The sequence below is a fragment of the Heloderma suspectum genome, chromosome 3, assembly GCF_057233095.1.
Source record: "Heloderma suspectum isolate Gila_16-S chromosome 3, 16-S_ref, whole genome shotgun sequence".
Lineage (NCBI taxonomy): Eukaryota > Metazoa > Chordata > Lepidosauria > Squamata > Helodermatidae > Heloderma > Heloderma suspectum.
Window position 1 is genome coordinate 267,826,778 of NC_139460.1, and position 287,128 is coordinate 268,113,905.

The window sequence follows — 287,128 nt, forward strand, 5'->3', positions numbered from 1 at the left end:
TGACGGAGTTCCCTAGGGAGGGAGTTCCACAGAGTGGGGGCCACCACAGAAAAGGCCCTCTCCCTCGTCCCCACCAGTCTAGCTGTCCTGGCTGATGGGACAGAGAGAAGGCCATCCAAGGCTGATCTTGTTAAGCGGCCTGTCTGGTGCTGCTGGAGGCGCTCCTTAAGATAGGCTGGGCCGGACCCATATAGGGTTTTAAAGGTCAAAACCAACACCTTGAATTTGGCCCAGAAAACAACTGGTAACCAGTGCAACTCCTTCAGCACTGGAGTGATGTGATCTCGCCGGCGGCTGCCTTTAATCAGGCGAGCCGCCGTGTTCTGTACCAGCTGCAGTTTCCGAACCGTCTTCAAGGGTAACCCCACGTAGAGTGCATTACAGTAGTCTAAACGAGAGGAGACCAGGGCATGTACTACCGATGGGAGCAGATGGTCGGGAAGGAAGGGGCGCAGCCGCTGTATCAGATGGAGTTGATACAGCACTGTCCGGCTCACAGCTGACACCTGAGCCTCCATGGACAGCTGGGAGTCCAAAATGACCCCCAGGCTGTGGACCTGGTCTTTCAAGGCTAGCCGTACCCCATTCAACACCAGGTCAACATCCCCCAGCATCCTCTTGTCTCCCACCAAAAGTACCTCGGTCTTGTCAGGGTTCAGCTTCAGCCTATTCCTCCCCATCCAGCCACTCACCGTCTCCAGACATTTGGACAGGGATTCTACAGCCAACCTTGGTGAAGATTTGAACGAGAGGTAGAGCTGCGTGTCATCCGCATATTGATGACACTGCACCCCAAACCTCCTGATGATAGCCCCCAGCAGCTTCACATAGATGTTAAATAGCATCGGGGAGAGGATGGAACCCTGTGGCACCGCACAAGTAAGTGGCCATGGGTCTGAAACCTCTCCCAGTGCTACCCTCTGGTACCTGCCGGAGAGGAAGGACCGGAACCACCGCAATACGGTGTCCCCAATGCCCAACCCCTCCAGGCAGTCCAGGAGGATACCGTGGTCAACGGTATCAAAAGCCGCTGAGAGGTCGAGGAGAACAAGGAAGGAGCATTCACCCCTGTCCAGAGCCCTCCTCATATCATCTACCAAGACGACCAACGCCGTTTCTGTCCCATGCCCAGGTCTGAAGCCCAACTGAAATGGGTCTAGATAATCAGTTTCTTCCAAGTGTGCCTTCAACTGCACCGCCACCACCCGCTCAATCACCTTGCCCAAAAATGGCAGATTTGAGACTGGGCAAAAGTTGTTCAAAACTTGAGGATCCAAGGAGGGCTTCTTTAAGAGCGGTCTTATCACTGCCTCCTTGAGGGCTGATGGCATCACTCCCTCCTCAAGGGAGGCGTTCACCACCGCCCTGATCCCCTCACCCGGTCTCTCTCTGCAGCTCATAATGAGCCAAGATGGGCAAGGAACAAGTAAGCAGGTGGTCGGCCGTACCGATGAAAGCACCTTGTCCACTTCATCAGGAGGAAGAAGCTGGAACCGATCCCACAAAACCGGTTTGCCACAGGCCGCCTCTTGCTCACTAACTGTATCCACAGCGTGCAGAGTAACACACCTAATCTGATCAATTTTATCTGCAAAGTGCCTTGCCAAGGCCTCACAGGAGGCCTTAAAATGCTCCAGTGGTTCCGGAGCCACAGGACCGACCAGGCTCCAGACCACTTGGAACAGCCTCTTGGGACAGCACTCTGCAGACGTGATGGAGGCAGCATAATATTCCTTTTTTGCTGCCTTCACCGCCACGTGATAGGCTGAAGATACAGCTCTAGCCCATGTCTGATTGTCTTTGGAGCGAGACTTCCGCCACCGGCGCTCTAGCCGTCTCACCTCCTGTTTCAGAGCTTGTAACCACGGATTGAACCATGGTGCAGTCCGAGCCCTGTTCAGGGGGAGGGGGCGTTTCAGAGCCACCTGATCTAATGCCCCAGTGATTGCGGCATTCCAGCCACCCACCAGGGTCTCGACCGAGTGGCCGTTGGCGTGCCCCAGAGAATCCCCAAGTGCGTTCAGGAATCCATTTGGATCCATAAGACGCCTGGGGCGGGCCATTTTAATGGGTCCTCCACCCCTGCGGAGGGGTTGTGGAACCGAGAAGTCCAACGTCACCAGATAGTGATCTGACCATGACAAGGGGGTGGTGGATATACCCCCGACTTCCAGATCACTCCCCACTTCTCCAGAAACAAACACAAGGTCTAGTGCATGACCGGCTACATGGGTGGGCCCAGTTAGAATATGGTGCAGCTCCCAGGAGGCCATGGTCTCCATGAAGTCCCGAGGTGCTCCTGTGAGGATGGCCTCCGAATGTACGTTGAAGTCCCCCAACACCAGTAAGTTAGGGGACTGTACACGCACATCAGAGACCACCTCAAGCACCTCGGCCAGGGAGTCAGTCGTGCAGCGGGGTGGACGGTACACGAGCAGAATCCCCAGACTGCCCTTCGGGCCCAACCTCCAGTACATGCACTCAGCAACCTTGGTCTCCCGGGGAGGGGGTCTGGTGAAGACCAAGGACTCTCGGTAAATAACAGCCACTCCCCCTCCCCGATCCCCAGCCCTCGGCTTCTGTGCATACGAAAATCCAGCTGGACACATGGCTGCAAGGGTTGGAGCAGCAGCCTCGGCCAGCCAGGTCTCCGTAATACATGCCAGGTCTGCACCCTCATCCAGGATCATGTCATGGATGAGGGAGGTTTTCTGGTTAACAGACCTGGCATTGCAGAGCAGAAAACGAAGGCCAGATGATGGGGTCACGCCTCCCCCAGCCATCCTTTGGCTCTGGACAGGCCCAGAGCAGGGGACAAATACTACACATCTCTCCCTTGTTCCCCTTATCTGGCATGGCCTGCCCCTAGCGCTCCGCCAGCGCCTGCTGCCCAGCCTCGGTATGTTCTGGCCCCCAACACTCCCCCCACTGCCTCCATCAGGTGGACACATGCCCCCTCGCTCCCGCCTATCAGGCAGGCTACCCACCCCTAAAAACGCAACAAAATCCCCCAGGAAAAAGAAAACACACACAACAATTAAGAATCCCCTTAAAAATAATGCCAAGCTAGAGTCCACAGGGAAGGCCAGGTGGTGGTGCTGGTGGTGCTGGTGACGGCAGCCGCCACCGCCGCTGCCACAGGCCCAGCAGCAGCAGGCACGCCCCTTCCCTCGTGGTGGTGGTGGTGGCCTCTCCTGCAGGCCCTGGCTCTCCCAGGCCACCTCAGCCAGCCAGCTTATGTAGCCCCTCCAGGGAGGGCAGGTGGAGCAGCACAGGTGGCTCGGTACCTGGGGGCCTGGTCCTGCAGGGACTGGCGGTCTGCCAGGCAGAAGTCTCCAGGGAAGGCCTGGTGGTGGTGGCAGTGGCGGCAGCAGCAGGCCCAGCAACAGCAGGCCCGCCTCTTCCCCGGTGGTGGTGGTGGCCTCTCCTGCAGGCCCTAGCTCCCGTGCTGGGAGTTATAGTCCCAACACATTTGGAGGGCACCAGGTTGGGGAAGGCTGCTTTTGGGGATCAGTTTCAGACAGGTCAGAACATGTGGAACTGTCTCAAGTGATTTGAAATCAGTTTTTTTTAAAGGTTCTGTATTCAATAGTTTTCATTTGCTTAGCTAGCACAAACCAAGCTTCAAACTGAAGACATTTTGGGACCATTTTTCCTGTTTTAGAAGCTAACTCCCCAGCCTACTATTAGAGTAATCAATTCTTCCTAATACTAAAATCTTCATATCTATGCCTGGGAATTGAACTATGGCCTCATTCTTTCTGCAGATCTTCAGGCAAACTATTTAATATTTTAAGCTCAAATGAACTGATTTTATTTTGAATAATTTCCCCAATCCATTAGATAAGGCCCTACAGTTTCTTGGGCATTATCTAACATGGGAAATAATACAGAAATTATAAAATGTGCAGTTCTTGCCATAGATTAAGCTATTTAATTTTTTGAAATTTGAGGACCTGGGGCTAAGGATTGCCCCTTTGTCCCAGGACAAGGCAGAATAAGACACAGGGTGTTCCTGAAAACAGAGAGACTAAAAAGATGAGACCAGATAAAAGAGCACTGTAAGCAATGCAAAGCAAAGCTGTGTGCATCCAAATGGCAATACGTAAGTTGGATAAGAAAACATGGAGTGTTGTGCCTTTTACCACCTGGAAAATCATTTAAAGGGTCTGTTTGGGGGGAATTGGACCTATACCTAGATAATAAACTATATCTGGTTTATCAGTGGCTATTAAATAAAACAACCATTATGTTCAGAGATAGTGGGCTGGTTCGGATGTAATGGTAAGATAAACAATGGTAACATAAACCATGGTTTAGCGTTACACAAATGCTTCCCCTTTGCCCCTTCTTCTTCCAGTGTCGCCACGCTGGAAGAATTTGGAAGTTTTTGCTTCGGCTTTAGATTAAGGTCACTTTACCATGTCCTGGGAACCTAGACAAACTGTGTAATCTTAGCTATGATTAGTGGAAACCAGCCAACTTCAAACCATAGCTTACAAAGCTGGCTTGTTTCCAGTTCAGATTAACCACAGTTTAGCATTCAGATGACATGCTAAACTGCAGTTAATCTAAAATGGAAGTGAAAGCTTCTGATGTCTTCCTTGTGACCGCAACAGGGGAGGGGGAAGTGTGCAAGTTCAAAGCTTGCTGAGGCTTGCTCATTCTCTGATTTAGTGTTACGTTTGAATTTAGTTGAAGGCAAATATGAAAGTTAATTGGAAAATACACTAATATATAAACCATTAAAAAAAACACACCCACAACATTTTATTCATCTCTGATCTTGCTTCAGCATCTGCTGAGTAGCACTCCTTTTTTGTGCACTTTACTCATTGATTGTATGCTAAGAAAAATATGCAAAATGTTATGTGCCAGTGAAATTTATGTAAATTGTAACAGAAAGAAATTGGAATATTTTTCTGAATAGGAAAAAAATGATTCCGTCAGTGAGCAAATCTGCAAAACACACAGGGAACAGATTAAACAAAATCCATACATCCCCACTCTGAACATAGTTAATATAGCTGATTGCCAAAGACTGGGGCTAAATAGCTGGAGAAAGCTGTCTCCATCATGTCACCCTTGTGCATCTCCGAAGGGGCCCCTGACTGGCCAGTGTTGGACATAAAATATCTGACTGTGGTCTGACCTGGGAAGGCCATTTTTATATCCTTATGCACAATTGTGCTGTGAAGCTAGAGACCATGGAAGCAAAAGATAGCTGATTTTCATTCAAAGACTAAGCTCAGATTCACTGCAGGACTCAACATAACTATCACCTAAATGGCACAGCGGTGAGCACTGAATCACAGATGGGCAAAATTATTCAGTAAAAGTAAACAATGTGGTGAGGATCTTGAATGAACCAGGCTTAATTCTTCTGTAACATATGATGCAATTTAACTGTCAGCCTGTGTAACAGTCCATAAGATGACTAGTGGTTAATGCTGGAGTAGATGGTCATGTAGTCAAAAATAACCCAAAGTTTTTTGCCTGTTGTTGCCCTTGTGCCCTCTTGGGCCTAGCTCGACAGCAAGAGGCATGGTGCAGAGGCTCCTTCTGCGTTGCCAAGTCCCTGGCACATGAGAGAACTGAGAAAGCGCCTGGATACACCTTGAGGCAGGGCTGGGGAACATGTGGCCCTCCAGGTGTTCTTGGGCTGCAACTCCCATCTGCCCTAATCAGCAAGAACAATTGTGAGGGATGATGGGAGGTGCAATCCAACAACATCTGGAGGGCCACATGGTCCCCAGCCCCGCCTCAAGGAAAGCAGGTGTGCAGAGGAATCTCTAGCCTCTATCCTGGTCAGGCCCCTTAATGAGAACAAAGCAAACAGGTCACACTGGAGGAGATTCATTCACTCCACCTTGGCAGTCACTCCTGCCAGCTTTCGAGATGCTTCCCGATCTTCTCTGGCTCAGCATGCCAGTGGCTGTCCCGGAGGAACACCCAACTAGTGAGTGGACCTGCTGGCCTTCTGGCTGCAATGAATGACCAGCTCAGGAGTCTTTGCAGAATGGCTTCAATGCTGGGCCCAGGCCTGGCTTTTCAAAGGCAGGGCTGGTGATTAGGTCATGCAGCTTGACGTCGCGCCCCCCCCCCCCCCCCCCAGCCGCCCACTGCCCTTGCCATCAGAGCAGTGAGCTCACCAGAACCAGGCCTCCCTGCACTCACTGGACGCTTTACAGATTTAAGAGAACTGCCCAGAGTCCCGGAATCTCTTTACTTCTACATGTTCCACAAGACAGCCTGGGCCACAGCTGGAAGGGGAATCCAGTGTCCCAGGTAGCATAATGAGGGAAAGCTCTGCTTCTCTTTCTGAGGGCAAACAAATACTAATTTTTGTGCGAACCAAGAAAAGCCCACTCTCTGAGGTCATTTTTCTGACTTGAAAATCCAGGGTGAGGCTCAGCCGAAGTGGAAAAACACACCAAGAAAACCACCAGAGGGAAAGGTACCAGTCAGGTTTACTGCATTTGGAAAGAGCTGAGGGAGACAAGAGGAGCTGAGTGGTTGTGGTGCTACTGCTGTGTCATCAGTAGTATGCCCCCCACAGGAGAGATGCTTTCTCCAGGAGCTCTTTGTGGTTCACGTAAAGGGGAACTTTCTTGTCCACAACCTGCCACCGGGCAATCACCTCAAGATCACAGCCCTGGAGAAACTGTGGAGAAAAAAAAACCCAGAGAGCAAAGGAAGATTGGTTACAGTCAGCTTTCCCTCGGCCTACCGCAAGCCACAAGGAAACAGTCACAGCTCAAGTGAAAGGGTAGCTTCTCTCATGACCCTCGGCGCCTACTAACAAGGGACAACCAAGAATGTCCAAGCCCCATTAAGAAGGGCCACAACGCATGCTCCTGGGGGCTGTTCAATTTCTCTCTACTTAGTGCTATATATAGAATGGCGCTCTGCATCTGATTACACCTAGGACTGCTGAATGTTCCTGTTTACTGCACTCTCAGAAATTGTGTCAGAAACTGTAGTCTAACCTGTTTTAAACACTGAGTAATATTCGGTCATTCTGTCTCTCTGTCTCTCTCTCACACACACACACACACACACCCTCCTCCCTTCAAGTATCTGTCCATTACTTTCTTCCCTGTGATTTCCTTTTTCCATATACTCTAGATGATCTTTGTTAAATTTCCCTCACATTCTCTCTTGACACCATGCCCATCCATGCGGCTGGGATCCAAGGAGTTGCCTTTTCTCCCTCTTGCACAGCACAGTTTCATGCCACGGAATCTGTAAAATGGTGGCGTCACGGAATTTGCATCCAGGGGAGAACCCTGTGGCATAATGGTAAGAAGTGCCATTATGACATGTACCGAATTCAAACGCTTCATCTCCACATCGTTCTGGTCTTCAAAGTGCACACTAATGGCCACTGTCTCTATCCAGGCGTTGTCTGTGTTCCTGGGGTCATCCATGTACCCTTTGTATACCTAGAAGAAGGGGGGTAAGGGGAGATGGAAAGAGAGATACAAAAAGAATGGCATTTTCCAGAGGGGCGGGGGTGAGAATTTATTATGAGTCTAAAGATCAGCTCTCTCAAGTTGATGGCTGGCAAGTAGGTATTAAAATAAAGGAGCTTCCTCTGTCATAAAAGGGCCTGGTGGTTCAACTCCTTTGCGAAAGAAAATAGACCTCAACCAAAACACTCAAGAGTTTGGGGAATTCTTGAACTGATGGTATGTTTAAGTGTGTGTGTGTGTGTGTGTGTGTGTGTTGTGGATGAAACAGTCAAGGCAGGTAGCAGTTCCCATGTTTGATCCTGTCCTTGTATCATGTTTTCTAAGGTGGGGGCAAATCAGAGGCTAGCTTAACGGAGACTCCTGCACTGTCTGTTGTTTAGAAACAGGGTGGATCATTAGAGGGGGGCAATGGATCGGTGGTACTGTACATGCACATAGCTACAGTCCCTGGCATCGCCAGTGAAAAGGATCACAGGTGGTAGGGCTGGGAAAGAGCAGACCATCTAAGGCTAGAAGGACCAAGGGTCTGGCCCTGGTATAAGGCATGTTCATATATCTTTGCCTCAGAATCGGGAATACATGACCTGTCTCTCTGAATAGCCAGGCACCATGGAATACTTGTTGAAAACCAACACCTGCTCTGTGTTATTGGGATTTCAGCCTGGCTTTCCTAGGCTGCAGGAAGGAGAAAAGGGTGACTTTCAAACACCCACTTCAGCAAACTTGTCTTGGTTAACAACTGATAACAACGAGAGTTCATCCAGTTCCTGGAACCACAGACTCAGTGTTGCTTCAGTGCCTGCAGAAATGGCCCAAGGAAGTTAGGAGGTAAGAAGGGTGTGGCCAGAGGTGTGTCTAAGGCAGTCTTTCCCAACCTGGCGCCCTCCAGATGTGTTGAACTACAACTCCCATCACCTCAGCCAGCAATGGCCATGCTGGCTGGGAATGATGGGAGTTGTAGTCCAACGCATCTGGGGGGTGCTAGGTTGGGGAAGGCTGATCTACAGGAAACTGCAAGGTACTGATGATTTGTCTGGTGTGCCAAAATCTGCTCTTCATTGTATAAATGTTATTGACTCATGGCTGTATCATGTGCCCATTAGGTGCATCATGTACCAAAGCATCACCAAGTGCAATTCTCTACCACCGCCACACACTTGGGGAGGGGGAAAGAGGCCGCCGTTTACTGACAGTGCCTATGGGACCCCTTTTCTGCTTTTGTCAAGCCCTGATCGATGCCCAAAGTACCTCTGTACCCTGATTCAGCAATTTCTGAAACTGTGGCCAGAATTCCCGTCTCAAAACCCGCTTCAGCTTCTGTGGTAATGCTTCCCCCGGCTCCAGAGATCCCTGGAAAGAATCCAAGCATTACTTAGAGTAAGAATCAGCTGAGGCTTTACACGTACTGTGACCAAGATACTAGGCTAAGGAAGCAGGAGTTTCTATCCAGTTTCCAGATGTCGCCCATTTCTCTGAGGTGCAGGAAAGTATGGCTTGGTTCCATGGCTATCAACAGCACAAACACAAGACTCAGTGGCACAAAATGGACCAAATTTGTTCCACAATTTTGGTTTTGTGAGTGCAATAAAAGTACCATTTGCATAGCAACTGGGTCATGTGTTTGTGCTTATGATTGGTGTGCAAGATCCTTGGTGTGTTTTTCTATCCTTGGTTTCATGGCTACCAAACGTGGTGAGTACTACAGTCCAATCTTGGGAACTCAAACAAGATTGCTAGAACCTCTAGTTCAGGGGTGCGGATCTTCAGGTCTAGAAGCCAAATCTGGCCCTCCAAGGGTCCCCACAAGGCCACACCCCAACCAGTGATTGTTTGGTGGTTTCCTGGCTTTTGTGCAGTTTTTCCCCATTGTGAAAGGTTGAAATGCTTCTGCTAAGGCTTATTTACTGGCAGTAAGAGCTTTAAGTAAAAATATGCTGGTACTTTTGGCCCCCAACAATTTTGCTTTCAGCCCCACCCACCACTGGAATGCAGCACCCAAGAGCCCTTGAGCTGAAAGGGGTTCTGTACCCCTGCTGTAAGTTGAGCTATCAAGAACCAATGAGGCTCTTGGGACAAACCACATTCTAGTAACCAGGCTCAAATCAGGGCAGAGAGCAAACATGCTGGAATACATTGACCTGGTTCGCACAACCAACAACCCACAATAAAACAAGCCATGATGGCTTGTTAATATGAGTTGTCATGCATGGTGGCTTAAGTGAGGGTTGTTAACCACAAAGAACCCACACTGAGAACCCATGGCTTGTCATTGGGTTGTGGGCTGTGGCTTGTTTAAGCTATGGGCTGTCATGTTGTGCGAATCCTGGGCCGTGGATTGTGCATGGCTTGTTCCAAAAGGCTTGAGTCATTTGGCAAGAGCAGCAAAAAAGTCAACCGTACAGCTCACCTCGTGATCTCACTAGCCGTTTCCCAGCCATCAAAGTTGGCCTGGTAACAGCTGCAAGAGGGTTTGTCCCACTTTCTTGCTGCCTGCAGCTTGGCGCTTCCCAGGAAAGCACTTCCCACAATAGCAGCGGAGTGTTTTTTGAAGGGGGGGAAAGCTGCTCTTATTTGCACTGAGTGACCTTGGAGGAAGGTAGCTATGCTTCCAAGTTTAGTTGTGTCTGCATGCCAAACTCTCCCCAAACAACCCCACTTCTGTACCCATGTTGCACCATTCCCCAATGTCCCATGCTCAGTGAAGCCTTGCGCTGCCACCACACCTTAGTAACCAAAGCAGTAGTAGTAATCTAAGGATGGGCCCAATGCCTCCTGATTCTCTGGGAGTTGGAACCGGTGGCTGAAAGCTGCCTCCAGACTTGTCCACTCTGTAGCCGCTTTTACTTCACTCTGTAGCCAGTTTTCATTACTTCCCGCCACCAGATTTGGCCAAGAACTAGGAAAACCCCATGCTTACCAGAGTCCCGATTAATGGAGAAGGGCCTACTTTCCCTCACTACGCTCACCTGCTATTGAGCCCTTCTCACAAGCATCTCAAGCCACTCAGTTAACACAGGCACCCTCTCAGGTGCAATCTATCCAACAAGGTCAAACCCAAAGAGTACATGCCAGAGTCTGGGCTGATGCTGAACTAGACGTATTCATCGACCTCTGGATCATTCCAGTGGCACAGGAGGACCTACAGAGCACCCGAGACGATGCTCTGTTCCCCTGGTTTTTCAAGCAGATGAGACTGCTAGGCTTTGCACCTAGCCCTTCACAGTGCCAGGAAAAGCTGCACAGGCTGAAGACGTTTAAGGAAATAACAGCCCAGAACAAGCGCTTGGGTGTTGAGCCATGCACCATGCCATTTTACGACAAGTTGGTAACAGTTCTGCTGGACAGAAGGGATGTGACGTCCAGTTATACTGCTGGCTGCGGCATCCCCCTTGTCGCATCCATCAGGAGTTAGACATTGCCCCCCGAAGCCCAGCCTTTCTCCCACCAGGAATTCCTCCTCACCGTCACCAGGGCTGTCAAGGAAAGTGTAAGCTTCATAGGACCTCTCTATGGCATGTCCGCCCATCACAAGAACACCCAAGCAGCGTCGCATCCCATTGGCAACAGTCTCACAACTGCCGGATGCTGCAACCCCCGAAAAAAATGCTTCGTATGGAACCTACCACAGAATGGCCTCTGACAACTTCAGTTGAAGGTGCTCATGCAAAGACAGGCAGAGAGCATGGTGGCCACTCTATTGGCCTTACGAACTACGAGCTTCTGTTTCAGGGACCAGCACCCCCACTTACTCCTCGTGTACAAGCAGCCCAAGTGGCTTTCAAATGGTGCAGAGAAACCCAGTCCTCACTGGCCATAGGGTCCTTCTCAAGCACAGGATGTGGATGGCACCATTCGTGAAGCAGCCCAGACCTCCCTTCCAAGGACAATGCCATCTGAGATCAACCTCCACGGGTATGCTGCTATGGGTTTTTGCGGGTCCAACATGCTGGATCCTGCCATTCTTTCGAGGGTCCCTACATAGCAACTGTCCCAAGAACAGGAAGAGTCGCTTGAGTGCCACAGAGTTCTGTAATTTGACCAAGGGTGGCAAGGATGTTTTACTGCTCATGCAAGGCTCCTATGGGAAGCAGGCTTCCTGGGGGCATGGGGAGCGTCATTCTGCTAAAACAAGGCTTCAGTGGAAGGGTTTCACTTGGACAGTACGAGCATTGGCAGGCGCAGCCAAAAATTAATACATGCCCAGACATGAATGGACCAATGGCGAACAGGCGTGTGATGTACTGAAGCCTTGCTAGCAGTTGCCTGCCCTTCCTTGCCCCAAAGGGGGATACATGCTGGAAGTGGGCAAGGAGGGTGGAAGGAAACAACCTACAACCTGCAAAAACAAGCCATGCTGCACTCAATCATCTGGTGGCAGTACCGTGGCTTAGGTATGGGTAAAAACAACCCACCGTGGCTTAATTACACCATGGGGTGTCATGTCGTGCAAACTGGCCCACTGAATTATGAAAGGCTTCTGTAGGCAGCCAGGATTGCCTCTTTCTACAGATCCCCTGGCTGTTTTAACAGCATGTGTTGTTTATTACTTTGACTTCATTAGACTTCGTTTGACATCAGCCTGTATATACCTTGTTGTTTCTTCAAATCTAGGCAGGATGGACTGCCTCATAACCACTTACCCCAGGCAAAGCCCAGTAATCTGAAAAGGGGAATTTGACCACTAAGACTTCCAGCATTTTCTTTAAACTTTTTCTATAAATGGATCCGTCAACGTTCCTTCTCCAGCTACAAACAACAGAGACAAAGATGTTTCAGGGTAGTAAGTACTGCCTTATGGTCTGAAGGTACATGATACTGCGACTCTGAGGAAGCTAAGCAGGTCTGGGTGTGGCCAGTGCCTGAATGAGAGGCCACCTGGGAACTCTGTGTACATCACCTTGAGTTCCTTGACGGAAGAAAGACTAGAGATACATGTAATTCAATATATAAATACAATCAAAATAAATAAATGCTAGGGAGAGGCCTCTGCACAGTAGGTTTAGAACCACTGTGGTGGACTTCCCTGGGGCCTCAGCTGCACACATCCCTTCTCTGCACACATCAGTTACCACAAAAGCGCTGCTTTCTGGCCGTGAGAAAAAAACATCTTCTGAAGCAGGGAAGCTACATGTGGCCCCACTTGGACTGCATGAGCCTGTTTTTAGGCCAGGGACATCGATATTTCTTTTCTTATTCTGCTGTTGCCATGGCTACAACACTTAAGCTGCAAGGATGTTGCAGTGAACAGCTACAGCTTCCGAGTGAAAAAGAATGCTGTGAAAAAGAGGCGAGGCACTTTACAGTGTCAGCCTGTGAAACACAGGCGACTTCTAACCTCTAGAAGAGAATAAACCCCAAATGAGAGAAAAAATCCTGCTCACTTCTCTCAAAATGCGGCAGACAAAATTGCCCTCTCGTGGCATCATGAACTAAGGAATAGGAGCAGGCTGCTGAAAATAAAAGCAGGAATCCTTTTTTACATTTAATTTCCAGGTTCTCTCATAGTTTTGAACAGTGTCCTCAGCACAGACCTGCCTTCTTAAAGTGGAGGACTACCCCTAATGGGGTGAGGAATAATGTCCTGGCTCTACTCACCGTGTCACAACAGGGTGAAGGGCATGATTTGGTCCAAAGAACCGAAGGATCCCTTGGCCCTTCAAGCCTGTCCTTCCCATGGGATTCCTGTAAGGGAAAAAACTGCATTGGTGCTGCCATGAACTAGTAGGGCCCTGGCTATATTTTAGTTCCACATACTCCTTTCATTTTTAAAGAAATGGTAAGAAGAAGAAAGGAAATTTCAGAGAATGTTAAGCACAAGTAATTATTAACTGGGCTTAAATTGAACTCAGACTCACCAGGACTTGGGACATCTCTACACCAGTCTAAAATCCTGCATTTAAAATGGAGCTTCCTGCTTCCATTTGAAATGCTGGATCACAACTGACTCCCTTTACATGCGCTTCCTCCCCCCTCCCCTTCCCCTCTCCTTCTCCCTGTATCTGAGTCTTCCATTATCTTTCATTGATCTCGCTCCTCTTCTTGCCGCTTTTCCTCTTTTCCCGGAGAGAACTCAAGCGAAACACAACGGGGTAATTTGATAGCTCGCTATCTGCAATCTATTTAAAAATGGAAGAAAGGGCCATTAGTGCAGGAGACGCCATGGAAGGTCATGGCAGGTGTCACGTAAAGAGCCCGCAAACTTCCGTGAAAGAGCAATCTCAATCGCAGGATAAAAGCTCTGTGTGAAGGAGCCCTCAGTCCTGGAGAAAAAACAGGACTGCTGTTGCAGTCCATTGCTGCAAAAGAGCCAAAACTGAACTGGGTAGACTCCTCCCAACAGAAGTGTAACGATAGGCTTTGATTGCCTCTGGAGCAAGTGGGAGGAGTAACCCATGGCAGAATAGCGCTCTCCACTGAGGGAAAAGGAGCTGCCTTCTAACAAGGCAGGACTTTAGTTGATCTAGTTCAGGGGCATTGAACATCAGGGGTGGAGGCCAAATCTGGCCCTCCACGGTTCCCCAAAAGGCCAGCCTGCCTGCATCACCAGACGGTTCCCACTTTTTCCTCCGACTGCCTGCCGTTTGGTGGTTTCCTGGCTTTTGTGCAATTTCTTACCCACTTTAAAAGCATATCCTAAGGCACGATTACTGGCACTAAGCGCTTCAAGCTAAAATATGCTGGTAGTTTGGATGTTTTAGCCCTGTCCCCTTTGCTTTTGGCCCCTTCCCACTACTGGAAGGCGGCCCCCGAGAGCTTCTCTGAAATTGAATTTGGCCCTCAGGCTGAAAGAGGTTCAACACCACTGATCTAGTTCAGTTGTGTCTACTCTAACTGGTAGCAGATCTCCAAGGTCTCAGACAAGGGTCTTTTCCAGCTCTGCTACATGAGATCTTTTAAATCAGGGGTGGTGAGCCTCTGGCCTGTGGACCAGAACTGTATCCAACAGAGAAAGCTGGCACAGTAACGGACGTTCCCATCCATGCCATCAGACACACTCACAGTGGCAGTTCATCCTTGACCAGATAGGTGCCATGGAAGCTCTGCCTGTTGATATTGCCGTCCTTACTGTTGAAGTTTACCCTTGAAAGATTCTCCAAAGAGCTGAAAGACAGGAGAAAAGCCTTAATCTCCTCTGTATTTGTAGCGATTGAAAAACAGCTTCAAACCCAAAGGATGCTGGTACAGTGAGAAAAAGGTAATCACCAAAGCATGAGCGACAGAAATAGACAGAAAAAGAAACAGGTACAGGAAGAGCAGCTAAGGCAATGTCAGGTTCTGTGAAAGCAGGGATGGGAAGACTACCCAAGGGCATACTTACTCTCTCAGGAAGTCAAGTATAGCATTCTCTTGCCTTTCTGCACTGTAGAACGGTGGGTTGTAGATCTCAAACTCTACCTGTTAGGGGAAAAGTCTGTTTCAGACATATCTCGGAGTCCCCCATAGCAAACACATATCCACATTTCAGGCGCTAGAGGTTCTTAGGAACTGTGAACTCAAAGAGTTCTGCCCAGCCTGTGACTTTTGTTGGATTCAAATTCTCCAGGGCTCTTTTCTTTGGCAGCTCCAAAACCTCTGCTGCTTGTCTTTACTACTGTATTGTATTGCTCTGCTGGTTTTAATACATATTTTCTATGATTTTTATGCATACTTCCTGTCCTTTTAGGATTTCGTGAGCCACCCTGAGAGCTTGTTAGCTGAAGGGCAGCCTGTGAATCATGGGAGCGCAACTTTGGGAAGCCTGCAGGGCATTTTAACTTTTTTTAAAAGGTGTCTGCAGTGGCTATGACCCCAAAGGGTCAAAATTAGCTTGCTTTGCTACACCAGTGGTAGACAACATGCAGCCACTGACAGCTTCTCCAAAATTGAATTCAGCCCTTGGGCTGAAAGAAGTTTAATAACCCCAGTATAGAGAATTCTTCCTAGATATTTGTAGTCCCCCCCGCCCCACACCAGCCCATCTCACAGTACTACCATCTCAGGGGTCCCTGGGCAGAGGGAATGGCTACTAAGCCACCTTAGGTCTATAATATTGCGATGTCCCAAGCTTTGTATCAGCATGGCTCTTGGCATTATTCTCTCCTTTCTACATGGAACCCAACCTTGCTCCCTAGGATTTTAGGTTCCTACCTCCCACGGCACCTTCTCATCAGGCACAGGAAAGCGGACAGCAGTGGAGTTGGGATACAAGAAGTTCCTGGCGCTCACATGGTATAGAGTGTGAAAAGAACCTGGGACCTCCTCTGAAGGATGACATTCCTTCATCTCCGGGGCTCTGCTGGGGACTAGGACAAACAAAATCCCTTCTTCACCCTACACATTCAACATGTCATGCTTCTATCTCCCTGTATTTTGGGAATTTATTTTATTTGTATCCGGCTAGACATCCCCGGCAGACAATATTCTGAGCGAAATAAACATGTCACTGAACTGCCATAGTGATTCTTGCTTAAGAAGGAGAAATACATAACAAGTAGAATAGACTATTAGTCTGAATCAATATGGCTATACTTAAGCAACAATTGCAAATACATACATAGGTAGAATCCCCCTGGGAAACAGAAGAACCCTCAATGTTGTGAACTCTTGGGGCTGAAAAATACAGCAAAATCTGTTGCTTCTAGTGTGAAGCATATAGTATATCCTCAAAAACCTAAATCCCTTTGGAATAAAAAGCAGACTTCTCAAGTTCTCACTCAATCCATTTCATATTGGGATCTTAGAGATGAAATGTGAAATTTCTTCATGTGCAAGTCTCTCTCTCTCTCTCACGTCCCCCATATTGTATATTAAAGGGGCACAGGAGTGCTCCTTTAGTTAAGGTGCGTCCCCAAAAAACAAAAGAAGTCCCACCATTACAAGCCTCAAAATTCTACTGCTTATAAACATGACCTGTTTATAAAACTTGGCATCCATTTGAAACTTGGCATCCATTATCTACCCATTGAGGTCTACAGTTGTGCAAAATTTCAAAGCAATACAATACAAAAATGCCACAGGTACGGTAAGTTAAAAAGTGCTGAAAATTGACATTTGTACTTTTTTACTCCAAGTTTTACTCAGTGTATCATATATTTCTTCCAAATTCTTGTGAAAACTACTGTTGCACTTTATTCAAGCTTGTTGAGGAAGTGTGCCTTTCACTGGTTTTGTGAAGTTCTGAGAAGCAGTTCAAAAGTTATCAAGGTTTTTCTGCCCCATTAAAGCCTGTGGCAGCAACTGCTGGCAAAGTTATGTTGGGTATGCTCAGTTTCACCTTGAAGCTACAATTCTACCAGTCCTCCAGCGTTTTGAGAGGAATTCCAGTGTTTCTGTCGGTATTCTGACACTGAGAGAGGGGTAGCAGGAAACTGAGATAAGAGTGAGGTAATTTTGAAGGCTGAGGGAATCACTCTCACTGACTGATAAAACTACTGATGAAGAGGGGATAAGGAGAGAAAGGGTATGCTGGAATCCTATACAGCACATATCAATTCATCTGTTCAGTTAATGACTTGTTAAGTGTGTGTATGTTTTTAGTTTGTGTGCTTTTTTTCAGAACACTGTAATAATAAAATTTCCTTTTTAAAAACCAGGGGAATTCAATGATTAAAAAAAACCCTGCTGGTTTAAGACCAGAGTTAAGGTTTTCTCAGGTTGGTTCAAGTCCACAAAGCTAGGAAATTGGAAGCTAAAGCTGATGCCTCGACAGACGTGCCCTATGATCAGTAACAATGTTGTGCAATGTCACAAATTGTGCTTGCTTACAAGCAACAAATAGGTGTGGGTCAACTCACAGGAGGATTCCTCTACCAATATAGTAAGGTTCAGATGCTTCATAAAACAATACAGCACCAGGGCAATTGTGCCATTGCTGGTCCCAGGCACTCCATCCTCCCTGTGTGGATTTGGGCCTGAAAGACCAAGGAAAAGCGTGGGTACACGGAGGGTAGGTTGCAAGCAAGCACAGTTTGTGACATTGTACAACATTAGGTTTGTATAATCAAAGCGATGGTTTTCCCAGTAGCAATGTATGGCTGTGAGAGCTGGACTATAAGGAAGGCTGAGCGCCGAAGAATTGATGCTTTCGAACTGTGGTGCTGGAGAAGACTCTTACAAGTCCCCTGGACTGCAAAGAGGTCAAATCAGTCAGTCCTAAAGGAAATCAACCCTGAGTGCTCATTGGAAGGACAGATACTGAAGCGGAAGCTCAAATATGTTGGCCACCTAATGCGAAAAGAAAACTCCCTGGAAAAGACCCTGATGCTGGGAAAGACTGAAGGCAAAAGGAGAAAAGGATGGCAGAGGATGAAATGGCTAGACAGGATCACCGATGCAATGAATATGAACTTGAGCACACTCCGGGAGAGAGCGCAGGACAGGAAGGCCTGGCATGCTATGGTCCATGGGGTCACGAAGAGTCGGACACGACTGAACAACTGAACAACAACAACAACATTATTACTGATCATGGGGCATATCTGTTAAGGCATCAGTCTTCACTTCCAATTTCCTGACTTTGTGGACTTGAGCCAACATGAGATAGCCTTACCTCTGATCTAACCTTACCTCTCATCTTACACCTGCAGAGTTTTTTTAATCATTGAATAATGTATTGTTTCTCTTCAAAATACAAACAGTGACAGATAAAGGATCAGAGTCCTGTTTGTGGATATTACAGGAAAAGTTGAATACGCTATATGCATGTGCCCTCATAAGTGCCATGCTATATAGGTCTTTTGTGCTCAAGTTTCAGTACCAAAGTACAAAATGTATTGTGAGAAGCAGCTCTCAAGCTCACATGCTTGCAGCCAGACGTACCTATGATGGGAGCCTCTTCCTCCGATCCAAACCCACTGCTGGACAGTGAGTGAACAATCCATCTCAGAGCCTTGGCAAACTGGAATGTCTGGAGAGAAGCAGTCCATCAAATTTGTTAATGCCTACCCTGCCCAACCAGTGTCTATGTCCTGAAAGTGGGGTGGGGAAGAATAAGGTTGTTGAGTGAGTTTAGAACCCAAGAAGGAACTTGGGAATGAACTCTGTTTTCAAGTTTGGTCCATGATACAATCTTCTTACTGGTGAGTCATTCAAACAGGGTCTCCCTTCTTTCCCAGACAGCAACCTCTCCACTTAGGTAGGGTTAAACATGTAGGTGAACAGACAAAGCCACACTTCCTGTCTCTTGGCAATTTAAGGAGAGAAAGAAGCTGGAATGTGGGGGTCTGGAGAGACCTCTCTTGTGCCTGAAAGCACATTACACGATCTAGTAAGTGGTGCAGCTGACAAGTCAGGGTGGCTGACCTCATTTGCTTCCCACCCCTTTCAGTTCTCTGATGGGGCTGGCTTTATGCTGAGATTGACTCCACCTTCCACAAAGGTACACCATCAGCATTCTCCAGGTAGATCAATTTGGGGGGAAGCCTTACAAGTCAGCCTCACCTGCTCTTCCAGATACACCAACTTCTGCTCCACCAGCCCCATCCTTTTCACCCGATCAAGGTCCAGCATTTCTACCAGCATATCCACTCTGGAAAAAGAGATGAGTGCTCACTGAGAGAGAGGTCAAGGCAGGATCACAGGGAAGGCCACTGAGCCCTCTATGTTTGGGGGTATAATCTACCACCCCATTCTGTGTGTCAGGGTGCTCTTCTATCACTGCATATAGGCAGACCCCTCTCCCCAGCTGGACTGGCACCTGGGCTTGTGGTATGTATTTCCCCATCAACTGGTGTCCTAAATCATGATGGCACATTGGGGCAGGGTGGAGTGGTGTAGTGTGGTGGTGAGGGACCTGTAGCAGCTGCGAGGCCTTAAGTGAGTATATGTTAGCAGAGCTGCTCACTCGCTCAAGCTGAGGGGAAGCGTTGTGGCTTAGTGGTAGAGCACATGCTTTGCCTGCAGAAGGTCCTGGATTCAATCCCTGCCATCTCCAGGTAGGGCTGGAAAAATCCCTGCCTGAAACCCTGCCACTGCCGGTCAGTGTCGCCAATACTGGGCTAGACAGAGCAACAGTCTGACTTGGTGGAAGGCAGCTTCCTATGTTCCTATGTAAGTTCTTCTGAGTTGTATTCCTGTGGCTCCCAGGAGCAGGACTCCCAGCTGGTCTGGTGGTGGTGACTGCTTAGCATGGCAAAGGGAGCCTTCACCTGTCCGCAATGTCCTGGATCTTCTGCTCAGGGTTCTGCTTCCGTTGGCACTGCTGGGCTTGCAAATAGTTTTCCTTCATATACATCTCCCAGGACAAGAGAGCTCCCTCTTCATTCTTCTCAAGCTTCTCTTCTGCAGGCCAAATCAGACACACGAAAAAATGTCAGACACACCGCTCTCATCTCAGTGGCAGGCGAGAAGCAGATTGGCAATCGCCCGAGTCAAATGAATATGAACAATATTCATTCATCTCATAAGAATAAAAACAGTTAACACAGCCAATTAATTAACAATTATAACAACAGATAACCAACACACCCAACCCAAACCACTGCTGGTTACTTGGCAATGGTGGATTTATGAACGAAAGACAGACGTCAGTGAACTGTTGCTAACTGAATGGCAGTTTTGGTCAGAGGTCTTTTCGGTCTGTTGGAGTCCACTTTCTGCTGTTTCATCTATCCACTTTCTTCCCTTCTTTTCCTTCTCTTCTTCCTCACGTATATCTTGATGGTCTTCTCTTCTATTTCCTCTCCCCTTCCAAGTGTCACCAACCAACATCACCCTCCCTTGCTTTCCCCCAACATTCTATGCCCTCCCTTACTTGCCCTGCATTCCACAGTGTCATAGGAGTAGGCAGGCATTACATACTGAGAAGGAAAAAGGGACAGAACAGATGGAGGTAGCAGCCACCCAAGCAATAGAGCTGGTGTTCTCCAGTGTCATGTCCCCCAATGCTTGCCCTTTTCAGGGTACAGCAGAAGACTCTGATGAAGACCGCTCTTCCAGGGGGAGGACAGTCAGTTCTGTCTTCAAACACACATACCCTGCCAGAAGACCTCTGAGCCAGAGGATGAACCCCTGGCAGAACCTTTATCTCCCCAGCCTTGCAGAAGACTGAGAGTACAAAGCCAGGGGAGAGCCCTTTAAGAGTCCAGCCAGCTCCTCCAGACATGGTGGAGTTGATCACACTGCACATCATGGCTGCCTACATAAGGCTTCAGTTGATTTTAGCTTGCTACTGAGACTTTCCCGCCCCCCTCTCTCATAATACTAGAACCCGGGGTCATCCTATGAAACTGACTGGTGGGAAATTCAGGACAGATAAAAGGAAGGACTTCTTCACACAGCACGTAGTTAAACTATGGAATTTGCTACCAGAAGATGTAATGATGGCCACCAATTTGGATGGCTTTAAAGGGGGTTAGACAAATTCCTGGAGGAGAAGGCTATCAATGGTTACTAGTCTTGATGGCTATGTGCTACCTCCAGTACCAGAGACAGGAAGCCTATGTTGTTGAGGAACATGGGTGGGAGGGAGCTGTTGCGCTCATGTCCTGCTTGTGGTTCCTGATCGACAGCTGGTTGGGCACTGTGAGAACAGAATGCTGGACTAGATGGATTCTTGGTCTGATCCAGCATGGCTCTTCTTATATTCTTAACATCTTCTTATGGTTCTAGGAGGAGGGAGCTCCAGCATGCAAAGCTCACTCTGAGCAATCCAAGGTCCTGCTGCAGTTACCCTTTACACAAGAGGTTTTCTGCCATTACTTAGCTTGCTGTGGCGGATATACTTACCTTGACCAGACTCTACTTACTTGCCTGCCTAGACCCGAGTGTTCTACCGGGACTGGATTCTGATAGACTGGACCCTGATAGATGCCACTGGCTTCCCTGGAGTGCTTCAGGTAACCACAGAAGGAGACATCCAGAGCCCTGTGAGAGGTCCAATGGCTCCGGTGTCCCTTGTTATTACGGCACATACTTCAAAACGACTCCTTTCCATTATCTTCCTCTCTTTCCTTCCAGTATCAGTGAGTAACACAAGTCATCATCAAATGGTCGGAAGTGACCGCGTGCCCACAGCTGAATCTACACATAGCAGTTATACCATTATCATAACTATTGATGCCCATTGGTGTCCTGTGTACCAATAGTTATGATAACGGTATGATAACAGTATAACTGCTATGTGTAGATTCAGCCCGCATCTTGGGATAAACAGGCCCCCAACACTGACTCAGCAAGGCCGAACCCAGGAAAGTGCCTTACTGAGCTGCTTGTGCCGTGTGGCTGGCTTCCGGAGAATGGCCCGTTTGACAAAGAGCTGCAGGTGGTTAAAGAGGATGAAGGGTGGTGGAGCAGGGGGCCTGCCATGGTATTCCTCAATCAGGTCATGGCGCTGAAACTTCCAGATCTGATCGGTGTGCTCCTGTACCTGCTGGAATGTGTAGCTGGGAGAGAAGCAGAGCACAAAGGTTAGCTCTGCCACACGATGATTGTAATATTCTAAATATCCCGCGAGAATACAGGGCAGACTTCCCCAACCAGGTACCCTCTGGATGTGTTGGACTACAACTCCCAGAATTCCCTAGACAACTGCTACCTGGGAGAGATTCTGAAAGCTGTAGTCCAAAGCATCTGAAGGGTGCCAGATGGGGAAGGCTGCCATAGGTAGTGCAGTGGTCCTTTCCTAACATCTCATAAATATGGGTGGATGGGTAAAGTTCCATAGAAGGACATCATTACACAACTGCCCATTGCTACCCATGAATACTATGGGTATTTCCTATGTCATTTAATCGGAGCGGACATGGCATAACAGGCACTGGGAGGTGGGCTCCACCAGGATAATTTCCTCACCCTATAAAGACAAACAACATGTGGTGACAGCAGAAGTCTATGCTGTAGCAGCCTTGATGCAGGTATGGTTGGTAGCCATATTTGATGAGAAGAGCCCCGTTATCAAATGTCTATCCCGTTAACTCCTCATCCACACCACTGCTACGGAATAATTCTGCATTCCGTACCATCAATGTAGGAAGGAATCTGTCTGAATATTGTCAAGTAAGAATGGTAAACAACACCCCGGAAGATCCACTCTACGCGCTTCTCATTGTGGATCAGGATGGCTTGCTTGGCCACTCCGAAGGACACAACCCAATGCATCTGGAGTCCAACGCATCTGGAGGGTGCCAGATGGGGAAGGCTGCCATAGGTAGTGCAGTGGTCCTTTCCTAACATCTCATAAATATGGGTGGATGGGTAAAGTTCTACAGAAGGACATCATTACAGAACTGCCCATTGCTACCCTCTGCATAGCTGGCCAGGTGATGTCCTGAGCCTCTGGCCCATGTAACCTCTCATTTGGCCCAATGTTTGCTGCACGAAGGCATCATTCCCACAGTGGTTGCAACCACCTCGGCAGATTCAAGGGCAGTGATGCTGCACTTCAGGCTTCCTTTCCCTGTCAGCCTCGGAGTTCCAGTGCTGTCAGAGAGACAGTAAGGGGAAGGCAACAGTACATCTCGGTGCAAAGCGGGGAACTCACTTAAACATGGCGATGAGGAGATTGAGGAGGAGAATGTTGGTGAAGAGCAGGTACAGGCAGAGCAGGATGACTGTCAGCCACTCCGGGAAGACAGGCTGCTGGCTGGCCTCATTGTTCTCTGGGCACTTGGGCTTGTATGGGTCTGTCCCATTTGGGCTGCACTGATCGAGGCTGAAGTTCACTCCTGCCATCAAACACATTCAACCCGAGAAAGATTGAGTTTTCCCCAGCTACAGCAGGAAGCTCGTCCCGTCCTCTCGCCTGCCCGGCGAGTGTAGCCTGAACTGCCGTATCTTTAACAGGTAATAACAGATCTCAAGCGATGTTAAGGGGGGGGGGGGGGAATTAACATTTTGGAAGGGTTGGAATGAATGATTCAGCCCCATATTAACTGATCAGAAATAGCTGGTGTTATATCCGAGAGCTCATTCTCTGGCTGAGAGCTCATTCACACCCTCACACATTTTTCTTCCTCTCAGAAAAGCTATTAAGAATTGCTGCTGGAGACTGTGAGTTCATATCCTGGGGACTCCATGGATGCCCAGAATGCTATTTATAGCTGGAGTCTAGGAATAAGGTCCAAGGAGCACAATGATGCAGTTGCCTTGGGACGAAGAAGCATATGACCCATTTGGTCTTGGTGCATATGTTTCTTAAGTCATTTAATCGAAGCGGACATGGCATAACAGGCACTGGGAGGTGGGCTCCACCAGGATAATTTCCTCACCCTATAAAGACAAACAACATTTTGACAGCAGAAGTCTATGCTGTAGCAGCCTTGATGCAGGTATGGTTGGTAGCCATATTTGATGAGAAGAGCCCCGTTATCAAATGTCTATCCCGTTAACTCCTCATCCACACCACTGCTTCATGTTTTACACATCATGAAATCGGTCCAAGCACTCCCACAGGAGGCCAGGTCCGGGGACAATTTGGAGCTGTCTGAGTATATCCTCAGTGGTGAAGGGATATATTGGGAAGGATCCAGTGGTGTATTAGCACTAGCATTATTGGTGTTGCACAAGTGGAAACCAACACTTGCACAACATCAATAGCACCTGCTAGCATGATGGGTTTCCCAGTAGTATACCGCTGGATCCTTCCCATTCAAACAAATTAACCTTTGCTACTTCAGAGTATGAAATAATTCTGCATTCCGTACCATCAATGTAGGAAGGAATCTGTCCAAATATTGTCAAGTAAGAATGGTAAACAACACCCCGGAAGATCCAGTCTACGCGCTTCTCATTGTGGATCAGGATGGCTTGCTTGGCCACTCCAAAGGACACAACCCAAACAGCCAAGAGGAAGAGGAAGAAGAAGACATCCTTCATCTGTAAATCCACAAAACAAAGCAGGACTGGAATCTTCCTTGCCATAGAAACAACTCTCACCCCACAGCCTATTTGGCTCTGGCATCCTCATCACAAAAGGAACAATATATGCAGCCTCTGTGGCACTTATCAGTCAAAACAACAACTTACCATTCTCTTCACTATGATGATCTTGGGGCCAAGAGTTTTACTGACTGTGAAAATGTGCATCAAACGCAGGCAGAAAATAATAAAAGCCAGAGACAGTATGATCCTTCCTGGATACAACGTGGCTGGGATCCATCTTTATACAAGGGAATGAAATAAAAAACTCATTTATTAATTATGTTAGCTAGAGGAAATGTCAGGGCCAAGTTCCCAAAGGCGACTGTTCCCAGACACAAGGAGGCTTGATTGGCAGAGGACTGAGAGTCAAACAACACGTTTCGGTAATTGCGTCGCATGTAGCTGAGACTAATTGGGTATTTTTTAGTCTATAGAGTAACTGCACATGACCCTGTTTCAGATTGGGACCACCGTGTGCTGGGAGGGGAGGAGTAAATCATTCCCCTGCACTGTTCCCCTCCCCCAAATTCCCCCCTCCCATGGGGAGGGGGGGAGATTAAAAAGCTTCTATTGATGCCAATGGAGACTTTTTCTCTCTTTTTTTAAGCCCTGGCACAGGTGTGTGTGTGTGTGGGGGGGGGGGGGGGTTCAAAAGAAACGGCGGGGGAGGTTTAATCTTCCCCTCCCAGTACACAGTGGTCCTGATCCAAATTGGGGCCATGCACACTTACTCTAGAGTAAAAAAAATTCTTAGCTACATGCTACAGAATTAACATAACATGTCTTTTGACCCTCAGATATCTGCACTAGCATCCTACCTCTAGCAAACAACAGTCATTCAATTAAACAAAGAGGATTGTATGGTGTGCATATGCTTCTGCTGCAGCATTTTCCTAAGGCATGCCTAACACAGCAGCCAAAATATCCAAAAGGTCCAGAGAAACAGACTTAGGAGGAAATGGGCTGGGACTTTTCAAAAGGTGGGCCTTAAGAGAGGCTGACCAGGAAATCAGCTGCAGCAGAAGCCAAATACTCATGCCAACAATTCCACTCTGACCAACAGATCAAAGCACCAAGTAAGGGGAACCGAAGCCTAGCAGGCATCAGCGTCACATAAATGGAACTGCCCCAGACATGGAGCCAAACAGCTATCCCAAGGTAAATTGGGGTATTTGCAAAAATACCGTGTTAAGCACAAGCCTACTCTCAAGCATTCCGGGGAAAGTGAATGATGTACATTTTGATGAGATTTTTTTAGCAGAAGCTGGCATTTAGATTTAAAAACCACACACAATATACTGACATGATTTCCAAAAATTCCTTGTTCTCCTCCTTTCCCGAACTAGTTGGTATCATTGCACTGTAACTCACCTGCAAGCCAAGCCAGCTACAAAGATTAGGATGGCACACACATCCAATTTATTCCAGAAATCATTGAGGTACAAGGAAACCATTTTCACCAAGCCAAACCCATCAGGATCATAAAAAAGCTGAAGGAAGAAGAAAAAATAGTTTTACTGGCCCAGTTCAGACATAATGATCTCCATCCAATAAACTGTGGACTGAAAACTAGCATTGGGCCTAGACACTTCCTCCTTCCCTCTCTCATGCACTGTCCTGGAAAACATCTGAGGTTTGTTAAAAACAGTTACTTGTTCCATCTGAACCAGGAAACTGTGGCTTAATCTCCAACTTCAATCAGGATATCAAATGCAACTTTCCTGCCATGGTCATGGTACGATGGTTCCAAAAGCTGAGTAATAATTACATATTCCTCACACATAAAAACATAACCTGTGAAAGGTCCAAAGCTTAAGGCAAGAGTCAGATGCTAAAGAGCACTGCATTTTAATTCTACTGACAGCAGTGACGCTTCTATGCCACCCACAGCCAGTACCTGACGTGTCTCCTCGCACACCAAGGAGAAGAGCCAGAAATAGATGACGTACTCCCGCCAGGATGGAGTTGACTGGAAATCTGTCATCAAGACGTAGGCAAAAAGCAGGAGGAAGCTGAAGTAGGAAAGGATGTTGAGGTGGAAGATGACAACTGGAGCAGTGAAGAAGGCTTGGAAGCGGTGTAGGCAAGTCATTGGCTGGAGCCTCTTCTCTCTGTAGAAAGGAAGGCAGGATGACATGGCTGTTAATGCAGCTGGGAGCTCTCATTCTTGCATTACTCTGCCATATTAATATGCCTGGTATGTGGTCAAGGCTGAACTACCATAGGGCAGGGGTGCTGAACCTCTTTTAGCCTGAGGGCCAAATTCAATTTTGAAGAAGCTCTTGGGAGCTGCATTTCAGTGGTGTATGCCAGTAATTACGCCTTAGGAGAGGCACTTCAACCTTTTAGAATGGAGAAAAGGCCACCCAAAGACTGGGAAACCACCAAGCAATGGGTTGGGGAAAAGGGTGGGGCCAGAAGAAGGGTGTGTGGTCATCTAGGGACCCATGGAGGGCCAGACTGGGACCCCAGTGGGGGTGAACCTGGCCCACAAGCCTGAGGTTCTGCAGCCCTGCCATATGGGGAATCCTGCTTGCTCTTCATATGTGACTTTAGGTTTCTCCAATTGACCAAGCAAAGCCTCACCCAGCCAGGTTTCAGACAGGCCAGCTTCTCTCAGAGCTTAGCTCTAACTCTCAAGACTGTCATCAGCAATGGCATCTCTGCCCCTGGACAGATGGCACCCCATTTACAAATACCTAAAAGGCATTTGCTGATATGGGAGTTGAAGTTGGGTTTGGCAAAGACACAGATACATGCTTGTATCAGATATCGAATTCAACTTAATTTTTTATTTCCTCAGCCAGACTGTTTCTATCTTAGGTATAACATGTCCATATTGCTTCTGGGAAAGGTCAGACCAGTCTCTCAGGTTTGCTGTTCATCTGTGCATTGTGTAGATTTCAGTAGCCCAAAGATGGAAGCACCTGACTCTAATGTGGCAGAAGCACATGGCTGGGAAACATGAGTCCAAGACTGCTTCACACATGACATTATACCAACAGTGGAGGCGTGTGTGTGTGTCTGTCTGTATATGCAATCACAAAGATCGTGCACATATCTATTTTGTTGTATGCATACATATTGGGAATTCACTGTTAATCATGACTTCTCTTCAAACAACCCATGCAGAATCCTTTCCCTGCATCCTATATAAAGTGATAGATCAAATGTCATGTGAAGAGAGGAGAATATCTGGATCAATTGGACCTTTGGAGAAGAGACCAGGAAACTGGAGGAGATGAATGAAAGGACAGTCCAAAGCTGGCTGCTGTCCCAATGGCATTCTGTCTCAGACAACACATGGAGAGGTGAGATGGCCCTCTAATGCACACAAACCTGGGATCTAAATCTCCCTGCCTTAGGGTAGTGCAGTCAAGCTCTACAAGTACTTGAAAGGTTGTCACAGAGAGGAAGGCCAGGATCTCTTCTCGATAATCTCAGAGTGCAGGACACGGAATAACGGGCTCAAGTTACAAGAAGCCAGATTCTGGCTGAACATCAGGAGAAACTTCCTGACTGTTGGAGCAATATGACAACGGAACCAATGACCTAGGGAGGTCGTGGGCTGTCCCACACTGGAGGCATTCAAGATGAGGCTGGACAGCCATCTGCCAGGGATGCTCTGACTTGGATTCCTGCATTGAGCAGGGAGTTGGACTCGATGGTCTTGAAGGCCCCTTCCAGCCCTACTATACTAGAATTCTATGAAGTACCTGAAAGTGATGAGGCCAGTGTAGAGAAGGGGGAAGAACAGCATACACATGATGACCTGGCAAATCCCATTATCAACACTCAGCTTCCCCCACCAGACTTTGGTTAAGAAGGCCTGCAAAGGGGAGAGGAGGAACAGGGTAGCACTTCCATTGCATTAGTAATCATTAACAGTGGGTTTGATCTAGGATCTGCCTTCCACAAGAAGGTCTCTGCTCATGAAAGGTTCCTCCGCCCAATTTTGGGGGATCCCCCACTTCACAGCTCACCCCTTTCGGCAGAGGTTGACTCTCTGTGTAGCATTTTAAGGGGACTGGAGGGGCTGCCATGGGGAGGAGGGGTGGGGACACCCACCAGCACAGTTTGTTCCAGTTGATTCAATCTGGATCCAACCCATTATATATTGTTTTGTTGTTTTCTGGAAGCACCCTAAGTGAGCAAACCACACCTGGATGCCCCCATGAGACACAAAATTCATATTTTTGGCCTCCAGAGCTAGTTGTAGACATGTGGTCTTCCCCCAAGCATCAGAGACACGGATCAGGAGCTTTTGGGCTCTTTCTTCATCCTTTCGGTAACATTCAGTGAAGACACCTAGAAGAGCAACCAGGATTAGAGATTTTTATTACTTCTCTTACATTTCTTTCCCAGCCTTCCTCTGAGGAGCTGGGCGGCATTTTAGCTTCACAACAAGCCTGTGAGGTAGCTTAGGCCGAGAGACAGCGACTAGGTTCACACAACACAATGACCCACGCTCAAGGGTTGAGTATGGGTTGAGTGTGACTTGTCACTGAACCGTGGGTTGTTGTTGAAACATGGGTTATCATGTTATCTGAACCCAGCTGCATTAACAAACCATGGTTTGCTAACCATGAACAACCCACACTTCTCAACTCAACAACAACCCATGGGTTCTCTTCCTGGGTTGCTTGTGGTTAACAAACCATGTTTTGTTAGTATGGCTGGGTTCAGACAACTGAAAACCCATGATTCAACAACAACTGTGTTGTGTGAACCCAGTTATCATACTGTGTTAACCCATTTAGTGAACCCAGTGTGAACTCAGTTATCACTTAATGTGAGCCCAGTCAGTGAGTTGCCCAGGGCAACCCAACCAACTTCGCAGTGAAGGCTGTGAGAGTCAGTGTGGTAATTTAGTACAATGGTTCTCAAACTTTTTTTCCCACTTGAAAATTGCTGGAGGTCTTGGCAGAGCATTTAATACATGTTTTTGTTCTACAAATCAAGGCACATCCACAACTCATCTTTTGATGACATTTTTTCATCAACACTGACATCACAAGCAAAACCGTATTATGAAAATCACAGGCCCTAGGCCAGAACTGTCTAAACCTGTCTGATAATCTGGCCCTGGTCAATACGGCCTTGATCTCCACCAGAAAAAACAACAGCGTGAAGGGCCAAGTATAAATGTTCTTGATTGTTCCATAACCTTTCCATGGACCATCTGAATGGAGCTCATGGACCACCAGTGGTTCATGGACCACAGTTTGAGAACTTCTAGTGCAGAGGTTAGAATGTCAACCTAGATGGGAGAGAACTGAGATCTAATTCCCACTCAGCCATGAAGCTCAATGAGTGACCTTGGGTTCTGTACCTCAGCCTAATAATATATTCCACCCTGAGCCTTGGAGGAAGAGCAGGATATAAATGTAATAAATAATAATAAGGCTGAAATTACACATGATGGTGGTAAACCCATACTCAGGTCTGACCAAAACACTTATAAAGGGGCAGGGGGGACTGATTTTAAGAGCAAGAGAGTCGTGTGGGTGAGAAGAACTGAACCCTCTCCTTTTCTGATGCTCACCTCCCTATAAAATGATGTTACAAACTCCTTTCCCTCCCAGTCAGGCTCCAATAGTGAAAGTAGACCCCGGAGGGAGAAAACTGCCTGGGGAGAGGAACTCTGGGAAGGTAAGCTGTGGGAGGGAGGAAAGATCAGCTCCCTCACATGTGCACCTCTTTTACTCTTAAGATCCCTCCCCCTTTATATGAGATTGGTGCAGACCTGGACAATTTCCACATGTCAGACTAAACCAAATCCCTGGGGTTTGTATGGCCATTGTAGTCAGGCTCCAGCCTTACATGAGGTAACACCATAGTGCCCTGTAGAGTGAGCAAGGGAGGCAAGGCAGGAATTTCAGGATGGCAGCATCCATACGCTGGATGATTCTGAGGCATGGGAGCTTCAGACAGGCTAGCACAGCACAGAGGATGAATCAGAACAGAAGCAGCCCAGAAAGGAGGCGCACCGCCACCGGTTCAGAAGGATGAGAGGATTGGCTAATTTGTCTAGATCAGAGACCTACCAACCCAGCCCAGACTCACCAATGGCTCGGGACTCGTACTCCTCCGCCAGGGCCAGCATTTCCTCAGTGCTGTCAGTGTCATTTTCTTCCTTGGATAACTCCTTCAGCATCTTGCTGCAGGCCAATGCTGCTGCAATGCAGTCCTGGCTCTGAAGCAAAAAGGACTCAGGTTAGCACGAACACGATATTTCTGGTCCCAGGTTGACCAGGTGACCTTCAGGAGTCCTCTGTTTTGGAAGGGAGGTTGCTCTTTCAGCACGGATCACTTTCCCTGTTCCTCGTCTGCAGACATCTCTGCTATTCCCTGCTTCTCAGTGACTTCTCTGTGCTTTGGCTCTGGCCTCGTCCTCATCGAGGTGTTAAACATGCACGTGGACATTACCACTTCAGACTGCAGGTTGGGTCTTACACCACCGCAGGCTCCTCTTTGCAAATAACAACAACAACAACAACAACAAAACCTGTACATATAAATCTAACAGTTTTCTATGAGGGCGATTTTTTAAAAATTAAAAAATGGAGAAACTTTCAGTTCTGTGAGCTCCCAGATGCAGCCTGAAGTGATACAGCCCAGACACAGATTCGACACCTCAGAGAGAACGAGGCCCAAATCTCCTTCCTTGGCTCATGCTGAAGGAGTGCCAAGGTATGTATCCCCTTCATTCCCACTCTCGGGGCCTGCTGCTAGCAGGGATAGTGCAGATTTTGCAAGCTTTTCATGTAGGGCTCAGGACCAGGTACAGAACTGTGTTTCCCAAACCAACAGCTCCTCTACAAGGCCATATGAGCTGCGTACAGCCCTATCTGGAGATGGCTGGAGAACAGAAGACTTTACCTGGGTCCAGATGATGTCAGCCAACTCCTTGCGGTTCTGGACAATTGCCCAAATGAGCAGGTCCCTCACGGGATCCATGGTGAACGTAACCCGGCCAGTGGAACGCTTGTAGAAGGATCGAAGGCTCACCCCTTGTACCTATGGAAGAGAAAAGAACCTGCAATAAAGGCTGGAGAGGAGTCAGACAGTATTAGCTAAGACAGCAGAAGGCGATGTGAGTGAAAGGCATCAGCGATGCTGTCAGGGTAGAACTTAAGGGCAGAAGTCCTGGGCTGTACTCGGCAGAATGAGTAAAGAGTCTCCAAACACAGTAGGCTGGCTTGCCACATTATGAAGGAAGTGAAGTAATGCACGTTACTACCTAAAGAGCCATCCCCCAACCCAGAAGGACTGCTGCCCCCTGCCCCATAAGACCATTAAGTCCAGAATCTAAAATGAATTGCACCACCGAGAGGCCTTGTTGCCCATGTATTCGCTCATTTCTTCTGTCCTACTGACATCTCTGTTCAAACAGATTTTCGAAGCACTATAAACTGCCTGCAACACCTGTTTACCAGTGATGACCACAGGATGACTATACAAAGGACGGAGACAATGATGATTCTTTTGTACACGTGTGTGGATGGGATGTCATTTGTCTCCACCTGTAGTCACCAAATTCATCTCCCACGTGGAGAATCACCAGTCAGCTTTTGCAACCTCATGAGGACAACAGCAAGGAGGAGTCTGACCCCGGCGTAGCACAGGAATATTAGGCTTTGCCTGCTCTCAGTTTTCCTACAACTCTAGACAATTACAGAGGAGAGGGGCTGGACTGCAGAGTTCAGTGGAAGTGGAAAATGGAAGTGGAGGTCAAAGATTGACACCAGTGGGTGGAGAAAGGGCACTAAACATAGCAATTGAGATCTGCAACAAAGTGCTGCAAAGTGAAATTTTGTTGTTCAGGATTCTAGCCACTCCATTCTATTCTCCCCCCCGCCCAACTGTCAGTCAGGGGTCCATGGCCACTAAGTATGCTCAGTCCTCGCCGGGCTGTTTTGCACCCGTGCCCCTTAGAATTTTGTTCTAAAAAGTTCTGGATTTCTGCAAACCTTCGGGTACATTCCCCCAAGCCTCCTGCTACTTCCCTCTTGTGTGTGGGTGAAACTGTTTTGGTGACATAAGCATCGGCACTCATAGCCTGAACATCAGAAATAGAGGGACATTTGAATGTCCTGGATGCCAGGAAAAGAAATCCCCAATATCAATTCTACCTCATTCAGCTTCTCCTACTACCACAAAGTGAGTGCAGGAAACAACGTGACGATGTAAGGCTTGTCCATGCAACTAGCTTACCAAGGATCAGTGCTGAGCTGAAAGGTAACTTATTAATTGGGGCAGGGGCCACTGTCAGAGAAGGAGAGGGAGGGAGTGGACTGCCCTGTACATTCTGCACTGTAAAGCTGGGGCGCTGTGATGGGCTCAAGGGGTTATTAGCATGCAGAAATACGGTACATTGAGCTTGATGTGGGGCACGGCGATGGAAAGACGGTGTCGCTCGGCGGTCTTTGGCTTCGGGTACAGCTGCTGAGTGAAGTCTCCCAGCAGCTCCCTCAGCACCTGGGACACGTGGTACAGTTGGATCCTTGGCACTTTGGAGAAGGCGGAGTGCTCCTTCTCCTCCAGCAACACCTTCTGCAGCTTCCCGTGGAAGACACTGGAGGCCGCCATGTTTTCGTAGAGGTAGACCAGGGTGTCCCAGGTAACAAACTCCTTCAGGCGCACGCCCTGCTCCAGAAACAGCTTGATGAAATCCGGCTTGTTGGCTATGAGAGCAGCTGCCACCATGGGGTGAAGATCGGAGGGCTGTTGGCCAGGAAAACAGCCAGAAGGAGATGGCATCAACGTGGGACAAAGTGACCCAGATTGTTCTCCTCATGACAGAGAGGCAGGGAGAGGGAGTAAGAAAAGGAAGCTCAAAGATACAAAGGAGGTGGCATGCAGGAGTCGGAACAACATAAGAACATAGGAAGCAGCCCTATACTAGGTCAGACCCTTGGTCCATATAGCCCAGTATTGTCGACACTCACTAGTTCCAGCTCTCCAGAGTTTCTGTCCCAGCCCTACCTGGAGATGCTGGGGACTGAACCTGGGACCTTCCGCATGAAAAGCAGGTGCTCTACCACTGAGCTACTGTCCCTCCCCAGCAGCCAACAGCTGTAGCTCAGTCCCTGAAGGAGAGGAAGCAGGCAGAAGGAAGCTTTGAGAAAGGAACTGCCCAGCATACTCTCAGATGTTCTATCTCCCCTTTAGCCCAAATGTACACCTCAGCCAAGGGTGGGAAGCAGTAGGCAGCTCCAAGCAAGCAGGGCTCACTGTTGCTGACGGGGCGGAGCCGTTTCCTTTCTAGCATGGTGCGATGGATACATGAGAAGCCCATCTTTCCTCAGCATGCTAGCCTATGGAACAAGACAACAAGCATGGGATGGGCAATGTCTGCAGTGCCAGTGACTCCCCCGTCCCTCCCCCCCCCCCCCCGGTATATCCCTGCTTCCCATTTCAAGAAGCAATGGGAGGGTGTCATGTTGTCAGAGACACAAAACGTCCATGATGCAGGTCCTAAGCTGACAGAATAATATTAAGGGTAATAAAGGTACAATTCCACTCTTTAGCATGTCATCGCTAAAGTGCATCTCCCCAGCCACACTGACAGTGCTGCGACAAATGGGTTGAACAACTTGTGTTATTATTAGTAAAACCCTAAAACAGGGAGTGCAGAACCCCAAGCTGGGGGCCTGTCAGGGTGGAAACTGAGCCAATAGAGCCCCAGAGCAGTTCTGATTTTGAGGAGGAACAGCAATCTGTGGGAGAGCTCGCTCATCTCTCACCAGCACAGCAGCTGGCAGAGATTCCTCCTGCCAGCATTCCTGGGATAGATAGTGAACCTGGCAGTGAGAGAGCACTGGAGGGGGGCTTGCTGGACGCTCAGCACAGACGCAGGGAGTGACGACAGATGGCGGGCGCGGAAAGGAGGCGTAGCGTTCGTTTGGCGCGCAAACAACGGTCACGTCCCGAGGACCCAAGGGAAAGAGGGAGGATCTCTCCCTAGCCCATAAGTTCAGGGTCTTCCCGTGATTCTCCTTCAAACGGGGACCAACTGCCTTACCTGGAGTTTAGGCTACTCTGCTATCTTTCCCCAGTGCTGTTCCTTGCTTTGTCGCTAGTGATTAGTATTCTGAACGAGTCATAAAGTAATAAAGGAATAAAGTCTCGGAAAGAATTCGTCGTCTGTGTCCTGAGTTGGCTATTGGTGGGGACTGCAAGAGGCAGCTAGGGTGCTCCTGACAGCGCCAAATCCAGCCCACCTGGGTCCCAATCTGGGCCTGCAGAGTTCCCCAGATTTCCCAATTGTTTTGCTTCGCACCTGGGATAGCTCCTTTAAAGTTCTTACTTGTTCTGATTGAAACCCGGAGTGGATTCACTGCCCCACTGACATCGGAGCCCCTGGAAACCACCAATCTGGGCCTCCACTGGAAACCACCAAACGATCAGCATGGACATCTGGGAATCCTGAAGGACCAGACTGAGACTCCAGGGAGGATGGATTTGGGCCCTGGGCCTAAGGGTCTGCACCCCTGCTATACAGGGCTGTGGCATTAGGATTCAAATCCAGACTGAAGAGCCTCTGGCAACATAAAGGCCACACCCTCAGTTGCCACCTGTTCTCTGCTCAGCCGGCCCCGAGCTCGTACAAAGGATGCCCACCAGATATGTTCCAGAGCTTGCGAAAAGAGAAGCCATGCACTGTGGATATCTGCTACTTCCCATGAGCCACAGCAAACAAGGGCTAAGTTACAGGAGCCCATGCATACGGGTAACTGAGTGGAATACACAAAGTCAGAAACTAGGGGTTGGCAGGAGATAGATCTTCAGATTTTTTGGACTTCATCTCCCAGAAGCCCCTGCCAACATGGCCAGTGGTGAGGAATGCTGGGAGTTGAAGTCCAAAGCATCTGGAGATCTATTTTCTGCCCAGCCCTGTTATAGGAGACCCGGAGGTGCCGCCACCCCATTTCAATTTGTCCTCTCCTCCTCATAACATATAGTACAACAAAACACAATGTCATCGCCCTGTGTGTCTCCACATCCCTGTGAGGTGGGGAGACACATGCCGTGATGATACTCCCACACTGCACTGCACTACATATTGTGAGAAAAAGACAGCAAAGAGGCATGGAGTGGTGGCAATGCAAGGCAGCTCTAACAATGGCTAGTAGCTTCGCCTTCAAAGCCACCTCCGTGCCTTCCCGAGAGAACAAGGTTGCACTCAGTCAAGGCTGGTACTTCTGCCCCCTGCTCTAACCATGCAGGCAGAAAGGGGGCACGCTCATTGCCAAAAGCCTCCACACCTTCCACTCATGATCATCGGTGAAAATCTCACTCCGGGCAATGTCCACCCTGTTCCACGCCACTGCAAGCTTCAGCTGGTGGTCCCAGTTCTCATGGCCAAATTGGTCACGGTATCGGGAAGCTGCAATAGACAAACAAACAAGAAAATGACTGGGTTGCAATGGACCAACATTTATTTGCTCTCTTAATCATACGCATCCAGAACTTGAAGGGGTAATGCTAGGAAAATAAACATATTTGAGAGCCAAGTATGGCCATACCAACCTGTACATCCCTGATCTCGGAAGCTAAGCTGCGTGGGGGCCTAGTTGGCTGGGAGACTGCCTGGGAATGCCAGGTGCTGAGGCTTGGAAGGGGCCATAGCTCAGTGGTGGAGCACATGCTTGGCATGCAGAAGGTCTCAGGTTCAATCCCTGCTGTCTCCAGGTAGGGCTGGAAAAACTGCCTGAAACTCTGGGGAGCCGCTGCCGGTCACTGTCGACAATATCGGGCTAGAAGGACCAAGGGTCTAACTCAATAGAAGGGATCTTCCTATGTCTTGAAGGAGCTTACAGTGTAAAGGTGGCCCCCTGGTTCAGCCTTGAGACCCCAGACTATACTTCTGTAAGTATCCTGGGCCCATATGCACCATATCCAACCCTGTCCCTCGAGGTTTGTCAGTCTGGGCATTTTCCAGACAGGCTGAGACACTGACATTTACCAGCTGCAGTTAAGCAGGTATGGAATCCTTTAAATGTATTTCTATTATGTATTTTTTTATGCTCAAATGAGTATTTAATTGGGTTGATTTTAAACTGCTGTTACCCTCTGTGAGCTGTGAGATTAACGATCAAATTCAACAAATCAAATAAAGCATTTCAGTGTGACATCAACCTAACTAGGTTTTGCTCAGCATCTCTCTTCTGCACGCAATGTCACAGCATCAGGGTACAATATTAGGCACCATTCTGCCCATTGTGGTGTCCTGCTGTTCCTCCACTACTTGCATGGAGGCACACCCTGAAAGGCAAGTGAAGCCGCAGTTTTCACACACACACACACACACACACACACACAGTTCCACAGTAGTAGCTTGTGCTGCTTCCTGAGACAATGAGCTTTTCTGCACTAGGCTGTTAACTGACTGTTCATCTGTTGTACTGACTTTCAGTTTCATCACAGAATTGAGATCTGAGCACTACACAAGGAGCTTTTCCTCTCCTGCTTTTCTAGCACATAACCTCTAAGTGGCACTGTGGTATAGTGGAATAATGCAAATACGCAAGATGAAATTGCACTTTCTTTCACATTTACAATTAAATGCCACATTTTCCCTGCTCTAAAAAAACTCAGCAGAAGTGCTGGTTAGACACAGAAGTGAAACTGGAGGGGCACAACGGTGTCTAAAGAACCTGCAAACAACTGCAAGTAGGAATGACAAGTGCACGATAAATGCCTCATGTAGAAAAGCCCAATAGCACATCTTGGCACAGGGGAGTGTCCCTCTCAAAAGGTTCACAGTGATGCAGTTCCAGTTACTGACCTGCACAGCTGCTCTGCAACACTCATGGCACTGCTCACCTTTGAGCATTGCTTGCAGAATGGCCACATCCACATCCTGCTGTCCGTCTTTGCCTTCCCTGAAGATGGTCAGGAGCTGCCTGTTTCGCACAATATCCTGGATCTGCAAGAATTGCCAAAAAGAAAATGTAGGACTGTGATAGCCCTTCCCTATCTTAATGGGACTTAATGCTCTGCTCTGTGAAGGTATTTCCTGCATTTTCTAGTTAATTTAGGGTGACTGCCTCTTCCCCCCAGTGCACAAAGTATTCTGATCTTCAAGTCCCTCTGAAGTCGATTCTCCGCCTTCACTAACACCTAGTGAAATTTCCAGTCCATTCAGACTCACTGGGAATCACCACCACCACCATCAATGTCGTGTAGCCTTCCCCAACCTGGTGCCCTCCAGATGTTTTGGACTACAACTCCCAGCATTCCTGACCATTGGACATGCTGGCTGGGGCTGATGGGAGTTAACATCCAAAACATCTGGAGGGCATCAGTTTGGAGAAGGCTGACATAGTGCATTTTAAGTGCTCGAAACTCTTCACACACATACATTCACTAAGACCCACAACAGTCCTGTAAGGTAGGCCAGTATTATTATTCCTGTATTCACAAGGCTGAGAGCATCATGGCTTGCCTATGGCCACTAGTGATTTCGTAGCTGAGCTAAGAGTTGAAGCAAGGATTTTCCTGCTCATAGTTCATGCTTATGGTCAATATGCCACACTAGCTGAGCTTCTCCCATATAACTAACAGGTTCATTGCCAGCCCAAGACATGATGCTGCCTGAAGAGGAGCCCAAATCTCCTCGCAATTGCCAGGCTCTGGACTTGCACAGTAGGAATCCTTGCATCTGAGTAAACATGCATGAAGTGGAGCTGAATGGCTGGGGCAGGGAGGCTTGAAATGCATGACACTGAACTGTTCTTTGAATCTCTGGGAGGGTTTGTTGGAGGGCTTGCGTTGATTAGCTCTGCATTGCTGTGACCTTGACAGTTGTTGCTGCCTGCCAGAGAATTGCTGCTTGCAGTTTCATCGATCCAAGCAGATTCTAAGGCTTGTAAAGGAGAAGTGACCACAACCATCACACAAGATCATCCATATGTCAGCAATGGAGGACAGGGGTAGCGGGGAGGTGGAGGCCACACCCAGCAGAATCCTACTGCCATTGTGAATTCGGTTATCAAGAAAAAGTTGACAGTAATTTAAATAAATAAATAAATAAATATGGTCCCACCCACTGTGAGATGCCCCACCTCCTTTGCTTTTAGCCTTGCCCACCTCTGGAATGTGGCTTCCAAGACCCTTCCAAAATTAGAATTCAGACCTTGGACCAAAATGGTTGCCTGCCCCTGCACTAGGGCAATACTTTTAAAAAGATTTGCTGCACCATTCCGACACAAATGTCTGCCTTCATCTTCATCTATCCCCATCCTTGATGATGCCACCCGTCATTGGGATCTCACTTTCTACCCCAATCACAGCTTTCTAACATAATCTGTGGAATGCTGAACAAAAGCTTCTTTGGGGATTGTGGAAAGGTAGCAGGCAGCCATCTTGCAGGTGCCCAGAGGGGGAGAAGAAAGAATAGATGATATTCCACAGTTATGTGTAAAGTGCACGTTCACAAACTGCATATCCCTAGACCGCAGTACTTCATCAAAAGAAGCCAGTAAAATCTGCACAAGGACCTTTTGCCTCACCTTCTTGGTCCATTCCACAACTTTACTCTCAGTGAACTGCTCATAGCTGTCCTTGAAGAACGTGCTCAGTTTTTTCTGAATTAGGGAAATGCTTATTTTGGGGCTGGGAAAATTTGCCACTTGTGCAATGACGTCAGCCACACGACCTGAGCCTTCCACGATCACACAGGGGGTGCCATTGGTGATTGCATTGTAGATGGTCTGCGGAACAGAATAACAGGAAGCCAACAGTATTTGAGCCCATGCTGTCTGACAGACATTAACTGTGATATCCCTACCAACTTCAGAGCCAATCTACACATTACAAAGAAAGAGGTAATAGAATGAGACGTTGGATTTCTACCACTTAAGTTTGTAGATGGAGGAATCGTAATTTTGAATGATCCCCCCGGGTAAAGTCCTCCTTGAATGTTGTGGCATGTAGAGCACATTGCAGAAAATATTTAGTACAGGGAATGTTTTGTCAAGGGACATGCAAAAACATGCTCCTTCATCTGCCGCCTTAAGTGATCCAGTCCAGAATTCCATCTTAGGTTGCTTTCAGGTGAGGTGTTTATTGTGAATTGCTATGGCTCATTCACTCATGTTTTCTAGGGGTCTACATGACATCATCACCATCCATTTGTAATCCTCCTGTGTTTTCTCATGCTGTTTTTTTTCTTACCACAGAAAGTCCGAACTTTTTTTCAGAAGGACAGAAGAGTCACACAATCCCCATAGGTGTACATGTCCTTAGTGCTATTACTCTTTTTTTTTTTTTTAAGAGACATGGTTTTGATGTGAGCAGCTGAAGAAGGTGGAAGACAAAATGTGTCTGTGTGTGTCTGTGTACTTATAGGGTGTATTTATAGGGCATTATAGGGGGTTACTTAGAGGGCATTATTGGGTTATAGTACTATATTTTATTTATGTAATATTTCACTATTATTTTATTATTTCAAAAATATATAAAGGTTCTTTTACTCAATACTTTTACTTAAAAGGTTTTTTTAAAATCAAATAGACAGGTGATACAGATGGTACCTACTGCATAGGGTATAATGAAAGTGTACTGAGATCTGATAGACTCCGCTGCCTGGTAAGTTACTACTCATGTCAAAACCACATCCCTTAAAAAAACGGAAGAGTAGCCCTAAGAACACTGGTGCGGACAGAACATAGGGAGATCTACGCACAAGTCAATTTGCAATTCCACTTGGAGCAGAAGAGCCATGATTGATCAGCACTAGGAGTGTTTGTCTGGAAGCACCCTCCTCTCTCTGCCACCTCATCCTGTGTAATGTGAGATCAGCTCTTAGGAGTTGAGAGCAAGTCCCACTGTTCACAGCAAAGACATATTCTCTCATATCCCCTGCTACACAGAATCTTTTGGCTAAGTGTGAGATAAAAGGGAGTGCCCTGTACTAGTCAGAACTCCACATGTTCACTTATATGTGTCAAGGAGAAGCCAGCACATGTTATGCACTAACATGCCCTGATGCATTTCTGTGGTGTCATACAGTGGAGGCTGGTGAGTCCAATGTCAGTGGCGTTGTGAATCCGCTCTGGGCTTCAGTCAGAAACAGTCTGAACTCAAAGGAGCTATCCAGGGTGCCGACCACAAGCCCCAAAATAGGTTCAGCACCTTGTAGAGTTATGACTAAAACCCGGAGCGGATTCACAGCCCAACCAACATGGGAGCCACCAGCCTCACAAACCCCACAAAGTTGGTTTCTGTCACTACATAGCCAACTGGAACTTTGTGTGATTAAGGCACAGTGTGTCATGAAACAGATTTTTTCAGGAGTTAACAATAACCATATTCGCCTCTACTGTATTTCCTTTTCCACAATGAGTAGCCCAGGTGCCTACTACAGTACTTACGTCAAGAGTACCAGGGCCACCCTCTAGAACAACACAAACGATCGGTATTTTAATGGCAACTCCTGTGAGAAAATAAAGGCTCAGTCAGTCCCACGTGCACTCAGGTAAACGCTGCCGGTCATCCTTCCCTTCCTGCTGGTGCTCATCACCACAGGGATGTTGTAACACATGCAGCTCTCCATTATGGATCAGGAGAGGAAGACTAGCAGAGAAGTCTAATGAATATGGAAAATACTCCTTTATCTTACAGAGTAAAAACAGTCAACACAGCCAAGTAATTAACATTTATAATGATGAACAATCAGAAGCACCTACACGAACACCCAAATGATCCAACCTCAAGCCACCACTGGCAATGGCATCAGTTATCTTTTGCTAGTGGTCAGTTCCTTGATTTGTTTATTTTTTAAAAAACGATTTTTAGCCGCTGCCACCACCACCTCAATCAGCAAAGGTATCAGGTTGGCATACAATATAAGAAAGATAAAAATAAAATAAATTATAGAATACAATAAAATAAATAACAGAACAGAGCAACAGCAGCAAAAACTGTTGCTACAAAACTACAGCAAACTACAGCAAAAAAACTACAGCAAAAACTACATTTTTGTGGTCTTTTTGTCCCTGTCATAAAAAGTGTATTTCAGTCTGTTAGTTCTGTTGCTTGTTCTCACTCTTCCCTAATTTTTTATATTTGGTCTATCCACTTTCTTATCCTCTAGTTTTCCTCAAGTCTCTCCACAGCTTCTTCACTTCAGGTCCCCCCAACCTCACAACTGTCACCAGCAAACTATTTCTACTTTAGGTTCTCCATCATTTTATGCCCCTTCTTTCATTCGCCCTGCATTCCATCATGTGATAGCAGTAGGCATTATGCTGTCACAAACAGAAACACAGGAAACTTCCTTATACCGAAACAGACCATTGGCCCATCTAGCTCAGTATTGTTTATGCTGACTAGTGCTGGCCCTCCAGGGTTTCAGACAGGAGTCCTTCCCAGTCATACCTGGAGATGCTGGCGACTGAACCTGGAACCTTCTGCATGTAAATCGTGCGCTCTACCACTGAGCAAATTTGGGAACAAAAACGCTAAGTCTTCTTTCCCGGAATGCAGAACTAGATGGAATAAACTGCATACTACAGGAAGCACAGACCAAGCCTGAAGAACCCATCTCCAACAGCAATGGTGCCCCAGTTATCCCCTATTATAAGGACATTGCTCACTAATCCCAGGAATCAAGTCTCCTTGACACCCTCCATTAACAAGACGTACCCAGATATTGACCATGGTCTCTTTCCTTAACCTGACACCAGCAAGAAGGCTATCATCAATAGCTACTAGTCATGACGGTTATATATTACCTTCAGTATTGGAGGAAGTATGCCTCTATTTACCAGTTGCTGGAGAACACAAGTGGAAGAGTGCTCTTGCACTTTACTTGCTTTACTTGTGGGCTTCCCAGAGGCATCTGGTTGGCCACTGTGTGAACAGAATGCTGAACTACATAGACCCTTGGTCTGATTCAGCATGGTTTCTGTTATGTTCTTAAGATCTAATGGAAGAGTGCATAAGCCTACAGCCTCACTGGCACAAATGAATTTGATCTGGCCTAGTCTTGGAAGCTAAACAGGCCTAGTAGGATGAAAGAGCGCAGATAATATTCTAGCATTATTGACTGTTGCACTTAATAAGACTTTGATCAGCAATGAGATACCCACCCCCACCCTGCACACATCTTGCATTGCCATTACCTCCTTTCACCTTGGTTTGCTCCGAAATGAACTTCTCAAGTCTGGTCCTCAAGGGGATCTCCACGCCGTATCTGCCATGAGTCCCATCATCCACGAGAATGAAGTGTGTGTGATTACTGTCCAGGCAAGAGAGGTTCCCTTGGGTCTCCTCATCCGGCACATATTCAGCTGGGAAGATACCCTGCAAACATACAGGTGAAAAAATGGAGTCGTAAATGGAGATGCTCCTGAACAAAAGAAGCTCAAGGGCCTGGCTCCATTTATTCCTGTCTCCCCCTTGCTGCAGTGGATCTTGTGTGACTTCTAGTCACTTAGCAATTTCTGCTATGGCATCTCCATCCAGTGGAGGTTGGTGGCTCCAATGTCAATGGGGTGGTGCATCCACTCCAGGCTTCAGTCAACATCAGTCAGAACTCTAAAGGAGCTATCCAAAGTCTCCATCAAAAGTTTGTTTACAACAGGGGTGTGGAACCTCTGGCTTAGGGGCCAAATCCAGCCCTCTGGGAGTCCCAATCTGGCCCACTGGGGTTCCCAGAAGACCACACCCCCTTCCCTGGCCTAACCCCCTTTCCCCCAACCACCAATCATTTGGTGGTTTCCCAGAGCTTTGCAGTTTCTTCCTCATTCTAAAAGTATGAAACGACTCTCCTAAGGCTTAGTGACTGGCAGTAAGAGCTTTAAGGGGAAAATATGCTGGTATTTTGGGCCCTGCCCACCACTGGAATGCAGCCCCCAAGAGCATCTCTGAAATGGAATTTGGCCCTCGGGGGTGAAAGACGTTCTGCACTCCGGTTTTACAAGATGTCGTCATTGCCATTCCCCATCTCCCCGAACCTAGCCGAGGGAAGACTGATACCACAAACTATACATGTCTACTTGGAAGTAAGCCCCACTGTGTCCAATGGGACTTACTCCCAGGTATAGGAATGTATAGGATTGCAGCATTCGTCCTCTGTTCTGTTAGGAGCATGGTCTGAAGATCCTTCTGGCTCACCATGGGGCAGATGAGGCTACTGCGGTTGTGCACGGTCCCCCACGTGGCAATGCCAATGGTGACGATCTCGCCTTTACAGCTGCTGCTCAGGCTGAAGTCTCGTACTGCTTCCCCAACCTGCTTCATCACACCAGCATGAGAACCGCCGGTGATGATCCAGGCACCTGTGGAACAAAGAGCCTGACTGGATGTGGCCAGCTGCTTCATTTCTCCTGTTTTTTCTCCGGACCAGGGAGAGATACTTGATTTAATTTTTCAACAAAGGATATTGCAAGCTTTGAGTGCAGGTTGAGGTTTTGTGTGCCCCTGCTGAGAAGTCCTTCTAGTGCAGAGGGAGGCAATCTGCAACCTGCATGCGACTCTCCATGCGATCTGTGAGACCCAGCGGGCACTGCTCACTTTTCCTCATAGCCCAAGTGATCAGCTAGGCTGCAGGGAAAAGCCTCCCCCTCCCTCAGCAATCCTGATGCAGTCGGAATTGCTGGGGCACGGGAAGAAGCTTTAGCCTCCCCCTCCCACAGCAGCCATCTTGTGTGTGTGTGTGTGTGTGTGTGTGTGTGGGCATGCATGCACAGATGTGTGCACACGAGCAGACCCCAACCCACCACCCGGCAACGCATGTTGCCCTCAGAGATGAAAAGGTTGCCCACCCTTGTTTGACTGGCTCTAATTTTAGCTTTCTGTTTCCACTGTGATTGCTTATCGCATTTTGGATTGGAATGATTGTATTTAGATTGCCTTGGGGGCCCATCTGGATTGAAAGGTGGGGTAACAAAAAATGAGATAAATAAATAAGATAAATAATACAGGAACAAGCCCTTTCCCATTAGCTTCAGACCAAGAAGCTGCCATACCTGTTGTCTGTGCCACCTTGACAAGCCCCCTCCGGAATATGTTCTTGAGTCTCAGCTTCATGTTGAAGTTTTTAGCTCCTCCAGTCACAGATATTAAGAGGTTGGGTATATCAAGACCCCAGTGCTGCGTCATCAGCTGATAAATGACTCTTGGGGGGGTGTTAGAGGAGACACGTACATACTGCAACAAGGGAACAAATCCCAGAAGGAACAGATGAGAGGATCGTTCCCTGATGGAACTAATTACCTGGGGAGGTGGTGGGCTCTCCCACACTGGAGGCGTTCAAGACGAGGCTGGACAGCCATCTGTCAGGGATGCTCTGACTTGGATTCCTGCATTGAGCAGGGGGTTGGACTCGATGGCCTTGTAGGCCCCTTCCAACCCTACTGTTCTATGAGTCTATGATACTTGACACTATGCAAAAATGGATAGGATCATAAGCAGTGGAGGCTGGTGGCTCCAATGTCAGAGGGGCAGTGAATATGGTCCGGGTTTCGATCAGAATCAGTCAGATCTCTAAATGAGCTATTCAAAGTGCTGAGCCCTATCCCCAAAATGGGTTTGGCACCTTGGATAGCTCCTTTGGAGTAGTTCTGACTGAAACCCAGACCGGATTCACTGCCCCACCAACATCGGGGCCACCAGCCTCCACTGATGGTAATTGCTGCAAGCTCCCTGCCACTTCCTGCTGTGCTCAAGTGCCTTATGCGCTTTGTGAATCAGGGACATAGATGCTCCAAGACAGAGGGCTCCTGGCGCTACCAGTCAAAAGGCATTGTGCAGCTATTCCATCTTCCCTTCCTTGATGGATCTTCCGTGTTAAGAAAAAAGGCAGACGTAGTGGGAAAACATGGGAGGGTTACAAATGAAAGACGACTGGTCATGTGAACCCCTCATGTGCCCACCCACCCACCCCTCACTGAAATTTCGTGAATGAGGTGGGCCAATTGCACTATAAAAGTATCATCTGGAAGTGCCATATTCCCAAAGCTCATAAGGCTGTCTTCCCTAATTGGGCACCCTCCAAATCTGCTGGACTACAACTCCCATCAGCCCCAGCCAGCAGGCAGTGTCTAATGACGATGGAAGTTGTAGTCCAGCACATATGGAGGGCGCCAGGTTGGCAAAGACTGTCATAAGGCATCTGAATGCAATAGGACATAATGGAAACGGTGGGTTGTCAGCCATGTTTGTTTCAGGGTGGCTTGTCGTGACATCCGAACCTGGCACAGTGGTTTGTTAACCACGTGCCAGCCACCCTGAGAACCCATAGCTTGTTGCTGGGTTGTTTGGGGTGGCTTGTTTTCTGAGTGGCTTGCCATGGCATGCAAACCTGGCATAATGGCTTGCGTGTGGCTTGTGCCGAAATGCTAGAGAGTCACTTGGCAAGCACGGCAGAAAACCCAACTGCTCCACTTGCAGCCTCACGATCTCACTGGCTGTATGTCAGGCTGGCAACACCCGCACGCTCAATTCCCATTCACAATCGCTGCTCACTCTGCACAAATCGGAGAACTGCACAAATCGAGCAGTGATCGATTTGGGCAAATGTCACAATTTCCCCACATTTGTGCAAATTTCCTAATTTGCAAATTGTGAAAATTCAGATGGGGGGGGATTTCCTCTGTTTTCCTCCTGCCCCCCACACTTTGGGAGGGATTTGTGCACTTTCACATTATCTAATGCACATTTGTGTGTATGTGCATTAACTAATGTAAATTAGTTAATGTGAATGTGTGCAAATCCAGACTGGAAAAAAAAGGCAAAAAAGTGCAACAATCCCCCCACCCCCTATCTGCATTTTCATGCTTTAGCCTATGCGAAGGCGGGATCTCTGGGGTTTTGGTCCCCAGTGTTATTTTCACCCGACTAAATTTGCATAAAATTCCTGAAAGTAAAACAACACAAACACAAAAACATGCCTGACAATCAGGGTGGCTTATCGTGATGTACGAACTCGCCCAGTGTAAAGGGAATCTTCTGTGACTCCCTTGCAGAAGTCTGTTCCAAACTTCACAGGGCTCTTCTTCACTCAGATACAACTATTTTCTACCTTTCTACTTCCCAATCCCAGCGGGCTGTTCTAAATGTGGACAGGATGTAATATTCTAAATGCTGATAAAGTACACAGAACATTGGTGGCTTGCAGCTGTTCAAAGACAGGAACAGAACAGATTTTGGCCAGTAAATCAGCAGATTAGGCAGCAGCCCGATGAGAACTGAGTGTGTTCAGTGGCCACAGCTATGAGCCCACTAGGTGGCCTTGGGCAAGTCATTGTCTCTCTGCCTCAACCTGCATCTGTAAAATGGAAACAATACTAGTCTACTTTGCAGGGTTGTTGCAATATTTACCGAGATAATTTACATAAAGCACTTTGAGAATGTATTGTCTATTCTATGTCCTTCATTGAGGCTGCAATCCTGCACACACTTACTCAGGAGTAAGTCCTACTGAATTGGATGGGAATTTGAGTACATGTGCACAGAACTGGGTTGTAAGCTATGTACAAGAAATAGGTCAATATAACTGAACCACATGTTTGTGGGCTTTTAAATATTACAGCAATACCATGGGATGAACCCACCAAATAGAGTGACGCTAGTGTTACATTGAAAGGGTAATCAGTAAGCTAGTTCTCAGAGAATCCCAGAGTGCTACTACAAAATCTTTTGATGCCATGAAACAGGAATGAGGATACCTTTAATTTTGCCCTTGCAGCCTGAATGTCTAATCAAAGAGCTTCACTGACAGGGTTTTGTTTGTTTTTACTCTCCTGCCCTTATAACAAGGGTGGAGAACCTGTGGCCCTCCATATGCTGCTGGACTGCAATTCCCATCGTCCCTGACCATTGACCATGCTGGCTAGGGCTGATGGGAGTTGGTCCAACAACATAAGGAAGGCTGCCAGTTCCCCACCCCTGCCTTCAAAGCTATTCAAACAATGCTCGTTTTTTAACTTCTCAGGTTTACTAGAAAACTCTGGGGCTGACACAACTCTCTACTATGGTTAATGCTGGCCACTCATGTTGACATAGTCGATTCCAGTCCTGTGTATGGTACAGAGTCATGGGTAGGGATGGCGGAGAATTTCTCCCCGAATCTTCGGGGGGCCGAGCGCCAACGCATTCGGCCCCCCGAAATCGGTGGTGAAATTCTCCCCCGCCCCGGGACTTACCTTTGGTGAATGTCCCTCCCGGCGGCGGTTCGGCAGCGGCCGGTCTCCTGACCAGCTGCCGCCGCCGCCATTGCAAAAAAAAAAAACAACTAAAGTAAAAAAAAACAAACACCCGTGCATAGGCTACGTAACGATTTACGTAGCCTATCACGGCTAGATTTCCAAAGTCAGCCGTGATAGGCTACGTAAATCGTCATGTAGCCTATCACGGGTGACTTTGAAAAAAAAAAGCGCGTACGCAAATGGCAGTGGCCCATGGGCGCCGCCATTTGCGTTCCTTATTTTGGCACGTCTAGTCTACGTAAAGATTTACGTAGACTACGGTGAAAATAAGGGCAACGCAAATAGCGTGCCCTTATTTTCGCCGTAGTCTACGTAAATCTTTATGTAGACTAGACGTGCCAAAATAAGGAACGCAAATGGCGGTGCCCATGGGCCACCGCCACTTGCGTACGTGCTTTTTTTTTTTTTCAAAGTCACCCGTGATAGGCTACGTGACGATTTACGTAGCCTATCACGGCTGACTTTGGAAATCTAGCCGTGATAGGCTACGTAAATCGTCACGTAGCCTATCACGGAGTCTTTTTTTTTTTTTAACTTTTTGTTTTGCGGCCGGGGAGACGGGGCGCTTCTCCTCAGCCTGAATTTCGGCCGGGCGAGGCGGGAAGCCTCCCCCGCTTCGCCTGAACTTCGGGGGGAAAAGCGAAGCGCCTCCCCCCCACCGCGAAGCCAAGCTGCGAAAAGGTAAGTGACTTTCGTACATCCCTAGTCATGGGCTCACTCACCTTCCCCAACTTCTGCCCCAAGCCTGCGAAGTTGATGTCCCCAAAAGCATCTGTTGGCACTTCCTGGACGTGTCTTCTGGGGTCCCATTCTTTCCCCTGGAACACGGCAGGTTTTATGGCCTCCTCTAAATGCTGTTCCCTGAGATAGCCACATTTGCACACCACCTTCCTGTAAGAAAACAGCACCAGAATCTCAGAAACATCTTGCAAGTCCTACCAAGGTAGCATGCGGTATCCACAGGCAAATGGGAGACCAGCTAAGTGGCATATTCTGTACCGAAATAAGTCACATTACACCCACACCCATCATGAAAAGCCTATTAACTGGCCTTGCTAGGGTTGTCAAATTTCTTACAGGACAAGGCTTCTGAGCCTTTAATTATTGTGCAAAAGAGTGAATTCCAGTACAGTCATCTTCTCTCGTCATCACAGCACTCCAATGGGACACACTGCACTTGCTGGCATTCTCTGTTCGTCATAGGCAACAGTAAATTCGGAGATTAGGTGGTGGAGCATCTTGGACTCCAGTTCTCACAAATCCATAGCTCACGTTACTATGCTTTCATTTTCAAAATTAAAGGGTCTGATGGCACCTTAAATACTAACACATGTAGTGAGGCAGGCACTTTCATCAGATGCTTCTGTCCTACAAGGTAAGTTGCCTATAGATGACTACTGAGCACTTGAAAAATCTTGTTCATGCCAGATTGCTGCTCACCTTTGCCACTAGGCACAGTATTGACCTCGTGGCAAGCAGCTACAATGGAAACATCGCTCTTTTGAGTGTTTCCCAACACATGCTAATACCTGGATTCTGTCCACGCTGTCAGAGGCATATGATCAGCTGACCACAGACTAGGGGGGATCATCCCTAGGATTTTCAAATGATTTGGCCACAACTAACACCACCCAAGTGATGTGAATAGGCCCAGAAGAGTTAGCAGGATAAATCTCCCATCCTCCAAAAGCAGTACAAGCCAAGTTCATTGTTGCATGAGAAGCTCCAATTGTCTTTGTTGTAATGGATTGGTTCCTAGCACAAAGGTAAAACCTGCTTTGGCTGAGATGTACATTGGACTTTTCTCTGGGGTTTTCTACCTCTGTAACAGCGTTCATACGTGACACACACGAACAGCAGTGCAGTGGTACACTCCGAAGTGCAGGGGCTCATCAGGACAGTCCCCACAGCCACGCCCCCCAGGTGAGTGCAGAAATGCTGGTAGCTGTGTTGATCTACATCAACAAACCGCTTCTAGCAGTCTTCCTCTACACCAGGAGCAGATCTTTTGGAAAGTTAATGGGAGTGTTCGGGTGAAGTCACTGTGGCTTCTCCCCCCGCCCCTGCACATATGGCACGCATGACAGCGATTTGAATAATTACCGGCGATGTAGTCTGGGTTGCCATGTCGTCTGAACCCGGTGAGGTGTGTGCTGGGAGTGGCTTCTTACCCATGCCACAACCCCTACTACAAGCCATAGGCTGTGGCGTGGGTAAGAAGCCACCCTCCGCTACGCACGGTGCCAGGTTCAGATGACACGACAACCCATGCTGCATCGCGGGTAATTATGCAATTCGTGGTTGCATGCGCCACACACATGGAGTGGGGGAAGAAGCCGCAATGGCTTCTTTTACCCAGTGATTGTCTGAACCCAGTCAATAGGTTTTAATTGCCCATTCAAGACCAAGCCACCCCAAAATACTTTGCATTACAACAGGGAACAATACATTGGTGCTGGGAAGATACATTTTCCCCTAGCTACTGTGAGGATTGCAGCTAAACTCAGAGGGAACAGGAAAGTCTGATGAGTGTGCGTGCGTGCGGCAAATAACACCAGCATCCCTGCTAACAAAAAAGTGCTGGCGCTCCATCCATGCGAGCCCTGGCTCCATTATACCACTGCACACGAAACATGAGAGCAGTTCAAGCACACTCAAGCGTCATGTACACAAGCATTTTACGGTGAAGGTCAGAGCAATTTGCACAATATAGATAGACCTCTTACTGAATCTGAAGATAAGAACCAGCATCTTGAATCGGGCAGGCTCTTATATTGCACCTCTGGCATACTTGCCGTAAGATAACCACCATTGTCACCCTACTGCCCGTGGAACTTGCATGAGCACTGCTGCCTTAGGGGGTGTCCTATTTCACCCGTGCTGCTGAATGAGCTCACCACCACTTTTGGACACCCAGTGAAAAGTGAAAAGCAAACAGACAATATCAATAGGAGTAGCTCCCTTACCCAGAATCTGACATCTGGGAACTTTCGACAAAATAAACACATTCTTTTTTCCGAATGTTTTCAGGGATCCATGAGCTGAGATTTTCCTGCAGGGGGTGGGCACAGGGAACAGAACAGTAACAATAGCAGAAGCAAGATGAAATATAACCCTGTCCTAATTGTGTACATTTGCATCATTTGTATATGTCACAACATTCAGTTTTTCATGGTGGTGCGTTTTGATTTTTTAAGGGAGACAGTACAAGCTCTGCTGTTAACTGCAACCCAAAGAAAATATATCTTCTCTATCCTTTAAGGTGGGGCTATTTTTTTTTCCTTCAACCTGTTCTCTTGGTTTGTTTGTTTATTTATTTAATTTATTTACAGTATTGGTATACCATTCCACATCCAAAGACCTTGGAGCAGTGAACAGCAGACAGGATAACGAATAAAACACCATGTTAAAATAATCTAAAATTGTTTAAAAAGAGACAGAGTTCTGATAAAACCAAGTTTGATAAACTATGGCTGGTCACTTGAGGAAGGCTTCCTGAAATAACAGTGTCTTCAGGAGGTGCTGAAAGCAACACAACGTTGGCGCCTGCCTGACCTCCAAAGGCAGGGAATTCCATAGGAAGGGGGCTACTACACTGAAGGCTCTTCTCCTGGTGGACTCCAGTTGGGCCATGGGGAAACACCAGGAACATCCCATTTTCCATCCTATGATAGAATACTCCTCCCACCACAAAGAACCAACGTCTGGCTCTGTCTTCTTTTTCTTGAACTTGCCTTTTCATTGGTGCCAGGACTGAAGTGAGCCCTCCGCTTGCTCTTACTGAAGGCACTATTACTTCGTCTGAGGTTGGGAACCATGTCGAGATCATAATAGCTCTTAGGATACACGGGATAGCTGTCTCCTTCATCAGGGCAGACCTTATTCAGCTCCGTAGAGAGCGTCCCGATTCGCCGGCCTGGCCCAGCCATGGCGATGTCTCTTAGGATAATCACCAAAGCTGTTCAAATGTAATTGGAAGAGGAGTCTTGGAAACCATCATACCAAAGATAGTGGGATACAACGGGAGCACACTACCTGTATTTCAGAAACACCAAAAGGGATTTGCTGGTTGAAGCACTTCTACAGAAGCCTTGTCTTTAAACCTGAGCATTTTGATGGATTTGCAATGTTCAGAAAATACCATAACTCAGATATATTTGGCTCTAAAGCTGGCTTACTTCAGGTATTCAAGGTACATAAAATTTTTTGAGTAGTAATATTCTGAAAAAGTCCTTTTCCTCAAGACCAAAAGGACTTAATTGAGTGCATTGCATTCCCCAGCACATTAAATAGTATTTTCCCCCTCAGAATGCCACAGCAATAGTGGAATGGGGTCACTCATTCTTCAGGAAAGCCAAGTACCATTTTCAGGGCTGCCTTTGAATTCAGTGGGACTGCTCACCCACTTAAAATTGCACTCTGTACTTACTGTAGGCAGTGCCTCTCTGCACACAACCCTGACCTATGCTTAGCTCATTTACACTGCAATCCTGTGCATTTCTACTCAAATGCAAGCCCCACTGAGCTCAATGGAACTTAATCCCAGGAAGGTGTGTATAGGATTGTATCCTTAGTTGTGAAGAATTTTAGAAACTTCAGACTGAAAAGTACAAAAAAAGGCAAAATATTATTTATTCATATACCCACCTTAATGGATCATATCACTATCAGTCATCATTGATATCAAATATGCACATTTTCTGGTTAGTACACTGTATCTTAAATTTTTTTTTTAATTAGTAATTCAATTATCTCCCTAATTTTAAAAACAACAACTTCCTATGGTAATGTCCAAGGGCTTTTCTAAATAAGGCTTTTAACCCGACATTTTACCACTGCTTCTGCTTCCAGATTCTTTGTGGGATTAACACTGTATATCTGCACATGGGTTTTTTTTCCAGGGGTTTCCTTCTCTGCCTTTCTGTATGTTCTGCTGCATAACTTTTAATGGCATGGTGGTATAGCGGAATTATGCAACTAGACTAGCATTTCATTCTGCCATTCCCCCAAATGCTGGACTTTCCCCGGTCAACCCGCTCCTCCCCCCATGAAAATGCTTGGAAAGAACAGGAGAGGCTCTGGAAGATGACAATGTCATTTAAAGCACCCACAAACTACCATGAGCAAGTAATGGCAAGTGTACAATAAAAGTCTCATCTAGAAAAGCCCCAAGACAACAGTGATATCCCACCAGGCGTGATCAATGCCATCCAGAGGAGTTACATGAAGATGGCATTACGACACTGGAAATGTTTCTGGCAGGGGAAAGGTGGAGAAATTATTGGGAATGCAGATATTATTGGCATTGCTCTCATCAGCTGATATTCGACCATTAATAAGAAGTATCAGTTTCTGTAGGAATACTGGAATGATTTTTTTTTTAATGTATGGGCCAAGCAACCTCTTTTTACATGTTACCTATAAAAGGGCCTCCCAAAAGTGGAGAAGGGGGAGCTAGTGAGCTTCTGTCCCACCCCCACAACCAATAATATTCCATATATTGTCACTCACATTCTCAGCAACTAACACATCAGCATCCCCAGTACCATTCAAATAGCTCACTTGCCAACAGAAATGTTAGGCAACTTTGACAGGTTACCCCAAAGCAATGAGAATATTGACTCAGGCCATGAGTCCATCTACCTGCTCTGACTGGTGGTGGCTCTCCAAGATGTCGGGTAGAGGTCTTTCACAGTCCTGCTACCTGACGTCCTTTCAGCTGGCTATCCTGGGGATTAAACTTGTGACCTGATGCATGTAAGGCATGTACTCTACCACAGAACTACAGCCCCTCCCCTGTACATTACATTACCACATCAATATCCACCAGCAGTCAAACAAAATGATGCCCACTATTCCTATTATTTGCACAGCACTTCTAATGTGCAAACTGCTTTGTAACTGTATGTTTCTCAACTACACAACAGCTCTGTTATTTGAGCTTTGCAGATAGGCAAATGAGGCTTATAGACAGCAGCTTGACCAAGGCTACCCAGTTAATATAGCGAATTATAACATTTGTATAGCTAGGTATGAAACTGGGCTTCAGAATATATGGTTGCCTTTACCCAACAGGATCATCCAATAGTCGACAAAATGAGATGGAACTCTCAGAAGATGCCAAATGGCCTGAGATCACAAATCCCATTTGCTCTCTAAGAGCTGTTGCACTCTGAACATTGAGGAGATATGAATTTGGACTGCAATCCAGGAAAAGTTAGGCATGCTAAATCCTAGTGGTGCATAAGTGCACAGCTACGTACCAACATTTCCACTGATTTCAATTTTACTTTCTCTAGATGCACCCTTAGATAAATTCTGCAGGAATGAGTCTAAAGATAAACAGTGCTGTCCAGCGGGGAGAACCCTTTGTATATCACTATCATATCATTCCACTTTAACATTTAATTAACAGTCTCAACAGGCCATTAAGCACTAATCCGAGCATACGCCAGTAGACTTTTTTTTTACATAAAAGAAAAGCTGCAGCTACCTGCTCCAGACAATTCCAAAACATTAGAACCATAATAACTCCTAGGAATTAAAACAGAGGCCCTCCCAAAGCAAGACTAAAAATCTGTCCCAAATGGAACTTTAAGAAACCCCCACCATAGCTAATAAACAAACAAATAAAGGCACATGGGCTTGGCTAACTAGATGCCAGAAACATGAAGTTGGTACCCAAACATAGGAAGATGCTTTAAGTCAGACCATTATCCCATCAAGCTCAGTGTTGCCTACACTGACTGGCAACACCTCTCCAGGGTTTCTGAGAGGAGTCTTTCCCAGACCTATCAGATACCATGGACTGAATTTAGGATCTTTTGCATGCAAAGCACATGCTCTACCACCAAAAGATTTCTTCATTGCCCTTTGCAACCGAGTGGCTTCCTAAAAACTTGATGCTAGCTGTAAGAGGTCAAAAATATTTTTCTAGCTCTGAATATTTCACAGACGGGCTCCCTGTGATCACTCTGCATCTGCAAAGGCTCTTTACAGACATAGGCTGCAATCCAATGCACACACTTACTTACGAGTAAGTACTATAGAATTAAGTGGGCCTTACTTCCGAGTAACCATACATTGTCTCAGGTTGCACAGCTTGAAAGAAGAAAACCCATAGTGCCAATTAGTCCACAGTGCACGCACATAAACACACAGTTAATATCTCTACGCACATAAGCACCCAGTTCCATGTTCATAGCACAAAGCAATTTCTGACTGCTTAAAATGCACAAGGATTTCTCCTGACCTTGCAGCGCAGCGCATTTCAGGGCAATTACTAAGCAGTTCTGCCCATCTCTGGGTGTGCAGAGCACCGGTTACTCTCCACATCGGCAGAGAATTTGCAAATTCCCAGCTTTTGCAGCTTCAGGGTCCCATCTTAAAGGTTCGTAGCAGTTGCAATGGGAAAGCCATACAGACCTGCAGCATCATCCTCATCCCACACCTTCTACCCATGTGCTCCCTGCCAGTCAGGCATGAGGGAGACGTACCTCTTGTCTGGGGCGGGGAGCAGGTCACTTTAAGGCTGAAGGAGCCAGGAAAGAATCCACGGAAGCCTCTCTGAAGTGACTGCAGTTAAGAGAAGGAGACAGTCCAGGGGCTGGCCGCTTGCCAGCAAATCACACTGCAGAAGCCGTGCCGCCCCCCGACGCTTGCTCAGGAGCTCGGGAAAGACGGAAGGACAAAATCAAGGGTTTGCTGCGTGACGAAGCGACTCGCGCGTCTGTCTCCAACTGCGGAGAAAGCAGCCTAGTCCTGCGGAAGGAGGAGCTTCTTTGCTTGAGCGCAACGAATAATGGGGCAACATTCAAATGGCTTTTCCCCCCTTCAGAGTTGCTCAAATGTAGCTACCTGCAGAGTCGATATAAACAAATCACGCGGCCCAACTATTTGAGAAGATGCACGGAACCTGATTGGCTTGTTGCTGCAATATACTCCGTGCTGAATCATGGGATGTACGTGGGTGAACCGGCCCAAAGGTACTGAAAAGGAGTGGATTCAGAAAGGAACCCTCTAGAATGCCACTGGCCACCTCTAGCGGTTAATGTTTGTCTTTGGAGCGCAATTTCCAAGATAATTGAGTACCCATGTTATCCCCACCACCACTCCATGTCCCAGACAGTGATGCTGCTAGGGTGAGGTCCAGAGCCCTGCGGCCCAGAGGCATCTCGAATGACCACCCAGAGAGTAGCAGCTGATTAGGGCCTCAGCAAACTACATTTTATCCCTGTAGTCATGATGGTGCTATGATTTAAGTTAGTTTAAAACGCTAAACTGCACATGCTCAGAGAGAGAGATCAGGATAGGCAAATGGTTTTGTTGTTTTTCTAACACACCAGGAATGTAGAAGCAGTTTTAAAGCATGGAATGGCAGTTGGAGGGGAGGGTGAGAAATGTTCGTTGTGTGCCTCACAATTGAAATAATACCAATGGCCTTCTAAAGCACCACACACACAAGACCATTATGTCCAGGGTCTAAAATTACTTAGCTGCATCGCTGGCCCCAGAAGCTTTTCTGCAGTTAGCATGCATTCTCATCAAAGCCAGCTCTCCTTTCTGCTGGTGTTGAACTGGCATTCCATGAATGAGACTGAGTCGTTGCATTCCTATAAAAATAGGTTAACAATTCCCCACAGGCCAAAAACGGCATTTAGCTTGCGGGTTTGCATATAATTGGGATTAAAAGCACAAAACAACTTGGGAAAGAAGCCAAGGAGTGGCCCAAACTGAGAAGTGACATGGCTCTACTCAAGACCAAAATCACAGAGACTGTGACCGAATGCAGCCACCAGAGGCCAGCCCTATAGATACCACAGCCCAGTATGTACTGTATCGCCATTACGTAATGCTTCCATCTGCCATAATATTTGCCATGTTCATTGTGTTTATGCACAGTGCTCAAAACTTGCTCACCACTTCAGAGGCCTTCAGAGATTCAGTCTCACCTATTGAGAAATACCCATGCCCAAAATCAACGAAAAGGAAAAGAATGTTGAAAAAAAACCCTGCTAAATATTTGTATTTATATTATATATGTAATTATATCTGGCCTTTTCATCCTTTAGGATCCGCAAGACAGCTTGACAACAGTATGCAAACAAAGCAATTAAAATGAAATTATTTATTTTAATGTGTGTGCAAGCACAGTTTTAATGCCTTTTAAAAAAAGAAGCAGTTCAAGCTGGAGGACAGGACAAGGATAGAACAAGGGCCAAAATGGGAAGCATTCTAAAAGCTCCTACACACACTGTTATCAACAGTATATTAATAATGATAATGCATTAAACTAAGCAATTTATTCCTAGCGGTAAGTGATGGTAAAGTTGGCACCTTTCTCATGAAGTACCATTTTTTTGTGGGGGAAAACATGGAGATGGAGTAGAAATCATGAAAGTACATGGGGAAATGTAAATGAGCCATTGGTGATATATAGTGGGTAAAGACAGCTAGTATCACCAAAGAAAGTGGTGGTGGGGAACAGTACATACATACCCACACAAATATATTATTTACTGGTCCATGCTAACTCTCATTGTCTCCATCTAGCAAAGTCAAGAGTTACCAGATTTTTCTTTTCTATACTTTATCATTCCTCTCATAAATTGAATGTTGTGGAGAAAAATAATCTATCATCCTATAACTTCTGATTTACTTCTCCTAGTGCCGTCACTTATTTAGCTAAAATGGCAATACATGCACAAGAGGGAGGTATCAGCCAACTCAAGGTAACCCCACGGTTTTCAGGACAACAAAAAATCTTTAGAAAAGAAAACCCTAAGGGAAGGGGGGGGGGATGAAAACAGCCCAATAAAAATAGAACTGTTCAGTGGCTTTGGAATGCTGCCTGACTGTTGAGAGGAATAACAATCTGACAACTAGATGAGATGGGGAATGGAATGGAATGGCTGGAAAAGGAGGACAGAGGAAGAGAGACACATCAGTATAAAAAGTGTGGAGAGAACCATGTAATTGTCTGGACTGATCATTTCCTCGTTCACATTGAGAAGCTATTTTTAAATGTCCTCAGGGATGAAAGTGGGAGTTGTCCATAGGAATCAATGGAGAAATCCAAGATTTTAACATAGCTGGATTGAGCACTAATGTCGCCCAAATTGTGGAAAGCCCTTCCTAGAGTGGCCTGCCCGGTGCCTACTTCATTGACTTTTTGGTACCAGGCAAAGACCTCTTTATTCTCCCAGGTCTTTTAAGAGTTTTTTTTTTTTTTTTACTGCTACTTGCTTTATTCTTAATATGTTTAATGCTGCATTTTAAAATAATCTTCTCTATGTTTTTTTAGCTCAGGTATTTATCTCTTTTAAATGCCAGGTTTTTGTTGCTGCTTTTAAAACAATACTTTTTAAAGTGTTTTATTATTGGTTTTATTTTAATGATGTACATTGCCCTGAGAGCTGCAGCTATTGGGTGATGCATATATTGAATAAGGGCACCATCCATGCATGTTTAGGCAGAAAAAAACTCCTAAAACTCCCAGCATGGCTGGCTGGGGAATGCTGGCAGTTGTGGGACTTTTTCTCTGTCTAAACATGTTAGGATTGTGCCCTAAATAAATAAGTAGTGTGTCCAGTCCACCCCCAACCCCAACTACAAACAGCCCAATGAGGACTGAATATGGTCAGGGGCCATGGAATGCTGACTTACCGTTGAGGGTATACTAGAAAACTGGAGTGGGGGGTGGAATGGAGCGGCTGGAATCCTGAACACTGCAACATTTTGTTGGAGGTCCCATTTGTAATACTAATAGCAAACTCAATTCTCCAAGTGCCTATCCTTATGTAGCCAAAATGGTAGCATCCACATACAAGAGGGAGGAGGCAAAGGACTTGAACCTTTCTTCCTAATATGATCACTTTCTATTTACAAGGAGTCCCCCCACCCGCCCTGCCAAGAGTGGCATCCCTCACCTGTAATCCAAAGTAGTACAGTCCATTCAATCACCTCAGCATTCAATCACTTCATGAATACCTCAATCTGCTGCACATGTAGGACCCCCCCCCCAATACTAACTCAGCCAATTGATTCCCAAATAATATCCTTTGACTGACAACAGTTCTCCAGGGGCTCAGGAAAAGGCTGTTCCCTACCTTGCTACCTCAGATTGTTTAACTGGAGATGCCAGAGGATGAACCAGGAACATCATTTGACGCATGAGCTCTACCTGTCCCCCACACCATTTCTCAGACAACTTCGATTTCTTCTACACCACCGCTCAGTCATCGTCATATAACCACTGAGAGCCTCATCCAAATCCATTTAGGCCAGTATGAGTTCCCGCTAGCTCTAACGAGCTTAGGTGGAGGCCCTGAGTGCCCATGAATAAGACCATCTTTCAAGTTTTTACAGCTCTGTGAAAAGAAAAATCAACAGGCAATTATGTAAAAAGTACTTTAGAAAAGATGGAAAGTACATTATTCTCAGATGTCGGGGTTACCAAAGAGCTTTTAGGATACAAGGCGAAGCAAGGTGAACTGTTCTGTGGTGACTGAGGTGAAGGGTTTTCACAGACATGCATTTTCACACACACGCACACACACACACACTACATGCTCAGTTTCCAGAAGGTAGCCATGTTAGTCTATTGCAACAAAACAAAAAAGGGTATTGTGGCACCTTAAAGACTAACAAATTTATTCTGGCATAAGCTTTTGTGCACTGTAGTCCTCTTCATCAGATGCATTGAGTATTATGGAGATTTTCAGGTTTTTATACTGTACTTACGGTGCGGGGTGCAGGGGGAGGGAAGAATTGTAAATAGTGAGGTCAGAGGTCAGGTGTCATTCATTGTACAAAATCTAGATGTCTTTTCTCAAAGAAGTGTAGAAGCCTCACAGTGGTTAGCAATAGTTACAATACAGTAAAAGAACAGAGATAAAACAATACTCCAGCGAGCAATGAAATATAATAGAGTTTACAAAATTACTGGAATTGGCATAAGTAGCAATCAGGAAACCACAAGAACCAAAGCCCAACAGCATTCAGGTGCTGTACAATTTAACACCATCCAAGCACCTCACGGGAAAAGATAGTGTTGGTGCCATTCTCAAAGTCCATAAAGAGATGTCTATGCACATCTGTCTCAGGAGGTCCCATTATTTCAGAGCAGCTAGTGCAAAGAGGGTGTTCTGTACACCACCTGTTCTGTGCAGAAGGAACACAAAGAAGACCTGCATCACCAGTTCTCAACAGGTGAGGGGGTTCATAAATACAAGTGTTCCCTCAGTTATGCCAGGCCCTGATGATTTAGGACTTTAGAGGTGGGAAAATCAGAACCTTGAATTATGCCCAGAAGCTAAATGGTAGCCAGCCCAATTGTACTTCAATCAATGTCATGTGGTCCCACCACACTGTATTTACTCAACAACTGGGCTGCTGCACTTTGCACATAGTGAAGTTTATGAACAATGCAGTAGAGCGAATTACGGGAATCAATCTAGAGATTACCAGATTATGGTTAATGATGCCCAAATCCCAGTCCTTCTGGAGATAGTGAAGAAGACTAGGAATAGTCACAGACTGCAATAATCATCTTCAGGGAATATGTGGTCCCATCTAGAATCCCACTTTACCAGGGCAAACCTTCATGATGGGTTTGGGGTTAGTCTAAACCATCTTTCAAAGGTCCTGAAGAAATTTGGGATTCTTTCCAACTCTATAATTCTTGACTCTTACAATTTCTGTAAGTGGGTGCCCTCAAGCTATTTATTTATTTATTTTTATTTCACATATGTTTATACTGCCTTTTGAAACAATGCATCTTAAGATCTGACAGAAGACAGTGAATAGCTGGTAACATTCTGATGATGTGTTTCAATGGGAAGGCTAGGTGATGAGCAGAGATGACTCATCTTTCCTCCCTCCATTAGACAAGGGGAGGAGGGGCGAGTGAAGTCTGTGTGAGTAGCAGAAAGTCAGGCTGTGCTGGAACTGGGGCTGAAAAGCAGGAAGAAAGCTGACTTTACTCTCCGCAGGAAATCCGGTGGTTCTATGGGTTCCCCAAGTCATCTGCTGGGGAACAGGAATCTCTTGGGAGCGCTAATGCTGTGATCCCTCATCTTTTGCTCAGCCTGTATGTATATGTATATAGATAGACCTTAGATTTCATAAACAGAAACGGGTAGCCGGCCAGATGGGTGGCTAATAAATCTAATAAATTAAATAAAGGCGCAATCCTATGCCTGTTTAGCCAGAGAAAAGGCCTACAACTCCCAGCATTCCTCAGTCAGCCTTGCTGACTAGGGCATGCTGGGAGTTGTAGGCCTTTTCCTCTGTCTAAACATGCGTAGGATTGTGCCCTAACACGGCTGTCCTCTGGAAACCGAGCATGTAATTTGAAACAAAGGAAGTATCGGTAAGTTTTGTCAAAATATACACGGAGGACGAGTGGCCCGAGGGAGGAAATCTTTCCAAAACGCATCGGGCGTATTAAAGCATTTTCAGGCACTTGAGAATATATTACCTCCTGTTTTTTGACATTGGTCTTTAAAGTGCCACAAATCTGTTTTGTTGTTTCTACCTCGCAGTGGTGTCATGAGGATAAAATGAGGTGGGGAAAACCATTTATGTGAGTTTCAGGTCCTTGGAGGAAAGGCGGCGCCTAAATAAAATCACGAAAGGTGCAATCCTGTGCATGTTTAGACAGAAAAAAAAAATCCCTACAATTCCTAGCGTGCCCCAGCCAACATGGCTGGTTGGGGCGTGCTGGCAGTTGTAGAGCTTTTTATGTTTAAACGTGCACAGGATTGCGCTGTAAATAAATGTTAAAAATGGGAGGGATGTATACATTTGATCATTGGGTGACGCTCGGCCACACCGTCTCCACCTCGTCTACCTCAGGAGCTAACCCCCATGCAGACGACTCTCTGGACTCCTTGGAGGAAGGGCAGGAAACAGACAACTTCGGGAAAACAAACATTTTCCAAGCAAAGGTGGAAGCTGGCATTTTAAACCTGAATTTCCATATACCTTTAATATTGAATGTTCATATACGAGACATCTGTAAACAAAAGGACGTCGCGCCGGGGAAGCACCCGAGCACCCGCCGCCTCCGCCCACTCAACTGGCTCCGCCCCTTCGGAGTCCCGGGCGCTGGGTCTGGCTCGCGCGGCACCGTTACAGGGCGTGGCGGAGCCGAGGGGGTGGGGACAGGCGCTTAGGCTCCGCCTCCCGCCGCCGGCGTGCGCGTTCCGCCGGGAGCGGGATGGAGGCGATGGCGCGTGCGCGCGGGCCCGCCCTTGGAGACGCGTCGGAAGCTCCCGAGCGGGCCTTGGCGACGAGCCCCGCGAAGCCCGATGCCTCTGCCGGGACCATGAAGCTGACCCGCAAGGCGGTTCTGTCCCGGGCCAAGGCGACAGACCTCAGAGGCGTCCGCAAGCTGAACTGCTGGTGAGAGGCGGGGCCGGCGCTCGCCGGGTGGTGGGGAGGCGGCCGGCTGCTTCGCGGGGCTCCTCGGGCCCCTGCCACGAACCGCATCTGCAGAGGAGGGAAGGAGTCGCTTGTGGATCGGGACGGGGCGGCTGGCGAACGAAGGGAATCGGTGGTGTTTAATTCAGCGAAACGCAAAATACAGATGCTGAAACGGGGTTTCTCCTCCCGCCCTGCTAGCCGCACTTTCATGGCCTTCATCAGCAACAATAATTGGAACAACAGCGATCATCAGGTAGAGAGGTTCCCCACCCCGCACGTTCGGTGATGTTAGAAGCCAGGGTGTGGATATTGTTAATAACTATAATGATCGTTGCAGACCGACTCAGCATCTTTGTTTTGTGGAGTGAAGTACTGTTGATTTCATTCTGTACTCATTCATTCGCACTGCCAAGCACTGTGTCATAGGTTCAGGGGCTTGACCTTTCTGAACAAGCTGTGAAGACCTTTTTAGACCTGCCTTTGACAAGGTCCTGCTTGTGCAGAGAGGTGCCTAGACACATATGAGCGTTGCAAAGGCGCCAGCAAACGTGTACTGGGATTGATGGGTAGGCAGAGCCTGTCATCACAATGCTACCCATACACATGTTCACTGAATGCATGGAGGAGAGCCCAAACATTTGGAAAGGGCTTTAACTGTGCCCTTTTCACATGGGCCTTTCCTTTGTGTAGTAGGAACACTGCTTCAATGTTTTATGGTGCAGTCCTATGGTCCCTGGGAGTGTCCCAGGGACCATAGGATTTTCTTGGAGTCCCCCTCCTGTGAGACACTCCTACGACCTCAGGAGGGGGACTCTGTGTTCCAATCCTGCCCCCTCCGCCTCGCAGCCACCATGGAAAGAACCATGGCAGCTGCTTCCTAAGATCGCAAATGCAACTTCTGGAAGAGGAAAAGAGGAATGTTCTGGTGGGTGGAGAAGGGAGGCCAGGATATCCCTGTCACCTCTCTAGGCGGGCTCAGAAGTCCATCTAAAGAAAACAATTAACAACATGGAGGACACAGAGGTGAAAATCACCTCCACTGCTCCTTCTGCTCTGCCCACAGAACATAGGCTATTCAGAGCACTCCAACATCAGAGTGCTGCTCTAAAGGACATAGGATTGCACCCTTGAGTGCATATATCCTCTTTCAGATATGCCTGATAATTTTTTTCTTCTTCTTTTAGGGGCAGCCACATCACAGATGTAAGTACCATTATTCTCTTTCCAAAAACGTAGTAAATTGAGGTAATGGCTGCCATGTTTGTTCTGAAGAACAAGGGAAGCAGAGTATTTCATATGGAATCTTTCCTGTTGCATACCTTAATCTCTTTCCAAAATGATACTCTGTCTATTTTTTCCCCACTCCAAGCAAATTCAGACTTTATAATGAGGGGGCGCACAGAATATCCAGTTCTCTTCTGCCTGTCTGGGTGACTGGAAGAAGAAAATACTCCATTCTTCCCGTGGTCACTAGTGATGGCAAGGACTGAGTACCACTCATAGTCTCTTCCCAGCAGGGGAAGTGAGATTCGAGAGACAAAAGAGCAGAAAGAGACCAGCCCCAGGGAGGAAGCAAAAGCTCCTGAGCTGGTCTCCTTCTCCATGGAAGTATAGAGATGAGTGGGCAGGGAGGTGGCTGTGCAACAACAGCTTTGAGCCAACTTTAGCAGCCATTATTTCGTGCAGGAGCTGCCAATAGGAAGAAAGCCAAGGGCTGGCTTGCCTTTTGGAGCTGCTGTGGCACTGTGCTTTGCCTTGTCCTGGCCTTGAAAGGCAACTGGGAATCGCTACTGATATGACAGCTGTAGTGGACCCTCCGCCTTTGCTCCCTGTGCTGCCATTAAGGGAGGGACCATAGCTCATTGGTAGAGCACATGCTTTGCATGCAGAAGGCAATACATACATACAATAGTAGGGTTGGAAGGGGCCTACAAGACCATCGAGTCCAACCCCCTGCTCAGTGCAGGAATCTAAGTCAGAGCATCCCTGACAGATGGCTGTCCAGCAGCCTCGTCTTGAACGCCTCCAGTGTGGGAGAGCCCACCACCTCCCTAGGTCATTGGTTCCATTGTCATATTGCTCTAACAGTCAGGACGTTTTTCCTGATGTTCAGCCGGAATCTGGTTTCCTGTAACTTGAGCCTATTATTCCGTGTCCTGCACTCTGGGATGATCGAGAAGAGATCCTGGCCTTCCTCTCTGTGACAACCTTTCAAGTCCTTGAAGAACGCTATCCTATCTCCCCTTGGTCTTCTCTTCTCAGGGCTAAACATGCCCAATTCTTTCAGTCTCTCCTCATAGGGCTTTGTTTCCAGTCCCCTGATCATCTTTGTTGCCCTCCTCTGAAACCTCTCCAGCTTGTCTGCATCCTTCTTCAAGTGCGGTGCCCAGAACTGGACACAGTACTCAAGATGAGGCCTAACCAGTGCTGAGTAGAGGGGGACGAGTACTTCCCGGGATTTGGAAGCTTTGCTTCTATTAATGCAGCCCGGAATAGCATTTGCCTGTTTTGCAGCCACATCATGTTGTTGGCTCATATTCAGCTTGAGATCTACAACAGTTCCAAGATCCTTCTCGCTTGTAGTGTTGTTGAGCCACGTATCCCCCATCTTGTAACTGTGCATTTGGTTTCTTTTTCCTAGGTGCAGAACTTGGCATTGATCCCTATTAAATTTCTTTCTGTTTTCTGTCCAGCGCTCCAGTCTATCAAGATCACTTTGAATTTTGTTTCTGTCTTCCAAAGTATTAGCTATCCCACCCGATTTTATGTAATCTGCAAATTTTATCAGCATTCCCTGAACCTTCTCCTCCAAGTCATTAATAAAAATGTTGAAGAGCACTGGGCCCAGGACTGAGCCCTGTGGTACTCCGCTTGTTACCTCTCCCCAGTTTGAGAAGATCCCATTGATAAGCACTCTTTGAGTCCGATTCTATAGCCAACTGTGGATCCACGGGATCGTTGTTTCATCTAGCCCACTTTGAGCTAGTTTGCAAATCAGGATATCATGGGGCACTTTGTCGAAAGCTTTGCTGAAGTTGAGGTATATGATGTCCACAGCATTCCCACAGTCCACAAGGGAGGTTATCTGATCAAAAAATGAGATCAGATTCAGGTCCCAGGTTCAATCCCTGGCATTTCTGGTTAAAAGGATCTCTGCTAGTAGGTGCAAAGGGGGGCTGGTTCCTGAGACACTGGAGAGCTGTTGCCAGTCAGCTGCTCTTGTATTGGTCATTTGCGAGCAGCGCCCCCTGCTTTGATGCAGCTGACCTCCATATCCTGTCCAGGGCCACAGTCCTGTAAAAACATTTTTACTGTCAATTGATTCAGTGTCCTCTGGCCTCAAGCTACATAGGAGTCTGTCGCAATATAAAACTTCCATTATGAATGCTTAAACATTTCTCACAGGTTTCAGTTAGTGAATTACATATGCTTGCTTTTTTCCAAGAGACTGCAAAAGTTTTCTAAAGTTTCACTTCTGTATGCTTCTGTTTTTTTAATTTCTAGATTTCCATCTGCCGTGAGCTTCCCAACATTGAAGTGATCACGTTCAGGTATGTGTGGGAGCCTGCTGAAGAGAAGTGGCTGGCCTGCCAAACCAAGGCAGATCAGATTCTTTTTTTCAAGAAGAAAGCCTCAGAAGCCTTACTAGTAGGCACAGGTTACTGTCTTCCAGGCTCTCTACCCACTGTTGTGTTAAAAATGGATAGAACCTTGACTTTTTCTTTTCCCTGCCCGCACCCTTCTGCTTTGATCAAGCTAACTATGGCTTTCCACCCTTTCTCACACACCACAACGTCTTTTTAGCACTTTCAGACATGCCATGAATTCTGCTTGGAGCAGATATATATGAAGACACACAGTTCCACTCCTACCTTTAGAGAAATACAACAGAAGGGTTTTTTTGTGCCTCTGAGTTTGAGCACCAGGGTAAAAACGAACCTGAATGATCAATATTGTGACATCATACAATACCATCAATGGGAAATAATTGTAAATAAATACTACTTTAATTATGGATTTCCAGCATACCTAACATTGTGCTACTTTGGATCTGTAGGTGTGCAACCGTTCCATGTGATCTGTATTGCCAAGGGATAAAATGTCATCAGTGTCGGTGCTAGAGTACTCCTGAATGACATAACTCTTTTTTAAGCATGCTGTGTGAAGCAACTCTGCTGGCACTGGGAAGAGCAGCTGCCCTGTGTCCTACGTTAGCAGTGGAAAATCTTGTTTGTTTGCTTCAGGGTATTCTTTTTAACCCTCTTTTTCTGTACTCCATAGCACAGGAGTGCTCTTGTGCTCGCTCTGTATCACCACAGGTCTGTGCTATAGCTTCTCAACCCCCGCCCCACCCCGGTCTCTGCACCCTAGCACTCGGTTCCCCTCCCTTTCTTTGTTTAGTCTAGGCCTATGCAGGTGTTTGCTTGCACACTTGTAGGGCTAAAGTGGGCAGGGGGACATGGGTGTACACGTAAGCCCTGTCCTCAACATTTCCACGCACGTGTTTACAGCATAAATCTTCGCACATTTAGTGCAGAAATTTGAATGGGGCTCTGTAACCACATTTGGCTGAACGTGGTTACAGAGCGTTATTCAGATCTTTGTTCTGAATGTGCAAATATTTAAATGACAGCCAGGGAAGAGGGGGTTAGGTGTGCACCCATGTCTGCCTCACCTCTTTAGCCCTAATGCCCGCATATGGCTTCTCTCCTTTGCATGTGCTTCCAGTCCTCTCCCCTTATCTCCTCCTTGAGTCCAGTGGCAAAAGCACAGAAGGCTTGTACCGCCCAGCAGCTCACAAGGGAATCTTGGATACTGGTGGACTACTTGGTGTGGCTGCCTGGCTGCAACAGGATGGCCCCAATTCCCCCATGTGTGTCTAAATCCAGTGAGGTTAGGAACAATGTAAATGTATCAGTGCTGTCCTTTCCCCATCCCCGCTCTCACTTTTGATGGGCTCAGACAGGCTTCAGATGTTCCCGCTGAAAGGTGTGAAAGAGCCACATACGTTGGGCAATTCTTACAGAGGGCAGTGGTTGGCACACGGGCCTTATGTTGCACAAACCTGATGTAGATGATAATGCTTGTCTTTGGTTTCTCATATTCACTTGTTCTCTCCGCTAGTGCGAATAACATCTCTGACCTGGAGCCAATGAACCAGTGCCAGAACCTGACTGAGCTGTATCTCAGGAGGAACAGTATCGCAAGCCTCAGCGAGCTCTTCCACCTAAAAAAGCTGTCCCACCTGAGAATCCTCTGGCTGTCTGAGAACCCCTGCTGTGGTCCCGACCGTCATCGTTATCGGATGACGGTGCTGCGGAACCTCCCCAGTCTCCAGAAGCTTGATAATCAGAGTGCGTATTGCGGTGACCTGCCTTGTCTGTGTGCGGTTTTCATTGTTGCCCTGATTTAACTCCTTTTAGGCTTGGTCTACATGTGTAGCAGAATGAGGTGGTGGAATTCCCAGGTAGTAGAGTGGATCATACCATTTCAAATTGGGGGTTGTTGAGAGGGAATTGCTACATGTGGCAGCTTTGCCATGTGTTGAACTGATGGTGGACAGCAGCTTTCTATGCAGATTTGGTGACTCCCCACCCAGTGCCAAAGGAGACGGGGAGGCATTCACAGTGGCATAGAAAAAAATCAGTCAGTGACTGGGTTTGGACAATCGCACAGGGGGACAAAGCCATTGTGGCTTCTCCCCGTGTGCGTGACTGCCACTTGCATAATCCCTTGCGATGCAGCTTAGGTCAGTGTGTCGTCCGAACCCAGCACAGGGCGGCTTTGGACCCACCCTACAACTCACAATATGCAGTTGAGTTTGCAGGGTGGGTATGAAGCCACCCCTGCCACACTGCGCCCCAGGTTCGGACAACACGCCAGTCCAGGCTGCATCTCAGGGGATTATGCAAATGGTAGTCAGGCGCGTGGTACGCATGGGGGCGGGGAGAGAAGCCATGATGGCTTCTTCCCCCTGTGCGATCATCCGAACATACCCAGTGAGTCACTGCACAGAAATGGCTTGCCATATGTAGTGGTTTAAAGCAACCCATATGCGGTGGCTGTATAGCTGCAGCAGCTGTTCCTTCGTCTTCTAAACACCTGACATTCCTCTTCTTGACTAGGAGGGGCTCCAGCCCTAGACCACTGAGCTCAAGAGTAAGCATACTCTCTCTTTGGCTTTTGTTTGATATTTGTAGTGGTGACAGAGGAAGAACTGTCCCATGCACTGCTGGAAGGGGAGGAGATAACAGCACCCCCAGCCAAATTGGGCGTGGACAACTGCTGCCAAAACTCCACCACTGAGTCCAACGTGACAGAGTCTACAATGGAGAATGAGAATGAACTCCTGAACTTCAGCTTGGAGGAGACAAAGTGAGGAGGCCTTGGTTGCTGCTTGCTGGGAATTCTTTGTTGGATGTCATTCATATAGAAGTGGGATGGGCAACGTGGTGTCTGGGGGCACCAGTGGGCCCCTGGACACCTTCCTTGGCGCTCTCAAAGGTGCTTTACCCCTCCCAGTCTAAAAAAACACACAAACACATTTCCAAACCCGCAGCTGTGATCACTTCAAAGCAAAGTGAAGGCCTCCAGCTGCTGCCACCTCCATTCCCATAAATGATTTGGGCCATGGACGGGGCTCAGAGACATTCTTAGGATGATGGTGGGCTGCTGCAGGCCAGTGCTTTCCTCTGTAGTGTGTCCAGCAACCAAGAAAGGGGAAAAAAGAGACTCTTGTCACTTCTGTCTGATGGGGCGGGGGGAGAGAAGAGAGTGGTGGGGGGAAGACCAGGAAGGGTAGTGGTAAGCTAGCTGGGGGGTCAGGGAAGTTAGCAGGAAGCCAGCAGAGGGGGGCAGGGGCGGAGAGAGCAGTAGAGAACCAGTGGGAGCTGGGGAAGCAGCCAGCAACCTTTGGGGCTGGGAAGGGTTGTGTGCTTGTATGGTGTGTGTGTGTGTGGGGGGGGTGGGTTGGTGGATTTTGGAGGGATCTTGAAAAAGAGCGAGGATGGTTTTTCATGTGCTTGAAGTGAGGAGCGTGTATGTATGCTTGTATGAATGCATGCGTGATGGATACATGGGGTGTTTTGTGTGTGAGTGGATGGAGGATAAATGAGTGTGAGAAAATGAGATGGGGAGAGGAAGAGTTTAGGGGTGATTTTGAAGGGATCCTGACAGAGCAAGCCTGTTGTTTTGTATGTTGAGTGTAAGGAGGAGAAGGGAGGGAAGCATGTGTGTGATACATTATAGCATGTCTGGCACAACCCAGTAGTCCAGCCTCTCCTTGCATAAATCCACATAGCAGATTATTGTGAAGGGAAAGTTTAAGTATGTTGAAACACTCATGTGGTATGATATCTCCCATTTCAAGTAGTGCTGGGGTGGGGCGGGGATATTCACAGAAGGGTGCTTTCATTGGTTATTTGCTTGTTGTCTCTCCCCCTCCCCGGTTCAGTAAAATTCGTGAGCAGCTTGGTATGAAGCCTGTTGTTCCAAGAGAGAAGTTTTCCTCCTTTTCGCCCAAGGAGATGGATGGGAACCGAAAGAAACGGGTGAGTGTGAGTGAGAGCCTTTCCTCCCGCCCCAAAGTTCTGTGTGTATTTCTGGATCATGCACTGTGCTGTCTGAGCTGATCCTTGCTATGGTGCTCAATTGGTAAACAGCTCTGCCGTTTGAAGTACTGAAGGACCCTTCCAAAAGCAACTCTCCCCTGGCAAAGCAGCAGCCCTTGGTTAGCGGGAAGAGGCTACTGGCTGGCTGGGCTTCCTAATTTCATTCTTTAGGCTGTGTGACTAATCTGCGCAAGCAGTCTGGGAGGAGAAGGAGCAGGTAGGTTGCTGTCATAACACAACAAGGTAATCTGCTCTGACCAATGCATCAAATTCATCCTAACGCTATTTTGCCATAAGCAAAAATAAACTAGGTGCCCAACTCCAGAGATGTCTGGTCTTGTAATGACTTCCTGCAATTGAGACAATATTATTTTGATGTGATCCTGAGCGGTTTTAAAACTTTAACATCTTAAGGTCACATTGGACCTACACAGCTTAGGTGCTGTTTCATCATGATTTATTCTGCCTTATTTCTAATGTGTATACTGGTTTGTGAGGGTGTGGCCCTGAAAGATGGCCTGTAAATCTGTTAAATCTATAATAATAAAACAGTATGTGTCTGTCTGTCTGTCACTGCCTTAGTGCCAAGACTGTAAAACCTGCACACCTGAAACTTAGCAAGCATACTAAGGGGACCGTAGCAGTGTGCACCTAATAATTATTTTGTTTTTAAACATTAATTAATATTAACTAATTTAAATATGTCCATGTGGTTGAAGCCTGCAGCAACATTTTCAGCCGCTAGGGATAGCTTTGCAGTCTCATACAGTTTGAAGCCTGGGAAGATTAGTAGGCCGAGCGGGGCACAGTTATATACTTCCCCTGCTCCATTTCAGGGGAATGGAATGGGCAGGCTCCTCTTTTAGGGAGCTGTAGGGGCGCACCATGACAGGGGCCATGCCTAGGGCTGCCAGCAGATGTGCCTTTGCTCAGATGGGCTGGGCACAATGTGTCCAATTCTGACAGCTGTGTGAGTTTGCTGGCAGCCTTCACTGTATCAGCATAAGAGCTATTCTCAAAGCGGGGTACATTCACTAGTATAAAATAAAAGTTCATCTTGTTTGTAGTGAAATTTGTTGTGACCTTATTCATTGTGCCAATTTGCTGTGACATTGATGCAGTATCCAATAGGCATATCAAATAAATAAATCAGCTTTTTTTTACTATACAAGGTTGGTGGTAATATGAGGTAAATGTATTCTGATCCTTTTCATTATGATTAGCTTTGATTAAATATCTGGTTCTGTGCTTTAAGGATGTTCAAAGTAGGAGCAACCCTTCCAATGTAATAATCTTCCGAAAGCCTTAAATGAGAAAAGTGTTGCCAGAATTTAGGCTGATTCTCTCTCTCCTTGCAAAATGGGTAAAGTTGTTGGGATAGAATGAATCAGGGAAAGGCTTGAAGGGAGTAGTAGGAGGGAAGAGTACAAGTCTCAGGAACATGGAATTTAGGGATCTGATGGGATACAAAGGTATTAGCACTATGGCTTTGATTCTTCCATTCCTGGGGAGCACAAGGAGAACGTGATGCTTTGCTTTGTTGAGAACTGCAATTGCTTTGTTGGATTAAAGATCTGCTTGATGTAGCCCACTTATCCACAGTGACCAGGCAGGTGCCTCAAGAGCAGACATCATGGAGATAATTTCTTGTTTCTCCTTGGAATCAGTAACTGGAGGTATATGGTCTCTGAACAAGGTCTAGTTTTTTGCTATCATGGGCCGTTGGTGGATCTATCCTTTCCTGCATGTAGCAAGGGGTTGGACTCGATGGCATTGTAGGCCCCTTCCAACCCTACTATTCTATGATTCTATGTATTTGGGAATTTATAGAGTAGGTTTAGGGATGTGTGTGTGAGGGAAGAGTTTGGTGGAAGAAAACTGCAAGCAAATTAGACAAGTAACATTAGAGGAATAGATGTCCACAAAGTAACTAATTCCCTCCTTGGCCCTGATATTGTTGTCTTGTTTCCTGGATTAACAGAACAACATCCTCAATGCCATCCTGCTACTCCTAGAAGAGCTGGATTCAGAGGGACTAGAAGTTGTCCATCAAACAGTTGGGAACAAACTCCAAGCCTTCCAGAAGAGGGAACTCCATGAGGACCGGTAGCACTTCCCAGGCAGCTGTTTTGCAGATCAGTGGAACTTGTGTCACCAGCGCTGGCTGCACTCCCTCCATGCTGCTGGGCTTTGTGTGGGGATGTGTGACTGACTACAGGAAGAAACTGCATACCTACCCTGTGCTTCATGTGCTAGGACCCGGTTCTCTGATGAGCTTTCATTTGCAATTGCAATTTATGTGCCTGCGTCTATGCAACTGCTACCCAGCACACCACAAAGGCCCACAACAGAGAGGGAAAACTAGTATGCACAGAACTACAGCGGGTAGTTGTGACATGGAGAAAAGGTGTGGCATTTGTGGCCCCACCACCTCTGGTGCCTCCCAGCTACAAGAATCACTCCTGACTTGCTTCAGATGTGGCTCTGTCAGTCTAAGCCTGGGCTGTGGCTGACCTTGTTAGCATGATGTCCTTACCTTGCATCGTAATATTGGAGCAAAAGTAAACTTCATGTCTCCATTCGCCTACAGCAAAGAGCTTTTGACCTTGGCCTCAAGGCCAGAATTTCTCACACAAAATCACTGATCTTTAAAATTTAGTGGCAAGTTTCTAGTCTTTCCCCACCACTTTCCCCTCTCTCCTACATAGTGATTTGGACTTGATGAAAAGGGCGTCATCTGCTGTAAAAATAAATTGATTTATTGATTTAACCCTGTCTCTTAACCTTTGATGTTTGCCTCAGTTTTCTTCCTTGATTTGCCCTCTTAGTGCACACATGGTTATTTAACTGCACTGATGTGGGGGAAGTGAGGTGATGGTGTCTGGTTCAGGATGTAGCATTAAGGTCTGAGTCCAACAGTATGCAAACTTGGTATCTACTTAGTAAGGTACTGGCCCTATTGTACATATTCTGTCAAGCAGCACGATATAAATTGATGCTGCTAAGTAACTCATAGGCAGCGTTTTCTCTCACGTAGTAGGAAGATCATCTTGACTAAAAAGGATAACCTCTTTTTCCAACAATTGTAGTGGCAAATTTGCACCTTTACCAGATGGAACTGTTTGTTCTGTTTACATGTAAAACACAACAATCCGAGATTCTTCCTCTCAATACCACCTCTGTATGGGTGGGACCACCTTGGATTTGCTAACTTGCTTTGGAGTACCGCTTGTAGTGCCAGTTTATTCTGTTTCTGTTGATCGGTGTCACTTGTGATGGGCTGATGTTACACAGGCAGAAGCAAGGTCTCAATCCACCAAAAAATAGTTTTCTTTGGGATATAATCATTCAAGGATTATGGAAAATGGTAGAGACTGCTTTTAAGAGTATTGCCCGCCTGTATCTATCCAAGTAAAAAAGCAACCCTTAAAAGTCTCTTAAGTTTATATTGGATGTCAAGATAATTGGATGGCAGGAAATAATTGAAAATATTATCAATACCTACTGTAAGGGCTTGATCCTTTAGCGGTGCTTCTGGTAGTTTTGGTAGGGTGGTGTTGGCAGGGGGCTGGGGAGGAGTCATTTTGTTGCTGCTGCTGTTAAAGATGTGGGAGTTAGAAATCCTTGCCGATCTACTGCAAGTCATCCAGATATCTGCCAGTAGATCTGGGTCTTTCTGTCCACCTCTGGTCTATTTGATGAGACTGATGAAGCCCTGACTGTTGACCTCAATGGGATAGTCAACGTGTGGAGAGGGGCTTGGAATCAGCCCCCCACCCCCAGTTCTGCATACAATGATCTGGTTCTTCTATATAGTACATAGGCTGTTGGTGCAACCAGGGACCCTGTGTTTCAGATTTGTATAGAGAGCATAAATATAGTCAGGGCCAGAAATATTGGAGCAAGGATAACTGTTTTGGCAGTTGGCCTCTGTACACCACCACATTGAAGTTGAAAGGAAACACACCCAGATGGGAGCAAAGTCAGGACTTTCAGCTGTCATTCAAGGGGTTTGACAAAAGTGGGGCACTAACCATTCAGGAAGGACAGCCAGTGGCATACACACACACCCATTGTTGGTGGCTCATAAGTAATGGAACAAATGACTGACAAGCAGCTTCATGGCCAGGTGTGGCCTGTTTCCTGGGTACCCCATGACCAATCAAGCAGATAAAAGGCTTGGAGGTGATTCTGAGTGTTATATTTGCATTTGGTAGCTGTTCACTGGAACTCCCAACTGGTCCAAAGAGGTGTCCATGAGAGTGAAGGAGGCCATCATTAGGCTGAGGAAACAAACCCATCAGAGAGATAGCAAAAACATTGGGAGTGGCCAACACAACAGTTTGGCGCATCCTGAAAAAGAATTAATTGGCAAGTTCAGCAACAGCAAAAGGCCTGGAAGACCACAGAAGACAACTAAAGTGGATGACCACAGAATTCTGCTCATGGTGAAGAGGAACCCTTTCACAACATCTAGCCAAGTCAAGAATGCTCCTGAGGAGGTAGGCATGTCATTGTCAACATTTACAGTCAAGATACAGCTTTATGAATGTAAATACAGAAGCTTCACAACAAGATGCAAACCACTGGTAACGCTCAAGAACCAAAAGGCAAGATTAGCCTTTGCTAGCAAACACCTAAAAAAGCCTGCCCAGTTCTGGAATAAGATTCTTTGGACTGATGAAACCAAGATTAACTTGTATCAGAATGATGGGAAGAGAAAAGTATGGAGAAGGAAAGGAACAGCTCATGATTTAAAGCATACCACATCATCTGTCAAACATGGTGGAGGCAGTGTTATGGCATGGGCATGTATGGCTGCCAATGGAACTGGGTCACTGGTGTTTATTGATGCCCTGACTGCTGATAAAAGAAGCAGGATGAATTCTGAAGTGTATAGGGCTATACTTTCTGCTCAGATTCAGCCAAGTGCTGCCAAACTGATAGGACGCTGCTTCATATTGCAGATGGATAAAGACCCAAAACATGCAGCAAAAGCTACCCAAGAGTTTCTCCAGGCAAAGCAGTGGGATGTTCTTCAATGGCCAAATCAGCCACCTGATCTCAACCCAATAGAGCATGTTTTTCACTTACTGAAGACAAGACTGAAGGCAGAAAGACCCACAAACAAGTAGCAGCTGAAGGCAGCTGCAGTAAAGGCCTGGCAAAGCATCTCGAGGGAGGAAACTCAGCATTTGGTCATGTCCATGGGTTCCAGACTTCAGGCAGTCATTGACTGCAAAGGATTCATCCAGGTATTAAAGGCAATCCTTAAGTTTGAAATGATATTGGTTTGTTCCATGACTTATGAGCCACCAACGATGGGTGTGTGCATGCCACTGGCTGTCCTTCCTGAATGGTTAGTGCCCCACCTTTGCCAAACCCCTTGAATGACAGCTGAAAGTCCTGACTTCGCTCCCATCTGGGTGTGTTTCCTTTCAACTTCAATGTGGTGGTGTACAGAGGCCAACTGCCAAAACAGTTATCCTTGCTCCAATATTTCTGGCCCTGACTCTACATACAGTGAGTTTAGTAAAGTATTTATAACAGCATTGCATGGATGATATGGTTCAGTTCAGTATATATTTCATTAGGATTGGTGCGCTCCATTGTTTATGTATATGAATTAGTTATTACACCTGTGCCAAAGCAAGAGGATACTTTTACATTTTCTCCCTGCCCCTGAAGTGCTCCACTTTTCTGCAATTGCAGCTGAAAGTTGGGGGGAAGGAGGGAGACAAAGTGTTTTAAATGTAACCATGAGGGAAAGAAACCTGCTATAGAATGAGGATGTTTGCCCTTGGTGACATCAACAGTATACTAAACAAATATAGCTTATTGAAATGGCAGTAGTAATAACTTGCAGGACATGGAGAGGGCAGCGTTTGGAAGGTTTTAAACCAAACAGGCAGCAGCAGCCTTTGAATAGCTGTTGGCTGAATTCACAGCTAGTAAGGAGCTACTTAAAGAAAGCAATTGGGCTGAGGGGAAATGTGCCAATTCATAGAACAGTTCAGCTTTTTTGACAACCACAAGTACCTCAGTCTGTGCTATAGGAGAAATCCAGCATGAAATCTTAAAAGGGTTTGGGGGTTACTGCAGCGCACAATTTGCTATAGAATCCTGGCTGCCCCACTGATATTCTTTCAAAGCATTCAAAGAAATGTTAAGCGCTAAAAGCAAGTGTTAGAAACCCACTTCCAAATAATCTAAACATACCTGCTTAAAGAAGAAAATGGTGCAGGCACGCCTATTATAAAAACCTCACATGTAGGCATGTATGGACCCTAAGGGGGCTGTCTTATGAGACTTAGCTTGCAGTAAGTGACTTTGAACTCAGGGGGACATACATTTCAGAGTAGACACGCATAGCATTGGGCTGCAAATACTCATTGTTTTCTTGGGCTACACAGAATCTTCCAGGACAAGACTGAGCCACTGTCCATCTCTATTGCAGTCTAACCATAATAAGCATAAAATTATTTTATGTCCAGCTCCTGCCAAGCTGTAAAATGAATCATGTTTCTGTTGCACTGGCCTGTAAAAACCAACCCTGATATGTCCCAAGGTAGCCTCTTCCAGAGTGCCAGGAATCTGAAATCAATTACAACAGACTAATGAGCCACAAAAGTGGCTTTGCACGCTACTTTATCATTCTCTACTCTAGCACAGATGTATTTGTTCTGTTGCTTTTAATTGTTCCTGCACATGAATCTCAAATTGGCTGCTCTTTTTGAGGTTTGTATTAGTAAGTGGGGTTGGGTGGGGAAGGCAGCTTTAGGTCCACAATTATTTTAAACACATCAAGAAAGGCTCCAACCTAGTCTGTGCTGAAAGGCTGGCAACTCAGGGTGCTTTCGCAAGTGACGCTAGGAACGCTTTCTAGTTCAGAGTTTGTCGCTTGTGAATGCTGTCTATGTTTTAAAGAAAATGGAAGAGGGTTGTTTTACAATCAAATGGTATGCTCCAATCAATGTAGGTCTTTCATTCAGTTTACAGATGTAGGAAATGCAAATGCTGGGTTGATTAACAGCTTATTTCTTTGCAGCTCTATGAACTTAAATGTGTGTGGGTGAGGGGTCCATCCTACTCCAAGTCTTTGCCATAGCGAACTGCTGAGAATCCTAGGCATTCTTCGAAGAGGATGCCTTTTCCCTAGGACACCTTTTTGAATTTAACAAGCCAGGCTACCCTTCCCTTATGTTTACAGCATGTAGTACAGTATAGCTGTGGTGTTTATGGATAAAGTCTTTTAAAACACATTTGTACAGATCCACATCTCATTGTAATAGCTTAGGTATTAAAGACACAATCCTATGCCTGTTCAGACAGAAAAAGGCCTACAACTCCCATACTGCCTGGGGCATGCAGGGAGTTGTAGGCCTTTTTTGTCTAAACAGGCATAGGATTGCACCTTAAGTCTCTCTAATTGGGTTCTGGATGGTCATCATCAGATTTGTGCTTTTGTTCATCCCAGTGATAGTGGGATGCTATTCCTGTCCCCTGGAATGGGTTGGTGAGCAGGAAAGAGTAATAATGCAAGCAGTCCTCAAGTACAGCATAACTACTTCTATCCTGTTAAGCCTGGTTCAAAGGCCGCACCTTCTGTATCCGCTTTCTTGATGCAAAGGAAGGTAGGATAGTTGCTACCTGAAAGCCAGCATGAAGTGGCTAGAGCAAGGGTTAGAATCTGTGGGCCTCTGGCTGTTGGACTACAACTCCCATCATTCCCGACCATGAGCTACGGTAGGTTCAGACTCTTATCAGCCTCAAGTAACAGCATCTGGAGGGCCATAAGCAGCGGAGGCTGGTGGCTCTGCTGTCAGTGGGGTAGTGAATCTGCTCCAGGTTTCAGTCAGAACTCTAAAGCTCTCCAAGATGTGAAGCACCAGTGGAGGCTGGTGGCTCTGCTGTCAGTGGGGTAGTGAATCTGCTCCAGGTTTCAGTCAGAACTCTAAAGCTCTCCAAGATGTGAAGCACCTTGGAGAGCTCCTTTAGATTTCTGACTGAAACCCAGAGCAGATGCACTGCCCCACTGGTATCGGAGCCACCAGCCTCCACTGGCCACAGGTTCTCTACCCCAGGACTATAGTTGGTCTAGAAGTGGGGAAATCAGGTTCAATCCAGGATAGAATTGTGCAGGTGGGCGGACAGGCCTACCTAGGTGTTCCTGTGGTCTAAGCATTAAACATTTACTTGTTTCACAGAAAATATAAATATTTAGAACAGTAAATGTCCTAGTGCATGCCATTGATATCCTATTTTTTTATATAGATGGGTCAGAAAAAATGGCCTATTCTACAAATTAATGCCTTGACAATGTGCTACATATCTGCTTGTGGTGTGACTTGCTGTGTCACCTGTGGATGAGATCATGTGCTTGTGTTATTGACTCTGTGCATATTTCTAGTTCTTTGTGCTTGTGGCACATTGTACAATGTCTGGTTTATGGTAATTGTTAGCAGTGGCCAGATCTATGGGAGGAGATACCTCTACCTTGAGTCAGAATTCCACCCCCTGGTTCAAGTCCCCATTCAGCCCTGTAGCTCTCTGGATGATCATGGCGCAGTCACCATCTTTTAGCCCAGCCTAACCTACTGTCAGGGTGGACACTGAGCCCATAGAATCCCAGAGTAGATCTGATTCTGAGGAAGAGCAGTCGCTCCTGAGAGAGGAGTGCGCTCCTCTTTCCCAGGGCCAACAGCTGATGGAGATTCCTCCCACCAGCATTCCTAGCTTAGGTAGCAGTCCAGGGAGTGACAGAGCGCAGATAGCAGACTTGGTGGATGCGCGACGCTGACGCAGAGAGCGGCACCAAATGGAGGGCGCAGAAAGGAGGCGTAGTGCCCGGTTGGCACGCAAACAACGGCTGCGCCCAGAGGATCCAAGGGAAAAGGGGAAGGACTCTCCCTAGTCCTTAAGTTCAGGGGTCTGCCAGTAATTCCCTTTCAAACGGGGACCAACTGTTCCAACTTAGGGCATAGGTACTGTGCTGCTCAGATCTAGTTGCAAACGGTAGAGTTGTTAAGTTGTAAAAGAAGAATAAAGCTCTGAAAGGAATCCCTTTGTCTGTGTCTGGACTTGGCTACTGGATTAGACTGAGAGGCCTCCAAGGAGCCCTTGACACCTACCTCACAGGTCTGTTGTGGAGATACAAATAGGAAGAAGGGGGCAAATAATATACACCATCCTAAGCTTCTGGGAGGAAGGGAAGGATAAAATTGTAAGAAGAGCAGGGGAAGCCAAAGCGTAACATCACTCATTTACACCACACTGAAGTGGGCAGTCTGAGCACAGCACAGAAGTCAATTAGATGTTAACATGAGAGTAAACTGATTATGATTTGAAGGTGCAGGTGTGAAGGCATCATAGGTTTCAGTGTTTCAAGCTACAGCAGAGATGTTTTACAGCGCCAGTCTCTTTCATGCAACGCCATTATTCCACTAAGTGCTTTCAAGCTCTGACCCTGGTTGCGAGAACAAAAATATGGGGACCTGGCCTTATATCTTTTCTGCACAAAAATTAATGTAGACACAATGTGAATCTTTAGAAATACAGCGGTGAGAGATGACGATTGAGGATCAACCTGTTCCCACTTGCAGGATGATGGGCCTATCACCTGCCAATGTGACAGACCTCACTGAGGCAGAATTCTGATACATTTATGGATGTTTGCTGGGCTTAGCACAGTATGCTCCTTTTACTGAACCTCTTGTTCCTATTGGGCCCCAGCACTGAACTCTACCCTGAGTCCTGTAGCTATTTCTTTTTCTCCTCACAAAAGACATGCATTAAGTAATTAAAAATGATCCTCAGTCTGCCTCCCAAGTCTTAGAGACAATTCAACTCAAGGTGCAATCCTATCCATGTTTAGACAGAAAAAAAACTCCTATGACTCCCAGCATTCCCCAGCCAGCATAGCTGGCAGCATGCTATACCACCACACCAACTTGCTCACATGAGACCTGTCATGCCCAGATGATGTAGCATTATAGCATCTGCCAGCCAACCCCTGAGAAAGGGGTTGAGCCTGTTCTCGGAAGCGAAGCAGGGTCAGCCCTGGTTAGTACTTGGATGGGAGACAGCCTGGGAATCAGGCTTCCTGCACTGAACCGGGGTTTGGACTCGATGGTCTTGTAGGCCCCTTCCAACCCTATGATTCTATGACTCTGTAAGTGCATTAAATCAGCCTTCCCCAGCCTAATGCGACACATCTGGTGCACCAGGGTAGAGAAGGCTACATGAGAGTCTACAGGAGTGTAATATCACTCATACAATCTGCTGATGTTTAATCAGTACCTTGAAATTTATTAATTTCCCTGAATCAGAAACAGACAGTATGCCAGCTCTAGTGGAAGACAAGTGTGGCATGGAGTTGGAAAAAGGTTAAGAAAATAAGAGAGTTGTTTACACCAAACATGTTGGTCTAGAGGGGCAAAATTCTCACTTCAGATCCGTGAGGTCTCGGGTTGAGATCCCTGATAAGGTGTTCTTATTAGGGAAGGGCCACAGCTCAGTGGCCGAACACATAACTCGGAGCACCTGTTCTGCATGTAGAAGGTTGCCACTTCAATCCCTGCCATCTCCAGTAAGAAGGGTCAGGTAGCCAGTGATGGGGAACTGCCAGAGCAGACGATGTGTGTCTAGATAGACAAATAGTCCACACTGATCTAAGGCATCTTCCTCTGTTCTTACGTTTTCTTAGTGAACAGACTTGAGGCAGAGAACCTATCCCACTTTCTGTCCCTTATCCAGCATACTCTAACAAGGATATTGTCCCGGGGAGAACTTAGCATACATAAGGCGGGGACTGCAGCACATGACAGAATCACTCCTGTTAAGGCGTGTGCAGTCAGAGGCTGGTCCCCAACCCCAGAAACACAACCCAAGTCAAGACACCAGGGTTTGGTTCAGTGGATTTTTTTAATATATCTCTAAAGGACACAAAGCTGTACCACAGACAAATACAGGCAACATGGGACACTGAGTTCACAGACGGGCATAGACACAGCATGGCCATGGAGCTGGTGCCACCCTCACAGCTCTAGCCAGGCACAATAAATTGGACACAGCAGCCAGCGAGCACGGAGAAGAGCATTCTCCATGCCAAACCACGGCACACCGGCGGCAACCCCAGCCCAGCATTCGGACATACTGCCCTCTCCTGGTTGGCAAGTGTCACCCCAGTAAGGGAAGGAGGGCAGAGCAGGGAGAACTGCTGTGTTGCAGGCAAAACACTTCTGCCAGGCAGGATCTTTCCTGGGTGCTCTTAATGATAGCAACATAAATTCTTGGGCCCTAAATCGGACACATTAATGGTCTTACGGCACTCCCCAAGCTAGAGAGATGTTTGGGGATACCACATTCGCTGTGGCTCCAGACTAAGGGAAGAAACTCCCATCCCCTTTCTGGAATGTTGCATTCTCCATGGCACCTGGCCAGAAAAAATCTAAAACCATGCTACGGTCCGTATGAACATTGGTGCACAATTCTTTAAATATTGTGTAAGAATGAAAGAGTGCCCTGTGACAGAGGAATGCACCCTGCCTGCCAAGAGGCTGTGTGCTTTCATAACCCTGCACTCCCTCTCTGCTGCCAAGAGCAGATAGGCTCAGCCAGGAGAACCCCCTCCCCTCCCTACCCGGCAGGGGGAAGCATCAGCTCCTGATGTCGGCTTGGAGTGATTTTGCAATATCAGCCAGGCTGCCCTCCAGCCACACTCCTGCAGGCTCACAGTGGCACCAGCACTGCACTCAAAAGGCACGAGAAGGCCAGCGAGGAAGGGAACTACAGAGGTCAGGGGGGCCAGGAGATTGGAAGGATCGCTAGAATCCCTTCTCAATGCTCAGTGTGCGCCGGGTGACATGTTCCATCTTGCCAGACACGTATTCGGTCAGACTGATCTGGTAGTGGGCCAACATCTTCAGCATCAGGCGCAGTTTCAGCCACCACTGCTCCTTGGGGAGCCTGTGTCTGCAGGGAGACAAAGAGCAGCATCAGTACAAGAGCTCAGCCTTGGAGTAAAAAGGTAAAGGTGTCCCCAACCAATCGTGTCCGACTCTAGGGTGCGGTGCTCATCTCCATTTCTAAGCCGAAGAGCCAGCGCTGTCCAAAAACGCTTCCGTGGTCATGTGGCCGGCATGACTGAACACCAAGGTGCACAGAATGCTGTTACCTTTCCCGCCGAAGTGGTACCTATTTATCTACTTGCAATTTCTTGCTTTCGAACTGCTAGGTTGGCAGAAGCTGGGACTGAAGACGGGAGCTCACTCCGTCACGCAGCACTCGGGTCTCGAACTGCTGTCCTGCCGACCTTCCAGTCTGCAGTTCAGTGTCTTAACCACTAAGCCACCGCGGCCCCAGCCTTGGAGTACGGGATGTAATAATACAGAAGCCAGCTCTGGGCATGTGCAGAGTATTTCTCTCTCACAGCCAGCTCCACCCATTTGGAATAATGGGGCAGAGTTGCCTCCCCCAACCTGGTGTCCTCCAAATGTGTTGGACTGCAACTCCCATGATTCCCAGCCAGCATGGCCGATGGGAGTTGCGGCCAACACACCTGGAGGTTGGGGAAGGCTGGAGTAGAGCACCCAGGAAGAAGATTCAAAGCCTAGTGTCTCTCATTTAGGAACTAAGGGTGCTATCCAGTGTAAGTTCTACGTAGAATAGACCCACTGAAATGAATGGGACTTTAGTTAGTCATGACTAACTAAATTCCCATTCATTTCAGTGGGTCTACTCTAAGTAGGACTTGCATTGGATTGTGCCTTAAATATTAATCAGGATAGAGGCAGGTATACAACAGGCAAGGATAATAATACTGCCCTTAGACTGAATATTTCAGCTCCAAGAGAGATGGTTAAATACAATGGGGTTAAATGTTAATTTCTACATTGGCAGAGGAAAAGGAAAGCCAGAAGGTTGATGAGCAAACAGAATGCACCTGGAATCGTCTCATACTTTACAACCTTCCAGCATAGCTGGGTGTTGCCCACTTCCCTCAGAAAGCAAATGCAACATGGAGCTGTATCTGAGAGAAGCTTGGTACCCGCTCACTGCCAATTTACCCACCAGATCTTGGCATGAGGTCTGCCTTTCACTGCAATACTATGTCTCCTCCCTGTTGCCAGAATCTCATCTCCCTCACTTGGCTGGCAAAAGGAGCGCTACTTACTCGAAGTCTGTGACTTTCTTGAGCTCAGTCACGGGGCTAAAGGACACCGCCTTCCTCCTCAGGCCTATCACACAGGCAGAATCTGCAGAATTGGCAAATATGCGGCCTGTGGACAGAGAAGGGCCTTTTACCTGCAGCGCCAGGCAGTTCGGGTGTCAGACAAAACAGCTTGGCGTTGCATGAGGTTGCCTGGATGTGGCTACCCTGGAAGTCTTCAGCAGAAAGCCAGCAGCAACAGAGAACAGAAGGCTTCTATAACCATGGTAGTCAGCAGGGCTCAAGGAAAATGGCTACATGCTCTTCCCACTGAATATGGGCAAACACAGAAGCACGAGCGCCTCATGAACAGTCCTGCACAGCATGCCAAGGAGCCCCAAACTTTACCCCTTCTGGCTACAGACACAGCGTCTCAAATCACAATGGCTCTCGGGGACACACCCTTGTGCTGTCATGGCAAGGCTCTTCTTAGAGAAGTACGCTCTAAGGTGGGGGCCGGCAGCCTGGTGCCCTCCAGATGTTTTGGACTACACCTCCCCCAAGCCCCAGCCAGCATGGCATGGTCAGGGATTGTGGGAGCTGCAGTCCGAAACATCTGGAGGGCACCAGACAGCCTACCTCTGCTTTAAGGGGACCACCATAGGGCTGAAGCAATGTTCTCCCTACCCAAAAAAGCATGTGTGCCTTGGGCAGAGGTGAGCCCTGTATAATATGCTGGTGGGTTTGGGGAGAGGGATCGGAAAAGGGACACCTCTTTTGTAGCAGGCGGGACCGGAGCGGGCAACAGGAATCGGAGGTGTATGAAACGGCAGTGCCAGTGCCGGCACCAGGCTCTTGAGGGCCCTTTGGCAAGACGTCATCAGCCCCAGGCGAGGCTCGCTTCTCGCCAGCGGCTCCTCAGCCTCCGTCTCCTCCTTGCTACCACTTGCTTGCTTGAGAGCCAGAGAGCCGGTGAGCAAGGAGGCAGCGGCGTCTCCTGCTCCTCCTCACCACCACCCATTGTCTCGGCCAGAGCAAGAGCAGGTTGCAATGGTGAAGAGGAGGGGCAAGTCCAGGGGGCTCGTGCCAGTGGGGCCCTGCTGGGGCGTGGCCCTCGGCAGGTGCCTGACCATGCTGACTCTTGGCACCAGCCCTACTAACCACCTCCCCACTGTACGTAGAGGCTTGCAGCAGAGATGCTAGGGTCCTTCCTGGATGCAGTGCAACAGCCAGGCCAACAGTGTAAAGGGCTGTGGCTAGAGATCAAGACCTGGTTGTTCTCCTCTTCCCCTCACTTGGGAGGAAGAGGGCAAGCTGCCAGGGAAGGGCAGCCATCTCTCTCGGCAAGAGGAAAGCTCAGGAGGAAAGCAGCCTCAAGGCAGCTGTTGCTTAGCGGGATGGCAATGGCACTTTCCTGGCAAGTGACTACCCCACCAGCTTCCCTTAGTCCCTCTGCTCAGTTGACTGGCAACCATTCATGGTGTGCAACTGGCTGACAGGCAGACTGTTGAGGGCATAGAGCCTGCGGCATAACAGCTTCAGCCCACTCTGCCAAAGTTCTCTTGAGCATCCTCCCCGCCACAGGATGCAGCAGCAAAAGATTTTCCACCCCGGAGGTGGCGCTCTCAACATACCCTTGCGGTAAGCTTCCTTCAGCTTCTCCGACATCCACAGTACAGCTTTCACACCCAGCTTGGTGCCATAGTTGCGGTCAAAGGGGGTTGGAGCACCTCCCTAGAGACGGAGACAGGAAACTGAAGGCAGGGCAAAAAGGACAGTGATACCACTGTGAAAGAAGCCAAGAGGATCTGCAGAGATCGCTGGGGCCATCCTACTCAGCTGCCATTTTGCATGCATCCTCTGCAAAACGGAGGGGGTTAAACGCCAAACAAGAAGGCCCAGCCAGCTGCAGGATGGACAACGGGACCTTGGCCATGAACTCTACAGCGCTGAGTGGGAGAAGCCGCTGCTAAGTATTTTTGTTGATGGCAAAGATGTTTAGGTTAAGGAGTCTCCAACAACAATTCTCCACCAGGTTACATCTGCAATTACTCGTTTCCTTCCACCAAAAGTCTTAAATTGGTTCAATCCTCAAGTGACCCGTGCCTCCTCAAATTGCTGACATTCCCCCTTAGCCACCGACTACCCAGCCCCACTTACCTGCTGGAGGTGGCCCAGGACGTTGATCCTGCAGTCGAATATTCCTTTTCCCTCTGAGGAGTAGAGGTTGTAGAGGAACTCAGTGGTATAGTGGTCATGGCACTTCTCATTGCTAAGGAGAAAACACAGGTCAGAAAGCACTTGGTACACTGAGAAAGTATGCTGACATTGCACAAAAAAAGCAGCACAGAAAGGGCTCTGAGTCCAACTCAAAGTGGTGATTTTAAATTTTGATGCCCTCAGTGGTTGAGCCTGGTGTTTCTTAGGGAGCTGCTCTCCCCGTACGAGATACCCTCCACCCTCTACTCCTCAGCAAGAGGAAAGGGCAAGGCTTCCTTGGTAGTGCCTCCAACTCTGTGGGACATCCAACAGAAATACAGCAGTCTGTCATTCTTAACTTTCTGAAGGAAAGTTAAGATGTCTTTATTTCAGAGACTGGTTCCTGATTTTTATTGGCTGCTTTATGCTGCATGCATAAGAATATACCTCTTAGTACTTCATATATTCTGACGTTTTCAATTCTGTACACTGCCTTAATTTTAAATTCCAAAACAAGGAAACCTAATAATAGTTTTTTTAAAGATAAAGTAACATTAAAATGCTGCGAGTTTGTCTTCATAGACAAGGCAAGGGGGCTAACAGCTCTAGGAGGAGCGATTGGTGATCCAAGAAGTGTGCAGAATTGAACGGTGCCAATCTTTTGCCCTGCTGGGCCTGCATGAGGAACTGGGTCTGAAGAGGAGTTGGCAAACGCCTACATGATAGAACACAACTAAAGAAGCCATGGTGGAACTAGCCACTGAGCACTGGCAAAACCAGTGCCTCCGCTGTGTTAGCTTTCCTCTAGAGGAATACCCCCCTCTGCCTCTTTTCGGCATGGCTGCTGTACAGTCCATTGGGCCCTCACCTCGGCAGGAAACCAAGCCAACCTCATCACATTTTTTAAACCATCCGTCTCTTTTCAATGTTTCAGAGGTTTCTAGGCTGCAGCTCCTTCATTTGTGCTGAATCACTATTCAGCCACGCTACAGAGATGCAAGTCTTGGCAACACTCCAGGGACTGGGTCAGCAGGGTCAACACAGAGCTGCGCTGACCCTGCGATTGGGCAGGTGATGGTATCCTGCACTAACAGCCCAGGCTTTCCTAGAGGTTTTGTATAGCACCCTGGTTGGCCTAACTCACTGCTGAGTGTAACATTTGCACCTGCATTTCTTGAACACTGTGTGGGAAAAAAAAAAGGGTGAGCTCATTTTGAGCCTGAGCCCGAAATCTCTTGCTGGCCTTATCAGCTATCAGAGATATCTCAGCCATCTTAACATACCTACTACTATAGGGTTAGCTCACTTACAGTGCGTCTGAAAAGCTATGGAGTTCAAGCTTTTTCGATCTCAGATTACGCAAAACATATACATAACTTGGGGGCAGGGGGATGACGACACACCTCCTGGGGTCCAAATCTGGCCCTTCAGGCTTCCCCTGATGGCCAGACTCCCTTTCCCTGGCTCACCCTCTTGTCCCAACCACCAAGAGTTCGGTGGTTTCCTGGCTTTTGTGCAGTTTCCCCGATTCTAAAAAAACCAAATGTCTCTCCTAAGGCTTATTTAAGGTACAATATGCTGGCTTTTTTTTTTTTTTGCATTTTTGGCCTCACCGCCTTTAGCTTCTCCGAAGAGGAATTTGGCCCTTGGGTTGAAAAAGGTCCCCACCCCTGATTTGCATCCTCTTTGACAACTGAAGCATGGCTGTTCCAGAGCCCTTTCCACAACTCACCGCAGGACTAGCCCTCTCTGAATGTCTGTTTTCATTTTGTCCGTCAAATGTTCAACATTTGCCTGGAAAGACACAAAGCAATCATTTTCATTGGACCCACTTTTGCTGATTAGGGAGGAAACGAAGCTCTTTAGAGAAAAGGAGAGGGAAATGTCACTTCTGAATGAGATTAGATAAGACTACAAAGGCTTTTCAACAGTGTTGGAATCAATAGTCATCTGTGTAACAAACAACTGATAAGAGTGTAGTCGGGAGGGAAGCAAAACATTTTTTTAGCAACTTAAGAAATCCATGTCGCTGTTCATATTCTTATTCTTGGAATCCAGCAGCTACAACTGTCAGTTCTTGACACATTTATACAAACATCACTTATACTGAGATTAAGGGAACAAACTCCTAAGTAAACGCATTTAGATTGAGTGACTTCATTCCCAGGCACAGATGGCACAAATAAAGCTTCCACTCGGATGGAACAAGTACAGAAAAGGCCAGAGAGGGAATAGTCAAGTTGGGAGAAGTGCTCACCATCAGATCAGAACTTGTTCTTGATTACAGTCATCAGACCACAAGTTTGCTGGCCATGATAGGAACAATTTGTTTTCATCTATGTAATTAACTATTGGGATACAAGGTATCCCATGAACTTTAATTGTATAAACCCCATTGATTTTAGAATTGCTTGCTCTGGGTGGTGGAATATTTATCTGCTGTGCTGTCGCTGGGATTACTGTGTCCTTACAGGTGTATGTTGGAGGTATTGTGAAGGACACAACACAGGCTGTCTGCATCGGATGGTCAATTCACAGAGGTAAGGGAGAGGGGCACTGGAGAACAGGAAAAGGAATTTAAGAATGCTTTCCCTCCCTCCTAGAATGTGATGCTGATCAGATACAGGTAGCAGAAGTCTCATGACCTGAAGCAGGCGCAATGATGTGCAGTGTGGGGATGGCAGCCTACAGCTATGCATCTTCCCACAGGGCTACAGGGGACTTGTGTGAGAGAGGATATTTGTATTTAGGGCACTATGTATGCAGTTTATACCCCGCTTTTCCAAATATTGTTTAAGGCCACTTTCAAGAATGCAACACAAATCTGTTTACAGTTAGTACAATTTTAAGGATCTGCCCTCTTTTCCATTCATTCATTCATTCATTCACTCTCCCTCTCTGTCTCTCTCAAACACACACACACACACACACACACACACACACACAGTATCCTGCCCTTTGCACATGTAACTAATGCAGGGAAGCCAGCTTTTTTGCCACCCCCATTGTATACAAGCAGCACTTCAGTGAGCACATTATATACATGCAGAGCACCCCCAGCATACCTTTAGGTCATGAATGGTGAAGGGCTCTTCGTAGACATAGGCGGCATCAGCTCCCACTGCAATGCCAGTCACCGTTGACAAGTAGCCACAATAGCCCCCCATGGTTTCCACAATGAAGACGCGCCGTTTTGTGCCTGAAGCAGACTGCTTGATGCGGTCACAGCTCTACAGTGGCAAGGGAGGAAGTGAAAGGATGTTTAGTTGCCCAGATGATGGAAGGCATTAAACTCTGACTGCAAACTGCATGCTGCCAGGCCATGCAGCTACACCAAGAGCATGGAAAGCAACCTTTGCTAGGGATCACAGCAGAGCAAGCCCAGGACCCAACACAACGAAGATTACATGGCTTGAATTACCACCATCATGTGTAGCTGTTTTGGGAGGAAAATCATCCAGGAGCCACCTGGTATGCTTCCTATTCTCATTGCTCACCACATTCAGCATAACTGGAAAATATGCCTGGCAACATTTTGGGAGTTTCTTCATCAATGGTGCCAAGTCCACGGCTTGATCAATCTGCCCACCCCAAAATTTCCCCCTCCCCACCACAATTCTGTGACACTCTGGCAGCACTGCCATGTATAAGCAGAACCTATACTACTTTTCGGAGCAAAACAGGCAACATAAGAGCTGACTTGCTTGACCAAACCAAGGCCCATTTAGGCCCAAAGTATGTGGGACAATTTTGCAGTTGACATTACATCATTCAGGATACAGCCATGCCCCATGGGAATGCCTCCTTCCCAAATCACGCCCCCGGAGAGGGCTGGTCTTATACGCTCCTCCCAACCCTAATATTCAATGATTCACCCACCCTTTGTCTTCCCCAATTGGCATGCATTAATTATATGTTGGTTGGAGAATAATTTGCTTTTGCCTGTCTGAAACTTATTGCAAATCAGCTTCACTGGGTAGAACCGATGGACTACGGGCAAGAGATCCTCAGTTTCTGGTAGGGCTGTGCACTGCTTTGGCCCGAACCCTGCGCTTGGTGCGTTTCAGAGCTTCAGAATCCTGGCCCAGTCACGCTGGCGCCTCCAGCTCCTTACTTGAGGTGACTCACAGGAGCTGCCGCCATCATCGCCCGCCGCCGCCGCCAGCTCCTCAGCCGTGGATGCACGCTGGCTCTTTTTGGCGGGAGTCTCCATTTTTAAAACGGCGACTCCCTGCAACAAGAGCTGGTGCGCGTCCAGGGCTCAGGAGCTGGTGGCGGCGGCAGTGGAGGCAGCAGCCCAGGTAAAGACCTGGGGGTTTGCGCGGGGGCATCGGGGCCCCTGAAGCGGGATTTGGATGGCCAAATCCCACTTAGGTTCAGGGCCGAGTCAGGTCAGGGCCCCCGAATCAGCCCGAGCTGAATCAGGCCCGCCTCTGAAGCGGCTTCCGAGTCGGATCTGGGCGGGGCAGTCCCTGCACAGCCCTAGTTTCTGGTTCAAGCTTTGTCCCATCCACATTATGCACAGAGTTTGCTTCAAGGAAGGATGGCTTATTATAAAGCTTTTAAAGATTGCTGTCAGGAATTACTGCCCAGCTGGTTCTAAAAACAACTGGGAGATGAAATGCCAAAGACTGTGAATATTCACAATCAGCCTTCCCCAACCTGACACCCCCCAGACCGACTACAACTCCCAGTATCCCCCAGCCAGCATGGTTGGCTGGGGGATGCTGGGAGTTGTAGTCCACCCTGACTGGAAGGTGTCTGGTTGGGGAAGGCTGTCTTGAATAAGTCAAGCTTTGCAGGCTGGCATTGAATCTGGCTTCCTAATCATCATTGGCTGGGTTTGGATGATCAGCAGGGGAAACAATGTGCTGGTTGTTGCCGTCGCCATTACCCCTGCCCCCCGCACATGCTGGCTGCACGACCAGGATTGCCCTGATTACTTGCGCTGCGTCACAGGTTACTGTGTTGTATGGTGGGTGGAAACTCATTACACCTGTGCCACGCACCAGGTTCAGACCACATGACAACTCACAGAGCAGGTAATTAGGGTACTCCTATCCCCTGCTGATCATCTGAACCCAGCCAGCATGTCTAGCCCATACAGCTGTGGGAAAATGCTTGAAAATGTGCAACCTCTGTGGAAAAAGCCCAGAATCAAAGGTAGCCTTGGGCAGGATTTCTAGAGACTTGGGCAGTGGAGGCTGGTGACTCCAATGTCAGTGGGGCTCTGCATCTTGGGGTGGAAGCACCTTGGATAGCTGCTTTAGAGTTCTGACTGGTTCTGGCTGAAACCCGGAGCAAATTCACTACCGCACTAACATCAGAGTCACCAGCCTCCACTGGATTGGGGTGAGGGCAGAGTTTCTGTGCTCTGTCTTACTCCATGTTCCTCCTGTTGACCCATGCCTGCTCTCCCTTTCTTGCCCAAATTCCCCAACATATGCAGAGGAAATATATCGATGCAGGACTAGTTGCACAATTTGTCTCTCAGAATGCCCTACTTCCCCCCTAATACTAAAGCTGCCAGATATCCTCAGCTCACCTCCATGGCAGCATTGACAGCTGTGTCGGATCCGAGGCTGAAGTCAGTGCCAGGAACGTTGTTACTGATGGTAGCTGGGATCACACACATGATGATGCAAAGCTCGTCATACTGCCCACGTGCTTCCACCAACTGTAGTACTCCCTCGTATGCCTGCAAAAGCAGGGAAAATTGCTGGAGATATAAACCACACATCTGAGCCCAAGCATCAGACTGCAAGAAGTATGGGGGCTGGGGAGAGGGGAGTTCTGGTACCTCTCAGCACCTTAACTAAGGATTTCGATTCAATCTCTGAACTGGGTGGAAGACACTTGCTTTGAATGAGCACACGCATCTATCTATCTGGGTAGATCTATCAATCCTGGGTATCCATCCATCCATCCATCCATGCAGATGTATATTTCATACACAGTCACTTAGAGAATATTTTTTACTAAATAGACAGGATTACAGTTGTTGACAGCAAAAGGGACTAAGCAAAAAAAGATACATGGACTAATCCAAAGATTGCGTACGTAAACATAAGAAGCTGCTTTCTACCAAGTCAACCTCACAGGTCCAATTAGCTCAGTATGGTCTGGAGCGCCTCTGCCAGTCAGCGCCTGGATGTTAAATTTCCGGACATTTTCCACAATCTTCTCCATGCACTTCTTTGGGAGAGTTCTGGCAAAACAACGCTCTACACTGACTGACAGGCTCTCCAGGATTCCAGACAGGGCTATTTCCTGGGGACTGAAGCTGGGACTTTTTGCATCCAAAGCATGTGCTCTGCTATAGAGCTACAGCCAAGCTGGGACTAATTATAGTAATTTCCCCACCACTATATGTCTAATTCTAGCCTGTCAGCACACCAAAGTACTAACATCTGTGCAAACACGCCTGGCCTGGCCTAGCCTTTCAGAAAAGGGAGAAAGGCATTCCTCATTCATTCCATCTTGAAAGGGCCCAATCAGCTTCTCCACACCTCAAATCCTCCAATGACCAGCAGTGCCTGGATGTTAAATTTCCGGATGTTTTCCACAATCTGCTCCATGCACTTCTTTGGGAGAGTTCTGGCAAAGCAAGAACAAAGTAAGGGAAGCTTTATCACAGCACCTGCCATCTGTACTCTTCTTTTATGGCACCTGCTTTACCATACGATTGCCTTAGCACAGTGAAGGAAAAAGAGGAGCTACTAATTCCATGAAGCAAGCAGAACAATCCTCTGAAATCTTCCGAATTAATTTGCTGCTTTACATCTATTTGCACTTCCCAGATAATGGTCTGAAGCAAAGACAGGGCACAAAGACTTTGAAACAGCATGTTCGTTGCCAGAAGAGCAGCGAGGCGGCCTCCTACAGGATGGCAAGTGCTGACCACTTGTGCACAAAGTGCCCTTTGTATCGCTTCTGCAGCATGAATGACCCTGTGACCAACGGCGGAAAAGAGGAAATGTGTTTAATACACCCGCTTGCGCCAACTTAGGCCGAGCTAACAATTGAAGAGCACAGTCCTGATCCTCTTCCAAGGCCTTGGAAGAGATTCATGTGTTCAGATAAACAAGTGCCCAAGGGAAGAGGCACTTCGCTTGCTAGCTCATAAAAGGCTGTGGCCAGTCCTCATCTGCAGAAGTGAGCAAAGAGGCTTCCCTATGTGAGGGAACATAATCCACCCAGTTGATAGTGGGCAGTTATTCCAGGCACCCCTTACCACACTCCATCAAGAGCAACATTGATCAGATTGTGCTAGTGAAGCAGAATCTATACAGCAGGGGTGTTGGTTTCTGTTGCTGTTCAGTCAAGTCGTGTCCAACTCTTCGTGACCCCATGGACCATAGCACGCCAGGCCTTCCTGTCCTCCGCTCTCTCCCAGAGTGTGCTCAAGTTCATATTCATTGCATCGGTGATGCTATCTAGCCATCTCATCCTCTGCCGTCCCCTTCTCCTTTTGCCTTCAATCTTTCCCAGCATCAGGGACTTTTCCAGTGACTTTTCTCTTCATATTAGGTGGCCAAAATATTTGAGCTTCAGCTTCAGTATCTGTCCTTCCAATGAGCAGTCAGGGTTGATTTCCTTTAGGATTGACCGATTTGACCTCCTTGCAGTCCAGGGAACTCGTAAGAGTCTTCTCCAGAGGTGCTGGACCATTGGCCAAATCTGGCCTACCTGGGGTCCCGGAGGGCCATGTCCCCCTTTCCCCGACTGCCAGTCATTTGATGGTTTCTCGGCTTTTGTGTAGTTTTTTCCCCATTCTATAAGGTTGGAATGCCTCCCCTAAGGCTTAGCTACTGGCAGAAAGAGCTTTAAGCTAAAATATGCTGGCTATTTTGGCCCTGCCCTCTTTTATTCAGCCCCCACCCACCACTGGAATGCACCCCCTGAGAGCTTTTCCAAAACTGAATTTGGTCCTCGGGCAGGAACAGGTTCAACGCCCCTACTGTACAGGAGAGAGGAAAGATTTAACATGCAAAGTAATTGCATGCATTTCTGCCTGGCACTTTTAATCTGTGACTGATCCAGCAACACATTCTCTGCATTGGGATAAAGCAACAGTGTATACAGGCAGATAATCTGGTAGAGCAGCAGCCATGGCATAGCTCAGACTCAGTACTGCAAAGAGGCAGCTTTGCCTGCTAGACTCAGCCTAGGGAGGATTGGATTCCACATGGATTCTTCATTGGTGAAACATGATCTGTCAGGCAAAATAAACCTCCTTCTGGAAAGTGTTTGGTGTCAACACTGTGCCTTTCAGGTTCAGGTGCACTTTATGGCAGGGGTGTACAGTATGGATGGGCAAATGGTGGACTTAGGTTCAAATCTGAACTTCCAGTACACAATTTATGTACCTGGGCCCCAGACACAATGCAAAGGTGAGCATTTGTAGGCATGCAGAATCCATCAGCTTCCTAACCCAACCATCAATGTTGCCATCATGGTCTAGACCCTCACAATATGTCAGGGCTCACAGGGATAAATAGCAAGGGAACATGCAGGACAGAAGGTCCCTGCTGGTTTGGGCTGGATTAGAAAATTTAACAATTTAAATTTGCCCTGCTCTGTGTGCCCTGGGAATGATTGGATCAACTATACTAAATGAACTACATTTTTATTTAATTGTACAATGATCCCACATGTCACCTGGTATTCACAGCCCCACTTGGTGTTGAATGCGGCAGTGTAGGGGAACCAGAGTTCACAGGGACGAAGCACTGACACTTTTTCATTAGCAGGGATGCTGACTTCATCGTCTGCCACGCCACCCTTCTCAAATTCCTTGTCAGTTTAGCTGCAGTTTCCACAATAGCTGGCAGGCAAGGAATTTTCCCAACAACATTGAAAGGCCAGCTCCTGATGTAGATGAAAACTGCTAGAACTGGTTTGTTGATCTGGATCAGCAGAGCAGCCTGCATTTTTGGATTCTCGGGAGCGGGGGATGGCTATGGACACTGTCACACACCTACACTTCAAAATTTGTCACTACACCACTGGGGGGGTGCGTGGCAGGGGGGCGGTTTGGGTTGGTTGGGCTGGGTTAGAACGTTTAGCACTTCTGGAGTCTCAACACACTCCCATGCAAGGTTAAGAGCTGGCAGCACAAAGAACTGACATTCCACAACTGGGACATCAATATTGAGGGTTATGACTTAATTCTGAAAAGGACAGGCAATGGAAGAGAATGTGCATATAGCAGGAAGGGACAGAGATTCACTCCAAGTGTGACAGTGAAGAACGGGTGGGGAAGTGGGAGAACCACTGTGGTTGTCTTTTTATACACCAAAACATGCAGAGAAGGGAGACAAAGCTTTCAGAGAAAAAGGAAATAAAAGCATCCAAAGAGCATGAACTAACAATAATAAAGGCCCCTGCATAGATAACATAGCAATGTGAAGGCTGTCCAAAAGGTTGCACTGAGGCCATCTTTCTATTTCAGACAGCTGAAAAAATAAGATAGAGGCTTGTCAATTTGGAATTTGGGTTCTAAGAAATGAGAAAACAACTGATGCTAGAATGTAAAAGGTAGAAAGTGCCTTTAGAGGAAGTGACCATGTTATTGGGTTTATCATGCTAAGAAAATAACAGAACAGCAAAGAACAATTTTTTTTTAGATAAACAGTCTGTGTGTCTGTGTGTGTGCCGTCTGTTTATATGTTTGTATGTAAATGGTTTTTTATACAATGTATAATGTATGTTAATGGGTTTAAATCTTTGTAAACTGCCCAGAGAGCTTCAGCTCTATTGGGCAGTATAGAAATGTAATAACTGGATGAAAATGAATGAAGAACATGCTTGTTGAAGAGTTGATTTTGACAAGCGTGTTGAGCAAAGGTTCATAGAAAGCAGTTGAAGCTGACTGGCAATATTCTTTGTAAGAGATCATAGAGGAAACACAGTGCATACACAATGTATTTCCACAACAGGAAGGCAGATGCAAGATAAGCATTAGGAAAGAGACATCTTAATTGCAAGAACAATGCAACAATAAAATAAACAGTAACACATTATTGATCACTGTAATGAAAGCAAGAAAGGGTCAGAATGTCCTGTTTTAGGACAAGGGTAGACTAGGTGATCCACTCATTTTACAACTTTGAGGAAAGATTCAGCTTGATCCTCCCCAAGTCCTTTTTGTGCTCAATTCTGCAGTTTCTCCCTGTCTGCAGGGAGCCTCTCTCTGAGCTTTGATGGCACTTACCGTTTGGTTCCCAACATGGATCCCCCACGGCCTAGCCAGCCTGCCACATCATGCCAGCCCACCTCTCGGATCTATGAGAGGAAATATTTAATTAGGTTCATCCTGATTTGTTCAGTCATCCCCAACTGAAATACATCACGATACCAGATCTTCCAGCAAGCCTTGGAATTGGGATTGAAACCAACAGCATTTTGTAAGGGAAGATCACATTGGTATTTTGTTGCCTGAGAGCCCGTTAGTTCCAATTTCCCCACCACCACCCTTCTATTCCTCAGTGTGACAGTTTACAGCATAAACAAAACACAGAGTTCTAAATGAACCTTGTCTTGTAGATGTCCTAGTTGCAAAAAACCAGGAATGTAACTAGTGGTCCACCAGGAGAAAGGACCTCCAGCCCTTCAGTCAGAGACAGACTTACTTGTCCTTTGCTCAAGCCTTCAAAGCCATCATTCACCACGTACATTGTGTGACCCTGGCAAATCCCAACGCGTACAGCTGACCGGACTGCTGCATTCATTCCTGCTGCTGGGGCTCCCACATTTAGAACAGCAATGCTGAAATTGCTCTGCCAGAAGGAAAAAGGAGAGTATGCAGTCTACAGAGAACTTCAACGAGCCACTGTGGTACTGACTTGACACTCTCAGGGATGTGAATGACGCCCTTAAGACAGATATGGGTACCCTTTTCTGTCAAGGGCCACATCCCCTCATGGGTAATCTGTTGTGGGCCCAGGCTGAGAGCCCAAAGTGGGTGAGTCACACCTTTTCTCTTACTGCTGTTCCTTTTTCTCTGTCTCCTTCTGCCATCCCGTTTTCTTTTCCCTCCCACCTAGCGGGATCTGCCAAGGAAGGGACAGATTGCCAGAGATCTGACCTGATAACAAGCTGAGCAGTTTTGAAATTAGGCTGAAGGCTGCGTGAAATTAAGCCGACGGCTGCAGGTTACCCACCACTGCTTTAAGAGATACTTGTGCTAAGGAGAAAGCGATGTCTGAGAGGGATCTAAAATACAACTCGGTGAGGCAGTTCACACAACACATTAATCCACACTCAGTGGTTGGGTGTGTGTTGTTTTGAACTGTGGGTTGTTTGCTGAACCATGGGTTATCATGTTGTCTGAACGCAGCCAGGGTGGTTGTTAACCATACAGTGTAGCTTATTTTTCTCAACATGTTACCTCAAGAACCTATGGTTTGTTGTTGGGTTGTTCAGGGTGGTTAACAAGCCACACTGCATGGTTGACAAGCCACTCTGGCTGCACGTAGACAACACAATAATCCACCCTGCGGAAAATGTGCTGCATTCAGAGAACAGGCTAAGTGACAATTCAACAAACAACCCATGGTTCAAAATAACCCACACTCAGCCACTGAGTGTGCGTTAGCATGTTGTGTGAACAGCCCCAGTATCTTGCCCTGCAATACTTTACTTCAGTGTTTTGAGGAGTTCAGGCAACACAGAAAGCAGCCAAGGTTAGCTCGGAGGGCGGGGCAGTGTTGGGCTCCTTCTGCCCCTTTCCTACAAAACCATCTCAAGGGAATGATAAAGGGAAGACCACCATACCCACATTCCAGCTGCAGTTCATCAGATCTCTGCTGAATAGCAGAGGGTAAAGTACTTCCATGGCTGCTATCTTTCCGAGTATTTCAGAGTCGCATATAGCAGCTACTTCAGATCTTGCTTCCAATATGTCTTCTCCATCCATCTCCCTGCACCTCTATGCGGACTACTAAGGGAGTGAGGCATGGCAATGTTGACTATGCCCTTGGGACAAGCACACGTTAGGGCTCCTGGAATTTCCTGCAGGAACCATGGGATTGCATCAAGGGATGGCAGAGAATTCCGCCACAGATCTCGGGGAGGCCGAATGCCAGTGCATTCGGCCCCCGAAACCTGTGACGGAATGGCCTGCCCCCCCGCGGATTCCCCCGGGGCGAGACTTACCTGGGGCGGATCTTCCAGGCGGTGGCGGCTGTGGTGGCGGCGGCTGATCTTCCGACCGGCTGCCGCTGCCACCATTTGAAGTTTTTTTGTTTTTTTTTTTACACAGACGTGATAGGCTACATAATTTTTTACGTAGCCTAAAATGTCTGGGTAAAAAAAAAAAAAAGGCGTACGCAAATGGTGGCGGCTATGGCCCCTGCCATTTGCGTTCCTTATTTTTGGCCGTCTTAATCTACGTAAATAATTACGTAGACTAAGACAGCAAAAATAAGGGGAACACATATAGCGCTCGCTACGCTATTTGTGTTCCCCTTATTTTTGCCGTCATAGTCTACGTAAATATTTACGTAGATTAAGACAGCCAAAAAGAAGGAACGCAAATGGCGGCGGCCATAGCCGCCGCCATTTGCGTACGCGGGTTTTTGTTTTGTTTTACCCAGAGCCCTCCGAGGCCGGAAATCCGGCTGCGGACGACTCTGACCTGGCTGGGCCTGGCCGGCTGCCCCGCGGAGCTGCCGCGGAGCACAGCCGGCCGTGGAGGATTCCGGGGGGGGGGGAGGAACGGAGCGCCTCCCCCCCGTCCAGGATTCCAGGGGGAGGGATGGAACGCCTCCCCCCCACCAGCATAATCCGCGAAAGGTAAGTGGTTTTCGTACATCCCTAATTGCATCTGCACTCCTTTGTCTGCCCCTTGAGCAGAACAGGCCAAGAACCTTTTCCACTAGAGATGGCAGATCTTCCCTAGTCTGTAAGGACACATCCAATCTCTATTTAGAAAGGCTGGGCATGTGAACAACTGGTCTGAGGATGTGAGAGTCTGCAAATGGCCTGGGGAGATGTCTAAGAAATAGCCATAGAGAGCTTCGGCTATTGGGTGGTATAGAAATGAAAATAAATTCTTTCATGAGCATGCTAAGAATCCTCTATAGGATGCACCACGTGGGTTCTAGCAGACACTACACTATGATTCCGTGCAAGAAGGAAGTCACCACATGCACCTGCCTGGGCCTGAACATATAATGCAAGTGCAGTTTACAAAACAAGCACTCAGAGGCCCCCATTTCCCCCTTCCTCACCTTTTCTTGTGCTGGCTTCTGGTGTGCAAGTAGCTTGTAAATGTTCCAGTTGTTTTCAAAGCTCCTGTAAAACAAGCTCGCAATTATATATTAGTCGTCTTTCTACCTAAGCATCTCATATTCACTGCCAAAATCTAGTCTCCAAGTTAACAACCTGGTTCGCACATAATGAGAAGCCACCGTGGGGGCACCGTAGCTTGTTGTTACGTGTGAACCTGGCAAGGGTGGGTTCTTGGGGTTTTGACAAGCCAAAACAGTGCAACCCTAAAACAGTGCATGGATTCTGGGTGGCTTGTCAAGCCCCCAACAACTCACCCTCCCCAGGTTCGCATGTAATCACCGTCCCCAGGCTCGCATCTACGGTGCGCCTCAGCTCGAATATTCAAAATGGTGGCTGCTGCGAGAAGCCCTGTGGGGAAATTCCCCCATGGTGGCTTCTCATTACGTGTGAACCCACCCAGTCTCTGTTTTCCTCTCCACCCACGTCACTTACTTTTGGGCTCAAGAATGTTCCTAAAATGTGGAACATGACACCATGATAAGATTTCCTATCAGAGGACATACCGTCAGTCAAACGCAGTGTGTGTGTATGTATGCGTGTGCAGAATCCCTATTTTAGCTTTTGCCTGAAAGCCAGAAGAGCTGACTTATGAAAAACTTCAATTTACTTCAGTTAAGGTGAGTAAATTCTCTACTGTGCATCTTAGGGAATTGGCAGACCGCTTAAACAATATTGAAATGAAAAATAAGAACAGAAGTATTTGCATTTTCAAAAATGAGGCTTCCACCTCCTTGGCAGTGAGCTCACTTAAAGCAAAGAGAAGCAAGTATTGCTTTATTTCACTGCAATTGGTTGTCACTCAGTCATTTCCTCAATAAGTTACACCCATGTTTAAAAATAGGCCGATAAATCATCCATGCTCACATCTTTGGAACTCCCTCCCCAGGGAGATATGTACAGCCTCATCATGTCGCCTTATTGGTGACAGGAACACCGTTAACTTGTAGTTCTTTCCTTCAAGGATTTCCTTAAGGGTGATATGACTGGAAATAGAAGGAATTATTTGACTAGTAATCCACTGCTGAGGCTTTGAGTGCTGCTCCAAAATAACACTACTGACACACAAGATGAACATATTAATAGGAACCCAAATATTTAAAGAAGTATGAAAAAAATCTTTAGGAACTAAAAACCCTAAGGGGAAGAAAAAACCTCCAAACACTCCAATGAACCTGCTTAACCTGTTCAATAGCCTGCTCAGTGGCCACAAAATGTGGACTGGCTAGCGGTGGTGATGGTGTAGGGGGATGGAATGGAGTGGCTGGAATCCTGACCAGCAACATTCTGCAATGTTTTATTGCAGGTCCTGCTTTTATAATGTTTCTTTTTCCTTTTTAGTAGCTGTAAACAATATATGGTTATGGAGAGGCATTGCCTCTGTCTTTGAATGTGTGCCTAAGATACTCCCCCCCCCACGCCCCCCAAGCAGGAGCAAAACAGGTTTAAACCAGAAAGAAACAGAGTGCTCACAAACTGGAGCATTTGTGAGATTTCTTCTACGCTATTGGGCTAGAAATCAATGAAGAAACAAGGTTAGCCAAAATTGCTATTCTGTATTGTTTACATTGTTAGTTTCAAGTGCTGCTTTTGGCCTTCAAAGCCATAAATGGTTTATCCAAAGGACTGCCTCCACCTGTATGAGCCTGACGGAGCATTGAGATTAGCATCAGAGGCTCTACTCTCTGGCCCACCAGCAAGAGCCATTAGACTGGCAGGTACAAAGGACAGGGTTTTCTCAGGGGTGACCCCACACCTTTGGAAATCCCTCCCCTAGGAGACACATATGGCCTCATCACTGCTGGCTTAAAAAACAACAACCACACTCTGAAGACACATTTATTCCAGTCTGCATTTAGTACTTAAAAATCATCAGCTGCTGTGTGTGCATATGTGTAATTTGTACATTTACATTTTTGTAATATTGCACGCCATCTTGTGAGGGCAGTGTGCCCTGAAAGGTAGGCAAAACATTCTAGTAAATAAATAATCAGACATGTAAAGGCATCCATGTTTCTAGTCATGCCTCAGTTAGGTGGGTGAGGAGTGGCCAGGCACAAGAGATGGGCATGGTGGGTGTAGCTAGAAAGGAGAAGGAAGGATTGATCGCCACCATCTTGATACATTTAGCTCACATCAAACAGGCTGGGCATCAGAAAGTGAAAGCAGAATACAGGCCCACCAACATCCAGAGACTTCCTCTGGCTGTGGATGATGCCTATTGAAAAAAAAATGCTGAATACTCACATGTCAGAGTGTTCCAGTGAGCAGAAAAAATGGGCAGATAGCTTCTACGCTCTAAAGCGCATTAATTCTTTGATTTCAAAGGTCTGTGGCACATGTAGAAGCCTTTTGCCTTTATAACTTTTTTTTTTTTACATGCTGAAGAATTTATAATGCAAACAGAGGACAGAAATATAATTTCATCTCAGATCCCAGAGAGATCTCTCACCTTCCTCTGAGCTGGATTGCTTCCTCAAACCTTTTCTCATCCATTGCTTTCTGGACATCTTTGGTCTATAGACATAAAGAATCACAGTGTGGGTCTTAACAGAGAGAAACTATGACATAAATCTAATACAACCAAGCACAGAGCGAGAATCATTCACGTTCTATATTCAAGTTCAGCCCAGAGACAGTCAGAACACAGTGACATTTCAGAGAGAGAGACAGAGAGCGAGCAAGAGAGAGAGAGAGAGAGAGGGAGAACCAACAACAGAAAAGGGAGAGGGGAAGAGCCCATGGACCCCTTCTCTTTGTACCACTGCCATCAGAGGTGCATTTGATGGGGACATGAGAGAGGGTCTTGTGGGTTTCCCATGGGCAGCTGGTTGGCCACTGTGTGAACAGAACGCTGGACTGGATGGACCCTTGGTTTGACCTGGCACAGCTTCTCTTATGTTCTTATGTTAAGTATACCATGCTTTTGGGAGAAGATAGCCACTGAAGTAAACAGTGTTCTTATGTTCTTATGTCTTCCCCGTGGCTGCTTCTAGGCTCTGAAATTCCCTTCTGAGGGAGGCTATTTTGGCTCTCTCACTGTTGTTCTTCTGCCAGTAAGCAAAAACATTTTTATTCAGGCAGGCCTTTGGCATATAAGCTGGCCTGCTGCTGCAGGGGTTTTTAATTGGCTAGGAGCTATCTATTTATTTTATTGTTATGGTTTTAATTATGCTTTTAATTTGCTTTTATCCTATGTTTTAATTAAGGTTTTGTTTTAATTTGGGTTTTACGGTTAGCCACCTTGAGTGCCATGCCTTGGTATAAAATAAAATAAATCACAAGAACCTCTGGAAAAGATTACTGTCTTTCACATTCCTTTCAGTGAAGGCCAGGCTGAGCTAAGGAAGGGAGGCACCCACCTTCCCAGCTGACACAGCCTGTCCCTCCATTGGTGTCACGCTCCAGCTATGTACGGCTCATCACTAAGCCGGGAAAGGAATGATTCAAAGGCTCTGGCCCTTCTGTTCTCAAAAATCCCAAACCCAACACCCAGACGCAGCACAATGTAGGACCAACTATACAAAGATGAGGAAGATGTGTATAATTTTTTGCATAGTTGATTTGGGAGGTTTTGTTTTTTTAAAAATGGATTCAATTTGATTTTGTCAAGAATGAAAAGAAAATGGTTGGAACTCATGGGGGCAAAAGAATTCATCTGAAGAGATAAAAAGAGGGAGGCACGGAGAGGCTGGCACCTGTGCTCATTAAATCACAACTCTTGACCCCGGGAATTCCTACCCAACCTCTGTTTTTCTAGCAAAAGCTAACAACATGTTTCCAAGCTTCTTTGTGCAACTTTTTTTTTTTTAAATGAAAGCTGAGATTATGGATATTTCATCTCAAATGCCATATTCCTTCTACAGCTTAAGAATGGCCACACACACTTCCAGAGAAGCTAGGATATGCCTAGTTAATTGTTGACTGGCATCATCATGCATCAACTGCCAGCCTGCCCACCTCCCCACTTATACAGAAAGTAGAGGCTTTATTCCAGGGGTGGGGAACCTCTGTCAGCTAATTCAGTTCCAGAGAAGCTCTGAGGGGCTGCATTCCAGTGGTGGGTGGGGCTGAAGGCAAAAGGGGCAGGGCTCAAAAACACCAGCGTATTTCAATGTACAACCCTTACCGCCAGTGACTAAGCCGCAGGAGAGGCATTTCAGCCAGTGCTGTGCCGAAAATTTCTCCCACAGTATTTTTGACCATTGTCATTCAATTTGACAGAATGAATTGCTTTCGAAAATAAATTGAAAAGAGAAGAAATTTTGGGCACTGCGTGCACAGAATGCTGGACTAGATGGACCCTTGCTCTGATCCAGCATGGCTCTTCTTATGCTCTTAGGATCCTGGCTTTCACTGTACAATCATCTCTCTGCACCTGCGTTAGAGACAAGCTGTCTCCACAATTAGCCCTCAGAAATTTAACATTTGGAAGATCCTGCGGAAGGTGCGGAACCCTAAAGAATGACACCTGGAGCTGAATTAACATTTCTCATGAGATAATTTTCTCAGAAAAGTCCAGAGATGTTTCTTTTCTTAATTCCTAGAAATAAAAAGCCACTTTGCAGAATTTCTGCAAAGTTCTTCCCCGGTTTGGGTGAGTTTCACCCCCCCCCCCGCCCACAACCCAGTGCCCTGGAATGATGCTAGGTATGGGGTACCGTGGACAATGCAAAATGGGGGCCAGGCCATCAACATAGTTGCTACTGTTGCCACTTGTAATGGCAGCGCAACCCCCCCCCCAAAAAAAAATCCTTAGGAAAAAAGAAAGAAGCTGTGCTACAACCCTTGCCAGTGGCAAGTCCTTCCTGTGAAAAATTGTCAGAGAATTTCTCCTCCCGTTGGAGAAATTCGGTGAAATTGTCCCCCCCACCCACAATTTCTCTGCCCACAAATAGGGTGGAAAATTTCAAGAGGTCGTTTGCACACAATTCTAATTTCAACCTTTAAAAATGGGGGGAAAATTGTGCAAAAGCTGGGAAACCACCAAATGTTTGGCAGTCAGTGAAACAGGTGTGGGCCATATCTGGGGAGCCCCGGAGGGTCAGATTAAGACCCCCAGATGTACCAGATTTGGCCCAACAGCCTGAAGTTCAACAACCTTGCCTTTAACCCCCAGATAAAACAAAGCCACAACTCTCTACCCAGAGTACATTTGGCTACGGCGGTCTTGTGAAATACTCACCACTTGCACACATTCCATTAGGGGCAGGCGCACCGACTGGTTCCCAGAAAGACTCACCACACAGGCTGGTGTGTCTGGCGTTGCTTCCAATAACGCCATCACAGCTTCCATGCCCATTTTGCTGCTCTGCAAGACACATGGTGCATTTTCTGTGAAGGTACTCGTTCACTGTTAGCATTTGCCAAGCTGGGAGAGCTGCCATCATACGGCTCATGGCCATGGGCAAAAGGAAACATATAAGAAGATGGAAAGATACACAGAACTTGGTCATTAAGCCACAAGTTGTGTAGCACGGCAGGCCTTTGGGGGACAGATAATCTTGCCTCACCAAGTGCTTCAGCTTCTCAAAAATGGTATGTATTGCTGGAAACCATTAAGACAGAATGCTGGAGAGATCATGAAGCTAATGGGAACCTGCAGGCTGCACTCCGCTACCTCCATGGCAACAAACGGCTGACAGAATCTGCATACTCCAATACTGCAAAGGGCAATCCACAAGAAGCAAGACTTTGGGAAGAAGTGCTAATGGGAAAAGGTCTGCCTTGGAGATGCAGCCAGGACAGAGGCCTGCAGCAACCGGGGTATGGGTTGGGGTGCTGGGAAGAACCAGCCCTCAAAGTTCCTCCACAGGCAAACACAGCCCCTCCAGACACACACACACACGCACACACAGGGAGGAGCACAGGGGATTGGGGCACACAGCTGCTCCTTCTTCCCCAATTAAGTTTTGCAGCATTGTCTGACAGCTGCTCACAGCAGCTGTTTCCCCAGACCATTTTCTCCCTTGCTAACACACCCTGCCCTCTGCTGTGTTGGCAGATATCGTTTAATATGCCCAAAGAACCACCCCTTGAAAAGGAAAAGGGAGACATGACCAGATGGCTATGCAGCTCAGCCAGGTTGCCAGTCTAATCAAAAAAGGGAAATTAGTCTTGCCTGTCAGTTCCCATGGCCAGGGTGGAGCCGGCCGGCCAAGATTCCGGGGAGAGGCGCAGAGTGCTTCCCCCCCGGCAAGGATTCCGGGGGGAGGGACGGAGCGCCTCCCCCCCCCCCAGTGGAGCCAGGTAAGCGGGGTTTCGTACACTGCTACCCTGAACAACCCCACAACAAACCATGGGTTCTCAAGGTGGCTTGTTGGAGAAAGATAAGCCACACTGCAGGAAATGTGCTGCATTCAGACCACACAATAACCCACCATACTACAACAACCCACACTCAGCCACTGAGCATGGGTTATTGTGTTGTGGTAACCCAGTCAATAACTCAAAAGTGAAGACTGCCCCACCTTGGCTCCACTGAAGAAAACTGAGATCCTGGAAAACTAGAAGGTTAATTGAAATGAATCCCATTAAGCAATAGATCAGGGGTTACACACTCTGGAATGAAGCCTGTCCCTCTTACGCATGGCTGGACCTATTGCTCAGACAGATCAATTGTTCCTATGTCAAACGTGGATCCACAAGCACTAGCCTGACAGAAGGTGCAGCAAACTTCTGGATTTCACACCAGAGCCTTCAAAACCAGAACACATCTCCTGCAGCCAAGGTAAGAATGAACAAAGACCATGCAGTGTGTGCACAATGCCCTTGGCCCTAAGTCTGTTACATACTTGCATAACATGTGTCTACACATGAGTTTTAAAAGAGGACATAATACTAGAACCCATGAAGCTGACTGGTGGGACATTCAGGACAGATAAAAGGAAGTTCTTCTTCTTCTTCTTCTTCACACAGTGCATAGTTAAACTATGGAATTTGCTACCACAGGATGTAGTGATGGCCACCAGTTTGGATGACTTTAAAAAGGGGTTGGACAGATTCCTGGAGAAGGCTATCCATGGCTACTACACCCGATGGCTGTGTGCTACCTCCAGAACCAGAGGCAGTGAGCCTATGTACACCAGTTGCTGGGGAACATGGGCGGGAGGGTGCTGTTGCACTCAGGTCCTGCTTGTATGTTTTCCACTGGCAGCTGGTTGGCCACTGTGTGAACAGAATGCTGGACTAGATGGACCCTTGGTCTGATCCAGCAGGGCTCTTCTTATGTTCTTATGACAGCTGTGCATCCAATGTGCAGATGCACACTTGCTATCCAACACACCAGGAATGTTTGCCTTTAGTTATTATTTATAAGAACATAAGAAAAGCCCTCCTGGATCAGTTCAAGGGTCCATCTGGTCCAGCATTCTGTTCACACAGTAGCCAACCAGCTGCTTGTCAAGTAGGACATGAGCACAACAGCACCCTTCCGCCCATGTTTCCCAGCAACTGGTATACAGAGGCATAGTGCCTCTGGTAATGGAGGTAGCGTATAGCCATCAGGACTAGTAGCCATTGATAGCCTTATCCTTATCCTCCATTAATTTGTCTAATCTCCTTTTAAACTGGGGGCCATCACTACATCTTGTGGAAGTGAACTGCATAGTTTAGCTACGCTCTGGGTGAAGAAGTCCTTCCTTTTACCTGTCCTGAATCTCCCACCAATCAGCTTCATGGGATGACCCTGGGATTCTAGTATTATGAGAGAGGGAGAAAAACGTCTTTCTATCCACCTTCTCCACACCATGCATAATTTTGTACAACTCTGTCAAAGCTCCCCTTAGTCACTTTTTTTCTGAGTGAAACAATCCCAGACATTGTAACCTTTCCTCACAGGGAAGCTGCTCCCACCCCTCGATCATTTACACAGAGGGGCACAATGCAGGAACACAGTGGACTGTTGCTTTCTGCATGTCAGCAGGAATTGTGTGTTCAGTCTGTGAGGTCCCTGTTTTTCAAGGTACTCAGCTCTGACCCACCTTTCCACAGGAAGTGACCTGAACAAGCAGGAAGCTGGCATTTGGGCCTTGAAAGGTCCACACATTTAGCTCTTAAAAAGGTAATATTTACCAGGACACGGTCAAATGCTGAGGGTGTCCCTCCACGCTGCACATGGCCAAGAACAGTCACACGAGTGTCAAAGCCAAGACGCTTAACAACCAGCTGATCAGAAAGTGGGGAAAGAAGGGAAAATATATTTATTTCAACATTCATTTATTTCGACATATTTGTTATATCGCCTTCCTCCAAGGAGCCCAAGGCTGCTTACATGGTCCTCTTCCTCTCCATTTGTCCTCAAAACAACCCTGGGAGGTAAGCTAGGCTGAGTCAGTGACTGGCCCAAAGTCACCCAGTGAAGGCTTTGTGGTACAGTGGGGACTAGAACTCAGATCTCCCCAGTTCTAGTCCAACACTCCTCATTGGCTCTCATAGTTTTTATACATCCGTGCGCCCCATCTGATTTCCTTTCCCATGGTAATCTGGTGAGGGGCTATAGGTCAGAAGTGTTTACAAGGATATATGCGCTAAAGCTGACAATATCCACTTCAAATTTCTCTCAGTCGATCCAAAGACTGATGAAATCCAGGAAACCCAAATGGCCATGGCCAAGTTCACAGGAAATCTTTGTATTGAGAATATTCTCAGAATCTGGAAAAGCCTGCAGTGACCCTTTTCTCCCTAAGATTTGTGTGACCGATGTTATTTTCTTTGTTCGGATCTACCCAGTTAAATTAGTCACTTACATCCTTTACATAGTTAGAGGTGATAGGCTTTCCATTCCCGTCAATGGCACCTTCAGCGATGATAATAATATTCAGTCGGGATCCTCTGCTCCGCGCCTGTCCAAATAAAAATATGGAAGCCAATGACTGATGCATCAGGCAAAGGCAACAGGCTACACTGACTAGGGCTCTCTCATAATCCTAACATTAACACCCTGGGCTTGACCTCCTGGACTTTCCCCCCACCGTCCTCAAAGAGCTTGTAGTCACTGCATGCTAAGAAAGACAGAGAAAGGGATTCCGAAACACATCTGGATGGTCCAATATCCTTTACAACAGCACTCCTCAACTCTGTGAGGCTTTATCTTGCCCTTCTTTCCATGGCTCCGTTGGCAAGCTTTAGTTACCCAGCACCATCTGCATTTATGTGCAGCAGAAGATACACAAAGGAAGGTTTTCAAGAAAAGCAACACATCAGCAGCACAGAAGGGTCTGGAAAGTTGTTTTGAGGTGGTGTACTATACATTAATAGACCGAAGTCTTGATCCTGCTAAGCCAGTCTCCCTCAACCTGGTGCCCTCCAGATGTGTTCGACTGCAACTCCCACCATTCCCAGCCAACAAGGCCATAAGGAATAATGGAAGGTGCAACCCAACATATCTGGAGGGCACCAGGTTGGGGAAGGCTGTGCTAAGCTATCTAGAGCAGGGGTGCTGAACCTCTTTCAGGACAAGGGCTGAGTTCCATTTCAGAGCAGCTCTTGGGGGCCACATTCCAGTGGTGCACAGAGCCAAAGGCAAAAGGGACAAGGCCAAAATACCAACATATTGTAACCTGAAGCTCCGACTGCCAGTAACTAAGCTTTAGGAGAGGTATTTCAACGTTTTAGAATAGGAGAAAACTGCAGAAAGACCAGGAAATCACCAAACATTCAGTGGTTGGGGGGAAGTGGGTGGGGCCATAAGAAGGTGGAGTGGCTATCTGGGGAACCCTCTTATGGCCAGATTTGTCCCCCAGGCCTGAGGTTCTGCCTCCGTGATCTAGAGAAATAGGGTCCCATTAACTGCGATGGGGCTATTAGCCAGACATTTCACTGCAAAAGTGAATGAAGCTGAACTATCCCACTCTTTTTTACTCGCCACACCCAGAGCAAGATTGTGTGGCTGAGAAACAGACACACCACCACCACTCACCTCCCCAAGCCTCTTGCACATAAAATCCTCCCAGCCAGCCTCAGGAGGTGACTCGGGGATGAAAAGCCAGTCAGCTCCAGAAGCCAACGCTGAAACCAATGCAAGGTATCTGGATAGTGAGAAGAAGAGAGTCAGCTTGTGAATGGCAGACGGTGTCAACCAAGGTGAACAAAATGGCCCTGAGGATCCAAAATAATTCAGGACTCCCTAAATTTGGGGTGGGAGCAGTCCATACTACATGCACCTCTCTTCAGGTTTAATCCACTAACTGGAGAACTGGAAACCCCCAATCCTACCTTGATTTAACAAATAACCATGACATTTTGTTTTTATTTTGAAATAAGGTTAACAAAATAAAGGCAACAAAAAGAAGAGGAAGAGTGGGTATAATAACTCACAATCACTAAAGAAACAAAGGAATTCAGTAATTATAAATCTAAGTAGGAGCTCAATTTCTAATGAAAGTAAAAATATAAGTTCTACAACATATTTGTGATAGAACAAATAACAACAACGTTCTTTTCTTACCCACAGTGTCTGCCCATCACCTCCAGCACAAACGTTCTCTGGTGACTGCAAGGCAAAATGAGAGCACGGGCTTATCCAGAGGTTCCTTCAATGCATGCCCAAACTGCATCTTCCCATTAGCACAATACTCTCACTCACATGCACATGCGCACGTTAACTGGACAGGGGGAGCAGACAATATTAATGTTGGGCACAGAAGCCCACAAAGGGGCTCCTCAGCTTGCTGATGGTGAGCACATTTTTTTGAAGAAGGATGGGGGAATCTCCCAGGCCTCATGCTGACTTTGGAAAGGGCCAGAAAACAGTAAGGCATCTCCAGACTTGGGAGAAGACACCTCACTGGCTTCTGAGCAAGGCTCAGCATGACCAGAACAAGCTCCTGCCGTCATGCTGGACCTTGCAGGCATTCAGCATGATGTCACCATCAAGACCCCACCTTCTCCCTTAGGGGAAGGGTCAAAGTCAGCAGCAAGCCCAAATTAAAGCTAATTACCAAGGCAAGCTAAAATGTATGGGGCCTCGGTTGGAAAATAAGCTGTACCGGATGTTGTAGAAAAGGCTGCTGCCCCTCTCCTCTGAAAACGTGTAGGGTTGTGCACTTAAGCCCAGGAGAAAGGGAGTGCACAACTACTGGAAGAGAAGTGGGAGACTGCAGTGGCTTCTTGGCTCTGAATATTTATGGAGCCACGTGGCCAAGAAAGGCAACATGGGCCTTGCTTCTGACCACCTTGTGAGAAAAAATTTACAATATGAGGGCTGCAGTGCAGGAGCTGAAAAGTGAGACAGTACTCGTCTAACAAAGTGTGTGTGTGTATTAAAAAAACGCCTAAGCGAAAACAGAGCTGCCTTGGATGAAGATATTTGTAACAAATGGATTACTTTTATAGTGCAAAAAAAGAAAAGAATCAATTATCCGGAAAGGCTCTAATAGAAATCAGGCCCAGAGAAGCAGTTTAATCAGAACTATCCATAACTAGGAAAAATGCTGCTGCAGGGCAAGAAGCAATTGCAGGTTATATAGCTGTTGAGCTAGTTCAAGGCATGATGCAAGCACGCTTGTGGAAATAAAGCTGGGAAAGAACAGGCCTGAGAAATCATGCACTCACCTCTGGGCAGTAGTGGTGATTGCATCAATCACCTCCATGATACGGTGCAGGGCAGAGTCAGTGCCAATGGTCATGTCTGTGCCACAGAAGTCGTTGTCAATGGATCCCACCAAGCCCACAATGTTTAAATGACAGTACATCTGAGACACCTCCTCAGTGATCTTCCCTGAGAAAGGCAGAGAATTAGCAGATAACTATAAATGAAATCACATCTGAACAGCCTATTTGCAAAGACATTTAGAGAGCAAGAGAACGCGAATTGGAAGTGATTCATTGTCAAATGTGGCTCAAGTGTTTTCTTTTTAAAAGTGGGACTGTAAATAAGGTTCTGACCTTATTGTATCTTCAATTTGATTTGCAATGGCATCCTGATAAATTGTACACCACGTTGTTCTTGGTCAATGATACTAGCTTGATTGCAGAACCATTTTTTTAAACTCAAGTAAAAAAATTATTTAAAAGGATTAGGGTGGAGACTTAGGTCCTACATACTGTTAGCACTGAGTTCATGCAGCTTGAAAGCTTTCCAAACACAAACACAATTGGCCTCAGAGGCCTTGGCCCCTCTGCGTATGTTTCTGTCGAACTCAAGGTTACTTTTTCTGCTCATTTGATCTTCACTTTTGTTGTTATGGCTATTGTGGTATGAAAGAGGAAGCAAGTGTGCAGCTGAACTTAAGAGGTGTACTACAAGATTCAAAGCCCTTAATAGTGAGGAACTTTTACCGAAGGTTGAACTTGGAAGGACAATGGAGACAGGGAGAGGAGGTGGAAAGTTGAGGAAATTAAACGGGGAATGAAATAACATGCATAGGAAACAGTTTCAAATCAAGTTTTTATTGACATGTTTTTTCCAAGCACTTAAAGATCAATTATTGTACCTAGAAAAATATAATACTTCTTCCCGACAGCGTAGTCATTTGCTGCTGTTGCTGCCATGTGAAATGTGGTTGCAAGAGTCAAAGGCGCCTACCGGACTTTGCTTGCAACATCAGTAAGAGACAACTGACTCCCAGGATTCAATAATCTTGCTCGCCCCCTTGGTGAGAGGGCAGCCAGGCTCAAGATGAATGTATATTTATATTATGCACAGTAGTGTATATTTAAGGCTTTTAATCTTTGTAAACTGCCCAGAGAGCTTTGGCTATTGGGTGGTATAGAAATGTAATAGATGAAATGAATGAAACCCAAATCTGGAGCAACAGGCAAAGGCAAGCCAATGTGCCTCTCGCTCCCCATTTCAGCTCTGAGCTGAGGACAGGCCTGTAGCCAGCCTAAAAGTGTGTGTGTGGGGGGGGGGCTGCTAAAAAAAAGTAGCAGGGCAGTTCAACTGGTTCGCAGGCCTTTTAAAGAGAAAATTATAAATTTCATTTTTAATTACTGGCTTGTTAAAAAAAATCGGGGGGCGAGAAAATGTAGCCCCCCCCCTCTCCTCCGGCTACAGGGTTGGCTGGAGATGGGAGGCAGAGGCACCTGGGCTTCTCTTTGCACCTGCCAGCTGCTCTGAGTTCAAAGTGCCTGTTGGGCACAGAAGCAGAGCAAGCCGATGTACCTCCAAGCTCCAACATGAAGCTGGAGACAGGAGGCAGAGCTGCACAGGCTTCTGGGGACAGTGGCTTGTTTCCCCTTGCACCTGCCCCAGCTCCAAGCTTAGAGCTGGAAAAGGGAGCAAACTTTCCCCTGAACTCACGCTGCCTTTGATTGTAGCACAGGGTCATCCTTCCCCATGGGGGAAGTGGGGTCCTGGCAACAAACTTTTTGTTAGCCAGTAACGCCAGCCATGGTTTATGGACGCTTGTTGACTCCACAGTCCCCTGCCGCTATGTACTTTTGCATATAACCCTTTTGTTTTAGGTGGTGGGGAGAAGAAGAAAATGGAAGGTTGGGTGCTCCCCTGCTGTACAATCTTTGCATGGAAATGCCCAGCTTGCCAGATTTTAAAGTGATAAACCGCAGCAATGCCATCTCCATAGCAATACAGGGAACATTTTTTAAAAATGTTTTCTGTTTTGTGAACTTTTTAAAAACAAGTGTTTTATTACTTTTGAGGCAGTGTATTTCTTATTGACAGACAGACAGACAGACAGCTCCTGTGCAGGGCTCTACAACTAGCAAGAATTGCGTGGGGGTGGGGCAGTTAATTGGGGATGACTGGCAAACTGGGTATCACCCATCCAACATGTGCAGTTAGAATATCCTACGATAATCACTGAAAAGTCACTCAGAAGAACATAGGTACAATGGGTAAAAATGTGCTTGTACCAGACTTTTAAAGGCGCCCAGCTTTCTGTAGAAATCTGTGCATATCCTGCCATGAATAAAATAGTTACATGAAGAAATGAAATACCAGCCATAAAGAAATACCTACAATTGGGACCTGCAACAAAACATTGAAGCGTATCCTCACCTCCTAACAGAAGTGCCCTGGATCCGGAGGAATCTAGCAAGACAGTCATGCCCTCCTTCAGGAAACCAGAAGTTCTTTGGGATTCAAGGAGGCCATTTCACTCTTCCATCCCAAACCCTTTATATTTCCATTTTTCTTTTCTAACTGACACTCAATGTTCTGTAGCTAGTCCTCAATGAGCTGTTTTTTGGGGAGCGGGTTATCCTCATAGGGTGTGTGTGTGTGTGTGTATACACACACACACGCGCACGCACACACACACTTTGGCTTCCGCCCTCACACCTCCCCCCCCGCAAGCCTCATGGTTCCCCCAAACCTCCTGATACCTCCCTCAAGTTCTTATAAGGCCCTGTTTTGGCTCCAAACCGTCAGAACTCACCACCCAAGTTCACTACTAGAGGGAGTGATAACATCCAAGGCTGGTGTTGGGAGTTGTCTGAGTCAGGCCCCAGGCTGGCACTGGGATTAGGATATGAGGGCAAGGTTCACACTTACCTTCTTTGACCAGTTCCTCCAAAAGACCACCCCACTCTGTGCGGAAGATATTCGCGCCAGTCAGGCTGCCATCCCCACCGATGACACACAGGTTGGTGATGCCATGCTGTACCAGGTTGTAGGCTGCCTGGAGGCGGCCCCCCCGTGTGGTGAATGCTTTGCAGCGGGCACTGCCAATGATGGTGCCGCCCTACCGACAAAGAAGCCAAACGAGAAAGGAAGCTCAGCCTCAAACCACAGATTAAGAGTCTGCAGACAGACAGATCCGCGGATGAGCCCAGAGGTCAACAGCAGAGGACTGGTCTTTGAAGAGCTGGCAGCCCCAATGGGAGATCAACATGGGCACAAGTGGGAGGGTGCACTTGCACTCATGTCCTGCTTGTGGGCTTCCCACAGGCAGCTGGCTGACTGCTGTGTGAACAGAATGCTGGACTAGATGGACCCTGGGCCTGATCCTGCACAGCTCTTTTTATGTTCTTAATAAAAAATGGCTTTGTAGCACAATTCAAGCAGGTTTGAAATGCTGTATCCTCTAACTACATTAGGCATGTGCCACGCAGGCTCAGGAAGAGTGCAGGATTGTTATTTCTATCCTGCTGTACCAGCAGCTATGGAGAGAAGTGAGACTGGCCCAAGACATAGGATTATTTTGATGCACCAATGTACAACAGGACTGCTTGGGAGAGTTGCTGAAATGTCCAGGAAGGAAGTCTCTTTCACCATCAAGCTGTGCTGCCAGATCTGTGTCTTCAGCAGCCTGGCTATTGCAGAATTTATACAGCATTTTACTGATACATGCAACTCTGAATATGGCATATGCTAAGGAGGTATATGCCATAGAACAGCTGGCCTCACTACCAGGCCAATTCTCCTTTTGAAAGGGTCTTCTTTGGACAATGAAACTAGGGGAACACAGGTCTTCCATAGCTGCAGCCCAGCGAAGTTTAACCCATTCTGAGTGTACCAAGGCATCTCTCAGTACACTCAAAATCACACCCATCTCTTGATCCTATGTAAACGGAGCTGCTGCTCAGCTGATTCCACTGCCTTGAGCCTCACAGTTTTTGAACGCTGCTGTGACGGAGGAAATGATCCTCCCTCCTCACCCCTCACCTCCCTGCAATGGAGACGGGTGACAGCTATGGGATTAGCACAGCAAACCTACATCCTTCTAGCTAAAACTTTGGACTATTACCAGTAAGTGTCACTTTGGAGAAAGAAAGTAAGAGGGAACAAGATACATAAAGATGACAGTTGCAAGTTGCTGGTGCTACTAGTAATTCAAAGAGCAATGTGCCAAGAAGGCCGGGGACTGGGAGATCATGCTGTTAGCACAGTTAGCTTCTCACTTGGAGTATTCTCACAACCAGTTAAGGAGATCCAAGAGCAGCCAGGAAACTGGCAGAGCTGCTATGCTTGTCTTCCTCTTTCAGAGCAAGGTTCTAGGACGGGCAGGTGAGAGAAAACACTGCATACAACATGCCAGCCTTGCTTAAGCTTATGTTCATCAGAAACGGTGGTTGTTGTCAACAACAGCAGCAGGCAGACAAGAAAGGGCGAAAGGCAAGAGGGGGCAATCCTGCAGAGGCATGCAACACCAGACTGTTACCTGAAGGAAAGGAGACACACCGGTCAAATTGGGAAAGGCTCTAAGAAGAAGGGGAAAAACAACACAAACACTCTTGTGAGTGGGCTGAAAGAGTCTGGTTCAGACAAGTTCCTGACACACGGATCCACCTGGGAAGCAATTCCAGCTCAATGCTGTGAGAGCCACAGCACTGCCCTAGACTGACCAGTTATGCCCAGATGAACAGAGAACAGCTGGATTAGACCCAGGCCGCAGCAGAGTTTCTGAGATGTCCAGAAACCAGGCCTCAGCATGGACATTGTAAGCCAGGATGAAGGAAATAAAAGTGAGTACACAGAGTCAAGAACAAGGAATTGTTGACTCTCTTCCAACACATTCTTAGTGATATTTTGAATACCGCAACTAAAGAAGGCTACGTCACCTCAATATACTGGGAAAATGCACCTTATCCTCACAAAGATACACAACACAAGAAGCCACAGCTATTCAGGGGTTCACTGCAATATGTACTTATATTGCATACGTACTTTTAAGCTATAAGGCCCTGTTCTCATCAGATATTTTGTGTTTGGGTATAGATAGCAAAGTACAAAATACACACATATCTTGTAAGAGAGGGTACACATGTGTATGAACTATGGCTTTTATCCATGCAAGACCTGCCTTTCCCAGGTAGTATGTGCAAGCAGTGCAATGCTGCAGTTTATTTATTTATTTAATTACATTTCTATACTGCCCAACAGCTAAAGCTCTCTGAGTGGTTCACAAAAATTAAAACCCTAAAATACAACAGGCTAAAACATAATATAAAACCTTAACAGTATAAAACAGAATAAACCCAGAGTAAAAAACACCAGCAGGGAAAAATCTAAAAACACAATGACATATTTAAAAACAAAACTGAAGGGCTGAAAAGCTTACAAAAATAAAACGGGCTTCACCTGGTGCCGAAAAGACCATGCTGACCTTGTTCACACTTAAAGACCAACCATGGATTCTAGGTTGTTTGCTGTAATGTCTGAAGCAAGCATTCTGGGTTGTTGAGGGACAAACAACCCAGAGTTTTAACCCCATGGTTTGTTGTTGAGTTAAAACTCTGGGTTGTTTCTCCCTCAACAACTCAGAGTACTCGGCTTGGACACTGGACACTGCAGCAAACAATCCAGGAACCGGGAATTCCCGGGTTGTTTGTTAAACCAGATGCACAGCAGAAGCAGCGAGTGGGTGGGAGGCCATGCGCTCGCTAGCACACGGCCCCAACCAACTATGGGCTAAACAACCCATGGGTTGTTGTTACGTGCGAACCAGGTCATAGTAGGGTCCAGGCAAGCCTCTTTGGGGAGTGTACATGTAGGTCTTTCATAGCTGACATTAGGAGTGTGTATTTTGTACTCACCAGAAAGTACAAGTGCTTTCTACTCATGCAAAGGGATGCTTAGGTCTTTATCAAAATATCTGAAAAGAAGTGGCTCTCAAGGTCCCCTTCCCCACCAGGCTACCATCAGTGTGGCTGGCATCAATAAAAGCTAATAAAAGAGTCATCCCACAATGCTCAGTAAGGGCACCAGGCTCTCCCATTCCTCAGGTTATGTGATGGACCAGAAATCTAGGATTGCGTCACTCAGACAATTACACTGTTTCATGTTACCTGGGGTGGGGAAGAGACAGCTGCCATTAACTTGCACTGTTTATACACCTATGCCAGTTTGGTGGGTGGGGTCTGATCTAAAAACTGACAAAGCCCTGCAGATCATATTTGTAATAAAACACTCTTTCTTGAATCTGAAGAGGGAAAAAGGTCAATTTAGCAATATCTTGAGAACAAACAAACCAAACTTACAAATTGCATGGCACAGCTATTTTCAAAGGGTGCCATCTCAAATTATTGCATATCTCTTGGGCTTGCATGACAGGGTTGGTCAAGAATATAATAATGATTCCATCCACTTAAAATAATTTGCTCTTGTTGTGCGGGAAGTCAAAAGCCACTACCTGACCTTTTGTGAAATAGGGCAGAAAGGAGAAATCGTAAAGACAAAGAGAAAGAGGCAAGTTAAACATGCCAGGGAGTCAGATGAAATCCGAAGGGTCTCTCTGGGAGGTTATCAGTCACTGTTACTGCATACAGACAAGGAGAAGGGAACTATTACTTATGCTCAGGAGATTTAGATTGGGGCATGCATCAGGGATGAAAGAAATTTAAAGCAACTGATTAGGAGATCTTTTTGATGACTTCTTTCTCCTATCTCAACTCTTCTTTGTGATTCCCCTAAGAAAGTGATCCCTGGGAACCTGCTGCAAAGATTATGCTAAGTGACTTGCTCTGGGAGGGGCCTTGCCTCGTCTCACAACTGGGGCCATATCAGGGAGAAAGGCTGGGAAAGGACCTCTGCCTGAGACCCTGAAGAACTTCTGCTAGCCAGGACAGACATTAGTGGATGACACTGATCTGATTCAATGGCTGTGTTCACGCATAATGCTAAGCCAGGCATGCTAGCTTAATAAACAACAATGTGAATGAGCAGATTGCTGGTGCATGCAGCCTGTTTGCTGCTACCTTTGTGCAAGTGGGTAAACCAACCAGAAAGGGGATAGTTTTGTGTTATGTCTGAACTCAAACGAAGGACTGCAAACCAGCTTTAAACCAGTGTTTGTTGTTGGCTTACGAATCCTGACTTGTTTGGGTGTAACAAACCATAATTCCTGGATTCAGATGCAATATAAAGGTATCTCCTTCTTGGTTTGTTTACGTGCTCATGTGAAGGGAGAAGTGAATGAACTGTGTGCACCAGCATGCTGCTCATTCACATTGTGGTTTATTAAGCTGAGATTCCTGGCTTAGCGTTACATGCAAACACAGCCAATGTAGGGCAGCTCTTGACATCTTACTATCTAGGATTCCTCTAGAACTCCATTTAGGAGCAGATGTACCAAAGCTCCCCTCTGCTTCCTCTGAAGTGGCAGCAAGCATAGCCTCCATCTCCAGTTTAACCAGGTACCCAGACTAGTACAGGACTTTGTTTAAATTGAACAAGTGATTTCTAGTGCTCATGAACATATTACATTTGCTGTTCTGTAATCTAATTTCCTGTGCCATAGCTACATTTACTGCTCTGAATTCACACACCGGGTAGGCTCTTGCTCTATTTCCTCCCCTCTAATATGGAGTGTTCTAAGAGGATGATTGCCTTCTAGTCTATCCAGTCAAGAGTTTGGGAGCAGCACCGCTGTCAATAAAGGAAGGTATGGGAGTTGAAACAGGCCATAACTAGCGATCAGAGCACTGACTAGAGCTTTTGAAATAATGTGAAGGCTATATTGATACTTCACTGCTGCCCTTCTGCAGCATGTACACCTATCCCCCAAAAATGGGACCATGAGAGGCAATGGTTATTTCTCACTAACATCCGTAAACGTATCACCCAAACTCAGAAATGTATATCTAACCCAATAAATGAGCTAGGTCAGAGTTCTGCACTCTAGAAGTCATATGGAGCCACAGATAGGCCTGAGACAGAAAATGTCGTGAGGCCTGTCTACTTGCACAGCAGGGAGTCAGGAAAAGTAATCATCCAAGCCTTACCAACTGAATGATGTTGGATACGCTCAGCCAGTTTGCCTGCTTGATATTCTCTCCTCCTTCCACCAGTCCCTCATAACCCTGAAAAGAGGAAAGACAGAAATGTGAAGGCACTGCTGCATCAGGAAAGCTTGCGCCATGTTCCATTAAAATTAATATGCTGCATAGGGAGTGGCATTTTGTAAAACTATATACAAAATGTTCTTCCCTGCCCCTTAAAAGCTACTATGTACAATAGTGCTATGAGAAGCAGAACACAGAACAGGACAACTACCCATCAGCTCCTACCTGCATCCTCCCCAGTTGCTTCTCCACAAGATCACCACTACACAAAGGCAAACAATTAAATGGGAAGCTCTCAGATATAAAAACAACAAAGCATTAGAAAAACTTAACAACATGCATTACAAAGACAGACATTCAATACATTGTAACATTTCTATAATACAGCATTTCATCTTAATTGTTGAAAGCAAGGGGTTTTACAATACCAAAACTGGATTTCTTGGGAGGCTTGCTGAACTATGAGAAGCTCCTGAGTCCGTTATATATATATAACTGTTTCAGTTATATAGTTTCAGTTAAACTATATAACTGAAACAGCTCAGCAAATAGGCAACCTGTTAGCAGGGGTGGGGGACCTGTGCCCCTCCAGATGTCGTTAGGCTAGAACTCCCATTATCCTTGCCCATTGGGCATGCTGGCTGAGGCTGATGAGAGTCTGAGTCCAACAACATCTCAAGGGCCATCCAAGTTTAGCTGAACCTGAACAGTTTGGTCTTTGACTCTCAAAATTGTGGCAGAGGACTGTAATGATCAGAGCAGTATTTATTGTGGAATTACAGACAGACGTTATCACAAGCATGAAGATGTTTTGCCCGTTTAACTCAGCATTGCCATTCCTTAAACTTTCCTATGAAGATTGTACTAATGGAGTTCTGGTTTGACAGATTTATCAGAGTTAACTGTTGAACTACTGCAGACATATTATAAGGTACTGAGCATCTGTTGTTTGTAAAACATGTTGTTAAGTTCTGATCCTATAATTACTTTTGTATGTCAAAAAACTTGTTCAATTGTCTGTTTTTGTGGAGTGATGATCTTAGATGATATTTAGTTCTAATTTGATCATCATGCCACCCCCACCCCCTTTTTAGTTGCCCCACATTCCTGGACGCGGACTGCCAAGAGTACCATACTCTGTGCTCGTCTTGCGATCCAAGTGATCGTTGGCAGTGATCACATTTTCCAGTGCTTTATTACTGCCCAAAATGTTTCCTTTTCATTAAGTTCATTAGTAACAATGAATGGATGCCAACTGCAAGTACAATATTAGGCAAGCTTTGCTGTTTCAAAGTTGTATGAATGTTTTGCAGGTGATTACCCCCAGCAAGTATGAGAGGGAATATATAATGTGTCATTGAAATACATATATGTCTCAGAGTGAAATGGAATCAGAGGTAGCCCAAAACTGAAGGTACCCCAAACGTTAGTAGAAGAGAGCAGAACTCTGTGGAAACAGATGAGTGGCTGTCGGCATATCATGCAGTTCTTTGAGTTGCTAAAATTTATTAGTGCCGCTTTCTTCAACGTGGTGCCCTCTAAAAGTATTTCACTACAATCCCCAGCCACCCATACTGATTGGGAGATGTTGGGAATTGTAGTTCCACACATGTGGAAAACACCAGGCTGGAGAAGGCAGAATTAGTGCTTCAAGTTTTCTGAGCCTTTGTTTTTTTGATTAAGTTTAATAATGTAAGGCAAGTACATGCTATTGCCTTTCAATTTTTACAAGTATTTCAATCGAAATTCCTACATAATATAACATTTAAATTAGATTAAGTGGCTCCAATTTTCCTACTCAAATATTTCAGGTCAAATATCTGTGGTGTTCTGGTACAAAAAATTAACACAGGGTACTTGTTTTTAGCTTTGCTGTTTATTTTACTTGTATTTAGTGAACATGCTAAATTAGGTCACTCTCTAGGGCATCAGAAAACCTTCTGATGCAAACTGAAAAATTTCTGAGGCAAATGGCCTTATACAAATTAGCCTTATTTGCACAGGAAAATGTTCCAATTCAAAATTTTCCAGAAAAGCCACATCACTGATCATGGATCAAATCGTGACACAATTATACCCAGGAACACTAGTTTACTGCATGAGTAATTATGCAGGGAGTTGTGAAATCTGGCTTCAAATGTGCTGAATGGTGCATATACTAGATTCTTGGTTCCACTAGAAAAAATATTAAGCAAGTTCCCTAATCACAAAGGGTGACGGGAATTACTTTTAAAATGGTCAGGGTCAGGATCCAGATGGCCATGTGCACTTGGTTCATACACAAATCCATTTATTTTTCTTCCTGTATATTTAATCTAGAAACTGTCCATTGGATTTCCAACTGTGTCCTTTAAACTTCCCAAGTTCACAAAACAGTTTAATGGTACTTGTGCTTGTGGGAAATTTGCAGAACTAATTTTTCCAGGCGGTGGATTTTGGGGGTACAGTAATGCAATCAATTATGGCTCTTAATTCCACACCCTTGCCAGGGCGGTTTCTGAGCAGAGAAAGAGACTGATGCTGTCACCACATCAACAACACCCAGGCCCACTAGGGGAGGGGCCATAGCTCAGTGTGATTGAGCACGTGCTTTGATGTGGAAGGTCCCAATTCAATCCCCAGCATCTCCAGGTAGGGCTAGAAAAGAATCCTGCCTGAAACCCTGGAGGGCCACTGCCAGTCAGTGTCGACAGTACTGGGCTAGATGGACGAATGGTCTGACTCACTAGAAGGCCAACTTCCAAGGTTCCTGTTTTCCACTTTGGACACTACTCTGTACTATCTTCTCTCCACATATGGTGGGGAAGCGAGTTCATGCCTTCCTGCTCTGCCCTCCAGGCATGCCAGACCCACCTCTGGCACCCTGGCCACAGATGCCCACGAAATTTGAATATGGTATACATGCATAAAATCCAATGTAGATCAGTCTGGACCACACGGTCCACTTCCATTAAACAATCTGGGAATTGCCCATGTGATTTGGGCCTTCACCCATTCGAATCTTTGCTTGTGTACCCTGTGAAAACATCACAACCCTGCATGTCCAGTAGTGTCAAGACCTGGACAGCCGTGCCCAGTGGGTAGGCAAAAAGGTATCATCTCACTCTCCCACCACACAGAGAAAGAAGGTAAGGAACGGTACCATCCAAACATGACTCTAATTTAACTGTCACACCCTCAGTCCCCTAGACATAACTGTACCAATAACCGCATAGGGGGAGAAAAGCATTTGTGGGGGAAGGAGGGGGCGGAGAAATTGAACCTCATAGATCAGGAACACTTTAGCTCCAATATATATTCCCATGCGAGTCACGGCTCGAACAGCAGCATTCATACCTGGAGAGAGAGAACGCAAGGTCAACAATGGTCCCAGTATGAGCCGAACTGGTGTGCTGCTCTGCACTTTCATCTGAACAAAGAACCAGCCCATATGAGTTGGTTCCAGCTCACATGAGAAGGCACAGGCTGCAATCCTAAATACACTTACTAGAGAGTGAGCGTCGCTGAACATGGTGGGATTTACTTCTGGGTAAATGTGGATAGGATTGTTTTGTTAAGAGTACTCAGGATGGCACAAGCGACATCCTTGCAAAGAAGGGCTAATACAAAGAAATGAAGACCAAAACCCAGTATAATAGGATGAGAAAGAAAGCAATATGCATGACACCCCACACCATAGCATACCTGGGAATGCGTACATAAAATATGTGCCCAACTTGTTCAACATGTGTGTGTGTCTTTATTTTATTTTAGCTGCCAAAAGGAAACACCAAAGTTCATGTAGCCTCTCTCCCCTATTTGGGAGAATTACTGGGGAAGAGGGAACCATGTGCCCAAATGGAAACAATATTTTGACTTTAAAAACATCATTAGAAGTTAATTAAGAGATTTATCTGAGTTTTGCAAAAACAGCAGGTATGTCCCTGCTGAGTGAGAAGTGAAAACAGGAAAGGACTTTTCCAGTCATTCCAGTTCCAGAGATTTCTTGATTAGAAAGAAAGCAACAGTGTCCAGAATATGTGACAGAGATGCAATGAGGAAAGAGATATTTACTGGGGCCTCCAGCTTTGTTAACATTTGGCCTAAACATGATGCAGTGAAACGTGTGAGACGCATAAAGGATTTTAAAAACAGTGTCACATGCTCTCTCTTAATTCTTCATCATAACAGTGAATCTTGTTAAATAGTGCCTTTCCTAAGTGTTCAAATTATTTCACATATATTATCTGAGTAACCCTAAAAGGCTTGCAGGGAAGGCTCCTATTATTACAAATTAGAGGTTGTGGGCTGAAGTTAATGCTAAGGACTAACAGCTTGCCTAAGGCTACCCAATAAGTAAATGCCTGAACTATGATTTGAACAGTGAATTTCCATTTTAATATATTATGTCCTTTACTGTTGAAAACCACATCCAGCACAATTTCAGTTTCTGATACCAAGGCAGTGCCATTTGTTTCTGTTCATTCATGCTTCCTTCTGTATAGAGACGCAGGAAGCCTCATGTTTTCCCTTCTAAGTACCATTTTCTCTCTTTGATCTGACAAGAGAAGGCTTATTGGAAGCCAGGAAATTTGATGGATATTTCCCCTCAAAGGCCTCTTCCTCCTTTCTATGAACAATAAGCCACAGTTCTACAGGAGGTTTCTTTTTCTTGGTACAGTTGGTGATTGACTCTTAGTTGTCCTTGGCTAAGTGAAAGCAGCTAGTCTCTCCCTCATGGCCTTTTCCCAACAAAACATTTATTCTTTGTTCTCAAGTAATTTCCCCTCCTTCTCTGGTTTACTCTTCAGAAACCAATTCTTCCCCTCTCCTCGTTCTTAGCTTCCATCTCCCTCCACTTTCTACAGGGCATGCCCTTCCAGCTTTGAGCCCCTTCCCCTTTCTGCAATTCACATCCCTCTACCTTTAAAACAAGGGCAGGCAGAAGATAAATTGGGATCTACTGCCTGACCTCCGAATGACATGCGGGGGGGGGGGGGGCTTCCAGGCCAACGGCTCCTAGTCAAAAAGCAATGTTCCCCTATTCCGTCTTTCCTTCTTTAATGGTTTTTTTGTGGTAAGAAAAAAGATGGAAGAAGTGGTAGGAAAACACAGGAGGGTGCAAGCGGAAGACAGTGACATCGTCTGGACCCCCATGACATTCTCTGAATGAGGCAGGGTGATTGCACAATAAAAGCCTCATCTGGAAGCACCCAAGGCTGCTACAATCAAGAACAATTGGGGGAAAACAGAAGTAGATTTGTGTGTGAAAGGACCTGTGTGCAAGCCTTAGTTGTGGTACTGAAAACTAATTCCCAGGCTGGGCTCAGGAAGGCAGCTCTAGTGGTTCTCAGGTAGAGACTCTTTCCTAGCCCCAGTACCTGAGATCAATTTGAACGGGAGATGCCAGGGGTTGAATCTACAGCATGGAAACCACTTGCACAGCCACTGAGCTATGGTCCCTTTCATTTGCAATTCCTTCCACCCAAAGTTGCACCACATTCTTCTACCTGCCCCGCCCCTCCGCCCCGCCTGCCACCCCCTACCTTGCCTAGCCAATCTCAATTTGGTTCCAAATCTGTATCAAACTCTAAAACAGCCTTCACCAACCTGGTGCCCTCCAGACATGTTGGACTATGCTCCCATAATCTATGGCTAGCATGGCCACTAGCCACGGTGGCTGGGGATGATGGGGTTTGTAGTCCAGCACTTCTGGAAGGCGCTGAGCTGAGGAAGGCTGCTCCAAAAGATAACACAATGAGAATAATCTGCATTGTATAGTATTTACTAATATTCACAATCTTTAATCTGGGGTCTGAAATTCCCACATTGCTGGAGAGCAAATAGCACTCGATTAACCACATGGCTTTGAACAGAATAATCAAGTAAGAGAACAGCCTGACTAGCAGGTAATCTGTACATAGTCTAGAATAAATCTTTATGTGCCAAATCATACTAAAATCTTTACAGTTAAACCAATGAAGAAGCTGACCCTGCCTTTTCAGTTATTAGAACACAAATCCATTCAGGTAGTTCCAAGCACAATGGCAGATCACTTTCCAAAACATCATAGTCCCTGGCTGGAACTCAGAGCACCATTAACAGTGTTTGAATCCCAGTAAAAGCAGTAAGGGTGCAATCCTATGCATGTTTACACAGAAGGAAGCTATACAGCTCCCAGCATTCCCCAACTAGCTATGCTGGCTGTGGAATGCTGGGAGCTGCAGGACTTTTTTCTGTCTAAACATGCATAGGACTGCACTCTTAAGCATATACTGGGCTGCAGACAAAGGGGCAAGGAGAATTGTGCGTAGCTGAGTTCTACTGTATATGTGTGCAATTAATGTTATTGGTTTCAAATAGCTTTTAAGACACAACTTTATCTGGATTGCGCACATTGTTTTACATCTTTGCTGCTGTACCAAGAGGCAGCCACTTCATTTACCTTTTTAAACTTTGGTTTTATATTGTTTTAAACTTACGGGGCTGTATCCAATGTTAGTCCTACTTAGAGCAGACCCATTGAAATGAACAGGGCAAGTTAGTCATGATGAACTTTAGTCTCATTTTTTCCAGTGGGTCTACTCTAAGTAGAACTAACGTTGGATACAACACAAGGTTTTAATATTATGTTTTACTGTGTAATTATATTTTATGGTTGTAAGGTTTGCATGTGAACTGCCCAGAAGGCTTCAGCTATTTGGCAGTATAAAAAGGTAATAAAGTAGCCTCAAGGTTACTTGTAAAAGGTGAAAAATTGCCATACAGCCCAAATGTAACTATCTATTTGGAAGTAAATTCAGCGGATGTCAACAGAGCTTGCTTCCACATAAATGTGCTTGGAATCGCGGCCATAGGTGCCTGCTGCTATGGCAATGAAGGCACCAAATGCAATTGCCCTGATGCCATTGCATGCGTGCAATAGTTGTTCCATGGGATCTTGCTGCATGCAGAAGGGAATTATCTGTCTTTTGTGAAAACAAACCCGTGCAGGTTCCAACTGCATGTGGAAAACCATCACATCATTCTGCATGGGTGGGGAGCATGTCCACTGCTTTACCACCAAGCGCACACTGGAATGGCCACAACCTCAGATGAGCAATTATCCTCTGATAGCAATGGCAGGGTTCTCCAGTCCGTACTCAGATACAAATTGCCTTCTTGCCTCTTATCTATATGACTGCTGCCCTTAGGTTAAAATTCCTAGGTTCTTCATGTAAAACAGTTCACAAACTGCCCTTCTTGGCATGTGAGCCATCTCTGGATCAGAGCAAACGCGTGCAACAAAAGACCTAATTATTTAACTAATTTGCCATATTGAGGGATATTTTGCATAAGTGACCTCTCTATGCTGTTAAAGTGATACCAAAACAATAAGGAAAAGTACAGCAAAAAAAGGATCCAGAGTATGCTGCCATTTATCCTGCTGTTATGAGACTGTCTCACACCCTCCAACATTGTTGTGTGAAAATTTGCACTGACTATTAAACACATTAAAAAAACCTACCTAACTTTTCTTCCGCTAGAACTGAAAGTGCCTACTTAAGAGTATTTTTTATTCTTTCTTTCTTTCTCTCTCTCTCTCTCTCTCTCTCTCTTTCTTTCTTGACAAAAACATAAAGTACCAAAACCATTGCAAAGGACAGCCAGACAAAGTGAATTTCTAAAACCAGAAAGCAGAGTCCCAGTTGCATTCTATGGAGCTGCTCGTCCCATATATATGAAATGTTTTGGTTGTATGGGAGCCTGCATCAGGTTGCATGTATGGAAGACAAACACACGCAACATTGTTTTATTTTAAAATATGACTTTTAAGTCAGTTTTTAAACATTGGGATTAGGTGTGCTAGAGTACATGCAATGATTTAACTGATTAGAGGCAGCAACTGCAACCGGCCATCTGTCTGGTACCATCTGTCTCATTGTCATTGTACTGCACTTTGTTCTTAGGCTGCACCTACAAAATTCTGCTGTGCTCCCATTCGTTTCTACAGCTCTCTCTCTCTGGGTGTGCAAACCATCCAGAAAGATGCTGGTTTCCTGCAATATGCAACAGCCACGCCAGAAACCACTGACTCAAGCCTTCAGCATAGAATACAGTATGCCTCAGAACTCATCTTCCAGTAAAAAAGCCAAACCATATATTTCTAGCTATCAGTGAGTGGAGAAAAAGATGAGGGCAGCATCTGCTCAAACAGGGGTGTTGAAGGTCAGGCCCACAGGCCAAATCCAGCCTGCCTGGAGTCCAAATCTGGCCCGCTTGGGGTTCCCCAGATGGCCCCTGACCCTATCCCTTTTCCTCCCAAAAGCATTTGGTGGTTTCCCAGCTCTGGCACAGTATTTTTACCAGTCTAAAAGGCTGAAATGCCTCACCTAAACCTTAAGTACTGGCAGTGACAGCTGGTTTTTCTAGAATTTTTGGCTCCATTCCCTTCTGCCTTTGGCTCCACTCACCACTGGAACATGGCCCCCAAGAGCTTCTCCAAAATGGAATTTGACCCTTGGGCTGAAAGAGATTCAGCATCCCTGTGCTAAAAGGTAAAGGGGATCTGGGTGAAGCCTTCAGGAGGTAGAACTTTTTCACAGCTACCCTCTACTGTAGGGTTGGCTACTTTCATATTCTAGGCCTGCACTGCACTATGTAATCTTATGCTTTACATTTGAGAAAATATCACTTCAGCTAGGTTGGACAAAATCATATATGAAATGGATGGTTGTGCAACATGGACAACTAAAGAAAATGCGTCAGTTATGACATGGCAGAGATAGCACATAAGCACACGTTAAAGAATGAACAAAGCCTTGCAAATAAGTCCACAAAAGTTAATCGCCTGCAATGTTTTTTACTAGCCTTCTAAGAGGCTAGTAATCTGCATTTCCATGCTGGTTGTGGAGGAAGGGAAGTCCCCTCCTTTGTGGTCAGCATGGAAATGCAGGCTACTTAGTTTCTCAGCAGGCTAAGGAAAAAATTGCCTTCTACCAAGTGGGCTGCGGAGAAGAGAGGAAGTTCCTTGGAGCTCTATCAAGTGGGCTGCAGAGGAGGGATGGAATTCCTTCTCCATCAGCCTGCACAGTCACCTGCATGGAATTCCTTGCCATTTGGGTTGGCTAGGGCAGTTATCAAATATAAGGCTAAATGAACACCTGTTAATTTGGGAAATTTATCAGACTATTTGCACTTACATTGTTGTCAAATGTTTGCAACTTTGGAGAACTGAAGTTTGGAAGATCTTATGGATTGTTTTCATTTCTGCAAATGATACCCATGATAGAGCCTGGGATACTGCCATCATCATCCAAAGTAAGGCACCCCTATATAAAGAAAGCTCTAACAGCATTTCTTGATGAGAATCGTATTTTTCATCTTGACCAGCTGAATTGAATGGACTTCATTCTTCTCAGGTAGCTGAAAAATATCCTATTGTCCAAATGTCGGAATTTATCTTCATGCATACTCTTTAAGCCAAATTAATCCATCTTATCTTGAATTTATTCTTCTCTGCTCTTTCAGCACACAGTCCTTACAAGAATTCCTACATTCAGCAGAATCCAGTGTTAACTAGTCCTTGACTGTAGCCATAAACTAATCTGTAGCAGAGGAAACAATCAATCTGTGGGTTTATTGTATAGCTAAATAAGAAACCACAAAGAAACCACACATTAGAACATAATCTGTATTCTACAGTTTTGTGCCCTGACATCAGAATTGCAGCTACTGACCAAACAAAAAAAGGGGGAAATGGTATGCTACAGATTGCTCTTAAAAATACTGACTTGCTTGATCATCATTCTAGAAAATCTACAGGTGTGCTGGAATCTGAACCTAGATCTCTTGAGTCCAATGCCAAGGTTCTTTCACTGGGTCTAACACTCATTACCATCCATGTGAATTCCGGAATCTAGCTGGAGTCAAAGTTTTAAAGTGGGAGAAAATAACCTCTTGGTCCACTCCACATCAACGCTGAAAACTAGTTTCAGCTATACTAGTTTAGGCTAAGATGCCTGCAGAATCATCTACTAAACCAACTTTGGAATTAAATCTGAAGTATGTGTGAAGGCTGGAATTCTTTGAATCCCAATATGGATAAGAGGAGTATGTGCAGTGTAGTCCTACAGTTTTAGTGTAGGAGTTAGTTCAAGTATACTGTGTCTTATTCAGGACTCTGTTCCAGGGAGTGGCATTGTCAGGGACCCCAGGGCTGGTGAAGGACCCAAAGGACTAGGAATGGACAGCCATCTGTCAGGAATGCTGTAGTTGCATCCTGCATTGCAGATCCTGCACTAAGGAGGGGGTTGGACTAGATGATCTCCACATTCCTTTCCAGTTCTAAGACCCAAGGCTCCAACAGTTCTACTATTATCATTCTGCCTGGAGCACAAACGGAAGGATTTTCAGTTTGTGCACAGCCTACTTTCTGGATTAAGAAAGCACACTTAGGGCGTAATCCTATGAATGGTTAGACAGAAAAAAACATGGCTGGCTGGGGCATACTGGGAATTTTAGAGGACTTTTTCTGTCTAAACAGGCATAGGATTGTACCCTTAAGGCACCAAAAATCCTAGAGCTGGTACTGCAGTCATCCCTAGGCAAGAGAAAAATGAATATGGTTCAGATCACAAAGTATAATCCAGGTGATAACGCTGCTGTCCTTCCCACCTTAGGGAAAAACATGGGCAGTTTCCTGATGGCAAGCGTTGAATGGGATTTCTACCTATACCAGACAGCTGGTTTGTACTGGAAGTTGGTTTGGGAAGGGGCTTGCTATGCATTTACCTCTCCAAGAAGGTGCCAACCTGGTCTACACCCTAGGCACCCTGGTCTACAAGCATGCCTCAGAATCGCAGCAGAGATGTACTAACTCTTCCATGCTAAACAGATCACATCCTTAACTTGTTTAAGTTAGGATAGTTCCGCTGAGGCTACACTCATCTATTTGCAGCTAAACAGCTGGGTCAAGATCCCACCACTGGAACGTATTCATGTCATATACAAAACATGAATCACGTCAACAGTAAAGATTAGAAGCCAAGCCATTCAAAAGACAAGGGAGTAATTAGTGTGACTAAAGGGCAACAAAATCTTTGCCAACTAATTGCTGATGAGGGAATCTGATAGTAATACATATCTGAACCACGTAATCCATCAGTAGAAGAGGGGAATGGTTCCAAGGACACCTAACAAGGAATATTACTTCATAGTTTATGTACTGTTGTAATGTATGATACTTGACAGGCAAGGTCTGTGTTATAATATTTTTCACTCTAAATGGGACATATTATTTCAACACAAATGACTACAGAGGCTAATAAACAGAAAATAAGGGCAAAGACAAAGCTGTGTAAGGGTAAAACGCTGCTTCAGAATACCACACACAACACACATCCAGAGAGTTCAATTTTTCTGGAACTCTCATCTTGAGAAAGAGACACAGTCTGGGAATGAAAGGAGATTTTTTTTAATGAAATGAAAAATAAACTGATTCTGCCTTTACCATTGCACATGGATACATTTCTTTGCATTTTTTAATATTCCAATGTAGATCAAAACCATTTTACTGCTGAAATGGCTGGGAAAATTAAAGCTGAAATTGAGAAGGGTGACAGAATATATCATTAGACAACATTATAATACACAACAAAGAGCTGAACATGTAGTCTTATTTTCCTTGCCCAGTGAGAGTTTGTGTATGTTACACTAACAAGTAATCTAAATTGTTTTAACATTCAATAACTACAAACAAAATTGTGAAAAAAACTATATGTCTGATTGATTATAATGGAGATGACTCAATGAGATATTTAGGGTGCAATCCTATGGGGATAGGAGGCTGCCTCCAAACTCAGAGGCGATAGCCTATCTGATGCAGGGAAGGAGAAACATGGATGAGATTTCGACTGTCTAGCCACGGGAAGGACTGGGGGAGGAGGCTGCCGGATGACACATAGGATGTGTTGTACCAGCAATTCCGCCTTCCCTGCCTGGAACGCCCCCCTGGAATATCCCATTTTGGCAGCTCTGCACTCCTCTTCCAAGCGCAGAATGCGGGGTTGTTCTGCGCTGCCTGTGAGGCAGTGCAGAAGGGGGGAAAGGTTGGTTCTCCGGCAACCAATTTCACAGCACGGGCTCAGAGGTCAGTTCCCAGAAAACCACATATCCTATGGCCGTCTAGCCGCTGACTAGCAGCCATAGGATTGCTCCCTTATTGTATGTATGCAAACAATCATGATATATCTATCTCCCCAACATGTTACACAGATCTAAAGGCAGCTCGTCCCCTAAAGGCACAATCCTATGCAAGTTTAGACAGAGAAAAGGCCTACAACTCCCAGCATTCCCCAGCCAGCATGGCCAGGATTGCGCCCTAAGGGACTAAGCACATTGATCTGGCAAGAATGGCTGTAGGCTATCTAGTCCTAATCATTTTCTATGATGGTCACAGCTGGACCACCTAATCTAATATCAGACATGACCCTGACAAGTTCATAAGAAAAAATCATTGAGGCACCACTGATGCAGGGAAACCTACACTTCTACAGATGCAACTATCAATAAAGGAATTAACCCAGTTATACCAGAATAGCAATTAATGGAAAATGTAGTTATAAAGGGAATATATTACTTTTAATGAAGCATAGGTGTAACAGTAAAGTGTTACTCTAGCTTGCTACAGAGATACAATCAGGAATCACAACAGCAGAAAGGGTAGGCCTAGTCCAGGCCCCTAGAGACATATGTGCAGTTCAGATACAATGGATGGGAAATGAAAGAATGTTGACTCCACACTGAGATATCCCAGTTACTTCATGACTATTTATTTTATTGATTTAACAAATAAATCAATACAATAAATAATCATGACTTAACTGGGATATGTCAGTTTGGAGTCAACATTCCTTCATTTCCCATCTATTGCATGACTTCATGACTATTTATTTTATTGATTTATTTGTTACATTTACATCCCATCTTTCCTCCAAGGAGCCCAAGGTGACGTACATGATTTTCCTCCTCCCCATTTTATCTTCACAACAACTCTATGAGATAGATTAGGCTGCGAGTCTAGGGCTGTTTCTAGAAGACTTCCTAAGATCAGTAAACACCTTGCAATGTATTTTCCTAAATTAGGATGCAAAATATCTGCAAGCCAGCTGTCTTTCCATGGAATGAGCAATAAATATATTTTGCACTCAATGGCTCCATTACCCCTCTCCTCCTGTGCCTAATCTGTAAAGTAATAATACTAGTTATCACTTAATGATCAAAACGCTTTCCATACGCTTCCTCTGTAATCCTGGTAACACCCCTGCAAGTTAGGTCAGCATTGTTCCCATGTTGCAGATGGAAGGTGGTGGTGGCAGCAGCTGGGTGAGACAAAGAGATGTTCCTATAAACAGCAAGTGAAGTCATGTCATGGCTGAGGTGAACAGAGGATGGAGTTCTCCCTGCTTACAGATTGCACTCTTAGCCACTAAGGCCACCTTCCCCAACCTGGTGCCCTCCAGATGTTTCAGACTACAGCTCCCAGACCATTGGCCATGGTGGCTGGAGCTGAAGTCCAAAACTTCTGGAGAGCATCAGGTTAGGGAAGGCTGCACTAAGGCTTCACTGTCTTGCAAATGTATTCATTTGCAAGACAGTATTATAACCCGAGGTGGCTTACATAGTCCTCCTCTTCTCTCACAACAACCCCGTGAGGTAGCTTGAGCCTAGAGTCAACGAGTGGCCCTGTGTCACCCAGTGAGCTTCACAGCTGAGTGGGGACGAGAACTCAGATCTCCCGAGTCCCAGTCTAACACTCCAAGCACTACGCCACACTGGCAAATGACCTCCACCCCTTCTTCCCTCCTGGCCGCAGACACGCAGGGTCTGCTTGTGTCTAATCAGCAGAGAAAAGGGGAACGCACTCTTCACGCGCTCCAAGGCTTTACTGCACATATTCTAAAGCTGAGCTCCAGCACTCCAAACAGGCGCCAGGGCCCAAGCGAAGCCACGCTACAATCCACCCTGCAGCGCGATGACGACACCAGGCACGAGCAGAGCAGCCTCAGGCAGACCGCACGTGCGCGGCACGCAGGCACACGCCCCTCCCCCGAGGCCTCGTCTCGAGGCGCTTGGGAAACGGCTCTTCGCCTGGGGGCGAGGGCGGTGGGAGGAGCCCGGCCGCTGAATGGCTGCTTCTGGGGACGGGTCCTCACGGGCGGGCTCGGGGCTTGCGATCAGTTCGTCCGGTATCGATTGCGCCGCCCCCTCCCCGCCTCAAGGTTCCATTGCTCAGGCCTAGCGCGCCCCAGTCCCTCTCAGCCTCGCCGTGCTCGGCTGCACGTCCCACCTGGCAGCACGTGACGCCAGCGGACCACCTGGATTTCGAGCGCAGGGACGCGCCTAGCTGGGTGGGGGGCGGGGGGCTGGTTGTCTGGTGTTCCTCCCTCCTCAGACTGACCTTGTGCGTCGCCTCCGCTGGTGAGGACAGCCAGAGCCAGGCCGGCGCCCGCCATTCGTAGCTTCTCCAGGTCCAGCCCCGCCGAGCCCAGCCCGGTTCCCGCCATTGCCCCGGCTGTGTCCAAGGCGCGGAAACCCAGAGAACGACAGGCAGCAGCACCCGGACCCCGGGTCCCTTAAGTCCCGCCCCCGGCAGTCCGCCTTCGCTGGCTCCGCCCACTGGGCGGGGCGACCTGCTTGGCGCAGCCGCCTCGGGGCGCACGTCACCAGCCGGCCGGGGTCCCCGCGGCAGGTTGGCTCTCTTGCCGTGGGCTCCCGCTGATGGAGGAGGAGAGGAGGAGGAGAAGGAGAGGAGGAGGAGGGCACGTCGAAGCTGCTGCTGCTCTTTTCTGCAAGAGGCTGCTTCTCCTGCATAGGAGGCCTGCAAAACTGCCCCCCTCCCACTGCCGGGGAGCCATTGGGGTGGAGGGTGGTCAGCCGAGGCTGGTGGCCGTGTCACCGGGGCAGTGAATCCGCTCTGGGTTTCAGTCAGAACTCGGAAGGAGCTGTTTTCTGCCCCACTGACATTGGGGCCACCAGCCTCCGCTGAGGAGGGCAGTTCGGCGGCCTGCAGCCCGTGAGAACATGAAAAGAGCCGTGCTGGTCCAGACCAAAGGTCCCTCCAACTCCCCCGAGTTCGGTATCCGGTTTCCCACGGGGGCCATCCGGCTGCTTCCAGGGCACCGACATGCAGAGTGTGAAGGCCACAGCGTTTCCAGACTGCAGCCTTCCCCAGCCTGTCTGGGGATGATAGGATTTGCAGTCCGACACAGGTGGAGGGCACCCGGTTGGGGAAGGCGTTACTCCCCAGCAAATAGTACGCTGGTGTCTCAGTAGCATGACTAATAGCAACTGATAGCCTTATCCTCTGCTGGTTCTGTGTACTGTTCTCTCAAAGACATCTAAGTTCGTTACATACTGTGGCAGTGAAATCCATGCATTGGGTTGGATCCAGACTTAGGCATTCAAGCCTCTGGCGATACAATTAAACCTGCAGACTGCTGAGTTAGAATTCATCAACAGGTTTAATTCTATCGCCAGAGGCTTGAATCAGGATAACAGATTTTATCACATGATATGTGTTAATTGGCTTACCTAGTGCCAGGATGTTTGTTTTCGGCAATAGCTGCACTGTAAATGACCACTGTTAATAATAACAGAGTCTTGTGGCACCTTAAAGACTCACATTTATTCTGGCATAAGCTTTCATGCAGCTTTATCTCAAGAGATAATACAATCCTATGCATGTTTAGACAGTAAAAAGTCCTACCATTTACAGCATGCCCCAGCCAGTAGGGCTGCCTGAAAAGATGCTGGGAGTTGTAAGACATTTTTCTGTGTAAAAGTGCATAGAATTGCACCTTAAAACATATAATTATACAATGCAAAAAGCATTTTGGTCATGCTTTTTTGCTTTGTATGATAATTGTATGTAAAAAAGTTGGATTATTATAAAAGTTGGATTATTAGGCTTTCAGATATTGTTCATTTTCACCAGTTTACTCATGCCAATTGATTAGTTGCTTTTGGGTTTTGGGTTAGGATATATTTCCTGTTTTGAATGGTGAGCCAATTAAACTATGTGAATAATGTTAACTGTTAATAATGAGATGTCACTTAATAATGAGATGTGTACTTTTTGCACTGAAATTCCTTCTGATCTCGCTGTTTACAGTTGTTTCACACACACACACACACACCCATATGTACTGTATAAACACCTGAAACTTCCCATAATACTCCACACATCTGATGAAGTGGACTATAGTCCACAAAAGCTTATGCCAGAATAAGTTGGTCTTTAAGGTGCCACAAGTTTGCTGGTTTGAAACTCAACATAAAAAAAACTAAGATCATGGCATCTGGCCCCATCACTTCCTGGCATATAGAAGGGGAAGAAATGGAAGCAGTGACAGATTTTATTTTCTTGAGCTCCATGACTGTAGCCATGAAATTAAAAGACGCTTGCTCCTTGGGAGGAAAGCTATGGCAAACCTAGACAGCATAGTAAGCAGAGACATCACCTTGCCAACAAAGGTCCGTATAATCAAAGCTATGGTTTTCCCAGTAGTAACGTATGGCTGTAAGAGGTGGACTGTAAGGAAGGCTGAGCGCCGAAGAATTGATGCTTTCGAACTGTGGTGCTGGAGAAGACTCTTATGAGTCCTCTGGACTGCAAGGAGGTCAAATCAGTCAATCCTAAAGGAAATCAATCCTGAGTGCTTATTGGAAGGACAGATACTGAAGCTGAAGCTCAAATATTTTGGCCACCTAATGTGAAGAGAAAACTCATTAGAAAAGACCCTGATGCTGGGAAAGATTGAAGGCAAAAGGAGAAGGGGACGGCAGAGGATGAGATGGCTAGATAGCATCACCGATGCAATGAATATGAACTTGAGCACACGCCGGGAGAGAGCGGAGGACAGGAAGGCCTGGCGTGCGATGGTCCATGGGGTCACGAAGAGTCGGACACGACTTAATGACTGAACAACAACAAAGACTCTGTTTTTCTGGATCCAACCCAATAATTATGTGTTGTCTCTACACCATGCATGGTTTCACAGATATCTGTCGTGATAACACTTCTCCGCACCACCTGCCCCCATAGTTGCCTTTTTTCTAAACTTTTATCATGGAATCGCCCTGCCTCATTCACAGAATATTACAGACATGATCGTCTTCAACTTGTAACCTTCCCACGTTTTCTCTCCATCTTTTTTCTTTCCACAAAAGAAATCCATCTGCATACGGATTTCCCCAGCTTTCACCACCACATAGAAGACATCACGACAGCAGCAGGAGGTGTTTATCATCTCCGTTACCCTCTAGAACACCCTTGCCAGTCATGTGACTACATTCAGCTATTGACCGCTCTTGCCCAATAATCTCAAGTTACAGGATGCATAAGCCGCTATGTAAATTTATCATATTCAGTGCAACATGGGACTCCACCAGTTTTGGCCGTACAGGCATGGAACTTAAAATTCAAGGCACTTCTGAGTTTTATGAAATGAAACATGATCTGTTTTTCTTCTGGAAAATTGCTCTGACTGTAATTGCGTTGCTATGTTTTTAGGGTTTGGTGCAATAACTTATTCAAAATCCCAGCAGCGCACCTCCCAAAGCAGGCCTTCTGCGGCCACAGTTAGTTCAGCTGGCCCTGCTGGCCTGTTAGTTCAGCTGGCTCTGCAAAGAAGTGGGGGGAAGCATCCCAGCTGCTTGCAAATGGCCAAATGTAGCTTTTCTATTGAGTTTAGTAATTCTAGCTTTTCTAGTAATTTCTGTTGCACTAGAATATCCCAGCATCTCTCTTCCCCACTTTCCAACCATACACTGGTTCTCTTCCCAACCACCCTACACTGTCTGAGGCTGCAGTCCTATGTACATTTATTTGTCTAGGAGCAGTAAGCCCCATTGGTATGGAGTGGGCTATGTAAACATACATAGGATTGTGCTCGTAGAGAGTGATTTTAGAAGCCTTTGAATTATTAACAGGAGCAGTAGTTTAGTCATAATCAGGAGCCCATCAACACAAGAGAAGGGGTTGTCATTTGAGCTGGTAATTGTCTACTACCTGACATTTCCTGGGGGAAAGCAAATATGTACAGGGGCATACCATATGAAAACCTGGGAGGAAGGAAAAAACCCTAGCCCACACAACCTTAAATTTATCTCTACAGGTATTCAGCAGTTGTTCTGCCCAACTAGGCCCAACCCATTATATTTGATCTAGGAAGCCTGTAATCTCATCAGTCCTGAGTCTGGGTAAAAGCTAAAGTTTCCTAGCCTTGCTTGTTAAAAGCTTTACAGCAGGATGCTGGGATTTGTACCAAACACACAAAATCTATAGTTTAATCAAAGCTGGAGCCAGAATCATATAGGTGAGGTTTCAGCTAATTGTTGAAAGGAGATTTTTCTTGTTCCTGCAAAATCTGCTACCTTGAAATCATTGAATTTAGACACTGCTACTGATAGGATTAATCCAGCTGCATGGAAAGAGTTTTTTGGTTTAGCTTTGGAAGTGAGTTAATACAAAGATAGCTTGGTCAACACATTTCTTGGTTTTAAAATGTTCACGAAGGAAGATGCAAATAAGTTGTGAAACCTCATATCTTTTCAAATGTTCTATTAGCCCAGTGGGAGGCAAGGTAGAGTGTACATAAGCTGAGTTTACTTGTCACATCACCTGGAGTCCGTCACATCATCCAAAGACTATGACTATGACATCATGATTCATCTCTGGACTGACTCCCTGCCGTTGTTTATATACATATAATTGTTTAACTGCGTCAATAAGCTGCTTTTGTTCATGGAATGATGTCTGGACATATTTGTTCTCCTTTGCAAACTACTAAGGGTTACAGAGTTCTGGCTCCAAGCAACGTAACCAGTTTCACACCAATTTGTCTGCTGTAGTTTCCCTGTCTGTCTTGCCACAGACAGAGCCGCCGTGGGCTGCAGAGGTCTCTACAACCTAGAATATGGCAGTCTGCACTGTAGCTCTTTTTTTCAAGGCATTGTTGTGCCAGAATTTATTTCTAAAGGAATTGCTTCTATGTGGGCACATATTAATACTGTGCAGTATACTCTTTTTATAACGCCATTCTGAGCCACATACCAATGTATAGTGCTGCAAAATAAGGGGAGAAGTGGGGGATGTTTGCAAGGTCACATGAGCCATTTCTGAAAAGTGTTTTTTTCCTCTTAGGGAAATGCATGTACACCTGAGCAGATTGTTAACTATGCAGTTATTTTGTGGGTGGTTTCACTCCAGTTTCTTACAGTGATTTTACTGACAGTCATGAGAAAACTTCCTTGGACACCTCCTCCAAACATTCCAAACTTCATTGCCTTCAAAAGCAAAGCGTGGCAAGGAAGAAAGATTGCTTTAAGTCTCTGTTTGATTTGACACACCAAACCAACCTCAAAAACATTACAGCAGTTGCGCAAAGCTGCACGGCTTTGCAAGTGCAGTTCTTTGCTGAAAACTAAACACTTATTCATTAATTGTGAACAGTTATTCACAGCTGTGTTTATGGCCATTTAAAAGTAGTGCCGCCCCCCACCCCCCAGTAATGGATAACCATTCAGCCTGGTCAACAATGGTTAGCAAATGGAGGACATTCTTCTATTTACTGCCCACAGGACCAGCCCCACCTCCCCCCCTCAGCCCAAGGTGAAAATGTGAAGGCAAGGAAGAAAAGTTGCCAAATCAGTTCTGCTGGCTGAGGCCAGTCATAATAGTGTACTGCTTGCCCACACTGAAATCACTAGTGCAGGGACACCGCAATTGTCTTGGCTGGGCGTGAGGCCTAGGGGAAGCAGATGGCACAACAGCACTCACTGTTTCTCTGGGTCATGCTAAGCATGGCAGGATCAAGGCAGGAATTTGAAGAGCACGCTGCACAAAGTGCTTGGCTATAAGGGGCTTTTGTCCCAGCAAAGAACCGCAGTCAACTGAGGCCTTAGGAAGATTGACAGAGCCTGGACTTTCAGTGGCTCCACTCGTGCTGGATGTTTATACAAGTCCTTAAAGGACCAGGGTCTGTTTCTGAAGTCTCATGCTCTTTCCTGGCTGAGGAACAGGAGAAGCTGTGGGGGAATCTTCTCAGAGTCAGATGATGGGAGAGCTACATCCTTTTGCCAGGATGGTATAGAAGGGGGTTGTTGAGGGTCTCCCCTGAAGTGGGGCAGCCAATGACCCATCTGAATCTGAGTTGGCTTCTCATTTGGTTTAAGATAGTCTATTTAAAGTGCTGCACCTGTTTTGGAGTTCTTTGGTGGGTCACATATGTTCTATCCTAATTCTGGAAAAGAGGATGCCAACGGTTATGCTGGCTGGCAATGAGGGGAGTTGTAGCCCAACAAATCTGGGGGGGCACCAGCTTGGGCAAGGCTGCTCTAAAAAAGAGAGAGACAGATAGAGGTAGGTGGCCCTAAGTTGATTGTCATCAGTTTTTCACAACCCCGCAGTCACCTCTGCATACATATTCTCCATCCTGTCCGCATGGTTTATCTGCTTTGGGAAAATGAGAACTTTGCTTGCACTTCCTGCCTCCTTAGGGATGGCGTGCTCTTAAGGCTAGTGAGCCTTAGCTCACAGTTTCCCTGCTTTTTGATGCTTGGCTGAAAGCTGTATAGCCTTAACTTTGTATTGTGTAAACTGTAGATTTTTTGTTTATTGAATTTATTTAAATGTCCACCACCAGTCCAGGGACTGATAACCAGTTTGTCCCTCCCCATATTTATGATGGAGAGATCATCCTGTTGTGGCTGTAGGCTGGTCATTTTTCTTCAATAGGTACATTGCCGGTTAATAGTCCAGGAGAGCTGGCTGATGGTGGAGCCAAACCTTAGGCCTGGTCCTCTAATAGTTGGGAATCTCTCAAGTGTTTTGAATGACATACCCATCAGAGCTTGGAGAAGGCAACATGCCTCCAAGTCCCTGTCTACATGGCACCGCTTTCAGCTTCAAATTAGCTTCTTCTGCGATACACTCGCGATTTACTGCGGGCTTCCCTAACAGACTCCGCCGTGCCCTTTTCTTGCCATTATATTTTAATGTGCAGCTGTGCAGTCTTGTGAGCGTGGAGGTGCAACACTTCAGTGGCTGTTTTGTATTTTAGGGGTTCTGTTGTGTCTGTCCGTCCCTCATTAGGTTAAACGTGGGTGTTCTGTGCGCCTTCATTTCCACACCATCTGTCAGTTCCCTAGCCTGAGACTCTTGCGATGGTTCACACTCACAAGGCGTGAGCAGTACATGCCTACCCATCACTCTGAAATGGTGGCCAGAGTAAAGTTGGTCCTCCCCCAAGACCTGCCCCCTGGCCCTTGGGCACTGAGTCCAAAAGCAACCATTGCAAAGATACGAAGCTGCAAAAAAATGCAAAAGTGTGATTAAATAAATGAAAACGCCTCTCTATGCCTCTGTAACTGTGCAGCTGCAAAGGGACAGGGGGAGTAAAGGGGCATCACAGAATGACGCAAGCACTACGCATGCCTGCAACACACCCACCACAAAATGCGAAGTCAGTTTGGGGAAGGGACAGATGGCTCGCAGCCATGGGAAACCCGCAGCAAACGAAAGATAGCGTAGCAAAATGCCTCCTTGGAAATCAGCGTTTTCCAGGAGAAAACCACAGAAGGCTGCCAAGTGGCAATTGCGTCATCTCTCCTGAAGGGCCTTGACTCACAGCTGCCCTGGAATAAAAGGCTCTTGTAGATGGGGGTGTGGGGCCCACTTGAGGAGGGGGTTGTTTGTGTGTGAGCACGCCCACCCATACATGTGTGTAAAATAGCAATGGGCAGTTTCGGGGGAGGCAGATACTTGTGAACTGGTTGATGGTGAGTTGGTTGACTTCTGGGGTACAGGATTTGTCTCTGGAGACTTGATGTGCTCTAGTGCAGGGGTCACCAAACCCTGGGCTGCGGACCGTTACCGGTCCGTGGCCTGTCAGCAACGGGGCTGCAGGGGTGTGTGAAACCCCATCACCTTGGGTCTGGGGGGGGGAGGTGATCCGTCCCTCCCCCCCTGGAATCCTTGCCGGCCCTGGCCAGCTCCGCTCCGCGGTGAGTCCATGGAGCTGCCGGCTGGCTCCGGGCGCTGGCGGACTTCTGGCTGCTGGGACGCAAATGGTGTCCGCTATGCGGACGCCATTTGCGTCCCTGTTCTACAAGTAATAGGCTATGTAAATCTTTACATAGCCAATTACTGCAAAGATTAGGGATGCAAATGGCGTCCGCATAGCGGACGCCATTTGTGTCCTAGCAGCCGGAAGTCTGCCAGCAGAACCCCCTGCCGGTCCGTGGAAAAATTGGACCACTCCCTGGTGTCAAAAAGGTTGGGGACCGCTGCTCTAGTGGATCTGCTGCCCTGGAGAAGTTCCTCTTGCCACCACTTGTATATTTATAGTCAAAGCAAGTATTACAGATAACATAAGTCTCTCCAGTGCTCTCTCAACAAAAGGAAATGAAAGATCAGTAGTGCAGCCTCTGGAATGTCTCGTTCAGGGATGTGGGTAGTGACCAAAAATATGCGTTATGCATTCGCACCTCAATGTGTTTTAATTTCAAAAGTCAACCACGACCCAAAACCAAAGCTTTGCCTGGGGCTCTGCTTTCTGCAGAAAACAGTGTTTTTCTTGTTTCCTTTCCCCTATTTAAATAGCACTTTGTTTAGATATTTTGAATCACTTCCTCGCACATCTTTTTCTTCTCTTCCCCGCCTGCCCCCCATTTCAGACAATATAAGCTTGGCAATAACCAGGAAATGCTTGGTATTTTAAAACCATTTCCCAGATACAGTCTGGGATGTGGCAGCATTACAGCTGGGGAGAAGAGGGGCGAGGCCTGGCAAGGAAAAGGCGTCAGTTCCTCTGCTTCAGATGAGAACACTGGAAGGAAGATATAAAACATGCCCCACCCTCCCATTCCCAACCAACCCAGGCCTCCCTCCTCCCGTCCTGGCTGGACAAGTTAGAGAGGCGGATCTCTGGGTGGTGTGCTTGTCCTCCCCAAGGAAAACAGCTCGCAGTGGCTTGAGGGATAAAAAGCTGGGCTTCCCCTCCACAGACTGTAACATCTCACAGCACCTTCAGCATCAAAGCGCTCCTGGCTTTTGCAAATGAGCCATCACCCAATGGGAATGTTGCTCCTGCAAATACTCCTCCTGTCTCTCTGCCACTGGGTGCATGGTGCAGGTAAGTGGACAGGCACTGCTCTCCAAGGGTGCTTCCAGACTGAAGGCTCCTAACTTTCTAGGAGCCCCCAAAAGGCATTATGCAGCTGTTTTATCTTCTTTTCCATAACAGATTTTTTGTGAGAAGAAAAAAGTTGGAAGAAGTGGTGTGAAACATGGCAGGGCTACAAAGAGAAGACATTGTTATATGGACCTCCTGTAGAATTCAATGAACAAGGCAGGCTGATTGCACTGTAAAAGCCTTGTTTGGAAGCACCCTATGACTGCTACTGCCGTAAAGATATATGTTGTTAGGGCTGGGAACTGTGTATGTTCAAGTGTAGATTAATGAAGCTGAGAGGATACTTGTTCTGTAAAACTTTTAAGTGGGGGGAGGGGGATGCTGGATTTGTACTGCTTAGAGATCCATATGTGTCTGATCTATGTGAGTATCTCTCCTTCCATATTAACGTGCCTGTTCTCTAAGATTACCTGCTGAGACCCTTCTCCGTGTACTTCTTCAGACATCACCTACAAGGGAGAGGGTTTTCTCAGCAGTGGTGCCCCAGTTTATGGGATGCACCTTGCAAAGCAATTCACCTGGTGCCAACAATGCTATCATTTAGATGTCAGGCAAACTCATTTTTATTTACCAGGTATTTAAATAGATTTTACTGACTTAACTGAGCAAGCTTTAGGTGGCAAACCTAAACACGGCTATTAGGGAGTAAACCCCGTAGAACACAGTGGGATTTACTTCTGAATAAACGTGCATACAATTGAGCTGTTAGTCTGTTTTAAAGCTTTATCTGGAATGTGTGTGTTTTATATGCTGTACATCACCCTGAAATCTGATATGACAAAGGGCGGTATATACATGTTTTAAATAAATGAAGTAAATAAATGAATGAATGAATAAAAAATAGAATGAAGGTGTTATGTAATTTAGAAAAAAATCAGGATGACGAATATTTGGAAAGCCTAGCTATGATTTGTAAGTGAGACTTCAAAACAGCTCAGTGTCTGGCAAAAACAACAGTGCAAGACGCAAAGTGGAACTAGAAATCAACTTCAGTGACATGTTTAAGATCCTGTTATGGAACAGCTCCTGTTGGTCCAACCAGGACAGACTTCCCCAATCCATTTTTTAAAGAAGATACCCCAGAGATGTTATATTGTGCAATTAGAAATGCCCATTATGTTCTACGGAGCAATGACTTTCTGAAATAAGGAATTATCCCTTAAGGTAGGGCACATCTACAAGAGTGGTATGCAGTTTCACTGGATCCTGAGCAATGACCCACTCATATTAATCCTTGCAGTTCCTTCCCATGTGCACACACATGCCTCCTGTTCTCCCATGCACCCTTATTCCACACATGCACATTCCAGCTGCCCACACTCCACTGTTTGATGAGTGCTACTCTCAATATCGAATGCAACTTCTGCTTTATTAAGAACTCAGGGTCAGGAATGTGGCCTACAGAGACAGCTTCTCCTCCACAGTGCTATGATGGGCCAGGCCATCTATCTACTCTTCTCCTATATGAACCAGGACCCTGCCTCTGCCATATTGGAAATGGAGCAGAGAACGGTCAGGAGAAGACGTTACAGCTAGAGAGTGACCATGTTCGCATGCCCATTTAAGCTAGCAATTCTGGCTTGTTAAATGGCATTGTGAATGAGCTGCATACTAGTGTGCACAAACCTTTCACTCCTGCTTTGCTTCTCCCTTCATGTGACCAGGTAAACAAATTAGGAAGGGGAGAGCTTCATGTTACATCCAAACCCAGAATGGTGGTTTATTGTGCTTAAACCAGGATTTGTAAGCCAACTTCAAACCATGGTTCAAGGCTGGTTTACAATCTTGGCTGGAGTGCAATAAACGATAATGCTGGGTTTGGATGTAACACAAAGAGCTCTCCATCCTGGTTTGTTTACCCAGTCATGCAAAGTGGGAGTTGTAATGATAGAGTTTATAATTTAATTATATTTTCTTCGTATTAAGGAATTGGTAATTTGAGGACTTTCTCTATAGTCACTTATTCCACAGACCTGTAAGTTGTACAAGAGGTTCTGAGAGGCTCCCAAGAATACAATTATATGTTAGGCTATTCCTCATTCCTTTAGTTTGCTTTGGGACCCAGAAATGTTACATGGTGTCAGAAGTGGAGACTGAGAAGTGGCAGCAGTTCCTCAGTCAAATGAACTTGTAGAAATGTCTGTCCAGACTGTCAAAAATCTGATGGAGAAAGCCATTGACAGTGGTGGGGATTTGTACAAGTCCACATGGATTTATAGGTGCATACCATTGGAGAAGGCTGGTCCCTGCTCAACTCTTACTAGGAAGATTAGAGCTAATTTGCCTATAACTGATGATTTACTACAGCATAGCATGAATGACAGTCACAGGAGGATGAAGGAAATCCAGAAGCTGAAACAAAAATATTATTTAGACAAGATAGCCTGTGCCCTTCCATTACTTAAACCAGGGTTGCCAGAGAAATTATTCTACTAGTACTTGGGACCTTAAGGGTGTAGTTGTAGAACAGCCATATTCATGGTCTTATGTAATACAGACAGCAAATTAAAACCTATTGTGCCGTAGCCGTAATGATATAAGAGCTATCCCAAGATGTTCCTCAGATGTGTCAGAAGGTCAGATGCCAGCTGCAATCAACCAACAGATAGCTTATCCTGTCAAGAGGAATCTGATCAGTAACAGCAGGACCCAGTAGATACCCAGGATGGACAAACACTGAGGTGTTCTACCAGGAAGTTAAAACCTCCAGAATTACTTCTAGTTAATATGTAGAGTGCAGTTAACTGATAAAGATAATTTCTATGGATAACAGCTTATGCAGTAATTTCAATCTATATGTGATAAGAGTAATAATTTACTTATATTTTTATTGTCATTTAATAATTGAGGAGGATGTCATGGCAGAGTTCACAATTTAGTGACATTCCATTAGAATTCGCTACCACAACATGTAGTGATGGCCACCAGTTTGGAAGGCTTTAAAAGGGGAGTAGGCAAATTCCTGGAGGAGACAGCTATCAATGGCTACTATTCTTGATGACTATGTGCTACCTCCAGTGTCAGAAGCAGTATGCCTATGTACACCAGTTGCTGGGGAACTGGAGGGTGCCATTGCACTCATGTCCTGTTTGTGGGTTCCCTTGGTTGGTGTGAACAGAATGCTGGATAAGATGGATCCTTGGTCTGATCCAGCAGGGCTCTTCTTACGTTCGTATGTTCTTAGTATTAAGGAGGTGGTAATTTGAGGACTTGCCATGACCTGGGCAGTTCCAAAGGCCTGTAAGCATATCATACAAGAGGTTCCAAGAGGCTGTTAAGAATAAAGTTAAACGTTAAGTATTCCTGTAGTTTGCTTTCAGACCCAAAAACATTAAGGACTGAAGAGGCTGTAAGCATCTGCAGATTTCTGGCCTTAAAGTGACGTGAAAGTGCAGCCAGGGTCTTCCTCACCCAGGACTCCTTTAAAAACATTACCAGTGTAAAAGATCCAGATATGACAATAGTCTACACAATCCCCTCCACACTGCTTGAAGTTGCAACCCTGTCCCAACCTCAGAAGGCATTTCCAAACCTACACACACATTTCCAACCCTGTCACACCAATCAAATTCCCCTTCTAGAAGATTGTTGTAAGGCAGGCCCTCAGGCCTGGGTGCCAAATCCAGCCCCCTGAGGTTCTCCACATGGCCATGCCCCCTTCCTCCCAGCCACTGAACGGCTTCCATTTTTTTGTGCAATTCCCCCCCCCCCATTCTAAACATTTGAAATGCTAGAGCCTTTCTACCTGAGGCTTTTATTGTGCACTTGTCTTTGCTCACTCACAGTAGTTTGTGGGTCCTTTATACTACGTCATCATCCCCCAGGGCCTCTCCCATGCTTTGTGCCCATTATCGTGGGTTGTTTTTTTTTTTTAGATTGAGGGACGTGCAGTATTTTCCTGAATGGTGTTATATTTATAGAGTGTAATTGTGCAATTCCACTCTACCACAGCCATCTAGTGGCTGTATAATGAAACATAAAGGCCAAAAAAGAAACCCCCTGGAAAAAAGCACAAGTAGAGGAGCTGATCGTAACCCAACAAAGAATCCGAAGCAGAAGCTCTGGTAAAGGTGCGGGATAAAAGCCTTCTGTAGAAATGCCCTAAGAGCTTTGAGCTAAAATATGCTGGTATTTTTTGGCCCAGACCCTTTTGCTTCAGCCCTACCCACCACTAGAATACAGCCCTCATTAGCGTCTGCAAAATGGAATCTGGCCCTTGTAAGGGCTTTCTTCATCAAACCATTTTTCTCCTTACTGTACTGCCTTCAGCCACAGCCAGCCCTGCCATGCAACAGGCTGAAGGGACTTGCTTCAGGTGGCATCATGAGGGCAGGATAAATGAAGGCAAGAATTTGTGTCTGAATGGTGAAGCAAGCCTTTTTAAAGTGTTGGTACTAGCAGGATGGGGATGCCATTTGGACTCTGCTACAGGCAACAAAATGTCTTGGGTCATCATTTCCTTCAGCCATGAGGCCTGGTGACCTATCTTCCTTTCTGTATCACACAGGGCCTGTTCATGATATTTTGCTGCCCGAGGCAGAGTAGCAAACTGCACTCCTGCCTCCGTTTCCAAGTCAAGGTGATAATATTCAAAAGGCCAGTTCACACAACTCGAGGGTGTTTAATAAGCCACGGAGGCTTGTTAACCACCCCTATGCGTGCTGGCTGATTTCCCTAATTACCCTTGCTGGGCACTGGTTGTTGTGATGTCTGAACCCAGCAAGGGTGGGTGGCTGGGTGGTTAACAAACCACCCAGAAGCCACAGTCTGTTGTAGGGTTGCTGGGTGGTTTGTTAACCACCCCAGCCAGCCACCCTTGCTGGATTTGGATGTCACGACGATCTGCACCCGGCAAGGGTAATTAGGGAAATCAGCTGGCATGCATGGCAGTGGTTAACAAGCCACCATGGCTTATTAACCACCCTCATGTTGTGCAAACCCAGTTAAAGCCAGTCAAGTTATTTTAGCACCTGAGGCAGGAAATCACACAGGTGCTTTCTCCATATTTCTGGTAGTAAAAATACAATAATAAATTAACAATTTATTGCCCTTTCATAACAGTCAAAATCAGTTGCCTGAGATAGCTGCCTCATTCTGCCTAATGGCAGGGCTGGCCCCAAGACGCTTGTTCTACATGCCAGCAGAGATAGGATCTCCATCATTACCCTACTACTCTACCAACAAATAGATGGAGGGAATGAATGAGCTGTTGTCATCTTCCTTTCAGCCCATATACACAAGATGTCCCATACTGTAGGGCAGAATTGGGCAGCCTGTTGGCAGCATGCAACTCTCAGAGGCTTTAACTTTGCTTCCAAACCAGCAATCCTGTTTAGGATTGCTGGGAGGAGGTCGAGATTAAAACCTCTCGTCCCATGATCTGGTTTGGGTGGGTGGGAAGAGGGCAAGTGAACATGACTGCACACACATGTGACCCTGGGCAGTGCAGCCCGTGGCCAAAAACATTGCCCTTCCTCTGTGTAGAGACAACTAGGGTAAGGCAGGCAGCACCCATGCTCTATCAAACACCAGAGCTTAAACTCTCTTCCTCTATAACACACTCCCATGGGCATATGAAGAAGATCTACCAAGGCATATTGAAGAAAATAGTTCAGACCCAGATGTGGCACAAAAAGTCCTCTACCTCGATGGCTTCCATTGTGGCCCTGGGTGACCATAGTATGGTGCTTATCTGGATAACTGTCAACTCAAGGCCAGGGTCTAGTGCAGGGGTGGGAAACCTGTGGCCCTCCAGCTGTTTTGGCCTACAGTTCTCATAATCCCATCACCATTGGCTATGCTACCTAGGGCTGATGAGAGATGTAGGCCAAAACATCTGGAAAGCCACAAATTGCCAACCTCTGGTCTAGGGGCCAGTGTTGTAGTGGTCAGCTTTGCAGTGTCGGTGCTCATCAAGACAGTCCCCATAGCCATGCCCCCAAGGAGAGCCCAAACAGTCAGGAAGCTGTGCTGATCCATATCTACAAACCCATTCCAGCAGTTTTCATCTCCACCAGGAGCAGGTCTTTTGTAACGCTAATGTATCTAAACTGCCCATTCAAGACCAAGCCACCCCACAATGCTTTACATTACAACAGGGAACAATATGGTGTTGCTGGGAAAATTTGTCCTCCCCCCCCCCCCACTACTGTGAGGATTGCAGCTCAGCTCAGAGGGAACAGGGAAGTCTGAGCGGGGTGGCAGATGACGCCAGCATGGCTGCTAATAAACAAGTATTGGTGCTGCATCCCTGCCAGCCCTGGCTCCCCTGTACCAGTGCTAGTGACTGTGTTTTGGGATGGCTGTTCGCCTCTTTCTCAAAGGCAAACAGATGTCTTTACGGGTCTTAGAAGGAAGAAGTCAAAAGGATGCTCCGCTTCTGCTCATTCCCTCTGCAATGGAGGAAGTAGCAGATTTGTCTCCCCCTTAGCTGCTTTTCTTGCTTGTGAGCAAAAAGAGTAACAGGGCTGCCAAAGGGGCCACAGGAAAGGGTGGTGCCAGCCTGTCTGGGAAATATAATGGGAGGGCAGCCAGCCAAGTAGCGCCACTTTCAGTGCTATGGGCAGGGAAGCATCTCTTTGGAGGAAAAACCAGGCAGGGAACTCCTTCCTTCCTGAATGCATACTGCTTTTTCTGGCAGCCTCTCAGCCTTTTCATCTGTGGTTACACTCTCTGAGCAAAAGAACGGGAGGATCAGATAGTGTAAAAAGATGCCTTGCTGCTATTCCCCTTTCAGTCCTATTTACAGGTGTGGGATGGGAAAAGTTTGGGTTGAGACCATCAGTCATTCAGGGGTAGCCATAGAGTGTGGGTTTTTAAATCTTTGGTCTCTGCTTCACCTTCATCTCTCCTTGTTCCGCCATCTCTCTCAGAATCTCATGCTTTCACCATGGTCCAGCTTGCCTACTTTCCAAAGAAAGCTGTAGCTGAATTTGTAGGTAATGCTACTCTGGATGGGACACTCACCCATAGCCTGGAGAGCCACAATGGGCAACTCAATGCGAGTCAGCTGCACCCATTGGAGTCTTCAGACATCTGGAAGCAGAGGGAGGACAACCTGCGTCAGTACCTAGAGATCTTCAAGGGTCTGGTCACCATCATTACTAAAGAACGGAATGTACAATGTGAGTAAGGAGGTGGGGAGCAGGATGGTAACGGCTGTAGTAGTTTTCACAAAAACTGTCTTATTGCTCAAGAAGATGGCATTGCCAAATACCAAAGTCTGGAACATAGCATGACCATTGGTTAAATAATATATCCAGGGATTTGCAAATGGGGGAAACTATGATGCCATTTACCGGTAGTCAAATTTAGTGAGTTGTGCCTCTCTAGATACGGTTGGACTACAAGTCCTGTCATCCTTCACCATTGGCCATGCTGGCTAGGGGTGATGGGAGTTGCAGTCCAACATCATCTGGACGGTCAAAAGTTGCTCACCCCTGCCCTATAAAATTGCAGCCAGGACAGTAATTGTACTGAGTTTAGCAGAATATGGCACTGTTTCCATACCTGCCAGGTGTTGAAAATGGAGTGCTGGCTCCTAACTACCAGCAGCAGCATGGGAGCTACTTCCCAATAGTTTTCTTCCATACCTTTCTGGTTATACATAGGTAAGGGAACTGTGCAGACAGGCCAATGACTTCCCATGGTCTCCCTTCCACACCAATTCCAGCAAAGGTGAATTGGGTCCATTGTCGGTACTGTTCTGCCCACATTACTTTTGTAGGTGTACATCAAAGGGATTTTTTAAGGGTTATACCTAAAAACGTAAAGTGAGAATATAATAAGATAGCTATTTAAAAACATGCATATTGTAGAGGGACACTTTTGGGAGAGCCAGCAGTTGCCATACGATAATGGGTGAAATGTCCCTCGGGGTGGCCAAAGCACTCATTTTCTTGAGATGCTCAAACAGGGGACAGGTCAGCATATTACAAGCATTCATGTGTGGAAGAGAGACAAAGCTATGTGCAGGGAGTATCTTTCTAACATGTTCCCATTGGTTGCAGACCCCCTACAAGTACAATGTACTATAGGCTGCCAGCTCTTTGAGAACGTTACTAGCAGCTCCTATGAGGTTTTGCTCAATGGGACCGAATTCGTGAGATTCCATGCGACCAACCACAGCTGGGTGCCTTTAGAAGATACTGCTGTGGCCAGCTATGCCTGCGTCAAGCTGAACGAGTTTCCCCAGAGCACCAGCAGCCTCCAGTTCTTCCTACAGGAAACATGCATCAAGTTTGTGAGGGAACACGCCTCCATGAAAGGAGCCTTGACTGGTAGGTGAAACAATGGTTATACAATAACTGAGAATCAATCCCCCCTCCCGCGAGGCAGGGTGTCCAAACAACCCTTGCATCAGTCAGAAAAATAATGCCGAGACCCCCAAAAGCAAGGATGTGTATCTTCTGCTGTGCTCACACCCCACAAGCACGTATGTTGGAATGGAGTGCAGAATTCTGCCCATTAGGAACCACGTCATTGTTTTCCTTTAAAAAAAATCTAGTCTTTAACACAGGGAAGTGTGGAAGCCTAGGATGAAAACAGGGAAATAAAATGTCCCATATTTTCAGAAGATGGTGCTGGGGTGTGTGGGGGGTGGGGGTGGAGGATTTTGCATAGATTTTCCGGTGGTCAGGGCTTCAGAACCCTCTGTCTTTGCCCCTAACAGCAGAATTATGCCTGTAATACATGTGTGTATTGCTTTGCATATTCTGTTAGCTTCGGAATTCAGCTGTTCTTCGTAGAGAGAATACATGTCTGTACACCAACAACAGACATTTCTAGGATTCTCTCCCCTGCAAGACAAATGCAGGATCTCCTGTTCCAGGGAAGCCATTGGTTGAAATGGCCCTAACTGGAGATGGGAAGGCACTTCAAGCATATGGTGCTCACCGCCAACAGATCATCATCCACAAGGCTCCTTTTACAAGCAGGCCTAAATCTGCAACACTTTTATTAGAGATATGGAGTTAGCTTGGTCTTAGATCCAAAAGATCTCAGCCCTACATCCACCCACTGAAGACACAGGAAAGACTCTCAAACCCTTTCTTTTTGCCTTACAGGGAAACGGAAAGGACGCCCACATGCTCCGCTGGTTCTAGGCATCAGCATTGGTACCCTTGCTCTAATGGGCCTAGCTGTTTGCATCTTCTTATGCACAGGTGGGAAAAGATAGCACTAAGCACTGTGACATTATGTGGACCAGCTGCTTCCCAGGTGATTTAACCAAGCTCAATGAAAGAAAATGATGCGGACCTTTACATCTGATTAACTTTCTTGGGAAGAAAAATGTCTATGTAAATCTGTATCCCTCCTCACCTCCTATCTACCTGTATGGTGAGAGCTCTAGAGCAGCAGTTAAGACTACTAGTACCATAGTCTTTTTCTTTCCTACCTGGAGAAGTGACCCCTCCGCTCAACCTCTGCTTTCCTATAATGCATCGTACATGAAGCTGCCTTTGAAGACAGCCCAGAAACTTCAGCTAATGCAACACATGACCAGGAGAGTTCTGAGACCAGGTGTTATGAACATATTGCATCAGTCTTCTCTTGCCTGCTTTGGCTTCTGACTCATTTCTGGGCCCCATTCAAAGTGCTGGTTTTGACCTACAAAGCTCTACAATGCTTGGGATCTCGGTACTTGATGGAATGCCTCCTCCTGTATGTACCTACTTGTGTCTTAAGGTAGTCCAGGGAAGCCCTTCTTTGAGTCTGAGGCTCAGAGGGTGACAACGAGAAAGGTTTTTGGTGGTACCACCCCCCACCCTTCCCGGCTCAGGAATGATCTTCCCTAAAGAATCTCAAACTGGTGTCCACATTACTATATTTTTAATGCCAGGCTACGACTTTTCTGTTCTCTTGGGCATTTTAGCCTTAACACCCCCACCACCCATTTAAGGCAGAGGTAGGGAATGTGTGGCTCTCCTGATGTCAATGGACTGCAACTCCCATGACTAGTAGCAGGCATATGTTGTATGCCTGGGAAGTGCTTCAAGTCCACACCGCATGCTAGCCTGGCAAGGGAAATCAGTGATAGGAAAACTGCTGCTGTCCCCATGAAGTTCCTTGAGAGTCAGCCTGTGGCAGCGGCAAGAGCCCTGAAGGGCCACAACATTCCGACGGGGTGGGCACTGGTACCTTCCAGATGTGTTGGACTGTCACTCCCATCACCCCCAGCCTAAGGTGGGAGTTGTAGTCCCACACTTCAGGAGGATGCTGGCTTGGGGAGGGCAGCACTAATGCATAGGCACAGGGGTGGGCAAGTTGTTGTAGCCCTTCAGATGCTGTTGGACTGCAACTCCCGTCAGCCATAGCCAGCACCACCAGTGGTGAGGGATGGTGGGAGTTGCAGTCTAACATCCAGAGGGCCACTCATTCTGTATCCCTTATTAAAAGTCTACTGCTTTAGTCCCTGTGCTGAGGCTTTTAAGTTTTACTTCGTGGTGGTTTCAGTTTTTGTGTTATATTTTATCATGTTGTATCAGTATATGTCTGTTTGGCTTTATGTTGTGCTGGATTTTATTGTTTTATTGCAATTTTCTTGTATTATTGTTTTAAATTGCACTGTACAACACAGAGAAAAATCTATTTATGAGGTGTTTAACAAATAATAAATACTTACATGCTCCACCCGTATCAGTGGACATGGGGAACAAACTCCAAAGCACAGCATAAAAAGAATTAACGTGCCTGGACCTCTTCCGGCTCCTTTATTTTCCCCCACTCTTCTGATGAAGCATCCTGAAAGTGGGAATTATTACAGCGACTATTTAATTCATTCCAACAGCATGAAGAGTATTGAGATGGGATTTATGTATGGTTTTGAAAATGGAACTCAGTGCCACAAGATGTTTTGATGGCTACTGGTTCAAATTATGAAGAAAAGGTCTATCAGCAGCTATTAAACAGGCTGACTAGATGGAACTTCCAGCCCTCAGAGGCAATATGACATCAGTTGTTGGGGAGGGGGAAACAGTGAGGGGGGACTACTGCCTTGATGCCCTGTTTGTGGGCTTCCTGAAAGCATCTGGCTGGCCACTGAAGAAATCGGATGCTGGACTAGATGGGTTTTTTGGTCCTGTAGAGATGTAATTATTCTGGATCTAGAGTTGGACACTGCACTGTTAATGCCCAATCTTAAAAAAAAGCATCATTAAGGTCACCTTGCAGACAATTTGGGGTGGCAGGTATTACCCAAGGAAACGTATTACACCCCAGCAGATCTTTGGGGTGTATACACCTTGTTATACCTCCAACACCATGTCTCTCCCTGCACCCCAATTTTATAGCATAAAATGCACAATGACAAGTTTCAACAATGGCTATTAGAAGCTATTACTGAGCCTCTCCTTTAAACAGAACTTTTCTGTTCAAAGGATCAGTTACTCCCCTTCTGTAGACACTCTTAAGAGTGCAGCAGCAAGTTTCTAACCAGAAACTATAATATTAGGAAATAACTCCATACATTTTAGCCTTGCAACGGGACTGAGCAAGAAGCCAACTCTTCTTGCTTCTCAAGAAGCACTTTCTTGCACATCATTGACAAATGCTCTGAAGAATTTCTGCTAGCTACTCAGTTAAGCCTCTCTGGGTTAAAGCCAAAATTGCTTTCTGCAGAATAGCAGGCAGGTGGTTTTCTGCGTTGAGGTGGCAGGGGCTCTAAAAAAAAAGCAGCCTTTGAAAGCCCTTTCGTTCTCCTTGGAGGTCTGTCTCATTTATGTATCAAAGCCTCTAAAATACTTCCAACTGGGATAAGGAGAGAAGGGAAATGGGCTTTCTGAATTATCAAAAGTTGATTTTTTCGATAAAATCATTCTACCTTATAAATGCTTTGTGGACGTTTTTCTAATGCTAGCCTGTCTCTAGCTAGTTCACTATTCACAAAGATAATGGTATCCTCCTCCATAACATGTACCATGATAATACATTGCTACTGGTAACTTCAGTGGCTGTTATTTCAGATATTATTAGGAGCCACCAATTCAGCACTTTTATCTTTAACATAGAAAATAAGCAGCATTTCACTCTCAGGTCACTATCCAGTACTTTGGGGGGGGGGGGGATCCAGGAGGAGAAATTCCAAATAACTTTTCACTAAAGAAAATATAAGCAGTATTGCAACATATACAAAACTCATTATAAGACTGATATTGCTGTGTACATTTGCTAAGATACTGTTTGGGTGAGGAAAAAAAACCCTCTGTACCCCCCTAAACATTATACCTTGCATTACTGTATGCGAAACCAACACATCCTAAAAGCCTTGCTAAGCCATTGGAACTATGAGCCAAATCACATGCAAGAGTGTGTGCTGCGTATACGCCAGTGTTTGCAGGAGTACACTACCATATGCTGTATGAAATGGAGGCAATTGTTTGTAGACATATAGGAAACTCCAAGGCTTCCTGGTGTCTGTGCCTCCACTTTGCACTTTATGGTGTCTACGGCTGCAAACCTATTTGTTACATAGAAGATGAATTGGCTCCAAGGTTCCCACAGAAGAATTATCCTGGCTTAAATCAGTTGCATGAAATGCAAAGACTGAATTTTGTTGAACCACATGCCAGGGAGGAAGTGTCCTTACATAGTTTGAGTCAAAGAAATAGGAGAAAAGCTGCTGCTGCTGCTGCCTGAAAATGGAGGTGAATGTAGGGTGGTACATTTTCCTTTAGGTGCAGTGAGCGGACTGCCTATCAGCACCAAGGCCCTCACTTCACTTCGAATAATGGAGAAAAGTATTCTCTCTGCCCCCCGACAGGCCAGAGTGTAAACAGTGTCTATCCAAACGTTGAAGCTAATTGTTCCATCTAACTGACTGCATAGCCTTTACTTGCTGGATTGTCTGTTTATGAAACCACAGAATACAAATTCATACACTTTCATTACAGTCTCTAGAAATTCAATGGTAAGTACTGATGCCGACCTCAGAGATGCATACTAAGTTGCCAAACTTTCATGAACAGTGGCACATACTGTCACAGTGCTCATGGAGAACTAGGAGCCCCTCTTGAGCCGTGGGGGGTGGGAAAGCCTAAAGAACACTTCCATGGTGTGAACAACAGGAAGCATCTGGATAATTTCACTGGAAAGAGGCCAATGCAGGTAACGACTGAAATTTGCAGAGATAAGGTTCTCTCATGCTCCAAATCCATTAGAATAAGAGATAAAGGACTAAATATTTTTGCAAGATAACAAAAATCAGGACATTGAGGAAACGTTTTTAACCAACAGCTTCAAACTTGGGCCCAAGAATGCCTGAAACAGAGGAGATACAAGGTACAACAGAGGGATAAAAATTCATTCAGAAGGGCAAGAAAAAAGTAACATCAAAATATATTTTAAAACCAGAATTTCAATGTGGTACTTTTGTTAAAACACCTCACATCTCTCGACTGTTGGAGCCTAACTGCTCCAAATAGAGCACCAGTTGTGTCCTGAATAACGAAATATCTGTTGCCATCTTCTGATCTGTCCCAGAATCACCTCACTATTGGTAAAAAATAGAGGTTTCAGTGGTCACTCCAACACCCCTCAGCTTTGTTCTACAATGACCAGAAGAAAAGACTGCAGTTTACAGCACTGATTTCATTCATCTGCAGCAAAGTCCATTTGCTTCCTGTTTTAATATCCCTGCAGTCCATTGTACACCTTCTGCACAGATGCCTGTTTCAGCAGTTTTCTGAGACCTGCAAAACAATGTAAGAATGATCACCATACGAAGCACAAAATGCCCTCAATATGTCAAAAGGAAAAATCAACCAAATTCAAGCTTTTTCAAGTCTTAGCCAGCACATTCCATTCACATCCTTTCGGACTGACTCTTCCAAAACAGTTCTGAGATAAACTCCCACAGTGAGATATATAACAAGAACAGTTGTGCCACAAGGGCAATGACATTACCTTGGCTACTAACTAAAGCAGACTAGGAACAAGCAAGGCACTTGGCAAAGATGTGAACAGTTTTTAACCAAGCTTCACTGTTTGCTAATGAGCAATATTTAAAATGTATGCAAAGCAGCAATGGCTGCTGTCCCACCCTGCCCCATGCTTTTCCAGAACATGCAATAACCCTGAAAGATCACTTCCATCAGAATTTTTATAGTAGATACATATTGAGGGCAGATTATAGCAAATCCATGGAAGGATATGTGAAGAACAGCGCATTCCACACACAGCCTACTGGTTTTAGAAATACTTTCTGCCATAGAGCCAGGTTGTACAACCTTTTCAGCCCCAAGGGCTGCATGTGATACAGCCCTCAGGGGTCACACATACACTCACAGGCATGTACGCACATACACCCCAGCAATCTGTATGACTATCTATGGAGGAGGGAGTAGACAGCCCCTTTACCCAGTGATCCTGATACAGAATACTCTTTTCTTGCTGCTAGCAGTGGCGGAAAAAAGTGATCTGTATGTGGGGGGGGAGGGAGTGGAGTACAAATGATGGAGAACTCGGTGGTGGTGTCAGTGGACACTTCGGGGGCTGCATGCGGGCTGCAGATTGTGGAGCCCTACCATAAACCTTAGCAGAATAGATCTGATGTCCTTCTGAACATAGTAGCTAAAAATGAAAGAGGCAGAAATAATCTATGGTGCTCCTACATAGCTTAAGGTGGGCATAGTAGAGGGCAAAATAACTTCCTGATCTCAGCAGGAAGAACATACACAAAAACTGCAGTTACTGATCAGTCCATCCGGAAATCTACCATTACAGTACTGGCCTAGGATGCATAACCTAAATACAAACCTTCCCGCTGTTCACTTGTCAGCTGCTCTTTGGGAAAGTCTACGTCAAATGTAATTATTAGGGAGCCTTTAATGTTGTTGTTGTCAAAATTGGGAAGACCTTCTCCTTTCTTCCACAGCTTGGCTCCAGGCTTTGTGATTTTATCCCGGGCAACATGGACCTATGGAGGGAGGGTGGTGGAGATTGTACAACAAGATTAGCATTTTTGATGGGCAACTCTTTTACAGATCAGTAACAAGGATACAATAGTGTATTTTTGTGCCAGCAGATGCAAGTATTATGGAAATAATGTAGGAAACTACTCTGGAAGTGTTTTCTAAATAGAAGTCATCCTCAGCCTCACCTTGTGCCCATCTAAATGGGCAATATCCATTTCAAAGCCAACAAGAGCCTCAACCAGTGAGATCGTCACATTTGTATATAAATCATCCCCTCTTCGTTCAAAGACTGGGTGCCTGTAGACAAAGAGGTTTGAAGAATATTAACATTTTCTACTTGTTTTCATCTACTTTGACCAACGTATTCATTTTCCAGTATATGCATCAAACTCTCCAGTCTATAAAAATAACATTAATGGCATAATTATATGCATATTTAGACAGAAAAATGTCCTCTAACTTCTAGCATTTCCCAGCCAGCATGGAGAATGCTGGGAGTTGTGGAAGTTTTTTCTGTCTAAACTTGCATAGGATTGGGCTCTAAATTTTTAAAAAGACTAAGGGACTGGAAATTATCCCGTGATTCTGTCACTCCTTTTCTTAAAGCCACCAAATCTATCCAAGTCTTTGCAGAAAGAGATAATTTTCTAAAAGAATCCATCAAAACATTTTGGAGCTTGGTGAGTAAAAATATTTGAGCAAAGGGATGCAAAATACTGGAGCTGACGTCAGTGCAATTTTGATACTTGCCCTTATCTGACAGGGAGATCATTTCTAGTTCTACTCATTAGCTGTACAGTAGCTGCTGGAGCCCTGAATGCAGCAAACTCTTGCATATCCCCCAGAAAATGTAGGGTTAGTTGGAACTGTCCATTTGTTCCCTCTTGTCAGTTGACAAGAGCTTATTTTCTACTGTCTAACCCCGATGCAGATTGCTATCAGGCATTGTTTCTCAAACACTTTGAACTTGGGTGCCCTTTCTGAAATTACCTTGTGGCCCCCCAGCCTAACACTCATGTCTGTTCTGCTGGTGAATGTATTGAAGAGTCTCATACAAAGTCCTGTGCAGCCTGCTGCTACATATAAGGCTCTGTGCAATGGGGTACTAATCTAATACTGGCATTAGAAGAGGAACACAATAAGATATCTATGGCTGTGCCCTATAGCCGCAAAGAAGGAACCATCTTTAGAACACAGCACCAACTCTTTGTGGGTTTCCTCCTTCCCCAGATGCTTATCATCCCAACTTGATTTAAGATGCGATCACCCTCAAAAATCCAATGTGGATCAGCGAGAGCCTTCTTCCAGAAGGCATTCAACTTCCCCAGGTCATTTGTGTTAGGGGGAGGAAGGCTTCCTCTGCTTCAGGATCCTACCCTTTTCCTGGAACTTCACTGTTCAGTGATGAGATAACACAGTAAAAAATCATAACTTTCTTAGTAAGCAAAAGAAAACTTACTTGAGAACTTTTATTCGGAAGCGCAAGTCGCCTGGCTCCCCATCAACATGGGGTTCACCTGAAGAAATTTGAATATGGATTAGGTTATGTTCAACTGATTCAGAATGTTATTTATCTCCCAACAGTGAAACCCAAACCCAATTTCTCTCTTTAAGCTTTCCATAAGTCACATGATCTACCAGGATCCATTTTAATGAAGTCCAATATCCATGACATCACAAAAGACACCAGTACAGATCACTCAAGCTTGTTCAGATTTGAGATAACCATATAAGCTGTTAGTGCCATGTAAGCCAACAACTGGTTAGCTTGAGTATAGATGCCTATGCTATGCTAGTCAGCAGAAAGGTCTGTGCATAAAAATATGAATATTCAGCCTTTTCTAAATAATGCAGATATGATGTGCTGTGCACCAAACAAGATTTAATGCTTGGAATAACTTAGCTAAAGAATGAAGACTTGCACAAATATACTTTTGGTTTGATCAATATGTGCGTTCATGGAGAATCTGGAATATTTTTGAAACAAGAGTAAGCACTGGCACCAGTTCCAGGATCAGGGTTAAGGAAACATGACGATGAATAGTTGTGAGGAAAAAAAATCCTTATTTCCAGGATCCAAGAGTCCTATTCAAGACTCCCTCATCAAACATTACCTGGACACTGTCAGAATTTTCCGCACAAATGAAATTTTCAAGCCTCCAGTAGTGATACAGGAGTCATGTATTAACAGCTGGGATTGTTTAGCTTGGAAAAAAGGAGGGTAAGGGGAGACATGGTAGAGACATTTTTCTCCCTCTCTCAAAATACTACAACCCGGGACCATCCCATGAAGCTGATTGGTGGGCGATTCAGGACAGATAAAAGGAAGGACGTCTTCACACACCACATAGTTAAACTATGGAATTTTCTACCACAGGAAGTAGTGATGGCCACCAGTTTGGATGGCTTTAAAAGCGGGTTGGACAAATTCCTGGAGGAAAAGGCTATCAATAGCCACTAGTCCTGATACCTATGTGCTACCTCCAGTACCAGAGGCAGTGAGCCTATGTACACCAGTTGCTGGGTAACATGAGTGGGAGAGTTCTGTTGTGCTCATGCCCTGCTTGTGGGTTCCTGGTCGACAGCTGGTTGGCCACTGTGTGAACAGAATGCTGGACTAGATGGACCCTTGATCTGATCCAGCATGGCTCTTCTTATGTTCATATGTCCTCTTTTCAAAACTGATTTGGGCAGAAGGGAATTCAACTATACTTGAAATAAAGGGGACAAATTGGTCCCAAGGTACAAACTTAATTATTGACTATTTTTCTGTGAATGTTTATTTCTCCTAGAGACCTTGTCCCAATATTTTCTTTGCTTTGCATTATGCTGCAAGCATAAGAGGAGAGAGATTATCATTCCCAAGACACTGACTCCAAAGCACCTTTTTAAAGGACTGCATAAGAACAATGTGCTGGGTAAACTGTTCATGGACAGAACTTGCCAATATAGGTTGACTCAACAGATTAATGAGGCTCCTTAATGTCTTTAGTCTGTATTAATTGTGATTTCATGTTGATACATTATTTCTTATTGTTGTAAGTGTAAAGTGAAAACTAAAAACATTTTTTTAAAGGTGAATTTGTTCCAGCCCTGAAGCAGGTTCCCTTAACTTGAAAAGTAACAGAATTTGCCAACTTCCTTACAAGTTCCATAAATCCTCTCTACTAGCTCAGCTCCAATAAGATGTCAGGGGTTAATAATTTACCTTCCCCAATAAAGGGATATTCCATGCCATCTCTCACACCAGGCTCTATCTCCACTTCTAGGGTTCGTTCTTCATTCACAAGTCTGAGAAACAGGAGAGAATGGCAGCAAACAATAAGAAAAAAGAAGACATGCTTATACCAGGCAAGTATGTTTTTCCGTTAGTGACTGTGCTATCAAGACTGTGCAACTGTGCTACATGTTTTCCAGAATTGTGGTGCTGAGCCTACTCCATTATTCATCCATAAAGCAACAGTAAAAACACAAAACCTGGCTGGGCTCAGGCCATTTCCAGATGACTCAAGAAGCCATCTACAGGAATGCTGCAGGAAGCATTCACAGGTTCCACTCTACACCACAATGGAAGCACTTCTGCTTTTTGGCAGAACAAGTGCTTTCAGGGAAGCTGCATTGATACGGCAACTGTTCAAGCTCCAGTCAGCCAGAAGGTTTTCCAACTTAAACAGTTTCTCCTGCCGGCTTTCATTCCCATAGATGAACAATACTTTACACCACCATGTGGCTCATACTGGTAATGTAACCAGTCCTCCTGCCTTGCTCCTTTCAATAGCTATACATGGTTACAAAAGACATGTGCAAAGAGCCAGAGGACCTCAGACTCACTTGACATTGGGACACTCATCACAGACAACTTCTTGGGTCATCTGGAAACGCCCTGGGCCTAACTGGGTTGTCCTCATCTCCTGCCGGCAATTGCATTTCCGCTTGCCTGGTGCCTGTCTTGCTACCGGCTTGTTTCGAATAACCTGCAAAGAGAGACAGAATCATTCTCTCTCATTCAAATTATATCACATAGAGCACTTAGTCCGGTTGACATCAGTAAAGGAGACAAACATCCTATTTATTTTGGTTTGCCAGCATAGCCTCTGTAACTGGTGAGTTACACAAAACAAGGCAGCCCAGCAATCATCATGACCTGCTTTCTCTCATAGCAGATCAAAAGTCAATGCTGTAAGCACCATTTATTTCAAAGATGCTTAAGTACATGCAGCAGGAATCTACAAATTTTGGCTTGGCTTACCAGCCAGTCCTTGCTTGTAATTGCCACCAATCCTTCCTCTCTGAGTCCTCTGAGCATGCCAGAGGACTGGGGAGGGATCCATCTCCCATCCTAAAGCAGTGCTAGAGACTCAGTGTGCTTTTACTCTTCAAAGAAGCAGTGAAGTGAAATTAAATATGAGCCAGTCCCTGCCCTCCATCCTAAATCTTCTGGCATTACACAGAGGACAGGGGAAGGACATGGTGTTGTTTCACCACACATAGGGCTTTAGAGATGGCAAGAAGCAATGCAAACCTCTCTTCCGTTACCCTCTACTCTTAAAGCACAATTAACTTGGCAGCAGATATTTTGCTGAAAGATGCCTGCTTGATAACGACAAAAGGCAGAAAGCTTGATTAGCATAAACCTTAGTTAGAACAATCCACTGCTGCAGCTGTTCCACTGGAACGTTAGCACTGCCATCTGTTGCCTTAATACCCTCAAGACCAGCCACTAGGCACTCAAGCAACAACAACATACCTCATTGTGTGGTCTGTTAAAGGCATAGGTACTAGCACAGGCAAAAGCATTTTGATTTAACATCAAGATCCCTCACACTAACAGCAGTTGCAGGAGAACTACAATCTCTCAATAGCGATACAAAAGTGATAGCAATGAACTACTTTTCTCTATACCAAGCAGGTCACAGGAAGGACACTCTTCTTTAATAAGGCCGATAAATAGACTCATCTCAAATATTTCCAGATGCAAAGTGTCAACATAGTCTCTCATTCATGTCTGGTCTACATTCTACTCTGATGTCTCTGTTCAGACAAGAGCTCATCATTGCCACATGCTCAGAACAGTCAGTTCTTAATAAAATACACCACCTGGCAACCAGACTTTAAGTAAGCTAAGGAGGCTCAATGTAGGTTGGCAAACTTACTTCCACAAAATTTCCTGAATATACTTCTTCCAGTGTAACTTCCAGGTCCACAATGATGTCACTTCCTCTTGGAATGTTCCTGTCTTGCTGACGAGGATTGCCTCCAAACATGAAACCGAAGTCTCCAAAGAAACTGTAAAGAAGCGTGCAATCATTAGTTTAAAGAAAGACAATGGACATGCGAGGTTCCTTCCTATTCAGCTGGTAGTACAGTGACAGCACAGTAGGCAGGAAAGGCATGGGCAAAAACAGTGCCATTTCCCTGGGTGAGTTTTCAAGTGATCATGTCATCCCAGTATTTATTTATTTACAGTATTTGTATACTGCTCCATATCTAAAACAGTTTCTGGAGCGGTGAACATAGAAGGTAAAATAGTAAAAGGATTAAAGATTAAACATCGTATTAAAATTATGCCTTTTTAAAACCAAATTCCAATCAAACCACAGCTGGTCAGTTAAGGAATGCCTCCTGGAACAGTGCTGTTTTTAGGAGGCGCCGGAAGCAACATAGTGTTGGTGCCTGCCTGACCTCCAGGGGCAGGGAGTTCCAAAGAAAGGTGGCCACAACACTGAAGGCTCTTCAGTGTCATATGCACTAAATGAACCTGTTCTAGAACACAACAACCCAGTTTATATGTAATGGCTAACTATGGGTTAAACAACTCAAAGTTAGCTGTTGCCACATTGGACTGAGTGCTTTATCTCCCATGCACTCATCACTTCTGCTTTCTTTTTGGATCGCCCCATTCCTGGGTTGTTCTCATGATGTGAGAACTCGGCACTCTGGGTTGTTGAAAGAGAAACAACCCAGAATGCTGGGTTCTTACGTCATGACAACAACCTGCGTTGTTTTCCAATCTGGAAACAAGATGGAAGAGGTGAGTGTGTGGGAGGCAGTGCACTCACTTGCTTTGGTGAGTACATGGCTAACTATGGGCTATAAAGCCCATAACTAGCAGTTATGTGTGAACCAAGTCAACATCTGGGAGGGCCAAAGGTTCCCAAACCATACTGTAGCTCGTAGTTACTTCTCCTCAGCCTCCAAGACATCAGCCAGAGCCAATCCAGCTCTGAACGGAGGATGTGACCCTGAGATAGGCGATTCCTGCACCAAGGCTACCATGGTTTCTCAGCCTAAAGAGCTATCAGCTCTGAGAACTAAATTAATGTCAGTCAATATGGGCCAATCAGGACCACCCATTTGGAATCATGGGGAAATTGATACAATTTCCATTCCATGTATATACAGCACTCTGTTCTAATGGAGGTCTGTATGGCCCCATCATTGCAAGCCTTCAAATGGTTGTTAGAAGACCTATTTGTTTCAAATTGCTTTTTCGCTGCTGCTAAGTGATCTAGTGCTGAAGTAATTTATTTGTTTTAATGATATTGTACCAAGTTGGATGTTGCTATTTATTGCTATTGTTATTTTGTGGCTATTTTATTGTTACTGATTCTTATTGCTGTCTTTTATGGTGCTTTTATATTTTTTTATATATGTTTTTGGTAAGTTTTACAGTGGCTTTGTTTTTATTGTGATTCTGTATTTATATGATGGAAGCCACCAGGTAAGGGCTTGGCCCTAAAGGGTAACTTTAAAATAATTTTAAATACATACAAGCGACCCAGAGGCCACAGAACGGAGTGACTCTTGCTTCTGCCTTTGCTTCCAAGAATCTGGAAAATAATTCCCATTTGGGCATTCACCTTGGATGTGAAAGGATCTGTTGTCAGGCTGCCTCACATCCTGGTCAGGAAGAGGAGAATGTCCCCATAGATGGCCATTCACTTATTATTATTGTTGCTTTTACTGTTTTTATGTATTTTATTGCTGTAAGCTGCCTTGGGAGGGATTCTGTCCTGAAAGGCGGCCAAGAAATGTTTTAAATAAATAAATACAAATAGTCAAGATGCTGAAGATCCAGCCATTCTCTTTGGACTTGCAGTTGCCCTTCAAAGTTTTTGGATCTGATAGAAGCCAGATTTGGTTGCTTCTGCCTTTTGTCTCAGAGGCATTAACACTTCCCTGTCTAGTCTATGACTGAACAAATGTTTTATTCACTTGTGTGATATGGCTTCAGTTGCAGGGCCTTTTTCCAGGATAGAGGGTCTAATGCTGTAATGTAATCTTATAGCCTCCACTCATCAAGTAAAGAAGAACTGCAACAGAACAACAATAAACTATGGCAGTAATAGTGGCTGCAGGGGAACCAACACTGATATCCTCACACTGAATTTAAAGGTAGAGCTTGCTCTGTCGTGCAAGATGGTCTGGAGGAAGAAAAACACACTTACTGTGAAAAAATATCTCCATGGGAACTCTGGTGACCCTCTTTCAACCCCTCTTCTCCATATGCATCATACTGCTTTCGCTTTTCCTCATCTGACAACACCTGTAGGGGAAAAAGTGTACACGTGTGTATTACACTAAGCTTTAACTAAGATGCTTCTATAACTGTTTCCAAGCAGTTAGCTAGAACCCATATCTGACCCTAAATGTTTCCACATCAAGCAAAAACATGTATCACTGATTCCTGTCAGAAAAATGTCTTCCGCAGAGGCTTTAGGAAAGCCGAAAATGTGTAACTGTTAGACTAAGTGAATATCAGAACATTAAGGCTGATGGAAGATTTTGAACGTAGTTATTTTTGGGACTGTGAAAATGAAAGAGAAGCAGCACTACAAAACCTAGGTATAATATCCATGACAATATTTAGTTACAATTTGTGATTCTATACTGGCACTACAGATGCTTTATACATCAGCCACCAGTTTCAAGCCAGTGATAATTATAGGAGGGATTGCAATACAAAATACTATTTCCTTGCCCCTGACTTTTATCAAATATTAAAGGATTTCTGCCTTACTCAGAGAGCACTCCTATGGCCGCTAGACAGCGTCTAGAAGGCCATAGGATTTTTTCGGTTTCTGGGAACCGAGTTCAGAGCCAGAGCTCCAACCTCAGTTCCCAGAAACTGTGCTTCCCACCCACCCCGCCTCGTAGGCAGCACGGTTCATCCCTGGCTCCGCGCTTGTAAGAGCAGCGTGGAGTAGGCAAAAAGGGGGTGTTCCTGGGGGCAGGGAGGGGAGGAGACTGCAGAAGTGCTGTTATGACGCTTCTTATGCACCATCTGGCCACCCCCACGCCCAGTTATGAAACGCCCTGGCTAGGCAGCTGAAACCAGCTGTCTAGCCACAAATGCAGGGCGGCCAGAGCATGGAGGAGAAGATCCTCTCCATGCTCTGCCCGCCCTGCATTGGACAGTTGGCTGCCTCCGAGTTCAGAGACGGCCGACTATCCCCACAGGACTGTTCCCTCAGTTACTTTGCAGCCCAGTCCTAGGTTTACTGAAAAGCAAGCCCCACTTAATCCAGCACTTAATTCTTACACATTTAGGGTGCATAGAATTGCATTTATTAAGTAGAGTAGATCTTAATCTCAGCACAAGCAGCAGTCAGCTATATGAAACTAGCTTGCAAGCTCCTAGTGGAGTTGTTCTTATTTTTGGAGAGGGTTTTCTCCCCTCCCCAAGCCATGTGTGTGTCCAGACAAGGCTTTTATTATTGTGTAGTCATGCTGTCTCAAACACAGAATTTTCCTGGAGTTTAAATCATCTACCATTTGTTACCCTCCCATGTTTTCCCAATGCTTTTCCCATCTTTTTTCTTATCACAAAAAATCTGTTAAGGACAGAAAGATGGATTAGTTGCACTATGCCTTTTGATTGGTAGTGCTAGGAGCTCTCCTTTGGAAGCACCCTTATGTCATTGTATGTTTTATGCTGCAGCCTGTTCAGGTTTGTGGTCCCACTATGTCAGGGGTGCAGAACCTCCAGCCCAGTGGACTCCCCAGTCTGGTCTGCTGAGCCTCCTGGGGTTCGTCCAGGTGCCAGGGCTCAGCCTAAGAGCTGTGCCAAGGGAGGAAGGTGAGCTCACTCTGAGCTTTCAGTTGGGCTAAATGCCAAACTCTACCTGGCCCCCAAAGTAGTATGATAAAACATTTTTAGTTGACCAATTATTAACTTTAAGAAGTTATATCTATTAAACACATTCCACAGAGCGTATTGCACACTAAGCACACTGACCTCATAAGCAGCCCCAAGATCCTGGAACTTTTCCTGTGCACGCGGATCATCAGGGTTCCTGTCTGGGTGAAGCTGCAAGGCCAATTTTCGGTAGGCCTTTTTAATGTCTTTAACAGATGCACTGCGAGGCACCCCCAAGATCTTATAGAAATCTCTCCTGAAAAACAATAAAGCCAGTTGCCCGTTGTGTCCCTCTTCCTTTAATGTCTGCCTATCCTCAGGCCACAAGTTAGAGGACAGTAAGAGGATTCCTTCTTCCCCTCCAATACCATTGACAGCCACAACAACTGCAATCTCCAGAGAAAGCTCTGCAAGCGTTGCATCCCAGGGGTGGTATGCATGGTACCTCCAAGGAAGTATCAGAACTTCCAGCCACAGAAAAACTGAAGGCAGATACTGTTTTTAAACATGAGCCTATATACACAACCAGTTATTCCAGACTGAATTCCTAAACGCATTTCCTAAGGAGTAAGCCCCACTGGATACAGTGAAAGTTACTCTGGAATGCACCGGCATAGGATTGCACTGTAAATGTGCGATGTTATCTTGCCTACACATTGATAATATACCTCTTCCCAGGGGCTACTTAAGATCTCTGTACCCTGAGGGGAAACAAAAGAAGAGACACACAGGCAAGGAAATGAAGCAGCTGATGGCATAAGACTACAAAAGCCTTAGAAAATTCTGCCCCTTTCAATTTAGTTTGTTTTGTTTTATGTATGTATGTGTGACATGTCTCTCTCTCTCACACACACACGTTACAGACACAAGCACACACTCTTGAATAGATTGGCAGAAACTTAGATATACAAGCAGTAAGTATGTAAGAAGAAGGTGCTACCAGAAGAATACAAAGCATAACAAAGAATACAAAGCATAATAATAACAACCATTACAATGGGAGGAAAGACAGGAGGTTGTCTGGCCAGCTTTTAGCCTTCTGTCACTTATTGAAAATATTTTTGTTCCAGCAGGCTTTTGACCTACTGGGCTGAATTATTTTAATGCAGTTTTAGTAAAAGGATATTCCGCCTTTCTTCCACTATGGAACTCAAAATGACATACGTAGGGCTCCCACGCAGTCTCCCATCCAGGCACTGACCAGACTCAGGCCTACTTAGCTTCATCAAGGTGGCTATATCTTGTGCCCTCAGACCATGCCCTTTGATTTTATACATTTCTGCTGCATGTATCTCTATTTTAATATTGTATTGTTGCACTGTTTTACTGATATTAACTTTAGGTGCTACATTAATATTGTAAGCTGCCCTTTGTATTGCAATTGCAATAAAAGGGTAGGATGTCAACTTCCTTAATCGGTAAGCACATTTATTTACAGCGCTTATGGTACTTTCTCAACCATCATCACAGGAAGGGATTGGCAAACATTTTTAAGTGACACGCAAACTAACATTTACAATTTTTTATCTTGGATTCCCAGACTTCAGCATGGACTTTAGAGTGTAACCTGCAGCACAAGCCTCTGGATATTTGCTTGGAAGGAAGTAACTGTTTTCAATAGGGCTTATGCACAGGTAAAATGTGCACAGGACTGTAGCCTAAAGGTGCAATCCTACACACACTTACTTGGGAGTAAGTCCCATTGAAGTCAATGCATCTTAGTTCAGAGTAAATATATATACAATTGCACTGTGTGTGTGTGTGTGTGTGTGGGCGCGCATATGTCCGGAGGTAGGTGTACTTTATTTATTTATTGCAGGTATGTATATCTCATCCTTTAATAAAAGTTTCCAGGTGGGTTACACATTTGAAAATATACAATACAACTAAGAAATCAGAAGCATACAAACATATGCCAGACTAATCTGATCTCATTTTTTTGATCAGGTAACCTCCCTTGTGGACTGTGGGAATGCTGTGGACATAATATACCTCAACTTCAGCAAAGCTTTCGACAAAGTGCCCCATGATATCCTGGTTAGCGAACTAGCAAAAAGTGGGCTAGATGAAACAACTATCAGGCGGATCCACAGTTGGCTACAGAATCAGACTCAAAGAGTACTTATCAATGGGATCTTCTCAAACCGGGGAGAGGTAACAAGCGGGGTACCGCATGGATCAGTCCTGGGCCCAGTGCTCTTCAACATTTTGATTAATGACTTGGAGGAGGAGGTGCAGGGAATGCTAATCAAATTTCCAGAGGACACAAAATTGGGCAGGATAGCTAATACCTTGGAAGACAGAAACAAAATTCAAAGTGATCTTGATAGACTGGAGCGCTGGGCAGGAAACAACAGAATGACATTTAATAGGGATAAATGCCAAGTTCTGCACCTAGGAAAAAGAAACCAAATGCACAGGTACAAGATGGGGGATACTTGGCTCAACAATGCTGCAAGCGAGAAGGATCTTGGAATTGTTGTAGATCACAAGCTGAATATGAGCCAACAATGTGATGTCGTTGCAAAAAAGGCAAATGCTATTTTGGGCTGCATTAATAGAAGTATAGCTTCCAAATCCTGTGAAGTATTAGTTCCCCTCTACTCAGCACTGGTTAGGCCTCATCTTGAGTACTGTGTCCAGTTCTGGGCGCCACACTTTAAGAAGGATGCACACAAACTGGAGAGGGTTCAGAGGAGGACAATCAAGATGATCAGGGGACAAAGCCCTATGAAGAGAGACTGAAAGAAATGGGTATGTTTAGCCTTGAGAAGAGAAGACTGAGGGGAGATACGATAGCGCTGTTCAAGTACTTGAAATGTTGTCGCAGAGAGGAAGGCCAGGATCTCTTCCAAATCATCCCAGAGTGCAGGGCACGGAATAATGGGCTCAAGTTACAGGAAACCAGATTCCGGCTGAACATCAGGAAAAATTTCCTGACTGTTAGAGCAATATGACAATGGAACCAATGACCTAGGGAGGTAGTGGGCTCTCCCACACTGGAGGCATTCAAGATGAAGCTGGACAGCCACCTGTCAGGGATGCTTTGACTTAAGATTCCTGCATTGAGCAGGGGGTTGGATGCGATGGTCTTATAGGCCCCTTCCAACCCTACTAGTTTATGATTCTATTATATAGTAACAGTAAAATCAACAGAAGCAACATAAAAACAACAACAAACCCAGCCAAGATCAAACCAATCAATTTGAATTGAAAGGCTTGAGAAAATATCAAGGCCTTTACCTGATGCCAAAATGACATCTGAGTAGGCACCAGGTAAGCCTCCTTGGGGATAGCATTTCACCATCAGGGCACCACCACTGACAAGGGCCTCTGATGAAGATCTTAGTCTACAGACAGGCATGTGCGGAGACAGGCAATGCTTCATGTACCTTGGTCCCAAGCCATAATAGACTTTAAAGCTCAAAGCCAGCATTCTGAGTTGGGCCCAGAAATGGATTGGGAGTCAGCACCACCATGAGCTGACCATATACCCAGTCCCAGTTAAGAATCTAGCAGCCGCATTCTGAACAACTGTTTCTGAACTATTCCCACATAGCATACATCACAAATCTGGAGGTTGCCAGAGCATGGATCACTGAAACTAGGGTGTCCCTGTTCAGATAAGGTCACAGCTGGTGCACCAGCCTTAGCTAGTAAAGGGCATTTCTTGCCAGAGACCACCTGCGCCTCAAGTGTCAAAAAATGATTAATTTAGTGTCCCCAGGCTGTGAACATGCTCCTTCAGAGGGACTACAACCCCATCCAAAACAGAGTGAATACCAGTCACCCAGGAAGACAACCCACCACATACGAACTGGATAAAGGCTCAATTTATTGGCCCTTGTTTGGTCTATTAGAGTGCCTGGCCACCAGTTGAGCACTTTAACATCTCTGTGGAACAGATTTTAGCAGACGAAGCTTTTCTCACCATTTGCAACAGTTTAAAATGACAGCCAGCACCTATTTAGTTATTTAATTTATTAATCGCCCATCTGGCTGGTCACCCAGCCACTCTGGGCGATGTACAAAGTATATAACGGAACAGTTTAAAACAATACAATTCTACAAGAAAAACACCATATTTCTAAAAATATATACCACACTTATATCCCACCTTTCCTCCAAGTAACTCACATGCTCCCTCCCTCCCCCAATTTTTATCCTCCCAACAACTCTGCAAGGTAGGTTAGGCTGAAAGACAGCGACTGGCCCACGGTGACCAAGCGAGCTTCATGCCTGGGCGGGGATCTGAACCCAGATCCTAGTCCAACTCTGTGACGGCTACACCACAGTGGCCCTACGACACCTGCCGGAACTCCCTCGCCTACCCAAGCTACGAACGGCACAGGAAACCGGAGTGGCTCCTCCTGCTCACGCGGGGAAGGGGCCAGAGCCACCAGGAAGCCCCGAGGAGGCAGCCCGGCAGGGGGTGGTGGGGAAGGGCGCAGCCCCATCCCGTCACGCGTGGGAAGGGCAGCTGTCATTGTGGAGCCAGGAGCTGGTGGGCGAAACGGAGGGGAAGCGGCGAAGCACACCCGCTCCGAAGGGCCCCTCACAGCGGCGGTGACGAAGGCAGACAGGAAGAAGGGGGCTCCACCCTACGGCGAGGCCACCTGCGAGGACCGGAGCGCGGGTGGCGTTTCCTCCCTGCCCCCCCTTCCTTCCCCTGAGCTCACCCGGCAATGGCGTCCCCAAGCAGGCACAGCAGCAATAGGAGGAGAGCGCCGAGGGAGCGGGGGGACATGGCGGGGGTCTCGTCGAGCAGGTTCCGCACCCCCACCTCACTCACTCGCCGGTAACCATAGGCACGAAAGAGAACCCGGTGAAGGAAAGCGACCAATCCGCACCCGGCACAGCATACTCCCCTCGCTCGCCGCTGGCCAACCACAATTGCACACTTCACCCGCGACCCGGCTCGATCCGGCCAATCAAACGTTGCTACATCAATACAGCGGGACGCGCAAGGCAGCGCCTCGTTGTAGTCCGTGTCCAACCGTTGTGCCGTGGTTGGACCGTGGGGCGCCGTGGTGACGTCACGAGTGATTTTTTTTTCTAAAGGGGAGGAGCATTATCTTTCTCTTTTCTCCTCCGTCGACTTGGCAAACGTTTTGTAAGTTTGTGTTCCCTCTGCGGCTCCTAATGCGTTCTTATCAACAGGATGACTTTAAAAATATGTTAATCCAAAGAAAAGTCGAGTCCAGGGTTGGACAGCTTCCGGCCCTCCAGGTTTTTTATGGCCTACAACTCCCATCCGCCTTAGCTAGCACAGGCAATGGTGAGGAATTATGGGAGTTGTAGGCCAGAAGATCTTGAGGGCTACAAGTTGTCCCCCATGATCAAGATGAATGACAGTCAAAGCACCCATCACCCCTGGCCATGCTGGCTGGGACTGGTGGGAGTTGGAGTCCCACAACATCTGAGGGGGCTACAGTGACAGCCCAGTCCTATCCCTGTCTACTCATAGGCAACGAGACTTACTTCCCCATAAATGTGCAAGAGACTGCAGGTCACCAGGAAGCGGGGAGGAGGATTTCCACGTCGGACTACGCCGTGACTTCGCTTTTAGAAATGGACCGTGGCCAGGCTGGGCTCGAACTGGGACGCCTTCTGGGAGCTTGCGGGCGGAAGACCCCCATGTCTGACCCCCATTTCCCTGGCGGGATTCCTCCCCCCCGGAGAGGGCGCTGTTGCGTCCTCCACGCGGTTATTTCGTCCAGCAGGAATGCGCGGAAATGATAGAAAAAGGACTCCGCGGAAGCGTTCAGAGTGCCGCGAGCAGGGGGCGGGGGCGAGTCGCGCCTCAGCTGTTCACAGCAACGGCCTGGTCGTTCTAGGCGAGCATCTCTTTTGAAGGTGCCCCGGGTGTGCGTGTTTCTCAGTGGCCGCGGCCTTAGTCAGACCGTGTGCGCAGGCGCAGCGGGCGGAGGCCGCGGGCATTTGAAAGCCGGTCCGCCGCCAGAGCGGGCGAGGAAGAGGTGCCGCTTGAGGCGCGCAGGTAACGGGAGGAGGGCGGACGCTGCCCGCCCCACCCTGAGGCGGGGTTGACGGGCGACGCTTCATCCCGCTAGAGCCGAAGGGTGAAGTCCAACATAAGTGCTCCTGAGAGTAGACCCATTGAAGTGAGCGGAACTCAAGTAAGTCATGACTAATTTACGCCCCATTCATTTCCGTGGGTCTATTCTAAGTAGCACTTACGTTGGATTACACTCAGAGTCTCCCCGCTTCTCCTCCCAGAAGTTTGGTAGCATCCTGGAGGACCCCCGGCCCTAATAAACAGGCGCTGATTGCTTAACAGGCGCTTCCCCAACCTGGTGCTTTCCAAATGTTTTGGGCAACAACTCCCAGCATTACTAACCATTGGCCATTCTGGCTGGGCCTGATGGGAGTTGAAGTCACTGGTCCTAGGCATGCTGGCTTTACATTACCGGCAGAGGCAGTATGTCTTCCAATATCAGTTGCTGGGGAAAATGGGAGGGAGGGTGTGGACTTCCCATGGGCATCTGGCTGGCCACTGTGGGAACAGAAGGGTGGCCTAGGTAGGCCTTTGGTTTCATCCAGCATTCCTCTTCTTATGCTATGGTCAATATGAACACTAATTGCTCTCGTGGATCACATCAGAGGTCCATATGGTTCTACACTGTATTGCAGCCTCCCCCATCCTGGTGCCCTTCTGTTGTTTTGAAATACAACTCCCAGCATTCCTGACCATTGGCCATGCTGGCTCATACTGATGGCAGCTGAAGTCCAAAACATCTGGAAGGCGCCAGGTTGGGGAAGGCTGGCTTAACAGATGACATGATCCTGGATGAGGGTGCAGACCTGGCATGTATTACGGAGACCTGACTGGCCGAGGCTGCTGCTCCAACCCTTGCAGCCATGTGTCCAGCCGGATTTTCATGTGCACAGCAGCCGAGGGCTGGGGATCGGGGAGGGGGAGTGGCTGTTATCTACCGAGAGTCCTTGGTCTTCACCAGACCCCCTCTCCGGGAGACCAAGGTTGCTGAGTGCATGTACTGGAGGTTGGGCCCGAAGGGCAGTCTGGGGATTCTGCTCGTGTACCGTCAACCCGCTGCACGACTGACTCCCTGGCCGAGGTGCTTGAGGTGGTCTCTGATGTGCGTGTACAGTCCCCTAACTTATTGGTGTTGGGGGACTTCAACGTACATTCGGAGGCCATCCTCACAGGAGCACCTCGGGACTTCATGGAGACCATGGCCTCCTGGGAGCTGCACCATATTCTAACTGGGCCCACCCATGTAGCTGGTCATGCACTAGACCTTGTGTTTGTTTCTGGAGAAGCGGGGAGTGATCTGGAAGTCAGGGGTATATCCACCACCCCCTTGTCATGGTCAGATCACTATCTGGTGACGTTGGACGTCTCGGTTCCACAACCCCTCCGCAAGGGTGGAGGACCCATTAAAATGGTCCGCCCCAGGCTTCTTATGGATCCAAATGGATTCCTGAACGCACTTGGGGATTCTCTGGGGCACGCCAACGGCCACTCGGTCGAGACCCTGGTGGGTGGCTGGAATGCCGCAATCACTGGGGCATTAGATCAGGTGGCTCCGAAACGCCCTCTCCCCCTGAACAGGGCTCGGACTGCACCATGGTTCAGTCCGCGGTTATGAGCTCTGAAACAGAAGGTGAGACGGCTAGAGCGCCGGTGGCGGAAGTCTCACTCCAAAGACGATCAGACACGGGCTAGAGCTGTATCTTCAGCCTATCACGTGGCGGTGAAGGCAGCAAAAAAGGAATATTATGCTGCCTCCATCACGTCTGCAGAGTGCTGCCCCTGGAGGTTGTTCCAAGTGGTCTGGAGCCTGGTCGGTCCTGTGGCTCCGGAACCACTGGAGCATTCTAAGGCCGCCTGTGAGGCCTTGGCAAGGCACTTTGCAGATAAAATTGATCAGATTAGGTGTGTTACTCTGCACGCTGTGGATACAGTTGCAAACCGGTTTTGTGGGATCGGTTCCAGCTTCGTCCTCCTGATGAAGTGGACAAGGTGCTTTCATCGGTACGGCTGACCACCTGCTTACTTGATCCTTGCCCATCGTGGCTCATTATGGGCTGCAGAGAGAGACTGGGTGAGGGGATCAAGGCGGTGGTGAACACCTCCCTTGAGGAGGGAGTGATGCCGTCAGCCCTCAAGGAGGCAGTGATAAGACCGCTCTTAAAGAAGCCCTCCTTGGATCCTCAAGTTCTGAACAAATTTCGCCCAGTCTCAAATCTGCCATTTTTGGGCAAGGTGATTGAGCGGGTGGTGGCGGTGCAGTTGAAGGCACACTTGGAAGAAACTGATTATCTAGACCCATTTCAGTCAGGCTTCAGGCCTGGGCATGGGACAGAAATGGCCTTGGTCGCCTTGGTAGATGATATGAGGAGGGCTCTGGATAGGGGTGAATGCTCCTTCCTTGTTCTCCTCGTCCTCTCAGCGGCTTTCGATACCGTTGACCACGGTATCCTCCTGGACTGCCTGGAGGGGTTGGGCATTGGGGACACCGTATTGCGGTGGTTCCGGTCCTTCCTCTCTGGCAGGTACCAGAGGGTAGCACTGGGAGAGGAGGTTTCGGACCCGTGGCCACTTACATGTGGGGTGCCACAGGGTTCCATCCTCTCCCCGATGCTATTTAACATCTATGTGAAGCCGCTGGGGGCTATCATCAGGAGGTTTGGGGTGCAGTTTCATCAATATGCGGATGACACGCAGCTCTACCTCTCATTCAAATCTTCACCAAGGTTGGCCGTAGAATCCCTGCCCAAATGTCTGGAGACGGTGAGTGGCTGGATGGGGAGGAATAAGCTGAAGCTGAACCCTGACAAGACCAAGGTAGTTTTGGTGGGAGACAAGAGGAGGCTAGGGGATGTTGACCTGGTGTTGAATGGGGTACGGCTACCCTTGAAAGACCAGGTCCGCAGCCTGGGGGTCATTTTGGACTCCCAGCTGTCCATGGAGGCTCAGGTGTCAGCTGTGAGCCAGACAGCGCTGTATCAACTCCATCTGATACGGCGGCTGCGCCCCTTCCTTCCCGACCATCTGCTCCCATCGGTAGTACATGCGCTGGTCTCCTCTCGTTTAGACTACTGTAATGCGCTCTACGTGGGATTACCCTTGAAGACGGTTCGGAAACTGCAGCTGGTACAGAACGCGGCGGCTCGCCTGATTAAAGGCAGCCGCCGGCGAGATCACATCACTCCAGTGCTGAAGGAGTTGCACTGGTTACCAGTTGTTTTCAGGGCCAAATTCAAGGTGTTGGTTTTGACCTTTAAAACCCTATATGGTTCTGACCCAGCCTATCTTAAGGAGCGCCTCCAGCAGCACCAGACAGGCCGCTTAACAAGATCAGCCTCGGATGGCCTTCTCTCTGTCCCATCAGCCAGGACAGCTAGACTGGTGGGGATGAGGGAGAGGGCCTTTTCTGTGGTGGCTCCCACTCTGTGGAACTCCCTCCCTAGGGAACTCCGTCATGCCCCCTCTTTAATGAGCTTCCGTTGTGCATTAAAAACGTGGTTGTTCAGGCAGGCATTTGGGGTGGGTTAGGGTATTTTAGGTAATGTTTTTATTGTAGAATTTTATTGTTTTAAACTGTTTTATTATGTTGTACATCGCCCAGAGTGACTGGGTGACCAGTCAGATGGGCGATTAATAAATTTAATAATAAATAAATAAATAAATAAAGAGATGCTTGGCAGAACAAAATACCACGGATGCAGCTTTCTATTTGCTGCTTCTTACCTTCCTTGCTGGGGAAAACCTTGGGTGTGATGCTTTTACTAAGGGCACAAACTTTCCGTCTGGTGGAACAAGGCTTTGCTGCCCTACTCCTTCCTTTCTCCCATCCCCTCAAAAAGCTTTAGGGTATGGACTTCCAAGTACCCATGGAGGGTGGACACCCATCATCCGACTCTGCTGTGCCAGTGTATTTAATCCCCAAGCTCTGGGCCTTTGCTAGGGTGCCTTTCTTTGCAGGTCAGATGAACCTTTGGTATGCGTTTCCTATGTCAAATGAGGGAGCGGTGGGCTGTATCAAACAAACCTCTCTCCCTATGCCAGGGGCTTTCAGTCTAATCCCCCTATGCCTTCAGGGGCTTTCATTCTAGTCCCCAGCATGATTCTGATGCAAGGGACCATTTCTCATTTATGTTCCTTAGCTGCTTTCTCGTGATGCAAGCTGTAAAGTACGCTTTAACACTGCCTCCTGCCAGTTTGAACAGCAGCTGAATGAGTGAGTACATTGTATGTATTAAAAACAGTTGTTTGCAACTCAGAGCAATGTACAAAGTAAAATAATAAATATAAACTCGAGCAAGACACAAATCTCAGCAGGTAATTAAAAATCCAGCAGGAAACAACTAAAAGGTCTGGGCAAATAATTTTTTTCACCTGAAAGTAAAATAAAAATAGCACCAGGTAAATCTCTCTAGGAAAGGTGTGAAAGGGCACAGCTGGAAAGGCCTTGGCTCCTGTCACTACCTGCCTTAACAATGGCGTATTTCATTGGAGCTGAGAGAGTGCAGGGTGCTTGGCAAAGTCTGGGGTGGGGGAATAGGCTTGTAGAAACCAGCAGTAGGTATCAGCATATGCAGCACCAAGGAATGGAGACTAGGCCTCAGAGTTTTTACCACTGAATAGCCTCAAATTGTGCCTTTTGCCTTCCTCATGGGGACATTTACAAGAATGAACATTCTTGGGCTGTTGATTCAGACTTCTTACCGGTCCCAGGTTCAGAGTCTAGGAGCTTGTTCTTCCTCAGAGACTGTCCACATTCAGGCCATAACACCTTCTGTGCATGTGATTCTGGCTCAAGGAGAGATCACAATGTAGAATGAGTCACTTTGTTATTATTTATTTGAAGTATTTTTATGCTGCTCCTCAGCCAAAAAGGCTCCCAGAGTGGCTTAAGAACATAAGAAGAGCCATGCTGGATCAGACCAAGGGTCCATCTAGTCCAGCATTGTGTTCACACAGTGGCCAACAAGCTGTTGACTGGGAACCCACAAGCAGGGCATGAGTGCAACAGCACCCTCCCACCCATGTTCCCCAGCAGCTGGTGTACATAGGCTCACTGCCTCTGGTACTGGAGGTAGCACATAGGTCTCAGGACTAGTAGCCATCGATAGCCTTTTCCTCCAGGAATTTGTCCAACCCCGTTTTAGTCATCCAAACTGGTGGCCATCACTACTTCCTGTGGTAGCGAATTCCATAGTTCAACTGTGTGCTACGTGAAGAAGTACTTCCTTTTATCTGTCCTGAATCTCCCACCAATCGGCTTCATAGGATGACCCCGGGTTGTAGTATTTTGAGAGAGGGAGAAAAATGTCTCCACATTCTTCATACCATGCATAATTTTGTAGACCTCTGTCATGTCCCCCTTTACCCTCCTTTTTTCCAAGCTAAACAATCCCAGCTGTTGTAACCTTCTCTCATAGGGGAGATGGTCCATCCCCTTGATCATTTAAGTTGCCCTTTTCTGCACTTTTTCCAGTAGTATAATGTATTTTTTTAGATTTGGTAACCAGAACTGGACACAGTATTCCAAGTGTGGCTGCACCAAACAACAGTTAGAATTTTCCTCTTACATACTTAATCTTTTCCCCCATTTCCATGAGCCAAGACATGGGAAAATTGGAGTGAGTAGCTGAGGTGAATAAAGGAATGAGTTGGCCCAAGCCTCTGTGGTTCATACTGAGAAAGAGTGGGATTAAAGAGCTAATGTTGCTGGCTGTTGAGCTTTGGCTCAATTCAAAATACAGCTCCTAAAAATTAGTTGCCCACCAGGGCTATTTGGATCCAGTGGCTGGCAGGACTCACCAAAACATCTTTTGAAGTTAAACGTCCAAATATTAATTTCCCTGCTGTGTAGAATGCACTTATGTGTATATTTTAGTACCACAAATATTTAAATATAAGATATCAGTCAGCAGAAAGACATAAAGGACGGGAGGAAAATAGACCATTGATACCTGTTTGTGCCTTCATTGCAGAAAGGTGTAGAAATGCAGTATTTTGCTAATGGCTTGACAAACTTCTTTTTTCATTTTCTCTCAAATACAGATGTGAGAGTCTTGTGGCCAGCTAAAATGGATCAACCCACAGTCAGTCTGTGGGTGAAGATGGAACCTTTCATAGTGGGAGCCTTGCAAATCCCACCTCCCTCCAAGTTTAGCATGCATTATCTCCGGAAGATGTCAACTTATGTCCGGATGCATTCTAGTGAAGGCTATTATCCGTACCTTTCCTGGCCTATGTGGCGGCATATTGCTTGTGGGAAGCTGCAGTTAGGCAAAGATCTGGCTTGGCTATATTTTGAATTGTTTGGCAGTCTTATTGAACGGACCTCAGAGGAGCGACTGGAATGGGCAGAGGTGATATCCAGCTGTTCAACTGAGGAGGAGGCAGAGAAGCAAAGGAATAAGGCATGAAATTGCATTTTTAATATTATGGAATCTGGTGTATGCTCGTCATAGAAATCTTATTGGGCCTTGTTTTTGATGCACAGAACAACAGTTTATTCCCTTCTGTACCTTATAGTGTACTGCATGGGTTCACAGGGGCGGGGGGGACAATCTAACATGAGGTTAAGTATACTTAAGCCCATTGAAATTGGCTCTAGTTTTTAAAATAAAATTAAGCAATGGTTTGTCTGTGTCTTCCTCACTTCACTGTACTGGCTTGCTGCTGAATATCACAACAATGTGATGAGGCTGCAAAAAAGGCAAGTGCTCTTTTGGGCTGTGTTAATAGAAGCATAGCTTCCAAACCCCGGGAAGTAGAAGTTCCCCTCTACTCAGCACTGGTTAGGCCTCATCTGGAGTACTGTGTCCAGTTCTGGGCACCACACTTCAAGAAGGATGCAGACAAACTGGATAGGGTTCAGAGGAGGGCAACCAAGATGATCAGGGGCCTAGAAACAAAGCCCTGTGAGGAGAGACTGAAAGAACTGGGCATGTTTAGCCTTGAGAAGAGAAGACTGAGGGGAGATATGATAGCGCTCTTCAAGTCCTTGAAAGGTTGTCGCAGAGAGGAAGGCCAGGATCTCTTGGACACGGAATAATGGGCTCAAGTGACAGGAAGCCTGTCCTGCTGAACATCAGGACAGGAAGTGACAGGAAGCCTGTCCTGCTGCTGATTCCTGCTGAACATCAGGAAAAACTTCCTGACTGTTAGAGCAATATGACAATGACCTAGGGAAGTAATGGGCTCTCCAGCACTGGAGGCATTCAAGATAAGGCTGGACAGCCACCTGTCAGGGATCCTTTGACAGATTCCTGCATTGAGCAGGGGGTTGGACTCAATGGTCTTATAGGCCCCTTCCAACCCTACTCTTCTATGATTCTATGAATATAAAACAACTACCCCTGCTAAATAATATGGTACTTAATGTTCTCCTTTAAAAATCAATTTTTTGTCGGTCTCTCTCCTTAGTTATCTGTGGACACGCTTCAATTCCTGCTGTTCCTTTATATTCAGCAACTAAACAAAGTTTCCTTGAGGACATCTCTACTTGGAGATGAGTGGCCAAATCCGAGATCTAAGTCTTACAGTCTGACAAGAGAATCCAGCAATCAGATTAAGGTATTGCTTTAAACTGCTCTTTTTTCAAGTATCCCCCCCCCCCCCCGAAGCAGTGTGTAAGCTCTAGTTTGAAGGTAAGTGTAAAGAACCGGAGTAACTCTATGTTCCTTTTCTATATTGGGATATTAATATTTTATTGCATGGGATGGAGAGTGCTGGTTGGTAAGAGGCCTCTGAAGGGAGGATACTGTGACACCTGAAGGGGAGGCTGGGCCTGCTATATTTCAAAAGTATATAGCGTTGCTGTCCTGGAGGCCAGTTCTCTACAACAGCGGTCTCCAAATTTTTTGATTGTGCATGCCTATCAGTTAAATTTTTTTGAGCACGCACCCCAAATATTTTATTTATTTCATTTCTGTACCGCCCAGTAGCCGAAGCTAGGCAGTTCACAAAAATTAAAACCACAAAGTGCAGCATAAAACAATATAAAATATAAAAGCTTAAAACCACAATATAACAGTACAACCAGAATAAAACCTAGTTAGCACTGCAGAGATTTAAAATACAGATTTAAAACACCAGAGCTAAAAGATTAAGAAGCTAAAATACTGGGAGAATAAAAAGGTCTTCACCTGGTACTGGAAGGAGAACAATGTAGGTGCCAGGCGAACCTCTCTAGGGAGCTTATTCCACAGCCGGGGGCCACAGCAGAAAAGGCCCTCCTCCTGGTAGCCAGCAGCCTCACTTTCTTTGGCAGGGGCTCCTGGAGAGGAACCCCTGAGGATGGTCTTAAGAGTCCAGACAGTCACATATGGGAGGAGGCAATCCTTCAGATAACCTGGCCCCAAGCTGTTTAGGGCTTTGAATGTTAATACCAGCACTTTGAATCAGGTCCAGAAATGGACTGGCAGGTAGTGCAGCTGGAAAAGGACTGGCGTAATGTGATCTCATTGGCCAGTCCCTGTTAACAATCTTGCCGCCCTGTTTTGGACTCGCTGAAGTTTCTGGACCGTTTTCAAAGACAGCCCCATGTATAACACGTTGCAGTAATCCAGACGAGAGGTTATCAGAGCATGGATGTATACAAATATATATGTATATTTATTTATATATAAATGATATACATGTTAACACTGTACTAATATATTATGTACATTATAAAACATAAACAATAGAAATTAAAAAGGATGAGATAAAGATGAAATAAACAGTTTTTTAAAAATAATTTATTTTATTAATGGTATAAAAAACCTTTTTGCTGTCACTAAAATATTAATGTTTTTTAGTGAGAGCAATGTGATCGAATATGCTTCATTATTTTTGAAAATCATGCTTTAACACTTTGTGATATCAGCGATTCGAATGTCTGGTTCCAAGTGCAGTTTATTTCGATACTTGGTTTCAACAGCTGTCATAGCTGAAAAAGATACCTCACAATGATACGTAGATCCAAATAGAAGAAATGCATCATTGGCTGTGCTTAATAAATCACAATACGCATTTTTCAATCCCATCCACCAATTACACAAAGTTTTCCGTTGAAATTCAGCTAGTAAACTTCCATCTTCCCTGATGTCAGTTGTTCTTGCAAACTAATCAGAAGGTGTTCCGTATTTATATTTTTAACAAATGCGTTCAAAACCCACTAAAACTCTTCATTTGGAAGATTTTTAAGCAGGTTAGAAAATTCTGTTTCCAAGTTTTTAAAGTGTACAGATATGAGAGTTTTTATAGGTGACACACTCACATTATTTTTGGCAACAAAATCACATACCGATGGAAACATTTCCAAACACCTATTTTCAAAATGGGGGCTGTAGTGGCTTAGTGGTTAAGACTAAGTGGTTAGTCTTAGTGGTTAATTGCAGACCGGAAGGTCAGCAGGACAGCAGTTCGAGACCCGAGTGCTGCGTGACGGAGTGAGCTCCCGTCTTCAGTCCCAGCTTCTGCCAACCTAGCAGTTCGAAAGCAAGAAATTGCAAGTAGATAAATAGGTACCGCTTCGGTGGGAAAGGTAACAGCGTTCCGTGCACCTCGGTGTTCAGTCATGCCGGCCACATGACCACGGAAGCGTCTTCGGACAGCACTGGCTCTTTGGCTTAGAAATGGAGATGAGCACCACACCCTAGAGTCGGACACGACTGGTTGGGGACACCTTTACCTTTTTATTTTCAAAATGCTCTCTCCATAGCACGAGTTTCTTTTGAAAAGCAGCTACTTTCTCAGTCATTGTTAAATTGTCACCTTTACCTTGAAGGGATGGATTAAGTGTGTTTATCTTTCAAAAATATCTGCTAGGTGGCATACTACTGACAGCTGCTTGTCATCACAGAAAAGGTCGGCCAATCTGGAACAAATTTGCTCTCCTTTGGCAGGATGGCAGTTGCTATGGTGCCAACTGAGGAAGCAACTGCGCCTTCCTCTGCTGTGCCTGGCAGAGATTTCAACCATATGAAAAGTAATGATCTGATTTAGGTGAATCAACAGCAGGGCAACTTTACAGTTATACTGTCATCCAGCACATGCTGCATACTTCATGGTGAAATTTTCATCTAGATTAACATTCCTCAACATGGTACCCAGGCATGCTGGGTGGGAATGATGGGAGCTGTAGTCCAGCACAACTGGAGGGTGCCATATTGGGGAAGGCTGATCTGTGAGTGCTAAATCTATAGATTTCCCCCCTCTCTTAATGGAGACAGCTTTTGCATGTGCACTATAAGTTTTACTCTTTGCAAACCGCCCAGAGAGCTCCAGCTATTATATAATAATGTTGATGAACACTTTCTGGCATTCCATATCAAATCCCTTTGTTGCTGTATTTATGTTGTACATTTTGCGTGCATGCAAAGCATTAATGTGCTTTAGGATATTAAGAACTGTTAGCTTCCTGTATTCATTTAAAAAAAAAACTGGTGAAGCACATGTACCCCTTGACCGTTACGTGGTCATAAGAATGTAGGAAAACTGAACAGTGGCTCTGGTTCTTTTTATACTGGATGCCTGCTTGTAGTGGGTGGCAAATGAAAAAGAACTGAATAGAAGGAAAATCTATACTTCCATTCTGGACTATCGTGAATGAGTTGTACAGGCTAGGTATTATGATTTCAGTTTTATGAAAACTTTCCCTGTGTATAATGACTTTTTGCGTTTTGTTGATTTGATCTAAGAACTGGAATGACAACTACCACCAAGACTTTGTCCAAAACCATCTCCAGGAACTTCTGGAACTGTTACTGGACCCAGATCAGCTTACTGCCTCCTCTCACTCTACCCACAGTAGTCTGGTTTCACTTGAAGCTGTCCGAGCTCTCGGCTTCCTTATTGAAGGAGGTGTGAACAAGAACAGGACTGTCCACCATCTGCATGAGCTTGCACTCTGGCAGCCGTTGCATGCTAAGAGTGGCTTCTCAAAGATCTCCAAAGCCTTCTCCTTCCCCAAACTCGAGTCCTGGCTGAGGACTTGTCTGACTGAGAACCCATTTGGGACATCAGCCTGCCTCAAGTCTGGGAAAAAGCTTGCATGGGCACAGCAAGGTACAGTTATCTCTGGTCTTTAAACCGTTGGCACCTAAGCACAAAATCTTCTTTTTCTCTTATTTGCAGAAAACAGTTTCCTATACTGCAGCAACTTTTGGCCCTCTAGTTGTTTTTGCCTACAACTCCCATCAGCCCTAGCCAGCATAGCCAGTGGTAAGGGATCATTGGAGTTGTAGACAAAAACACCTGGAGGGCCACAAGTTGCCCACCCTTGCTATACTGTAACATAGCATCTTTTGACCATCAGCATCTATTGAAAAGGCTGAATTTACAATTGTTTTCTTTCCCACTAGCCAAACCTTCCCCAACCTGGCGCCACCAGATGGTTTCAGCTACAACTCCTGGCATTCCTGACCATTGGCCATGCTACTAGGGGCTCATAGGAGTTGAAGCCCCAAACATCTGGAGGGCACCAGGTTGGGGAAGGCTGCAGTAGCCAGTTGACAGGTTGCCTTCAGTGCAGCATTTCTGATCTTGTCCTTATCGTCAGACATTTTAGTTAAAATTGACACCCTCAAGTGTTAAAATCCTTATTTGGTATTTTACTTCAGGTGTTTAATAAATGTCAGCACTCAAGAAAGTGTATTTTGTTTGGCAATGAAAATGTACGTCAGTTTGTAGAGCATTTCCGTCTAGCAACTCAAATGACATCCTGGCTTTTTTGAAAAGGCTGGCAATTCCAAAGTGTTGTAGATAAAGATTGAGTCTGGATCTTCCAGCTCTAAATTTCACACCTTATGCTCCAGATCATGGTTGAATTCATTCATGCCAAATAATATGTGCTGGTATCTCCTCCTTGCATTGTCAAGGTAATTTAGGCTGGGTTGGTATCACTAGGTATCTTCTCTCTTAGGAGTGGTGACTCATTGCTTGCTTGTTCAGTTATGGTCTTTGTCACTGTCCTCTCTAGGCACATAACAAAACTCATGTAACACTGTTGTTTGCATGTCATATATGGGGAATGTAATGGTTTGTCCAAAGTTGTACAGAATTGAGTCCATTATTGTCATTATTAATTGTAAGGAGACTATAAATGCATTAGTTTAATGTGTGATGTGACTAAAATATAGGCTTCTTAGTGAGAGGAAACCACTGAATCCTATGGGCAGTATCCAATACAGTTGCTGTACTCCTGCTAGTTCCTTTTCACTTGCAGGACCCACTACTTGCACAACAGAAGCTAGTGCTTCCGACAGTAATCCCAGAAATAAATGGAAATCCTCATTTCCAAAACAGGACAGGTCAGTGGAGCTTCTGCAAGCTCCACTGCCCTGCTCTGTTCTGGAAACAAGCATTTTTTCGTTCGTTTCTGATTGCTGTGGGACTGCTAGCTTCCTGTTGCATGAACGGTGGGTAAGTTTTCACAGTACCAGTAAGAGTGAAAGGCTACACAAATGTATATAACTTTGAGGGAAACATACTGTGCATGCAGGATGAGCTGGTGCATAAATTGGATGGCATGGAAACATTCTGGTGCCCTTTATGCAATAACTGTGTAGCTAGTTTCAGTTCTCAATAGCCCCCAAAGGAAGTATTTTCTATGTTTCATATTGAAAAGAAACTTAGAACGACTTGAACGTATTTCTGGATAGGCCTTAATGAAAGCCTTTTGGCCTGGTTCACATGATCACCGTGGCTTAAACGAGCCACTGTAGTTTGTTTAAGCTGCTGCGTGTGCCGGGCACCATTTGTCTAATTACCCACCTGGGCACAGCTTGTTGTGTTGTCCAAACCCGAGTGGCATGGCTAGTTGGAGGGGGGCAGAAAGGACAAGGTCCCCAATAACAGTTACAGTACAAACAGTCCAGGTGTAAGAGACCTACACAACTGCACCAGACCAATTAATTACAAAAGTTATATTGATTAGTGGTACAATTATGCCAGTTGATTTTACAAAACAACAATTATAAACGGTCAGTTAAAATTTCGAAACAGCTGTATCAGTTATGCTCGTCAGTTTATGGGACCCCAGTGTGTTTCCGTTTTGACTATAAAGTCTTCATTGGGTGCTCTAGTAGACATAATATGTTCAATAACAAATTGCAGTAACTGATAATGTTGAAAAAGAAGAATTTCACTTCCTGATTGGTCAAATTTTTTCAGTGGTATACTGGTCAATGAAGGCAAAATAGCCTCCTTTGTTTGTGGGTTAAGAGTGAGGAAACCTCTCTGATTTTTTTCCAGCTCACCCTCCCCAGAATATGTAGATACTCTCAAGACGAGTCACCAAACAGACAGTAGACACTGCCCCAGTTAGATGTCATGGGGAACACCAGCTTAAGCAAGAATACTTTTTAAAAAACCCAATGTTTACTGATTCTTGCAGTTGAAGGAACGACCAAGCGAGCCAAGATAGCCTGTAATACTCATATGGTCCCTTCAGCACATCGCATGGTTGTGATGAGCCAAGTTTACAAGCAAACACTGGCAAAGAGCTCAGATACCCTAGAAGACACTCACGTGAGGATTCATCGCTGCTGTGAATCTTTCATCTATTTGCTGTCTCCATTGAGGTGACTTAGCCTTCTCCAGTCAACTTCATTTGAAAGCTGTGTGTCCTGTTTTATATTGTTTTTACCCCTCTGTTTTAATTTTGTTGCTTTTCCCTCTCTTTTAGATCTGTGACCATCGAGAAATGCAGGAATAGCACCTTTGTCCTGGGGCCAGTACAGACAGTCGTTCACCTCCATAGCTGTGACAACGTCAAACTTATTGCTGTTTGCCACCGTCTGTCTCTGTCATCGACCACCAATTGCACCTTGCATGTTCTCATCCCAACTAGACCTCTCATCCTACTGGGTAACCAAATGATAACCTTTGCCCCCTTCCACACCCATTATCCAATGCTTGAGGACCACATGGGCAGGACTGGCCTGGCTACAGTGCCCAACTGTTGGGATAATCCAATGTTGATATGCAAAGAGAACTGTGATGAGAATGTGTTCAGGCTGCTCCCACCCTCAGAGTTTTACCCCTTTGTTGTTCCGTTTGAAATGGAAGGAGACACAACAGAAATACCTGGTGGGCTGCCGCCTGCGTACCAAAAGGCACTGAGTCAACGGGAACAGAGGATACAGATCTGGCAGAAGACTGTGAAGGAGGCAGGGTTGACCAAGTAAGTATAAGTAACAGCTTTCTTCAAGGAGGGAAGAGTCTGCAGCTGTAGCAGCTTTGGAGCAAAATGTATGGATGTGCATTAATACTGAAGTCTTATCTCTGGCCTTGATTGTTCTACAGGACAGCTGTGGGCCATCTGTTGATCTTTTCTAAGTTGTCAACTTGTCAACTGATGCTTTGTAAAACCTAATTCACAAAACATAGAAAAATGTTAAATGAAGAATGAAATGTCAAACGTGCTGTAATATCTACCTCTGTTTCTTATAATACATAAGACACTTATTTCTAAAAGTACCATACAGAAGGACAATTGAATTTCACTGAACCTACTGTTCTGGATATGATATTTACTACCCTTTTTGCTGTCTGTAGTGTGCAATCCTATGCACACTTGCCTTGCAGTAAGACCCATTGAACTCAGTGGGACAGACTTCTGAGGAGATATACATAGGATCAGGCTGCATATCTGTTAACAAATTTTGTGCTATCCTGTCTAAAGGACATAGAAGTAGTCCTTGTTGAATTGGCACATCCAGTGGCCTAGGTTTTAAGAATTCTGATGTCTGCTGTCCTGACTTCTGGAAACATCCAAAATGTTTAGTGTTCAAATCTCATAACTTCAGAGGCAGTTTGAGGAAGATTTGAATTCATATGAGCAAACCTGAACAATTATTGTTATTAGTAAGGGTATATTTTCCCCACTCTTTCTTACACAGAGGTTCAAGTTCAGTGAAATCATATGGAGAAGTTCAGTACTACTTTTTGTTCCATGCAGAATTTATTGGCATTTGGGCACCTGATTATCATGATGAGTAGCTTGGTAGAGAAGAAATGGTCACTGGTGGACTAAAATCTTTTTGGTTCTCTAGTAGTGGAATTTTCAGTTTCCAATTGCAGTTAGAATCCTCCGTGTGTGGGGTAGGAATGGTGGGAATTCATAGGAATCAGTATACAAACTCAAAGGCTTGGTTAGAGGCTTCCTTTAATTGGAATACTTTGAAATAACATCTACCCTCAAAAAGCCCCCCCCTCCCGGTTGTTTTCCCCTTGCAGGGTTTACACCTTTTTCTCCCAGCAGGGGGCTTCTATGCATTTAACTGCCTCATGATGAGCCAATTCAACAGATTTTAAAGGGACAGGAAGTGTAAACTTGATCCCATCTGTTGTAGTGCTTCCAAAATACCACGCGCACTCTCTCTCTCCCCCCCCCCAGTGAAAACAAAACAGAGTGACAATATTTTCTGAGAGAGAGGCTCCTGTGTCTTTGAGACCCAACAGGTATAGCCCTTCCCCATCAGTTAACACTGTATCATTTAGCACTGGATGAAAAAAGCTGCCTTGCTAGTCAATGAAGAGAGGGCTTGAATGATAAGAGTATGTACCGAATTTCATGTGCTACAGTGCTAAATTTTGAATGGGTTTCAGGCACCAGAGGAAGACATTCCAGGTGTTGGTGGAGAACAAGTTCTATGAATGGCTGGTCCACACAGGCAGTCGTCAACAGCTTGACAGCCTGGTGCTTCCTGCTGCAGGTTCTAAGCAGGCAGCAGGATAGGACAGCTTCAAAGGTGAGTTCAAACATCTTGCGTCCCCTACTGCATTTGTAAAAAGACTACCTTTTGTCTTGCACCACTGTCTTGCAAAAAAGGACATACTTCCTTATTAGTTGAACTGTGGGACTTGTTACCACAAGATGGCTGTCAACTTGGACAACTTTAAAAGTGGGTTACACAAATTCCTAAAGGCTGTCAATGGCTACTAGTCCTGATGGCTATATGCTACCTCCAGTATCAGAGGCAGTATGCCGGCATGCACCAGTTGCTGGGGAGCATGAGGGGGAGGGTGCTGTTGCGCCCATGCCCTCCTTGCAAGCTTTCCATAGGCCTCTGGTTGGCCAGTGTGAGCAGAATGCTGGACAACATAGGCCTTTGGTTTCATCCAGCACAGGTCTTCTTGGTTTTATTCAAATAAGAACAATCATTGCCCTGGTGGATTAGATCAAAGGTGCATCTGATCCTACAACTCCTAGGATTTCTGTTCATTGTTCATGCTGGCTGGGGCTGATGGGAACTGAAGTCCAAGACATCTGGAGGGCACGAGGTTGGGGAAGCCTGCTCTATTGCTGTGGAGGTTAGGGAAAGCTTACAAAAAGTTTGTCTCCCACATCAGGCAGTCAGGAAGTCTAAAATCTCCAATTGGTAGGTGAATCACCTGAAGATTTAACTTATTAGGAATATCTTTTTTAGTAAAAACCTGACCTTCTTGCATAGAATTAGAATATGCTATATTAGAAGTCATAGAGATTAGCTATATTCTGTTGTATTTCTCAGAAGGAAAGCAAAGGCATAGAAGGAAGTTTGTCATGTTGCTAATGTCTGCTTCCTAATGGATCAATGACACTTGTCTCAAATAACTCTTTTCTCTTCCTGGTTGTTGAGATCTACAATCAGCAAGTTGTATATTATATTCATTCCTGCCATACAGCAGTCTTTCAAACCTCCCTTTAGTTCTGATCTTACAAGGATTATTCCAAGGCAGAGTTCCACAGATCTGGGTTGGCCTTGATGTCCTTCCACAATTTTTGCTCCCACTTGAATTCTGCCTGGCTGAGAAAGGATAGAGTCTTGTCTCTGTTGGTTTTTGCTTCAGAGGCCCTTGGGAGTGTTGTTGGTTCACCGTGCTTCCAAAGCTCAGCAAGAATGCAGGGACTTACCCTTGCCCTTTTCCATTTAAGAGAAGGGCGGGGGCTCTTCCTTGGAATTGTGTTGAGCTTCAGAGACAGTCTAGAGCTCAGCATGATTGGAGAAGGGCAGGGATGTATCCCTGCCATCACACAGAGCTGTCAGAGGTCCAAGAGGAATCACTGCCCATCTCTCACTGTGGGCTGGGGCAGGTGTCCCAAACACACTGACCAGATAAGTTTGCCACTGAGTGCATTTATGGGCCCCTGCTCCATCCTTCACATCTCTGCACTGTCCCCCTCCTACTGTCCAAATCCATTGCAAGACCCTTTCCTTCCATTGAAAGCTTTGCCATATACTACACTGGTTTTTCTCTGTTTCCCTTATTCCTTATTGTTCTGCACAACATCCCCTGTTTGTTCTCCCAGTTTCACCTTCAAAACATATGCCATGCCGCTCTGTGTCCCTTGCTCTCTGTCAAGCTACTTCTGTTTCTTTCTTCAGCCACTGTGCCACCTCAGCTTCACCCTCAGCTTTTGGTTAACTGTCTTCCAACCTATTGTCATTACTCCTTTATCTATGTGTAACTTAAGATTGCAAAGTTGATGGGCAGGGGTCTTTTTGGTGTTTTGTATGGCTTCAGCATATAGTCGCTGATGCTTAATGTGTGTAACATTTGATTTTTTTTTTGGATACTTCATTTAGTTTTTATCTGTATAGTTCTAAGTAGCTTAAAGGTGGTAAACTAAGCTGCGCACTTTCCCTCCTAATTACATTATTGCAGTGTGTTTTATAGATGCCATCTAATGAACTACTTGGAAACTAATGTGTTTGATTACTGGATTCAAGAAATATAAATATGTTTATCTGCTTTATTACAGTTTAGGAGATGCTCTCTGAGTGTTCCCCCCTCAATAGACTGGGGCTAAGCTGATTAAAAGCTCCCATGGCATTGCTGATGAGTTTGGAAATTAGATTTACTTGGTGTCATTGTCAAGGAGGAGATGGACTTTTTCTTCCTGTTCCAGCTCTGCATCTTTCTCAGAAACCAGCCTCTGTAGGAAACCAGCCAGGACTGCTGGTTTCCTTGCTGTTAACACTTCTGTCCATGGCTGAAAGCAAAATTTATATGTGTAGCACCTGTAAAGGTATGTGGAAAAGGAATTACTTCCTTGGTGAGAAGCTTGGGGCAAGCTTCTGGCTACTGAATGAACCTTTCCCCTGCTATTAAGTGAACATTGCTTGTATACAACTCCCTAGATGTATTTTTATACCAGTTGTTAGCACTTCAACTATGAAATTTAATTAAATTGGCACAATTGTGTGTGTCTGTGTCTTTTATTTTCTTTTTTCAGATTTTATTGAATGATAATGTTCAGAACTATCTTTATACTTCAAGAAGAGGGTCTTGGAGACAGTGAGTTGGATCCAGGCTTAAGACATACTTAGAACAGACCCACTAAAATTATTGGGTAGCCATACTCATAGGCCAGGCAAAGATTTCTTGGAAATAGGAAGATAAGAAAATGAATTAGCCTACCTTTGGGTTATCTGCAAAAAGTATGGAGCCATAGTAGTTAGAAAAACCTTGTAGTTTAGTCTATAGTTTATCTCCAGTTGCCCCTTGTAAAAGGAAAGTAAAGGAAGTCACTTTGGCTACAGTCCTATATGCGCTTACTTGGGAGTAAGCCCCATTAAGCTCAGGCTTATTTTTTGACAAGACATGTATAGGATTGCACTGTTCTCTACAAAAAAAAAAAACCTACCTCATTAGGTTTATACTTTTTGTGTCAAATTGTGCATAAAAGTGGAGAGAATAGCTTCTGTACTTCTTTGTCTAAATTTGAACACGAACATGAATGATACGATTTAAACTGAAGTAAATAGTTTCTTTCTGAAGTCACTTTTTTTCTAATGAAAGTAAACTATCAAGTTCCATTTCAGAGGTGGTTGTCTTTCAAACCACCCAAACCCAGAAGTGCTTTGTTGCTATGCTTCTCATCTACAATTACTTCAAAGCATGCATGCTTAATTGGTCTAATGCTACAAATGTTAGCTCTCATTAATACTCTGGATTCACAGCATTGCAAAGGTTATCTTAAAATTTTCCATTTACGATGTCAAATTTATTTATAGTGGCAGAGATTTTCCCAGTTGAGTAATTCCTCACATTTGTAGAAGAGGATTTACTTCTACAAGTTCCTAGATTTAGTTTTGCAGAATTGTGTCTGAAATGCTGTCGGTACACACTTAAAGCTCAAGTCTGCTGAAGATGGCATACAGAAGCCCAATGTCATATTTTGTTACTAAATCCATTTCATGATCTTTGAGGGTTTGTTTTGTTTCTAACTGTACTATGCCCACCACTGCCCAGTTGAAATTCACTGTTTTCACAACGGTTTTATTAACCTCTCTGGTGAACAAAATATGTTCCAAGAATATGTCTGTCTAGATGTCTGTTGTGCCATAACCTGAAGATTTAGAATAGGTTATAACAACTTAAAATGAAACACAACTATTGTGTTCCATACACCACAAAGTGTGTTAGCCATGTTGCTTTTATGGCATGGCGATGAATCTCCGTGTTGTGGGGGGAACTCATAGATGAGGTGGTGGTAAGAGAGAAGATAATCTTGACATACTGTGAACGCTTAAGGCATCAGAGGAATGTGTATGGTTTAGGTTGCAGTTAAGTACAAGCAGAAATGGAGACGCATGCAACCCAAAGGTAACAGTGCTTTTGCTGGAAAAAATCCCATTTATTTCAAAAGGGCTGTTAGTGTCACTTCCCCCTCACCCTTTTGAAATGGATGCAATCATGCGAAAAGGGCACGATGGCTTTTTTTGGTACATGGGAACTGGCAGAATTCAAACTCGACAATTGCTGAAGGGTTCATTTAGTGGAAATTTTCTTTAAGTTGAAGGGGAGGAGGATGGGAAGGCAAATGAACAAATGAAGAAAATGTTATTTACAAACCAAAATGCTTTGCATTCGTCAAAACATACTGTAAGATGGAATTCAAGTAGTAAACTGAGGTTTATATTGGGCTTTGTATTTTTTGCAAAGCTGGGAAGTAATGCGACACATCTGTTTAAATTGTTTCTACCTGACTAGCTTTCTTGGCAGTAAATTAAAAGAAATCCTGGCTTAGTAATCCTCTAAATATAGTTTACTTCGTAATGTAAGAGACCTCAGTAGGTTGGGCCCAGATGTAGTTACAGTGAGAGTAGAGCCATTGAAATCAACAAAATTTAAAAGTCTCATTGATTGCAATGGCAAGTATGATTAAGTCTGGATTTAACCCAATGAGTTTAATGCTAGGACACTTCCATCCCCCCACCGCCAAATGAGTGCTGAATCCTTGTAAAGCTCTGTGTACCCTTTCCCTTTTCTTAAATTACTATAGAACAGCAATAGGTGACAGAAGGAGAGCTTTGAATTAGATTACTTGGTGTATTTTTTGGATCAGCGTCTGATATTTCTTGGCTGTCATTGGCTTTTTGAAATTACTTTCTCTTATTCCTCCCCTGTCCATAAATCCATTTTGGGATTTTACTGTTAAATAATGTCTCAAGTGTATGGAGGTAGTTTGTTAGCAAGTTGAAAAAACGAAGAGGGTAATAAGCTTCCAGCTCATTTTTTGAGCCATACAATTTCAAAGGTTTTTTTTTTATTTTCCCACACAAAGGAAGATAATTAATGCTCAAATTGTTATACAGAAAGCAAATTGGTTTTAGGAGTGCCACACTGACATTCAGCATAGGAGCAATTGTGTGCCTAAGTGCACATATTGTAGTTTTTCCCTGCGTTAGCAATATTTGGCTCATCACAGCAGTATTGATTGTTGTCAGATATCTGCAGAGTCCTTAGATCGTTGCCACCAAGCCTTGATTCGGCTACAACACTGGAGCTAGGGTGGGAAACGAGCCATGGGATTGCATACACCGTTTCCATCATGTACAAATTCCCCCACCCCTTCTATCTGGATTTGGCGTTAGGTAAATATTGCTAACTCTAGTTAAAATAAGTCTCCAGGTATGCTCCCAACTCGCACTGAGAACCCTGATGAAAAGAAAATTCCATGCATAAGCGGTAAGGAAAGGATTTTGGGTGATCTTGCAGCTTGATTACAATTCTTAAGCCCTGTTTTTTATACACCTGAACAAGAAATTATTGAATTGCGATGTAGAGAACTGAAGTTTATGGGCTGGATTGCTGAAACAATGAGTTGACAGCCCACAAGGGAAGAGGGAGCTAGTTGTTGGCTGTAGAGTGCTAGAAGAAGGTGGTGTTTAACATGTGTGTACATATGCGCACATTCTGAACTTACAATACAGGAGCTGCTCTTTATTATTTGATAATAAATATTGATTATTAAAATAAGAACAGTTCCATGGCTGATGTTTAGATCTGCAGTGTCTGTTGAAGAGGCTCTACCAAGTATACAAGGGGGCACTGACTGAGATGTTCCCAACGGTGGGGGCCAAAGGCAGAGTAACTAATGCCATGTGGAAATTGCAGTACTTTGTTTCTCCTATTGAGAGAGGCAATAATGACGTGTAGTTTTAAAAAAATATTTTATTGTTGTGCACTGCCTTGATGCCTTTTAGCAAATAAGGCAGTATATAAATGTTAATAACAAACAAGTGTATGAAGCTAGAGAGGGTACATGTGTGCTTTAGCTCCCTGCCGCTGTAAATATGCTTGAAAGGATATGGGAGAGAAATAACTGAATTTAGGACAATATGTTCAGCATAGGGAGCAGCACAGATTGCATGAGCTGTCTCTGCTCTTGATTTCACAGCAGCATAGCTATCTATACATACAGTTGTACGTGCATAGGGCTTTTTCCGCACAACCAGTAACCCAGCTTTTCCAAGGTTTCCTACCACATGGAGAGAGTCCATACACATGCAGTTGTACATGTATAGGCTCTTAGGCTCTGTTCACGTAAAGCTGGAATTGTAAGGAGAAGGGACAGTGCTGCTTTCCCACCCCCCAATTCACATGTGACATCTGAATGGGACGAACAATAGAAATTGTGTAGGCTAAGCACAATGCAATCCTTTTTGGGTTTTATGGATTTTGGAGACTCGAAGTTAATGGAGTTGAGATCAGGACATTTTTCTCCCTCTCTCAAAGTACTAGAACCTGGGGTCATCCCATGAAGCTGATTGGCGGGAGATTCAGGACAGATAAAAGGAAGGACTTCACACAGCACATAGTGGAACTATAGAATCCGCTACTTCCAGATGTAGTGATGGCCACCAATTTGGATGGCTTTAAAAGGGGGTTAGATAAAATCCTGGAGAAGGCTATCAATGGCTACTAGTCCTGATGGCTATGTGCTACGTCCACTACCAGAGCCAGGATGCCTGTGTACACCAGTTTTGGGGGAACATGGGTGGGAGGGTGCTTTTGCACTCATGTCCTGCTTGTGGGTTTCCCATGGGCAGCTGGTTTGCTACTGTGTGAACAGAATGCTGGACAAGATGGATCCTTGGTCTGATCCAGCATGGCTCTTCTTATGTTCTTCACCACAGAGGTAGGCTCAGCAAATGCAGATAGATCTGAACAGAATAGCAATCGGGGGGTGAGGGGTGGGAGCAACAGTTTATAGTTCAAAATTAGGGCTACAATCTCTAAATTACCAGGGGTTCTGGGAATGAATAGTCTAGTTGGCAAGGAGCTATGCAAGAACAAAAGGTCTGAGGTTCATAGCCTAACAATGCTTCATGGTGTCAACTTTGTGAAACAAAAGTGATCTCATTGTGAGAATTATTCCAGTCTTGAGATTTTTGCAATGGAAATGGAGATACCTCTGAAAAATTCAGGGAGTTTGCCTGACTAGAGCATTATCTCCTCCATTCCGGGGAGGATGTATTGGTCTAGGGCAGTAGTTCTCAATCTCTCCCCACCCCTGTGGATCACTTGAAAATTGATGGGGGTTTCAGGGGCCCCCTTAATAAATGTTTATGTGCATGCACGTACATAACTCATATTTTAGCAACATGCTTTCTTCAGTGCTGGCATCATGATCAAAACTAGCTTTGTATTATGAAAATCATGGGCCATAAGCCAGGTTCTTGTTAGCTTGTTTGACAATCTGGCCCTGGTCAAAACAGCTTCTATCTCCATCAGAAAAAATAAATTAAGTGCGGGGGCAAGTACAGATATGCTTGGCTGCAACCTTTCCTTTATAGCTGAATACATCTCTTGGGCCACCAGTTGTCTGCAGCCTGTAGTTTGAGAACCTTTGCTGTATAGTATTGCTCCCTTTGCCTCGGATCTCCAGGAGAATGGAATAAGCAATTGGAATGCTGGTTACAACAGAATGGAACTTGTTATAATACCTTTAATGTCTATAAAATGGCATCGGGGATTATTTAAGTAAGTGTTTCTGTTCCTGATTTCAAAGGATTTACCTGGGCCAGTGGACCACTGAACAAAAGAGAGCCATCTCTGGTGATCATCCTAATCAAGGAGACGGGATACATGTGGGCCCTGTTCTTTGCTTTTCCAGGAAAAATGGATAAGGCAAATTCTATACAAGTTACGTTTTTGGAGTCAAGTTATTGTAGATGCCTAACTAAACGTTCAGGTACCATTATTTGCAAATTAAAAAACCTTATTTAGGGCAGGGGTCCCCAACCTTTTTGTGTCAGTGGGCACAGCTGGAACGTTGAGACTGTGCCATGGGCACTCTCACAAAGTGGCCACCATGAGGGGGGCTTGCTCATTCCTAAAACTGCTGCCATGCTGGGCATGGCTGGTCACAAAACACTCATTTTCCAGAAGGCAAACTGGTGAGGCTAAAAGAAAAGTAATTTGCCCCGGAATCTATGTACAAGGCAGAGGTGGCGTCTGAGCTCCAAAACACAAAACGCCCACCCTTTTGAACACAAATATATATAGATAGGGCTGGAGGGCAGCACTTGGATTTGCAGCATGGCAACTTCCCAGGTAAAAAAATAATTTAAAAAAATCTTAAAATCAGAAGGGGCTGTGAGCCTCTGCCAAGAGAGGTATCCATACGCACATGCTGCCCATGGGCACCATGGTCGAGACCCTAACTTTAGGGCTATTTCATATTAATAGCTGTAGGTATACACCTAAAAGTGCAACGCAGAAATCAAGTGTGTTTCCGGTAGCAAACGTAGGTTTGCTGGTGTATGATGTGTGAATGCATCCCCATAGCACAGTCTACAAATAATATGATCTTGAGCTGCTTGAAAAGTATTTGGATTGATCAACTTCAGAACAAATGATAAACAAATCATATAGAACTTCTGTGGCCCAGTTTAATGTCTCCTTCCATGAAGGTTTGTGAAGTTGAAATGTATTAATATGCAAAAGCAAAGAAGGTGCTTCAAGATAGTGTTACTGCCCCACAAATGCTCCTTGTGATTTCTTTCAGATGATGCTGTGTAAATAAGGCATCTTTCTCCCTCTGCTAAGATGATGTTCCCCAGGCTACCTTCTGACCCATGCAAAGATCAGAAGTATAAAATATTCAAAGTAGGGAGGGAAACCATGCTGCCTCAATCCACTGAGATTGCGAGTGCTTTTTATTTTGAATATTTTTGTCAGGAGTTTGGTGTTCTTACTCAGCAAAGCATTCAGAACCTAATGCAACAGGCACTGCTGAAAAATAAAGGGAGCAATGAAGCGTGCCTTTATTTTGTAATCCTGTTTGCTTTTCTAGAACTGATGAATAGCCTCAGAATCACTGACTCAATTTTTGGATCCCATTTTCATGACAAAGCGGATGTCGAGTCTAAAAATGAGCTCACTATAAAATGAGGCTTCTTGGTTCTTGCTCTTGCAGTTGCTTCTAGATTATCTCCTCCACCAGGAATATTGCATCCAGCATCGATCATGTCCAAAACTGGAAGCAGGGTAAGTCCACTTGCAGCCTCAGAATACTTCTCTTCCTTCCCTCTGCCTGCAAGAAGACGACGCATTTAGCAATGCTTGTTTGCAAGCTTGGCAGAACTGAGAAGAGGGACAGTGAATGTTTCCCTGTCTTAGGAGGAGACAGGTGGAACTTTTCTATGTAGAAGGCATAACCAAGTCAGAAAAGAAATGAATGCCTGGAACTATTGGTGGATTCTCCTAGTTTTCATTCAAGCAGATCCAACGGCTTTGATCTTGTCAAACTGAGATCCGTGTTTGAAAACGACAACGTTAGTGACAGATGGATCCCACGTTTTGTAGATTTTCTTTGTTCTGTGGAAGATGAGTATAAAGGATCCTGGAGTTACTGGGGTGATTTTGAAATGCAGATTTACTCTTGCACTGAGATCAGTCATCTTGCAGAGAAGGTGCGCCTCATCTTGACACAACATGCTATGTGGGGAAGAAATCTCTCCACCTGCTTCCTGCAATTGTGTTTATTTACAAGGTACATAGGGGATGCATAGCCAGGTCAGCAGCTGAATTTGGAATGCAACATAAGCACACTTAGTTCATATTACTATGACAAACGAAACTGTAGTTGTTCACTGACGGCAGCAGGTTCCGGATTAAAATCTCAGCAGGGCAGTTGATAATTATCCAGAGTTTACAATGAGATTAGAAAATATGAACCAAGAAGGAAGCTTTGCTTGTGCTTCGAAGCCTGGCATTGACTCACTAAGGCTGCAGTCCTGTGCAGGGTTACTTGGGAGTAGATCATATTAAACTTGGAAGGACTTATTTTTTTAGTAGACATGCGCAGCATCTGTTCAGAGGGCTGATCTACACATTTTCGGGATGCATGTAGTACAGTCCTGTTGAGGCTGCATCACTGAGACTAGAAGTGAAGAAGTTCATGTTGGAATGCTATTACATGTCAAAAAAGAAGAAGCTGCACACACAAACTATGTGCATGTAAACCACTAGCACACCAGGGAGAAAAGTTGGGCTCTAAATATATATGTGGTTAGTTTGTTGTTTACAAGGGGAAGACATACAAACAGATCTATTTCGAGTCTGAGGAGGTACAGTCTCTCAACAGGGCTGTACCATGTGATTTTTTCTGAATGCATAGGTAACCTTTAAGCAGCATTGTGCACTGACCTTTGTCTCTTAAGGCCTCTCCGCCTGATCAGTTACTGGTGAAATAAATGTGCATTTGTGGCGTGTGGTCCAGATGTTTTCTCTTGAGGTTGCATAACTTGCTAAATTATTTCATTTCCTGAGCTGTTTAATTCCTGGGGAAATGCGGTATGTTTCCCAGCTGCCACATCTATTGCTGTTGTAATTACAATGTGGAATGTGGTTGCATAAGAGTAATGGTCACCTGTCGGATATTGTCTGTGATGTCATTAGTGCCAAAATCTGAGCCAAAAACTATTAATGCTCTATCCCCAATGAATACTCTATACTCTCAGGTGCATTTGCACCAGTAGCAGCTTCCTTCCAGGTGGAAATAACTGCTTTAGTGGCTGCAGTTTTCATTGGGAAAGTAGTTGTGGGTGTGTCTAATCCCCCTCCCACAGTGTGGTCCCAGTTCAGACTGGGCTGCCCAAATAAAGATACCTTAAATGCATGAGTATATTTTTGTATCCTGTGCTTTAAATTTAAAAAGAGGGCTGGACAGAAATGGAAAACACTTTCTGCAACTGAAGAGTGAAGGAGCTACAGCAAAGGTGGGCAACTTTCTTCCCCCTGTCGCAGGCCACTGTCAGGAGGCACCCTAGCGGCCTCTTTCAGTAGACTCCAATAGCCAACTCAAGACACAGACGAAAGGATTCTTTTCAAGGCTTTAATCCTTTTACAGCTTAATGACTCTTTCAGATGCTAATCACCAGCGACTAAGCAAGGAACAGCAGAGTAGCCTATGCGCCAAATAGGCAGTTGATCCCCATTTGAAGGAGAGTCACTTGAAAACCCTGAACTTATGGGCTAGGGAGAGATCCTCCCTCTTTCCCTTGGGTCCACGGGAGGCGGCCGTTGCTTGCGCACCAAACGGGCGCTACGCCTTCTTTCCACGCCCTCCATCGCTCGTCGCTCTTTGCGTCTGCATCGAGCATCTAGCAAGCCCCCCTCCCACACTTGCTCACTGCCAGGGTCACTATCTCAGGAATGCTGGCAGGAGGAATCTCTGCCAGCTGCTGTGCCTGTGAGGGATGAGCTGGCTCTTCTCCCACGGATTGCTGATCCTCCTCAGAACCAGAACTGCTCTGGGGTTCTATCGGCTCAGTTTCCACCCTGACAGCCATGTTCCCTCGCAAACAGAGACACTGCCAGGTTTGAGCCGCCACCATCATTGGGCAAGGTGCTTTCCTGGGGGTGGGGCTCTCACTGGCTAGCCTCTCCCTGCCACCACCCTCAGCCTCTCCCTGCCACCACCCTAGAGCTATGGTTCCCACCTCTTGATTTTAAACATTCTGGTACCTGGGCAAAGCCAGGAGATGCACTCTGGTGGGAGCAGAGCTGATAGAAAATGCTTTCTGTTTGCTTTGCTGGTTGCTGTGGGCAAGTAGTGTGCCTGTGACTGAGTGCTATTGCCCAAGCGTCATCACCATGCCTGCTGCTGCCAAGTCCCCATCTGTGCATTCGCTGAGCATTTTGCACAGCTTGAATGCACACAGTCTCTCTTCATGGCTTCAGATGGAGGGCAGGGTGGGGTGGTCTCAGTGGGTGTGATCTCATTCACCTACCCCCCTCCAATCCACATCCCTGGCTATAATGTATCAATAGGGCAGGGGTGGGGAACCTTTCAGCCAGAGGGCCAAATTCAGTTTGGGAGAAGCTCTCGGGGGCCACATTCCAGTGGTGCATGAGCAGAGACATCACACTGACAACAAAGGTCCGCATAGTTAAAGCAATGGTATTCCCCGTAGTAACCTATGGCTGTGAGAGCTGGACCATAAGGAAGGCTGAGCGAAGGAAGATAGATGCTTTTGAACTGTGGTGCTGGAGGAAAATTCTGAGAGTGCCTTGGACTGCAAGAAGATCAAACCAGTCCATACTCCAGGAAATAAAGCCAGACTGCTCACTTGAGGGAATGATATTAAAGGCAAAACTGAAGTACTTTGGCCACATCATGAGAAGACGGGATACCCTGGAGAAGATGCTGATGCTAGGGAAAGTGGAAGGCAAAAGGAAGAGGGGCCGACCAAGGGCAAGATGGATGGATGATATTCTGGAGGTGATGGACTCGACCTTGGGGGAGCTGCGGGTGGTGACGGCCAACAGGAAGCTCTGGCATGGGCTGGTTCATGAAGTCACGAAGAATCGGAAGCGACTGAACAAATAAACAACAATTTTACTTTAAAAGTTCTTGTTGCCCATAACTAAGCCTTAGGAGAGGCATTTCAAGTTTTTAGAATAAGGAAAAAACTCAAAAGCCAGGAAACCACAAAGAATCGGCAGTCAGGGAAAAGGTAGTGGGGCTAGGTAAAGGGATATGGTTGTCTGGGAACCCCCAGAATGGTAGATTGGGTCCCCAGCAGGCTGGATTTGGCCTGAAAACCTGATGTTCTGCACTGCTGGAACAGGGTGTGTGTGAACCGGCTCTCAGAGGGACAGGGTAGCCTGGAGTTCCCTTGTCTGTATACCATATGTGAAAAGGACCTTTGAATCCACAGATCCATTTCTTACATGTTAAGGAAGAGAAGGAGAGGAACTGAATTGGAATGAGGGGAAAAATGCCTTTGTGTTTAGCGTGGTGCTAAAGAAGTGGAGGTGACGGGATGGGATGTCATGGATATGAATTCAGATAGTCATTCATATCACACCAAATGGGTGCAACTACACCTATCTTGATTTGATCTAATTGTGGATAACAATTGCCTGACTAGCTTACCATAGACGTCCTGTTGATGCTCATGTGGAAAGCCAGTGGTACCTTTTCCTAAAAACAATGTGCGAACATGCTGTCAGCTTGGCCATTGCCTCAGCACATGTCGGTTATAACGAGCGCAAGTGCTCTTGGGCAACTCCTTTCCATTTTTAGGTGACAGATAAGGCCAGCCAAGACATTTTGCTTCCTGAGGCAAAGGACAAGATGGCAGCCCCCCACCCCCCATGCCATTCCACCTACGGAAGCTTATTGGACTGACAATGGAATCTGACTTCGACAGGGGCAATGGGGACGGTATCCTCCACTGGACTAAAACAAGGAGGAGAGGGAACACGCAGGTTACAGAGGACCTGAGCACAGGCAGGCAACACCCTTTGGACTCCTCTGCCGCACCCTACAACAGGACGGGAAATGGATATTAATAATTAAAGCAGGGGTGTTGAACCTTTTTCAGCCTGAGGGCCAAATTCAATTTCAGAGAAGCTCTTCGGGGCTGCCTTGCAATGGTGGGTGGGGCTGAAGGCAAAGAGGGTGAGGCCAAAATATTATTAATTAATTAATTAATTAATTAAATGTCTTAATCGCCCATCTGGCCGGTCGCCCGGCCACTCTGGGCGATGTACAATGGTACAATTTAGAACAGTAAAATTATACATTAAAACATTATTTAAAAATATCCTAACCCACCCCAAATGCCTGCCTGAATAACCAAGTTTTCAGTGCGTGGCGGAAGCTCATTAAAGCTTAAAAACTCTGACTGTCTGTAACTAAGCTTTAGGAGAGGCATTTCAACCTTTTAAAAAGGGGAAAAAGTCCAGTGAGGGCAGCAGGCAAGCATAGGGGACATGGGACAGGCTGCCTGGAACTCACAGCTCTGACCTGAGAGGGGGCTGGCCGGGGTCACTGCTGCCCCCTCCACACCATCCAGCTTCTGCTGCCTGAGGTCACTGCCTCATTCTGACCAATGGTAGGGCCTGCTCTGGCACACGAGATGTTCTTAGCAATGCATGTTTGTTGTAAAGTCCCACCAAGCTGAGCTCGAACTAGTTCTCAGTAGCCAGACTGAGTTCGGACTGAGTTCTGACTATCACTACATCTAGTGGAACACATGTGTCCTCTGTCCTTTGCTTGTTATTTCAGATTACTTTCTACGAAGGCAAGAATTTCCAGGGGCGGCGCTATGAGTCGGACAGGGACTGTTTGGATTTCCACACTGACCTGAGCCGTTGCAATTCCATCCGTGTGGAGGGGGGTGCCTGGGTTGTTTATGAGCGGCCAAACTTTGCTGGGAACATGTACGTCCTGACCCATGGGGAGTATCCTGAATACCAACGCTGGATGGGCCTGAATGACCGGGTCAGCTCCTGCAAATCTATTCAGTTAGTAAGTTGGATATTTCTTTCCCTTCTGATTATCTGTGAAATCTGAAGGAGTGAATGGAATGGTCCCGCATATTGATAGTTCGGATGGGTCCGCTTGGCCATCTCTTGTCCTACAACTCTTGCCTCAGCACATGGAGATCATCATACTGTTTTATTTTACACTTGTGAATTACTACCACACACTTGTATCTGTACTCGGTTACTAACTCACTTAGGCCGCAATCCTATGCATCTTTAGTCAGAAGAAAGCCCTACAACTCCCAGCATTCCCTAGCCAGCCATGCTGGCCAGGGAATGCTGGGAGTTGTAGAACTTTCTTCTGACTAAAGTTCATAGGATTATGCCCTTACAAACACACACACACACGCACACACACGGGAAACTTTTGGCTCTCCAGATATTGTTGTACTTCATCAGCCCCTGTCAAGGGCTCCTTGGAGGCCTCTCTTAGTCTAATCCAGTAGCCAAGTCCAGACACAGACAAAGGGATTCCTTTCAAAGCTTTATTCTTCTTTTACAACTTAACAACTCTACAGGTAGCAACTAGATCTGAGCAGCAGAGTACCTATGCCCTAAGTTGAAACAGTTGCTCCCGTTTGAAAGGGAATTACTGGCAGATGCCTGAACTTAAGGACTAGGGAGAGTCCCTCCCCTTTTCCCTTGGAGCCTCTGGGCGCAGCCGTTGTTTGCACGCCAACCTGGCACTTCGCCTCCTTTCCGCGCCCTCCATCTGGCGCCGCTCTCTGCGTCTGCGTCGCGCATCCACCAAGTCTGCTATCTCTGCTTGGTCACTCCCTGGACTGCTTTCTAATCTAGGAATGCTGGTGGGAGGAATCTCCGTCAGCTGTGGGCCCTGGGAAAGCGGAGCACGCTCCTCTCCCAGGAGCGACTGCTCTTCCTCAGAATCAGAACTACTCTGGGATTCTATGGGCTCAGTGTCCACCCTGACAGCCCCAGCCATAGCCAATGGTCAGGAATGATAGGAATTGGAATCCAACAACATTTGGAGGGCTACATATTTCCTTCCCTTGCACTAAAGGATGCGGAAACTCTCTTACCTCCAAGACTCTGTGTGTGTGTGTGTGTGTGTGTGTGTTTGTTTGTTTATTTATCCTACACCTTCTGCAAGGAACCCAAGCAATATAGTTCTTTTTTTCTCTCATTTTATCTTCACAAAAACCCTGTGAGGTTGGAATGCCAGCTGAGAGATAATAACTGACCTAAGGTCACCCAGTGAGTTTCAAAACTGAGTAGGGGTTTGAATCTGGGTCTCCCTAGTTCAAGTCCGACACTCTTACCACTCTACTACATTGGATCTCAAGAGTAACTATGTGTTGAATAAAGCAGTATGGTGGCTATCTGAGTTTCTACTGTGTGTATTTAGCCCAACACACCCTACTAGCTACAGGAAAGCTGTTGTGTAGCTGGGACAATTTATGTTAGTAGAGGTTGCTGGGGGCAACTTGGCTCATGAGGGCAACTTGAGATGTGACCCGAACTATGCAGTTGCGCTCAATGGGCACCCTTTCTCAGTGAGTCTCCCTGCTCACCACCATTGTCACCAGCTGTTCTTGGTCTGCATCTTCCTTCTCATTGCCATCACTTGCTCACTTAATAGGCAGAGAGTCAGTGAGCAAATAGGAAGTGGAATACAGTGTTCCTCACCACCACCACCACTGTTGTCTCGGCCAGAACAACAGGCAGGGGAACAAGCAGGTTGCAGTGGTGAAAAAGAGGAGCAACTCCAGGGGGCTCTGGTCAGTGGGCCCCTGCTGGGATGTGGGCCCTTGGCAGGTGCCCGACCATGCCTACCCTTGGTGCTGTCCATGGCGATATGTGCCTGTGTATTGTGGCCTCTAAGTGCTTGCTGAATCCCCTGGTTTTGTGGCAGGGGTGGTGCTGGAGGACACAACTCCTCTGACAGGCTCCTTTGTCTGGGGCTACAAAAACAGGAGGTTTACTAAACTCTGGTGGGCTTAATACATTGGTGCTGGGCTGTACATAACATGGAGCTGAGGAGTTTGACACATCTGAAGATAGCAAAGGTGACACTACAGTAAAAGAAATATATGCCACATACAATTAGCCACCATGTAAGTCAATGCTCATAATAGGTAATAAATTAGATTCTTCTTGCTTCTCAATAGGGCGCAACATCCATCAGGGATACAACTGAAAGTACAAAAATGTATAATCAAGATAACTAATATGCAATGAGTGGCATTGTGTATTAATCTACAGCCACAATGTGTTCTTTGCTTTAATGCAGGGGTGCAGAACCTCAGGTCTGTGGGCCAAATCTGGCCTACCTGCGGTCTCAATCCAGATGGCTGCACCCCCTTTCCCTCCGACCACCAATCATTTGGTGGTTTTCCCAGTGGAGGCTGGTGGCTCTGATGTCAGTGGGGCAGGGAATCTGCCCTGTGTTTCAGTCAGAACTCTAAAGGAGCTATCCACAATGCTTCCCTACCCCACTGACATCAGAACCACTAGTCTCCACTACATTTCCCAGCTTATTTGCAGCCCCCCTCCAATTCTAAAAGGTTTAAATGCCTCTCCTAAGGCTTAGCTACTGGCCAACTTCTAAGCTAAAATATGCTGCAATTTTTGGTATTTGGCTCCACCCCCTTTGCCTTTGGCCCTGCCCACCACTGAATGTGGCCCCCGAGAGCTCCTCTAAAATTGAATGTGGCCTTCAGGCTTGAAAGAGGTTCAACACTCCTGCTTTAATGATTAATATCCATCTTTCATCCCATTGTAGGGGGAGGCAGAGGTGTCTGAAGGGTGTTGCCTGCCTTTGCTCAGCTCCTCCGTAACTTGTGTGTTCTCTCTCCTCCTTGTTTTAGTCCACTGGAGGCAAATACCAGATCCAGCTCTTTGAGAAGGGTGACTTTAGTGGCCAGATGCATGAATCCACAGAGGACTGCCCTTCTCTCATGGAGCAGTTTCATTTCCGGGAAATTCACTCCTGCAAAGTTTTGGACGGGGCCTGGGTTTTCTATGAGCACCCCAACTTCCATGGCCGGCAGTATCTCCTGGAGAAAGGGGAGTACAGTAAACCCATGGAGTGGGGGGCTGCCTCCCCAGTGGTCCAGTCCTTCCGCCATATTGCAGAGTAGGAAGCAGCAGAAGTCTGACACCGGTGAGAAAGCTGCCTGGATGCCATCAATAAAGCACTTGTGGGCTTGATGCTCCCTGTCGTTATTTGTGGCAAATGTGTCACTCTGAGTGTTTTCTTTAAGGGTGATGATTAATCTCTGGAATACCCCTTGTTTTTAGTCCATTGCTTGAATGACGGGGGGGGGGGGCTGTCTGTCTGTCTGTCTGTCTGTCCTTGTCCCTTTTGTGGTAGTCCCTTAGATACATTTTTTAGAAGGGCAGTATCAGAATTTGGCCAGTGGAGGCTGGTGGCTCCAATGTCAGTGGGGTCGTGAATCTGCTCTGGGTTTCAGTTGGAACCAGTCATGAGCTATCCAAGGTGTGGAAATTGTGGGAGATGGAGTTAGAATGGGGCTTGTAGATTTCATTAAGGATCTTCTCTAGCCTTTCCCCACATAACGTGCTTTAGAAGCTGTGAAGGGAAGTAGATCACCACAGACAGAGTGTAAAGTCTAGAATCTCTTGAGGTGAGAACATAGGAAGCTGCCTTATACCATCGGTCCATCTAGCGCGGTATTGTCAACACTGACTGGCAGTGGCCCTCCAGGGTTTCAGGCAGGATTCTTTCCTAGCCCTATCTGGAGATGCCAGGGATTGAATTGGGACCTTCTGCATACAAACCATGGGCTTTACAACTAAGCCATGGCTCTTTCAGGTGTCCCCCCCCCGCCCACATTCATTAAACATGTGGGGGGAGGCTGTGCTTGCTGGCTGCCCAGTCCGCTGCCTCCAACTCCATCAGGTTGAGTAGAACATGAGAATATAGGCGTGCGTACAGCTGTACATATGCAGGCTTCTACACAATCAGGTTCCCAATTACATGGACGCTGTATGTGTGTCGAAGTCCCTTTCACATACTCTGCTGAGTGCATGGAGGTCAGATCACCTGCTGCAGCCCCATTCTTTCCGTCATGTGTTTAGTCAGTGGGGATATTAGAAGAGAACATAGGGCTTCTCGAGCTGGTAGCATGTCATGCTCCTAGTTGGGTACAAAAACCATCCAAGTCAAAACCTTTTCTCTGGGATACCTCTACAGACTCTCCCATGTAGCATTTGTCTTCTAGAACAGGGATAGGCAGAAGGTAAATCTCCAGATGTTCCAGACTTTAACTCCCAGAAGCCTCTGCCAGGGCCAATGGTCAGGAATGCTGGGAATTGAAGTCCAAAACATTTGGAGCTCTACTTTCTGCCCACCCCTGTTCTAGAATATTTGTCTCCAGGTATATCTACAGTAAGGGGCCGCGGTGGCTTAGTGGTTAAGACGCTGAACTGCAGACCGGAAGGTCGGCAGGACAGCAGTTCGAGACCCGAGTGCTGTGTGACGGAGTGAGCTCCCGTCTTCAGTCCCAGCTCCTGCCAACCTAGCAGTTCGAAAGCAAGAAATTGCAAGTAGATAAATAGGTACCACTTCGGTGGGAAAAGTAACAGCATTCTGTGCACCTCACATTCTGTGACCACTGGTGCATTTTCAGACAGCGCTGGCTCTTCGGCTTAGAAATGGAGATGAGCACCACCCCCTAGAGTCGGACACGACTGGCTGGGGACACCTTTACCTTTATATCAACAGTATGCAGAATTCTTTGGGGAAGCCATGACTCAAGCTGATATAAGTTTGTGGTTTGTCTCACTGAAGAGTAGTACTTGCAAGAGAAATCCAGCAGTTTCTTTAAGGGACATTGCAAACCTGCTTTTGCCCAGCCTGTAGTTAATAAGGGTACAGCCTAGAGCAAGTTAGCCATGATTATGTCCCTTTGAAATCAATTGCAGTTAGATATGTGGATTTCCCCACCCCAGCTTGTATTTCCAAGTTCTTTTCTGCTCTCTCTCAATATAGGATTCCCAATTACTTTTTCCATTCCATGAAAACAAGAAGAAACTGTACTTCATTTCTTGGCCACCACGTGTCATCCTTTCTCTTCTTTCCTCACTAAACTGGTACAAAAAACCAATGCGATCTTTGGGTAAACTCATTTCACTCCCCCCGCCCCCATTATGTTATGCCTCAAGTCTTAGAAAATAACAAATGTCCATTTTGTTGGGCATTTTCTCTGCCGGGTGGTACTCTAGGGAAACCTGAGGTTTTTTTTGCATATCAAGCAAGGGAATGGGGGACTTTGGATAATGATATTCAGTGTATAAAGTGTGCACTTTTATAGCAAGGGCCCTGCAGTCTATTCCCATTTGATATATGAGGTTATTACAGAGCAACGGAGCTGGGCATGCGGTGCTTGTCAGCAGCTACAATAATACAGCCCCTGTGAATACACTATTAATTAGCAACTAGCCAAGCAGGAAATGCTCCCTGATAGGGCCAGGAGAGAGAGGAACTCTGCTTCAGTCTCATAGAGAGGCAGAGATCACTGGGAGTGCAATAGGATGTGTGATTCCTGGGTCCTTTTAAGAGGTGACGTGGGATGGGCAGGGGAAAAGGTCTGCTAGGCAACTGAAGAGAGCAGCTGATCAGGTGGGTGATGGCCACCAATGGGTTTGAAAATGGCTTAAGGCACAACCCTACACACGTTTAGACAGAAGAAAGGGCCTAGAACTCCCAGCATGCCCCAGCCGGCATGGGGCATGCTCGGAGTTCTAGGCCTTTTTTCTGTCTTAACATGCATAGGATGCACCCTTAACTGCTCCAGGATGAAGGCAGATGTAATGTGTAAAGTTGTAGGGTGACCATGTGCCTTCTATTACAGAGGACCGTTGTCTGTTTGAAGGGCTGTCCTCACCCCCGTTCAAGACCAGTTTAAAGATAAAGAACCATAAGAAGGGAGAACAGCAGGGACCTTGAAGTTGCCCATCAACTGTTAGCTCCTGGACAGCAGACTGAGCCGGCAAGCACATGGGTCACCTGGACATACTCATCCCCACTATAGTGAAACTGCATTTCTATTTAAATTATAATGGTTATTTCTCAATTTGCATTTATACATATAAGTTAGCATATGCAAATTTTATGCAGATCTGTGCCCTCTTTTTGGGAGATGCATAAGTGGCCACCCTTGTCAACCGGTGAGGCTGAGGTGGGCTGGATGTATCCTGTTCAGTTTAAACTAGAGCTGAGTAAAAATGGCCTCCCGTTCTTTTTGCAGAAAGCAAAACTGGCAGTACCATTTTGCTGAATACACTCCAGGGGGTGGGGGAGAAATTAGAAAAGTTTCTTTGGGATGCAGCTACCCGTCAGCATCAGGAGCGGCAAAGCTTTTTTTCCTAAGGTTTGTTGTTCTTGCTGCTGTCATCTTCGCTGCCATTTTGCCTAACTAACAATCCCTGTGTTAGAAAAAGATTGTCCTCTTATTCTTTGGCTGTCAGCTCTTTGCTAGACCTTTGAGCTATTAGTCATAATTATTGAGCCCACCGGACACATGTCCAGTGGGAATGTACATTTGTTAAAAAGGGAAGTCGTAAAACATGGTTAGGACAGGCACATAAGCATAATCACAAAAATAAACATGCCGACATTATCGCATTGTACATCTGCAGGTCATGCTTCTGCTGAGTCAGCTAGCAGCTTAGTCGGTTAGAATATCTTATCACTAGCAAAAATGTATAGGGGGCGGAGGTATAAAAAGACTTATGCACGCTTAGCTCGGGGTCCAGACTGCTCTGCACCCATTTTGCAAAACGACTAATAAAATAGTGTTGAATCCACTGCTGCCTGCCTGGCATCCTTTCAACCAGAAGCAAGAACTTTTTATCTAACAATTTGGTGCCGTGACTCGGATCCTGCTTCGGGGCGCGTCCCCTTTGCGCTGAACCGAGGGGCCATGGAGGAGAAGTGGCCACAGGCGGTTGTTTTACACTGCCTTCTCCTCACATCGGCGGCGGTGAAGGCGCTTGGGGACCAATGCCAGAGGAAGAGGGAGACGTGATCACTCCTTTTAGGCACCGGCAGTGGATCAATAAAGCAGCTGGACGCAGCTGCGGGCAGGACAGAAGAGGCCTTTGGGGTAAGTGAAACAGCTTACATTAGGGGATAAACACGGGATGGTGGTGTGTTTGTGCTTGTGTGAGACGCCTACGGGCGAAGCGAGTGAGGAGCCCCGATCTGCATTTCCCTACCCCGGCAACGGGTTGGGTCAGAGGAGGGCGAAGCACGAGACTTGTTGATTGAAATTACCACCGTCATGGGCGGGTCCCAATCCAAGCCTGAAGAAGAGTCCCCTATGCCCTTAGAGTGTTGTTTGCACAATTGGTCACATTTTAAGCAAGATTATGGAACTAAGATGACAAAGGATCGCCTTGTCCTTCTTTGTGCCTGGGAATTGCTGGTATTAGAACCCAAATGGCCACCCGAGGGGTCTTTTGATCCAACCCTGGTATCTGTTGTGCGTATAATAGTAACACAAAGGGGAAGTTGAGACCAGTTCTCCTATATCGATTCATGGGCAACTTGTGTGCCCCTTGGCGGCAGACCCGCTCTGTGGGTTGTTGAATGCATGTCCCTGGCCCTTCCCATGGTGGTCAAAAGGAAACCACCAAAAGAAGGACCACCTAGGGTCATGGCCACGGCACCGGAGGACCCATTGCTTCCTCCTCCCTACGGGACAGCTGTCGCAGGGCGACCATGCCCATTACATGCACCACCATCTCCTGAGGAGCCCACTCGGCGGCCAAATGCCCCCGAGGAGGACACCTCTTGCGAAGTGGTACCAGAGGACCCCGTCCCTCTAGTTGAGTTCCAGGACACTTTGCAAGATCGTCTAAATTCCCTTGAAAAAAGTTAGAAATACTAGAGGACACATGGGGACCCTCATCAAAGGGAAGGGCCCCCAAAAAGGGCGGAGAGACAAAAGGGGGCCTAGCTACAATTTGCAAAAAGTCCTGACTTTAAAACAAGACAAAAACAAACCTCCTGCCGTGTTCCTCCAAAGGCTAAGGGAAGCCTTCGCCAAGTATACTGATATTGACTTGAATGACCCAAATAATTTAAAGATTCTCACGACTCAGTTCGTGGGAAATAGTTGCCAAGACATCAGAAAGAAGTTGCAGAAAGTTGAGAGAGGATTGGCGGCTGACCTAGTTTAGTAGAGGTAGCTCAGAAAGTTTATGAAAGACAAGAGGCAAGCAAAGCTCCTCGCTGTGGTTCTCAGACCCGACAAAGGAGGAGCTAAAAAGAGAAGAAAAGGAGGGAGGAAGGGGTCCTCCCTGAGAAGAGACCAGAGTGACTTCTGTAAGAAAATTAGGCACTAGAAGCGTGACTATGAAGCCTTGAAGCAAAAAGAGAGAGAGGAGGGTGCGGGGGGGGGGGGGGGCAGAAAGGATTTTGCATGAACAAGAAAGAGACTAAGACAGACCAGGGCCCGGCCCCCTCTTAGCTGTCTCTGAGGCAAGACGGGACCCCATAGTCAAAATTAAAGTTGGGGGCCGCTCCTACAATGCCCTTGTAGATACAGGGGCCGCCCTGTCCATCCTCCCCCCTTAGCCAACCACCAACGGGAAGTGGGGGATCTACCACCATAATGGGGGTTGAGGGAAGGGCAACCTGAGTGCCCCTTTCTTATCCCTTGCTCACCAAGGTTGGGAAAACACACCTAGAACACGCCTTTGTCTGTAACCCCTCCTGTCCAGTGGCATTGTTAAGAAGGGACTTATTGACTAAGCTCCAAATTGAGATTGCTTTCACTTCTGACGGAAGGATAGAAGTACGGCTTCCCCTCTTTTGGATTCTCCTGATGCAAGCAGGGAGTCTATTGCAAAGGTCTCGAGCAAACTGGGCTCCGTCAATCTGTGTGCCATCAGCCATTCCAGCTCTTCTGCTGACATTGGGGCCAACAACTTCCATGGCAACTACGCCTTTGAGGGCATTGGTGATAAAGACCTCTAGGGGCCCTGCCCTGACGCAACTCTGTGGGATGTAAAATCTCCTCCTGGGTGGATCTCCATGTGCCTCAACCCCAGCCAGCTGCCCACCCTCTTGTCTACATGGATGGGGAGACGGCGCGACCGCTGTATGAGGCGCTGCAAAAAGATAAATTAGATAAATGGAAATGGACTAAAAAAAACGAATAAGTCTTTCCTCAGTCTCAAAGCTGCCCTTGTGTTGCCACCTGCCCTAGCCATACCAAATCCCAGTCGACCATTTAGACTCTATGTGCATGAGAATAAAGGCGTAGCCTCGGGAGTAATTTGCCAGCAAAAGAGCCCCTCCTGGAGGCCGGTGGGATATTACTCCAAGGTCCTTGATGTCGTGGCAAGAGGTTGGCTGAGTTGCTTAAGGGCAAATAAGGCCGCAAAGAGGGCAGCCAAGGAAAGAATCCAAGGGACATTTCTCGTCTTACCCAGAAGAGAGGAGCCCCCCACATACTCCCCTTCCAAGTTACAGATGGCGCAAGAACACAGTAAGTCCCCGTGGTGACAGATGGATCCAGATGACAGATGGGAGGCTGCTCCTACCACAGACCCTGCAGGGAGCTATCTTAGAGCAAGTGCATCATTCTCTTGGACACCCTGGGGCATCAGCCATGATTGACTATTGCAAGAGGCTGTTCGTCTCTCCTGGCCTAACTGTACGCGCCCATCGATTAGCAGCAACATGTGAGGTTTGCCAGAAAATTAATTCCCCCAGGGCACCCCCTCCACCAAGGGGAGGGCGACCATGGGCGTATTATCCCTTCCAGAGGGTGCAGATTGATTTTGCTGAAATGCCACCATGTAGGGGTTACAGGTATTTGCTTGTAATAGTGTGTCAAATGACAGGGTGGGTAGAGGCATTTCCATGTAGAAACTGCCAAGCTAAAACTGTTGTTGTTAAGTTGTTACAGGAGGTGGTGCCCCGGTTCTCCCTGCCTGAAGTTATAGAGTCCGATCAGGGCTCACACTTCACCTCAGTTATTACACGGGGGCTGGCACAGGCTCTGGGAGTAGAGTGGCACTTACATTGCCCCTGGAAACCCCAGACGAGTGGACAGGTTAAAAGAACTAATCGGAGTCTCAAGGAGACCCTAACCAAGCTCCAGCAAGGGGTAAAGCTTACTTAGATTGAGGCTTTGCCAATAGCTCTAACAAAGCTTCAAAGAATGCCAAGAAAAGACATAAAGTTGTCCCCCTTTGAGCTAATGTTTAGATTCCCGCCCCGGGTACACTGCGGAAGGAGGGAAGAAGTCAAGTGGGAAATGGGGGATCAGATGTTGAGGGGCCAGTTGACTTCTCTATAGTCCGTTCTTTCACAGCTACGAGCTTACTCCGTCCCATTCCAGAGGTTGCCGCTAGATGCTCCCATCCATCTCTTCCAGCCGAGAGACAAAGTGTTGTTGAAAAAGTAGAATAAAGAAGCTCTAAAAGAAGGGTGAGAAGGGCCTACCTGGTGGGACCAACCAGCCATTCATGTGTGAAACTTGTAGGTTCTAGCAAATGGACACATTGCAGCCGGTTAAAGCCATTTAGATAACCCCTGCCTCCTCCTGTCACCCGGAAAGAACAGGAGGACACGGGCAACAGTCCTCTGCTCCCTGGCACCCCCCTGGGAGCTGCCAGGGACACAGGCGAAGAAGCCATCCAGGAGCCACAATCGCCTCTTGTTTATAAATCCCAGCGATTAATTGAAACTGCTTTGTCAAAACAAATGCTCTTGCTTTATTGTGCTGATAAAGAAACTCCGTTTTAAAATGCTTTAAGACATGAGTAAATACTTAAAGGAGGAAATTGTTAGAAAAAGATTGTCCTCTTATTCTTTGGCTGTCAGCTCTTTGCTAGACCTTTGAGCTATTAGTCATAATTATTGAGCCCACCGGACACATGTCCAGTGGAAATGTACATTTGTTAAAAAGGGAAGTCGTAAAACATGGTTAGGACAGGCACATAAGCATAATCACAAAAATAAACATGCCGACATTATCTCATTGTACATCTGCAGGTCATGCTTCTGCTGTGTCAGCTAGTAGCTTAGTCGGTTAGAATATCTTATCACTAGCAAAAATGTATAGGGGGCGGAGGTATAAAAAGACTTATGCACGCTTAGCTCGGGGTCCAGACTGCTCTGCACCTGTTTTGCAAAACGACTAATAAAATAGTGTTGAATCCACTGCTGCCTGCCTGGCATCCTTTCTTTCAACCAGAAGCAAGAACTTTTTATCTAACACCCGCAACTTCGCATTGTCCTGGGACATTGTGTGTGTGTGTGTGTGTGTGTGTGTGTGTGTGATGGCAGCTGCCCCACAAAGGGCAGAAAATATTTGGAGAATATTCTGTAAAAGTCGCCTCCCCTTTTGGGGGGAGGGGGTGAAAAGGAAAATTCTAGGATATTTGAGACTTGGTGATAGTTCTTACAATCACCTGGACCAGAGAAGGCCTTTTTCAGGAGTGGTCATACTATCTTCTCCTTCGTGGTGGTTGAGACCACTCCCTCCCTCAATATCCCTCTGCTAGATGAAGCTGGCATTTAAACTAGAGCTGGGCCAAAATTTCCCAGAAGAGAATTTTCTGCTGGTTGTTTAGAGTGCTTATATTTTGTCTGTCTCATTCTTTAATATTTGCAAACCGCCTTGAAATAAATGAGAAAAATACATGTTTTCAATAAATAATGAACTGTATTTTATCCACTTTATTTATTCATTTAGAACATTTATACACCACTTTTGTTCTATTCCAGGACAGTGCACAACAAAGCATAACTCAAGACAAACAATAATAAAACAACAGATAAAATCAGAAAACCAGCTAAAATGTACAAGGCTAAAAGTTTTAATGCCTGTGTACATTTTTTGCCTGGTGCCAAAACATTCCAAAATAGACATGAGGTGAATTAGAAAAGGCATTCTATACCACCATGAACCTGCATTACACTTTACAGAGTAACAAGAAGACTACAAGCTTTTCTACACAAGGTTTTTATTGTGCACTCATGCACTCACAGTAGGTTGTGGCCGGGTCCTCATCCTCCAGGGTCTCTCCCATGCTCTGCACCCGTTATCATGGTTTTTTCCATAGCAAGGAAACTCTGGTTTTTTCTCAATAGCACTCTAGGAAACACATGCAGTTGTGCAACTCCACTATACCCCAGCGCCATCTATTGGTTGTATAATGAAACATAGAAAAGCAGAGAAAGAAACTCCCCAGGGGGAAAAAGCACATGTAAAGGAGCTGATTTTAATCCTGCAAAGAATCTGGAAGTAGAAGCCTCGGTAAAGGTGCGGGATAAAAGCCTCATATAGAAATGCCCTCCAGCTCCCTCCTAAGGGGCTTCCAGTCAAAAATTTAGATGGTAAATTTTAGCTTCAGTAGTGGATGAGGACAAAGGCTTTAGGGAAAAATGTACTTGGATGAGGGATTTTAAAAAGGAGATACATGGCATCACATAGATATCTTGGGAAGCAGTCATTTCAGGTAGCAGGAGACCTTCAAACAGCTGAGGGGGGTGGAGCTGGAGAAGAGAAGATTATGGACAGGGATTTATTGAGTTATGAAAGCAGAGAGATAGAGAGGATGGCTAGGGTGGCCAATTATGAATTGCCCCCAAAGAGGAAATGCATCACTAAAAAAGAGGACAAAAGAGGACAGCGACTTGCATAAAATTGGACTGTGCTAATTTATATGTATAAATGGACATTTAGAAATACTATAGTTTAAATAGAAATCTCACCATAGCATGGAAGACTGTGTCCTGGTGACTTGTGTGGGCCTGTCTGTTCAGCCTGCTGTTCAGGCACTAACTGTGGATGGGCAACAGTTCGTGTGGTTCTTTATCTTCAAACCCGAATTGGACAGGACAGCCCTTCAAAGAGAGGACAGAGGACACATAGCCACCCTAGAGGTGGCTGCAAGACCATGGAGGGCATTATAATTATGGCTGAGTAATTAAGGGCACGATCCTAACTAGATAGGTGGCCGCCTCCGAACTCTGAGGCAACTGCCTATCCAAAACAAAGCAGGAGAAGCGCGCGCGGGGGGGGATCGTTCCCTCCACGCCTCTTCTGCCTTGCTATTTTTTGCTAGATAGCCATTTTCGGCTGTCTAGCGGCGGGGGGACCGACCGGGAGAGGAAGCTGCTGTACGACACATAGGATGTGTCGTACACACAGCTCTGCTCTCCCCGCCCCAGAACGCCCCCAGCCCGCCCCTTTTCAGTCACTCCGTGCTCCTCTTACGAGCATGGAGGACAGGGTTTCTCGACGCTGCCTCTGAGGGAGAACGGACGAATGGGGAGGTCGGTTCCTAGAAATGAAGGAGCCTGGGGGAAGGAGGACCAGCCAGCAGCTGCACCAGGCGGATCCTGAGCCTGCTTCTGCCCCTGCCAACGGGTACTTAAGGAGGGGCTGCCAGAGGCTGCTTGGGAAGGAGCCTGGGGGAAGGAGGACCAGCCAGCAGCTGCACCAGGCGGATCCTGAGCCTGCTTCTGCCCCTGCCAAACAGGTACTTAAGGCGGGGCTGCCAGAGGCAGTGCCTCGGCGTCGCGCCAAGTGCGACGCTAAGTGTGCACTTAGCGTCGCACTTGGAGTCGCGTAGAACAGGACCTGAAGACCCACCCACCCACCTGCCTCTCCAGAGACACCAGCAGCCACAGATACCAGCAGCAAATAGCAGCAGCAGAGGGCAGCAGCTCTAAAGACGAGGGAGAAAGGGGCAAACGTGGACTTTATCTGCTCCTTCTTAGCTGCTCTTCTCTTTTATCTCTTTTATCTTTTATATTCTTTTATACTGTTGAACATTTTATACCCTAACATTTTAATATGTGCCTGGGAGGACTATTGGGCAACTCAGGGGGTCGGGGAGGTGCCACTATAACTGTGGTTACAGGCAGGGGGAGGTATAGCGTTGGGGGATTAACAGGCCAGCTGAGGAGAAGAGGGGCTAGACACCTTACAGCTGTCCCCTCTTCTGGTTCTTCCCCCAACCTGATGGTTCCTGGCAGCCTTACCAGTCTGCCCTCGGGTCTGGTGCTGCTGCTGCTGAATGCCAGGTCGGCGCAAAATAAAATCTCCCTCATCCATGATTTGATTGTGGATGAGGGGGCTGACCTGGTATGTATTACTGAGACCTGGATGGGGGAACTGGGAGGGGTCACTCTCTCCCGGCTGTGCCCTCCTGGGTACTCAGTGCAGCACCAACACCGACTTGAGGGTCGGGGAGAGGGGGTAGCCATGGTCTATAGGAATTCAATCTCCCTCTCCAGGCTTCCTGCTCATTCGAGTGCAGATCTTGAGTGTTTGTACCTTGTGTTGGGTACCCGGGACAGATTAGGGATTCTGTTGGTGTACCGCCCACCCCGCTGCCCATCAGACTCCCTGCCTGAGCTGACGGAGGTGGTCTCGGACGTGGTGTTGAGGACCCCTAGGATGATGGTCCTGGGGGATCTCAACTTCCATGCCGAGGCCGCTGTATCCGGGGCGGCTCAGGACTTCATGGCCACCATGGCAACCATGGGGCTGTCCCAACATGTTATTGGCCCAACGCATATAAAAGGACACACGCTTGATCTGGTTTCCTCGACTGGGCAGGAGGATGGTGATCTGAAAATGGAGGAATTAACACTGTCCCTTTGTCATGGACGGATCACTTCCTGCTGAGGTTTAGACTCCTGGTAACCTTCCCCCTCTGCAAGGGTGGGGGACCTATTAAAATGGTCCGCCCCCGGAGATTAATCCATTAAAGATAGATTCCAGAGGGCTCTGGGGGATTTTCCTGCTGGTATGACTGGTGCTCCTGTCGAAGCCCACGTCGCTCTGTGGAACGCAGAGATGACTCGGGCGGTTGACACGATCGCGCCCAAGCGCCCTCTCCCTCTGAGCAGAGCCTGGCCAGCTCCTTGGTATACACCTGAGCTGAGGGCAATGAAGCAAGAGGGGAGACGGCTAGAACGCAGGTGGAGGAAAACTCGTGCTGAGTCTGACTGAACACAGGTAAGAGCCCACTACCAAGCCTCCTCTGTGGCGGTGAGGTTGGAAAAGAGACAGTTCTTTTCCACCAGCATTGCATCTTCTCAGTGTTGTCCAGCAGAGATTTTCCGAGTGGTTCGTGGCCTGTTACATTCTGGGCCAGGGAGAGAGATGGTGGAACCCTCGGTAGCACACTGTGATGAGTTTGCATGGCACTTTGAAGATAAAGTCGCTCAGATTCATCATGAATTGGACACCACCATTAATGCAGTTCCATTGGTAGAGGCGTTCAGAGCACCGTCTGGTCCAGTTTTATTGGATGAGTTTCAGTTACTGAGGCCTGAGGATGCGGACAAGGTGCTTGGCCAAGTCCGATCGACCACTTGTGTGCTTGACCCTTGCCCTTCATGGCTTATTCAATCAAACAAGGAGGGGATGTCTGGCTGGGTCCAGGAGGTTGTAAATTCCTCCTTGAGAGAGGGAGTGGTGCCTGCCACTTTAAAAGAGGCGGTAATTAGACCATTCCTGAAAAAGCCTAACCTGGGCCCAGAGGATGTTAACAATTATAGGCCAGTGGCCAACATCCCCTTCCTGGGCAAGGTGCTTGAGCGGGTGGTTGTAGGACAGCTCCAGGCACTGTTGAATGAAACGGATTATCTAGATCCATGTCAATCGGGCTTCAGGCCTGGTTTTGGAATGGAAACTGCCTTGGTCGCCTTGTGGGATGACCTCTGCCAGGAGAGGGACAGGGGGAGTGCGACCCTGTTGATTCTCCTGGACTTCTCAGCGGCTTTCGATACCATCGACCATGGTATCCTTCTGGATAGGTTGTTTGGGTTGGGAGTTGGAGGCACTGCACTGCAGTGGTTCCGCTCCTCCTTGGATGGCCGATTCCAGAAGGTGGTGCTGGGGGATTATTGCTCTGTGCCATGGCAATTGTGCCATGGGGTTCCACAGGGCTCTATTTTATCCCCCATGCTGTTTAACATCTACATGAAACCGCTGGGGGAGGTTATCCAGAGGTGTGGGCTGAGGTGCCATCAATATGCGGGTGACACCCAGCTCTACCTCTCTTTCTCATCAAAACGAGGTGAGGCAGTGGCTGTTCTGAATCAGTGCCTGGGCATGGTAATGGACTGGATGAGGGCCAATAAACTGAAACTCAATCCAGACAAGATGGAGGTACTGTTACTGGGTGGTTCATCTGCCCGGCTAGGTGATATTCAACCTGTTCTGGAGGGGGTTGCACTCCCCCTAAAGGATCAGGTTCGTAGTTTGGGGGTGCTCTTGGATCCAGAACTGTCACTGACTTGAGGCACAGGTGAACTCAGTGGCACGGAGCACTTTTTATCAGCTTAGGCTGGTATACCAACTACGCCCTTATCTGGACAGAGATAGCCTAGCTACAGTTATCCATGCTCTGGTAACTTCTCGTCTGGATTACTGCAATGCGTTATACGTGGGGCTGCCTTTGAAAACGGTCCGGAAAGTTCAGCTGGTCCAAAATAGGGCAGCAAGATTGTTAACAGGGACTGGCCTGCGAGCTCATATTACGCCAGTACTTTTCCAGCTGCACTGGCTGCTAGTCCATTTCTGGGCCCGATTCAAAGTGCTGGTGTTAACATTCAAAGCCCTTAACGGCTTGGGGCCAGGTTACCTGAAGGATCGCTTCCTCCCATATGTGCCTGCCCAGACCTTAAGATCATCGTCAGTGGCCCTTCTCCGTGAGCCCCTGCCAAAGGAAGTGAGGTGGGTGGCTACTAGGAGGAGGGCTTTTTCTGCTGTGGCACCCCGGCTCTGGAATGAGCTCCCTAGTGAGGTTCGCCTGGCACCTACATTGTATTCTTTTTGGCGCCAGGTAAAGACCTTTTTATTTTCCCAGGCATTTCAGCATTTTAGCTTTCTAAATTTTTAGCTCTGCTGTTTTAAATCTGTATTTTAAACTCCTGCACTGCTGCTAGGTTTTATTGTGGTTGTATTGTTATATTGTGGTTTTAATGTTCTATATATTTTAAATTGTTTTATTGTGTGCTGTTTGGTTTTAATTTTTGTGAACCTCCCAGAGAGCTTCAGCTATTGGGCGGTATAGAAATGAAATAAATAAATAAATAAATAAATAAAATGAGCGTATTCTATGGCTCTCTAGACAGTGTCTAGCCGCCATAGAATTGCTCCCTAAGTATAGCATTTGTATACTACTTTCCAGCATCCAAAGCACCTCAGATATATTCTCTCTCTCTTTTAGAACAACCCTCTAAGGTTTTATTATCACCAATATTACCCCTATATTGCAGTGGTGCACGAATGTGTAGGCCAAAGTTGGGAAAACAGAGCCTTGTCTAAAGCTACCTGGTGAGATTCCCAGCTCCTACTCTTAGCTAGTAAACTATAGGAACTTTCCATAATAATAACCCTAACACTAATAACAATCTAGGTTTCCATCTTCTTAGTGCACAATCCTATGCATGCTTAGACAGAAAATAGTCTTACAGCTCCCAACATCCCTCCAGCAGCCATTCTGGCTGGGGCACACTGGGAATTGCAGTACCTTTTTCTGTCTAAACATGCATAGGATTGCAGCTTTAATGAATATTCAGGAATAACTGAAAAGCATGATATCAAATTTGGAACAGCTTGGGATACAAAGAAGTCACCATAACCCCTAAAACTGCTACATTGGCATCTACCTCTGCTGACCAGCCCAGCAGCCCACAAGGTCGTATTTTAGCACTGCTGCTGTAACAATAGCTGCATCATGTGTTTTGCATGCACACGGCACCACATATGTGTCTGGACTGCTGGGCGGGGCACATCTGTGTAAATGGGAAAGCAGAGTGATATTGGAGTTTGGAAGCCATTTTGCTTGGCTTGTTCTACTTGTCCTACATTAGCATTTCCTCTGAGTGCCCTTTTATTGGATTGCTTGATCTGCCTAGCACCAAAATGCAATTATCAGAGTTCCTTTCTCTCCCCTCCAAACGGCTCTTGCCCTCTGGTGAATTTCACATTGTGCCCCAATGTTGGCAAGTAATACGAATAACAATAAAGTGTGGTAGGTGTTTTAGAGAGAGGGGTGTTTTTTTAGATTACTTTTTCCAGTGGGGGCTCCCTTGTTGGAGCAGCACGCAGAACGGAGTACATATGGATATAAGCCACAGACAGAGAGCAAGCAATCGGAACTGCTCAGCTGATGCCTTGCCTTGACAGCTAATTTCCATTTTTCAGTATCAGGGGGTCTGTTCCAGTAATTGGCATGCAGATTGTGTCTGATGGGCCTGTTAGACAGAAGAAAAGAATCTGCTAGTTAGAATAAGCCAACCCCAGGCTGATGGATGGGGCAGAAGGAGGTCATTCCAAAAGAGAATATATATATAAATATATGTAGGTATTCATTCTCTCTCTCTCTCTCTCTCTGTAGAATGTATATAAAAATTCACAGTCCGTGCCCTCCCTTTAGCCCCTTCTCCCTTTATCATGCAAAGTCTAATTTATCATGTTACATTGAGACAAATCCAGCTCCATTCCTCTCCTCTTTTTCCCTTTAAGGGATATTTGATGGAACCTATTCTTGGTTTTAATAACAAGACGGTGGGGCAAGGAAGAAATTAAAGTGGTGCCATGGTTCATTACCAGCCCAAGATCCTCCAGAACTGGACCAGTGGTTAATTACACTAAAGGAATTAATTCCTTCCTGCCATCATCCTTAATCCACTGGGCAAGCAGGGAGCTCTTTCAAGCCAGGAGAAACCCGAGTATTTCTATGTGCTCCCTATGCTTTGTCTAAAAACGATTGTTTACATTGACTTTCCAGCTTGGGATCTATTCCAATGCTGAAACTCACTGGGCTGGAGTGACTCAAGGCTGTGTGCCGATGTGAGCTTTGCAGAGACTTGGAGGCAGCATTGCTGAGGAGTCGTCATCTATATACTCATTTTCGGTGGCCTGCAATGGCTTCTGGTCAAAATGATGATGTAGGCCAGCCTTCCTCAACCAGATGTGTTGGACTACAAACCCCATCATCCCCAGCCAGCATGGGTAGAGATGATGGAAGTTGTAGTCCAACACGTCTGGAAGGCACCAGGTCAGGGAAAGCTGATATAGGCTGCAGCCCAGGGCTGGGCAACCTGCAGCCTTCCAGATGCATTGGCCTACAACTCCCATCAGCTTAGGCAGCGTAGCCAATGGTGAGGGATGATGGGAGTTGTAGGCCAAAAAGTCTGGAGGCCTACAATTTGCCCACTCCCAATAAATGTGTTAGCCTTCACATTGTCAGGATTCTTTGGGTCCTACCAGATGAAGCTTTTATTGTGCAATTCCCCTGCTTCATTCATGGAATTTTACAGCTGGTCCAGATGTCATCATCTTCCATTTGTAATCCTCCTGTGCTTTCCCACTGCTTCTTCCATCTTTTTTTAACAGCAAGAAATCTGTTAATAAGGAGGGCAAGACAGAACAGCTGCACAAATGCCTTCTGACTGATCATGCTAGGAGCCATCCGTCTGGAAGTACTCTGGGTTTCAAGGCTACCGGTTGTTTCTTGACAATTCAGAATTTGTATTCTGGTATTTTCTCTTTCATGATCTATAGTTTCCCTTGGGGCAGTACAACATCATGGACAAAAACGTCTAGACTTTTAAAGGGTTTGCCATTCTGACATACTTTTAATTCACCAGTCAATGGCTTTGAATTAGCAAAAGAGTGGGGATGCATTCTGCTCTCTCACTTTCACAAAACAAAGAACAGTCCACTGTATGATTGTTCACTGCTAGTAATGATTATTTATGCCTCTACATGGCTTGTAGTATTGATACCTGTTGTTAGAAAATCACAGAGCTGTTAAAAATGATTTACAAAGAATGATGTGCACCTCTTCATTTTCCTATCTATGACAACTTAGTCTAACACTTAGCATTTATGTAGCTCTTTTTGGAGAGTTCCAAAAACACTTTACGTATCTTATCTCAACAATCCTTGTGACATTCTTGTAAGGAATGGCAGTAATATGAACCCCATAATTTATTTTGTGTGGTGTTGGAGGAGCGAGGGGTGGGGTGGGGGTGCTGAGAGACCAAGATTTACCTAAAGTTATATATAGCTTGATCCTATGCAACTAGGACTGCAGCTCTAGTTTTTTTTTATGGCTGAAGGAAGATTTGAACCAGGGATTGTCTGACTCACAACTTAACTATACTACAACCGCAGGGTTCCGACACCTGAATTCTGTTCTTTGTGTTTTGTATTAATCAGAGAAAAGTAATTCCCAAGCTGAGTGGTATTGCTAAGACCCCCCCTACACACACCCAGTAGTGTAGTGGCAAATTCAGAAGTGCAGGGTCCCTTCATGACAGTCACAGCCACACCCCCTTACAGCCATGCCCCCTTCTAAAATTACACAACCTTGTAAGATATACAACTTTCAACCGGGATCCAAAAACAGTGCAGCTGAGAGTAAGACAATGGTATTTCAACTGGACATCTGAGAAAAAATGCAGGGGTGTTAAAATCTTTTTCTCACTCACTCACTCACTCACTCACACACAAACATTTTAGCTTTTCAAAATATGATACTCTATGGAAGCTTCACCCTCACTCGGCGGCAGGGAAGGGGAGGAGACGGCTGGAAGATCCTGGCCCACGGTGGTAGGCTGGGAGTGGGGGGACCTGGCTGAGACCTGACTCTTACAAAAGTCCTGGGTCTTCTTCCCTGTGAGACCCCCCATCAGTACACCCCTGCACACACCTTTTATTAGGTGTCCTGGCAGTAATAATTTCATATCTCCACTTGTTTCCACCCTTCCTCCCAGATTGAACAGCTCTGCCATTGTTATTCTATACCAAGGTTGTCAATCGCTTGAAGCATTAAGGGCATCTCTACACCAGCATAAAATCCTGCATTTAAAACTGGGCTTTCCGCTTCCGTTTTAAAGGCAGGATCATGACGACTCCCTTTTTCACTTGTTTCCTTTCCCCCCACCCTCTTCCCCCCTCCTTCTCCCAGTATCTGAGTCTTCCATTATCTTTCATCGATCTCACTCCTCTTCTTGCTGCTTTTACTCTTTTCACAGAGGAAACTGAAGTGGAACACAACGGGGTAATTTGATAGCTCACTATTTGCGATCTATTTAAAAATGGAAGAAAGGGCATTTAGTGCAGGAGGGGCACGGCGTAAAGAGCCTGCAAACTTCCATGAAGGAGCTATCTCAATCACAGGATAAAAGCCCGGTGTAAAGGAGCCCTAAAAGTCTGACAGTTTCCTGCCTCTGTTGCTTTTCTGCCTCTGAACTGAGGACGATGCCCTGGTATCTGTTGGATTGGGATTAATCTCATGGTGTCCCAAGTTCACATTTCTGGAACTTCTGAGAATGCCTTTTGAAATCCAATGCCCAGCCCACATATTGCTCTAGTCAAGCCTGGTTGCAAGGACATGTTTATCTTTGCTTTTGATTCCTGTTTAGCTGTGTCCATGGAGCAATCTATGAAACAGAAAATCAAGAGCAGCGTTCAGTCTCTTTCCACTTATTCCCCTGGCAATCTCTTGCCTCCTCCCGATATTGTTAAGTACCAGCAGTTCTTAAGGTGTCTTGCTGCCTTAACTACAATATCCACAATGTGGCCATGAACCAAAGGTTAAACTATTTTTGTTTTCTTTTAGACATTTCAGAATAGAGAACAGCTCTTAGCATTTGCCCTTGAATATCTAATTATACAGGCTCGGCGGCAACATGTACACAAGGAAGATATACATCAGCAGCAGTTTGTAATGGATTGGTGAACCTCTGCAGGAGTGGCCAAGGCTCAGTGGGAGAGGAATGCAAAAGAGCAGACCCCCTTAAGCAAAGTAGTTCCTCTGAGAAATTCTGCCCTATGCGGGCTGCCTGTGCATTGGAGTCCAAAGAGGCTGTCTGATTAGCTTGGGGACTTAAGAAGTGTCCGCACGCTCAAAGGAAAAGGGAATCTCTTGGGACTGAGAAGGACTTTAATTGGATCTGGGAGGGCAGTGTGCAGAAATTGAGGCTTGGGGACCAAACCCAGCTTGCCTGGAGTCCCAATTCAGCCCTCTGGGGTTCTCCAAATGGCCACATCCCCTCCCCCTGGGCCTACCCCTTTCCCCCTACCACCGATGGTTGGTGCTGGGAATATTGCAACCTCGTCTGCAAGTTACAGGAAGGGGGCATTTTGGCAGTTAGCGAGTTAATGCATGGGGACTTGGGGCATAGCTAGCCTTAGGATCGCTATAGCCTACCACGTAGCTCCCGGCTCCTCACCTTCCGTCCCCCCCTTTGCTTCCTCCATTGTTGGAAGCACACGGTGTGTCTCTGCTCCCTCTCCTGCCTGTGTTCTAAAACACAAAGAAATGGACTGAACAAACTCCTTTTGAAACTATACACTGTGCCTGCATTATGTGCAAGAATACTTGGCAGTAAAGCTGTTTCCTTTCTTTACTAAAAGAAAGATGTGGGCTGTGTTGCGTGTGCATGTGGGGCTGGTAAACCCTCATTGTGTTTTGCCTTTTTTGTTTTTACTCTGCTAACTGCCTTTCTAACAAGAGGCAGCAATACCATATAAACCCATCAGCTTGGTGGTGTCCTGGCTTTTGTGCAGATCCCCCTCCTTCCCTGTTCATTTCAAAAAGTTGAAATGCCTCTCCTAAGGCTTAATAATTGGCAGTAGGAGCTTTAAGCTCAAATCTGCTGGCACTTTTGGCCCCACCCTTTTTGCCTTTGCCTTCTCTTGCCCTGCCCACCACTGAATGCTGCCTGTGAGAGCTTCTCCAAAATAGAGTTCCACCCTCAGGCTGAAAGAGGTTCAATGTCTTGGTGCTGGGGTATCCTCAATGACTTCAGTGCTAGGAATCTATGTGCTAAACCTTGATGTGATGATTAAGGGGAATGCTGAGGGAGTCAGTGAGTCCTCCAAGCTGTGGAAAGGTTGCTTTGGGGATACAGGCAGGGTGAAAAGCTGAGAGACAAACTCAGAATGATTTTAGACATGGAGAACAGGTGTTGAAACACGTTAGAACATGAGAATTACCTAGGGAGGTGGTGGGCTCTCCCACACTGGAGGTGTTCAAGATGAGGCTGGACAGCCATCTGTCAGGGATGCTCTGACTTGGATCCTGCATTGAGCAGGGGGTTGGAGTCGCTGGCCTTGTAGGCCCCTTCCAACCCTACTATTCTATGATTCTAGGATCCTGGATCAGACCAAAGGCATACCTAGTCCAGTACCCTGCTCCTCAGTGGCCAACCAGATGCCCCAATGGGAAGCCTGCAAGCAGGACATGAGTGCAATAGCACCATCCTGCTCATGTTTCCCAGCAACTGGTATTCAGAACCATGCTGTTTCTGGAGTTAGTATGTAGTCTTCAGGACTACTAGCTATGGATAGCTTTATCCTCTGTTAATTTGTCTAATCCCCTTTTAAAGCCATCTAAGTTGGTAGCCATCATTGCATCTGGTGGTAGTGATTCCATAGTTTAACTACGCACTGTGTGAAGAAGTTCTTCCTTTTATCTGTCCTGAATCTCCCACCATTTAGCTTCATTGGATGATGACCCCAGGTTCTAGTATTAAGATAGAGCTGATGCACTGCAGCATGTGGAACATTTTGGTGTGTGTCTTGCCCTCCAGACAGATTGCCTAAGCCTGACACAGAAAATTCAAATGGTGCCCCCCCCAGTGCTAATAATATAATAAGAAAAATAATTGACAATTTACTGTCCTTTAATGGTACTCTATCATCTCGTACCTGAGGTAGGCCAACTCACTCTGCCTAATAGTGAGATGACCTTGCCTCCATGAAATATATCTGGAAGGCTGCTGAAGAGATAATTTTGGGCACCTATATACCAACTGACCAGCTCTTTTAGGTTATCATTACAAGCCCTGAACAGATGTACTCACTGTAACAAAAACCCAGAATAATGTAAGTTGTTTAGGCAGATTGCAGACAGAGTATGATTTCCTGTCATACAGAATTGTTGTTTTGCTCGGGATGGGTGGGTAAAATAAAAAGCCTGAGAAAATTTATTTATTTAAAAATGTTCTGTTGCCTTATTGGCTTCTATTATTATATTTTAATTGCTTTTAGCTGTTTTACATTTTTGTATAAGAGCTTACATTATATTTTTATAGGGATGGACGGAACACTTACTTTCCGTTCTGTTTCCGCTGGGGGGGGGGAAATGCTCCGTCCCTCCCCCCGGAATCCTTGACGGGGGGGAGGCGATCCGGTCCTCCCCCCGGAATCCTGCCCGGCCAGCTCCGCTCCGCAGCCAGCTCCGGCCGCCCGCAGCTGGACATCCAGCCACTGGGCAGCCCTGAAGGGACACAAATGGTGGCTGTCGTAGCTGCCGCCATTTGGGTCCCTGTATTTAGCCGTGATAGGCTACATATTTATGTAGCCTATCACGGCAGGGGGAAAAAAACCCAGTGTATGCAAATGGCGGTAGCCACCGCCATTTGCGTATGCTGGGTTTTCCCCCCCCTGCCGTGATAGGCTACGTAAATACTTACGTAGCCTATCACAGCCTCTGCAGGGACGCGAATGGCGTCCCTGCATTAGCCATGATAGGCTACGTAAGTATTTATGTAGCCTATCATGGCTATGAAGAGGAAGCAAATGGCGGCCGCAGGACGGCCGCCATTCGCAAAGCAGTGCGGACAGGAGCAGGTAAGTGCTCTGTTTCGCGTGCCTTTTGTGGGTTGGGTGGGGCTTTGTTCTGCGATGGATTTCGGGGGGCCGAATGCACTGGCATTCGGCCTCACTGAGATCTGTCACGGAATTCTCTGACATCCCTATATTTTTATCATGCTGTATTTCAGTTTTTTGGGCACTTCAATTTTTGTGAACTACCCAGAGAGCTTTGACTATTGGGTGGTATAGAAATGAAAATCATCACCATCGTCATTATCTGCATTTTCAACATCATAGAATCATAGAATAGTAGGGTTGGAAGGGGCCTATAAGACCCTTGAGTCCAACCCCCTGCTCATTGCAGGAATCTAAGTCAAAGCATGCCTGACAGATGGCTGTCCAGCTTCATCCTGAATGCCTCCAGTGTGGGAGAGCCCACCACCTCCCTAGGTAATTGGTTCCATTGTTGTATTGCTGTAACAGTCAGGACGTTTTTCCTGATGTTCAGCCGGTATCTGGCTTCCTGTAACTTGAGCCCATTATTCCGTGTCCTGTACTCTGGGATGATCAAGGAGAGATCCTGGTCTTCCTCTCTGTGACAACGTTTCAAGTACTTGAAGAGCGCTATCCTATCTCCCCTCAGTCTTCTCTTCTCAAGGCTAAAGACACCCAGTTCTTTCAGTCTCCCTCATAGGGCTTTGTGTCCAGTCCCTTGATCATCAAGGCTGCTTACAACAACTGAAGAAGACTATATACCCCCCATGTAATATCTTCAAGGTTATAAAGTAAACCACATTACCCCCCCCATCATAGCAAGAAATACAGTTAATTGCAGAGAGCTAAACGAAACAGGAGCAACAACACACATGACAATGGCAAGAGTGTTTCCCCCCCTCTTTAAACCCAAATGCCTGGTGAAACAAAAATGTCTTCACTGGTCACCTCAAGGCCATGAGAGAGGGAGCCAAGCCAATAAGGCTTCCCCCCAAAGGGAGTACTATAACCTTGGCACTGCTACTGAGAAAACCCTGCAGTGCCACTCTTCAGAAGATGGAGCCATGGAGAGCAGCTTGCAAGACTGAAGGAGAGAGTGAGGGCTCTGAAATCCAAAAAGATCCGGTGCATGCAGGATTGTGTTTCGGGAGCAGTAGTGACAGTCTCTTGACCATTTCTGTTGCGTTCCCCAGCCATTCCCCTTTGTTAGAGTACAGACTTCCACAGGGCCTTGCTTGTACCCTCTAAGCTACCCTGCTGCCCTCAGATGCAGCGGAGCAGCAGTTGTGGGCAGGGAGATCTCTAGATGTTTTCAACTTCAACTCCCAGAAGCGCCTGCCAGCATAGCTAATGATCAGGAATGCTGGGAGTTGAAGTCCAAAACATCTAGAGATCTACTTTCTGCCCACGCTGCAGTGGAAGACACTGCCCCATCCCCAGTGTTGAAATAAGATTCAACTGCCAGTCAGCTACTGTACATGAAAAGATGAGGGCACTATCTTGTCCTTCGCCACAGTCAGCAGTATGCTTGGGCTGGCCCTGGTCCCATGTTCCTCAGAAATGGTTGGGCGGGGTGTGTGTGTGAAGGTGTTGCAGAAGGAAAGAGCTACCCCATTTCTGCTCATAGTTCTTTGGTCCCAAACTATTTTCCAAACAGTAATGCTTCTAGAAACACATTGCCAATGAGATCTCATCTCTCTCTGTACCTGTCAGGATAGAATGATGGTCTGCTGTTTTAGTCTGGTTAGCTCTCATTTTGGATAACTCTCATCTTCTATAGACATCTACAAATAACAAAACCATTATGGTTGGGACTACAAAGCATCTCTGTGGCTTTGTTCTTCCTCTAATCTAAAGGAAACGGCATGGCTCTGTTCCCTTCCATCCACCCCCACCCCCCACTCACCAGTCTCTTTTTTTACCTAGGCTTCCATACTAGAAAATGTAGATGACGCTAATAAGACAGGATGTGCTTTGTGCCAGGGGCATAAGTGATATGCTTGGGAATGAAGAATATTCCTCAGAATGTTGTCAATTTGTAACTTTTCAGCAATGCCTGGTGGCTGCTTAGTAAGGGGCATGGTTATCTTTGAAAGGGGGGATCACTGCGCAGATGTTCTGCCTGGTCTCTTAGATAGTGTGGTATACTCCCAGCGGGACATGCACAATTCTCTTATTTCTAAAACGAAAGTTGAAACAGTCACCAGACCATAGTTGCCTGTATGTATCACTGGGGCTAATATAGTATGACACTATTTAGTAGCTAGCTTTAATGATCATGGGCAGAATGCTTGCCCTTAGAAAATTGTGGTATTAGCTACAGTGTGCAAAGGAAATAAATGCAGGAGTGAGTCTGTAAGTGTGGATGTGATGCAAGTACAAAGCAATGCATTTATCCTGCACTCTGGATTGTGGAAAACAATACTCCCTTAACACAGAAAACGGTGGGCATATCTACCTCACTGACTAAATTGGATTTAATAGCCATTCCCTCCCCTCAGGGATCTATTGGAATTATAATTCTGTGAGGAGGGCAAGGAATCTCTAATGATTAGTATCCTCACTGGACTACAATTCCTAGTATTCTTTGGTGGAAGCCATGACAGTTAAATATGATAAAACTGATATAAGGTTGCAGTGTAGATGTGTTCTTAATTTCGTCATGGCATGTCACCCCCCAAAGTTGCCTCCCAGTTACTGGTGATGGGCATACCACAGCTCAGAATGATTAACATCTGATTTAACATCGCCATCACAAATCTACTTTTCTTCAACAGAATTTGCAACTAATGAGTTATAAAGGTCTCAAATGACAAGGGGTGAGTCATCTCACACAGTTCCTATCCCTTCGTCCAGGGCTAAATCTGTGCCAAGATTCTATGGGGCTCAGCCCTGGAACTTGTAAAGCAAAGGTGTTTGTCCTGTTTCAAGGCTGGCAAGGGCCTTGGGCAAGGCACAGATAGTCCCAGGAGTAGCAAGAAGAGAGCAACCAGTCCAGGGTCATGCACAGGAATTCCAAGGAAGTTTTGTAGGCAGAGGGAAGGTTAAAGCAGTCCAAAGATCAGTTCGCAAGCATCAGTTTTATCAAGCATCAAGTCCAGTCAGGTGGTGCCCAAAAGCGTCATGCAGGTCGGTTGCCGAGAGTCTAGGAGCCTGTCAGGTCTGGTGTCTTGGAAGGCAATGCCGAGGTTAAGACGCTGTTATTTGCAGGAGAGAGCTGGCGTCAGCTGGGCTGATGTATAACTGGTCATTAATCAGCACAGCTGGCTAATTAGGTCAGCATATTGCTTTTAAGGGAGGCCCCACGCTGTGCCTTCTTTTTGTTCTTTTGCTCCTCGCGTCTGATTCTACACTGTCCAGAGGGATGAATTATCTCAGGCTCTACTTCCAGCATTGATTTGGGGAAATTCAGGAACTGTTCGCAAGGGGCCAGGTTGCTCCTGTAATGTTTCTAGGGGAAGACTGTCAGCCAAGGCCTCCTGTTCCTTGCTTAGCTGTGGCTGGGGACCATTCTGCTGGCTCTCCCCCTCCTCTTCTTCCTCAGACAAATTATCCTCCAAGTAGGGCATGACAGTGTTGAACCTAGGGATGTGCAAAAGTCACTTACTTTTTCAAAGGGGGTGATTCGCGGTGGGGGGGAGGCGCTCCGCACCTCCCCCCGAAATCCTAACCCAGCCAGCTCCACTCCGTGGCAACTCTGTGGAGCTGCCGGCTGGGTGCATTCGCAGGCATGCAGAGCCTGTGGACGCAAATGGCAGTGGCTACGGTGGCTGCCATTTGCGTTCCTGTTTTTTTGCCGTGATAGGCTGTGTAAATATTTACGTAGCCTATCACGGGAAAAAAACAGGAATGCAAATGGTGGCCACTGTAGCCGCCGCCATTTGCGTTCCCTTTTTTTGCCGTGATAGGCTACGTAAATATTTACGTAGCCTATCACGGCCTCTGCAGGGACGCAAATGGCGTCCCTGCGCTAGCCATGATAGGCTACATAAGTATTTACGTAGCCTATCACGGCAAAAACGGGGAAGCGAATGGTGGCCGCAGATGCGGCCGCCATTCGCAAAGCAACGCAAATGGCACCAGGTAAGTGCTCCGTTTCGCATGCCTTTCGCAGGGTGGTGGGGCAGGGGTCTTCATTCTGCCACGGATTTCAGGGGGCCGAATGCACTGGCATTCGGCCTCACTGAGATCCGTGGTGGAATTCTCTGACATCCCTAGTTGAACCTCTTTCAGTCCGAGGGATGAATTTCATTTCAGAAAAACTCTCGGGTGCTGCATACCAGTGTGGGTGGGGCTAAAGGCAAAGGAGGCAGGGCCAAACTTCCAAAAATGCAAGCATATTTTAGCTTAAAGCTCTTACTGGCAGTAACAAAGTCTTAGGAGAGGCATTTTCACCCATTTAGAATGAGGAAAGCTACACAAAAGCTAGGAATCCACCCAACGATCGGTAGTCAGGGGTGTGTCCATCTAGGGAACCCCAGAGAGCAAGATTGGGACCCCAGGCCTGCACCTCTGTTGTAAATAAATAATGAATAGGAGCTTGCCTTTGATAATTTCGGGAGTATATTATTTCCTAACCACTGAAAAAAAGCTGTCTATTCCCACATATCTGAGATTAAGGGGGAGGGGGTGTCCAGATCACACAGTATGACTTGATTCCTAGTAACTTTCCTTTTAGGAATTAAGCACTAAGCTCAATGAACTGAATCAGTCCTTTTCACCTTTGCTCCCTTGCCTCCCCCAAGATCAAAAGATAGCTGTCTTCTGAAATTCACTTAATTTGGTAAATTCCTGCTTGATTGTTGTTACAGTATGTTCAACAGGGAAAGCTGCTTGGCTTCAGTCAAAAACAAGAGGGCTGGGGAGACACATGGGAGTAGCAATCAATCATAATAAATGAAGTCGCAATTCAAGCTTCTGTGGTCTGCTTCAGTACTTGCCTCTTGGTGATGTCTGTCTCTGAGTGTCTGAGAATGAGTTTGGGGGAACTGTGAAAGGAAGCATGGGATGGGGGAGTAGACTGACATTCCTTGCCATAGTGAGGCAAGGTACCATGACCAAAGAAGCTGGTTTTTTTCCTACATGAGGCATTTATTGTGTGCTTGTCATTCCCTACTCACAGCTGTTTACAAGTTCTTTAGATGATATCATGACCCTCCAGTTTCACTTCTGTGTCTAAAGAGCACTTTTGGTGAGTTTTTTTAGAGCAGGGAAAATGCAGTATTTATTTGTGAAAGAGAAAGAAACCACTTTTTTACTTGTGTATTTGTGCTATTCTGCTATACCACAGTGCCACCTAGAGGTTATGTAGCAGAAAAGCAGGGAAAAACCCACTCTTCATGTAGTGCTCAGAGCTCAATCCTGTGATGAAACTGAAAGTAGATATAGTGGATTAACAGCCTTGCTAGAAAAGCTCTCAGAATCTTTAGTCTGGATGGGGCTAAAGTAATCTTGCCTTACTATTTGATGGGGGCATCAAATAGTAAGGCAAGCTTGCTGTCATGGAACTGTGGGGGTGCATTCAGGATCTGGTGCTGGTGTGACCCCTTTCTCCTTTATGGGGTGGTCCCAGGACCAGGCTTTGTCCTGATACTATCAAAGACCATGCATGCTCTCGCACATACCTCTCGCACTCCCAATAATATAGCACTTCAGAGTGTTTTCACATAGTTTCAGTAGTCTACTCAGAGGGGCATGCTCCTGCCAGTGTGCACAAACACAGACATTTAAATACACCCCTTCCACTGATGCACATTCTCTTTTACAGCCATGCTACTTGTCTACTCCCTTCTTCTCCATCAGCCATTTTTAATAACCATGTGTGCAGAAACGACACAAAGGAAGCTGTTACTGGAAATGGAAGGGAGAGGGTGGGCAGTCTTGCTTACTTCCTATTGGGTGACCACTTAGGCATTACTAAAAAAAAGGAAATGCATCACCACAAAAAGAGGTCAAAAGTCGACACCCATTTGTATGATATTTGCACATGCACATTTATACGTATCGGTGCACATTTAGCAATAATAACTCTAAACAGAAATACAAGACATCTCACCATAGTGGAGAAGACTGACCAGGTGACCTGTGTGTCTGCTGTCCAGGGGCTAAGTGTTGATGGGCAACTCAAAGGCCTCTTTTTTTTTTAATTATAAAATTTTATTTTATTTTGAAACAAGGTTAACAAAATAAGGCAACAAAAAGAAGAAGAATGTGCATAATAATAAATCACAATCATTAAAGAAACACAGGAACTCACTAATTATAAATTTATTTATTTATTTATTTAATTTCTATACCGCCCAATAGCCGAAGCTCTCTGGGCGGTTCACAAAAATTAAAACCAAACACACAATAAAACAATTTAAAATATATAGAATATTAAAACCACAATATAACAATACAACCACAATAAAACCTAGCAGCAGTGCAGGAGTTTAAAATACAGATTTAAAACAGCAAAGATAAAAATTTAGAAAGCTAAAATGCCTGGGAAAATAAAAAGGTCTTTACCTGGTGCCGAAAGGAATACAATGTAGGCGCCAGGCGAACCTCACTAAGGAGCTCATTCCAGAGCCGGGGTGCCACAGCAGAAAAAGCCCTCCTCCAAGTAGCCACCCACCTCACTTCCTTTGGCAGGGGCTCACGGAGAAGGGCCGCTGATGATGATCTTAAGGTCCGGGCAGGCACATATGGGAGGAGGCGATCCTTCAGGTAACCTGGCCCCAAGCCGTTAAAGGCTTTGAATGTTAACACCAGCACTTTGAATTGGGCCCGGAAATGGACTGGCAGCCAGTGCAGCTGGAAAAGTACTGGCGTAATATGAGCTTGCAGGCCAGTCCCTGTTAACAATCTTGCTGCCCTATTTTGGACCAGCTGAAGTGTCCGGACCGTTTTCAAAGGCAGCCCCACGTATAACGCATTGCAGTAATCCAGACGAGAAGTTACCAGAGCATGGATAACTGTAGCTAGGCTATCTCTGTCCAGATAAGGGCATAGTTGGTATACCAGCCTAAGCTGATAAAAAGTGCTCCGTGCCACTGAGTTCACCTGTGCCTCAAGTCAGTGACAGTTCTGGATCCAAGAGCACCCCCAAACTACAAACCTGATCCTTTAGGGGGAGTGCAACCCCCTCCAGAACAGGTTGAATATCACCTAGGCGGGCAGACGAACCACCCACTAACAGTACCTCCGTCTTGTCTGGATTGAGTTTCAGTTTATTGGCCCTCATCCAGTCCATTACCGTGCCCAGGCACTGATTCAGAACAGCCACTGCCTCACCTGGTTTTGATGAGAAAGAGAGGTAGAGCTGGGTGTCATCCACATATTGATGGCACCTCAGCCCACACCTCCGGATAACCTTCCCCAGCGGTTTCATGTAGATGTTAAACAGCATGGGGGATAAAATAGAGCCCTGTGGAACCCCATGGCACAATTGCCATGGCACAGAGCAATAATCCCCCAGCACCACCTTCTGGAATCGGCCATCCAAGGAGGAGCGGAACCACTGCAGTGCAGTGCCTCCAACTCCCAACCCAGACAACCTATCCAGAAGGATACCATGGTAAATGGTATCGAAAGCCGCTGAGAGGTCCAGGAGAATCAACAGGGTCACACTCCCCCTGTCCCTCTCCCGGCAGAGGTCATCCCACAGGGCGACCAAGGCAGTTTCCGTTCCAAAACCAGGCCTGAAGCCCGATTGACATGGATCTAGATAATCCGTTTCATTCAACAGTGCCTGGAGCTGTCCTACAACCACCCGCTCAAGCACCTTGCCCAGGAAGGGGATGTTGGCCACTGGCCTATAATTGTTAACATCCTCTGGGTCCAGGTTAGGCTTTTTCAGGAATGGTCTAATTACCGCCTCTTTTAAAGCGGCAGGCACCACTCCCTCTCTCAAGGAGGAATTTACAACCTCCTGGACCCAGCCGGACAACCCCTCCTTGTTTGATTGAATAAGCCATGAAGGGCAAGGGTCAAGCACACAAGTGGTCGATCGGACTTGGCCAAGCACCTTGTCCGCATCCTCAGGCCTCAGTAACTGAAACTCATCCAATAAAACTGGACCAGACGGTGCTCTGAACGCCTCTACCAATGGAACTGCATTTATGGTGGTGTCCAATTCATGACGAATCTGAGCGACTTTATCTTCAAAGTGCCGTGCAAACTTGTCACAGCGTGCTACCGAGGGTTCCACCCTCTCTCTCCCTGGCCCAGAATGTAACAGGCTGCGAACCACTCGGAAAAGCTCCGCTGGACGACACTGAGAAGATGCAATGCTGGTGGAAAAGAATTGTCTCTTTGCCACCCTCACCGCCACAGAGTAGGCTCGATAGTGGGCTCTTACCTGTGTTCGGTCAGACTCAGCACGAGTTTTCCTCCACCTGCGTTCTAGCCGTCTCCCCTCTTGCTTCATTGCCCTCAGCTCAGGTGTATACCAAGGAGCTGGCTGGGCTCTGCTCAGAGGGAGAGGGCGCTTGGGCGTGATCGTGTCAACCGCCCGAGTCATCTCTGCATTCCACAGAGCGACCTGGGCTTCGACAGGAGCACCAGTCATACCAGCAGGAAAATCCCCCAGAGCCCTCTGGAATCCATTAATCTCCGGGGGCGGACCATTTTAATAGGTCCCCCACCCTTACAGAGGGGAAAGGCCGCCAGAAGTCTAAACCTCAGCAGGAAGTGATCTGACCATGACAAAGGGACAGATGTTAATTCCTCCACTTTCAGATCACCATCCTCCTGCCCAGTCAAGAAAACCAGAACAAGCGTGTGTCCTTTTATATGTGTTGGGCCGATGACATGTTGGGACAGCCCCATGGTTGTCATGGCGGCCATGAAGTCCTGAGCCGCCCCGGATACAGCGGCCTCGGCATGGAAGTTGAGATCCCCCAGGACCATCATCCTAGGGGTCCTCAACACCAAGTCCGAGACCACCTCCGTCAGCTCAGGCAGGGAGTCTGATGGGCAGCGGGGTGGGTGGTACACCAACAGAATCCCTAATCTGTCCTGGGTACCCAACACAAGGTACAAACACTCAAGATCTGCACTCGAATGAGCAGGAAGCCTGGAGAGGGAGATTGAATTCCTATAGACCATGGCAACCCCCCTCCCCGACCCTTAAGTCGGTGTTGGTGCTGCACTGAGTACCCAGGAGGGCACAGCCGGGAGAGAGTGACCCCTCTCAGTTCCCCCACCCAGGTCTCAGTAATACATACCAGGTCAGCCCCCTCATCCACAATCAAATCATGGATGAGGGAGATTTTATTTTGCGCCGACCTGGCATTCAGCAGCAGCACCACCAGACCCGAGGGCAGACTGGTAAGGCTGCCAGGAACCATCAGGTTGGGGGAAGAACCAGAAGAGGGGACAGCTGTAAGGTGTCTAGCCCCTCTTCTCCTCAGCTGGCCTGTTAATCCCCCAACGCTATACCTCCCCCTGCCTGTAACCACAGTTATAGTGGCACCTCCCCAACCCCCTGAGTTGCCCAATAGTCCTCCCAGGCACATATGAAAATGTTAGGGTATAAAATGTTCAACAGTATAAAAGAATATAAAAGATAAAAGAGATAAAAGAGAAGAGCAGCTAAGAAGGAGCAGATAAAGTCCACGTTTGCCCCTTTCTCCCTCGTCTTTAGAGCTGCTGCCCTCTGCTGCTGCTATTTGCTGCTGGTATCTGTGGCTGCTGGTGTCTCTGGAGAGGCAGGTGGGTGGGTGGGTCTTCAGGTCCTGTTCTACACGACTCCAAGTGCGACGCTAAGTGCGCACTTAGCGTCGCACTTGGCGCGATGCCGAGGCGCTGCCTCTGGCAGCCCCACCTTAAGTACCTGTTTGGCGGGGGCAGAAGCAGGCTCAGGATCCGCCTGGTGCAGCTGCTGGCTGGTCCTCCTTCCCCCAGGCTCCTTCCCAAGCAGCCTCTGGCAGCCCCGCCTTAAGTACCTGTTTGGCGGGGGCAGAAGCAGGCTCAGGCTCAGGATCCACCCGGTGCAGCTGCTGGCTGGTCCTCCTTCCCGAATCTAAGTAGGAGCTCAATTTCTAATGAAAGTAAAAATGCAAGTTTTACAACATATGAAAGGAGCGTGTGCGGGTGTGTGCCATTTTGTGCATTTGTGCATAGTAAGCAGAAAAAAATAGGCAACTGTATTTTGTTGGAACTTTATCAAAAGTTTGAAGCGCTTCAGCATAGGAAATGAATGGAAACCATGGTGTCATAATAATATCATTCTTCACATTAGGATTCCTAGCTCGTTGCACTTGCTGAGTAAGTTTATACATACCCATAGTCTTCCAAATTTTATCAATCCCTGCTCTTTACTTGGTTGCTTTGGAGACTTCCAGTTACAAGCTATACATTACTTTGAAGCACTGTGTGATTGCCTAAGAAGGTCTTTATACAGGAATCCAGGATCAGTGGGTTCAAAAAGATGAAGCAGCACTGCTTTAGGAGGTGCCAATGGTCTACCCTGAAGAAATTCCTGACAGAAATCAGCAACCATGTTCCAAAATTCCCGCACTGTAGAACATTCCCACCAAAGATGAAAGTATGAGCCAATAGGACCACACCCCTTCCAACAATATTGCCTGTAATTTGGATGTATTAGGTGAAGCCTTGCAGGGGTAATGTACCACCTACTCAGAATTTTGCATTGTGCTTCCTTTATTTTAGTGTTGATTGATAAAGATGCAAAATACACCGCCAATCATCTTCTTCCTAAAACTCACCTAAGTCTGTCTCCCATGCCCGCACATAAGATGGCTTGTCATCCAGCAATGGCATTTGAAGGGTTTGATAATAGATGATAACATTTGAAGTACTAGCAGGTTCTCCAAGGCCTCTCAATGGTTCTTTGACTTTAAACCAAACTTGAACAGGTCAGCCCTTCAAATAGAAGACCACCCTTTGTAAAGTAGGACACCGCCCCCCCCCCCCGCCCCATGTTCCACTAACCCTAGGAATCCAGTTTGAGGTAGACTCTGCACCTGCCTAGAATGATGGAGACAGTTCTAAAGCATTCCAAAGCCATAACAATGAGAATGGAGGGGAAATACCATCTTAAGCCAAGTGGAGATGATGACAACATGTTTTAGAAGAACGAATTTGAGGGCCTCTACAAAGAAAATGACTGCCCTGCAGGAGTGACTTCAAATGGCCTCTGCCTGGCAACGTCTCCAAGCAGCGAGCCGTTCTTCTGGACTGATTCATCACCTGAGTCAGCTCCCACAGTAGGATTTGTCTCCACGGCACTGGAAGCAGTTTGGTAGCCACAGAGGCAAACCGCATAGGAGTGGCTGATCATCTACATGATAAGCCAGCCTGGTACACATGAACAGCTGCTCGCTGTATGGAGTAGCCACTACTAGGAGGCAGATTGATGTCCCAGCCATAGTTATATATGAAGGTGCATTGATTCTGTTCTGGTATCTGAAGTCAGCAGGGCAGGATTACTTCCCTTACCTCAGAATGGGCCTAGGTTGTGCTGTGCACCATAAAAAGATAAACCTTCCATTACCCCCAAAGTGTATTAGAATAACAGGCCTCTATTATAAATCTCCAGCAGAGGGCACCAAAGGCATACTTAAGCCCCACCTTCAAGGGAGCCAATTTTATTGACAGCCGTCTTCATTCCTCCGTTTTAAAAAGTAGTCCACAAATCCTACTCAAAATCCCATTGGTCTGGATTTGTGTTAAAACGGTTGCCAAGTAAATATTCACTGATTTGGTAGCATGTCTGTAATCGATTGTTATTGCAATATGAGCACCAAGAGAAAGAAAAAAAAATAGATAAAGGTTACTCCTTTATTAACATACACTGGGGAAAATGTGCAAAGTTTCAAGGTTCACAGAACTCTTAATCAAGGAGGTAAGATAAAATAAGGGAGAGACTAGTAATAATGGAAGTTTGATTAGTCAAACTATTAAAAAGGGAACAAAAAGAGGGAACAAAAAGGGGGAATCAAAAGCACGAATCCAGTGGCAGTTAGCCATAAACCTTAACTTATGTGCCTTTAACAAAAGGCACAATTGAGCCAATGATAAGCACTTTTAAGTCTGACCTTGGTGTCCATTTGTCCATTGTCCAAAGCCTCCACAGAGGTTTGCCTTTTTTCCTGATATTTGGTGGCATGGTGGCAGGAATGCTACCTGCAGTGGGTCCGTGTGTGTGTGTGTGTGTGTGTGTGTGTGTGTTTATTGGTTCCTGGATTTCCTGAAGTTGCCAACCCCCAGTTTAGAATCTTAACCAGATTCAGAGCCAATTCCAATGATATTTGAAGTGGTTCACTTTCACAAGCAACTGTTCACATGGGCATTGTAACCTTACAGGAGTGGGGGACTTCTGTAAAATTGCAGCTCCATCTCCGTGATCAGAAAAATTGCCTATTTTGATTTTCCTCTTCAAGAGGAGGAGCAGGTATCGCATAAACAGTTATTTGCAAGTGTGCACTAACTCAAGTATCATTTGAGACAGTTCTTGGTCTGGTGTGTTTCGCAAAATGAACTGCATGACACTTCTTTGTGTTGGCTTTTTAGCAGTGAAGATAACTGATGCAGCATCTCACCCAAGTCTACAGTGAAGGCCAACTACATGTTCCAAAGTAGCATGTGATAACAGCCCTCGCTGGAGCATACTATTCTGACTGTAGGTGGGGTGGGGGATTGAATGCTACCCAGGCAGGGACCTGGGAGGTTTTTGTTGAAGCTCCTGGACATTGTTTCCTACACACACACACACACACACACACACACGGAAGGGTTTTTAATATATATTCATGGGAGCATGTAAATGTGCAATAAACCAGAGGTAGGCAGGCTTTAGACTTGCAAGAAAAGCCAGAATAGCTGCCCAGTGCCTTCTGACTGTTAGCGCTAGGACACCTCCATCTGGAAGCACCCTAAGGATTAAGAATAGGGCGCATCTGAGCACATGCTCAGCCCAGGACAAGAACCCACTCTTGATTTCCCCCCAAGCTTTCTTTGTTTCAAATGCTTAGTTTAGGATGTGTGTGTGCGTGCCTGTGGGCTTTTAGTTGTGGCTGTAGTTTGACAACATAAGAACATAAGAAGAGCCCTGGACCAAGGGTCCATCTAGTCCAGCATTCTGTTCCCACAGTGGCCAACCGGCTGCCCATGGGAAACTCACAAGCAGGACCTGAGTGAAACAGCACCCTCCCACCCATGTTCCCCAGCCACTGGTGTACATAGGCTTACTGCCTCTGGTACTGGAGGTAGCACATAGCCATGCCTATGTACACCAGTGCCTAGGGACAACAGTTTGCGAGTGTGTCTGGGCTCCCCATTTCATCATGTGTTTTGTCTCCATGCTGCTGCCAAGCATTTCTAGCCTCCGCTTATGGCACCATGTGGGCAAACCAGGCGGGGAGGTATCATCTTCGTGCTGAGATCCATGCAGATGAATCTGGAAGCAAAAGCAGAGTGTAGCCAAATGTGCACCCTGGCTTTTAGGAAAGCCAATTTTTAATAAACTCAGAACAATGATCAGTAAGGTCCCATGGCAAGCGACTCTAACGAGTAAAGGAGTCCAAGATGGGTGGGAGTTTTTAAAAAAGGAAATTCTCAAGGCACAATTACAAGTAATTCTAACAAGAAGAAAAGGTGGAAGACAACAGAAGAAGCCAATGTGGCTTCACAAAAAGCTTAGAGATGGCCTGAAAACAAAAAAGGACACATATAGAAAGTGGAAGGAAGGCCAAGCTACAAAGGAAGAGTACAGGCAGGTAGCACAGAATTGCAGGGATGGTGTCAGGAAGGCTAAAGCTGAGAATGAGCTGGGGTTAGTGAGGGATGCAAAAAGCAAAAAAAGGCTTTCTTCAGATATGTGCATAGTAAAAGACAGAGGAAAGAAATAGTGGTTCAGCTATTAAATAAGGATGGCAAAATGATAACAGATGACAAGGAAAAGGCAGAAGTGCTCAATTCCTACTTTGACTCAGTCTTCTCCTGAAAGAGGGTCTATGAACTTTCTGGCAAAGGCAAAGTACAGGCTGAAGTGTACTTCTCAAGCTACACTGCAGCTTGAGATCAATAGGCATATGGTCAAGGAACACCTAATTACTTTGAATGAGTTCAAATCTCCAGGGCCAGATGAACGGCATCCTAGAGTAATAAAGGAACTGGCAGAAGGACTCTCAGAACCACCATCTATTATCTTTGAGAAATCATGGAGGATGGGGGAAGTGCCAGATGACTGGAGGAGGGCTCATGTTTTCCCTATCTTCAAAAAGGGTAAAAAGGAGGAACCTGGGAACTACAGACCAGTCAGTCTGACATCAGTCCCTGGGAAAATTCTGGAGCAGATGATAAAGCAATCCATCTGGAAGCACCTTGAAAACAATGCAGGGATTACTTGAAGCCAACATGGATTTGTCAAGAACAAATCCTGCCAGACAAATCTGACCTCAATTTTTGATCAAGTAACCTCCCTTGTGGACTGTGGGAATGCTGTGGACATAATATACCTTGACTTCAGCAAAGCTTTTGATAAAGTGTGCCATGATATCCTGATTAGCAAACTAGCTCAAAGTGGACTAGATGAAACAACGATCCGGTGGATCCACAGTTGGCTACAGAATCGGACTCAAAGAGTGCTTATCAATAGGATCTTCTCAAACTGGGGAGAGGTAATGAGTGGGGTACCGCAGAGCTCAGTCCTGGGCCCAGTGCTCTTCAACATTTTTATTATTGACTCTGATGAGGAGATGCAGGGAATGTTTATCAGATTTGCAGATGACACAAAATTGGGTGGGATAGCTAATACCCTGGAAGACAGAAACAGAATTCAAAGTGATCTTGATAGGCTGGAGTCCTGGCAGAGAACAACAGAATGAAATTTAATAGGGATAAATGCCAAGTTCTGCACCTAGGAAAAAGAAACCAAATGCAAAGTTACAAGTTGCGTGATACTTGGCTCAACAATATTACAAGTGAGAAGGATCTTGGAATTGTTGTAGACCACAAGCTGAATATAAGCCAACAATGTGATGTGGCTGCAAAAAAGGCAAATGCTATTTTGGGCTGCATTAATACAAGTATAGCTTCCAAATCACGTGAAATACAAGTTCCCTTCTACTCAGCACTGGTTAGGCCTCATCTATTTATTTATTTATTATTTAATTTATTAATCGCCCATCTGGCTGGCCACCTAGCCACTCTGGGCGATGTACAACATACAATAAAATTCTACAATAAAAACATTTTCTAAAATACCCTAACCCACCCCAAATGCCTGCCTGAACAGCCACGTTTTTAATGCACGACGGAAGCTCATTAAAGAGGGGGCATGACGGAGTTCCCTAGGGAGGGAGTTCCACGGAGTGGGGGCCACTACAGAAAAGGCCCTCTCCCTCGTCCCCACCAGTCTAGCTGTCCTGGCTGATGGGACAGAGAGAAGGCCATCCGAGGCTGATCTTGTTAAGCGGCCTGTCTGGTGCTGCTGGAGGCGCTCCTTAAGATAGGCTGGGCCGGAACCATATAGGGTTTTAAAGGTCAAAACCAACACCTTGAATTTGGCCCGGAAAACAACTGGTAACCAGTGCAACTCCTTCAGCACTGGAGTGATGTGATCTTGCTGGCGGCTGCCTTTAATCAGGCGTGCCGCCGCGTTCTGTACCAGCTGCAGCTTCCGAACCGTCTTCAAGGGTAACCCCACGTAGAGCGCATTACAGTAGTCTAAACGAGAGGAGACCTGGGCATGTACTACCGATGGGAGCAGATGGTCGGGAAGGAAGGGGCGCAGCCCCGTATCAGATGGAGTTGGTACAGCGCTGTCTGGCTCACAGCTGACACCTGAGCCTCCATGGACAGCTGGGAGTCCAAAATGACCCCCAGGCTACAGACCTGGTCTTTCAAGGGTAGCCGTACCCCATTCAACACCAGGTCAGCATCCCCTAGCCTCCTCTTGTCTCCTACCAAAAGTACCTCGGTCTTGTCAGGGTTCAGCTTTAGCCTATTCCTCCCCATCCAGCCACTCACCGTCTCCAGACATTTGGGCAGGGATTCTATGGCCAACCTTGGTGAAGATTTGAATGAGAGGTAGAGCTGCGTGTCATCTGCATATTTATGACACTGCACCCCAAACCTCCTGATGATAGCCCTCAGCAGTTTCACATAGATGTTAAATAGTATCGGGGAGAGGATGGAACCCTGTGGCACCCCACAAGTGAGTGGCCACGGGTCCGAAACCTCCTCTCCCAGTGCTACCCTCTGGTACCTGCCGGAGAGGAAGGACCGGAACCACCGCAATACGGTGTCTCCAATGCCCAACCCCTCCAGGAGGTCCAGGAGGATACCGTGGTCAACGGTATTAAAAGCCGCTGAGAGGTCGAGGAGAACAAGGAAGGAGCATTCACCCCTATCCAGAGCTCTCCTCATATCATCTACCAAGGCGACCAAGGCCGTTTCTGTCCCATGCCCAAGCCTGAAGCCCGACTGAAATGGGTCTAGATAATCAGTTTCTTCCAAGTGTGCCTTCAACTGCACCGCCACCACCCGCTCAATCACTTTGCCCCAAAATGGCAGATTTGAGACTGGGTGAAAGTTGTTCAGAACTTGAGGATCCAAGGAGGCTTCTTTAAGAGCGGTCTTATCACTGCCTCCTTGAGGGCTGATGGCATCACTCCCTCCTCAAGGGAGGCGTTCACCACCGCCCTGATCCCCTCACCCAGTCTCTCTCTGCAGCCCATAATGAGCCACGATGGGCAAGGATCAAGTAAGCAGGTGGTCGGCCTTACAGGTGAAAGCACCTTGTCCACTTCATCAGGAGGAAGAAGCTGGAACCGATCCCACAAAACCGGTTTGCCACAGGCCGCCTCTTGCTCACTAACTGTATCCACAGCGTGCAGAGTAACACACCTAATCTGATCAATTTTATCTGCAAAGTGCCTTGCCAAGGCCTCACAGGAGGCCTTAGAATGCTCCAGTGGTTCAGGAGCCACAGGACCGACCAGGCTCCGGACCACTTGGAACAGCCTCCTGGGACAGCACTCTGCAGACGTGATGGAGGCAGCATAATATTCCTTTTTTGCTGCCTTCACCGCCACGTGATAGGCTGAAGATACAGCTCTAGCCCATGTCTGATTGTCTTTGGAGTGAGACTTCCGCCACCGGCACTCTAGCCATCTTACCTCCTGTTTCAGAGCTCGTAACCACGGATTGAACCATGGTGCAGTCCGAGCCCTGTTCAGGGGGAGAGGGCGTTTCGGAGCCACCTGATCTAATGCCCCAGTGATTGCGGCATTCCAGCCACCCACCAGGGTCTCGACGGAGTGGCCGTTGGCGTGCCCCAGAGAATCCCCAAGTGCGTTCAGGAATCCATTTGGATCCATAAGACGCCTGGGGCGGGCCATTTTAATGGGTCCTCCACCCCTGCGGAGGGGTTGTGGAACCGAGAAGTCCAACGTCACCAGATAGTGATCTGACCATGACAAGGGGGTGGTGGATATACCCCCGACTTCCAGATCACTCCCCGCTTCTCCAGAAACAAACACAAGGTCTAGCGTATGACCAGCTACATGGGTGGGCCCAGTTAGAATATGGTGCAGCTCCCAGGAGGCCATGTTCTCCATGAAGTCCCGAGGTGCTCCTGTGAGGATGGCCTCTGAATGTATGTTGAAGTCCCCCAACACCAATAAGTTAGGGGACTGTACACGCACATCAGAGACCACCTCCAGCACCTCAGCCAGGGAGTCAGTCGTGCAGCGGGGTGGACAGTACACGAGCAGAATCCCCAGACTGCCCTTCGGGCCCAACCTCCAGTACATGCACTCAGCAACCTTGGTCTCCCGGAGAGGGGCCCGGTGAAGACCAAGGACTCTCGGTAAATAACAGCCACTCCCCCTCCCCGATCCCCAGCCCTCGGCTGCTGTGCATACGAAAATCCGGCTGGACACATGGCTGCAAGGGTTGAAGCAGCAGCCTCGGCCAGCCAGGTCTCCGTAATACATGCCAGGTCTGCACCCTCGTCCAGGATCATGTCATGGATGAGGGAGGTTTTCTGGGTAACAGACCTGGCATTGCAGAGCAGCAAACGAAGGCCAGAAGATGGGGTCACGCCTCCCCCAGCCATCCTTTGGCTCTGGACAGGCCCGGAGCAGGGGACAGACATTACACATCTCTCCCTCGTTCCCCTTACCTGGCATGGCCTGCCCCTAGCGCTCCGTCAGCGCCTGCCGCCCAGCCTCGGTATGTTCTGGCCCCCAACACTCCCCCCACTGCCTCCATCAGGTGGACACATGCCCCCTCGCTCCCACCTATCAGGCAGGCTACCCACCCCTAAAAACGCAACAAAATCCCCCAGAAAAACAAACAAACAAACAATTAAAAATCCCCTTAAAAATAATGCCAGGCCAGAGTCCACAGGGAAGGCCTGGTGGTGGTGGTGGTGGTGGTGGCAGCAGCAGCAGCAGCAGGCCTGGCAGCAGCAGGCCCGCCTCTTCCCCAGTGGTGGTGGCAGCCTCTCCTGCAGGCCCTGGCTCTCCCAGGCCACCTCAGCCAGCCAGCTTATGTAGCCCCTCCAGGGAGGGGCAGGTAGAGCAGCACAGCTGGCTGGGTACCTGGGGGCCTGGTCCTGCAGGGACTGGCGGTCTGCCAGGCAGAAGTCTCCAGGGAAGGCCTGGTGGTGGTAGTGGCGGAGGCGGTGGCGGCGGCAGCAGCAGCAGCAGCAGCAGCAGCAGGCCCAGCAGCAACAGGCATGCCTCTTCCCCAGTGGTGGTGGTGGCCTCTCCTGCAGGCCCTGGCTCTCCCAGGCCACTTCAGCCAGCCAGCTTATGTAGCCCCTCCAGGGAGGGGCAGGTGGAGCAGCACAGCTGGCTCTGTACCTGGGGGCCTTGGGGAAATCTGGAGTACTGTGTCCAGTTCTGGGCACCACACTTGAAGAAGGATGCAGACAAACTGGAGAGGGTTCAGAGGAGGGCAACGAAGATGATCAGGGGACTGGAAACAAAGCCCTATGAGGAGAGAATGAAAGAACTGGGCATGTTTAGCCTTGAGAAGAGAAGACTGAGGGGAGATATGACAGCCCTCTTCAAGTACTTGAAAGGTTGTCACAGAGCAGGAGGCCAGGATCTCTTCTTGATCATCCCAGAGCGCAGGACACGGAATAATGGGCTCAAGTTACAGGAAGTCAGATTCCGGCTGAACATCAGGAAAAGCTTCCTGACTGTTAGAGCAATACGACAATGGAACCAGTTACTTAGGGAGGTAGTGGGCCTACCCTATGCCACACTGGTGGCATTCAAAATGAAGCTGGACAGCCATCTGTCAGGGATGCTCTGTCTTGGATTCCTGCATTGAGCAGGGGGTTGGACTTGATGGTCTTATAGGCCCCTTCCAATCCTACTTTCTATGATTCTATGAATCGCTCTCTGCATGGCTTGGTCAATATTTGGACATTGTTTCAAATCACCTCCATGTGGTGGCCATATTACAGGAAGCAGCTTTTTGTCTGAGGGCTCAGTCATATGGCAAACGACCTGAGAAATGATATGGCAATGAATCAGCATAGTGCAATGCAACTCAACGATCCATTCTCCTTCCAGAGGCACTTTGTTGTAATCTGCGTCGTAATTTCATTCCTTACATTGCCACATGGTGGCGCTGCTCTCTTTATCTAACTCGGAGATGAACAAAAAGGTGTTGAATAAACGGAAGCGTATTCTTGACAGGAGCCTGTGTCAGGCATCTAATATTTGTGTGTCTAATAAATATCTGTGTTTATATTGACATCTTTAAGGGACCAATCCTGAACCTCCATGAAAAGTGACTGAGGGGCCACTGGTTGTTGTGGACTAGCCTTGTCAATGGCCTTGCTAGCTGGAGATGATGGGAGTTGTAGTCCAACACATCTGGAGGTCACCAGGTTGGAGAAGGCTGTTCTGGACTTCCACGAGCAGAGAGCAGTGGAGGCTGGTGGCTCTGATGTCAGTGGGGCCGTGAATCCGCTCTGGGTTTCAGTCAGAACCAGTCAGAACTCTAAAAGAGTTCTCCAAGGTGTGAAGACTGATGCCAAAATAAATAGAGGGAAAAGGGGAAAAGCCCCCCCCCCCGCATCTTCTGCTCAGGCCAGCGCAAGGATGTGACAGTTTCTCCACCACAGACTGTTCCCTCTGTACGATTTGTCTGTAAGACAAATCAAAGAGGAGCCATGCTGACATGAAATGTGGCTCTATTAATATGGTTGGCCTGCTGGGAATGCAAACCACCACTGTTAGAACAGCTGCTAAACTGTCTATCAATTTTTAAGGGTTAACTAAAATCCTAAAAAAACACACAAAATAATATTTAGGTGGTCAGGCCAGTCAGATATTATCTCTCAGGTTCTGCCTCTCAACAATTCCCTTTCCTGTGACCAATCTTCACCTATACTATGTCTGCTTTATCCCCTGATATTGTGACTGTGTATTCCCCAGAATTCCATCTCCCCTTTCCCCCATTCCAGGCCAGCAAACACAAGTTTAATTCAGCAACTGATTTTCTAGCAAAGATAGGATTCATGAACCTACAGAGTACACTGATCATGCCAAATTGGACCCAAGACCGTTTCTATGTCGATTTGATTTAGGACTGATTTTGTGGCATGTGTATACATTGACAACAGGGCAAACTTAGGGTGGCCATCTGTCTTCTGTTACAGAGGACAGTCCTCCATTTGAAGGTGTCCTCCATTTGAAGGACTGGCCAGTCCAAGACAAGCTTAAAGATAAAGAACCATCAGAAGGAACAGCAGACCCTCGAAGTTGCTCATCAACAGCGCTTGGATAGCAGGCTGAGCAGGTCACAGTTTTCCACACTATGGTGACATGTACTGTATTTCTATTAAAATTTTAATTATTATTTCTAGAGCTGTGCACAAATGGCCTCTCAAAATTCTCCACCCTATTTGTTGGAGGAGAAATTCTCCGACAGTTTCTCACAGGTAGGACTCACCACTGGCAGCGCTGTAGCATGGCTTATTCTTTTCCCTAAGGGTTTTGGTTTGTTTGCACTGCCACTGCGAGCGGCAACAGCAGCAACTCTGTTGCCAGCCTGGCCCCCATTTTGCATCTTCCACAATGGCCCTTACCTAGCATTGTTCTGGGGCATTAGTGGGGGAAGAGAGTGGTGGGGAGAGGGAAGGTGGCCACCACACAAAAATGGTGAAGAAAAACCAGATAAAATTTTGCAAAGTTGCCTTTTATTTCAAGCGGGTAAGAAAAGAAAAATCTCACAATATTTCTGAGAAAACTGTCTTCTGAGAAATTTTGGCTCAACTCTAGTTGTCATTGTGTGGGTTCAGCACCTTCCCCGAGGTCTTCCAAACTTTAAATTTCTGAGGGGTGATGGTGGATACATCTTGTCTCTAATGCAGATACTTATAATACCACTACTTCTTAGAAAGCCCTGTAGCAGGTGTGAGGGAGGCACTGTTGTGTTTAGCTTCAGGGAAGAGGTGGAGCTAGTGCTGTGCCAAAATCTGTCCTCCAATTTCCTAAAAGTTTTCTTCCCCCATGACAGAAGCTTCCATTTTTCTCTCTCATTCTCAGAGCTTTTTATAATTCATTTTGCATGTCTTTGGGTGTTGTTGTTGAGCTTATCTAATCAGTGTGAGGTGGCTGAGGGTGCTGTGTTGTGTTTTTCTGTTCTTTTTATTACACATCTCTCCATTGCTCTGCAGGCTGCCTGTGCTTCCTGATCTGATAAAGCCCTATGGGAGGAATTACCTCACAATGTCTTTCCCATGGCTTTAATTGAAGTGCGCGAAGCCAAGGAGGTTGCAGGCTGCCAGAGAGATGATTGTATAATGAAAGTCAGGACACTTCCTCATACTCCTTGGCCACCTCACAAATATGGTGAGCACAAGATCCCCAAACCCAACCCGTGAGAATTTCTGAAATTTTCTTCTCCTTTAAGAGAGCAATCCTATGGGGATCGATGGTCGCCTCTGAACTCGGGGGAAACTGCCTATCCACTGCAGGGCGGGAGGAGCGGTGAGGAGTGGATCTCCTCTGTGCTCCCGCCCCCCCTGCTTTCGTGGCTAGACAGCCGATTTCGGCTGTCTAGCCACGGGACCTCGGAGTGCTGGGTGGGGAGGCTGGATGACACATAGGAAATGTCGTACCAACACTTCTGCCTGCCCCACCCACCCCCAGGAACAGCCTGTTTCCGCTGCTCTACATTGCTCTTACGAGTGCAGAGCATGGGCTGATCCACGCTGCCTAGAAGACGGTGTGGGATGGGTGGGTGTCGGTTCTCCAGGAAACTGACACCTACCCTATGGCTGTCTAGCCACTGACTAGTGGCCATAGGACTGCGCCCTAAATGTCTTTTCGAAAGCAGTTTCTTTTCTATCAAATTGAGTGAGAATGGTTGAAAAAAATGTGGAATCAATTCTTAGCACAGCACCAATTATTTCTAAATGGGCTTCTATATGTCTAAATTAGCAAATGCAAATTTTATGCAAATCGGTGTTCTCCTTTGTCCTCTTTTTTGGGAGATTCTTAAGTGGCCACCCTAAACTGATGTCATGTCAGGGACAATGGATGAGAATTAGTCTGTTCAGCTTTGTTAAAATGATGGCTCCTGCCCAGTCCAGTTGCAGTCCCATGTTAATTCAAAGCTACGGATTCCACAAGGCAATAGACTGGCCTAGGAGCATGTGACTCCCCTGTTGAAATGGCTGCAATGGCTTGTTTCTGTGTACAAGTCAGAGTGCTGGTGATGACCTTTAAAGCCCTGAATGGTTTAGGATCAGGATAGCTGAAGTGCCATCGACTAAGCCTGCCGCTTAACTGAGATCATATTCAGAGGCCCTCTTCTGTGTTGCAGCAAGCCCAGAGGTATGCCTAGTTGGGACAACTGCAGCTCTGGAACCCCTTTCCAAGGGAGGCTCATCTCCCATCCTCATTAATCACCTTCGGGAAGCTGGTAGAGAAGACCTTCATTTTAAAGATGGCATTCGGTATGTGATTTCAATTTGCTGTTTTTACTCTGGCTCTGTTTTTTCAATATTATAAATATTCTGATTGCGATTGTGTTATTTTCTGCTACTGTTTTAATTATTAGTGTTTATGTAATAAAGTGAAAAGATGTTTTTAATTCTTTTCTTTTTTTTCATTTTTAAAACTGTTGTGGTTGTTGGCAACCATGAACTCCAAGGGGAAAAGGTGGGGTATAACTGTTTTTAAACAAAGAAACAGGAAGCTTCCCATATAAGTTTCCCCATGTTGGCTGGGGGATTCTGGGAGTTGTAGTCCAATACATCTGGAGGGCACCAGGTTGGGGAAGGCTCAATTAACCCAACTGATGTTTGTTAGTAAGTAGTAAAAGTAATATTGATAGGTTTGACGTGGCCAGGAGACAGTGCATTGACAATGATATAGGCTTTGTAGTTGTAGGTCAATTGCAAATTATCTGGTTTGAGGGTAACAGCTAATATCAGCCTGGATATAAAGCTTTTGTGGGTCATATTATTGGGAGGATAATGTGTGTAAAGCTCCTGGCTGACCCAAGCCCAGAGGAGACCTCTGAGGAGGAGGAGGAGGAAGAGGAAGAAGAGGAAGAGGATTTGGGTTCCTCAGCAAACTGCACTTCCACAGAAGACATAAGTAATAGAGGCTGGTGGCTCCGATGTCAGTGGGGTGGTGAATCTGCTCTGGGTTTCAGTCAGAACCAGTCAGAACTCTAAAGGAGATCTCCAAGGTGCGGAATCAAGCCACTGGACATGAGGCACTCTGAGGAGCCCTACTGCAGGGATGCCTCACCTGAAGTCCCAAAGGACTCCTTTGACCTCATTGCAAGCCCTGCTGGGGTTCTTAACTCCCCTCCCTCATCTCATGGCTTTCCAGAGGACCACCAGCAGCGGATGCCAGAAGATCCTTTTGCCCAGGGTTTACTCAGGAAGAAGTGTCTGTTTGGGAGCAAGGGCCTACTTGTGAGGAGGAAGACTCAGCTGTTGTCAATGAAGAAGTATTGAAAAGGACTCATAAAGAGTGTGAGTGAGAAAGAGATAGACAGGCCAACTACAAAAAGAGAAAGTGTGAGTGAGCAACCTTATGGTAAATAGTATTAAGAGGTATAACCTTTGGTTTCCCCTGTACCCTTATTCCAGGTTAGCAAAATACGTAAATGCCAAATGTCTTGGGGCTTTTCTACACGAGGCTGTTAATCTGCTGCATCTGCTTTTAGTTTCATCACAGGATTGAGGTCCTAGCACTAAATGAGGAGCATTTCCTTTCCTGCTTTTCTGCTACATAACCTCTAGGTGGCACTGTGGTGTGGTATAGCGGAATACTGCCAATATGCAAGAGGAAATCATGCTTTCTTTTGTCATCAGAAATAATACCGCATTTTCCCATCTCTAAAAAAATACTTGCAGAAAGTGTTGTTTACAAACAGAAGCGAAACTGGAGGGTCACAATGCCATGTAAAGAACTTGTAAAGTAGGGAATGACAAGCATATAAACTGTGAGTAGGGAATGACAAGCATATGACAAATGCCTCATGTAGAAAAGCTCTTGCATCTGAACAGTGTTATTGGATGCTGGAACATTCAACATGTTGCTTAAGGACGATCTTTTAAAATGCAGTTAAACACGTGCATGCGCACATACACATTGTAAGTTAAATGTGAGAGGTTTATTTTGTCAGCTAGTAACCAGAGATTGGGTGCCATTATCTAGGGTGAACCTGATCATACAAGGCAGGCAGACTAACAGCACAATTTTAGGAACAGTCTTAATTCCTGAAGTAACAAGCAAATGGGGTAACTTGTGCTGTTTCCAGCATGGTTGATTCCTTCGACAAACTCAGAGTGCACCCCAGATTCCTCTGTATCATGGCAGGGGATTGTGGGATATACTCTCAATTGATGGAGGATGTCTTTGCCTCACCTTGCATTGCAAGAAACCTTGAGCCAGCCCTGCCTTTGCCTCTGGCAGGGCCAACAACAAACCAGTCCAAAGAATATAAATGTCTTCTCCTATGATCACATCTATTCTGGTTGTATGTATATCAACCTGATTTATGGCAACATCTTAAATACAACGGTGTGGCTAAGTTAGGTTGGTACGGCTAATACCAGCTAATCTCCTGTCCAGATTTGTCTCCTTTATCAGTCATCTCCTAATATCAGTGTCATGGAAGCAGTTTGAAGGGTGTTCTTCTGAGTCTGACAACTGCAATGGGTGGAGGCTGGCCATCAGGAAGCACAAACTCTCTCTTGTTTGGTGAATGCTCAAGGACTTTGGGAGTGCACAAGCCCAGGAAGCGGAAAAGATCCATTTAGGGTGTTCTAAAAGTAACAGGAGTAATGGGCTGAAATGAAGAACAGGGCAATCCATTCTCAGTGTAGTACACTCCCATTACTCTATAGCATTATCAATTACCTTTGGATTATTACTTATTCCACCCAAAGTGAGTCACGGACAGCTATTTCCTAATGGGGAAATGTTACAGGCAATGTATTAATGAACAATACATTGTTAAAGGGGAAGAGCTTCAAAGGCTCATAAATGCATTTCAAAGAATACAATACGGACGGAGTGTGTAGTCACATATCTGGGGGACATGGCAAAATGTGTATCAAGGAACACACTGGTCCCAATGTAATTAACTAATTCTGATCAAAGAGGTTTAAGAACTGAATGGCCAGGGAATTCAATTATGGATTTCCCAATGAACCACTGTTTGCTAAACATGCTGGATAATTTTCTGTGGAAAGATATAGCTATGGATGTGGCCTATACTTAGAAAAGAAGAGTGTGTGCGTGTGTGTGTGTGTGAGAGAGAGAGAGACAGAGAAAGAGGGGGGGGGAGGGTGAACAGGAATCTTCCGCAGGCTAGCCCAGCCTTCCCCAACCTAATGCCCTTCAGATATATTGGACTACAATTCCCACAATCCTCAGCTAGCATGGCCAATGGTTCACAATGATTGGATGAGAACTGTGGGAGTTGTAGTCCAACACAACTGGAGAACACCAGGTTGGGGAAGCCAGGATTATTCCTTGCCCTGGGCATCATGTCCAGTGAAATGCTTGAAGCCTGTTGGGGCTGACCATCATAAACAAAGTAATGTGCTGTGGTGCAACCCTAACACTAACCGATATACTTTAGAGGTCAGTTTAATACAATTCTTTGCATGAAACAATTCAACAGCTGCCTTTATAGTAATTATAAAAAGCCCTTTCCAAAGCCCAACTAACTTAAGATACTTCTCTGGCTTGTGTATTGGGCTGCTCAGATATGAGCCTTTCTACCTGAGGCATTTATTATGCACTCATGATTCCTCACTTATGGTCGTCATCCTACAGGGCCTCTCCATTGTTTGCAACCATTATAGTTTTTTTTTTCTCCTTCTAATGAGGAAAGTCTGGTATTTCTGTGAATGGTGGCATGAAACCCCTGTGTGCAATTCCTCTATACCACAGTGCCACCTAGTGGTTGTGTAATGGAACATATAGAAAGTCAGAGAAAGAAAAACTGAAAAAAACATGTAAAGGAGCCAGTCTTAATCCCACAAAGAATCTGGAAGCAGAAACCTTGGTAAAGTGGGGGGTTATTTCTTGCTGTACTTTCATCAGTGTGGAGATTAAGTCCATGATTCTAGCTAGTATTTAAGGGTCCCCTGAGCAATAATAGTTGCCCATCTCATGTTTGACATTGGACTGAGAGGTAGAAGAGAACCTTGGGAGAACTAGGCCAGCATTATTCAGTAAGTATTAGTGACTTGAACTTCCTGCTGTTCCCTTCTCCACCTCCTCAGTGGTGCAAGGTGTAGGGAAGTAGTATGTGGCCTGCAAGTCCTGTGGCATCTCACAATAACAGAATGGAGGGCAACTGTGAAGCAAAGGCGTGGTAATGAGTTTGTGGACTCTAAACGGCATCGCTTAGTTGAATTGCTACAATACACTCGGGACAGGGACCCTGGTGATCCTGTCAGGGAAGTCAGGTGGTGGTTTAGAATGGGCCTACAGGGAGCAGAGCAACATTTGCTGCCTCCCACTCAGTAGCATGACCAAATGGGCTTGGGAGTGCCAGCCAGGTTTTAGAGGGCCCTTCAATGGGCCCCTCTTCTTCTACTTGCTCACTGGCATTGCCATCAGCTCCTCTTCGTCATCATCGCTACCACCTGCTTGCCGGCCAGGCAGAGAGGCAACAAGCTACAGGCGGTGGCATCTGCTCCTCCTCCTCCACACCTCCTCTAGTATCTGGTCCAGAGGGTGAGTCAGGTAAACAAGCTGGTTGTGGGGGCTCTTGTCAGTGGGCTCCCTGTTAGGACGTGGGCCCTTGGCAGGTGCTCCACTATTCCAACCCTTGATGCTGGCCCTGCCAGCCGTACTCATATGACTTCTGGAATTCCAGGAGAATCGCTGTGGTTGAAGCAGAGGAAATCGGAGGGGAAGCTGGGTTGCCATTTGGGTGTGGGTAACAAAACTGGCTTGCCTGTCCAGAATGTAAACACAAACCAAACGAAACAGCCCCAGCCCCACCAAAGCCCCCTTTGCACTGAGGGTGAAAATGTGATTCCCAAGTATGCCATACACTTGCTGTAACCAGTGTGCTCTGTTGCCTGTGGAAGCTAGGCAATGAAGATATATCCAGTCCTATGTCTAAATAGGCGTTGCTTCCCTGTCTCTCTCTCTCTCCCCCGCCCTCCCCACCAAACAGTCAGAATTTGTCTATGCAGGGCTCTTTATCTCATGTTTAAGGGCCACAGGGGATGTTATGGTAAACATGCAGCAGCTGCTGAAACAAATGGCAGTAATGTAGGTCAGCTTCCCGTGTCTTGGCATCACAACATTCAGCATTTCCCTGCCCCTGCTCCAGGTGGGTAAGTTGTACTCAAGGTTACCAAGAGGGAGGGGAGGAACTATGCACACAGGTCTGAGGACAGCAATGTGTTTATCACTAAGATATATACGGCCCTCAAAGACTTCACTTTAATAGGGCACTCTGTAAGCAAAAGTATTTCAAGTTATGGCCACTCCCCAAAGCCTCTTGTTCCTTACCAGTTGGTCTGGCTGCTGATGGATGGGAACCCTCTTTACCTTCAGCAGAATTCCAAGCAAGCAGAGGAGGAGCTCCCATCCTAAGGAAAACCTGAAAACTGGGACAGAGGAGCTATGGACAGCTCAGCTAGGAACATTCAATTTGAATCAAAACAAGGCGTAGAGTAGCCAGGTGTCCTACTTTACACAGGACAGTCCTCTAGTTTGGAGAGCTGGTGGAGAACAGTCCTCTATTTGAAGGGTTCTCTGTTTGATGGGTTGTCCAGTACAAGCCTGGTTTGAAATCAAAGAATCATAAAAAGGGGGGGCAAGAGCCTTGGATTTGTCCATCGACAGTGAGCACCTGGGCAGCAGACAGAGCAGGCACACAGACCACCTAGTCAGTCTTCTCCACTGTGGAGAGATATCTTGTACTTCTATTGAGCTTATAGTTATTATTTCTAAATGTGCACCTATACACATACATTTGCATATGCAAATGATGTGCAAATTGGTGTCCTCTTTTGCAGGTGATGCATTTCCTTTCCTTTCCTTTTTTGGTGATGTGCGAGTGGCTACCCTAAAGGTGAAAGGCAAACACACAGAAGAAGAGGATGGGAGGGGATGTACATGTATTTTAAGATATGCAGAGAAGGGACCAAATGAAGCATCCCTGCCCCCATGAAAATGAGGGAGGGATGTCTAGGGCCAGATCTACACAAGAGCTTTTCATCAGTATTGACATGCACGGATAACGGTTGGGGCACATTCCATATACTGCTTTTCTAGCATTCTTTATTTTGTATTATCCAAAATACCGCAACAGTTGTAATTGTGTTCACTATGACGTATAAATGTGCAAGAGGGATTATACAGTCACCATGATGGGATTGTATCAATATGACATGAAGTGTAGATCTGGCCTAGGGGCTCCTTCACACTGATCTTTTATCCTGTGATTGAGATTGCTCCTTCACAGAAATTTGCAGGCTCTTTACACGATGCCATGACCCTGCCGTGATCATTCAAGGAGCCTCCTGCACTAAATGCCCTTTGTTCCGTTCCTAAATAGATCGCAGATAATGAGCTATCAAATTACCCCGTTGTGTTCTGCTTCCGTTTCCTCCATGAAAAGCATTAAAGCAGCAAGAAGAGGAGCGAGATCAATGAAAGATAATGGAAGACTCAGATACAGGGAGAAGGAGGGGGAAGGGGGTGGGGGAAAGGAAGCACATGTAAAGGGAGTCATTGTGATCCAGCATTTAAAACGGAAGCGGAAAGCCCCGTTTTAAAGGCAGGATTTTAGGTTAGTGTAGAAATGCCCTTGGTGTCTCCCAGCACTTTTCAATCAATATTCTAACCAGTGGAGAAACTCGGATGGACCCCAATTCATCCCAAAATCGACAAAAATGCTAGTGGGAGGCAGCAGTCAGGCCTCTCCAAGCAACCGGCCAGGCTTCCTTAGGGAGGCTTGCCCCTTGCTATAGGAACTTGGCGAATAAGGCGCAGAGCCTTGCTCTTGGGAAGCCATACAGTCCTTTCAGGTCCTATCATGCCTTTATATAATAGCTCTCTTGCAATCAGACTCGACCTCTATGTTAGAAATAAATCAATCCTTAGTTTATGACATGAAAGGAGCCTCCCACCCTCCTCCCACCTCCCTCCAGTAGTTTCTGCTATTGCACAAAGTTGGTTTACTCACTTTACAAAGGGAAATGTATTATGAATTTTCCTTCATTCCCTTCTCTTTTTTAACCACGTTTAACAACTGATTTGTGTGTTGCATGAAAGTTACACAGCCCTTTAGATGCATTTGCTATTTTATTTTTCTTTGATTCAAAAATATGTCAGTAATCTTTTTGTTAACATGAAAGATAAAGGATTAGTAATGCAAGATGCAGTTTTCTTGTAACCTTCTTGAAAGCAGACTATAGTTTCTTATCTGGCTCTAACATTCATTTTCCTGAAATGGGAAAAAAACCCTACTTCTCTAAAATGAAATAAACTATATTTGATTCAGATGAGCAGTGCTAGCAGGGAAATTTATTGCAGTGAGAACTAAGCGGATGCAGGATGGCCTTTTTCCCCCACAGCAGATATCTTTTGAGCAAATATCTATATATACATATTCATATTTTACATATAAAGCACATTTGCAGAAGTGAAAAGACCATGACAAAGTCCTGCATTGATCATAAGCAAATTATTGCAAGACACAGCTGTCCAGCTAATTCTGCTGCCTGCTTAAGAATCACAGAGTATTTGAGGAGGAAGAAAAGAGAGCAGCTGAACGAGGATTTGTGTCAGCCAAACTGGTGGGTCAGGAGTAGCATTTGCTCCTTTGTAAAAGGAAATTGAAGATCCAGGCCATGAACTTCTCCAGCAAGGCTGTAACAGGCCTGGATTCTAGAAAGGAAAGCCTTATTTGGGGAGCATTTTGAGCAGGCAGAATTAATGCACATCCATTTCATGAGCCTATTGTGAAAGCTATTCTTACTCTTCTCAGAAAAGAAAAACATGTCCCTGACTACCGTGAGGACTGCAGCTCTTTTCATCTGGCAACTCTTTTGTATTTTTCTTCTTTTAAATACATTTTCTTCATTTTCCAAATACAAAAACAAACAAAGATACATAAGATTTAAATCTAGTTTTGACAGGGGGTAGTACATTTCACATATTTCCCTCCTTTATTTTGTAGGCAAAAATATATCAATCAGCTGCTTAGAGATTGTCTTTGTTTTTTCGCAAAAGCAAATTATATTTAGGACATAATCCTATGCATGTCTAAACATGCATAGGATTGCACCCTAAGTCTCTCTTCCATGATCTCAGGAAAAGCCTTGACAGATGTTGCTGCATATTCCCCCGATTTGTGTATGAAATAAAATCATGGTATATCATATGAAAGTTACACTCTGGCCCAGAAGAAGAAAAGGTGGACCACTTGAATAGCCCATTTGGTGCAATACTTTGTGCATCCGTGCTGACTTGGATGCTACTGTTGATACCGGACGGGTGGATGTAACTTTGTCCCCTGCTTGTCTAGTTACAATGGATAACTTTCAATTTGTACAGCCTGAGGATGTGGACAAGATCCTTGGAGAGGTGAGGCCTACTACTTGTGTGCTGGACCCATGCCCTTCCTGGCTTATAAAAGCAGCCGGGGGGGGGGGGGGATTGGCTGAGTGGGTAAGAGAAAGAACAGATCCCCAAAATGGGTTCAGCACCTTGGATAGCTCTTGTAGAGTTCTGACCAGTTCTGACTGAAACCCAGAGCGGATTCGCCACCCCACTGAAATAGGAGCCACCAGCCTCCACTGGAGCAGACTAATTACAAAATTTGGAAGCATCACGCCCTAGGAGTCTGCAGTGCAGTTCTAGGAGCCAGCATCACATTGGCGGATCCAGTCCTTGTGAAGAGCTGAGAAAATATTTGCATTCTTCAAAGCCAGCACCAGGTTTTCAGCAGTCCAGGCAGGTGGGATGGTTCCGGTTCTGGGCCACTTCACACACATCGGTTTGGCTGAGACATAACTATTTTAGAAAACCCAATGGTCCAGTTCAGATGTAACAGTCTCGGTCCAATGAACTGTAGTGTACTGGACTCACCGTCTCCTCCCTTTCCTTTCTCAGACACACCATAATCCCATCCTGTATCATATCCTGGATTAAGCCACAGTTTCCTGGTTCGGAAGTAATGGGAAACTGTGGTTTAACAAACCCCAGAAGTGTTGCATTGTGGCATGTGAGAAAAAAAAACGGAGAATAGAAGGGGAGGAGGGATCATGTGGGAACAATACTCATACAATACTCATTTTGGTTTATTGGATCACTATTGTTATGTCTGAACTGGGCCATTAAGTTTTTAGATATACACCTAAGATATTTTAATGATGGAATTAAAACTATGAGACAAACACAGGGTTCCCCACCTTGTTTTTGCCTTACAGTGCTAATGAAGTGGGTGGGGGCATTTGCAGAAAGAATGGTGTGCAGCGCTTCCCAGTTTGCTGATTCTCCCCTGCATATGCCCCCCCCCCCCGCTAGTAATTGTACCACATTTTCCTAGATTGGCTCTGAGAGTGGAAGTAAATCCAACTATATGAGAAAAGGGGTGGGGGGAGAACAGATTTTCAGCTGGGTGGTTTTTGGGCCAAATCAGTGGGTACAGAAAGGGTTATGCACCTCTCCTCCTGCCTTCCAGTTCTCATGTATTCCAACCCTCCCCTGCCTGCTCATTCATGTACCCTCAACACTCTTTGGGATCACGCACTTGCTGAAAGTGTAGTTCTGCCGTTAAATGTACACCTCTAAATGTGAAATGTGAACGCATCAAACATGCTTTTATTATAGGGCAGGCTCATTAAACGTTCAGCTTAAGCCAGGCTGGTATTAGCTGATTAGGGCAGACAGATGGAATCCAGAACCACAAGATCAAGGACACAGATTAGTGATGGCACTGGTTCATATTTTCCTGGTTCATAATACAAATTTGGCCGGCTTGCAATGGCTGATACCTGAATCAAACACCGTTCCCCACACCCCACCTCAGGTTTTTCTCAAGGTCAGAATGGTAAATGAGCTTTTGTGTTTGCATGTTCTATGTTGAACAGACCAGGCATCCAAAGACAGCTGCTGTGCAGGTGCACGCAACGAAGTTGTTTAGTGTTAACCCCTTACTCTCTCTTGAACTCTTGTCGATGGTTACAAGTTTACAAAACCATACTGCATTGTATGAATAAATATACTAATCACATTTGTGCACAATTCCCAGTTCAAAAATCATGCACATCAAAGATACATGTTAATTTACAAAAATGTGATTGTGTGCACTCCCAGTAATTATCTTTCCCAATTGGTGAGTTTAAAAACCCATACGTTCAAGACCCTGTTTATTTATTAATAAACATAAATTTATTATTATTTATTAATAATACCTATATATCACTTAATATTAAAAAATGTCCAGGTGGTTCACATATAACAATCAAAAATATTAAAACACTATGGGCAGTATCCAACTGTGTCATTCTGGCAGCGCAAACGACATCGCACTAGCAAAAACTAGGTTCCGAACGATTGCCAGAGGAGAATCCAGCTAAAGTTACATTTGCGCAAATGTGCTCGTGCAACCCATTGCACAAACATAAGGCACGCTCGATTGCACAATGGAAAGATTTGGTGGAGCTCTGCTAGCACTGTTTGTAGTTGCAGAATGATACCGCTGAATACTAGTCTTTTAAAACCATTTCAACTACAACAAAACAAATTAAAATAAAAGACACTATTAAAAACTGAGAAGGTTCACCTTCGAGGTATTACATGGCAACATTGTGTTGGTCATGGAATGACCAGCAAGGCCTCCTCTGAAGATCTTAACAGTCTGCTGGGTATATATAGGGGAAGACTGTCTGCTAAATATCCTGGTCCCACCTTGTTTAGGGCTTTGTATGCCAACAATATAACCTTGTACATGGCTTGGTAGGTAATGGGCAGCCAGTTTACATTGTTCAACACAGGTCTTATGTGAACAGAGCTGGGTGTCCCACTGAGTACCCTAGCTGCAGCCTTCTGCACTAGATGCAGCTTCCCCCAAAGGGAAGCCCCACATAGAATACATTACAGTAGTCTAATCGTGAGGTTACCAGTGCATGGCTAGGCTGTCCCTCTCCAGGAATGGCCATAGTTGGCACACCAACCAAAGTTGGTAATGGGCGTTCTGTGCCACAGAGGTAATCTGGCCTCCACTGACAAAAGTCAGGAGCACTCCCAAACTACATACCTGCTCCTTCAAAGGGAGTGCAACCCTATCCAAAACAGGAAACAGTTCAGTTTCCACATCTGGGAACCACCCACCCATAGGCTCTGTTTTATCAGGATTCATGTGTATGTGTATGTTGTGTAATTTCTGAAGAGGCCCTCTGCCATGACACTGTATTAGTAGAGTAGTCTCTAATGTTTGTGTGTGCGCGTGCGTGCGTGCATATTTGCACACGTTACATTGCTCATGATCCTGATCATTCCATTTCTTTTTCTGCCTTCTCCTACCGTGAGGACAATTTTTGAAGTATGTCCCTATCCTCATGCTATGTTAATGGGGTTGATTCTCATCTGTTTAATTGTTTTTTTGCAAGCGTGTTACATTACCTGTGATCTTGATCATACTAAATCCCTCTCCTGCTGTTCTCAATGTTGTTTTGCATCACCAACAGCAATTCCATCAAGATGATTAACCCACATATTCACGTTTTCCTTCTTTCTTCTCTTAGGCTTTTCCTGCTGCTTTCATCCTCAAATCCAATGCAAGCAACAGCAGCCCCAAAACCCCACCTGAACTTCTTCTGGGTAACAGTCAGTGAACCATCAAAAAGTAGCAATAGTGAATGTTTACATTCAATACCCTCATTAAGTACGTATTTAAGATAATATTTTAACGGAATTAATTTTTAGGTTTATTGGTATGTTCTTTAGTCATAGGCCACACATGCCAACAAAATATATCAGCATATCTAAAATAATACAATACGTTTTCTCAAGTACTACAAGCAAGCAAGAATAATCAGTGCAGTTGAACTTACAATAAAGTAAGTGTTGAAATGAACTTCAAAAAATTCAAATTCAAAATACAGTTTACTTAGGGCCATACCAGATGCATACATGTTCATTAAACATGTGCTTGCAGATTTGGCGATAAAGAGGGAGTGTGGTGTTTATTCTTAACCAGTAGTGTAATGGCAAATTCAGAAGTGCAGGGTCCCTTTGTGACAGTCACAGCCACGCCCCCTCACAGCCACGCCCCCTTCTAAGATTGTACAACCTTGTAAGATATACCACCTTCAACCGGGATCCAAAAACAGTGCAGCTGAGAGTATTTCAACTGAATGTCTGAGAAAAAAATGCAGGGGTGTTAAAATCTTTTACACCCACCCACTCACTCAAACACAAACATTTTAGGTTTTCAAAATATGATATCCATGGAAGCTTCACCCCCTCAACTCAACCCTCATGGACAGATCCCTTCTCATTTAAACAGCCCCCTTGCACCCTCCCTTAGTGCCCCAACATTACCCACTAGCCTTCCCTAAGTTCCTTCATTATATCTCCCCCCTCCCCCTCCAACAGAAACATCCACACACCCAGCTGGATTGAACTACACACACACACACAGTGGTGTAGTAGTAAATTTGGAAATGTGGGAGCTCATTGTGACAGTCTCCAAGGGCAGCCCAAAAATTTCAGGCAGCTGTGTCGATCCATATCAACAAACCAGGGCTAGGAGTTTTCATCTCCACCAGGAGCACGTCTTTGGTAAAGCGAATAGGTCTTGATTGCCCATTCCAGACCAAGTCATCCCAAACACTTTGCATTGCAGCATGGAACGGTATGGCGTTGCTTGGAAAAATAATTCCCCCCACAACTACAGTGAGGATCGCAGCTAAACTCAGAGGGAACAGGGAATTCTGAGGGGGGTGGCAGATGACATCAGAGTCCCTGCTAATGGAAAAGTGCCGGGGCTGCGTCCCTGCAAGCCCTGCCTCCGCTACACCACTGTTCTTAACAGTAATAGGCCTGTGGGGAGGCCCTCCTCCTCACCTTACCTCGCTGTATTCTACTACTTCAAAATGCTTTGCCCAGCCCAACTGTTTTTTTTTTGGTGAACCACCCAGAGAGCTTCGGCTATTGGGCAGTATAGAAATGAAATAAATAAATAAATAAATAAATAAACTCACTTCCAGTCCCAGAGCTGGGCTGGGAACAAACATCTTAAAGCTGTGGAGGAAGTGGAGGTACGGCAAGAGAGAGTGTTTCCTCCCATTCCCTGTGCACTCACGGTAGCGCGACAACTGTAGCTGGTGAGCGCGTGTTTGATAAATGCATGCGAGTCTGGCTAGGGTGGCCTGGTGTCCTACTTTCGAGAGGGCAGTCCTCTGTCTGACGGGCTGCCTAGTCCAAGTCCATCTTAAAGAGCCATAAAAAGGATGAGCACCAGAGGCCTTTGTGTTGCCCATCAACAGCACGTGGACTCACAGGCTGAGCAGCATGCAGGTCACTTGGCCACCGTCTTCCCCACTATAGTGAGATGTATTTCATTCTTTCCACATGTGCATCTATACATTGTACAAATGTAAATTTTATGCAAACGGATGCCCACTTGTTTTCGTGTGATTCATATCCTCTTTTTTGCGGGGAGGCGTAAGTGGCAACACCCCTCATTCCACCACATGTGCAGAAAAGCATCCTGCGGCACCCGGCCTGCTGGAAGATGGCAGCCTCCATCTGCTAGCACATGGTGTCCTCTTTCAAGTGGGATCATTTTATCCATTAAATGGATAAATTTAGTACCCACGGCTTGGGAGCTGTGAAGGGTTGTGCCGATGTGGGGATACATCAGTGTACAGACCCCTCTTGGGATACCACCATCTTCGACGCCCTGAGAGGGCTGGGCTAGCAGCTACTCCAGTCACAGCACCATTGACACCAGTCGCAGAAATGTGTGGCATATGCAATGCAGTCCTGTGCTTCAACAGTCCAAGCCGTGTTCCAGGTAGGGACACTTGGAGAGTCAAAGGAACAAATGTTGGGAACTCATCCAACACCTAATGATGGTACGCAACAGTGGTGTAGTGGTAAAATTTTGAATCACAGGTGCTCGTTATGACATTCTCCATAGTCACGCCCCCAAGACAGTCTACAAATGCAGGAAGCTGTGTTGATTCATACCTGTCTATATGTTTGTTTGTGTTGTATATGTGTGCATGGGACAGTGCACAATGCAAGATACTGTTGCTTGGAAAATGCCCCCCGGATTGCAGCTAAGCTCAGAGTGAACAGGGGCGTTGGGGTGGTGGTGGTGGGTCCAGTGGAGGCTGGTGGCTCCAATGTCAGTGGGGTAGAGAATCCGCTCTGGGTTTGAGTCAGAACCAGTCAGAACTCCAAAGGAGCTATCCAAGGAGCTATTCAAGGTTGGATAGCTCCTTTAGAGTTCTGACTGGTTCTGACTCAAACCTGGAGCGGATTACTTACCTCACTGACATTGGAGCCACCAGCCTCCACTGGTGGTGGCAGAAGACCTAATCGTCCCTGCTAATCAAAAGCTCCCAGCACTTCAACCCTTTGAGTCCTGATTCTGCTACACTGCTGCTGCACGACTGGCATTCATTGCCAAAGGTATGTTGCCCTTCTCCATGGTGGAGGCGTCTGCTTTCCTGGAGTTTATGCAGTGCTGTGTTCCCAAGTGGAAAATTCCAATTAAAACCACCGATGTTCTGGCTGTTGCATTCAAGGAATGATCAAAACAGTATACCGTCATGGCTGCGGGGGTGGGAGGGGGAAACGCATCTGAAAACACACATTTGGTTCACCTGCCAGATTTGTGACTGCACATTGTACAACAGACTATCTATCTATCTATCTATCTATCTATTTATTTGATTTAAATTCCACCTTTCCACCACCAAAATGGTGCTCAAGGTAGCTAACAGCAATAAAAGCAAGATTAAAATAAACTTAGTTAAAACAATCATATAAACAAGTCAATTCACTGTACAATGACAAAACACGACAATGAAGGAATAAAAACAGCACCCAACCCAAGAGACCAGCTTACATGCCACAGGCCTGTCTCCTGCCGGCAGAAGGACAGCAGAGAGGGAGCCACCCTAGCCTTCCTCAGCAGGCGCAGGGCCACAGCCTGGGAGCAGCCACCGAGAAGGCCTGACGATAACTGGAAGGCAGCTCTTGTGAGTCCTAAGGCCAAACACGAACAACTTTGAGCAGTCTCACATTCCTATAAATATTAGTCTGTGCCAAAAATGTCTCCCACATTTTTTTTTATCATCCCTTTCAATTTGATAGAAAATACATTGTTTTCAAAAAGTAATTTAATGGTGAAGAAATGTCAGAGAAATTCTCACGGGCTGGGCTTGGGTTTCTTGCACTTACCTTACTTAGGAGGTTGCCGAGGAGGGTGCACAAGGGTCCTGTTTTTCATTGTACAATCATCTCTCTGGCGGCCTGTAGCCTCCTCTGCTTCCTGCACTTCAATTAAAGCCCAGGGAAAGACATCGTGAGGTAATTCCTCCCATAGGGCTTTTTCAGATCAGGAAGCACAGATAGCCTGAAAGGCTGCAGAGCAATGGAGAGATGTGTAATAGAAAGGAATCCCACACATAGCACCCTCGGCCACCTTGCAGTGATTAGGTAAGCTCAAAAGCATCACAAAAATGAATGATAAACCCCCCTAAGAATGAGGCAGAGCAACGGAAGCCCCTTTCATGGGGGAAGAAAACTTTCAGGAAATTGGAGGACAGATTTTGGCCCAGCACTAGCTCCACCTCTGCCTTGGAGCTATACAGCAGACCCCCACCCCCCGCACCTGCATTGATGTGGATGCAAAATGGGGGCCAGCCTGCCAACACAGTTGATGCTGTTGCGGCACAAAAGACGCCCAACCCCTTAGGAAAAAAAGAAAGAAGTTGTACTATAACCCCTGCCCTACCTGTGAGAAAATGTTGAGAATTTCTCCTCCCCCTAGAGAAATTTGGTGAAATCCTTCCCCCAATTTCTTTGCTCACAAATAGGGCCCTTTGTGCACAGCTCTAATAAATATTCCCCACAAATCTGAAGCTGTGACTGAGACTGGCTCTCTCCACTGAGCTTAAAAGCAAGCCATGTTATTTTATGTATTAATTTGATATATATTTTGCCCTGCCTCACAAGGAGCCCCGGGTAGCTAACGTCCCATATAAAAAAAGTACAACTCATAAATCATGACTCTAAAATCAGAAATATATAATAAAAAACCATCAACATAATCAGTAAAAATGGACATAGAGCACTTACCTATATCCCCAAAGCCTGCACAAATAGATACATCTTTAACTGGTGCCTAGGTAATGAGAGCATGCGGGGCAGCCTAAGTTCTACCAGAGGAGAATTCCAAAGTTGGGGTGCTGCCACTGAAAAGGCCGTGCCATGCGTGGTAGCCCCACAGGCCACATTTGTCAAGGGCAGCATAAGCAAAGCCTCCCCGACCAATCTTAAATCCTGGGATGGTCAGTACTGGGGAAGCCATTCCTTCAAGTTGCCATGAACAATGCCTCAAGCACTGTACACAAACGTGATGACAGAGGGCTGAAACACAGCTCATACTTGACCCGCTGTCCCAACCTGACTATAAAGGGGAACCTGTCGAAGTCTGGTGGGGAAGTGGAGAAAATGTTAAATTCTGCATGGCTGGCTGGGGGGATTCTGAGAGTGGTCATCTAATGCATCTGGAGGGCACCAGACTGGGGGAGGCTGATTGCTGGTTTGCTGCAGCCTCCTCATGGGAAGTGTAAAATGTAGATGGACCCTTAGGGTGCAGTCTTATTATTTTATTTATTTAAAATGTTTCTTGGCCACCTTTCAGGGCAGAAGCCCTCCCAAGGCGGCTTACAGCAATAAAATACATTAAAGTTAAAGTATTAAAAGCGACAAAAACATAAAAACAATGAAAACAACAATAAAAGCCAACAATAAAACCAGCAACAATGATAACGGCAGTAACAGCAACAATAGCAGTCATTTCCAGAGAAGGCCATGGTAAAATAATATGTTTTCAAGGCCTTCTTAAAAGCCTGAAATGATGGAGCATGGCCGACCTCCAATGGCAACTTGGGGCCATTGCAGTATATGCTGGCTGGGGAATGCTGGGAGTTGTAGGACTTTTTTCTGTCCAAACCTGCATAGGATTCCGCCCTTAGTCACTCTCCCTAAGAAATCCACGGAGTGTCACAAACCTGTGAGCTAAAATGGTGGAAATCTCTTCATGTGATTCTGCCTCCTTATTAAACAGTTTCTTCAGTCAAACCAAAGGGGACATAAATGTTCCTTCAGTGTCCAGCTTTTTATTAAACTTGAGGTTTACTTTTCGCGGTGAGCTAACTCGGATGAAGACAAATAAGTGGAGCCAGTGGAAAACCCACTTTCCATGATTTTAGTCTATTCCTATTAAAATCTAGACTCTGGAATAATAAATAAAAAGTGGCCTTTAATCCTGTGGGAGGTCACGCTGTTCTAGTTTCTAAGCAGTAAATGCCAGGAAACACAATCAGCCCCCTTTCAACCCTCTTCAGGGGCATGGAGAAGAGGGTTACTGTGGATTAACTGTTTGCTTTTATAAAACAAAAACAAAAACAAAACCGGGGCTTTAAAAAGAGTTAAACACTTATATAAGAATGTTGGGCCTGCATAAATCGCAATTAACTAATGGCTGCTCACCATTAAAAAAAACACAAACACTTGATATTTTCCCCCCACCAGGTGGGTTTTGTTAATACAGACTTAGACGAATATGGAGATAGCATTTTCATTTTTGTTTATAACCTAATTCATTATGAATACTTTGTTTGCTCCTGAATTTTTTTTTCTTCACTCCATTATATAAAAAGAAAGACACCTCCACTGTAGGAACAATATGTGCATAATGCTGCCCTGAATCTTCCTTACGATTAAACATTAGGCTGAGATTCTATGCACACAAACATGGGAGTACGTCCCATCAAAGTTAGGGAGACTTACTTCTAACTGAGCATGTACAGGATCAAGTCCTACACACTATATTTTAAAAAGAGAAAAATTAATTTAATGTCATGTGATCCTGATCTGTGATTGTTCTGAAGTAAAAGTATGTTTTGATATCAAAGACAAATAACTATCCCAGCACTTCTACTTTCTCCCACTTTTCCCACCTTGATACACACACACACTTTTAATATTTCATATATTTTATAAGCTTTTATGTCTCTAAAAGAGAAGTGAATTTGTGGAGAGCTCTGCTCTCCAGAACTGTACTTCAGAGCTGGGAAGTAATTCAGGGTGAAGCCTGTATTAATCTCAAGTGAGGGAGATATTTAAATTCAGGCAACTGGTGTGAATATAAAATAGGAATCTTTTTCTTTTTTCTTTTTTTTAAATATTCAGATTGTAATATGCAAAGCTTAAAGAAAAAGTGCCCCTGAAGGAACAGCTTTCTTCAAGAACATTTTGTTCCAAACATCATCTCTTGACTATTATATATATGTATCTCTATCTATCTATCTATCTATCTATCTATCTATCTATCTATCACACACACACTCCCCTTCCTATTTTATATTTCAAAATTAAATCTTTCAGTTCTTAAAATGAAATTCTTTATTGCCAAGGAATGGATGGTGTGAGGGGAAATTCTCACACCTGGGCACAAGCTGGGCATGACCTTAACCAGTATAAATAATAAGGACTTTGCCGCGCCTTCTCATCATACTGGATTATTTACTACCCAGTTTCTCCAAGCTCTTTGCTACAAGCTGACCAGCACTAGTCTCCCAAAGCCAGCCATACACAGCTCAAGACTATGGAGAGAATTCCCAGTGGTCTCTGTTAGGGTCTTCATTTTCTGCGACCGTTACTAGGCTTCCTGTATCCAGCTTTCCACATTTGGAGACAAATGCCCCTTCCCTATATTTTATCCATGTTGCATTTTAGTGTTAATTGCAAGTTGTATAAATGGCATTGTTTAAATTACAGCAGCCTCATTGTGTTCTCTTGAAAGATCTTGGACCGCTCCACAGAGGGCTGATTCGTACGATAGAATAGCCCACTGTGGCTTAAGCCACGGTGGACTGTGGTGTGTGAGAGTGGCCATTTTGAATATTCAACACCCCGCCACAACTTGTCATGTCATGTGAACCCAGGGACCATGGGTTATGTGAGGGTTAAACAACCCTCGCATAACCCATGGTCCTTGGGTTAGCACAACACAAGCCACAGCTGGGTATTGAATATGCAAATCCTGCCCAGCACGTGCTGGCATGCGCCGTGGCCCACTGTGGCTTAAACAACCCATGGTGGTCTGTTTTGATCATGTGAACCAGGTCAGGGTGTATGAATTGTGGATTGCAGGCATGCTTGAGGCAACCTTTTGGGAGCTCCGCTGTGCAGTCTTGTGGTTTCTTGTGGGCCTGAAGTCTGATTCATGCAACTGTTTATCTTAGGATAAGTGCAATTAACTTGATGTTTTGAAATGGCGTTTTAAAATCATGGTTGATACCCTTAATGGAGGCATGAGATAAACTTGCTGCCACTTCAGCTGCCAGGGTGATGTGCCTCAACCAGGCATAAACAATGACTGGGACAATGCCACGGTCTCCAATCCATGTGAGAGCCTCCATTAATTGAAGAGGGCACATGGGCTATTGATGTGTCAATGCTGATATCAGAAAAAACATATATATCATTGACACAGTGCTTTTTCTGAAATGCACTCAGAAGTGATTTCTTGAAGTGATTTGCATACATGATCTCAATAATCCTTACAACTACTATGTGAGGAAGAGTGGTATTACACTCATTTTACAGATCTGTGGCGTGTGCGGCTGAGAAATACTGGCTTGTGTAGGGTTGAGTTCATGGCTGAAGCAAGACATACCAGGAACTGTCTGGCTCACATCATTCACACTTCAGTGATGTTGGCCACTACATCATGCCACTTCTCAGTCTGCATACAAAATAGCCCCTGATTCTGTCCTCCAAAAAGTGTCCTGGGGCTGGTGTTGATTTCTTTCCAGAACACCTGCTCTCTATCTGGTCTCACAGTCAAGTTAACCCAAGACAAATGACAGTGCATCACCCCATGCATGCGTGCAAACCCTACAGCTGCTGTATGACTTTGATAGCCATGTTTGCAATTGCAGAGTAGTTAGGAATGGGAGCCTCATTTTCAGTAAGGGCCAAAGTCATGGTCAAAATGGTTAACTCCTTGTGGGATCTTTTAAATATTCAATCTGCTGAAGGAGGAGTGGTGCAGGGAAACTACTGAAATGTTATCTGTGCCAGGGTGGAATAAGAACAAAAACACTCTCTTTGCAAGCTGTGACAACTTCATTGGTGAGAGATAATGATACTTTGCAGAAAGAGTGGGAGAATATATGTGGCATATAAGGTCCTGTGAGATACTCAGCAGTCTCAGAGTAATTAAATTCCCAAAGGAAACAAAGGCAGACAGCCCTATTTAGATGTTGCTCCACAAATTGGGAATGACGGCAAAGGAGGCCCTACTTTTCCCAAACAAACAAACTGTCCTGAAACTAGAAGTGCATTGGGGAATAATGGTCCTGTCTTTAGGTCTAAATGTCAACTCCAGCTCCCTGTTCCCAGATCCTAAATCTTCCCTGTACAATGGATGAGCCTTTTTCCTTCTGCCACAGGTGTACCATCCAAGCACAAGCTGGATGTTACTTTCCTTTTGTATATTAGAAACAGTGGGCAGTATCCCATCAGACACTAACGCTAACAGAAATTCCACCATGCTAGAGTAACAGACCTCTAGCACAACGCCAATAGCAGTAACTGGGGCGATGGGTTTTCCAGGGTGTCCTGTCACACCAGTTAACACTATCGGCATTATGCCAGAGGTCCCTTATGCTAGCGCAACGTAATTTATGTTTGTGTTAGCGTCTGATTGGATACTCCCTAATGGTTTCCAATCCCCCCTCCCAAGTATATAGTAAGCCACTAAAAATATCAAAATCATAAGATAACAAGTGCACAGATACAAGTCACCAACTACCTCTCTGTCGATCAGAGTAGGGGATACAGCCACCCCAGATTTAGGAACAGAAATATGTTTCTGTTCCTAAATCCTATGTTTCTGTTCCTAAATCCTATGTGGAGTATTAATGACAGGGAATCCATGATTGTACAGGTTGCAGCCTCAGGCCCACAGGTGACATGAAAATGGTCCTGAGCCCTGTTTCAATGGCAAGCGAGGTCATTCTAATGACACACAGATGCAGTGAGTCAATGTGGTGTAGTGGACAGAGGGGTGGACCTGAATCAGGGAGAAATGGCTTCAAATGCCTGCTTGGCCATTACGCTCACTTTGGGCCAGTCATCCTCAGACTAACCTCACCTCACAGGATTGTTTTGAGGATTAGTTAGAAAAGAAAACTGATATATATTGTTTTGAGCCCCTTGGAGGAAGAGCAGGACATAAACGGAAAAAGTGGTGGTCGTCAAGCAAGCTCATGGATGTTGCTTTATTAGGAAAACACACACAAAAAACCTTAGCGCAGCCTTCCGCAATGTGCCCTCCAGATGTGCTGGAGTGCAACTCCTATCATTCCAGCCAGCATGGCCAATGCCGCTTTTAAGTGTTCAAGACGCTCACATATACATATTTCCCTGGTGTAATCTTTATGACAACACTGTTAAGGACAGTCAGTACTATTACCCCTATATTGCTGATGGAGGGGCTGAAGCTGAGACTGGGGGGCTTCATCCCACCGAGCTTTTATCCTGCGATTGAGATTGCTCCTTCACGGAAGTTTGCAGGCTCTTTTCATGACACCGTGACCCTCCTGCACTAAATGCCCTTTGTTCCATTTTTAAATAGATTGCAGATAATGAGGTATCAAATTACCCCGTTAGTTTCCTCCCATTTCAGTTTCCTCCATGGCAAGAAGAAGAGTGAGATCAATTAAAGATAATGGAAAACTCAGATATGGGGAGAAGCGGGGGGGGGGGGAGGAAGCGCATGGAAAGGGAGTCAGTGGTGATCCTGCATTTAAAACGGAAGCAGGAAGCCCCATTTTAAATGCAAGATATGGCTGCGAGAACTGGACCATAAGGAAGGCTGAGCGAAGGAAGATAGATGCTTTTGAACTGTGGTGCTGGAGGAAAATTCTGAGAGTGCCTTGAACTGTAAGAAGATCAAACCAGTCCATACTCTAGGAAGTAAAGCCAGACTGCTCACTTGCGGGAATATTAAAGGCAAAACTGAAGTACTTTGGCCACATCATGAGAAGACAGGATACCCTGGAGAAGATGCTGATGCTAGGGAAAGTGGAAGGCAAAAGGAAGAGGGGCCAACCAAGGGCAAGGTGGATGGATGATATTCTGGAGGTGACGGACTCGACCTTGGGGGAGCTGGGGGTGGCGACGGCCGACAGGAAGCTCTGGCGTGGGCTGGTCCATGAAGTCACGAAGAGTCGGAAGCGACTGACCGAATAAACAACAACAAGAAATGCCCAGAGTAGTTTGCCCAAGGCCTCCTAGTGAGTTTGTGGCAGAAGATTCAAAGCAGGGACTTCCTGACTTGTAGCTCAGCCTCTTCGCCTCTGCAGCTCCCCATCTCTCACACACTAACATAGCCCACACAGTGGAGGCTGGTGGCTCCGAGTTTGGTGGGGCTGTGAATCCATTCTGGGTTTGCGTCAAAACCATCTAGAACTCTAAAGGAGCTACCAAGGTGCTGAACCTATTTTCTATATAAGCTTCAGCACCTTGGATAGCTCCTTTAGAGTTCTGGCTAGTTCTAACTGAAACCCCAAAGGGATTCACAGCCCCACCGAAATGAGAGCCACCAGCCTCCACTGATCCCAGTTGTAGAACAAATGATTTGCATGCAGAAGGTTGCAGATCCTTCTCAAGGCATTTCTACTTAAAAACAAATGAGGAAGCAGGTGAGATGACTGAGCCCTGACTGAGATACCAGAGAACTGCTGATGCCAGTCAGAGTAGGCAGGACAGAGCTAGAAGGACAAAGGGCCTGATGCGGTAACAGGCCATGTCCTAGGTGCCACGGATGCTTGTACAGTGTTTGTACAAGAGGTGAAACAATGTGTCATCGTGTATGGGTAGGGTAGGGCCTACCTCAGAAATTCAGCTAGCCAAAGACAGAGTCCACAAGAGTCATGTGGCGGCACAGTTATAAATGTTGCATGATAATCTGTAAGATTGACTTGGAGGCCTGCAAAATTACATGAGCACTGCCATTGATTTCATGGTGTGAACAACCAGGTGCTGTTGTGGGCAACACTGATAAAAACGTTGAGGTACAGGTGGTCCAGGCAATCATCTCGACTATTTTTGTGTTTGGCTGTTCTACTTTTGTTGAGATTGGTGTGGTTTACTGCAAGGTTCTGTATCTGCCTTCCTTAGCCTGGTGCCTTCCAGACGTTTTGGACTACAACTGCCAGCATTCCTGACCATTGGCTATGCTGGCTGGGGCTGATGGGAGTTGAAATCCAAAACATCTAAAGGGCACCAAGTTGGGGGAGGCTGCTCTATATTAGCCATATTGTTCATACAATGTTTTCCTGATGCAAGAAGGTACATCTTTGTACTGAAATTCAGTTTTATGGTCCTTGAAGGCATTTGCGAAGTTCTACTGCACATGGTTCTTGAATGCCAAACATGGAGAAACTTTAGGCCCAGTTTGCACGACCGCAGGGTGCTTAATAAGACACAGTGGCTTGTTAACCACCCTGCCTGTGCTGCTTGTGTGCCGAGGGGATTAGTGTAATTACCTCCAGCAGTGCAGCTTGTTGTGTCATGCGAACTTGGCCAGGGTGGTGTGTTGCTGTGGATAACAAGCCACCCAGAGCCCTAAAACAACCCAAGGGTCTTTGTGTGAATCTTGCATTTGAAACATCAGGTGGAGCAGAAACTCTAAGGGCTGATTTAAATGAGAGGCTGGTCACAGGAAAACATCATGGCTAGATGCCTCTTGCAGTCATCACATCAGGGCCATGATCAAGGAAATGGAGAGTTTAACTCTTTGTCCCCCTCACCCCCCACACACATCAGTTCCCACCAAAGCCTGTGGCTAGCTGTGGAGGAAGGAACATATAGGCACAACAAGGGCCCTTTTTTTTTTTCCCTACATGGCTAATAGCTCTGGGATGGGGGATGGCATTTGCATCAAGGCACTGTCACAGCAGGAAGGGTTTATCCTCATGCAATGGTCCCAATCAGCCTCCTCTGCAGCTACTTTTTGCACCCCACCCCCCAATATCAGGAGATCTTGTATCTCCCGTGTCATGTTTACTTTGGTCCTTAAGCAAAACAAGTCCAAGTCCAAGGGCATTTTCACAGATGACACTTAAACTGACTTCTGCCTAAGTTGGTATGTTATGCGAATGTAAAATCTACATTGGCAAGAATGCACATTTGACTTCTCTTCTGCATTCAGCCCTGCATGAACAACTTTCACAGGGATGCAATATAAGAGAGGCTCAAAGCTGCTTTTAGTGTCTGATGTGACTCTGTATGGATTCAGCTGAGGGTGCTTCCAGATGGAGGACTCTTAGCACTGACCATCAAGAGGCATTGTGCAGCTATCCCATCTTTTACTCCTTAACAGATTGTTCTGGTAAGTAAAAAGACGGAAGAAGCAGTGGGAAAACATGGCAGGGTTATAAATTGGAGGATATCGTCTGGACCCACTGTAAAAGTCCATGAACTAGGCAGAGCAATTGCACAATAAAAGCCTTGGGTTGTACCCAGAGCTAGAGCTTTTCTAGCGGAGGCTGTTTAATCTGCTGTTCCTACTTTTGGTCTCGTCGCAGAGTTGAGATCAGAGCTCTACATGGATTATTTTCCTTTCTGCCTTTCCATACTTCCTACTACATAACCTTTAGGTGGTGCTGTGGTATAGTGGAATAACACAACTACACTATTGGGGATTAGCACTTCGTTTGGCTTTCAAAATAATACTGGATTTTCCCTGCTCCATCGACTCCCCCCCCATACCCAGTGAAATTGCTTTTAAAAAGTGAAACTGGATGGTGGCAATGTCATCTGAAGCACACGTACACAACCGTGAGTGAGGAATGATGAGTGCACAGTAAAAGCTCCTAGTCGTACTTAGAGTGGACCCATTGAAGTGAATGGGACTTAAGCTAAACTAGCATTGCATACATCTCTTTGTCTGGAAGCACTCTTAAATTGTTTTGTTCCATTGAAATAAATCAGGCTAAACTAATTTAAATCCATGCACTTTACCTTAACTGGAATGTGGATCACATTGTTATTGAGTTCTATTGGAAGGGAGAGCATTTCATTAATGAGTAAATGGCTTGATGGGATTCTCGCCTGTATTTATGGCAAACTCCTCAGACTGAGAATTGGCTCCCAGGTCAGTGAATATAGTGACAGATGACATGCTGTTATCAGCTGTTTCAATTAATTAAATTATACATTATGCTTATAAGGATGATATACGGAGACACTCCAGATTAAGCATCTCAATTAAGTCTTTAATTTACATTTAATAAGTGAATTATTATATGTTAACAAAAGATCAATTAGTTGTTAAAAAGAGCATTGATCCAGGTACAATAAGCATGTCAGGAAGACATCAAGTTGACATTGAAATAACTGGAAACTGTAAGCACAACACTTGTACAATTAAATTCCTAGTGTAATCAGACTGCAATATACTCGAAGGTATGGTGTTTCAGCCATGTTTTGGGGAAGGGCTGAAGTTTCTTATTGCATGCCATAGCCCACTGCATTTCTAGAATCAATTCAAGGGAGGTCAATATGAAAAGAACGGTCCTTTCTTAGAATGCCTTTAGATAAAACCATAGCATGTGTGTATATATATATATATATATATGCAAAAGTGACATGGTAATTAACTGATGCATATGCACCAGGTCATTTGCTATTATAAATCAGCATTATCTTGTGAGTTATACCAATGCACAGAGAAAGTAAATTATCTAATCTTATTTATTAATTAAAATATTTTTGTACTGCTTTGCCTCAAGCTTGAAGTGGTTTATTATTTATTTATTTGTGATATTTATATACTGCTAAATATAATAAACTCCCTAAGCAGTTCATATATAAATATTAAAATTACATTTAAAATATGATATTAAAAACACAACGTTAAAAACAATTCCAATTACAATAAAAACAGTGCAATACAACCTCATATATAAAATAAAATACAGCTAAAAACAAACCAACACTTCCGAGGCCTAAATGACACACTATGTTGAAGATACAGCATGCAGATGATCCTAACTTTGTTTTTTACCAGTGGTGTAGTGGAGGCAGGGCTCACAGTGACGCAGCCCCAGCACTTTTTCATTAGCAGGGACTCTGATATCATCTGCCACCCCTCTCAGAATTCCCTGTTCCCTCTGAGCTTAGCTGCCATCCTCACTGTAGCTGTTGGGGGAATGAATTTTCCAAGCAACACCATACTGTTCCATGCTGCAATGCAAAGTGTTTGGGATGACTTGGTCTGGAATGGGCAATTAAGACCTATTTGCTTTACCAAAGACGTGCTCCTGGTGGAGATGAAAACTCCTAGAACTGGTTTGTTGATATGGATCGACACAGCTGCCTGAAATGTTTGGGCTGCTCTTGGAGACTGTCACAATGAGCTCCTGCATGTCCAGATTTACCACTACACCACTGTTTTTTACCTTCAAGTAAAATGCACAGGGCCCCAATTTGAATCAGCATATACAGATAGGGGAAGTTTAAATCTTCCCACCCAGCCACCTCCCTCCCTAAATCCACCCTCACCCCTGTGCGGGGCTAAATCAGGTGTTTGGCCCACAACTAAAATCCAGAACCAAAAACAAACAAACAAAAACAAAACAGTTCCACAGCCTCCTTCCACCCACAGGACCTCCAAGATGATCTGCTGCATTGATTGCCCATTAATTAGTATTCATAATAAAATCATAGAATCATAGAATGGCAGGGTTGGAAGGGGCCTATCAGACCATCGAGTCCAACCCCCTGCTCAGTGCTGAAATCCAAGAGGATCCCTGGCAGATGGCTATCCAGCCTCATCTTGAGTGCCTCCAGTGTGGGAGAGCCCACCACCTCCCTAGGTAAATGGTTCCATTGTCGTATTGCTTGTTTACCAAAATTAAACAGGCGATTGTAGAACTGGTGCTAAACACACTATGTTCTGGGCATAAACCAGCAAAAGAAACAATTCATTAAGGGAGCAATCCTATGGTTGCTAGTCAGCAGCTAGATGGCCATAGGATATTCCAGTTTCCGGGAACAGACCTTGGAGCCCACTCTCTGAGGTCGGTTTCTGGAGAACTAACCTTCCCCCCCTCCCATGCTGCCTCGCAGGCAGCTCGGAACGGCCTTGGAAGAGGAGCGTGGAGTGGCCAAAACGGGGCATTCCGGGGCATTCCAGGGCGGGGAAGGCAGAAATGCTGGTACAACACATTCTATGGCTAGACAGCTGAAATCGAAACCCTTAATGAATTGTTTCTTTTGCTGGTTTATGCCCAGAACATAGTGTGTTTAGCACCAGTTCTGCCATCGCCTGTTTAATTTTGTAGTTTGCTTTGGTGCTTTTTAAAAGTATGTTAGTGGTGTTTCAGAAGAACAGACTTGCACAAGGAATATATATAAAAAAGTTTTAAATTGTGTGAGACAGCTTTGCAGTGATGGTGATGGAGTGGGGAGGGGAGGGGCTGAGGCTTTCATTTTACATAGCAGTGATGTGCTGCCAAGGGGAGAGGAATCTGCTCAGTCCTTTAAAAAGGAGACTGGTGCGATCTCCTTGGAGTTCTTCAAAATCAGCCGTCTAGCTGCAAATGCAGGGCAGCTGAAGCACGGATGGGACGATCCCCTCCATGCTTCTCCTGCCTTGCATCTGATAGGCAGTCGCCTTTGAGTTCGGAGGTGGCTACCTATCCCCATAGGATTGTGCGCTAAGCGGCTGCTAATGCCATTTCGAAGAACTCAAAGGAGCTGCAGGACACGGCTCTACAAGAGGAATTACATGGCAAGCAATCAGGGAAGGAGGGGCGTCTCCAACACATCATCCACCTTCCCCAGGGACAACTCCTCCCACCCTACTTCCATTCTGCATTTTCCTGTCCACACCATCAAAGAAAATGTGCAGCTGTTCTGCTCTTTCCCTCCTTAACAGATTTTCTACAGTAAGCAAAAGGAGAATTGCTGGGAAAACACAGGCAGGTTACAAAAGGATGACGATGTCATCTTGATCACCCATGAAATGTGAATGAATAAGCCATAGAGATTCCTCAATAAATCCTCATCTGGAAAAGTCCTAATGCTGGGAGTTGTCATCCAACATATCTGGAGGGCATCAGGTTGGGGAAGTCTGCACTAGAGTATATTTTCCTCTTCCTTTCTCCCATCCATGACAAGGATTTGTGGGATAACCATTAATCCATTGCTATCAAAGGGATAACAGGGTGATTTAACAAGAGAGTGGAGTACTTACAGTGAAGTAGTGACACAGTTATTATACCTGGAGTAATTTTGAAATGTAAATATCTTGGGAAATAAAGGTACATAGTGCATGTGCACACACACACAATGTGTGCGTGTGTGTGTATTCAGAAAACCCGGAAGATGTAAGTCATGTATGGCTTTCTGTGAGAATGAAAGAATTGGGTGGAAAAGCAGTGTGAATGTGGATGTCATCATTTTACATTCATTTCACATTCATTTCACCAATGGAAAAGTAGGCTTAAAGTGGTAACCTACAGGTTCAAATGATGCATTTAAAGGACTTAAGAAAAAAAGATGATTAGAATAGGATGTGTTTAAAGTCTACAAGAATTTGTGTGTGTGTGTCCCTTGTCTCAATTTCTAATATCTTTCCACGGAGCTTGGCACACACACTGTATTCTGTAAGAAATTAAAACACTCCTCCCAAGTACACACCAGGCAGTAACAATGACAGAGTTAAGAAGGTTAACAGACTTAGTTGTCCCAGCAACATGTCACCAAGTTGAAATGAGCAAGGAACACTGATAATATGAGAAAGTGTGTGCGGCGAGGGGGAGAGAATAATAAAACCACAAGAGGAAAATTTCCAAAAGATTGAAAGAGAAAAGGAAAAAGCCTTTATATTTGCTGTTTCATTAGGATGAATCAGATTTTTATAGTCTGTAAAAGAGGCTAAAATATAATCTCCTTTTGTGTAATGTGTGCGTTTAAGAACATGTATCAGCAGTTCTGCGATAGACTTCATCAGCATTCAAAACAATAAAATAAAAATCAGCAGGGATTTTTCAACAATTCCAACAAGAAGAAAAGGTGGAAGACAACAGAAGAAGCCAATGTGGCTTCCCCAAATGCTTAGAGATGACCTGAAAACAAAAAAGGACACATATAGGAAGTGGAAAGAAGGCCAAGCAACAAAGGAAGAGTACAGGCAGGTAGGGCAGAATTGCAGCGACGGCGTCAGGAAGGCTAAAGCTGAGAATGAGCTGAGGTTAGCGAGGAATGCTAAGAGCAACAAAAAGGCTTTCTTCAGCTATGTGCATAGTAAAAGACAGAGGAAAGAAATGGTTGTTCAGCTATTAAATAAGGATGGCAAAATGATAACAGATGACAAAGAAAAGGCAGAGGTGCTCAATTCCTACTTTGGCTCAGCCTTCTCCCAAAAGAGGGTCTATGACCCCCCTGGCAAAGGCGAAGTACAAGCTGAAGGGGCAGGATTGCAGCTTGAGATCGATAGGCATATGGTCAAGGAACACCTAATGACTTTGAATGAGTTCAAATGTCCAGGGCCAGATGAACTGCATCCTAGAGTAATAAAGGAACTGGCAGAAGAACTCTCAGAACCGCTGTCTATTCTCTTTGAGAAATCATGGAGGATGGAGGAAGTGCCAGATGACTGGAGGAGGGCTCATGTTGTCCTTATCTTCAAAAAGGGTAAAAAGGAGGAACCTGGGAACTACAGACCAGTCAGTCTGACATCCATCCCTGGGAAAATTCTGGAGTAGATGATAAAGCAATCCATCTGGAAGCACCTTGAAAACAATGCAGGGATTACTCGAAGCCAACATGAATTTGTCAAAAACAAGTCCTGCCAGACAAATCTGATCTCATTTTTTGATCAAGTCACCTCCCTTGTGGACCGTGGGAATGCTGTAGATATCATATACCTCGACTTCAGCAAAGCTTTTGACAAAGTGCCCCATGATATCCTGATGAGTGAACTAGCTCAAAGTGGGCTAGATGAAACAATGATCCGGTGGATCCACAGTTGGCTACAGAATCGGACTCAAAGAGTGCTTATCAATGGGACCTTCTCGAACTGGGGAGAGGTAACGAGTGGGGTACTGCAGGGCTCAGTCCTGGGCCCAGTGCTGTTCAACATTTTGATTAATGACTTGGAGGAGGAGGTACAGGGAATGCTGATCAAATTTGCAGAGGACACAAAATTGGGCAGGATAGCTAATGCCTTGGAAGACAGAAACAAAATTCAAAGTGATCTGGATAGACTGGAGTGCTGGGCAGAAAACAACAGAATGACATTTAATAGGGATAAATGCCAAGTTCTGCACCTAGGAAAAAGAAACCAAGTGCACAGTTACAAGATGGGGGATACGTGGTTCAACCACACTACAAGCGAGAAGGATCTTGGAATTGTTGTAGACCACAAGCTGAATATGAGCCAACAATGTGATGTGGCTGCAAAAAAGGCAAATGCTATTTTGGGCTGCATTAATAGAAGCACAGTTTCCAAATCCCGGGAAGTACTAGTTCCCTTCTACTCTGCACTGGTTAGGCCTCATCTGGAGTACTGTGTCCAGTTCTGGGCACCACAATTTAAGAAGGATGCAGACAAACTGGAGAGGGTCCAGAGAAGGGCAACAAAGATGATCAGGGGACTGGAAACAAAGCCCTATGAAGAGAGACTGAAAGAACTGGGCATGTTTAGCCTTGAGAAGAGAAGACTGAGGGGAGATATGATAGCGCTCTTCAAGGACTTGAAAGGCTGTCCCAGAGAGGAAGGCCAGGATCTCTTCTCGATCATCCCAGAGTGCAGGACACGGAATAATGGGCTCAGGTTACAAGAAGCCAGATTCCGGCTGAACATCAGGAAAAACCTCCTGACTGTTAGAGCAATACGACAATGGAACCAATTACTTAGGGAGGTAGTGGGCTCTCCCACATTGGAGGCGTTCAAGATGAGGCTGGACAACCATCTGTCAGGGATGCTCTGACTTGGATTCCTGCATTGAGCAGGGGGTTGGACTCGATGGCCTTGTAGGCCCCTTCCAACCCTTCTCTTCTCTTCTCTTCTCTTCTCTTCTCTTCTCTTCTCTTCTCTTCTCTTCTCTTCTGTTCTGTTCTGTTCTGTTCTGTTCTGTTCTATTCTATTCTAGGTTTTGTCAGGCTCCCAGCTGACCCAAGGCCAGGTGAGACCTCTTTGGAGGAATGGGATTTCTTAGCAAACCCCACTCCCACTGAAGACATGGGGCAACCTGAGCTGCCCCGTTTCAGGGATGCTTTACTTGAAATCCCCCAACCCCCCTTTAAGCCCTGCTGTGGTTGCTGATTCTCCTCCCTGGTCCCACAGCTCTCTGGAGCGCTGATGGTGACAGACCAGGTACGATGTTGTCAGAGCACCTGCCTGGCTGCCGGATGACCCTTTTGCCCAGGGTTTAAGGGAGCAAGGGACTACTCAGGTGGAGGAAGTCCCAGATGTAGCCAACAAAGAAGCAGATCCAGCTGCAATTGGTGAATCAGCAACAGCAAGTATATAAGCCACCAGACTTCTCCCAGGTCTTTGCTAGGTTTTGCTCCAGCTATGTGCTCAGGACGATGTGTTGGCAAGAAGCACTAGCACTGACAAAGGCAGGTTTGCCTTGGTGTAATGCATGAAATAGCTGGCCTAAATAATGAAAGATGCTTTCCAGAAGATGTAAATATAGCCACAGCAGGCTGCAGCAATTTCAGCACCAAACTAGTTTGTTGTAATTTACATTTTATTAATTTTAGCACATATTTGCCAGCCCATAAATTAGTTTAAAACTACTTATCATATGTATATTTTTTTTATCTCCATGTAATTACCTAACCTTTTCCCTCCAACATCCCTTCCACGCAACCCTTGCATTTTTAAATCCTTTGTAAAAGTTCATCCTAATTCAAAACTATGGGCTTTTAAAAATGGACCTCTTACACACCTACTCACCATTCATACCTCCACATTCATAGCAAAATAAGCAGAAATGCCCAATTGAAGAAAAGAAAGAAGGTGAAGGGAGAAAGAAGGAGAAAGTTCCATATGGTCTTACCCCCGCTCCCTGTGGCAGGATTTAAAATCTTTCTTTCTTTCTTTCTTTCTTTCTTTCTTTCTTTCTTTCTCTCTCTCTCTCTCTCTCTCTCTCTCTCTCTCTCTCTCTCTTTCTTTCTTTCTGTTGTTCACATGTCTTTTCCATTCACAGATAAAACAAGGTGTGTGGACAGGCCTGATTTTAACACATAGCTGAGGGGAGCTGAACCCTTCTCCTCCTACACCTTACTTCCCCATGGTGAGTGACTCTAGGAACATTTTTCCTAGCTCATTGAAGTGCCTGGGATGATAGACTGTGGGAAGATAAACGGGAGGAGACATGCCTTCCCCTCACCTGCATACTCCTTTTGATGTTAAAATTAGATCCCTCCCTGCTTTATACCTGAATGGGGCTGACACATAAAAACAAACATGGCTGACACTACCACTTGGCATACAAGTCACTGAAAGAATTGTATGGAGGCCAGTTTCTCACCTAATCCAGACAATTAAAACATACACTATGAAGCTGCAAGCCCAGATTTACCACCAAGTGCACGCTCCACAGAAAGCATCAGCTAGTTCTGGCTGCTTGACAAACGTACCTGTCGGACACACGTTTACAGACACGTATTCGTTGCATTCCCACTTTACATTTTGAGGTATACTGAAACTTCTCAAGTTGACACCTAAAATGCATAATGTGTGAAGTGGCCCTCGACAAGTGAGTCTTCTGTAGAATAGCAGAAGGTGCTTACTACAGACTGATTTGTGCAGCTGTGAAGAAGCGTCTTAATTCATTAAAAACCACTAATGTCAACTGACAATTATTTTGTCAGTTTTCTTAAGTACTCAAGGGAATGTTTCCACCTTGTAGTCATTCCCCCTTAGGGTATTTGTAGCTTGTCAACAACATAAGGAGGGCTTCAGGACACTAATTATATTTCTAATCCAGCCAAACACCCCTTTAGTTTGTTGAAGAAATGTTTATGGCTTATTAGTATCACAATACAAATAAAATATAAAGCAATGCAAGTCCAGGGAACAACTGAATCATCAACTGTACAGAGAACAGTCAAAATATATAGCAGCCTTAGATAGAGAATGTTTACTGTCTTTTTGGTCAAGAAGTGTTTTATGTCTGAACTTGGTAACACAAACTGTTCTCTATCAAAAGAAGGTTGTGAGCTCACAGGACAGTTGGGGTTGTTTTTGAGATTCAGGATTGACATTCCAAAAGCGTATTATATTGAGGATCTATTTACATTCAAGACACACAATTTATTTCCCTTCTACCTATTGGAGACAAATTCCTCTGCTATAACAACAGGTAAATGTCGCTGGGGAAATAGCTCAGATAGTGAATTTGGGATTAATCTATGCAAAGGAATATGATACCATAGCACTTTTTAAGAACCTAAAGGGCTGTCACACAGAAGAGGGCCACAACCTGTTCTCTATCATCCAAGATTGTAGGACATGAAATAATGGGCTTACATCACAGGAAGGGAGATTTCAGCTGAATGTCTGAAAAAACGTCCTGATGGTCAGAGCGGTCACACAATGGAACCAACTGCTTAGGGAGGTAGCGGGCTGTTTGTCACTGGAGGTATTCAAGCAGAGACTGGACAGCCATCTGCCAGGGATGCTTTAAACTGAATTTCTGCACAGAGCAAGGGGTTGGACTTGATGAGCTAAAAAGCCCCTTCCAACAATATGATTGTATGAATCATAGTTAAGTCCGCTTCAACAATCCACAGATACAGTGGATATCTGTGTATTGTGGGCAAACCCCAAACCTTTCTCCATATGCCCCGCTCTTGCTTTTTTGATCACTACTGCAGGTGATCAATGAATCACCTGCTACTTTTTTGCCAAGACTGTTGCCCAGCTTATTAAGAGGCTCTAGGGAGAAGTGACACCTTCGCATCTAATGAGGGATCCATTATACTCTCACAGCCTCTCTAGAAGCACTTTTTCCATCATAACACTCATGGCACTTCAAGGCGGGTAGCACAGACATCTCCAAGGGGAAGCCCAGATGGTTCCATTTTGGAAATGTCACATGGTTTGGCAGCTAGTAGCAGAAGTTGTAGTGATGGTTCTATAGCACTTTTGTAGACTGAGAGGGAAATTCTAACTTCTGGAGAGCTTCTCTAGGGCTGTGCATAAGGGTACAGTGGGGTTTTAGTAGACCCTACTTCAGTAGCAAATATTGAAAATATACTTATTATTAGCATATTTGGGCAGCTGAAATTGGCAAGGAAAATGCCAATTTTCCTTGCAACGGTACATATACATGTGCCTGTTATAAGCAAGCTTCAATGCACATTTTGGGAAAACAAGTCTCAGCTTTTCTTTTTTTAATGGATCATGCTGTGAAACTCTTGTCCAACAAAAAATCCAACAAAGTGTTTCAGTTTTTTACAGACGCAATGAAATTAATTCTTGAATTTTCTCAGCCATTAGTTCATTCTAGTTCAGTATTTTTGTTTTGTATTTTAGAACGGCTGTCACCAGCCTTGCGCTGATGGGATGGGCTGGATAGAAATTTTTTAAAATAATAAAAGAAGGCAAAGTAGGGATTTAATGTAAAAGAACTATTTGACGAATGGCTAATGCCCTAAGTGGATCCCACTGAGGACACATCATTACCATCCCATATTAACTGACACAAATCTCCATTTTGTGAAGAATTAAAGTTGCCACATAGATTAGTTTTCAAAACTCAAATGCACAAACAGAAGGAAGAGCAAGCTAAGCCAGCAAATATGACTTGTGCTTTACAGACGTCACTGAAATGTTAGCCAGAGTGTTAACACAGCACCACCCAAACTTTATGCTGTACAGAGCTCCACCCATATACACAAAGCCCCACGTCTTCTAGAAGGGCCCTACTTGTGAAAAATATTCATTCTGTTGGCAGGTTGAAAAAAAGAGTGCCACCCTGAGATTATTACTGCTTCCCCCCTCCCCTTTTCTTTTCCAAATGCTACTTGCAAATCACACAAGGAATTAACATTAAAGATTAAGAGCATCTCTACACCAGCCTATAATCCCACATTTAAAATGGGGCTTTCTGCTTCCATTGTAAATGCAGGATCATGACGGACTCCCTTTACATGTGCTTCCTCCCCCCCTTTCCCCCTTATCAGAATCTTCCATATGTTTCATTATACAGCCACTAACTGGTGCTGTGGTCTAGCGCCTCTTACTGCGGCTTTTCCTCTTTTCATGGAGGGAATGCAAGTGGAACTCAAGCTCTGTAATTTGGTAGCTCATTATCTCCGATCTTTAAAGAAATGGAATAAAAGTCATTTAGTGCGGGAGACACCATGGCAGTTGACGATGTCATCTAAAGGACCCGCAAACCTCTGTGAGTAACCAATCTCAATAGCAAGATAAAAGCTCCATGTGAAGAAGCCCCATCTGGAAAATCCAAATTTAGTTTATATTTCTAAAAATAATAATCTATTTTATAACTTCCTGGAGACGCAAGGAGGCTGAGGAATGCTATTAAATCAATAGGAACATAGGAAGCTGCCGTATACCAAGCCAGGCTTGCACAGCACTGTCCACATTGATTGGCAGCTGTTCTCCAGGGTTTCAGGCAGGAGTCTTTCTCAGCCCCATTTGTAAATGCCAGGGATTGAACGTGGGACCTTTTGCAGGCAAAGCATGCACTCTGCTAGCGAGGGTATATGTGTTTTGTAGACCATCGGCCAAAAGGAATGCGAGAGAATTAGCCATGCTGCAAAATCCTTTAGGGCCAAAATGACCAAAGGTGATTCCAGATAGAGCTGTGCACAAATAATCCCTTGAAATTCTCCACCCTATTTGTGGGCAGAGAAATTTCACCACATTTCTCCAGTGGGAGGAGAAATTCTCCAACAATTTCTCATAGGAAGGGCTCACCATTGGCAAGGGCTGTAGTACAGCTTCTTCCTTCTTTCCTTCCTAAGCGTTCTTGTTTTTTTGCACTGCCTCTGCAACTGGCAACAGCAGCAGCTGGCCCCCATTTTGCATTCTCCACAATGCCCCATGCCTAGCATTGTTCCAGAGCATTGTGTGTCTGTGTGGGGGGAGGGGGAGAAACCCATCAAAAATGAGATAGAAAATGTGGGGGAAATTCTGCAAAATGGCCTTTTATTTCTAGTGGGGTAAGAAAAGAAAAACTTCAGGACATTTCTGAGAAATTTTGGCTTGGTTCTAGCTGTCATTCTTTAAGGTTCAGCACCTTATCCAGGATCTTCCAAATGAATAAAATTTCCTAGGGATGACTGTGGATACATCTTGTCTCTAATGCAGGTGGAGAAAGATGACGGGACAAAGAAAGGCAGGACACTTGTACACACTCCTCAGCCACCTCATAAGTAAGGTAAGCACAAGAACTCTAAATCAAACCCATGATAATTTCTCCAAATTTTCTTCTCCTTTGAATGTCCTTTTGAAAGTAATTTCTTTTCTATCAAATTGAATGGGAATGCTCGGAAATAATGTGTAAGAAATTTTCAGACAGTACTAATTCCAGACAAGGCTTTCATTGTGCAATCACCCTGCCTCATTTACAGAATCTGACAGGAGATCCATGCGATAATGTCTTCAATTTGTAACGCTCCCATGTTTCCCTTCTGTTACAAAGTGCCCCCAAATTCTGCTGTTTTGGGAAGATAGGACCTGTATCTGGAAGGGGACTAGGGTTTTTTGGTCTTGGAGAAGAGGAGAAAAGCAGGTCCCATAGGATATTGAGGCCTTGCACAACCCAAGTGCAGATGCAGGCTACTTGCATGCAACTTTCTGGCCAGCCATTGTGCTCCGATTGCCTTAATTCCGCAGTGAACACTTGCAAATTTCAGATCATGCCTCAGGACAACAACCACAGAAACCCCCACCATGAAATACTTTATACTGATTTCTAACCTTGTTTAAAAATAAAGTATTCCATATATTTTAAAACTGTAAGACCCTGAAAACCCAATACTGTGTAAGCAGGCATGCCTACATGACTCTTTTGTCACCTTTGATTAAGACTGTCACCAAAATCCCCCTGGCTATCTTGCTCACCTGGGCCTGTAAAAGCCAGAAATGTGCACCCATCAACCCCATCTTTTCCTCACATCAGGAAAGAAAGAGAATCCCATTGTCTTCTTTCTACCCTTAATGTCTGACATGAGTAATCTTGGAGGAAAGACTTGTTTGGTTTTATTCTGATTACTAAATCATGAGAGAATAAGGATAAAAACAACAACCCAAATTCATAGACAGTGCAGAGAGGGAGAGAAGGAAAGAGGATTCCTTTCATCCGTTCTGTTCAGGAGAGCACCCCCCCTCCCATCTCCCCATCTTTCCCAAAGAAGGAACTCAACAGAGCTTCCCATCGCTTCACAACTCAGCAGATAAGGAGAGGTAAATCTTTGCATCATCTTCTATTTGCCTTCTCACCTTTCTTCCCTTTTCCTAATATCCCCCCCCCAATACCAAACTCCAAAACTCCTAGACTTTACCTCTTTCTCCATCCATTTCCTTCTAAAAACCCTGCCTCTGCTCTACCCCCCCTCCAAACTCTCTCACAGCTCCCCCAAAGACTCTGTTTCTTCCCCATTCAAATCATCCCAAGCTGAAATGTCCTTCCTCCCACTTCCCCCCTCCATATTCAGCCACACACCTTGGTAAAAATCAAAACTGCTCTTGGAAGTGCTACACTTCTATCAACCCCCTTTTAAACACACACACTTTTCTATGCATCCAAGTGCACCTAGCTTGAATATTGACTTTAAATGCTTATCTTTAACCTTCTGAGTGTTAATGTATGATTCTAATGCCCCAGATGTGTGATTTTAATTCTTTTAACATTCTTCTTTGATAAATCAAAGAATTGCTTTCAAAGACTTTGTTGTGCTCTCTGACTCTCTCAGCTTTGGGGGCTATCAGGTTTCCTAAGCACCCTGATCTGAACGCCAGAAGATCCCTCATGTATGTGTTTGGTTCACATGTATGTGATATACATGTCTAGGTAAATTAAAGTATACTTCGGAACACCTCCGATTCTTCCATTTTTTTCCTTTTCCTACTGCAAATAAACCCACTGAGGAAAAGATGGAATAGCTCCACCATGCCTTTGGATGGGTGGCATTAGGAGCCGCCCTTCTGGAAGCACCCCCAAACTTGCCATTCTGCTGGTACCACATGGCACTGAAGCGAACGCAGGAACAAGATCTAAGCTGCTGCAGTCTCCCCGCTGGCCGCTAGGGGCTGCTGCTGCATTTGTTGAAAGCACACCTGCTCACGTTCCTTTCAGGTGCGTTTCAAGGAGACTTGTCCTGCACAGGTAACTGAGAGGAAGTCCGAGCATAGCCCGAGGGCCTGTTCCCCCCCTCCCCGCTTTCCATCAGAGTTCAAGGAGGGGCAGCTGGGCAGAACCACTGGCTGCTCCCAAGGGCTTCTTATGATCTGGAGTCCAACCACAAGATTCCAGGAAGAAAGAGGGGTGTTATACGGGAACAGGGCTATGGCGATGGCTGATGAA

At 46.1% G+C, this 287,128-nt stretch overlaps 7 protein-coding genes and 1 long non-coding RNA gene across 24 annotated transcripts; 5 read left to right on the top strand and 3 right to left on the bottom strand.

The window, feature by feature from the left end:
* Positions 1-6,209: 6,209 nt before the first annotated feature.
* TRPM2 (transient receptor potential cation channel subfamily M member 2) lies at positions 6,210-55,264 on the bottom strand. Of its 2 annotated transcripts, none has more exons than XM_084846897.1 (32): positions 55,030-55,264; positions 51,268-51,568; positions 50,500-50,585; positions 48,256-48,424; positions 44,294-44,474; positions 43,440-43,603; positions 42,446-42,626; positions 40,694-40,755; positions 38,831-39,031; positions 37,143-37,245; positions 35,582-35,703; positions 31,194-31,331; positions 30,378-30,507; positions 28,474-28,619; positions 28,028-28,140; positions 26,209-26,422; positions 25,683-25,801; positions 24,417-24,549; positions 24,095-24,266; positions 22,933-23,116; positions 21,654-21,835; positions 19,601-19,733; positions 18,894-18,981; positions 18,273-18,360; positions 15,603-15,757; positions 14,794-14,870; positions 14,475-14,576; positions 13,071-13,157; positions 12,116-12,221; positions 8,724-8,825; positions 7,329-7,445; positions 6,210-6,664 (listed from the first exon to the last, which is right to left on the bottom strand). In XM_084846897.1, exons 2-32 carry the CDS (start codon positions 51,460-51,462, stop codon positions 6,539-6,541), a joined length of 4,176 nt encoding a protein of 1,391 aa, XP_084703023.1. In that variant the 5' UTR covers positions 51,463-51,568; positions 55,030-55,264; the 3' UTR covers positions 6,210-6,538. The 2 variants fall into 2 exon arrangements, with proteins under 2 accessions (XP_084703023.1, XP_084703024.1); XM_084846898.1 differs by lacking the exon at positions 55,030-55,264 and adding an exon at positions 54,786-54,994.
* A 6,471-nt stretch (positions 55,265-61,735) lies between these two features.
* CFAP410 (cilia and flagella associated protein 410) lies at positions 61,736-72,357 on the top strand. Its single transcript, XM_084846899.1, has 7 exons — positions 61,736-61,939; positions 63,145-63,163; positions 65,465-65,511; positions 67,085-67,314; positions 68,161-68,335; positions 69,414-69,510; positions 71,552-72,357. The coding sequence occupies exons 1-7, from the start codon at positions 61,755-61,757 to the stop codon at positions 71,678-71,680; spliced, it is 882 nt and encodes a 293-aa protein (XP_084703025.1). The 5' UTR covers positions 61,736-61,754; the 3' UTR covers positions 71,681-72,357.
* Positions 72,358-80,476: 8,119 nt separating this feature from the next.
* On the bottom strand, positions 80,477-132,515 carry PFKL (phosphofructokinase, liver type). 6 transcript variants are annotated; one of them, XM_084846901.1, is made up of 22 exons: positions 132,318-132,515; positions 121,161-121,234; positions 117,839-117,916; positions 112,668-112,857; positions 109,766-109,931; positions 108,660-108,704; positions 108,132-108,240; positions 106,960-107,055; positions 106,286-106,378; positions 103,398-103,523; positions 100,665-100,729; positions 98,155-98,218; positions 95,554-95,700; positions 95,136-95,206; positions 91,429-91,516; positions 90,465-90,617; positions 87,985-88,149; positions 86,652-86,713; positions 84,881-84,992; positions 84,355-84,454; positions 82,745-82,850; positions 80,477-81,543 (listed from the first exon to the last, which is right to left on the bottom strand). In XM_084846901.1, the coding sequence occupies exons 1-22, from the start codon at positions 132,421-132,423 to the stop codon at positions 81,396-81,398; spliced, it is 2,364 nt and encodes a 787-aa protein (XP_084703027.1). In that variant the 5' UTR covers positions 132,424-132,515; the 3' UTR covers positions 80,477-81,395. The 6 variants fall into 6 exon arrangements, 3 of the variants coding, with proteins under 3 accessions (XP_084703027.1, XP_084703028.1, XP_084703026.1); XM_084846902.1 differs by lacking the exon at positions 132,318-132,515 and adding an exon at positions 129,369-129,489; XR_014789561.1 differs by lacking the exon at positions 82,745-82,850 and adding an exon at positions 82,876-83,050 and having other exon boundaries at positions 80,478-81,543.
* Positions 132,516-140,630: 8,115 nt separating this feature from the next.
* On the top strand, positions 140,631-151,806 carry LOC146351237 (endothelial protein C receptor-like). Its single transcript, XM_084846916.1, has 4 exons — positions 140,631-141,054; positions 147,987-148,238; positions 149,124-149,393; positions 150,180-151,806. The coding sequence occupies exons 1-4, from the start codon at positions 140,979-140,981 to the stop codon at positions 150,290-150,292; spliced, it is 711 nt and encodes a 236-aa protein (XP_084703042.1). The 5' UTR covers positions 140,631-140,978; the 3' UTR covers positions 150,293-151,806.
* On the bottom strand, positions 151,626-171,075 carry DNAJB11 (DnaJ heat shock protein family (Hsp40) member B11). 2 transcript variants are annotated; one of them, XM_084846914.1, is made up of 10 exons: positions 169,845-170,040; positions 165,265-165,421; positions 163,475-163,572; positions 161,180-161,312; positions 159,858-160,000; positions 159,235-159,317; positions 157,486-157,543; positions 156,212-156,323; positions 155,869-156,028; positions 151,626-154,802 (listed from the first exon to the last, which is right to left on the bottom strand). In XM_084846914.1, the coding sequence occupies exons 1-10, from the start codon at positions 169,910-169,912 to the stop codon at positions 154,738-154,740; spliced, it is 1,077 nt and encodes a 358-aa protein (XP_084703040.1). In that variant the 5' UTR covers positions 169,913-170,040; the 3' UTR covers positions 151,626-154,737. The 2 variants fall into 2 exon arrangements, with proteins under 2 accessions (XP_084703040.1, XP_084703041.1); XM_084846915.1 differs by lacking the exon at positions 169,845-170,040 and adding an exon at positions 170,647-171,075 and having other exon boundaries at positions 151,790-154,802.
* Positions 170,563-189,343, top strand: TBCCD1 (TBCC domain containing 1). Of its 9 annotated transcripts, none has more exons than XM_084846911.1 (10): positions 170,903-171,021; positions 175,318-175,391; positions 177,221-177,582; positions 178,592-178,741; positions 181,852-182,218; positions 184,548-184,734; positions 184,839-185,020; positions 185,222-185,336; positions 186,764-186,906; positions 188,901-189,343. In XM_084846911.1, the coding sequence occupies exons 2-9, from the start codon at positions 175,388-175,390 to the stop codon at positions 186,891-186,893; spliced, it is 1,497 nt and encodes a 498-aa protein (XP_084703037.1). In that variant the 5' UTR covers positions 170,903-171,021; positions 175,318-175,387; the 3' UTR covers positions 186,894-186,906; positions 188,901-189,343. The 9 variants fall into 9 exon arrangements, with proteins under 9 accessions (XP_084703035.1, XP_084703034.1, XP_084703037.1 ...); XM_084846910.1 differs by having other exon boundaries at positions 170,931-171,163; XM_084846906.1 differs by having other exon boundaries at positions 184,839-185,336.
* A 10,156-nt stretch (positions 189,344-199,499) lies between these two features.
* On the top strand, positions 199,500-204,381 carry CRYGS (crystallin gamma S). The gene is made up of 2 exons (XM_084846917.1): positions 199,500-201,194; positions 204,040-204,381. Exons 1-2 carry the CDS (start codon positions 201,105-201,107, stop codon positions 204,310-204,312), a joined length of 363 nt encoding a protein of 120 aa, XP_084703043.1. The 5' UTR covers positions 199,500-201,104; the 3' UTR covers positions 204,313-204,381.
* A 3,564-nt stretch (positions 204,382-207,945) lies between these two features.
* Positions 207,946-212,375, top strand: LOC146351241 (uncharacterized). Of its 2 annotated transcripts, none has more exons than XR_014789563.1 (2): positions 207,946-208,302; positions 211,510-212,375. It is a non-coding gene; the product is annotated as an uncharacterized LOC146351241 (long non-coding RNA). The 2 variants fall into 2 exon arrangements; XR_014789562.1 differs by having other exon boundaries at positions 211,525-212,375.
* Positions 212,376-287,128: the final 74,753 nt, after the last annotated feature.

Coding starts and splice junctions, on each gene's coding strand:
- CFAP410 (XM_084846899.1), top strand. CDS start 61,755: ATGGAGGCGATGGCGCGTGCGCGCGGGCCCGCCCTTGGAGACGCGTCG. Junction 67,315..68,160: donor CCAGAAGCTTGATAATCAGA/GTGCGTATTGCG, acceptor TGATATTTGTAG/TGGTGACAGAGGAAGAACTG. Junction 68,336..69,413: donor TTCAGCTTGGAGGAGACAAA/GTGAGGAGGCCT, acceptor TCCCCGGTTCAG/TAAAATTCGTGAGCAGCTTG.
- TRPM2 (XM_084846897.1), bottom strand. CDS start 51,462: ATGGCTGGGCCAGGCCGGCGAATCGGGACGCTCTCTACGGAGCTGAAT. Junction 31,332..35,581: donor CCGATGATCATGAGTGGAAG/GTGTGGAGGCTT, acceptor TCTCTTCCATAG/GTACAAGGGGTGAGCCTTCG. Junction 15,758..18,272: donor GGAAGAGGCTCCCATCATAG/GTACGTCTGGCT, acceptor TGTTTGTCCTAG/TCCCCAGCAGAGCCCCGGAG.
- CRYGS (XM_084846917.1), top strand. CDS start 201,105: ATGTACGTCCTGACCCATGGGGAGTATCCTGAATACCAACGCTGGATG. Junction 201,195..204,039: donor CCTGCAAATCTATTCAGTTA/GTAAGTTGGATA, acceptor TCCTTGTTTTAG/TCCACTGGAGGCAAATACCA.
- LOC146351237 (XM_084846916.1), top strand. CDS start 140,979: ATGAGCCATCACCCAATGGGAATGTTGCTCCTGCAAATACTCCTCCTG. Junction 141,055..147,986: donor CCACTGGGTGCATGGTGCAG/GTAAGTGGACAG, acceptor CATCTCTCTCAG/AATCTCATGCTTTCACCATG. Junction 148,239..149,123: donor TAAAGAACGGAATGTACAAT/GTGAGTAAGGAG, acceptor CATTGGTTGCAG/ACCCCCTACAAGTACAATGT.
- DNAJB11 (XM_084846914.1), bottom strand. CDS start 169,912: ATGTCCCCCCGCTCCCTCGGCGCTCTCCTCCTATTGCTGCTGTGCCTG. Junction 156,324..157,485: donor TTCCGAATAAAAGTTCTCAA/GTAAGTTTTCTT, acceptor CTTTGTCTACAG/GCACCCAGTCTTTGAACGAA. Junction 154,803..155,868: donor GACAAGTGAACAGCGGGAAG/GTTTGTATTTAG, acceptor ATTGTTTTGCAG/GTCTCAGAAAACTGCTGAAA.
- PFKL (XM_084846900.1), bottom strand. CDS start 121,409: ATGTTCAGCGACGCTCACTCTCTAGTAAGTGTATTTAGGATTGCAGCC. Junction 108,705..109,765: donor ATCACCACTACTGCCCAGAG/GTGAGTGCATGA, acceptor TTTGCCTTGCAG/TCACCAGAGAACGTTTGTGC. Junction 81,544..82,744: donor AAGAAAGTCACAGACTTCGA/GTAAGTAGCGCT, acceptor GTCTCCCTGCAG/ACACAGGCTCCCCAAGGAGC.
- TBCCD1 (XM_084846906.1), top strand. Junction 178,742..181,851: donor AATCCAGCAATCAGATTAAG/GTATTGCTTTAA, acceptor ATTTGATCTAAG/AACTGGAATGACAACTACCA. Junction 184,735..184,838: donor TATTTGCTGTCTCCATTGAG/GTGACTTAGCCT, acceptor CCTCTCTTTTAG/ATCTGTGACCATCGAGAAAT.